This window comes from Arvicola amphibius, chromosome 5 (assembly GCF_903992535.2).
Source record: "Arvicola amphibius chromosome 5, mArvAmp1.2, whole genome shotgun sequence".
In the NCBI taxonomy this organism is placed as follows: Eukaryota; Metazoa; Chordata; class Mammalia; order Rodentia; family Cricetidae; genus Arvicola; species Arvicola amphibius.
In genome coordinates, this window is record NC_052051.1 from 113635676 (window position 1) to 113898769 (window position 263094).

The 263094-nt window shown below is 42.3% G+C and overlaps 11 protein-coding genes, 2 long non-coding RNA genes and 1 other non-coding gene across 25 annotated transcripts; 8 read left to right on the forward strand and 6 right to left on the reverse strand.

Moving 5' to 3' along the window:
- Positions 1 to 8256: 8256 nt before the first annotated feature.
- Slc4a9 (solute carrier family 4 member 9) lies at positions 8257 to 21508 on the forward strand. Its single transcript, XM_042055161.1, is given in 39 exon segments — positions 8257 to 8332; positions 8335 to 8384; positions 8386 to 8474; positions 8723 to 8837; positions 8839 to 8890; positions 9278 to 9391; positions 9735 to 9784; positions 9917 to 10074; positions 10295 to 10382; positions 10969 to 11070; positions 11073 to 11129; positions 11372 to 11564; positions 11661 to 11800; positions 11802 to 11837; positions 11988 to 12092; positions 12094 to 12122; positions 12247 to 12262; positions 12264 to 12365; positions 12368 to 12439; positions 12441 to 12512; positions 13488 to 13508; positions 13510 to 13545; positions 13736 to 13835; positions 13838 to 13902; positions 13904 to 13924; positions 14049 to 14084; positions 14086 to 14149; positions 14152 to 14162; positions 15474 to 15617; positions 15619 to 15636; positions 15732 to 15836; positions 15838 to 15870; positions 15872 to 15912; positions 17057 to 17122; positions 18380 to 18386; positions 19571 to 19639; positions 19862 to 20035; positions 20939 to 21094; positions 21455 to 21508. Coding segments are annotated over 39 exon segments (2937 nt in total).
- A 2569-nt stretch (positions 21509 to 24077) lies between these two features.
- On the reverse strand, positions 24078 to 42128 carry LOC121677181. The gene is made up of 2 exons (XR_006020825.1): positions 40759 to 42128; positions 24078 to 24336 (listed from the first exon to the last, which is right to left on the reverse strand). It is a non-coding gene; the product is annotated as an uncharacterized LOC121677181 (long non-coding RNA).
- Positions 36990 to 37156, forward strand: LOC119815984. Its single transcript, XR_005285653.1, has one exon. It is a non-coding gene; the product is annotated as a U1 spliceosomal RNA (small nuclear RNA).
- LOC119814125 (ankyrin repeat and KH domain-containing protein 1) lies at positions 41500 to 162358 on the forward strand. Of its 10 annotated transcripts, none has more exons than XM_038329486.1 (36): positions 41508 to 41927; positions 60699 to 60849; positions 64489 to 64645; positions 69068 to 69215; positions 71218 to 71365; positions 78709 to 78942; positions 81255 to 81349; positions 85497 to 85734; positions 85982 to 86173; positions 90934 to 91043; positions 101945 to 102032; positions 102512 to 102639; positions 104027 to 104170; positions 104880 to 104982; positions 114864 to 115622; positions 122422 to 122567; positions 122700 to 122811; positions 123298 to 123443; positions 124854 to 124996; positions 125272 to 125485; positions 128735 to 128910; positions 129080 to 129242; positions 133132 to 133227; positions 134435 to 134551; positions 138694 to 138865; positions 139916 to 140369; positions 140677 to 140817; positions 142465 to 142614; positions 142910 to 144516; positions 150195 to 150368; positions 151723 to 151926; positions 153059 to 153207; positions 154197 to 154361; positions 157445 to 157554; positions 161736 to 161906; positions 162041 to 162358. In XM_038329486.1, exons 1-36 carry the CDS (start codon positions 41634 to 41636, stop codon positions 162042 to 162044), a joined length of 7803 nt encoding a protein of 2600 aa, XP_038185414.1. In that variant the 5' UTR covers positions 41508 to 41633; the 3' UTR covers positions 162045 to 162358. The 10 variants fall into 10 exon arrangements, 9 of the variants coding, with proteins under 9 accessions (XP_038185418.1, XP_038185414.1, XP_038185415.1 ...); XM_038329483.1 differs by having other exon boundaries at positions 41509 to 41927; positions 151672 to 151926; XM_038329484.1 differs by having other exon boundaries at positions 41509 to 41927; positions 104928 to 104982; positions 151672 to 151926.
- A 1372-nt stretch (positions 162359 to 163730) lies between these two features.
- Sra1 (steroid receptor RNA activator 1) lies at positions 163731 to 167902 on the reverse strand. Of its 2 annotated transcripts, none has more exons than XM_038329496.2 (5): positions 167183 to 167902; positions 166939 to 167064; positions 165015 to 165217; positions 164279 to 164387; positions 163731 to 164135 (listed from the first exon to the last, which is right to left on the reverse strand). In XM_038329496.2, exons 1-5 carry the CDS (start codon positions 167247 to 167249, stop codon positions 163930 to 163932), a joined length of 711 nt encoding a protein of 236 aa, XP_038185424.1. In that variant the 5' UTR covers positions 167250 to 167902; the 3' UTR covers positions 163731 to 163929. The 2 variants fall into 2 exon arrangements, with proteins under 2 accessions (XP_038185424.1, XP_038185425.1); XM_038329497.1 differs by having other exon boundaries at positions 163929 to 164135; positions 164382 to 164387.
- Positions 167903 to 168038: 136 nt separating this feature from the next.
- Positions 168039 to 174984, reverse strand: Apbb3 (amyloid beta precursor protein binding family B member 3). The gene is made up of 13 exons (XM_038329493.1): positions 174563 to 174984; positions 174118 to 174281; positions 173947 to 174023; positions 173194 to 173254; positions 172857 to 173003; positions 172612 to 172739; positions 172361 to 172366; positions 172106 to 172220; positions 171909 to 171993; positions 171431 to 171514; positions 171051 to 171166; positions 170722 to 170913; positions 168039 to 168565 (listed from the first exon to the last, which is right to left on the reverse strand). Exons 1-13 carry the CDS (start codon positions 174609 to 174611, stop codon positions 168329 to 168331), a joined length of 1461 nt encoding a protein of 486 aa, XP_038185421.1. The 5' UTR covers positions 174612 to 174984; the 3' UTR covers positions 168039 to 168328.
- On the forward strand, positions 174774 to 178134 carry LOC119814129 (SLC35A4 upstream open reading frame protein). The gene is made up of 5 exons (XM_042055056.1): positions 174774 to 175150; positions 176048 to 176146; positions 176784 to 177004; positions 177695 to 177865; positions 177993 to 178134. Exons 1-3 carry the CDS (start codon positions 175052 to 175054, stop codon positions 176979 to 176981), a joined length of 396 nt encoding a protein of 131 aa, XP_041910990.1. The 5' UTR covers positions 174774 to 175051; the 3' UTR covers positions 176982 to 177004; positions 177695 to 177865; positions 177993 to 178134.
- Positions 177360 to 178921, forward strand: LOC119814127 (probable UDP-sugar transporter protein SLC35A4). The gene has a single exon (XM_038329495.2). It carries the CDS (start codon positions 177374 to 177376, stop codon positions 178346 to 178348), a length of 975 nt encoding a protein of 324 aa, XP_038185423.1. The 5' UTR covers positions 177360 to 177373; the 3' UTR covers positions 178349 to 178921.
- Positions 178922 to 182508: 3587 nt separating this feature from the next.
- Positions 182509 to 193740, reverse strand: LOC119815322. The gene is made up of 13 exons (XM_038331454.2): positions 193657 to 193740; positions 192845 to 192922; positions 191957 to 192039; positions 190933 to 191019; positions 189829 to 189959; positions 187031 to 187239; positions 186884 to 186961; positions 186333 to 186390; positions 185779 to 185845; positions 185227 to 185389; positions 183439 to 183597; positions 183103 to 183360; positions 182509 to 182610 (listed from the first exon to the last, which is right to left on the reverse strand). The coding sequence occupies exons 1-13, from the start codon at positions 193738 to 193740 to the stop codon at positions 182509 to 182511; spliced, it is 1557 nt and encodes a 518-aa protein (XP_038187382.2).
- A 15953-nt stretch (positions 193741 to 209693) lies between these two features.
- Positions 209694 to 220155, forward strand: LOC119815676. Its single transcript, XR_005285554.1, has 3 exons — positions 209694 to 209786; positions 209885 to 210020; positions 219236 to 220155. It is a non-coding gene; the product is annotated as an uncharacterized LOC119815676 (long non-coding RNA).
- A 2182-nt stretch (positions 220156 to 222337) lies between these two features.
- Positions 222338 to 224130, reverse strand: Cd14 (CD14 molecule). Its single transcript, XM_038330910.1, has 2 exons — positions 223898 to 224130; positions 222338 to 223817 (listed from the first exon to the last, which is right to left on the reverse strand). Exons 1-2 carry the CDS (start codon positions 223898 to 223900, stop codon positions 222705 to 222707), a joined length of 1116 nt encoding a protein of 371 aa, XP_038186838.1. The 5' UTR covers positions 223901 to 224130; the 3' UTR covers positions 222338 to 222704.
- Positions 224131 to 240152: 16022 nt separating this feature from the next.
- Positions 240153 to 247507, forward strand: Tmco6 (transmembrane and coiled-coil domains 6). Of its 2 annotated transcripts, XM_038330021.1 has the most exons (12): positions 240153 to 240312; positions 240439 to 240551; positions 243071 to 243186; positions 243282 to 243465; positions 243686 to 243790; positions 243949 to 244034; positions 244246 to 244362; positions 244570 to 244681; positions 244776 to 244959; positions 246204 to 246298; positions 246835 to 247002; positions 247163 to 247507. In XM_038330021.1, the coding sequence occupies exons 1-12, from the start codon at positions 240186 to 240188 to the stop codon at positions 247274 to 247276; spliced, it is 1521 nt and encodes a 506-aa protein (XP_038185949.1). In that variant the 5' UTR covers positions 240153 to 240185; the 3' UTR covers positions 247277 to 247507. The 2 variants fall into 2 exon arrangements, with proteins under 2 accessions (XP_038185949.1, XP_041911005.1); XM_042055071.1 differs by lacking the exons at positions 240153 to 240312; positions 240439 to 240551; positions 243282 to 243465.
- Positions 247508 to 247572: 65 nt separating this feature from the next.
- On the reverse strand, positions 247573 to 249780 carry Ndufa2 (NADH:ubiquinone oxidoreductase subunit A2). The gene is made up of 3 exons (XM_038330022.2): positions 249621 to 249780; positions 249401 to 249507; positions 247573 to 247771 (listed from the first exon to the last, which is right to left on the reverse strand). Exons 1-3 carry the CDS (start codon positions 249719 to 249721, stop codon positions 247683 to 247685), a joined length of 297 nt encoding a protein of 98 aa, XP_038185950.1. The 5' UTR covers positions 249722 to 249780; the 3' UTR covers positions 247573 to 247682.
- Positions 249781 to 249872: 92 nt separating this feature from the next.
- Ik (IK cytokine) lies at positions 249873 to 261473 on the forward strand. The gene is made up of 20 exons (XM_038330020.1): positions 249873 to 250028; positions 250848 to 250914; positions 252487 to 252579; positions 253194 to 253253; positions 253563 to 253730; positions 253870 to 253984; positions 254243 to 254313; positions 254412 to 254458; positions 255613 to 255776; positions 256686 to 256794; positions 257597 to 257636; positions 257763 to 257988; positions 258233 to 258251; positions 259018 to 259096; positions 259454 to 259534; positions 259722 to 259779; positions 260588 to 260676; positions 260842 to 260950; positions 261120 to 261154; positions 261242 to 261473. Exons 1-20 carry the CDS (start codon positions 250013 to 250015, stop codon positions 261267 to 261269), a joined length of 1674 nt encoding a protein of 557 aa, XP_038185948.1. The 5' UTR covers positions 249873 to 250012; the 3' UTR covers positions 261270 to 261473.
- Positions 261474 to 263094: the final 1621 nt, after the last annotated feature.

The window sequence follows — 263094 nt, forward strand, 5'->3', positions numbered from 1 at the left end:
TCACTCCCCCTTTCTCTCTCCTTTTTTTCTTCCCAAGTGGAGATTTGATACATATCCATGCATGCGGACACTTCCTGTGCCTTGCTTCAAGACTTAGATTCCTCACTGAAAAAATGAGGGTGTTGTTGGGCTATGGTGGTGCTCGCCTTTAATCCCAGCACTTGGGAGGCAGAGGAAGGCGGATCTCTGAGTTACAGAGTGAGTTCCAAGACAAACAGGATGGTTACACAGAGAAACCTTGCCCCAAAAATACAAAAAGAAGAAAAAGAAAGAAAGAAGAAAAGAAAGGAAACAATGAGGGTTTAAGCAATTGTGCTATGTCTAGGGCCAGGGAAATCCATCATACTTTTGTATTTTTATATTTTTTCTTGTCATGCTGCTATCAAAAGGCTTGCTGAGACAGTTCTCTGACAATCTAGAGTAGCTAATCTAAAACACTGCTTTACCCTGGACCAGCCTTCCTTGGAGATGATGTGCTAGAGATGGCCATGTGTAGCAATGAGGTCGAAAATTACAAATTTGGAAGCCCCATCCCAAGAAGAGTAGTTCTGACTCGGAGTTCACACAGAAGCTTGTAGGCAGAGGATTTAATTGTGTCCTAAGCAACCCTGGAGCTCTTTTGGGTTGGGGAGAGAGATTAAAGAGCCCTTCTTCTAGGGATGCTTTAGCAACAGGTAGCCATGAGGCTGGAGTCACCCAAACTCAGATGGCCAGGATGAACGATCACTCTTCCCTGTCTCTGCCTGGTTTCTCTTAGCCTACCTGAGTCAGCTCATCATGCAATTTTAGAATGTTGAATTCTGACCTTTCTTTGGGGTCCCCTGCATCCTTTTATGCTGGCCTGAGGCGTCTGGCAGTGAATACTCCATCCTGGGGATGGCCATGCTCTGATTCCTGAGTGGGGTCAGGATTTGAATAATATAAAGAATAGGGATGGAGTGGTAGGATGAAGCTTTGGTAGAAACATCTAGAAACCCACAACACTCAGCCAGGAAAGGACATTTATAATATTCCCTATTCTCTCCCATTCATTTCTATTTCCAACTGCATTTCTGTGACTTTATCCTTCAGCCATTCCGTAACATAGATGACTTTATGCTGGCAGGAAGGGAGCAAAGGATTTCTCCTTCCCAAACAGTCCATCTCCTTCGCCAAGCCTTAGATTCCTCAGATTAAAAAAAAAAAAAAAAGAGGGGTTCAAGCAATCGTGCCGTGTGCAGACATTGGCCATGGAGATCCATCTTGCGTTATTTTGTCACGGTGCTTTCAAAGGCTTGCCGGGACAATCTCCAGATTAAGTAGTGACTGATCTACAGGCATTATAGCTTTCATCTGTGACTAATCTCTTTGCTGGTATGTTAAGGCCAGGCAGTGGTGCTGCATGCCTTTAATCAGGAGGCAGAGGCAGCGGATCTCTGTGTTTGAGGCCAATGTGGTCTACAGAGTGAGTTCCAGGACAGGCAGGAGCTACACAGAGAAATCCTGTCTCAAAAACCAAAAATCAAGAACAAACCAATAGACAAAAGCATCCACTTATGGTGCTCTTGAGAGAACTGCTAGTCTCGGGAGTGCTGGGGAAATGCGCAGCTCCGTGTGAATAAGTTAAGCACTGTTGTTAATTTTTCCAGTGCTTAACCTTGGAATGCAGTCACACCATACTCTGTACCGGAAACATGCATGTTCAGTTCCTCATTGGTATGCAGTTACAGGGCAGCAATTTAACAGTTTAGCAGCCATCTACAGCAGACAATGGTTTAGGAAGGGAAAGATACTGCCCCCTAGAGGACACTCTGGGAATTTGTGGAGAGTTTTTTTTGTTATCGGGTAATTTTTAAGACATCTGAGCAAAAAAAGGGGTCAGAGATACATAGCTAAGGACTGTGCCCAGCCAGGTGGTGCTACGCATCTGTCCTATAATTCCAGCACATGGAAGGTGAAGACAGACAGATCTTTGTTGAGTTCAAAGCCAGCCTGGTCTACACAGTGAATTCCAGGCCACGCAAGAGTACATAGTGAACCCTAACTAAACAAACAAAGAAAAAACAAACAAACAAACAAACAAAAAAAAAAAACGAGAGGCCTCGGCCCTAAATGGGATGTCTAGAGCATATTCCTCCCTCAAGGCTCAGGGACCTGTGCAGTAAAAGGGGCAGAAATATCTGTAAGAGCCAGAGCTGGTAAATGGCTTCAAGGCAGCTGTGTTTTCCAGACACAATAGGGCAGATACATATATGAACTTAGTGATTGTGACAGAACACATAAAACCGTATAATTTCAAGCCAGAGAAAAAGTCCCAGCATGGAGGAGAGAAGGTGGACGCCAATCTTACCCCTAGCTTATGAGTCGTTGGTGATTGGTTTTGAGGAAGGGGAAGTCAGTTTTCTTTAATGGTGTGACACCTGGCGTATCAGGACAGACCCCGTGCCCAGAGGAGTCGGTCAACACATATGGACTTGATGGGTTCAAAGACAGAGAAACAGAACAAGAAGCTGGGTGGTAGGGAGGAGTTGGGGGGTGGGAGAGGAGAGTCGATGTAATCAAAACATGCTGCATGAAATTTTCAAAGAATTAATTTTAAAAATTACCAAAACCCATAAAAACAAACAGACAAATAAAACAAAACACCAAAAAGAAGGGGCTGGAGAGATGGCTGCTCTTCCAGAGGACCTGGGTTCAATTCCCAGATCTCACGTAGCTGCCCCAACTGTATAATTCCAGTACCAGGGGATCTAACGCCATCTTCTGGCTTTCAAGGGCGCTGCATGCACGTAGCAGACTATGTATATTAACATACAAGTGGGGGACATCATATATAAATAAATCTTTTTTTTTTGATTTTTCGAGACAGGGTTTTCTCTGTGGTTTTGGAAGCCTGTCCTGGAACTTGCTCATGTAGACAAGGCTGGCCTCAAACTCACAGAGATCCACCTGCTCTGCCTCCCGAGTGCTGGGATTAAAGGCATGCACCACCACCGCCGGCTCCTTAAAATAAATCTTAAAATACATAAAATGGAAGACAAATCACTGTACATTTCATGCTTCTTTTGAGCTGCCTTGTTTGGGTTCCTCCTGGCTGAAAACCTGACTACTTGAGATTAAACCCATTTCAAATTTATATAAAATACAGAGGTTTTCCTCAAGCTTTTCCAAGAAGGAAATTAGAATGGAATGCTTGTTTTGGTGATACCTTCATCGGTCGGTATTTGTAACTGTCATATTCCTGGTGAGCCTGTATAGATGTTGCAATGTCATTTCTAGAATAGTCTTTTTTTTTTTTTTTTTTTTTTTTTTTTTTTTTTTTTTTTTTTTTGGTTTTTCGAGACAGGGTTTCTCTGCAGCTTTTTTGGAGCCTGTCCTGGAACTAGCTCTTGTAGACCAAGGCTGGCCTCGAACTCACAGAGATCCGCCTGCCTCTGCCTCCCGAGTGCTGGGATTAAAGGCGTGCGCCACCACCGCCCGGCTTCTAGAATAGTCTTGATTGAGGATTTATATATTGAATGATTTTGTTTTGAGATGGGGGTGTATCCTGCTATGATGTCCAGGCTGACCTTGAACGTCTGGGCTCAAGCACTCCTTCTGCCTCTACTTCTGAGTATCTGGAACTTAAGTTGTTCCATTGTGCCTGCCTCCTGGGATTGATTTCATTTGAAGAGTAAGTGTGCACGTAGGGTATTGCCTTTGAACATCATTTCAGGATAGTAATAGAGTTATGTGAACAGCAGATGTTATAAAAATGAAGGATAAAAAAGTAACTTTCTTTTTTTCTTTTTCTTTTTCTTTTCTTTTTCTTTTCCTTCCTTTCTTTCTTTCTTTCTTTTTTTTTTTGAGACAGGGTCACATGTTTCATAAGCTGGCCTCCAAGAACAATTCTGAACTAATTCCTGCTTCCCTCGCCCAAGAGCTGGGATCACAGGCATGCACCACCACATCCTGTTTATTCAATGGTAAGAACTGAACCCCAGGCTTCACACATGCTAGGAAAATATTCTACAAACTAATCTACATCCCACTCCATATTTTGAAGGAGTTAAAAACTACTGACATGGGGGCTGGAGAGGTGGCTCAGTGGTTAAGAGCATTGCCTGCTCTTCCAAAGGTCCCGAGTTCAACTCCCAGAAACCACATGGTGGCTCACAACCATCTGTAATGAGGTCTGGTGCCCTCTTCTGGCCTTCAGGTATACACAGAGACAGAATATTGCATACATAATAATTAAGTATTAAAAAACTACTGACATAAAAGACATGCATGAGGGTCAGCGAGATGGCTTGGTGGGTAAGGATGCTTGCCACTCAGCCTGAGGAGCTGAGTCTAGTCCCTGAGATGCACAGGTAGGAGAGATGAGAAGTCTGATAGTTGTTCTCCATCTACACACACATTCTCTCTCTCTCTCTCTCTCTCTCTCTCTCTCCACACACACCAAAAGAGTTCTCTCATATCCTTTGTTAAAGTGTTGTTTTAAGTATAATTATTGATGAGATCTTTTGTACAGATTCTTGCACAGTGGGTTTTAGCTGTCACGAACTACTGGTATAGACAATTCCTGTTTTTGTCTGTGTGTTGTTTGTTGTTATTTGGTTTTGCTGTTTGTTTAGTTGTTTCTCTGCTTGTTTCAAGAAATCTTTGTGTAGCCCTGGCTGTCCTGGAGTTCACTCTGTAGACCATCTGGCCTCAAACTCAGAGATCTGCTTGCCTCTGCCTTATGAGTGCTGGAATTAAAGGTGTGCACCACCACTGACCAGCTATTTGGTTGTATATATATATATATGGTCTCACTGTGTAGCCCTGGCTGTACTGGAACTCTCTGTGTAGACCAGGTTGGTCTCAAACTCACAGAGCTCCACCTGCCTCTGCCTCCAGAGAGCTGGGATTAACATGTGTGCCACCACATCAGACTCTATTTTGTTCAGCAAGGATCTCTTTACCACTTACTAGAATGTCACCTTCATCTGGGGAAGGGGCGGGCACACTCATCCCTGTGACAGTTTCCCATATGTTACTGCAGGAAGATTTGAATCGTGGGAATCATCTACCCAACCAACCATCTTTGTGTCTATGAAATAAAGCTGAGACTCATAGACAAGGCCCTTCATCAAGGTCCCCAGAAGTCTGTGATGTCATCGGGATCATATGAGGTCATTGAACTCCGGGCTGCACATTCAGGGCTGTTCCTCACACAGCATTCCTTCCCCTGGCCCTGTCTAGGAGATTAGAGGCTGACCTGGGTTCCTATGCGCCTCTTTCACCAGTCTGCCCAGCTCTGAGCACCCAGGTTCAGAGGTTGAAATGAAGTCTGGAGAGGAGGTTTGGTGGTCCCAGCGTTTATAAGGAACTCCTGGTGTTAGGCCATAGAGATAGGCAAGGACAGACTTTCCTGAACTTTGGCAGAATTTACGGTGGCGAGTGTTTATGTGGGTTTGGGGTTATTCATGCCAAACCCATGATTCTATCCCCTTAAGCTTTCTTGAGTCACTTGCCCCCTAAGGTTTGGACACATTCTTGAAGGAATGGTCACAGGGGTTCCCCTGCCCTTTCAGCCCCTAGGCCAGTTTCGGCTCCTCTGGGGACTGAAACCACCTCAGTGATTTAGTGACTCCTTCCTCTGCCTTGGACCAACCTCCTGAAGCATTGGGGAGGTTGGAGGATGAAGACTGAATCCCATTTCCCGTGAGGGCTTTGATTCGCAGTCAAATGAACCTGATTGTCCTTCCCCTCCACATCCTGAGAGGCACCTCCACCCTCTGCATGCCATCCCTCGGGGCCAGTCTGCGTTGGGCCAGGACTAGGCAGAGATTCATATATTTCTCCCTGCTATCTTGCCATTTCCAAGCCTTGGCAGAAAAACAAAAACATAACCGCTTGGCCTTAGGGAGCGGCTCCTGCGATTCAGGCCATGGGGAGCAGCGCCCTCGTGTGGCTCCCAGAAGAAGCGCGATTCTTGACCTTTCCTTTCCTTTCTATGCGGTCATTGAACAACTATTTATTGAGAGACACTATGTGCCAGGCTGCCCAAGGCTCAGGGCCAAGTCAAGTAAGATACCGCTTCATGGGCTGTACAGCTGTATGCGTGTGTGTGGAGAGGCAGGCAATAAATCACAAACAATAAACAAGGTTACTAGTAGTGATAACTGCTAAGTAAGAAAAACAAAACAGAAATACCATGGAATGACTCCAGAGGGAAGGTTCTTTGAATAAGTCACATTTGAGATGAGACCTACGTGCAAGGATCCAGGCATGTGAAGACCCAGGGAGAAAACATTCCTTGCAAAGAACAGCAAAGTCTCTTGGGCAGGACCAGACTTTTCATTAACCAGAAAGGGGCTGGAGGCTGGAGGGTAGGAGGTGAGAAAGAAGGCGGCAAAAGAAGGATGGAGATGTGTTCAGGAGGGTGGGTTGGTGCTGTCATCAGCAGCAGCAAGAGATGCCTAGACAGCCTGAAGCGTTCCCCTCAGGAACTTGGGACTTCAGGGAGAGTGTGTGCTGATCTCTTCCTTTTTCTTATTCACAGAACTTCATCTTGGAGGAGAGACCTTTTCAAAGATACCATTATGTTAGCCAGCAGTGGTGGCACACTAGCCTTTAATTCCAGCACTCGGGAGGCAGAGGCAGGCAGATTTTCTGTGAGTTTGAGGCCAGCCTGGTCTAACAGAGAGAGTTCCAGAACAAGGAGGGTTAAACAGAGAAAGAAACTTGCATCAAATAAACCAAAACCAAAATTTAAAAAAAAGGGTACATTATGTTATGGACTTGCAGCTTGGAATAAAGGAGTGCCCTTACTTATATATAAATCAGAAGGGGGTTGAACTTGAGGCACAGCTCATTAATGTGTGTGTGTGTGTGTGTGTGTGTGTGTGTGTGTGTGTGTGTGTTTCTCCTTGTGTAATGCTCCAGCTTCCCAAGCAACTGGGATTATAGGCCTGTGCCACTAGGTCCAGGTTAGAAAGACTGGAGGGGCAGTGGGGGGGGGGTCTTGGGTTTAGGGGTATTTTGCTGCATATATTTCTGTTCATCATCTGTGTGCTTTTTACCTGAGAAGACCAGAAGAGAGTGTGTCATATTCCATGGAACTGGTGTTACTGACTGTTGTAAGCTGTCATGTGGGTGTTGGGAATCAAACCCGGGTCCTCTGGAAGAGCAGCAAATGTTCTTAACCACTGAGTCACCTTCTAGCCCTAAAAATATTTTAAAAGAATCCTTAAGCTTGGGGTAGTGGCACATGCCTTTAAGCCCAGCAGTTAGGGGGCAGAGGTAGAGAGATCTCTGAGAGTCCAAGAAGACCAACTCAGTCTCTGTAACAAATTCAATCTCTGTAACAAATTCCAGGCCAACCAGGGACAAACAGTGAGACCCTATCTCAAACAAAGAACAAAATCCTTACGTCTGCTGTGCGGAAGACAGACCTTGGGAAGTGAGAAAGAGCCAAAGCCAAAGAGATTTTTGCAAAAGGCTAGTGGGCTACTGAAATAATTCAGGTGCAAGATGATAGTGTCTTGGATCATAGCAGCAGTGCTGGAGCTGGAAAATGTGGTTGGACTCTGGGTACATTTGGAAGGTAGAATCAATAGAATTTGATTAAGGACCACATTGTTTTTTTTTTTGAACTTTGGTTCCAGGAACTCATACACACCTACACACCCCTCCACCTCCTTCAGCGAGGGTCTGAGTTAAAGGGGCACATATCTAAATTGGGTTTCCAGATATTGGATAAAAGATTTTAAGATACAGGCATTGTGTTCTCTGTGACCTGTCTCCACTTTCCAGTCAGCCCACTTAAGAGCCCTCTCTCTTCTGTCTGACTTGCCCTGTCTAGATTCCACAAACCTAGTTATTTATTAGCTCCTTCTTTGGCCAAATGTGTGTCTGTGGCCCCTGCGCTATATTGTTGACACCTAAACAGTCCTGGATTTGTAGTGTCAATATTTGATACAGAATGGCCAGGGGCAACAGAATCTGGGCTGGGTATCAGTTACTCCTATTTATCTATACAAAATACAGTGAGGTCAGACCTGATGCATGGTACACAGGTTGGGCGTTCCGAAAGGTCTGGGAATGGGCTAGGTCAGTCTTACAAACACTTAGGCTAGCAGGGGTCAGAAACAAGCAGAGGAGAGATGACTGGTATTTTCTGGAGCCAACAGGCTTTGCTTTGCTTGTGTTGTGCTGTGTAAGGAGTGCAGTATAAATGTGGCCAGCCAGAGGGCCCCAGCACAGCACAGCATAGCACAGCGCCAAGGTTTTTGTGCAAGCCTCCTCAAGATGAAGCTGCCCAGGGCAGAGGAGTTTGAACATGCCAGTGCTCATGAAAATGTTCTTGCTGAGGAACTGGACAGTGGCTTGGCCCTGGTCCCTGCCTTGGTGGTCCCTTAGACACAGACAATGGGGAATCGGGGGGTATCCAAGGATCCTCTGCTCTTCATTCAACTAAACGAACTGTTGGGTTGGCCCCAGGCGCTGGAGTGGAGGGAGACAGGCAGGTGAGTGGAACCTGGCTAGTTCTACAGCATCCTTCCCACCACAAAGTAGGATGTTCTCCTCATATTCTTTTCCACGAGATTCCTCTACAATATGGTTCTGAGCTCTCTGAGACCCAGTGAAGGGTGACTGACTGCTCAGGGAGAGAGACACTCTGCACAACTGGGTCAAAGGCAGCCACACTGTCCCACCTATGTCCTAGACATGGGAGGGGTTCTACTGAGAAACACTGGCTATCCCTTTATCACAGGTGATGCTGTTTTGAAGAAAAGCTAGAAGTAGATGCGGGCCGGTGGAGTGCCCCCCCATGTGCTACCTGGCATTACCCCAGCCTCCAGAACCTTCGAAGCCTCTTGGCTGAGGGTATTGGTACTGCTGGACTGGAGGTGCCAAGCTCAGAGCCTCCTGTAGCTTGTGGGTAGGCTTGGGAGACATTCCCATTCCCTGGGATTTCCCCCCAAATCTAGAATCTTCCAAGAGCCTATCCCAACCCCATCCTACCCTAGGGACTGCTGTTTCTATCACAGAGATGGTGATGGAAAAAGCAGCGAGGGCGGTTGACACGTGCTACAGATTCTCGGCACTTGGCAGGCAGAAGACAGTGAGACCACTGAAGATTGGGCAGCCCGATTTATGTAGTGAGACTTTGTCTCAAAACAATGTGGGAGGGGGGCGGTTCAGCAGCCCTTGCATTTCCTGAGACTCTAGAAGGAAAGACTCAGAATGAGAAGCAGGAAGGGGGCCAGGGTGGTAGGATAGAGAGCCTCTCCAGTGCGGGGTTTGAACTTCACTCCTGTTTCTGCAGAGCAGGTGATCAGTGGGGAGTCACTGAGCCCGGAACTGAGAGGACAGCTCCAAGCCTTGCTGCTGCAGAGACCCCAGCACCACATCCAGACCGCAGGCATCAGGCTCTGCAGAGGTGAGAGATGCCTCTTTGGGCCTAGGATCAAGACTCTGGGATAGGAGCAGCCTAGGTATTGTCTGTTTCTTGAGCTAGGAGTGGCCTCGGCGTGGCTCATTCCTCAGGCCAAGATTCACGGGCAAAGGGAAACCAGGTAATGGTGGAGACGGATGAGTAGGAGTACCAGGGCCATAACAGTCAGGGCTCTCCAAAGGGGTCTCCGTGGCAGCTACTGTGCCAGGAGCTTTGAATGCACTATCTTCTGATGACAGTTACCAGGGAGGCTTGTATTACAGGTATCTCCGAGTAGGCCTGCCCCTAAGGCTTGTGCTCCTAACCACCATATATTCTTGCTTTGCAGGGCCCAATGCTTTCAGAAATGCTACTTTTGATGAGGACACCCCCCTGAAGGTTTGTGGCCCTTCCTTGGGCAAGGCTGGGAGGGAGATCAGGAATTAAGAGATCCACCCTCCACCGGTCTCCTTAGTTGAGTTTCTGCCAGCATCTCCCTCCCTAAATAATCTCTCATACTCTGCCATCCAGCACCAGAACCCCTTGAAACAGAAGCTGCCTCCAGGAGCTGAGGCAGCAGCAGTGCTGGCAGGAGAGCTGGGCTTCCTGTCTCAGCCACTAGGGGCCTTCGTAAGACTGCGGGATCCAGTGGTGCTGGAACCTCTTACAGAGGTGATCCTGCCTAGCAGGTGAGGTGATTGAGAGTCAGGGCTCTTGGGCACAGAAGGAGGGTGGGGTCTTTGGATCCAGCTCCCCAAGAGTGTCTAGGAAATGCTACCCAGGGGTCATTCTGCAGAGCTGGTGTGCACTTGAGCAGGTAGGGAAGTCAGAGCTAAGTGTCAGAGGCTGTTCTTAGCAGACAGTGCTGCCCCATGAGAAAGCAGCTTGGAGGCCCCTTTCCTTCTTCAGGTTTTTCTGCCTCCTTTTGGGTCCTCCTACCCTGGGAAGGAGCTACCATGAGATGGGTCGGGCAGCAGCTGTCCTCCTCAGTGACCCGGTGAGTGAGCAGGTGTTCCTCTGTGTGCATATCTGCGTGTGTGGGAGCAATATGTATAGACTCTGATCAGAAATTACAGTGAGACCCGGGCGGGTAGTAGAATCCCAGCACTCGGGAGGCAGAGGCAGGCAGATCTCTGTGAGTTTGAGGCCAACCTGGTCTACAGAGTTAGTGCCAGGACAGGCTCCAAAGCCTGTCTCCAAAATACAAAACAAAACAAAAAACAAAGAAAGAAAGAAAGGAAGGAAGGAAGAAAGAAAGAAAGAAAGAAAGAAAGAGGGAGGGAGGGAGGGAGGGAGGGAGGGAGGGAGGGAGGGAGGGAGGGAGGAAGGAAGGAAGGAAGAGAAAATAACAGTGTGGCAGAGTTTGGCTTTGTGTTTTGTAACATAGGGGCTGACCTTTCCACAGCTACCAATGTAGCCACATTACAACAGGCACAGAATGAATGAATGTATGCACTTGTGGGTGAATTATGAATTTCTCTGCTTGTAGTTTGTGTGAGTGTGGTTTTGAGAAAATACAAGTGCAAACACATGTAAGAGTCCAAATAATGCATTTACTGTCCACCCTGTGACCTTAAATGCAGCAATTCCAGTGGTCAGTTCGTCGGGCAAACAATCTTCATGACCTTCTGGCAGCCCTGGATGCCTTTCTACAGGAGCTGGTGACAACTCTTACCCCAGGTCGATGTGGACCGGACAGCCCGGATTCCCCCGCCCCAAATGCCTACCCTCTCAGCAGAAAAAGGTACCTGGGGTCCTAATTCCACACAGATATTTCCCTTGGTTATGTGTCTACCGCGTCCCAAGCTACGTTTGGATTTCAGACCGTGAGCCTGTGACCTGGATCTAAACTTCTGCCTGACAATCTGAGGGCGCCCATTAGTCGCCACCGCAGTAGCCTCCAGGGGGCGGGACGTCACGTACTCTGAAGTCAAATCTCAGGTTGGAGGGAGATGTCAGGGCATCTGGGGTTCTCTTTCTGCCCAGGACTCTCCGCTCAGAACTGCAGAAAGTCACCGGCTTTCCCGTGGGAGTGCGGCCCAGGCAGGGGACAGGCACCACCCATGGCCAGCATTGCACCCAGCCCGGAGTTACAAAGGAAAGGGGCAGGTGAGGGGAGCTGTATGGGAACAAGGGTTGGGATCCTATGGAAGAGAAACAGGGGCATCAAAATGTGCAGGCAATGTGAGAGGGGCGCTCCTGGATACAGAGAAAAGCAGGATGCAGGTGCGGGTGTGTGGCAATCTTGATCGCTGACCGGACCCACGGGTGGGAGGCTGTTTTGGGGGTCTTATCCAGGACGTGCGCCGGAAGGCATGCTGGTACCCCAGCGATTTCGTGGACGCCCTACACCCCCAGTGTTCTCAGCTGTGCTCTTACATTTACCTGGCCACAGTAACGAACGCCATCACTTTTGGGGGGTCTGCTGGGAGATGCCACTGAAGGTGCCCAGGTGCGTGGGTTTACATGTTGGGTTGGCATATATACTCCGGTGTCCCCCCTGCCTGACCTCTTGGGACTGAGTGGGGCAGGGACTTCCATAGGACCTTGGGCTCCTGTGTTGGGATGCCAGAGTCCTATGTAGAGCTATGTCCACTTCCAGGGAGTGCTGGAGAGTTTCCTGGGCACAGCGGTGGCTGGAGCTGCCTTCTGCCTGATGGCAGGCCAGCCCCTCACCATCCTTAGCAGCACCGGGCCAGTGCTGGTTGTTTGAGCGCCTGCTCTTTTCTTTTAGCAGGTAGGAGACCTCTCTCACCCTTTCTAGCCCGTTGGTGGGTGAGGGGAAGAGAGGGTGAGGGCTTTCTTCTGCCCCTGGGTTAAGTGAGCAAACAGTCAGCCCCTGACTGTCCTCACTCCCACAGAGATCACAGCCTGGAACTACCTGCCCTTCCGCCTATGGGTGGGCATCTGGGTGGCCACGCTTTGCCTGGTGCTGGTGGCTACAGAGGCCAGCTTGCTTGTGCGCTACTTTCACCCGATTCCACAGAGGAAGGATTCTGTGCTCTCATCAGCCTCATCTTCATTTATGATGCCATGGGGAAAATGCTGAACTTGGATCCATGCCTATCCAATCCAAAGGCCAGGATCTCCTGCCCAGGGTTGCTTCTGTCAATTCCCAGGCCAGGAGGTGAGGAAATTGGTACCTGGCCAGGTGTTGAGAAAGAGGTGGGAAATGGACTAAGTTCCGGAAATGCTGAGTACTTATCGAAAAAGCCAGAGTTTCCTTTCTGGTTCAGGATCAGTTAGAAATAAATCTACAGAAATCCCAGGACTGTCTTTATTTCTGAGAGCCCTGACAGAAGAGTATGGGCTTCTAGACATGGGCTATTGGGCTTCCTAAGAGGGGGAGTCCACAATTAGACGTACCCATCCAAGAATGGCAGCACTGGATGGGGACTGGTTACACCGGAGGAGCAGAGCTAAATACACTAACTAGGTGGCTTCCTCTTGAGAGGAGAGAGGAAAGGCCAGGACCAGGCATGCCTGTCTCACTTCCTACAGTCACTAATCAAATAAACCACATTCTGAGTGAAAGCGGATAACTAGGTGGAGGGTTTGGGGTGTCACCCTTGCATAAATCCCTCCAAATGGAAGGTAGCATCAGGAATGGGGGAAGATCTCCAGGGTGAGACAAGGTCTCCTGTAGCCCAGTATAGTCTCCAACTGACTATGTAACCAATGATGACCTTAAACCCCGATCCTCCTGCCTCCTTCTTCAACTGCTGAGAGTATAAGCGTGAGCCATGAACTATCTAGCTAAAAATGTGTCTTTTCTAATCTGTATCTGATTCTACTAGTCCTGAAAGAGACCATCTCTTGCTCCAGTACACACAGATTTGGGAACTCATGCATTTGATCAATGTTTGATGTGCAAGTGTTGTGGCTCAGTTTTTTGCTCAGCACCAGAGGCACAGATGGTAGGGAACCCGAAGGTGTGAGTGTACGGAGTAGCAGCTTGAGAACACTCTTAAGTGCAACAGAATCAGCAGAATGCTCAGAATCAAGAACTTTCTAGTTTCAGGTGGAAAGAACAAATTGGAATCCTGTGGAGAACAGCTTCTCGAGGAAGAAGAGGCTTATACTACAATTCTCCGCTCCCCAGGGAAATGCATCGGATGTGGACAAGCACAAAGCACGAAGACACAGATGTCTTAAGTGTGGTGAGTGCCTGCACCTCGAAAGGTCTGAGAAAGAAAGAGTTAGAGCTCTTCAGCTCCTCCCACCCACAGAGGAAAGAAAGCTTCATTGGTTACTTGAATTTTGCCTATGCCAATCCTGGGTTCCTGATGTTTCTGTGGGTTCCCCTTCCTCTGATGCCCACTGCCAATACCTCCCCACTCCTCTCTGCAGCACCTAGGCCTGGTCAATGCATCCTTGCTGTCTCCGCCTGAGTGCATCCAGCAAGGAGGCTCCCCTCGTGGTCCCAGCTGTCACACGGTGCCAGACATTGCCTCTTCTCCCTTCTCCTCTTCTTTACGTCCTTCCTTTGTGCCATGGCCCTCAAGCATGTAAGGAATAGGCCGCCTCTTCCCCTCTGTGGTGAGTGCCATTTTCCCTTTCTGTGTGAAAGGTCTGGTTTGGCCCTGGATCCTATCTGCAAATGGGAAAGGTTAAAAAAGAATGGGATGGTAGGCCCAGAGTAAACGGTCCCACTATATGGCAGGTGCGCAAGGTGTTCAGCGATTTTTCCTCAGTCCTGGGCCATCCTGCTAGGCTGCGGCCTTGATGCTTTTCTGGGCCTAGCCACACCGAAGCTCTTGGTGCCCACGAATTCAAGGTGAGAGCTGGACAGAAGGAGGAGGGAGGAGGGGGATGGATGGGGCCAGCACTTTGGAGTAATAAGATGCATAAATTCCATACTTCTCTTTCTCTGAGCCCTTTCCTTCACTCATGATAGAGACAGTAAAAATAATGGTGTCACAGAGTCGTTGAGTGATAAAATGAGGTATTTCAACAGACACATAAGGAATGAAGAATGCTGTATACAGTTGTTATTATTATAGTGTAGGTGTTGGAGGATGGGATCTGGGCAGCCGGCTTGAGTTTGAATTCCATTTCTGCCTCTTCCTAGCTGGCTCTAGGCATCTTTGTTTGTTTGGAGACAGAGTCCCTGTAGTTCAGCTTGACCTCAAATTCCTTACACAGCTGAGGCTGGCCTTGAACTCTTGATCCTCCTTTTTAAACCCTCTGTATGCTGTGATTTCAGGCATGCATCACCATACCTCCCCTGAGATTTTAGTCTATAAAAATGGGATAATTGAGTAGCTGTTCTCCCATAGGCTGTTTTTGGATTACATATCATAGTGGTAAATAGTTACTATAGTGCTTGGCACAGATCACATACTCAGTAAATGCTGCTACGGCTTCTCCTGCCATGGACACGGCCCTGCCCACTTCCACACACCCCTACTCTTCTTTACCCCTCACTGCCAACTCTGATTCCGTAAAGCCGAGCTCCTTCTGTAGGGCAGGATAGGGTACAGTACCAGACTTTGCCTCGACAACAGGAAACCTTTCCCCCTAGATCCCGCCAGGGCAGGACAGCAAGGGAGTTCTAATGGGGGTGGGTTTTAGGGTTCAGAACCCCAACGCAATCATCTGGGCCCCCTCCCCACCACAGACGCTTATAATCAGAGCAGACGCAGACACACCTAACCCTGCCCCACCTCTGCCCCAGACCAAGGCAGGTCTGAACCTGAGCTGCCCCATTCTGGATGGGGGGTGGGGTGGGGTGTGAACCTAAGGAGGAAGGCTGTGAATAAGAACAAAGCAGTGTGTGCAGGTTATATTCACCAACTCTTCTTCCAGAGAGAACCAAAAGTCCAGAGCCCTTGGCTCCATTCAGATTAGTCCCTTCTTTCGTTCTCCTTTTAAGGCACCGGGATACACAGAAGGAGGTGTATGTGTGTGTGTGTGTGTGTGAGAGAGAGAGAGAGAGAGAGAGAGAGAGAGAGAGAGAAGAGAGCTCCCACCTAGAATTTAAGGTCTCGGAGGCAGGAGGAGGTAGAGTGCCAAGGTGGGAGTAGGGGTATGCAGGTGAGGTGTTCTCGGAGACATTTTCCAACCTGTCCATGGAATGTCCCCTCAGCCTACATTCCCTGGGCGTGGTTGGCTGGTGTCTCCTTTTGGAGCTAATCCCTGGTGGCTGAGTGTGGCAGCTGCCTTGCCCGCTCTGCTACTGTCTATCCTCATCTTCATGGACCAGCAAATCACAGCCGTTATCCTCAACCGCGGCAGAATATAGACTGCAGGTAAGGCTGCCAGGTCAGGTCCTAGACAAGAGAAAGAAACTCCAGAGTCAGGTCCATACGGCACTTCTAGCTTCCAATCAACCCCTTTCCTGCAGAAGGGAGCTGGCTTCCACCTGGACCTCTTCTGTGTAGCTGTTTTGATGCTGCTCACATCAGCGCTTGGGCTTCCCTGGTACGTCTCAGCCACTGTCATCTCTCTGTGCCCATATGGATAGTCTTCGGAGAGAGAGCATGAGCCTGTTTCCCTGGTGAAGCCCCTCACTTCCTGGGCATCAGGTAAAGAATATAGTCAGTAGGCTGGAGTGAGACAGGTGTGGCACATATGGGATATGTGAGTTATTTTGGGCAGCTTGAGTTCTGAGTTTAAGCCCTGTAAGAACTGCAGCAGGGAATTGGTTGCCTCTGAGATGGTGATGGGCCTCAAGAAGAGCATTATACAGGTGGTGGTGGCACACAACTTTAATCCAAACACTGGGAGGCAGAAGCAAGCAGATCTCTGTGAGTTTGAGGCCAGCCTGGTCTATAGAGTGAGTTCCAGGACAGTCAGAGCTACACAGAGAAATCCGGTCTTGAAAAACCAAACCAAACCAAACCAACCAATCAACCAACCAACCAAACAACAAACAAATAAACAACAATCCAGCCCCCAGAAGAAGAACATTATACATGTAAGGGTGAAGGTAGTCAAGGCTAAAGTGGAGGGTGAGGTGCCAACCTAATGGTCCTCACTCAATGTAGAAGCATACCACGGGACACTGCAAAAGAATCCGTGACAAAAAACAATTGTGTAGCCCTGGAACAGAGTCTTCCTGAAATGCATGAAATTGACTAACTTTGTAAATTATGAAATGCAACTCTTTATGGCAGTGGAAACTGCTAATTTCCCACCAAAATATAAAACAAACTATGGGAACTGGGGATGGTATTCAGTGGTTTGCTCACCTAGTACATATGAGACCCTAGTTCGATTCCTAGAACCACTAAAACAAACAAACAAAAGACACAATGGGCCTGCTGAGGTGGTTCCGTGGGTAAAGGCACTTCCGGTCACACCTCATGACTTCCTGGGACCTGGGTGGTAAAAGAAAGAACTGAGTCCTTCAAGTTGTCCTCTGACCATCACATATACACCAAACCGGCACATACTTACGTAACGCATGCACATACACAGTATAAATAAGTAAAATGTAATAGAACCATTTTCAAAAAACCCACAACAAAACAGAACAATGAACCTGACAGATGAGAGGCCACAGCGCCCCATGCTGGAGTGCTTTGTCTTTCCTTTTAGTTCTGACAGCGGGCAAGGTGCCCTTTGCCAGGTGACCTACGGAGGGACTCCCTCCTCTCCTCTCTGGATGCCCGGTCCTGTACTAGGCCTGGATCCTCCAGGAGCACACTTTCTTCCTTCTCCCCACAGGGAGCAGAGGGATGACGGGCTGGTGGTGTTCATCCTACAGGCGTTCTCCATCTTCCTGGCACCTGTGCCTCAAGGGTACACGTTTGGCCAGGACAGGGCCAGTGCAGCAGACCTGACTCTGCTCGAATACTTCAGTGTTTTAGGAACTGCATTTTCTTCTCACATGGTTTCGATAGTCTTCATGCTAACTAGCCCTGAGAGACACACATACTCCTACAAATGAGAAACCTGAAGGTTTAAAGATATAAGTAACTTGTAACTGCCCACCAATTTCTCAGATTAAAAAACCCAGACTTCCAGAGCATGGTGGATTATACCTGTAATCTCAGAGCCAAGAGGCAGGAGGCTTGCTTCAACTTTGAGGCTAGTCTACATATACAATAAATTGTAGAACAGCTTGGGCAATAGTGTGAGACCCTGTCTCAAAAGAAACAAAAAAGTGGTGGTGGAGGTGGTGATGTGTGTGTGTGTCTGAGATGGCTCAATGAATAAAGGTATTAGCTTACAAGCCTGAAGGCCTGAATCTGATATTGGGCCTAGGTCTACAAGATGGAAGCAAAGAACTGATTCCAAAATGTTCTTCTCTGTTCTCCATGCTTGTACACACACACACACACACACACACACACACACACACACACACACGCAGAGAGAGAGAGAGAGAGAGAGAGAGAGAGAGAGAGAGAGAGAGAGAGAGAGAGAGAGAGAGTGTAATAACAATAACAACAAAAGAAACCAAAGTAGACCAGACACTTAGGTGGTAGAGGGTCAGGAGTTCAAGTTCAAGGCTAGTCTCACTTATATAGTAGGTTTGAGACCATCTTGGTCTACATGAGACCTTATCTAAAAAAAAATAAAGATTTAAAAAAATGTATCTAATTTCTTGGCCAGTATGGTTTCTTTTCTGTGGAGTGGGACAGGGGTATGCCATCATCCCCAGAGTTCTAGAACTGTCCTTGTTCCAGTCTCCCAACAAGCTAAGACTATGTGTGTATTCATATCCCACAGAAACTTCAAAGCAAAAAACCATTTACTCTTTCTCAAGGCTTATGAAACTTCTGCTGGGTAACCCACTGTGCTTGGTGCCTAAGAGAGGGGAGGAGAAGAACTGAAAAGGAATATGAAACCAAACTTTACCAGAAACTTTACACATACACACACACACACACACACACACACACACACTCACTCACACACACACCCTATATAACTAGCTAGCTATAGAAGAAAAGGTCAACAAACCAAGTAGCAAAGTAGTCAAGGAGGGTGTGGAAATGTCAGACAAGAGTCACTGGCAGAAAGACAGGAGCGGAGGTTAGGCAGGGCCAAGGTCATGGAGGCTGGGTAAGAGTACTGCAGTAAGTAGGAGAGCCAGACGGACTGGATTAACCACTTGCTAAGTAGGTTGACTCTCATAAATGGTATACCAGTCACTGTTCCAGGAACTGGAGGTGAGGTATACCAGGCTGATAACACATGTCTCCTTCCTCCTCGGAGTCTGGTGAAGAGGACAGAACTTTAAAAGTTAGAGCAATAGGATGACTTCGGATGATAACTTCTGTGAAAAAATGAAAGTGGTTGAGAGAGGTGATGAAGAGTGCTAGGGCAGGCCTGGCAAGATGGTTCAGTGGGCAAAAGCATCCGCCATGCAAGACTGATGACTGGCCTGAGTGCAGTCCCTAGAAACCATGGTGGAAGGAGAAACCCACCCCCACAAGTCGATCTTTGACCTCCATACGCAAGCTGCAGAACACATATAGTAATAGTAGTAACTAAATCTTTTTAAATTTTACAAACAGTTCCAGGCCTACTTCAGATTGAGTAGTCAGAGAAGACCTTTCCAGAGTGAAATGAGATGAAGCATGAATGGATGTAAAGTCCAAGAGAGGAGTATTTGATTGATTGGTTGGTTGAGATGGGGTTTCACTGCCTATCCTGGAACTTGCTACATAGACCAAGGTGGCTTTGAATTTATATACATTTTCCTGCCTCTGCCTCCCAAGTGCTGGATCACAAGTGTGTCACCATGCCCAGGCGTGAGGAACATTTTAGGAGGAAAGAATAGCAAAGGGAAAGGTCTTGAAAGGGTAAGGAGCAAACGGCAGCATATGAATGGAAAGTGGAAGGATGTGGGAGCATGGAGAGCAGGGGGCATGTGATAGTAAGACAAGAGGTGCCTGGATATGGTGGTACAGTGTGATCCCAGCATTCAGGAGGCCAGGGCAGGAGGATGTAGAGTCCTAGGGCAGCAATACTGGATGGAATAAAAAGATTTGAGAGGTAGGAGAGGAGAGGTATGGGCAAGTTACTTCGTCTCTCTAGTTCCTCATCAGTAAGTGCAGATAATAATAACAATCTACCTCAAGTGATTGGCATGAAAAGACTCAATGAATCAGGTATGCGGGATGTGAAAGAAAAAGAAAGGCCTGGCAGGCTCCAGTCTGAAGGCCTAAGGTGGGGCACCTGGGAGGCTGGAAGGTAAAAGCTCCTTTGTTATCTCTCTACTTCTACTAGTTCATCCCAATGCCTGTGCTCTACGGCATCTTCCTCTACATGGGAGTAGCAGCACTCAGCAGCATCCAGGTGAGCTCATTACAATCACCTAGCAACCTCACTCCTCCTCCCCACATTTGCCAATTTCCCTCATGTCCATTATCCCCCTTCTGGACATAGGCACTCTGCTGCCATGCTCCAGATGGAGAGGCCAAGGGAGCCTTCTTCCCTTCCCCTTACAGGGCATAGCTAACAATGGCACCCTCCGAATTAACCCCATCATCCTGCCTTCTTTTCCTCTCATGCTCCCAGTTCATGAAGAGAGTGCAGCTATTGTTGATGCCAACAAAACATCAGCCAGACATGCTGCTCTTGCGGCATGTACCTCTGAGCAGAGTCCACCTGTTCACGGCCATCCAGCTTGCCTGCCTGGGTCTGCTTTGGATTATCAAGTCTACTCCTGCAGCCATTATCTTCCCACTTATGGTAATCTGGAGTTCCGAGAGACTCTGAGCTTGGAGGGTGGCTGAAAAATGCTCTTCTTACTTTCCCTGGCTCTTTCTGGTTGGAAATCTTAAGACCAAGAAAATGTCTGGGGGATACTTATAGATGAACTAGCCCTAGGACTCTTGATTCACCAACTTTCCTAACTAATTTGGTCTTGTCCACAACCCCCCCCCCCCCGGCCCCGCAAATAACTGAGCTCCTGCAAGGGCAATGCTGACACTTTTGTTACTCAGTGAGGCACAGAAGAGGAAGTTAAGAGCAGCCACGGGCCTTGCAATAGGATCAATCTGGTTGCCATGTACCAGGTGTGTGACCTCAGGGACATCACTAATCTCTTGGGGCTTCAGTTGCCTTTTATATACTGTAGGAGTTAACTGTAAACTGGGTATAGTGGTTTTTGCTTGTAACCCGGTACTTAGGAGGCTGAGGCTGATCAAAGTGAGATCCTGTCTTAAAAAAAATCAAAACAAAACGAAAGTGGATGTGGTGGTGAACACCTGTAATTCTCAGGAGGCAGAGGCAGGGGGATCACCATAAGTTCAAGGCCAGCCTAGTCTACATAGCTAGTTCCAAGCCAGTCAGAGCTACCAGAGCTACATAGTGAGAACGTGTGTCAAAAAATAAATTTAAAAAAAAAGAAAGAAGAAGCTAAGCATGATGGTGGGTGATGCACACTCGTGATCCCAACATGAATCCTTGAGAGGTTGAGGATCAGGAGCTCAAGGCCATCCTTAGCTACATAAAACTTTATCTAAAAAACAAAGCAGTATCAAATAAAAAGGGTCTACTTCATAGAACTGTGTGAAATAATAGGAAGAGTGACTGCTAGCCCCAGAGGCTGGCTGTTGCTGAGGGCCCTAGGGCTTGTTTCTGTTTCTGCAGTTACTGGGCCTCGTGGGAGTCAGAAAAGCTCTGGAGTGGGTCTTTTCACCACTGGAACTCCTCTGGCTGGATGAGCTCACACCAGAGGAGGAGAAGAACATCCCTGAGAGTGGACTGGAGCCAGAGCACTTGTTCAGTAGAGGTGGCAATGAAGATGTAAGCTCCAGGCTGAGTCCTAAGAGAATGGGGAGGAGTCAAGAGACTGTTGTCAGAGCTGTCTCTAAAGTCTGGTATCTCATTCAACCTGAAGACCTCAACACAGTCGTTCCCTTTGTCTCTGTAATAATACAGGCAGAGTGAGGGCTTAGGGAAATCTTCCTCCACAGGCAGTTCTGGTTTATGAGCCATGGAGGTAAAGAGAGAAAGGCATATAGCTTCGTGAACTATCTTCTCAACCAACCCTGATCTTTGTTTTGTTTGAATGTGAACTCCTATCTAGTTCCTGAGCCCCTTATTTAGGCTTCTTTCTTTTTCTTTTTGTCTGTTCCCAAATTGTCTTTGAATTTTCCCCCACAGTCAGAATTGATGTATCAGCCAAAGACTCCAGAAATCAACATCTCTGTGAATTAGCTGGAGTCAGAGTGTGGAGACCCCAGGAAACGGACACAGGTGAGGGTGTGGGACAAAGTGCTCCTGGTGTTGAGGAAGGTGTGGGATCAGACCTTGGAACCTCCTGTTTGCTGGATGGATATCCTTGCTTTCTACTCATATTCTGGTCCCTTGGGAACTCTGGAATTTTGGAGGAAGTAGAAGGAACTTCCCCAGAGGAAAGAATTCCCAGGGGCAGTTCTGAATTTTTGCCAGTAGAGGGAGTTCAAGCTTATTCCAAACACATCCCAGGAGTGTGAGATGCAGAGAGGAGCAAGGATTGAGATTCCCAGGAGAGAAGACTGGGAGGGAGGAGGGAAGAATAAAGGCTATGCCTTTCTTTGCCCAGGAGCCTCCTCCCTGAGGGCTGGTAAGAACCGTGTTTTCTCCAGACAAGTGGAGGGTTCTCCTCTAGCCTTTCATTTTATTCACCCATGTAGCACTTCTGATTTATATCAATATAGAATAAACAAAACAATCCTAGCCCCTGATCTCAAGAAGCTTAAACTGGAGTGAGTGGGAGAGACAAAAACATGGACAACTTTTTTTGTTGTTGTTTTGCTTTTTTGAGACAGGGTTTCTTTGTGTAGCTTTGGAGCCTCTCCTAGAACTCACTCTGTAGACCAGGCTGATCTTGAACTCACAGAGATTCATTGCCTCTCTGCCTCCCAAGTGCTGGGACTAAAGGCATGCGCCACCACTGCCCGGCATCATGGGCAACTTTTAGCGGGAGAGGGCTGAATAAGGAAAGAAGCACAAGCCATGAGAGCAGAGAACCCTTGCACGGAGGTGGGGTACGAGGAAGAAAAGGTTTCTAGTCGAAAGTAGCCCATAATTTGGAATCTGAATAACTAGAAGTGAGCCAGGATAAGATGGAGGGAAAATATCCCACACAGAAGCCACGCCATGTGCATGAGCTGAGAAGCTGAACTTTCCTTATGGATGACAGGACACCTCTCCCTACCTCTACCTGTCCAAGAACCTCTATCACTTGAAATGGACTTTTTTCTTCTTTTTTAATTGAGAGGGTATTACTATATAACCTAGGCTGCCCTCCATTGTGATCCTTCTGCTATATCCTGAGTGTTGAGTTTACAGATGTGTGCCACCATGTCTGGTTCTGCATGTTTGGGGTGTGTGTAGGAGAGGCTAAACAGCCAAAGGACAATTCACTGGCTAAGTCAGAACAACATCTTCCAGGCTTTCCATATCCTTGTTCCTTGTCCTGCTGTGTCCCTGTGCACCTGCTTTGGGATCACTGTCTTCCCCAGTTCACAGGTGTTTATTCAGAAAGGCAGAGCACTGGTGGCCTTTGGCTTCGAGGCCAGATGTTGTTGGCTGGGGATCTGAAATAGTAACACAGGATCGAAAGGCAGCACACAAAGACTAGGTTACCTTTGGAGCTGGGGCCTGGGGTGGGAAGCAGCAGAAGCCGCTGGTTTGTTGCTGTTTAGAGAAAACAGACAAGCCAGAAGGACCAAAGCAGGCTCCAGTCACTCAGTCTTTACATAGTAAATGCACCTGAACACAAGTCCTATTTATTTGTTTATTTATTTATTTTGTTTTTGTTTTGTTTTGTTTTGTTTTGAGACAGAGTTTCTCTGTGTGGCCCTGCTAGCCTACTCTGTAGACCAGGCTGGCCAGGGTGAATTCCAGGCATCCAGAACTGGTACACAGAGAAACCTTGTCTTGAAAACACAAGCAGAAGTGAAAACAAGCCAAACAAAAAGATTTACTTTAATGACTAATATGTTAATTTTTTGTTTTGTTTTTGATTTTTCAAGACAGGGTTTCTCTGTGTAGCCTTGGTTGTCCTGGAACTCACTCTGCAGACCAGGTTGGCCTCAAACTCAGAGAACTGCCTGCCTCTGCCTCCTGAGTGCTGGGATTAAAGGCGTGTGCCAACACTGCCCAGAAGGACAATATGTTTATTAGACTGAATCATCCTACGGCATTTTACAACATACCTGTTACTTAATATCCACTGGACAGTTTCTCCATATACGTATCTACTCATTATTTTTATTATCTATTGTCTTAGCTGCTTTTCTCTTGCTGTGATAAAATACCATGACCAGAGCAACTTATGAAAGAAAAATTTAATTTGGGGCTTCCAGTTTCAGAGAGTTAGAGTTGCTCACTGTCACAGTGGGGAGCATGTCAGCAGGCAGGCATGGCACTGGAACAGTTGCTGAGAGCTCACATCTTCTTTCACAAGCACAGGGTAGAGAGAGAGATTCGGGAGAGATTCAGTGTTTTGAAACCTCAAGGGCCAACTCCAGTGACACACCAGCTCCAATAAAGCCACATCTCCTAATCCTTCCCAAACAGCTCCACCAGCTGTGGACCAAGTATTCAAATACATGAGCCCATGGGCTATTCTCATTCAAACCACCATATCTGAATATGACAAATAATTTTATAAGTTGAAAAAAAGAAGAAAGAGTATACAAAATGCTTTCTGTGAGTACAAGAATTTCTGTACTATAAATAACTAGAAGTGGAATTAAAGAATGGTTAAGAGTATGAAAACGCCATAATAAACCCATCATTTGTATATAAACTTAAGAATATTTAAACTTGAAGAGTACATATGTTTTTTAGGGACTGGAGAGATGGTTCAGCAATTAAGACTCTTGCAGTTCTTCCAGAGGACCTGAGTATGACGACCAGCTTCCACACAGCAGCTTCCACACGGCAGCTTCCACACGGCAGCTTCCACACGGCAACTATAACCATTCTAACTCCAGTTCCCGGGGATCCAGCGCCCTCTTCTAGCCTTCTTGAGCACCAGGCATGCACAAAGTGCCCTGAAATACATGCAGGCAAAACACTCATACACATAAAATAAAGTAAATCTTGAAAAATACTTTGTGGATAATTAAAAAAAAAGAATGATGAGTCAGGTGTGGTAATGTATGCCTGAAATACCAGCACTGGAGATGATGAAGAGGGAGGATTACAAGTTTGAAGTAAGCCTAGGCCATAGGGTAGGTTCATGGCTAGCCTTGGCTACATAACAAGACTGCCTCAAAATACCAAAACCAAAGAAGAGCAACTAATAGCCGGGCGGTGGTGGTGCACGCCTTTAATCCCAGCACTCGGGAGGCAGAGGCAGGCGGATCTCTGTGAGTTCGAGACCAGCCTGGTCTACAAGAGCTAGTTCCAGGACAGGCTTCAAAGCCACAGAGAAACCCTGTCTCAAAAAAAAAAAAAACCAAAAAAAAACCAAAAAAAAAAAAAAAAAAGAGCAACTAATAACAATGAAGGAGATGGGGATTAGCTCAATGGTAGAGCTCTTGCTTAGAGAAAATATGATCCCCAGACACTCCTGCCCTTCTCAAATAGAGTAGCAATGAAGAGAACACCTTTAGGTTAAAAATAAGATATTTTAAACTGGGTCATAGGTACAAATCTGTAATTCCAGAACTCAGAAGGCAGTGGCAGGAGAATTCTGAGTTCAACTACATAGTACATTTAAGGCTAGCTTGGACTGAATAAGACCCTGTTTCAAACACAGCTCTCCCCTCACAAAGGGCTGGTGCCACCAAACCTCCTCTCTAGATCTCATTTCAACCTCTGAGTCTGGGTGCTAGAGCTGGACATATTGGTGAAGGAGCTGCCTAGGAAGCCAGGTCAGCCACTACAGGGCCAGGGGAAGGCATGTTGTGTGTAGAAGCAGACCTAAATAGGCACCCCAGGAGTTCAAAGACCTGGTTCTCATCCTAATGATGTCATAGACTTCTCGGGTCCTTGATGAAGGGCTTTGCCTGAGTCTCAGCTTTCTTTCATGGAAACAAAGATGGTTGGTTGGGTAGATAATTTCCAATTAAGATATGGGAAACTGTCACAGGGATGAGTGTGGCCTCCCCCAAGGGTGCAGATGATGTTCTCCAGCAGGTGGTGAGGTTTATCTTTGCTGGTGCAGTGTTGTAAGCCTTTTATCCCAGCACTTGGAAGGCAGAGGCAGGAGGATTTCTGTGAGCCAAAGGCCAGCGTGGTTCACATAGCAAGCTCTAGGACAGCCATGACTATACAGAGAGATCCTGTCTCAAAACAAAAACAAAATAATCCCCAAATAAATAAATAAAAAAAATCAACAAATAATTACAAACATCAAACCAAACCAACCAAACAAACAAAAGACAAAGCCCTCAAAATGGCTAGCAAGATGCTTGCCATACCCAAATTTAATCCACTGAACCTACATGGTAAAATGAGAGAATCAAACCCTTTGATACCCACATTCATGTTGTGGCATACACACACACACACACACACACACACACACACACACACACACTATAAATAAATGTAACAAGATAAAAAAAAAAGGCAGCCCATTGGTTGCTCTTTCAGATCCAGGGAGTGACACTTTCTTCTGTCCTTGGAGGTTACCAGGCACAGTGCTGCATAGACATACTTGCAGGCAAAGCACCCATACACATTAAAAACCAAAACCAAATCAAACCCCTGCTGTAAGCTAAGCAGGTAATTGTGCTTGCCACTGAGCAGTTGACCCCTTATAGTGGAAAGAAAACAACAATGCCCCAAATTTGTCCTCTGACTTCCAAATACCTGTTGTGGAACACATGTACCCACCTATCACCAAATGTAAATTTAATATTTTTCCTTCATCTTTTAAAAATTTTTCTTTATGTTTGTGTGTTGATGTGGCACTTGTGTGGTGTCTGCAGAGGCCAGAAAACAGTGTTAGAATCCCTGGAGCTCAAGTTACAGGCGGTCGTGAGCCACCAACATGGGACATAGACTTAGGGTCCTCTGGAAGCTCTGAAAGCAAGTGAACGTAACTGCTGAGCCACTTCCAGCCTCCTTGCCAGCCTTTGAAAGGTGTTTGTTTGCTTCTTTGTTTTTAGTGAAAAAAAACTAAGCACTATCACAAGGATATAGGCAGATTTACAGAACTGAGACTTGAATGTTAGACAAACACTCTACCACGGAACTATAGCCTCAGACCATATACATACATACATACATTACATACATATATACAAGCTGGGTGTGGTGGCGCATGTCTTTACCCTCAGCATTGAGGAGGCAGAGGCAAGGGGATCTCTGAGTTTGAGGCCAGCTTGCCTGGTCTACAAAGCAAGTTTCAAGACAACTAGGGCTATTACACAGAGAAATCCTGCCAAGGGGGCAGGGAAAAAAAGACAAGGTCACATTGTTACAGCCTAAATTGGTCTCAAACTCTCAATTGAAGACTGGTACTAGTGTAGGTTCCATGGTGTAATGGTGAGTGCTCTGGACTCTGAAGACTGGTGCGAGTTCAAGGCCAGTGAAAAGTCTTTCTCAAAAAAAAAAAAAAAAACCACACATGCATGTACTAAGGTGTTTGTACACACATGTGTACATACATCATGTTTTTAGGGGAGATATCTGAGGTTAGTGTTGGCTTCATACTGCACAGCTCTAGGAATGAACCAGTCTGATTACGGGCAGCTAGGGAATCAAGAAAAGACAGACACAGACCCAGAACACAAGAAAAGATGGGTTTGTGTGGACTGGGCTTCCTGATGGAGAAACTGCAGCATCTCAGAAGCTCAGTGTGTTTATTATACGGAGTTGAATGTGGAGGCAGGGTTACTACATACAGATAAACAAGAAGATAAGGAGGCAAATGTTCATGGAATACAGCTGGATCAAGGAGATGGGTTTAGCTAATCTCCATAGCATCAATCTCTGTAGGGGAACAGTCTTCAAGCCATAAAATATCTGGAAAAAGCTACAGTGAACCCACTAGGAAGGCTTTGCCATTTCTCTGAGCCTCACCCCAGGATGGCAGGTAGAAGGCTTTGACATTTCCCCCTGAGTCTGAGGCTGTCTATGTCACAACACACACTCACTTAGTACTTCACACACTTAGGACTTCCTCCACTCCCCACATATTTAGCCATTCAAACCAGGCCAAATGATCTTAGACATAAGCTACCATTTTCTGTCAATAAAACAGGGCCAAGAGCATGGATTTTTAGTCCTGTGTGCTGCAAAAAATTAATTACTGCTTATAACACTGTTTGAAATCTATAGATGAAAGACCTATGCTGTATATAGAGTTATTAGGGCCTCCTAAGGTCCAGGGAAACCCTTCATATCAACCATTTAAGACCTTGTCTCCAGTCTGAACCTGTGGAAGAATCGTTCTCAAACTTTTGTGGGCATTAAAATCCAGGGTTACCATGTGAATCCCTGGCCTCTTCTGTGGTTCTTATTTCCTTAGAGGTTTTAAATACTAAGTTTTGTGTTTTTAATGTCCTTTTGTCCAGTGCCTCATACTTCTTAATACTTGAGATCTTTTTCTTTGCAAAAGGATCTGAGAGTTTAATTGTATATGCTGGTTAAGTTTTGTCAATATGATATAAACAAGACATATCTGGGAAGAGGGAATATATATATTTGAGGCAGAGTGTCTTTGTGTGGCTCTGACTGTCCTGGAAGTGACTCTATAGACCAGGCTGGCCTCGAACTCAGAGGTTCACCTGATTCTGCTTCCCAAGTGCTGGTATTAAAGATGTGCACCACTATACCACTAGGGTTAGAAGAAGGAATCTTTTTTTTTTTTGATTTATTAAAAATTTCCGCCTTCTCCCATCCCCCCATTTTCCTCCCACTCCCCCCACAAGAGGGAATCTTAATTGAGCAAATGCCTCCATAAGATTGGACTGTAGGCAAGTGTGTGAGAGTATTGTCTTGATTAATGACTGATGTCACCGTGGATGGTGCCATCCCTGGGCAGTCCCGTGATGTATGAGAAAGCAGGCTGAGTAGGCCAGGAAGAGCAAACCAGTAAGCAGCACACTCCTCTGTGATGTTTCAGGTCTTGCCTCCAGGTTCCCACTTTCAGTCACAGCACTGACTTCCCTCAGTGATAGACTAGCTATTATCTGTTTTTCTTGTTATTGCTAGTGAGCTTAAATGATATCTTATTGTGGTTTTTATTTTAATTTCCATGATACTTGATGATGAAGATCTTTTAATGCTTCTAAGCCATTTATGTATCTTCTTTGGACAAATGTTCCTCCCCCCCCCCTTTTTTTGTTTTGTTTTTCTAGATGTGGTTTCTCTGTGTAACTGTGTAACAGCTCTGGTTATCCTAGAACTCTCTTTGTAGACCAGGCTGGCCTCACAGAGATCCGCTTGCTTCTGCCTTCTGAGTGCTGGGATTAAAGGTGTGCACTACCACTCCTGGTTCCTTTGCCTTTTTTTTGACACACACACACACACACACACACACACACACACACACACAGAGAGAGAGAGAGAGAGAGAGAGAGAGAGAGAGAGAGAGAGAGAGAGAGAGAGAGAGAGAGAGAGAGAGAGAGAGAGAGAGCGCCAGACAGAGAATCCATATTCCAGAATGGACTTGAACTCTCAAGCAGAGGTCGGCCTTAACTTCTGATCCTTACCTGCATCTCCCCAGGGCTAGGACTACAGTCGTCTGCCACCACACCTACTTTTCACAGTGCCAGGGATGGAATCTAGGCTTGTGCATGTTAAGTATGTGTTATGAGCTAAATTTCTAAACTCAAGATATTCTTAGTAACATTTGTTTTTCTTTCTTAAGAGCCTAATGAGGAAGAATATAGAATACTGGTAAATTTGGTACTAATGCTTTAAATAATTGTGCTAAGGTACCAGCAGGTAAGTACCCCCCACTCCAAGACAGGATTTTGCTGTGTAGCCTTGGCTATCTTGGAACTTGCTCTGTAGACCAGGCTGGCCTTGAACTCAGAGATCTGCCTGCCTCTGCCTCCCGAGTACTGGGATTAAAGATGTGCAGTATCAATATTATTAATAATAATATTATTATTTAATAATAATATAATTTAAAAAGATTTTTATTTATGTGTGTTTGTACACCAGGTATACCGTGTACATGTGGATGCCCTTGGAGGCCAGAAGAGAGCATTGGATACCCTGGAAATGTGTTAATTGTGGTTGTGATGTGGGTGCTGGAAACCAAACTTGGGTCCTTTGAAAGAGCATGCATTGCTCTTAATCACTGAGCCACCTCTGCAGTGCCCCTGGGCTACATATTTTAGGGTGATGACATCAGTGATTTTAGAGGTTACTACAAAACTGTCACGTTTTACAAACAAATTCAACCATGCATATACAAGTAAAGAGCTGTCTTTTAAAAAACTGAAATAGGAAGTGGTAGATTAGAACTTCAAGTCTAGCCTGGGTTACATGAGACCTTTCTAGCACAATAGCATAGATTTTCTTAGTGATTTCTTTTTTTCTTTTAGGCAAGTATATATAGAATCAGGCAATATTTTAGCTCTATCACGAGTTATTTACCATTTTCTCAGTGATGAACAAATAAGGTTTTAATGAATATTCATGTACACACATACACATACACCTTGTTATTTTTTTCAACATCTCTCCCCCAGAATTAAATAGGCTTGCTAAAGAAAAGGCATATGCATAAAAAATTCTGGAGTGGGGCTGGAGAGATGACTCAGTGGTGGTGGTGGGTATAAGAGCACTGGCTGGCCAGGTGATGGAGGCACATGCCTTTAATCCCAGCAATCAGGAGGTAGAGGCAGGTACATCTCTGTGAATTCAAGCCCAGCCTGGTGTACAGAGCTAGTTCCAGGCCAGGCTCCAAAGCTACAGAGAAACCCTGTCTCGAAAAACTGAAAAAGAAAAGAAGGGAAAGAGCACTGGCTGTTCTTCCAAAGGATGTAGGTTTGCTCTCCAGCACCCACAGTGTCATCCGCATCTATAACTTTTGTTTCGAGGGATTTGATGCCCTTGTCTTGCCACTGTGGGTACTGAATTCACATGGTACATGCAGGTTAAAATATATATATATATATATATATAATAAAAATAAATATAAAAACAAACAAACAAACAAAACAAAATAAAAAAGATCACTACCATGACAAAAAAAAAAAAAAGCCCCCAAGCATGGACCAGTGAAATGGGACCACTTTGCAAGCCTAAGGTCCTGAGTTCAACCCCTGAACTTACATTAAAAAGAATAATAAAAAATAAAATAAAAAAACTGGATGCGGTAGCACATATCCATAATCCCAATGGCAGAAACAAGAGGGACCATGGATCAATACCATAGAAAAGAACTGACTTTCCATAGGCACACCTGCATACACACACACACACACACACACGGACGCACACACAATCTCTCTCTCTCTCTCTCAAATAAAGTCACCTTTACGGTGATCTTACTAAAGGCTCTATCCCTCTGCTCTAGTCTTGTGGCACATGAGAAGGCACCAGAGAACTTGAGGCCAATTATTGGACATGAGATTACGAGGCTCCAAGTAGTGGTCTAACCAGTTTTGTTTGAAATATTTCTGAAAAGAAAAGAAAAAAAAATGAAAGAAAAAGGGAAAATAAAAAAGACTCGAAAACAAAAGAAAAAAAAAAGAAAAAAAAAAAAAGAAATATTTCTGAGTTTTTTTGTCATTCTCCAGAATTCCCAACATTCACAAGAAATGCTAGGGGTATCGGGCAGTATTGCTGTTTTCTTTGGACTCTCTAGAGTGGCTCAATCGATTAAAAACTGCCGACTTATGAGCAGAAGTTTAGAGAGGTCACCGGCAAGCCTGCTCTCTTCTCAGACATGTTTTCTATAGAACTTTGTAATAGTGAAGTTATTCTCTTTAATTAGCAAACCTTTATATCTAAATCACTTATAAAGTCCAATATTGCTGTTTTCTTTCCTGGTGCCACTACTGTTGACAACACAGGGTTTAAGAAAGGCTTCTACACGAAAAGTCCCAAAGGAATCCTGACTTTTCTGGAGCTTCTACCAGACTCATGGCTCAAACTGGCTTTCTGTACACATGCTCTTGAGGCTGCAGGAGACAACGTGCCATTTCTTTAATGAAGAACACCTGGTAGGTGGCAGTGTCACTTTGCCCTGCGGGTGAACGCCTTGCTGCGTCTCCTGATTTATGGGCCTGCCTTGATGAGTGAGGGGTGTGGCAAACTGAGTTAAGTTCAAACACTGCAGAAGAGTTTCAGAGATCAGCCTGCAGAATGACTCAGGCCTCACCTGTAAGTTAAAATTGCTCTTCAAATTGGAGTCCTGGGCCTGCACCTTTCCCCACTTTGGTAAGCGCGTCTAAGTCTCACAGAAAACAATGTGACATGTAAGATCCTGTATGTTATCTTAGAGATTTTCCCAGGAGATACCGACACTAATGCCCAGTGCTCCTGCTACTGTATTAAAAAGGGAAACGTGAAAGAAGGCAAGATGGCTCAGAGTGTAAAAGTACTTACCACAAAGTGCCCTTCACACCAGACACACACACAACAATATCATAGAGGTGTGAACTGTGTGTGATTGTCAACACTGGTATTATTGGTGCACGGAGGCAGGAAGTTAATGAGTTCAAGGCCAGCCTCAGCTATATGTTGAGTCTGAGAACAATCTAGGGTATATGAGACCCTGTCTCAAAAACAAAAGCCACATAGGGTGGTCTATGCCCTTGATGCCAGTACTTGAGAAGCAGAGACAGGTAGACATCTGTGAGTTTGAGGCCAGCCTGGTCTACATAGCGAGTTCTAGATCAGTCAAGGATACATAGAGAAGCCCTGTCTCAAAAAAGAAAACAAACCCAAAACTCTTCAACTATTGAATTCAAGCAAGGCTACACCGCAAGACCCTGTCTCAAAAATAGTTTTAAAAAAGTAATAGGATTATGAATCCTATCATTCATAATTCCCAGAGGATTCCCAGGAGTCTTTCTGACTCAAAAGTGCTGACTGACTAACTGCCAGGCCACACTAACCTGTGAAATGAGTGGGTTCTTGTGTTGGGGTTGTTGTCTAACAGCTCCCTCATCAACAAAGCCTTCATACACGAGAACCCAAGCTTCCACTGACCTGGGAACTTTAAAGACTAGCAGGACATGGCACTAGCTAAAAAGAGCTTCTAAAGAAAGCTGGTGTGGCTGCCTAAACTGTAGTGTGTAGCGTGTAAGAGTACATGTGAAAGGTACAAAGTGGCTACTTGAGGCAGAATCAGAAGTCTGGACTTCCTATTGATTGTTGGCACTCAGAACGTTTTTCCCAATGAGCATGTACAAATGTAGATTGAGCTGCGTTTCGGTACAGTTGCTGATGCACAATCCTCACTTCCATGTTTGGTTTTTCCTTTACTATGTACCCATGTGGGAGAAATACCATAGAACTGCTACAGTTTTCATCTTTCATTGCAAAGATGCATCTTCCAGGGAAGGCAATACCCAAAGTATACTTTCCAAGGGCTCACAGGGGAGAAGTGCTTAATCACCATTCTGCCCTTTGGTATCTTTTTGAAACATGTTTCTAGTTACTGTAAAGGCACTGACTGTGTGTGTTTCTTTTCAGCAGTTTCTCAGGAGTTCTAGATTTGGCATGGGTTAAGTGTTCCTCTAAAGGATGAACCAGTCATCTACATCTTCACCTGAAAAATGACTGTTCCTAGCCCATGCATGGTGGTGCACACCCAAGATCTCAGCACTTGGGAGGTCAATGCAAGAGAATTCCCTTGAGTTTAAGCCTAGAGTGAAACCATATCTCAAAAAACCAAGTAAAAGAAGTACAAACAAACAAACAAGCACCCCTGCCCACTGCCAAGTATTCCATTTGACTAACTCTTCATTTTATATGTATAGTGATTTTTTTTAAGAGTCTCATGTAGCCCAGGCTGGCCTTGAACATGCTATGGAGTCAAGGATGATCTTGAACTTCTGGTTCCTGCCTTCCCTTCCAAGTAATAGGATTACAACCATTGGAACCATACCTGGTTTGATGAGATGCTGGGGTTCAAACTCAGGACCTTGTGCATGCTAGGCTGGTACTCTACCAATTGAGCTATATTCTCAGCCCTCCTATAGTGATCTTTTCCTTAATATCTTTACTGAATCTTCTGATTACCCAGAGTAATGTATTACTTACAGATAAGTTGAAAATACAACTAAATAGGGGCTGGAGAGATGGCTCAATGGTTAAGAGCACTGACTGCTCTTCCAGAGGACCCTGGTTCAGTTCCCAGCACCCACATGGCAATGCACAACTGTCTGTAACTCCACTTCCCTGGTATCTGACACCTTCACACCAATGTACATAAAGTTAAAATAGTTATTTAGAAATAGGAAATACAACTAAATAAAAGCCACTTACCATCTTGGGTCAGCAAGATGGCTCAGTGGATAAAGAGGCTTTATGATGACCTGAGTTTAACCTCTAGCTGGCGTCACATGGTGAAAGGAGAGAATCTACTCCCTCAAGCTGTTCTCTCCCTGCCACATACACCCCTGGCAATGAACATACCCATTCACTCACACATAGAAAAGGCAGAACCAAAGAGGGGCTGGCAAGATGGCTCAGTTGTTGAGAACACTTGCTGCTCTAGAAGAGACCCAAATTCAGTTCCCAGCACCCACATCAGGTGGCTCACAATCATCTGTAACTCTAGCTCCAGGGACTCTGACACATCCTTCTGGCCTCCATATGTATACATGTGCTCATACACACACATGCGCGCGCACACACACACCAGAACTTAATACTTATCATTCATAGGGTCATAATCTACCTCTATCTGGTACATGTAAACTTTATTTTGTTTTATTTTGAGATAGGGTCTTATGTAGCCTAGGCCTCCAACTCATTTTGTAGCCATGCATTAGGATAAAGGTATGTACAGCCACACCCATTTTTTTTATTTAAGGATCTCACTCGTCTGGAACTTGGTATGTCAATCAGGTTGGTTTAAACATGTGGTGCTGGGACTGGGACTATAGTGCAACATGCAGGGGCTCACCTGAGAGCCTGGAATGGTTTGGAAGTCACTCTGCAGCCCAGGCTGACCTCAAGATCCAGTGATTCTCCTGCCTGTACCACTCCAGTTTGGAGATTACAAGTGTGTTCCACCATTTGTAATGCTGCTTCATTAATTGATTAGTTTCTTCTTTGTTCTTTTCAGGCAAGATCTTTTGTAGCCTAGGTTGGCCTTGAACTTGCTTGCCAGGTTTGCCTTATCTCTTGATCCACCTCTTCTTATCTCCCCAGTGCTGAGATTATAGGTGAGCACTACCCTGCTGAGTTTCATTAACTAAAAAAAAAAAAAAATGGTGATGGGAAGCTGGAGAGATGTCTCAATGCCCATGACAGGCAACTCACAACTGTCTGTGATCCCAGCTCCAGATCTAACATCTAGTCTCTGACACACCCCTACCCCAGCACTGAGGTTACAGACACACTTTAAAAAAAAAAAGATTTTAGGGCTGGAGAGATGGCTCAGCGGTTAAGGGCATTGCCTGCTCTTCCAGAGGTCCTGAGTTCAATTCCTGGCAACCACATGGTGGCTCACAACCATCTGTAATGAGGTCTGGTGCCCTCTTCTGACCTACAGGCATACACGCAGACAGAATATTGTATACATTATATATATATAAAAGATTTTATTTTTAATTATGTGCATGTGTGTGCCTGCAGATGGGTATGTGCATCTGAATGCAGGGCATGCAGAAGTCAGAAGTGGGTATCAGAACCCTTGAAGCTTGAGTTACAGGAAGCTGTGAGGAACTCAACATGGTGCTAGGAACTGAACCCCAGTCCTCTGTAAGAAAAATACATACTCCTGACCACTGAGCCATCTCTCCATTCCCCCGTCTTAGTTAGGATTTCTATTGACACCGTGACTGTGGCAATTCTTATAATGGAAAACATTTAACTGGGCTAGCTTACAGTTCAGAGGCTTAGTCCATTATTATCATGGCAGGTGTCACGCAGGCAGACATGGTGCTCGAGAAGGAGCTGAGAGTTCTGTATCTTGATCCACAGGCAGCAGCAGAAGACTGTGTGTCACACTTGGTGTAGCTTAAATATATGATACCTCAAAGCCTGCCCCCACAGTGACACACTTCTTCCAACAAGATCACACCTACTCCAACAAGGCCACACCTCCTAATAGTGCCGCTCCCTATGGGCCAAGCATTCAAAGAAAGCCGAAGTAAACCAATAAATTTGTTTCACTTTGAGCATGTCATAAAATCTTTATAATTCTGTTCTGAAGGCAAACTAGGGAGGTAGCTCAGTGGATAAAGTACTTGCTTGTAGAAACACGAGGACCTGAGTTCACATCATAAAAAACAGGTATTGGACACATGAGTCTATGTGTACCATACCCATCCAAACCACCACACCCCTTTCTAAATTTTATTCTTACTTAGATGTATATCAGTTTGTGTGCAGGTGTCCAAGGGGGCTAGAGAGAAAGGTGTTGCATCCCTGGGAGCTGGACTTACAGACGGTAGTGAGCTGCACGATGTGAGTGCCAAGAACCAAACTCAGGTCCTCTGCAAGAGCCACAGAAGCACTGTCGTTCTCTTGTTCTCTCTATCTCTCAATATCAAGACAGGGTCTCACTATATAGCTCTTGTTTGGCCTGAAACTCACTATGCAGACCAGGCTGGCCTCAAACTCATAGAGATCCGCCTGCCTCTGCCTCCCAAGTGCTGGGATTAAAGATATGCACCACTATGCCTGACCTAAAAACCTTTGATTTATTTCCTTGCTGAGCATGAGTTCTTTGTCTGTTTGTATGTATGTACACGCACCACATGTGTGCCTGCTGCTCAAGGTCAGAAGAAGGGGTCAGATCTCCTGGAACTGGAATTATTACTTTTGGGTGGTTGTTTCTTCTTTGTTTGCTTTTTATGTTTTTGTTTTGAGACAGGATTTCTCTGTATAGTCCTGGCTATTCTGGAACTTGCTCTGCAGACCAGGCTGGCTTTGAACTCAAGAGATCTGCCTGCCTCTGCTTCCCTGGAACTAAAGGCATGTGCCACCACGCCCTGCTTATGGATGGTTGTAAACCATCATATGGGTCCCAGGTCCTCTGCAAGCGCAACAAGTTCTCTTAACTGCTGAGCCATCCCCACAGAAACAACAGAAGTTCTCAACCACTGAAGCATTTCTTCAGCCCCAATACCTGGTTTTTATGATCTGAACTCAGGTCCTCGTGTTTCTATAAGCAAGTACTTTATCCACTGAGTTGCCTCTCCAGTTCACCTTCAGAACAGAATTATAAAGATTTAATGACTTCATCAAAGTGAAACAAATTTATTGGTTTACTTCAGCCTTCTCTGTATAGAATGGAATGAACTATGATAGACTGGTATGCAGAAATTCACTGTTTTGAGAAAATTCAGGTTCCATGGGAAAGAATTACATGTATGGGCTGGAAAGATGGTTCAATGGCTAAAGCAGTTGCTGTTCTTCCAGAGGACCTGAGTTCAATTCTAAGCACTCAAATCAGGAGGCTCACAACTGCCTGTAGCTCCAGGGAGATCCGACACCTCTCTAAGGACTCCTACTTAGATGCATATAACTAAAAATAATGAAAATAAACCTTTAAAAACTACTTGTAGTCAAAGTCCCCATATTTATTATTTTTTTTTGTCAAACTCATATACATAGCTGGTGAGGGAGACACTATGATTAAGAAAATGGTTTTCCTGGGGCAAATTTTATCCATTGCTTTCTGACATGCTGAATGCTGACCTCTGCAATTTCTTCAAATGTGAGAAACTCAGAGGCACAATTTGAGTTGGGGGAGAATTTGCTCAATGTCTTGTTTTTTTCCTTAATAATAATAACAGTAATAATAAGAATAGCAACAATAACAACAACAACCCAGCAGGACTGAAGAGATGGCTTGGGGGATAAGAGCATCTACTGCTTTTGAAGAAGACCAGAGTTCAGTTTCCAGTACAAGACTGAGTGGTTTACAGGGTCTATAACTCCAGCTACAGGGGATCCAACTTCTCTGGCCTCTGGGGTCACCTGCACTGAAATGCACATACCTAAACAAGTAAACATAAACATAATTAAAAACAAAACAAATCTTAAAAACCCATCATATTATGAGGAATGAGCCTCTATTAAGTTTTAAGAATTCTTCTATTAGCCGGGCAGTGAAAGCGCATGCCTTTAATCTAAGCATTTAGGAGGCAGAGGCAGGTGGATTTCTGAGTTCGAGGTCAGCTTAGTCTACAAAGTGAGTTCTAGGACAGCCAGGGCTACACAGAGAAACCCTGTATCAAAAAATGAAAAAAAAAACAAAACTTCTATTAAATTTAAGAATTCACTTTTTTTCAGATAGTGGCATATGCCATCCCAGCACTCAGTAGGCAAAGGCCAGACCCTGTTCCACTCCCCCAGCCCCCAAAACTACAAACAAAACCTCTGAAGCTGTAGAGTTTTCCCCCTTTCTTTGTCTGTCTAAAAGAAGGTAACAAAGAAATGCACACTTGGAAACATTATTAATACACTGTATATTACTGGGGATGTAGATCAGGAGTAGACCTCACTTAGTATACATGAAGCCCTGTGTGAGCTCCTCAAAACACAACACATGAGGACAATCACAGTACAGTAAGTATGCTTGTTAGTTTTCTGTGGGGTAGTTTTTATTCCAATGCTCATTTCTTACAAATATTGCCTGACTATGACAGGGTCATGCCGTGTAGCTCATTTGGCCTTGAATTCTCAGTTCTCCTGCCTCAGTTTCCTGAATGGTGGAATTACAGGTGCGGGCCAGTATACCCAACTCAACAAACACACACGCATACACACATGTTTAATTTGGGCAACAGAATTCTAGCCAATAACAACAAATATGCCAGGTGGCACGACATTTATTCCTACTACTTTGAAGACAGAAACAGAAGGAGCTCTGTGAACTTGATGCCAGCCTGGTAAATTGAGTTTCAGGTCAGTCATAGCTACATAATAAAAACAAACCAACCAAAGTAAAATAAAAATCCAGCCAGGCACAGGACGTGAGAGAGGGAAGATGACAATTCAAGGGTAGTCTCCTCTGTGTTGAAACTTTGTAGCCAGCCTAGGCTACGCAAGACCCTACTTCATAAAATAAAAATCAGGAGCAGGGGAGATGGCTCACTGAGTAAAAATACGCACAAGTCTGGAAACCCGAGTTAGATCCCTGGCAATTCTGTAAGGGTGAAATGAGAAAACCCACTCCAGCAAGTTCTTCTTCGACCTCTACAAAATAGCACTGTGGAACATGCAAACACACACACAATATAAAAAAGATTAAAAAAAAAAAAAAGGCCTGGAGCAATAGCTTGGTGGTTAAGAGCACTGGTTGTTTTTACAGAGGAACTGGGGTCTGAGTCCTAGAACCCACATGGCAGCTCACAGCCATCTGTAATTCCAGTTCTTCTGGCCTCTGTGGGTCCCAGGCACACATGTGGTACACAGACATACATGTAGACAAACACGTATACATATAAATTTTAAAAAAAATAAATAAAAGCACAGAACTGTAGTTATATAGAATAGTCAATCATTCTGAACCACATAGCAGTCACCAAAGTCTAGGAGACTTAGAGTTCCATAGTGATAAACCACCGACTGACAGGTGTGTCAGGCAAAGGGTTAGGGGAAACAATGGTTATTGCTCTATCATATTGACCATGCTCTATGGGCTAGATGCTAGGCACTGAATCAACAAGTATGGAGTTCTCACAAGGATGGAGGAACTGAAAATACCCAGTTTTCCGTTTCCTCTCTTTAAGATTCATTAGTTTGTTTAAATACTCTAATGTATTTATTTGAGTTGCATCAGACATTATTTCTGTACCTATGGTAGCAATGAGAAATAGTTCCTTTGTAATGTTGCACCAGTCAATACCTGTTTTTGCCTAAGGACGTATCCAAACCAATTCTGGATAAGCCAGCTTTGAAGTGGGTTGGGCAGTGCTAATTTTTTTTTTTCTTTTCTGCTTAGTTGCTTAGTTTGGGCTGTGAGCTAGTCACACATGCCTTGAAAACAAGGTAAGATGCAGGCTAAGTAAAATTGTATATGTTATCTGGGCACGCCTTTAATCACAGCACTTGGGAGGTAGAGGCTAGGGGATCTCTCTGAGTTCCAGGTAAGCCTGGTCTACAAAGTGAGTTCCAGGACACCCAAGGTTACACAGAGAAACCTTGTCTTGAAAAACCAAACCAACCAAAGTTACATAAAATAAAATTTCTCCCATTTTCTACCACTCACTATCTAGAAATGTCAAAATGAGCAATTACGAAGTCTAAGAAGTTAAAAAAAATGCTTGGCAGAACCAAGTGTTGGTATTACAAGCATGCATGCTTGATGATGCCCAAAATCCCACTATATTTTTGATGTTTTGGTGAGCTTGGCTTTTAACAGCACAACCATCTCTCCAGACCATTGATATTCTTATATAGAATAATAAATAATAATGAAGGGGTGAAATACCAAATATTGCAAATCGAGATAGATACAATTCTTTATAAGAGCTTTAACGAGAAGATGACAAGTCTTCTTTTCAGCTAATGTGCACAGACATAATTGTACAATAAATAAAGGCACAGAGCTGTAGTTATATGGAACAGTCAATCATTCTATTGTACAGATACTGTATTGTGTAATTAGCAGAATAAAAGGACATTTGTCATACAAACTTCACCGAATTCCTTTGTGATTTTTAACTTAAAAAGTTTTAATTTTAATTACTGAGGAACCACAACACTTTTAACTTTTTTTTTTAATTGATAAAAGGAGGAAGGGGGTTTGAGAGGGAGGGGAAGGGAAATCATTAGAGACGGGTGACCTCCTTGGTCAGAAATTTTGTTAGAAGTGGTTTAGCTGGCAGAACCCAGAATGGGCAGCGGGCTCCTGAAGAAAGGGAGGACTAAGAAAAACAAATCTTCCTATAAGTTGGCCACTCTGCTGAGCTCAGTGCGCTTTAATTCATAACCACCCGCTGGGGAGGGTGCTCACGTTCCCATTTTACAGAGAGTAACATCAAACGCTCCGAGGACACCCAAACAAGTAAGTGGCGGCCGCGGACCAGAAATAGCCCGCGAGCACGCCCTCCTCTCCGCGTCCAGCCTTGCGGTCGGATTCCACGCACCGGTCCTCTTCCTCCGCCGGACAGTTCTCGGGACTGAGGGATGGCGCTGTCCAGCCCGCGGCCGCCATCCCGCCCGAAGGCTGTCGAGCCCGTCCACCCCCTGACGCGCGCGCGGGCGGGCGGGTCCCGAAGCCTCGGGGCGGCCATCCCGAGCGGCTCCCGGGTTGCTTAACCTCCGCGCGCTGGCTCCAGCTTGGACCGGCCCGGCCAGCGAAGAGCCGCTCCCTGTTCCCGGCTCCCTCCCCAGCAGCCGGAGGCCAAAGGGTTAAGTAGCCTCACCTGTCCCAGAGGCGGAGCCTGCCGCGGTGACTGACGTCGCGGGCCTCCAACCGGGAAATGGCAGGAAGACGGGGCTTCGCGGAGACTGACTGCTTCTTTCCGCCAATCCCCGCGCAGCCACTTCCGGCCGTAGCCGCGGCGCCCGCGGGAGAGCGACAGGTGGGAGCTACTTTGTTACCTCGACGCCTCCTGCACCGTGGACGCACAAGACTCTCCAAGCCAAGGGTTAGGTTTACTTCGTGTTTTGTTAATTCTTGCGGGGTTTCACTTCAGCCCTCCTCTTAACGAGCGGTGGAAATTCCCCAGCCCTTTCCCGTCACCTCAGATGGGGGCGGGACGAACAAGATCCCCGCAGGCCAATTGTACCACGCGACGTCCCGTGACAAAATGACCGACAGTCCCTGGCGCCAATTGAGTTCCCCATTGTTAGGGTTCCTCCTGAGTGACCGCCGGGCCAACTAATCCGCTCTAAGGTCGTGAGTCGCTAGTCACGGAGGCCGGCCAATGGGCAGAGGCGAAGACCGGAAGTCTGCGCGGGAGGCGGAGGAGGCGGGCGTTCACAACCGCCTAGGCCTGCGCGGGTCAACGCAGCTTGGCGGCCGAGAGCCAGCTAGCAGCGCGTGACGGCGAGCGTGAGCGACAGCTCGCTGTGGCCAATGGTTCGCGGGCGCCTGGGAGTCGCGACCAGTGATGAGTCGCAGGGGCGGGAGGCAGCAGGTTAGGCAGTGAGAAGTTAGTGGCGCTGCTGGGACGGGGTGGGGGGGCACGGAGACGCTTCTTCCTCCTGCTGCTCCTCACCTTCCTGGGATCCGCCGCGGCGGTGGCCGCGAGTGACTCGGCGGCGGCGGCGGCGTCCCCGGCTCCGCGTGCGAACCATGCTGACGGACAGCGGGGGTGGCGGCACCTCCTTCGAGGAGGATTTGGACTCCGTAGCTCCGCGATCCGCCCCAGCTGGGGCCTCGGAGCCTCCTCCGCCGGGAGGGGTCGGGCTGGGAATCCGCACCGTGAGGCTCTTTGGGGAGGCTGGGCCCGCGCAGGGAGTCGGTGGTGGCGGCGGCGGCGGCGCAGGCGGAGGGGACGCGGCGCTGGATTTCAAGTTGGCGGCTGCCGTGCTGAGGACGGGCGGCGGCGGCGGCGCTTCTGGGAGCGACGAGGACGAGGTGTCCGAGGTATAGCTTCAGGACCCTTGTCTCTAACATCGCGTGCGGGAACCGGGCGATTCTTTGGGCCGACAGCCGGCGGCTCCGCTCTCCCGCCCCCCCGGGTGCAGTGTTGGCTGACAGCGGTCGCCTGCACGGCGGCGGTGGCAGCGGGCGCGGGCCTAGCGAGCGCTCTTGCTTGCTCTCCGGCGCGCGTCTGGAGCGGGACGGGTTCCCGTCAGCGCCTGTCGACCCACAATAGGGGAGTTCTTGGCTCGGCGAGCTTCGCGCGGGAACCCGGACTCCGCACGCTGCCTCCCGCCCACCCCGGGTTGGAGATGGGGGAGGGCGGGGTCTTTGGAGCCCGAGTCCCTGCCCTTGGTACTGAGGGAGCCGGAGAAACTGACGGGCGGACGCGGCCAGCTCAGGGAGCCCTCCTGCTGGCCCTCTGCCTTCCCTGGTGCTTTGCCTATGCATTTAAGTAGAGCGCTTCTTCTTTTCTCTGTAGTTTGAAGCAGGTGAGTATTAAGTTCTCAGCTTTCACGCTGAAAAGGAGTCACGTGACTGGCTCTTGGACGTTTTGTGAAGTTAGGCAGGAAAAGGAAGTTTCATGACATCTGAGTTTTGGGATAGCTGGATAGTCGAACGCTGAGGTTTTCAGCCTGGGAGAAGGTGAGGTATCCTACAGACATCTTTTCTTGTGAAGAAAATAAGTTGAGCTTTCATTTCTTTTAGCACATGTGTATATTCCCGTGTGCTCATTTCAGTTGAGAGCAGCTTAGGATTGTAGATACTGTCTTTGGTCTCTTGGGGGGAAAGGTGACAGACGCATAGTTGTAGCTATTTGCACTCTTAATCGCATGCGTATACATGTGTAAGTTACTCTTTTCTTTGGCGGTGGTCAGGAGAGTGCTGTACTGTGATGTTTTAAGTGCTCAGAATTATTACTTTTTTAAAATTTTGACTATGATTTATTGGATGTTTTAATTTAGCCTGTGAGTTGGTATGTAAACTGGGTCGGCTGAACTTTATGTGATCCTTCTCCTGCCTGTGACTCCTTAGTGCTGAATTACAGGTGTGCACCACCATGCCTAGCGAAGTATTTCTTTGTTGGGCCTCTGTTATGCCTGGTTCATTCCTTGTGACTTTAACCTCTGGTCCTGGTGTTAAAGTACAGGAATTTCTGTGTACCATAATCCTGGCTTGTGCATTTGAGAGGAATAAGGAGAAATTACTGCAAAGTACAGTTAAACACTGTTATTCCTAGGTCTGAACAGGAGTTTATTTGAACTCAACATTTTACTTTGGGAAAAAAAGCTATGTATGTTATCCATCCATATTTTTGAATTTCACTGTAAGGAAATAAATTCTAAGTCAAGATGAGAGAAGAATTTTGCTTGGGTAGTCGGTCATTGGGAGAGTCTGTAGTAGCTCCCTTGATTTTGGGTTTGTGGAAGGCTTTATCCATTCAGTCAAACTTGAGCTGAACTTAGAACACATGTATGTTTAGCTAGGAAATAAAAGTGGTGAGTAACTTTAGATTCTAAAGTTTTGTTTCATTTTTCTTTGTAACTTGAAAGGGAGACTGAAAAGGTTGGTTTTGTTCTAAATGTTACAGGAGGGTAGTCTCCTTGATTTGGGGGGCCACTTTAACATAATTGGTATGAATGAGATTAGAGGTTACTGATTTGCTTTTTAATGAATAGTGTTTAAATTTCTTAACAGATAAAAGTGCTAGTGAACTTCCAAGTCAAATTCCTGTCTCTGTTTGTTTCTGTCACACACACATACAAACACACATTTCATACAATGTGTTAAAGCTATGGGTAAAATCTATACATTTTCACCACTTTTTTTTTTTGAGGTAAGGTCGGTCTCTCTCTTTGTCTCTGTTTCATATTTTTGAGGCAGGGTCTTACTGTGGAGCTCTGGCCGGCCTGGAACTGGCTTTGTAGACAGGTTGGCCTTGAATTCATAGAGGTCAGCCTGCTTCTGCCTTCCAAGTACTAGGATTGAGTGTATGTGCTGCCATGCCTAGCTTCATACTTAAAAATAAAATTTGGTCTATATGTAATAGTGTTTTGCCTATATGGTGTGAACCACATGAGTGCCTGGTGGCCAAGGAGTACAGAAGAGGGTGTCATGTCCCCTGAAACTGGAGTTACAGCTGTTGGTGAGCCACCATGTGGGTGCTGGGAATTGAACTGAGCAGTCAGTGCTCTTAACCACTGAGCCATCTTTTTCCGTCTCAGAACACCTATTTTTTGTTGGTTTTTTTTTTTTTTTTTTTTTGGTTCAAGACAGGGTTTCTCTGTAGCAGCCTGGCTGTTCTGGAACTCGCTTTGTAGACCAGACTGGACTCAAACTTGCTGAGATCCACCTGCCTCTGCTTCCCAAATGCTGGGATTAAAGGTGTGCGCCACCATGCCTGGCCAGAACACCTATTCTTATTCTCCTGTTTACTTATATATGCTGTACCCCCCCCCCCCAAATGCTTTGGATATGAGTGTATATTCAGATCTTTTTCTCTGTTTGGGCAGGGTTATACATTGTAACCCAGGCTGGACTTGTGTGTGTGCTAGGCAGTCTTCTGTCTGTTCCTCCATTATGTCTGATTGGCTGGCTGGCCTTCCTTCTTTTCTTTTTTTTCTTTTCTTTTCTTTTTTTTTTTTTAAACCAACATCAACAACAGAAAGAAAAAAAAAACTTTAGTTTTGGAATGTAATCCTCTGAGTTTACAGAGCATTTTTGGGGAGATAGGGTGGGGTTCAATGTACATATAGATTCTTAGTCTTATGAAAAGGAAAGCTATTTTTGTGGTTTTTCTTTTCTTTCAGAAAAGAAATTCCTGAAATATTTCATACCAGTAGTAAGTGTTGCAGGTTATATAGTCTGTTTTTGTGAATGAAATGAACTGTTTGCTTAAGAAAGTTATTTACCTTTTCTAAAAGTTTTCTCTTTCATGAGCTATCTTATCTTGTTACTTTGAAAAGGATAACATAATATTCTTAGAAAATTACTAACCTATGAAGTATTTGATGAATAATAATAAAATCCTAATTTTCATATTTCCTAAATTATTTTAGAGACAATGAATTAGTTGTTACATAGTTGGAAGTGGAGATTGTCTTCTTCCTAATTTGGTGCAGAACGTAAGAAATGAGAAATAAAAGACCCAGTACTGTCTTTGCTGGTTACATTGAAAGGTCCTGTAGTTTGAGGAGCGGATCTAGGACTATTACTATTAGTAAATTTTTCTTTTTTTCTCCTAATCTTATTTATTATTACTACGATTATCCTGTGTGCATACATAAATGCATGTGTGTGCAATAATATTCCTGTGGATGTTGTAGGCAATTTGTGGAAGTCAGTTCTCTCTACTGAGGTGGTTGAGCTGATGTGCTTGTTTGCAGCTGCTGAGCCATCTCACCAGCCTCCATACAATTTTTTTAAAATACAAAAATTATATTATCTTAATGAATACCATCATTCAGTTATTTATTTGTTTAGTGGCGCTGGGGATTAAACCCAGGGCCTTGCATATACTAATAGTATTCGCTAACTACACCCCTAGCATCTCTTTGTAAGATTTGAAATAGGGGCTTACTAAATTGCTCAGGCTAACTTTGAACTTGCTCTTTAGTAGGATTAAACCTTTTGTTTTGTTTTTTTGTTTTTGTTTTTTCTTCTCTCTTTTTGTTTTTTGTTTGTTTGTTTTGCTTTGTTTTTTGAGATAGTCTCACTGTGAAGCCCTGGCTGTCCTGAATGTCCTAAAACTCATGGAGATCCACCTACCTCTGCTTTCCAAGTGCTGGGATTCCCAAGTGCCTATGCCACCACAATGGACTTAAAACTTTTAATACTTCTGCTTCAGCCTCAGTATTAAAAGGTCAATGCCACCAGATCCAACTATTATGCATGGTTTTAAATATTGAGAATATCTGTTTTGTATTTCTTCAGGGTTATTGAATCTCTTTCTTCTCCACATAAATCCTTGACTAGAGGAGTCAGAACTTGCATTTGATAATAGAAATCAGGTTAAAAATTCAGTGAGTTGGGAGAATGAGTCAGAAGAATCAGGAGCTAAAGGCCAACCCCAGTTTCATAGCAGGGCTAGCCTGAGCTACAGCTACATGAGAACCTGTCTAAACAAAACCCATATAAGTCAATTTAAATTATCTTTTAAAGATTTACTTTTATTTATATGTACATGTGTGTCTGTATGCTAAATTTGTGGTTCTTTTAGAATCCCTAGAACTGGAAGGCAGTTGTAAGCAGTTCAGTGTGGATTCTAGGATCTGAATTCAAGTCCTCTCTAAAAGTAGTCCATGCTCTTAACCACTAATTAAGCCATCTCTTCTTACAAACCAGTTTATTTTTTTAACATTATTTTATGTTCATGAGTGTTTTGTTTGTATGTATCTGTGTGGAATGTCCAACAGAAGCCAGATGAGGACATTGGAACTCGTTGGGAGTTACTACAGACAGCTTTGAGCCACCATATAGATTCTGGGAATTCAACCTAGATCCTCTGGAAGAGCAGCCATTCTTAACCACTGAACCATTTTTCCAGCTCACAAGCCATTTTTTGTTTGTTTGGTTTTTTTTGAGACAGGTCTCACTATGTAGCTTTGACTATTCTGGTACTCACTTTGTGAACTGGCCTCAGACTCACAGAGACCCGTCTGCCTCTGCCTCCTACTGCTGGGATCAAAGGCGTGCATCATCATGCCCAATTACAAACCAGTCTTTGAATGTAATTTTAGAGTGATACCTCTCCCCTTTTAACGGGTTCGAAGAAAAAATTCCTAAGCAAAGGACTTTTTAGATTGATGATTTTTAAGTTATCTCTCATAAGAGTATGCATATATTATATTTGAATAATTTGTGGCAGCTTTTAAAATTATAAAAATGGTGTACATACACATAACCTTTAATACCAGGCAGACATTTCTGAGTTCAAAGTCAGCCTGGTCTATATACTATATATTGAGTTTCTGACCAACCAGGGCTACACAGTGAAAGAAAAAAGAAACTATGGGGGGATTATTATGGGGCTTAAGGTGTAGCTCAGTGGTAGAGTAGAACTCTTGACTAATACACATCTATCTCTGGGTTCAAACTCCATTAAAGGGAAAAAAGGTTAAAATTATAAACTAAACAGTTTCATGAAGAGCAGTTTAGCAGTCTAGATAGAAAAGATAATATAGAAAGTAAAAGTTTCCCACCTCAACTAGCCCTTCAACTCACATTCTTTAAGGTAGCTAATAATAGTCTTTTTCTTAATAACTGTATATCATATTGACAGTTTTTAAAGCATGTGCTATATTTACAATTTTGTAAAAGCACAAAGATACTGAATATGGATCTGAAAGTTATAGCAGAAGCTTTGTAGGGATTTTTTTCTCTTTCTGAAAATTACTTTTAGATTCAAAGGCACAGGCTAGATAGTTAGGTCAGTAGTTAAGTCAAAACCACAGATCATAGGGAGGTTTTTTTTCCTCTCCACTGGCAAAAGAGCTAGTTAATTTCCTTCATAGTTATTTAGCTATTTATTACATAATACAGAGCAGAATTTTTCAGTAGCATACTGACATTTTCGGCCAGATTAATTCTTTGTTGTGAGGTCTCTCCTATGCATTAGCAACATCTGTATCTATCCACTAGATGCCAGTAGAAACCACATAATTGAGATAGACCCAAATTCTTCAGACATTCATATGATGCCTTCTGGAACAAAATCACTCTTGCTTGAGAACCACTGGTATAGACGTCACTCTTGTCAGGGATGGCAATTTTGTCATGAATACTCTGTATTCAAACTTTAGGTAAACAAGGTGACTCACTGCTTTTAATAGCATCTCAAGGCTTACACACAACCTGAACAAGAGAAAAATAGAAGGTACTGAAAAGTTCAATATAAAACTAAGTCAGATTGTTTTAAATTTTCTAAAGTAAGTTTATTGGTTAAAATAACTTTTACTTTAAATATTTTCAAAAAGTTTACCTCGTTTTCATGAAAGTAAACATACAAAAATTGTTATGAGGACTTTTAGTGTGTTCAAGACAGAAAGGGTTATATTATATAAATACCAGTGATAAAATAGGAAATATAACTTCGTGTTCTAGTGTGTAAATTTTGGAGACATTGGAAATATTAAATGAAGAGGCTATGTGCTATTACTGTAACTGTTATATACTTCAAGAGTATCAATCTTGGACAATACTGTTCTGTAAAGCAGTAAGACAGCATATAAATTAATGCATTGGATGTAATTATATGAGCTATGAATTTAGAGCAATGTAGAACTGGTTAATGTGAGTGGAAGAAGACCTTGTGAAACGAAGTATGAGAGTTGTTTTTGTTGATTTTTTTAAAAAAGCATATTTAAACATATAACATGTAGTTCATAAATATAATAAAGGACAAGTAACGAATTCCTGTTTTCATTTTTTTAATGTTCTTTTAGAAAATTGTGTGTGTGAGAAATCGAAGGGAAGAAGAAAGGAGAGAAAAGATGAGGAAGGAAATCCATGACCCATTCCTGGATGTGAAGGTCAGAGGACAACTTTTGGAAGTTGGTTCTCTCCTTCCACTTGGAGATCTGAATCCACTGCAGGTGTTAGGTTTGTGTGGCAGTGTTTTTATCTGCATAGCCATCTTTGTTGTCCCTGTCTCCCTTTTTGAGACAGTGTCACATATACAGTCTAGGTTGGCCTAGAACTCTGGATTGTTGTGCCTTTAATCCTTAAATGCTGGGATTACAGGTGTCTATTCCGTTTCTCTTTTTCCCTCAGTTCCTGTCTTCCTTTGTAGTTTAGGATGACTTTGAACCTGTGCTCTCCCTTCTGGAGCTACAGGTGTGAACAGTCACCCAGCTCTCTGGTCTTGGAGGAAGCACAGGGTCTTGCTTTGTAGCCACTGCTGGTTTTGAACTCTTTAAATAAAAAAAAAAAAAACAAAACAAAACAAAAAAAAAAAAAAACCCCAGAATCTTTCTCTAGTCCTAACTGTCCTGAAACTCCATATGTAAACCAGGCCAGCCTCAAATTCAGAGGTCCTCCTGCCTCCTTAGTGTTGGGATTAAAGTCACCATGCCCAGCCTGGCTTCGAACTCCTTCAGCCTTGGGAATGGAATTACAGGGCCGTGCTATCATGCCCAGCCTTAGATGGTTGTGAATAATGCTGCTGTGAACATAGGTGAACAAATATCTCGTTTAGATACTGTCTTCCATTTTTTGGATATATGACCAGAAGTGAAATTCTTTTTTTAAGTGTGTGTGGGTTTTTTTTTTTTTTTTTTTTTTTTGGAGACAGGGTTTCTCTGTAGCTTTGGAGCCTGTCCTGGAACTAGCTAGCTCTTGTAGACCAGGCTGGCCTCAAACTCACAAAGATCCGCCTTCCTTTGCCTCCCGAGTGCTGGGATTAAGAAATTCTTTTTTAAAGATTTATTTATGTATGTATTTTCTGTATGAGTGCTCTAGCTGCATGTACATCTTCGTGCCGGAAGATACTTTATAGATGTATAATGTAACTGTGTGGCTTGGAACTCAGCTACTGATCTTTTGGCATTGTTTGCTCATTCATTCTTTGGCTTTTTTCAAGATTTATTTTTAATCTTAAATATGTATTTGTGTGGAACTGTGTGTGGATTCTGATTGTGTTTGTATCAGTGGAGGCCAGAGACATCAAATTTCTCTTGAGCTGGAGTTAGAGGTGTTTCTGAGGTGGGTGCTAGGAATAGAACTCTGATCTTCTGCAAGAGTGGTATGTGCTCTTAACCACTAAGTCATCTCTCTAGTCCTACTGTTTTAAAGATTTTTTATTTATTATGTATACAACATTCTGCCTCGATGTATGCCCGCACGCCAGAGGAGGGCGCCAGGTCTCAGTACAGATGGTTGTGAGCCACCATGTGGTTGCTGGGAATTGAACTCAGGACCTCAGGAAGAGCAGCCAGTGCTCTTAACCTCTGAGCCATCTCTCAAGCCCCCTGTTTATTCATTTTTTATAGAAGAAACTGTTTAGTGGGTGGGCCTTCTTCATGAACTCCTCTTTCATAAGAAAATTCCATAGTTCTAGGCTGGGAATGTATCTCACTTGGTAGAGTGCTTGACTAGTAAAATAGGAAAATCTGGGTTTATCCCAGCACAGCATTAAACCAAGCTTGGTGGTGCAAGGTTATAATTTCAGTACTTGGGAGGTAGAGGCAGGAGGATCAGAAGCTGAAGGTTGTCCTCAGTGCATACTGAGTTAAGAGTTAGAAGACAGTAGGGGCTACAATGGACCCTATCTCAAAAGAAAGGAAAATAAAAATGAAAGAATTCTAAAGGTCCCTAGCTAAGGCAAGAAGATCACAGAATGCCCAGGCCAGCCTGACCTATACATTAAGGAATTGAAAGATAAGGGTGGATGAGGAGATAGCTTTAAAGTGCTTGCCAAGCAAGCATGGTGTTCTGAGTTAGATCCCCAATATCCACGTAAAAAGCAAAAAGACAGAAGTGGCAGTGTGTGTTTATAATTTCTACCCTGGGGATGCCAAGACAGGTAAATCCCGTGGAGCTTGCTGGCTGCTAGTTAGCCAGCCTAGCCTAGTCTAACTTAATTGGCTGTTATTCCCAGGCCGCAGTGAGGCTCTTTTGTCAAAACAAACAAACAAACAAACCAAAAACCAAAAAAACCAACCCCCCCAATAAAAAACAAGGTGTATGATGCCTGAGCAGGAAGGGCATCTAAGATTGTTCTCTGACCTCTACCTCTTACCTTCCCTTCCTAAGCAGCTGCAGCTATAGCTCTTTGGGTAGAGTACTAACCTAGTGTGCACGGATCCCTGGGTTTAATCTCCATATAAACTAGACTTGGTGATTTACACCTATACTCTCAGCACTTGGGGGTAGAGGCAGGAGAATCTGAAATTCAAGGTTGTTCTTAGCTACATAGTGAGTTACACAAGACCCTGCCTTAAGCTAAAACAAAACAAGACTTAGTGATCATATCTTATTGGTCTAGTACTCTCATATCCTATGCAAGACCAAAGATCTGTCGTCTTTGCAAAAAGAAAACAGAAAAAGTCTTTCAAGAGGTTAAATCCTTGATAACTTATTTAAGATTTCTGGTAAAATGCTTGCTGTCAAACCTGATGTCCTGATTTCAATTCCTAGAACCTGTGTGTGGAAGGAGAGAACTGATTTGCACAGTTGTCTTTTGACTTGCAATGTATACTATGGGACACAGAATACACACACATACAGAGCAAAAAAAAATTTTAGTTAAAATGAATTTTGCTTGGTTAAATATCCATCCATCTGTTCAGGGAACTGAAACCTAGGGTCTTGGACATCTCAGGAGAGTGCTCAGTGAATGAGCTATATCCCTAATTATTTTTTTTAAGGTATCATTTCATATTGTAGTATTATCCAGGCTGTCCTGGAATTTACAGCAATCCTATTTCAGCTTCCCAAGTGTTGGGATTATAGGCATAGCAACGATGCCTGACTCCCAGCTTTTTATCTTTTTCTTTGTGGTACTAAGGATTCCAGCTCTCAGCTCAGGCTGTCTTTGAACTCAGTTCTAGCGAACTTTGAATTTCCTGCCTCAACTTCCTAGGTATCTGAGATTACAGGATTATACTACCAGGCCTTGCCTGATGGTATTTTTGAGTAGATTTATTTATTTAAGATCATCTCATTTGTTAAGCTTTATGCTAGGATTTAGACGAAAAAAATATTTTCTGCTCTTATGGAAATCAGTCTTTTTCAGTAATAGGAATATTTCAAGGAATGAGAAAACTTTACTTTTACATCTCTGTTTAAACTCATTTCAATATTAATAAGTTATATTGTGTGTTCCAGGAATGTTACAATTTAATTACCTCGTCATATTTAATTTTGTTATGGTTCTGTGACAATCCAAGATATCAAATTCAATGTATAATTATAATTCTTGCTGTGCATTAATTGGATGATCCCCCTAAAGGTAGGGTTTGAGTCTTTACTTGAGGCCATGGATGGGCATTAAGAGGTGGACCTACCTATGGGCTAGAGAGATGGCTTGGTAGTTAAGAGCATGGATTGCGCTGGGCTGTGGTGGCGCACGCCTTTAATCCCAGCACTCGTGAGGCAGAGGCAGGCGGATCTCTGTGAGTTTGAGGCCAGCCTGGTCTACAAGAGCTAGTTCCAGGACAGGCTCCAAAGCTACAGAGAAACCTTGTCTCAATTTTTTCCCCCCACAACACGCTACAGGACTCTGTTTTTAAGTAATGTCCAGAATAGGCAGATCCACAGGGACCGGGCAGGGGTCACAGCTTCAAGGGGCTCAGAGAGGGGAATGGCCATGGGTTTTCTCTGGGGACAGTTTCCTTCTGGGATGAGAGGGCGGCTCTGTGCAGTGGTGATGGTCACACAATAGTTTGAATGTGTAAATACTAGGAACTACTAGTTCCTCTGCCTTGAGATGGTTAATTTTATGTTATGTGGATTTCACCACATAGCATGCAGAGTGAGAAGGGATGCTTTTCCTTTTGTTATTTTATTCTAATTTAGGCTGGCCCATGTATGCACCCCATGCTTGATTTACAAGGTACCAGGGATAGGACTGGCGTTCTTATGTGTACTAGGCAAGCCCTTAACCAACTGAATTACACCTCCAGCTCTTTTATTTATTCTTGTTCACCCGAGACAGGGTTTTGCTATGTAGTCCTGGATAGTCTGGAACTCGCTTTGTATTTGCTGCAAGCCTTGGGTTTGCAGCAAACCTTCAGCCTCTGTCTTCTCAGTGCAATCCAACAACAGACTAGGCTGATATCTTCAGGAAAACAAAAGTCAAAGAAACAAACGTCCCCAGGGCAAGATGTTGGTAGGAGCAGCACCTGCCTGGCCAAGGATGCCAGGGAGGAAATGATCTCACGGAGGGGAGGCAAGAGGCAGGCACCACACAGCCCTTCAAGGGTCTTTATAGCTAGCCTTGCCCTCAGCTGACAGATTCTCTCTCTCTCTCTCTCTCTCTCTCTCTCTCTCTCTCTCTCTCTCTCTCTCTCTCTCTCTCTCTCTCTCTCTCTCTGTTTTTCAAGACAGGGTTTTTCTTCATTGCTCTGGCTGCCCTGGAACTTGCTTTGTAAACCAGGCTGGCCTCAAACTCAGAGCTCCACCTGCCTCTGCATCTCCAAGTGCTGGAATTAAAGGTGTGCACCACCACTCCCAGGCCTACTGGCCTGTCTCTTATGGGTCTCTAGTGTCACTGCTGCTGAAGCTGCTTCTTTTTTTTCCATATTTATTGAGCTCTACATTTTTCTCTGCACCCCTCCCTGCCTCTCCCCCTCTCCCTTCAATCCTCCCCCTAGGTCCCCATACTCCCAATTTACTCAGGAGATCTTGTCTTTTTATATTTTCTACTTCCCATGTAGATTATATCTATGTAAGTCTTTCTTAGTGTCCATATTGTTGTCTAAGTTCTCTGGGATTGTGGTTTGTAGGCTGGCTTTCTTTGCTTTATGTTTAAAAATCACCTATGAGTGAGTACATGTGATAATTGTCTTTCTGTGTCTGGGTTACCTCACTCAAAATAATGTTTTCTAATTCCATCCATTTTCCTGAAAAATTCAAGCTGTCATTTTTTTCTGCTGTGTAGTACTCCATTGTGTAAATGTACCACATTTTTTTATTCATTCTTCGATCGAGGGGCATTTAGGTTGTTTCTAGGTTCTGGCTATGACAAAGCTGCTGTGAACATAGTTGAGCACATGTCCTTGTGGCACAATTGAGCGAGCATACTTTGGATATATACCCAAAAGTGGTATTACTGGATCTTGAGGAAGGTTGTTTCCTAATTTTCTGAGAAATCACCACACTGACATCCAAAGGGGTTGAACCAGTTTGCATTCCCACCAGCAATGCAGAAGTGTTCCATTTTTCCCACAACCTCTCCAGCATAAGTTGTCATCAGTGTTTTTGATCTTGGCCATTCTTACAGGTGTAAGATGGAATCTCAGAGTTGTTTTAATTTGCATTTCTCTGATGACTAAGGATGTTGAGCATTTCCTTAAGTGTCTTTCAGCCATTTTAGATTAGGTCTGTACTCCAATTTTTTTATTGGATTATGTGGTCTTTTGGTGTCCAATTTCTTGAGTTCTTTGTATATTTTTGAGATCAGATCTCTGTCTGATGTGGGGTTAGTGAAAATCTTTTCCCATCGAAAACATTTTTTTAAAAGAAAGAAGAGCATGGACTGCTCTTCCAGAGCCCTGAACTTCATTCCCAGCAACCACATAGTAGCTCACAGCCATCTATAGTGGGATCTGATGCCCTGCCCTCTTCTGGTGTGCAGACATACACACAAGTAGAACACTCATACATAAAATAAATAAGCCTTAAAAAAAGAGGTGAACTTACAAGGATAATAATTTAAAATAAAAGCATTCCTACTCAGTTATCATGGATTGTTGTCTTGTGTCTTGTACTCATATTTTAACAAAAATCCAACTACTTATAACTCTTACTCTGTGGTGGGGGCAGGAGCATGCCATGACATGCTGTGGAGGTCAGAGGAAAACTTCAGAGTGAGCACTCACTTTGTACCCTGTCATGGCAGGGTCTCTTGTTTGTGCTGCTACACTGTGTCCTGCAGGCTAGTTGTCCCATGAGCTTCTGTGTAATTCTTCTGTCTCTGCCTCATGTCTGGCTTTTCACTTGGGTTGAGACAAATGCAGTTTGTACTTTTGTCTGCCAAGTCACTCCCTTAATGTCCTATACACTGTACCAGCATATTATAACTTTGCCATTTTCAGGCCCCTCTAATAAGAACATTTTCCTTAAGATATCCACGTAGCTTCCCTTTTTTCTTTATCGTAAGTAATTTTTATCTGGGGGGTGATACTGCTTAATATCTTTGGCCTGTTGTTTAGTGTGTTTGTTGTAGCATTGACTTGATTACTTTTTAACACTGAGCTATAAACATCAGCAGCCTGATACCCCCACTTATTTAAGTTATTTAAATTTTTTCTGTGTAGCCCTTGGCTGGCCTTGTGCTTCCTTTGTATCCCAGGCTAGTCTCACACTCTCATTCCTTAACCTTCCCTGTGCTGGGATTACAGCCGTGTGCTACCATTCCCAGATTCCTTTAAGAGACCATCCAACTATCTGTTGCTTGTTTTTTGTAAATATCTCAGGCTTTCCAGTTCTAAAATTGAAACAGTCATTTCCTTCTTCCATCTATTCCGTCCCTCCTTCCTCCTTTTATGTGTGTGTGTGTGCGTTTGATACTGGACATTAAATCCATGGCTTTGGGCATCGTCCTAAGCAAGTGCTTTAGCAATGAGCTACATACTCAGCCTCATCATCTTTGTAAGTAGCATTGCCCTAAAACTAGTAATGTAGAAGAGAGGATTGCTTGTTGGTTCCTGGCCGCCCAGCTAGCTTAGACCTGAAATAATCACACAGAAACTATTAATTAAATCACTGCTTGACCCATTAACTCTAGCTTCTTACTGGCTAACTCTTACATATTAATTTAACACATTTTTATTAATCTATATATCACCGCAAGGTCGTGGCCTGCCAGCAAAGTTTCAGCACATCTATCTCTGGCGGCTCCGTGTCCTCTCTCTGACTCCGCCCTTCTTTCTCCCAGCATTCAGCTTAGTTTTCTCCTAAGTTCTGCCCTATCAAAAGGCTAAGCCAGTTTTCCTCATTCATTAATGGTAATCACAGCATACAGAGGGAAATCCCACATCATAGTAAGTCATTGCCATAACCCAAGTCATAGCTCACACTGCTGCTACTTCTCACTGTAGACATCTCATTCCTTTTCCTGTAATCTCATTTCTGCTGTAAATGAAACTATCTTTCACCTATACTATAATTGTCTGTCTACCTTTAATCTTGTGTTTCTAGATCTTTACCCTGATATCAGAGTAAATTCTTTTTTACTAAAATATTATTCATTTTAACCTGTGGTCCAGGAGCTGTGGAGACTGAGGTAATGGGGATTGCTGCTAGCATAGGCTGTTGAATAGTCCCCTCAAAAAGAAAAATATTTTTCATAGCATACACAATTATTTTGGATTTCGCTTTTGTTATCTTTTTAAAAAATACTTATTTATTTATTATGTATACAATATTCTGTCTGTGTATATGCCTGCAGGCCAGAAGAGGGCACCAGATCTCATTACAGATGGTTGTGAGCCACCATGTGGTTGCTGGGAATTGAACTCAGGACCTATAGAAGAGCAGTCAGTACTCTTAACCACTGAGCCATCTCTCCAGCCCTTGTTTTTGTTATCTTTACAGACTAATCCTCACTGATCTCCATTTGCTTTTTATATTTGAGCCATACCAAATTGCTATAGTTCTGAACACCAAGATTTTGTATGTCCTAGAATATTTACTTTCACTGCTTTGACTTTCAGAATCATAGTAATAACTGATATGTTGAGGGCTCATTTCCACTGTACTAAAATGCTTCCTTATATATTCTAAAAACCAATCTTGTAGGTACCATGTAAGGAAAATTATGGTTCTTAATTTTCATATGAGGAAACAAATACAATATATAACATACACAGACTTACATAGTTAGTGTTAGTGCTAGGTTTTTTTCTTTCTTTTTCTTTTTTGAAGATGTATTTATTATGTATGCAGTGTTCATGCATGCATTTCTGCCAGAAGAGGGCACCAGATCTCATTTCAGATGGATGTGACCCATCGTGTAGTTACTGAGAATTGAACTCAGGACATCCGAAAGTGAAGGGGAAGCCCAGCCAATCACCTTGTTTGTAAGGCGTGTCCCCCTTAGGCTAATATTTACTTATAAAATCTTGCGGGTGTGCAGCCCGCCTTCTCTTTGTTTTCCTGCGCTCCTTGGCAATTGTCTAACTTCCCTTCTTCCCAGCCTTCTGTTCTGTCTACTCCACCCACCTAAGGGCTGGTCTATCAAATGGGCCAAGGCAGTTTCTTTATTAACCAATGAAATCAAATCAAACAGAAGACCCTCCCACATCACGGAAGAATATTCAGTGCTCTTAACCTCTGAGCCTTCTCTCTAGTCCCTTGAGGCAGGATTTCTATAACACAGCCCAGGCTAGCCTTGAACTTGACCTGTTTGTTCTTCCTTAGCTTCTGACTAGGATATAGATGTGCACTCCTACATCCAGCAAGAGTCAGTATTTGACCTGATTCAGACCTTTGGTTTTAAATTTTGTTTATATACTTTTCTTTTGCCGAAGGGGTTCAGTTGAGACAGCCTCTCCACATAACCCCATTTGTCCTAAAACTCATTATGTAAACCAGGCTGGCCTTGAACTCAAGAGATGTGCCTGCCTCTGTCTCTAGAATGCTGGAATTAAAGACATGTGTCACCATGCCCAGTATGTACTTGATTTTAGCCAGTAGGCTGAGGAGTGATAACGCTTATTTTTATATAGCTACTGTTTTCTTCCCCTCTTTCTTTCTCTCTTTCTTTCTTTCTTTCTTTCTTTCTTCCTTCCTTCCTTCCTTCCTTCCTTCCTTCCTTTCTTCCTCCCTCCCTCCCTCCCTCCCTCCCTCCCTCCCTCCCTCCCTCCCTCCCTCTCTTTCTTTCTTTTCTTTCTGAGATGGGTTCTTGCTATGTTGCCCAGGCTACTCTTTATCTCATTGATCATTTATTCTACATCAGCATCCCAAGTAGCTGAAACTACAGGTATGCACCATGCTGTAACCAGTTTTTTTGAGACTAGGTTTTGTTATATAGCTGACTAACTTCAACCTTCATAATCTTCCTACCTCAATCTCTTAAGTGATGAATTTTTTTTTTTGTTTATACGGTATGTGTGTGTCAGATGACAAAGTGTGGGAGTTGGTTTTTTATCCTGCTACATGAATTTTAGGGTCTGAACTTGGGTTGCCAAGTTTGTATGTTTGTCATCTTGATCTCCCCAGTCCTTTTTTTCTTTTCTTTTTCTTCTTTTTTAGACAAGGTAACATCAGGTTTGGTCTCAAACTTAGTGTAGCCAAGGCTATTCTCAGACTCCTGCTTTTACCTTCTAGGTGCTGAGATAACAGGTGTGCCACCACACTTGCCTTTTAAAGGCTTTTTGTAAAGACTACCAAAGATAAAATTTGTGTTGGCTTTGTAAAGATTACCAAAAATGAAATTTGTGGTTGCTAGTATTCAACTGTCTACTCAATACAATTTTTTTTTTTTTTTGGTTTTTTTTCGAGACAGGGTTTCTCTGCAGCTTTTTTAGAGCCTGTCCTGGAACTAGCTCTTGTAGACCAGGCTGGCCTCGAACTCACAGAGATCTGCCTGCCTCTGCCTCCCGAGTGCTAGGATTAAAGGCGTGCGCCACCACCGCCCGGCCTCAATACAATTTTTTTTTAAGATTTATTTATTTATTATGTATACAACATTTTGCCTCCATATATGCCCACATGCCAGAGGAGGGCGCCAGATCTCAGTACAGATGGTTGTGAGCCACCATGTGGTTGCTGGGAATTGAACTCAGGACCTCCGGAAGAACAGCCAGTGCTCTTAACCTCTGAGCCATCTCTCTAGCCCCTCAATACAATTTTTTTTATTTATTTTTATTTTTTAATTATGTATAGTGTTCTGCCTGCATGTATGCCTGACGGCCAGAAGAGGGCGCCAGATCTCATTACAGATGGCTGTGAGCCACCATGTGGTTGCTGGGAACTGAACTCAGGACCCCTGGAAGATCAGCCAGTGCTCTTAGCCACCGAGCCATCTCTCCAGCCCTCAATACAATTTTTTTTACTTGAATTTGAGAGCTTAGGGGATGTTCCTTGTCTTTGCATGGTGTGACTACATTAGTATAGTATGTATATAATCAAAATAATGCATATGTTTTATGTTAGAAGTCTTTTTTTTTCCCGTTTAGCAGTCCTGGGGTTTGAACCTAGGGCTAGGGCCTTCAGCATGCTAAGTGTTCTTCCATTGAGCTAAACCTCCATCCTAAAATGTCTTTTTTGTGGGGTGGGGCATGGGTTTCAAGACACAGTTTCTCTGTGTAACAACTCTGGCTGTTCTGGAACTCAGCTGTAGACCAGACTGACCTTGAAGTCACAGAGATGCAACTGCCTCTGCTTTCCCAGTGCTGGGATTATTTCCCAGTGCTGGGATTAGAGGCATGTGTCACCACCACCTAGGGGAAATTTTTTTTTTTTTTTTTTTAGAAATACAGGTTAAGAGTAAGATAAAAACTAGATACTTATTGTTGAAAGATTTTTAGCATTATTAGTTTTAAACCATATTAGTATAATAAAAGTTTCAATTTTTTCAACCTTTATGAGATGGGAAACAGGACAGTAGATAGGAAAAATAAAATAGACTTAAATATTAATATTAATTGTGGGTTCATAAGATGTCTCATTGCCTAGGGCTGTTGTTACACTGCTCTTGCAGAGGACCTAAGCTAGATGCCCAGCCATCCATGTCAGGCAGCTCAAGACCACCTATGATTCTAGTTCTAATGATCTGATGATTTCTTTGTCTTTGTTTTCTGAGGGCACCTCTGTTCATGTTAACATATACTCCTACAGGCACATACATATACAAATAATTAAAAATAAATCTTAATAGATTTCAAGAAAGCTGTGCCCCTAATTTTTAAAAATTCAATTAGAAATAACTTGATTTAAAATTGAAGGGTTCCATGTATATTTTTAAATTGATTTTTGTTCATACTATTATTAATTTCAGCAAAATATAAATCAGATGCCTGCTAGGTATGGTGTATTCTTAGGCATGCACCACCACATCCAGCAGTAGGTTAAATCTAACTCATTTTTTTAAAGTCAAAATAAATTATTTAGAAAAGAGGACAGTTATCTTATAATGGCCTAGCAATGCTATTATCTATTTTCAGTATTGGAGATTGAGCCTAGAGTTTTGCATGTTAGGCAAGTTTTCTAATATAAGATAATACCCAGTTCCCACTTACATTTATTTGTTTATCTGTGTTTGTATATGTATGTCTACATATGGGTGTCAGTGTAGAGGTCTGAGGACAGCTTGCAAAATATAGTTCTTTCCTACACTGTGGGTTCCCATGGTCAAACTCGGATCATCAAGCTTGGCGGCAGGTACTTTTACTTTCAGCCGTCCACTGCCTCTCACCCACCCCCCCCTGCAGCCCTTTTTCTGTTTACTTAGGACAAGGGTCTTAGTTGTCTAGGTAAGTCTTTTACTTTGATCTTCTTGCCTCAGCTTTTAAAATATACATTTGTTTGTTTGTTTATTTATTTATTATGTATACAATATTCCGTCTCTGTATATGCCTGAAGGCCAGAAGAGGGCACCAGATCTCATTAAAGATGGTTGTGAGCCACCATGTGGTTCCTGGGAATTGAACTCAGGACCTTTGGAAGAGCAGGCAATGCTCTTAACTGCTGAGCCATCTCTCCAGCCCTAGTCTCACCTTCTTGAGCAGCTAGGAGTGCAGGTCTGCAATAGGAGGCCTAGCTGTATATTTGTATGTGATTGTTATTTTGCTACCTAGTTCTGTGTACAGTTTCCTAAGAGGTTATGCACATATACTTCATAAAAGACACGTGTGTATATAGAGTTTTATGCTCTGTGCTAGGAACATAAAGATACAGTGCTCTTCAAGAAACTTATTAGTATGTCTGAGTTATACCTGTCATCATACTTGGAGATTAGCAAAAAATGCTCCCTCAGTTCTGTCCTTATAGATTGTGTTTATATAATTATCTGATTATATTTAAATTTCAAATAATACTGACTTAGATTATAGTTATTATAGTCATATTGGCATCAGCTTCATCATTATTCGATCTTTAATTCATAAACAGGTTGAATCATTTATTTTGGACCAAGAAGATTTGGATAACCCAGTCCTTAAAACGTCAGAGATATTCTTATCAAGTACAGCAGAAGGAGCAGATTTACGCACAGTGGATCCAGAGACCCAGGCGAGACTGGAAGCATTGCTAGAAGCAGCGGGTACTCTACTGATTTTCTCTTTAAAAGTAGATTTTACCAGGAATGGCGGCCCATGCCTTTAGTCCTAGCACTTGGGAAGCAGAGGCAGGAGGATCTCTGTAGGACCATGGTCTACATGGAGAGACCCTGTCTCAACAATGACAATAAAAAGTGTAGATCTCTCTAACATTTCATACAAGATTATCTTAGGAATATTTGACATACCAAATTTACTATCTCTAATGCTTATCTTATTGCCTAAAAAATTTCTCATTCTGTATTTTAAAAATACTTGGTTGAATACAATGAATAATTTTTTTGACATTTTTAAGTTAATAAAGATATTTAGTTATCCAGGAAAACAGGTGCATAAAAAATAGGAGTTAAGTGTAGTTTAATAAAATTTTTATTGTATTTCAACTTATTCAGGAAATTCTAATATTGTTTATTCATTTTAATTACTGATTACCTAAATTTCTATAATTTAGCTATTTTTATTTTTTTATACTTTTTAAAAAAAATATTTATTATGTATACAGTGTTTTGCTTTCACGTGTGCCTGCAAGCCAGAAGAGGGCACTAGATCTCATTGTAGATGGTTGTGAGCCACCGTGTCGTTGTTGGGAATTGAATTCAGGGCCTCTGGAAGTACAGCAAGTACTTTAACCTCTGAGCCATCTCTCCAGCCACCGCTGTTTTTATTTTTAAATGAGCACAAACTTAGACTAAAATATGCCAGGCTATGCCAAACTTCTAGTTTTGAAGTACCAGCAAAGAAAATGTGTGATAAGTGTATTGTGGTAGCTTATACCTTTAATACTAGCCCTCTATAGGGCTATTATTTTGCTGGATAGCCTGGGCTACATAGTGATTTCCAAGCCAGCTGGAGCTGCAGTATGAAATTTTGTCTCGAAAATTGATTCAGGGGCTGGAGAGGTGTCTCAGCAGTTAAGAGCACTGGCTGTTCTTCCAGAGGACCTGAGTTCAATTCCCAGCACCCACATGGGTCTCTCAGTATACATAAAAAACTAAAATATCTATGCACGGAAATAATATATGATAAACATGCTTTCTCACTGGGTGTTGTACATATGTGTAAGGGAAGCTGAGACACATGGATCATAGTTATAAGTTATAGACTTAAAAAAGAAACAAAGCACACACATATTTTCTCAAAATAATATATACTTATTTTTTAATTTATTGTTATTTAAATTTTATAATCATTGGTGGTTTTTTGCCTGCATGTATTTTTGTGTGAGGGTGTCAGAAGCCCTGGAATAGAATCATAGACAGATGTAATCTGCCATGTGGGTGCTGAAAATTGAACCCAGATCTTCTGGAAGAGCAGCCACTGAGTTTAACCGCTGAGCCCCTACTTATTATTTTATAATGTACAGTCTGCTCATTATTTATTATACAGAGTTTCCATTGCCCTGCAATTAAAGTCTTATCGTCTCTGAAATACAGAAATCTAGAACAGGGTGTGGTATGGTAGCACAAGTCTATAATCTTGTCACCTGGGACACCAAAGCTAAAGAAGGGCCTCAAATTCAAGAATAGTTTAGCCTCCATAGTGAGACCATTTTTCACAAAACAAAACAAAACAAAAGAAGGAAGTCTAGCCAACTTTTTGGAGTGCATGCTTACAATTCTGTCACTTGGGAGGCTGAAGTAGAAATACTAGTACAAATCTGTGACCACCCTGGCCTATAAAGTGAAATTCTTTTTTTTTTTCTTGACTGTATGTATAGGTAGGTATGGTGGCTCATACCTGTGCTTCTAATACCTGGGATGCTAAGGTAAAAGAATTAGCTATTGAAGACCAGCCTTGGCTGCATAGGCCCTATCTCAAAAACAAATTTTTTAGAGAAATTAATAGGTTAATACATTTATTATTTATTTAAAATTATTTATTTAATTTTTATTATCTTTATTTTTCTTTTTTATTTGTGCATATGTATGTATATGGGTATTTGTGCTACATCATGAGTTTGGAGGTCAAAGGATAACTTTCAGGAGTTAATTTTCTCCTATTGTGGGTCACTGAGGTTAAACTCGGGTCATCATGCTTGGCAGCAGGTGCTTTTACTAGATGAACCATCTCATTTCCTCATATATTCTATTTTTAAAATAGTACCTAAGCCGGGCATTGGTGGTACATGCCTTTAATCCCAGCACTCAAGAGGCAGTGTCTGGTGGATCTCTTGAGTTTGAGACCAGGGTACCTGGTCTACATATTGAGTTCCAGAGCAGCCAGGACCACATAGAAAGACCCTGTTCCCCCAAGAAGGCCCAAATAAAGAAATAACTAGGACTACAAAGAGAGACCTTGTCTCAAATAAATAAATAAAATAATAATAAATGATAGCTATACATTTAGTGCCATATTTTTACTTTATATTAGCTGTTAGCTGGCATTGTGTTACATACCTATAATCCTAGCAGTTGTGGGTTGGAGGCAGATGGATCAGGAGTTCAGAGCCAGCTTCGTCTATGCATTACATTTGAGACCAGCCTAGACAATATAAAAGCCAGGGGAATAAAGACTATTAAAATACTGAAAATTCAAAATAAAAAGTTTTAAAGTTCATAAGTTAGCTTCCTTGTACTACTAACCAAGTATGCGGTAAGCACAGATGATCTCAGTACTCAGGAAACTCAAGGCAAGAGGATCAGAAGTTCAAGACCAGTCTAGGTCATACAGCAAGTCCATACCAAAAAATAATTAATTAAGTGTGTGTGTGTGTGTGTGTGTGTGTGTGTGGTGTTGAATAGATGTCTCCATGGATAAGAGTGCTTGCTGTGTAGTATGGATCCCATACTACATAAAAAGTCAGGTGTGGCAGGCTTGTAACTCCAGTGCTATGGAGGAAGCAGACAGGAGATTGATTCCCTGGGGCTTGCTGGCTGTCAGCCTAGCTACTAGTTCACTGAGAGACTGAATTTAGAAGGACAAAGGTGGAGAGTACTAAAGCAAGACATGTGATATCCTCCTCTGGCCTACACAAAAGCATGTGCACCTACACACATGTGCATACACTATGTATACATGCAGCATACTCTCCTATACATACATGCTCATCCAAACAAAATAATAGCAATAATGAAAACCAAAATCTCAATATACTGTTAGAGGTTCAGAAAGATTGTTAACAGCTTTTTAACATTTCATATCAAAGGATATAAAAGAAATTTTGGAACCTATTTATAAATTAAATTTATTGGGTGTTGCATATTTTGGTTTTTCATTTATGGTATCTGTCAGACTCAATTTAAAACATTACTCTGGAAGATGTTAAGTAGACATTTGACCAAAATGGGGGGAAAATGTTGGATTGTTTATTATGATAAATTACATTGCTACTGAAAATAGAATGGGCAAGTGTCGTGTGCTAGAGATTTTATTGACAGTTCTTCAAGTGAATTACTCATTTGGTACAATAAGGATCATATTAAGTCAAATTCAGAATTAGGTGTAGGAAAAGTTAATATGTATGGCTTGACGTTAGTGGTAGAACTGAAATCATCAACCTTATTTTTTTACTGTCAGGTTCATATATGGGGTCTTTATCATTTCTTTGACATGTGTAATGGTGCTTAAAATATAATTTCAACAATTTTTGCTTTTTCTTTCCCTGCATTGCCTCATTGACTAAGGAATTGGCAAATTGTCAACTGCTGATGGTAAAGCTTTTGCAGATCCTGAAGTACTCCGGAGACTGACATCTTCAGTTAGTTGTGCACTGGATGAAGCTGCTGCTGCACTGACCCGCATGAGAGTAGAGAACACACACAGTACAGGACAAGTGGACACGTATGTATTCAATACTTTGCTAGTTAGTATTAAATGTTTTCTTGGAAAAATATGAGCCAAGTGGGTATTTGAGGATATGTTACATTTTAGGTTGATACATGAATATGTGCATACTATATGAATATTAAAATGATAACTTTATTCAACTTTTTTGAATAAAGTCCTGGCTGTCCTGGAACTCACTGAAGATCAGGCTAGCCTCGAACTCAGAGATCTGTCTGCCTCTTTTAAGTGCTAGAGTAAGTGCTTTTTTATTCTTATGTGTATGACTATTTACATGTATGTATGGTCACTACACATGTACCCCCTCTCCCCTCAAAAACACTGCATGGACTAGAAAATGTTCATTTTGTTTTTTGAAACAAAGTTTCACTAAGTAGCCCTGGCTAGTCTGGAATGCTTTATATATCCTGGAATATGCTAAGTAGATCAGGCTAGACCCAGCTCACAGAGATTTACCTTTCTCTGCCTCCTAAGTGAGTTTAAAGATGCCTCACCTTGCTGTGTAACTGGAGGTTTCTTTTACACCCGCCAGTTCCCAAATATTCACTCTGAGGCTTAATATTAATTACAAACTGTTTGGCCTATTAGTTCAGGCTTAGTTAACTCTTATAACTTAAATTAACCCAATTCTATTATTCTATATTTTACCATGAGGCTCGTGGCTTGTTACCTCACATCTTGCTTCCCCAGTGACTGTTGGCATCTTCCCAACTCTGTCTTCTTTCTCTGTTTCTCTGCTTGGATTTTCCGCTTAATTATATTCTGCCCTGCCACAGGCCAAAGCAGCTTCTTTATTATCCAATTGTTATAAAATATATTCACAGCATACAGAAGGGCATCCCACATCACTGCTGGGTACTGGTTTTATTTTTGAGACAAGATCTCACTCTGTAGCCCAGGCAGCAGTCCCGCCTCAGCTTCCTTGAATGCTGGTGTTAAAAGTGTGAGCCATTGAACTTAGATTTGCATTCACTATTAAACATTTTTGTGGGTATTCAGTATTTTAGTATATGAGAAATCTAAACTGAATAAGACCTAGTTTCTACTTCAAAGTAAGTGACACATTCTAAAGGTTACAGTAATTCTAACCTGACTACTTGATTAGTTATAAATTAAATGGATTACTTAACAGTCTAGTTGCTGGTTGTTTAAATATGGTCTGTGGAGAATGAGTATATATCAGAGCTTGTTTGAAGTGTACAGTCTTAGGCTATGTGTGGTGGCATATGTTTATAATACTTAGCACTCTGTAGGTAGAGGCAAGAGCATTGGCAGTTCAAGGCCAGCCGTGGCTATATAATGAAGTTAAACTCGGCCTGAGCTGTATGAGAAAGCCTGGGACTGTAACCCTGATGTCCTGGATCAAAACCTGCGTTTTAATAGGCAATATAGGTAGTTTCCTGGATTTAAGTTATGCGTGTTGGCATACCTGTAATCTCAGCACTTGTGAGACTGAAAATGAGATGACTGGTGTGAATTCAAGGCCAGCCAGGGTTACATAGTGAGTGAGTTTGAGGACTGCCGAGACTACAGCATGAGAGTCTGTCTTAATGAAAGGAAAAGGAGCTGGGTGGTGGTGGTGCATGTCTTTAATCCTAGCACTTGCGGGGAGGGGGTGGTGGTGGAGGGAGAGACAGATCTCTGAGTTCAAGGCCAGCCTGGTCTATAAGAGCTATTTCCAGGATAGGCCCTAAAGCTACAGAGAAACAGGGGTCTCAAAAAACCAAAAAAGAAAAAAAAGAAAAGAAAGGAAAAAGTAAATTCATGAATTCGGTTTTATTTATTGGTTTGTTTGTTTTTTGAGATAGGGTTTTACTGTGTAGTCCTGGCCATCCTGGAACTTACTCGGTAGACTGGTTGACTTCGAACTTACAGAGCTCCCCTGCCTCTGCCTCTGCCTCTGCCTCCTGAGTGCTAGGATTAAAGATGTGCCCCACCACTGCCAGGATCAGTAACTTATTTTACAGCAACTGTTTTTACCACAGTAAGACTTTAAGCCATAGGTTCATGTACACAAATATCTTTGTGGATCAGTATGGTAGTAGCCTTTAAAAAGCTTGTCCGCCTAATGCCTCAAAAGATGTCTTTTTTACAAAGGGAAAAAATAGTATCTTTGCAAAAAATCATTTAATCTGATTCATTAAGGAAACAGAGGCAAGCAGATCTATGAGTTCAAGGACAGCCTGATTTACATAGTGAGTTCTAAGACAGCCAGAGACAAATATTGAGACCCTGTCTCAAAGAACAACAGACCAGTTAATTGGACTCATCATGAGTGACTTTTATGCAGTCTGTTACAATGGTGTTTGTTAACACAAGTAGCAGAAGCCGATTGGTGGTAGCCCACACCTTCAGTCCCAGCTCTTGGGGGGGGAAGAGGCAGGTGGATCTCTGTTTTAAGGCTAGCCTGGTCTATAGAGCGAGTTCCAGGACAGGCTCCAAAGCTACACAGAGAAACCCTGTCTTGGATAAAGAAAAACAAACAAACAAACAAAAAAGCAAACACAAGTAGTAGGGCCAAAACTGTGGTGTTAATTTTAATTACAAGAACTCAGGATTCATTCGTAGATTATGATTACTATAAATTAATGCTTTGAGAAAATCTAAACTTCAACCCATACCAAAAACCAGCAACAGTAAAAAGGTAGTCCTTTTGTACTATATCAGTTACATTTTTAATTATTTTTAACACTTAAAGCTGAAAAACAACTTTAAACAAACTGGCTAACACTCTAATTTTATATTTAATGACAGTATTACTTTTAAAAATACTTGATGTGAGAATACATGCTGCATGTGTATATTTGCATCACATGTGTGCCTGATGCTTGTGAAGAAGAGTGTCAGATTGACAGAGCCTTTGTAATTGAAGTTACAGATGCTTGTGAACCTCTGGTCCTCTGCAGGAGGAGCAAGTTCTCTTAACTACTGAGTCATCTCTTGAGCCCCACAATAATTATTTTATACTTACATTTGTATAAGAATAGTTCTACTATGAGACTTATACCAGAAGAATTATTTTCTTGCTGATGTTTTGGGATTTGAAATTAATATCTCTGGCCCAGAAAGATGGCTCAAGTGGTAAAAGGTCTTACTGCCAAGCCTAATCATATGGGTTTGATTCTTGGAACACGCATGTTAGAGGGAGAAAATAAACTCCATATACTTGTTCTGTGACAAAGGTAAACGTATACATGTATACACATATACACACAATTAAATAAATTTTTTTTAAAAAAAACTAATAATTCACCCTGAGATCCTGCTGAGGAATCCACTGCAGAGCTAGTGCTGATGCTTTCACTGCTGCTATTATATGATCCGTTGTCTAAATGTGATTTTGGATAAATTAAGCTTATATATAACTTTCAAAATCTTAAATTGCTAAAATGGCACCAGTAGCCCATGCCTTTAATCCCAGCACTTGGGAAGCTGAAGCAGGTGGATCTCTGAGTTCTAGGCCAGTCTGGTCCACTTAGTGAGTTCAAGGACAGCCAGGGCTATGTAGAAAGACCTGTCTTTTTAAAAAAATATTGCTCAGATACTCTTCTAGGACCTCCAGTATTGTTGCATTTTAAAAACCAGCATTCATGTCTTAGTAAACTTGAGGTTACAGAGCCTGAGGACCAGTAAGGTTTGAAACTCAGATTATCAGGCTTGGCAGCACTTGCTTTTCTCCACTCAACCATCTTACTGGCCTTCAATCCCTCTGTGCCTGTCAGAATTTGTACCAGAGCCAGGTTTGGTCGAATGTGAGTGTAATCCTAGCATTACATAATAGAGTTTGGGGACCTTCTGAATTACATTAGGCCCATATCAATAAGCAAACACAAGTTACTTCTAGATTCTAAAACCAACAGTGATTCTATTAGTTGGTTTTGAGCTTTGAGGATTGCTATTTTGTAAAGTCAACTTCAGATATAGAAATTTTACCAGAAAGATTTTGAAAACTAAAAACAGCTGTTATTGGGGGAAGATTGTTGGGAAAGCAGTATAGGAAGAGAATAACAAATAAATATATGTATGAAAATCTGGTAATGAAACCCATACTGTATATACTGCTTAAAAAAATAATAATTAAAAATAGAGCAGAAGAGATGGCTCAGCAGTTAGGAGCACTTGCTGCTCTTAAAGAGGACCCGGGTTTGGATCCTAGAACACACATGGTGGCTAACAATTGTCTATAACTCAAAAATATATCTATAATAATAATAAAAATGACAGTTACTTTTAAATTCTTATTTTTACCTAGTTAAAGCATGTATATAATTACCGTTAGGGATAGGATGCTTGGCACATAAAATACTTATGCTAGTTTATCTTAGTACACTTTTTATATGTGTCTGTTCGATTTAATTTTGTATCATAGGATCATGAGTCTTTTTCCATCAGTTAATTTCATGTGATGTTTGATTGTAGTCGCAGTCTGGCAGAAGCTTGTTCAGATGGAGATGTAAATGCCGTTCGCAAATTGCTAGATGAAGGCAGAAGTGTAAATGAACATACAGAAGAAGGAGAAAGCCTGCTGTGTTTGGCTTGTTCAGCAGGATATTATGAACTGGCACAAGTAAGCAGAAATAATCTTTATTCATTTTAGTAGTGCTGGGGATCATCAAATCCAGGGTTTTGTGAATGTGAGGTAAGTGCTTTATCCCTAAGCTACATCCTCAGCCCTGAAATATTATTATTAGTGTTTAAAATTATAGAGAGGCTTGGGTATTTTAGTTATTTTTATTACTTATAAAAGAAAATGTGATTAGAGGCCAGATTCTCCCTTCCCTTTCTCTTTTAGAAATATACACAATTCATTTTGTGTGTGTGTCTGTGTGTGTGTAGCTAGGCATAGTTTATTTTTATATCATGTATTCAAAGCTTATCCTATTGAGTAAGAATCACTGAATAATCATATTTTAAGCTCTTCTGTTTTTGGAATTTTTGTGTACATATGTTGTGTGTGTATGTTTGAATGTGTGTGGGGCTATGTAGGGCAGAAGATGATACTAGGTGTGTCTTCCTTGACCATTCTCCACTTTGTTCACTGAGATAGGATCTTTTACTCTGGTGAACCTGGAGTTACCAATTTGCTTCTCTAGCTAGCCTGCTTGCCCTGGAGATCTCCTGTTTCTGCCTCTCAAGTTCTTGGAACTCTGACTCTCAGGTCTTCATGGTGAACACTATCTACTGCACCGTATCCTCAGTTCTAAACTTTTAAAAATAGTAGACAAGCCAGGCAGTAGTGGCACACACTTTTAATCCCAGGATTTAGGCAGTAAAGGCAGGTGGATCTCTGAGTTCAAGCCTAGCCTGGTCTACAGAGTGAGTTCTAGGACAGCCAAGGCTACACAAAGAAACCCTTTCTTGGAAAAGTAATAGTATGTAACTGGGGTCTGAGAGGTGGCTTAGTGGTTAAGAGCACTGGTTCTTCAAGAGGACCCAGCACCCACATGGCAGCTCACAATCATCTGTAACTCCAGTTCCAGAGCCTTATGTGCTCTACAGGCACTGTGCAAGGATGTGGTGCACAGACATACAGGCAGGCAAAACACCCATACACCCAAAATAATCTTAAAAAGAAAATAAAATAGATAATTGGTCAGGTGGGATGGGGGCCTAACTTTGTGTTTGATTACTGGGGCCCACCTAGTGAAGAGAGAGAGATTCAATTCCTGCAAGTTGTCCTCTGACTTCCACCTGTGTGCTGTGATCCTTTTGTGCCTGTTCACACAAAGAGAATTAATGTGATGGTGGTGCTCACCTGCATTGGTGCAAGCAAATAAGTTCAAGACCAGGCTGAGCTAGGTAGTAAGTCCCTGTCTCAAAAAAACAATAAAAAACAAATAAAAATATAACTATAAAGGAAAGTAGAAGTTTATTTCTACTCCATTCAGAAGAATATCCTGTTCTAATTTTTTTCTTCTATATGGAGCGATATTGGAAAATAAACTATTTTTATTGTTCTTTCTATACAATCTCAAGCATAGCACAATTTCTTTTACAAGAGCAGACATATATAATAGGATGGCTAATGAGATCTTTATTTAAAGATTAGCATGGGGGACTGGAGAGATGGCTCAGAGGTTAAGAGCACTGGCTGTTCTTCCAGACGTCCTGAGTTCAATTTCTAGCAACCACATGGTGTCTTACAACCATCTGTAATGAGATCTGGTGCCCTCTCCTGGTGTGCAGGCAGAACACTGTATGTATAGTAAATAAGTAATTCTTTAAAAAAAAAAAATTGACATGTAATAGCTAGAAGTGGTGGTATGTGCCTATAACCCTAGCATTTGGGTTGTGGAGACAGGAGGACTTGGGATTCAAGGTTGTACTTGGCTGCCTACTTAGTTTAAGACCAGCTTCAGATGCATGAGATCTTGTCTCTCAAATAGTATTGGAAAAATATATGATCTGACCTGTCATCTTGACCAGTAAAAATTGGATTTTCCTAATAGGTGATTACTTTTACATATCTTTTTATCCCTATCTCAAAAGGTTATCGTCTCAAACTGAATATTTTGTCTGTAAGTACTATTAATAGTAAGCAATAACAACTTCTTTGTGTGTTTTTAAAGGTACTACTAGCTATGCATGCTAATGTTGAAGATAGAGGGAATAAAGGAGATATAACTCCTCTGATGGCAGCTTCCAGTGGAGGTTATTTAGATATTGTGAAATTATTACTTCTTCATGATGCAGATGTCAACTCCCAGTCAGCAACGGGTATGTAGAAATTGATGTAAAGGAAAACTGACATATTTTTTTAACATTATAAACTGACTGCCAGGCAGTGGTGATGCACACCTTTAATCCCAGCACTCCGGAGGCAGAGGCAGGTAGATCTCTGTTGTGAGTTTAAGGCCAGCCTAGTCTACAGAGTGAGTTCCAGGACAGCCAAGGGTACATAGAAAAACCCTGTCACAAAAATAAAAAAAATGTAATTTAACATGATTAATAAATATTTGATTACTGCAGTGGCTGGTGAGATGGCTCAGCAGTTAAGAGGACCAGCTGTTCTTCCAGAGGACCTGGGTTCAATCCCCAGCACCCACATGTCAGCTCACAACTGTCTGTAATTCTTTCCCAGGGGATCTGGCATTCTCACAGATACATACAGACAAAAACCCAATACAGCACATAAAGTGAAAAAAAAAAGTAAATTTGATTACTGGAGCATTGGTGAGGTGAGATAGCACAGTGGGTAAGGCACTTGCCCAGGCTTAATAACCTGAGTTCAATTTCCAGGATGCAGATGGAAGAAGGAGAGAACTAACTCTTGAAAATTAACCTCTTATTTCACATTTGAGTCATGGCATATACATATCCCACCTCATACAAACAGAAAATAAACAAATGTAATTTTTAAAAATTAGATTATTGGGAAAAATGAATGGAAACCTTCTGAAAATAATGTTGACTTTGATATCATTAATAATCTTTGTTGTAATTGTTTAGTTATGGTTTCAATGTGTAGACCAGAATGGCCTTTGCACTCAAAAATCCTCTATTCAGCCTCTAGAGTATAGGGATTATAGCACGTACCATCACTCCTGGCTGAAAAGTCTTTAAGTCAGTGTGCAGCCTTACTGAAATTCTATCTAGCACTCAGGAGGCTGAAGTGGGGGCTTCTTGAATTTAGGGATAGTCTGGGGTTGATAGCAAGGTCCTATTTCCAACAACAGCAAATCTAACATAAACTTAAACCATAAAGAGGCACTTGTGTATAATCTTAGCACTTAGAAACCTGAGGCAGAAGGATTGCTGTGTGTTTGAAACACATGTTGGATATATAGGGTCTTCCAGGACAGTTCTAGTCTGCATAATAAAACTATTTCAAAAACAAACTATGTAGGTTCTGTTTGGTCAAGATGAACAGTTTTTCTGCTACAGATTATTTCTTTTGTCCCAGTGATATGTAATGTATAAGAAAAAGTTATGTGCTATATCTCCTGTAGTTCTTCATATAGCTTCTTTGACTTTGTGTTTATGGTATCAGATTTTTATTTATGGTATGCTAAATACATTTATTAATAAGAAAATGCTTCCCATCCCCAACTTCTCCCTCTTTTAAAATGCCAAAAAGAAAGTTTTAATAGGCTATCTACTGATATATATTAAAAGTATGATTTAAATTTAGATCTGGAGCTGGGAATGTAAATAAATTGGTATAGTACTTACCAAGCATGCGTGAAACCCTCAGTTCGATTCCTAGCATCACATAAACCAGATACTAGTTACCATAAATTAGTTACTTTCCTGTTGCTGTGACAAAACACCATGATCAAAACAACTTCTAAAAGAAAGCATTTAACTGGGTTTATAGTTTGAAAGCATTAGTCTGTGATAGTGAAGCAAAGACATGGCATAAGAATAGATAAGAGAACTTTTGTTTTCAGTTTCTCGAGACAAGGCTTCTCTGTAACAGTCCTGGCTGTCCTGAAACTTACTGTGTAGACCAGGCTGGCCTTGAACCCAGAGATTCACCTGCCTCGGTCTCCCTAGTGCTAGGGAGGCATGTGCCACTACTGTCCGGCAGGGAACACTCACATCTTGATCTTTATGTAGAAAGCAGAGAGAGAGAAAGAGAGAGAGAGAGAGAGAGAGAGAGAGAGAGAGAGAGAGAGAGAGAGAGAGAGAGAGAGAGAGAGACAGAGACAGACTTGGAATGGCAGAAATCTTTTGAAACCATAAAGCTAGTCCCTAGTGACATGCTTCTTCCAAGACTACACCTGCTGATCCTTCCCAAACAGTTCCACAAACTGAGGGCTACTTATCTAGTCATATGAACCTAAGGAAACCATTCTCATTCAAACCACTGTATTTCACTCCATGACTCCCAATAGGCTTGTGGCCATATCATAATGCAAAATACATTTAGTCCACCTTTAAAAGTCCTTATAGTCTTTCACAGTTTCAATATGTTTTAAAGTTTAAGTCTTTTCTGAGATTTAAGGCTGTTTCTCAACCAGTGGGTCACGGCATGTGTGTGGGGGGTCAGATCACCTTTCACAGGGATGACCAAAGACCATTGGAAAACACAGATACTTAAATACATTATGATTCATAACAGTAACAAAATTAGATTTATGAATTAGCAATGAAAATTATTTTATGGTTGTGGGGTCATCAAAACACAAATAACTGTGTTAAAAGGTTACAACATTAGGAAGGTTGTAAACCACTGCTCAAGGCAATCTCTTAATTGTAACCCCCCCTTAAAATCAGAAAAAAATGACATACTTTCAGTATACAATGGCACAGAATATACATTACCATTATAAAAGGGAGGCATGGGGCACAGTGAAGAAATACTAGACCAAGATGGAAAACCAGCAGAGCAAATTCCAAATCCTGTAGCTCCAAGTGTGAGATCAAAGGACTTAGATGGTTCTTTCCTTCCTACTTTGCAGCCTGCAACACACCATACCCTGTATGCAGCTTTCCCTGGCAGACATCCCATAGTTCCAGTACCTGTAATATCTTGGGTTCTCTAATGCAGTCTAGCTCTATGAAATGGCCTCACAGGCCCACCACATGGACAACACTGCTAAGTTTAGCTGCCTGCTTGGACCGTAGCTTGGTCCCCTTAAATCATATTTACAGTAGCTTTTGTTTGTTGTTGCTTTCTAGGAACAGAAAATTTCTTAAGCCTTTTTATAAGTTGTGAGCTTAGTTGGGAGGTGGTCTTCCCTTTATTTCTATAGGGATCAGGCCTCACCTTGATCTCCTTACCTATTTCAGCATAAACCTTAACTCTGACATTAAATTTCTTTGTGCTCTTTTTCTCTTCAAACTGTATAACTTTTATTTACTTTCGTCCCATTTGCTCATTTTCATTGTAGCCCTACATAAGAGTGATTACTAATAACCTTGCACAGAGTCAATATTAGGCTGTCTTCAAAATCTGCAACAAAGAATTTTTTGTTATTTGTCATTTTAGCCTCAGGCAGATTCTCAGGATAAGAGCAGAATGCTGTCTCATTTTTTTTGCCAAAATAACACACGAATGGTCTCTAGCCCAGTTGGTAATATTGTTTCTCTCTGAAACCTCTTGAGTTAGGCCTCCATAGTATTATCTTCCGAGGTCCTGCTAGAATGGTCTGTTAAGTTCTGCTTACAGCATTCAACTGCTTTTCTATTCCAAAGTCCCAAACTCTTTTACTTTCCTCCCCAAAACCACATGGTCATGTCTGTCACATCAGTAGCCCACTCTCTGGTACCAACTTCTGTATTAGTTAGGGTTTCTATTGCTGTGATAAAGCACTATGATCAAGGCAACTTATAAAAGCAATCATTTAATTGAATTTGCAGCTTCAGAGGGTTAGAGTCCATGATGGCAGTGCAAAGGCATGCTGACAGAAATAGCTGACAGGTCACATCTTGATCCCTAAGAAGGAGGCAGAAAGAAGACTGGAAATGGCACAAGACTTCAAAGACCATCTCAGTGACAGATGTCCTCCCACAAGGCCACTTTCCAAACCATTCCACCAACTGGGGACCATGTATTTAAACAATGAGCATATGGGGGCTTCCTTCAAACCAGGTTTAGTGACACATCTATAATCCCAGAACTTCTGAGCCTGAAGCCAGAGAAGGATTACTATGAGTTCTAGGCCAGCATGGACTACAGAATGGCAAACTGTATCATTAAATTTAAAAAAAAAAAAAAAGTATTTTTTCTTGAAGGTGTTAAGATGAGAGGAATGTATACCTATCTTGTGGTTATGTTGTGAATATAAGTATAAGGTATTTTTCTCAGATATGGAGAGATGGTATGCCATTTAAGATCAAATACTGCTTATTCCCCAAGATTATTTCCCAGCCTCATGTCAGGTGGCTCTCAACCATCTGTAATTCTAGCTCCAGGAGGATCTAACACCTCTGCTTCTGCCAGCACCTGCATACATGTGTACATATCCACATTGATATATGTATAATAAAAAATTAATCTTTTAAGAGAAGATATATATATCTGGAGGAAGTGTATCCAATACAGTGAATTATCTTTTGATTGGATCTGTTAAAAACAGTTTTTAAAAAAAATCAGTGGATAGAAGTAAAATGTTAAATGTTCTAAGCTATATAGTATTCAAAGGAAAGTAATTTTGAATAGTATTTTAGAATTTTATTTTTATTTTGTTTATTTGAGGTTAGGGGCTTTGAGACAGGGCCTTACTATATTGCCTTGGCTGTCCTGGAACTCAAAATTTAGACTACACTGTTTTTGAACTCAGATCTACCTGTCTCTGCCTCCTGAGTGCTGGGATTCAGAAAGAAGCCTGGCTATCAGCAATGTGTAGTGATGAGCTGCGGGCAGGCCTGCTTTTCATCCTGCCTGGCTCCTGCACAGCTAGCTTAAAACCCGAAATAATTACACGGAAACTGTATTCTTTTAAACAGTGCCTGGCCTATTAGTTTTAGCCTCTTATTGACTAATTCTCACATCTTGCTTAACCCATTTCTAATAATCTGTGTAGTACCACAAGGTGGTGGCTTACCAGGAAAGATTCAGCATGTCTGACCTGGTGGCTGGCTCCATGGTGACTGACACAGAGAGGAGAGGCATGGCGATTGCCTAACTTCCCTTCTTTCCAGCATTCTGTTCTGTCTACTCCACCTATCTAAATCCTGCCCTATCAAAAAGCCAAGACAGTTTCTTTATTAACCAATGAGAGTCCTCCATCAGCAATGGACTCTTAGTATGCTCTATAAATGATTAATGAAAATACTTCACCCCTGCCCTCCCATTTCCACTCACGATTTTAACTCCTATTTAATTGGAAAAATAGAAAATTTCAAAAAGAAGTTGATTCATCTTCCTATAAGTAAATTCCTAATCAAGCTACTTTCAAATTAATTGATTGATGTACTTATTTTGCATGCTCTTGTATGCACACATGGAGGCCAGAAGAGGCCATCAGGTATCCATCTCTGTCACTGCTTACTTTTCTAGGACTCTTGTTTTCTTGACTAAGCCAACAACCAGCAGCCTGTCTCCACCTCTCTCAGAGCTGGTATCCAATGCATGTGCAGGATGTCTGGCTTATGTGGGTATGGTGATTTAAACTCCAATTTCATGTTTGGTTTTGTTTTGAGACAGGATTTCTCTGTATAGTTCTGAAACTCACTCTTGTAGACCAGACTGGACTCCAGTTTAAGAGATCCACCTGCCTCTGCCTCCTGAGTGCTGGGATTAAAGGCATGCCCTCCCACCACCCAGACAATCTCATGATTTTAACCAGTGAGCCATCTCTTCAGCCCCCAAATTTATTCATTTTGTTTAATAGACTGTACCAGAATTATTTAGTGATTATTAAAAATATAGTTCCCAGGCTGATGCAATTGACTCAACTGGTAAAAAACATTTGCTGGTCAAGCCTGATGACCCAGGTTGATCCTTGAAACCCACATAAGGATGAAAGGAGAAGACCACTTTCTGAAATTTGACTTCTTAACTTCTACATGCATGCATACCAATAGACATATATGCCCACACACTCTCACACATAACACTCATAACTAAAGATAAATTTTCCTTTTTAATTTTCTTTTATGGCATTGGTATTTTGCCTGCATGTATGTCTGTGTGAGGGTTTCAGGTCCCCTGAAACTGGAGTTACAGACAGTTGTGAGTTGCCATTTGGGTGCTGGGAATTGAATCCAGGTCCTCTGGAAGAACAGTCAGTGCTCTTAACCACTGAGCCATCTCTTCAGCCCCCACCCCCAGTAAATATAATTTTTAAAAAGGTTCCCAGAAGTTTCCTTCTTTACTCCAAAGCAGTTCAATCTTGGGGTGACAGAGATGAAAACCATAGCACTGTACTTTGACTTCATCTGGGGAGGTGCTCAGCATTTTTGTCACCTGTTTTTAGGTGCTTTTTGCTTGGTACTAGATATCCTTACTTTTACAGGTACCTGCTCACTATTTGAGGCTCAGCACAAATAGAGCTATTCCCTTTTGGGGGGGGGGGGGGGGGCGTCGGGGAACCCAAACTAGATAGTTCAAACCTGTTCTGACTTAGACAAAGGGGTGGGGAATTTAAGGCAAGCCTAGGTTCCAAAGCTGGGCCGTCTCAAAAATAAAACAGACAGCCAGGTGGTGATGGTGCATGCCTTTAATCGCAGCACTTGGAAGGCAGAGGCAGGCAGATCTCTGCAAGTTTGAGGCCAGCCAGGTCTACAAGAACTAGTTCCAGGATAGGCTCCAAAGCTAAAGAGAAACCCTATCTTAAGGCGTGGAGAAGATAAAATAAAATACCAGGTTTATTGAGATGACTCATCCCCTGGAATTCATGTTTAAATGTGCAGTTCTAGAGGTTATGCAGTCTAATTTTAGATTATTTCTGTCACTGTTGAAATATCTCTACAGAGAACCAGGGTTCCAGTCTCAGCGCCCACATTTAGGCTCAAAATTATCCATAATTCCAGTGCCAGAGAATCTGATGCCCTCTTCTTACCTCCTCAAGCACCAGGCATACATGTGATGCACATACATGTACATACCTGTGGGCAAAACACTCATAAATAAATAAATCTAAAAAGATAATAAGTAAAGGATCTCTACCCATTTGTGTTCTGCTCTTTAAGCAACCACTATTCTGTTTTTGACATTTAGATTTGCCTTTTCTATGCTTTTTATATTGTCTAGACAATTAAAATATGTAGCATTTTGTATTATGCTTTGAAGAAATTCTGTCAGAAAATAAAGATATGCTTTAAATTGATGATAGTAAAAGAAAAATGATCTGGGGATGATTTTTTTACACTTGTAGTTCCAGCTGCTCCTGAAGTTGAGGCAAGAGAATTGTGAGTTCCTGACTAGTGTGGGTAACAGCTGGAAAGACTACAGGATGGGGGTGAAAGGAGAACATGTTTGTTTAGCATGTATGAGACCATGGGTTGAATCTGTTGCACTTAAAAAAAAACAACAAACAAAGCATAAAACTTGCAATGGTATTTGTGGTTTATGTCAAGGAATTGGAGAGAGATAACTAGAACAATAGTGTGACATCTATGGTTAATTTTGTTTTTTTTTTTTTGTTGTTGTTGTTGTTGTTCTTTGTTAGGGAATACTGCACTAACTTATGCCTGTGCTGGAGGGTTTATTGACATTGTAAAAGTGCTACTTAATGAAGGTGCAAATATAGAAGACCATAATGAAAATGGACACACACCCCTAATGGAAGCAGCCAGTGCAGGTCACGTGGAAGTTGCCAGAGTTCTTCTAGATCACGGTGCAGGCATCAACACTCATTCTAATGAGTTCAAAGAAAGTGCTCTGACACTTGCCTGCTACAAAGGTACCTTTTATGTCAGAATATTTATAATTGCTTTTATAACAACTTCAAATATTCGAGTATTGAGTATTTGGGTTAACTTGTATATTCCTTCTTTAGCTGAGTATTTGAATTTATATTGTTTTTTTTCTTATGGTGTAAACTTATGTTATAAAACATATTAGAAAGCCTATTATTAACTGTGCTTTCTGTACTATCCCAATATATATTATTATTTTAATTCATTTAACTATCATGTCAACTTATAGATTTTAGGATTTCCATTATTTAATACCCTTTGTTCTATGTGATTTTTACATTGAAGAATTATACATAGATCTACTGATACACAGTTGGTGTAGAGAACCTGAAAAATATGGTTGTAGCACAAAGAGAAATTTAAATGGCCTGTAATATTACCATCTAAAGGGGAAAATGCATGTAAACAGTATTTTAGTATTTGTCCAGCATATTTTTTAAATAAGTTTTTAAAAGCATACATATTTGTGAAATAAAATAATTTATCGGTTTTATAATCTATTTTATTTAGTAGTATATCATAAATATGTACTCATCTCAGTAAATGTTCTTGTAACATATTTTTTGATGATCATATACTATTTCAGTTAGATTTTCTAGATTGGTTTGCCTGCAAATACCACAAAACACTGTGATTTGTAAAGAAGAGAAACCTAAGCATAAACTGTTTGTGTTAGTATTGCAATTCATTTTTGTCACCAAGATCCAAGAGTGTTATTCTTCTGCTGTAGTGTATGTTTTCTGTCCTTAATGTTAATCTATAGTCCAAGAGGCAGCTAGAGCCCAGCAGTACATCTTTAGGATAAAGAGGGTAAGAACAAAGTAGCAACTACCTTCCAATTTACTAGGTTCCTTTTAACAAGACTTTCTAGAAGCTTCACTTCGTAACTCTCACTGAGTTTCAAAGGCTCCCCTCTGCTTCCTTGTAAGGAAAGCTGGAAAATAATCTTAAAAGTTAGGCATGTTGCTCCCTAGGTAAAATCTAAGTCCTGTTTCTCAAGAATAATAGGAATGGATTTTGAGTAGGGAACTCACAATCTCTGCCAAATAAATGAAATGTATACACCATAATTTGAATGGATACAGCCCAATTTCCTACTGTTGGACACTAATTGTTCCCAGTTTTTTACTGTTATTTTAAAACACTGTGATAACATCCTTGTGCAGAAATTTTTGCTTAGTCTCTGGTTATTTCCTTAGAATAAATTCTGGAAGTGGAATTGTTGGGTCAAAGAGTATGGACGCTTTTTAAGGCCTTTGATAACATGCTTCCAAATTGCCTTCTAGAAAGGTTGGACTAGTTTAATAGGTGTCTCAGACCCCTCTAGGTTGCCCGAGAACCCCTTTACCCACCTTTCAGCCTCTCCAGTACCAGGCATTATCATTCTCTTTACTCTTTCCCATTTTGGTAGCCAAAATAATAGTGTCTCATTTAATCTGTCTATCAGGTTACTATCCATTTATGTATCTTTTGAATTACCATTTTATATTCTCTACCTATCTTAACACTGAAATATTGATGTTTTTCTCATTAACTATTAAGGTTTTTTAATTCAGAATTATTTTTTTTAATTTTTTAAATATTTTTGGTTTTCAAGACAGGGCTTCTCTGTAGCTTTGGAGCCTGTCCCAGACAGAACTAGCTCTTGTAGACCAGGCTGACCTCGAACTCACAGAGATCCGCCTGCCTCTGCCTCCCGAGTGCCGGGATTAAAGGCGTGCGCCACCACCTGTCTTCAATTATTGTTAAATGGAGTTGGTTTTGTGTGTCTGCTCATCGGCACAGTGTGGGTATGGTGATTTTAAAGCTGCTTTTCTAGATAATATGTTCTAATAAACTTTACCTGACTTTCTGTTTGATTCCAGTGTTTTGGTAGTTTATGTAAATTAAATCAAAGAACAAGTAAGATTAACTAGAAATAAGTAGCCAAGCAATGATGGTGTATGCCTTTAATCCCAGCACTTGGGAGGCAGAGGCAGGTGGATCTGTGTGATTTTGAGGCCAGCCTGGTCTACAAAGTAAGTTCCAGGACAGCCAAGACTGTTACACAGAGACACCCTATCTTGAAAAGCAAACAAAAAAAAAGTTAAAAAAGTTAGTCTTTAAAACTAAGATAGTATGATTTATTGAGAGTCTGCCTACTTAATTGTTTTCAGTTGGCTTTGTAAAACTGTCATTGATTTATTAAATTCAAATGAAAGCTTCATAGATCATATATAGACATGTGAAAATAAAACTCTTCAATTTAATACTTATGCATTCAATTGATAGTCAATTCTTTAACCTTATTTTAAAGGCCATTTGGATATGGTTCGATTTCTGCTTGAAGCTGGTGCAGATCAAGAGCATAAAACTGATGAGATGCATACTGCCTTAATGGAGGCTTGCATGGTAATTTAATTGTGATCACTTGAAATTTTGTGGGAAAAATCCATATATTTGTATGAGAATTATTATTGTTACTGTTGTTTCTGGTGTGTGTGTGTGTGCGTATGTGCGTGTGCATGCATGCACGCAGGTACATAAGCCTTTAGAAACCCACAGGACACACAAGCATCAGTCTTAATATTAGAGGCAGGGTCTCTCTTACTGACCTGGAACCTCCTAAGTAGAATAGGCAGATTTGCTTTGAGCTTCTGTGATATGAATATCTCTACCTCACTATTGTGTACCAACACACCTAGTTTTATTTGTGTTTTTGTTTTTTGTTTGTTGTTGTTTTACTATGGGTTCTGGTGACCAAATTTACGTTCTTATTTTTACATGGCGACTACTTCATGTGAGTCCAGTCTCACTAAAAATTGTTAAACACTGGCTTGTATTTTTACTGAATTTTAAGTAAAAAAAAAAAAAAACTAGTAATGCTTTAATGTATGGACTTTTAAAGGGTGATAGCAACGAGTAATCTTTGTTTCCCGCTTGGTTTTTTTTTTCTTTTTTTTTTCTTTTGTTTTGTTTTTGTTTTTGAGACAGGGTTTCTCTATAGCTTTGGTACCTGTCCTGATCTCTATGTAGACCAGGCAGGCCTCAAATTTAGAGATCTGCCTGTCTCTGCCTCCCGAATGCTGGGATTAAAGGCATGCGCCTAGCATAACTAGTAATCTTAATGTAATGTTTTTAGGGTTTTGTTTTGTTTTTCTCAAGACAGGGTTTCTCTGTGTAGCCCTTGCTGTCCTGGAGCTCATTTTGTAGACCAGGTTGGCCTTGAACTCATAGAGGTGTGCCTACCTCTCCCTCTCAAGTACTGGGTTAAAGGCACCAGATGGCTCTTTTTTTTTTTAAATAGTACGTACAGGTGTATTTCCTGCATGTATGTCTGTACACCATGTGTGTATAGTGCCCGTGGAGTTCAGAAAAAGTTGTCAGATCCTCTGGAACTAGAGTATGAGTCTTGAGAATTAAATGTGGGTCCTTTGGAAGAGCAGCCAGTGCTCTTAACTGCTGAGCTGCAGCCCAGATATATTAATAAAACTCTTAATTTTTGAGATGTTAGGTATTGAGATTTCCGATATGCTTATCTGTTGTTTTTTTGTTTTGTTTTGTTTTGTTTTCTTATTGGTTTCACATTAGCCCACATTGGTCTGAAGCAGAAGCTAGTTACTTGCACCTTACTATGATCCTTCCTGTCTCCGTTTCATGAATGCTGGGATTACAGGTTGTAAGATATCATGCCCCACTCTCTACATTTTTATTCATATTAAAATCCTATAAAGAGGGCCAGTGAGTTGGTTCAACAGGAAAAACTTGATATACAAGCTGAATGACCTAAATTGCGTCCCCAAAGCACAATGGAAGGTTCTATTGAGAACCAGATACTCAGTTCATTGGCCTATTTGTTTATTGAATGGATAATTTGTGAGGTGTTTCTTTTCCTCCAGATATATTTATTTTACATGTATTAATGTTTTTTGGATATGTATCTCTGTGTAATATATGTATGCCCAGTGCCAACAAAGATCAGAAGATTGCATCAGATCTCTGGAACTGCAGTTGTGTGTGATTGTGAGCCACCATGTGGATGCTGGGATTTGAACCTCTGTAGAGTAGCAAATTCTCTAAACCTCTGAGCCATTATTTATCTATCTCTCCAGCTCTGATTTGTGAGATTTTGATGCTTTAATATTTTTGGGTTTTTTGTTTATTTTCTTGTTTGGTTTTCTTTTGTGTTTTGTTTTTGTCATTGGTTTTGGTAGTTTTTTGTTTGACTTTTTTGTTGTTGTTTTTTTGTTTTTGAGACAGGGTTTCACTGTGTTCCCTGGCTGGCCTAGATCTTGATATGTAAACCAGGCTGGCCTCAAACTCACTTTCCTCTGTCTCCTGAATGCTAGGATTAATTTTTTTCAGTTCTTAAAATTGAAATTTTAATATAAAGTCCCCTAGTTTGGGCATTTGTGTCAAAAGTAATTAAAATTTGGCTAAGGGTCCATGAGATAGCTCAGCAGATAATGGTACTTGCCACATGAATTTGACCCACATGATGAAAACAGAGAAGCAAGCCCCTACAAGTTGTGCTCTGTCCTCTGACCTGCACACACGTTCTTGTTCTTTCTTTCCCAACAACCCCTTCTCCCTCTCTTCCCCCAGTATAAAATAAAATATAATAAAAAAATAAACTAAGGAAATTCCATATACTCTAAAAATAATTAAATTTGAAATGTTGAATTTCAGTATTCATCCCTTCTATTATGTCGATCTATGGTTTTGAATTCAAGGTTTTGGTACCGTGGTGTGTGCGTGTGTGTTTGTGTGTGTGTGTGAGACTTGCCATAGGAAGCCAGAAGAGGGTGTTGGAACTGGATGTATAGCCAGCCAGTTGTCAGCTGCCATGTGGATGCTGAAAATTGGACCACTGGACCCAGGTCCACTGGAAAGAGCATCCAGTGTTCTTAGTACGGGAACAATCTCTCCAGTCACCCAAATTTAATTCTTATTAGTGATACTGTGATCATTTTTGAAATGTAGAATGACATAACATTTGACTTAATATGCTTGTAACAAGTATTAAAGCCAATATAATGTTTGAAGTCAAGAATTTAAAACTGAGGACTGAGAATCTGGAGAGATGACTCAGAGGTTAAGTGTCAAAGTTTCTGTTCTATTACTGTAAAGAGACACCATGGCCAAGGTAACTTTTAGGAAAGAAAGCATTTAATTGGGGGCTCGCTTATAGTTTCAGAAAGTTGTCTGTTATCATCATGGCAGGAATATACTAGCATGTATGGTACTAGTGCAGTGACTAAGAGCTACATCCTGATCCATAGGCAGCAGGCAGAGAGAGAGACAGCAAACACTCTTGGTCTGGTGTGGGCTTTTGAAATCTCAGGGCCCACCCCCAGTGACACACCTCCTCCAACAAGGCCACACCTCCTAATCCTATGCAAAACATTCCACCCACTAAGGACTAGACATTCAAACATAGGAATCTGTGGGGGCTGGTCTCATCTAAACAACCACAGAGTGCTTAGTGCTCATGCAGAGGACCTAAGCTCAGATCCCAGCACTCATGTGGTGACTCATAACTTGCTGTATTTCTAACTTTAGAGGATTCAGTGCCCTCTGGCCTCCTGTCACATGGTGCCCATAAACTCACTGGCATACAAATGCACACATAAATAAAAATAAATCTTTAAAACAAAACAAAAAAAATGAGGTCTAGAGAGGAGCTCAGTGGTTAAAATATGGGCTTAGCATATGTAAGACCCTGATAATTTACATGCGAATAAAAACTTTGTTTTTAAAATATTTTTTGCCTTGATATAACAGGTTGCTGTGAGGCAAAGATAGAGCAATACTAATCCATAGGGATTTAGCTAAGTGACAAAATCCCAGCTGGTAATGATTTCACAGTTCATTATGTTGGGTTTTTTTGGGAGGGTGGAGTTGTTTGTTATATTGATCAAGCTTTCTAAGGAAGATCTAATACAGTTTCTACATTTGAAAATAGAAACCCTCTATATTTGAGAATATGGTTATATTTGAGCCAATAGTTTTATGAATAGTAATTTTTTTTTGAGGTACTATTCACTAAATTCAGTAGTTCTTCCGAACTTCAAAATCTATAAAAATTCAGAGTTACTTCTAAGTGACTATTTGTTATCTGGTTGGAGTTGTTCTAGAAAATTTTGCTCTTTATGAAAATAAAGGTAAACATTTAATTTAATTATTTATTTATTAAATTATTTTAAGATTTTATTTTATGTTAATTGGTGTTTTGCCTGCATGTATGTCTGTGTGAGTATATTAGATCCTGGAATTACAGACATTTTTGAGCTGCCATGTGGTTATTAGGAATTGAACCCAGGTCCTCTGAAAGAACAGTCAGTGCTTTTAACCACTGAGTCATCTCTCCAACCCCTTAAACATTTAAAAAAATAGTATTTATTAATGGATGTTAGATGAGGTTCAGGTGGCATGATAATAATGTGTGTAATCTAGCCTATATCAGCTAATCTTTCTTTAGACCCTTATTTGCCTTCCACTTTAAAAAAGCAAAAAATAAAAATACAAAGTTCTTTGTTTTATCTCTGAACATCTTCAGGATGGACATGTAGAAGTGGCACGTTTGCTTTTGGACAGTGGCGCTCAAGTGAATATGCCTGCGGATTCCTTTGAGTCTCCGTTGACTCTAGCTGCTTGTGGTGGACATGTTGAATTGGCAGCACTGCTTATTGAAAGAGGAGCAAATCTTGAAGAAGTTAATGATGAAGGATATACGCCCTTGATGGAAGCTGCTCGTGAAGGGCATGAAGAGATGGTGGCACTACTGTTAGCACAAGGTAAAGCCATTGTACATTTTAAAAATTAATATCCTTGTGTGTTTTGTGTATCAGTTGAAATTGATACCGTTTTGCACTGATGAGAAAATAAATTTTCTGTAGCCTATGTAGGTCTTGAACTTTGAATCTTATAAAATTCTCAGTACTCTAGAGGGAACATCCTAAGCAGAGGTGGTAGGTGATTATCATCTTATTTGAACACTGTATTATAATTCTCTTTTAGCTAGTTCTTTTGTTGTGCTTTCAGGTGCAAATATAAATGCCCAGACAGAAGAAACCCAAGAAACTGCTCTTACCTTGGCTTGCTGTGGAGGCTTTTCTGAAGTTGCAGATTTTCTGATTAAGGCAGGAGCTGACATAGAACTTGGCTGCTCCACACCTCTCATGGAGGCTTCTCAAGAGGGACACCTGGAGTTGGTTAAATATTTGCTGGCTGCTGGTATGTGGCTTTAAAAATGCCTTTGTCATAGAAAGAAAAATACAAACAATAATCTATTTATATGTGTCAAATCTAAAAACAGTTGAACTAAGAAATACAGAGTGCAGAGGTGACTACCAGAGTCTATGGATAATGTAAGAGGATTAAGAACCTACAGCAAAAAAGGGAATGTTTTCAAAGAGTGCTAAGGCTCCGTGACTTACCTCCTTCACAGAATGTAATGGTATTTAAGAGTAATGGAGTGTCTTATTTTTTAAAAATTTTTATATATAGAGAGAGAATATGAGAATGTAAATGCAGTCATGCGTGTGCCACAGGACACATGTGGAAGTGAGAGGACAGCCTTGATTGTGTTTTTCCAGTGAGGATTTTAGTAATTGAACTCAGGTTGTTAGGCTGTGCCTATGTGCTTCACTTGCTAAGCCATCTCTTCATCTCCTAATTCAAAACTTCTAAGCCGGGCGGTGGTGGCGCACGCCTTTAATCCCAGCACTCGGGAGGCAGAGGCAGGCGGATCTCTGTGAGTTCGAGGCCAGCCTGGTCTACAAGAGCTAGTTCCAGGACAGGCTCTAAAAAAAGCTGCAGAGAAACCCTGTCTCGAAAAACCAAAAAAAAAAAAAAAAAAAAAAAAAACTTCTAATACAAACAGACTGGGTGTTTTTATCACCAAGAAATAATGTATGTCAGGTGATAGATAATAATTAACATGATTTGATTATTTTAGTCTGTTCTTAACATTGTTCCCCATAAATGTATACAAATATTGACTGTCTATTAGCAATAAAATTAAGTTAAGGATGTAGATCATTGTTAGAGGGCTGCTTAGTATGCATTAAGCTCCGGGTTTGTTAGTTTATTGTGCATCTATAGTCTCAGATACTAGGGAGGCTAAAGATAGAGTATCACCTGAGCCCAGCAGTGTGAGGCGAGCCAGAGCAATAATATTCTAAGACCTTGTCTTTAATAAACTTCTTACTGTTGCTAGTATTTCCTTAGTAATTGAAGGGATCTTATAAACTCTCGATTCTTTTCTTTTGGAAGAAAAGTTAATTCTTGCTGCTTAGTTGTGTTGGCATAGTCATGGCTATGGCATGATATTTTAAACCTGTTCATTTTTTTTGACATTTCTGAGTTGCCTTAAAAAGAAAATTAAAGGATTGGTGTGGTGACGGCTCTGCTAATAAAGCACTTGCCATGTAAGCATGAGGGTAACACCCATACCACCTATGTAAAAGCTGGGTGGGCCCAAGGCCACCATGTAACCTCAAGGAATGGGGAAGTGGAGACAGGGAATCTGCAGAGCAAGGTGGACTATGCCAAGCTTCGGATTCAGTGAAAGACTCTGCCTCAATAAATAGACAGAATAATCAAAGAATACATCCAGTACCATCGTTTAGCCTTTACAAACATTCGCAGATATGTTCTACATATATGTGTACATACACATGTGCGCTATTGCACACCATAGTCACATACATAGACCCAGAAAAGTGGGAAATAATTTTGTTGGCAAAGTACTTGTTTCAAATATTTGCACTTCATTCTTTGTTAAGTAATATAAAATAATTTAAGTATTACTTGATAATATATGTTGTCTGTAGGATATGCCAGAAAAAAAATTGATCCAAATAGAGATAAATTTTTGTCTTTTAGAAGTATTATTGACTTTCTCATTTTATCCAGGTATGATTCATTGTTTTAAAGCTGAAGGCTGATATGGCGGCACATGCCTGTAATCTCCACATTGGAGAGGTAGAAGCAGAAGGATCCAGCCTGGTTTATAGATTAAATTCGAGGCCAACCAGAGCTACATAGTGAGACCTTGTCTCAAACAACACAGAGAATTTTATATAGGTGGAATCAGGAGTTCAGTACTATCCTTGGCCACATAAGAGCATAGTTGAGATTCATGAGATCATGTAACCACAAACCCAAAACAAAACCAAAGAACTTACTGAATATTAGATATTTTACTCAGCTTTTGTATTGTCTCTATTAATTGCCTCTAGTCATTGTGTTATAAAAAATATTAGAAAAAAAAAAGAAAAAAAAAAGAAAAACCAAAAAAAAAAAATATTAGTTGGATATGGTGGTGCATGCCTTTAATCTGAGCACTCAGGAGGCTGAGGTGTAGGTAGATCTCTGATTTCAAAGCCAACCTGGTCTACACAGCAAGTTGCAGACTGTGTAAAGTGAGATCCTGTGTGAAAAGAAAGAAACATTATTAAACATTATTGTTTGGTTTATTTATTTGAGTTTGGATCTCAGTATATATCTCTGTTGGCTCTTAGATCAGCCTTCTGGGAAGCATACTTGGCTTAAACACATTTTTTTTTTTTTTATTTTGAAACTAACTGATGCACAGTTCCCACATAATCTTACCAAGCTAAACCTAGCTAGCATTCAATAATTAAGCCTGGAGCCCCTGGCATTACTTTTTGTGTCTCAGTTGACTGAGACATTTGTCTCATACTTGGCACCTGTTGCTACTTGAAGGATATTAGTTCCCAGAGCTCTCCAATTAGAATGATGATTCCAACATCAACCAATTTTTTCTTTTTTTTTTTTTTTTTTTTTTTTTTTTTTTTTTTTTGACTTTGGTTTGAGTGAGTTTTGTTTTCTATGACAGACTCTTGTAAAGGACAGGCTGGTCTTGACCTTGCTGTTGCTCTTCATCTTTCTGCTTTCACTTCCCAAGTTGGGGTCCCAGGTGTGCCCCGCCTTGTTCAGCTTGTTACCCATCCAATTTTAATTCATGGCCAGTTTTTTTTTAATACTTACCACTTTCCCCATTTAATTTTTTTCGATTTTAATATGTATACAATATTCTGCCTACATGTATGCTTGCACACCAGAATAGTGCGCCAGATTTTATTACAGGTGGTTGTGAGCCACCATGTGGTTTCTGGGATTTGAACTCAGGACCTCTGGAAGAGCATCCAGTGCTCTTAACCTCCTAGATCCCTACAGTTCCCAGTTTTCATTATTTTTGAACATTGTTTTAGTTTAAAATAATTTTACCTGGTTTATCATTGTTGTTGGTTTTTCGAGACAGGGTTTCTCTGGGTAACAGCCCTGGCTGCCCTTGAACTCACTTTAGACTAGGCTGGCCTCGAACTCACAGAGATCCGCCTGCTTCTGCAGAGTGCTGGAATTAAAGGCATACACCACCACTACCCAGCTCCTTTTTCTTATATTTTCATGAATTAGTGGTTAGCTCTAGAGGGAAACTCAGTTGTATTCAAGTAGAATTTTTTAAAACTGGAAAGACCTTTTTGGTGATATTTTTATAATTTCTTTCATGAATATCTAGTTTTTTAGTGTCTGGTTTTTCCTCTATTTTAGGTCCCTTGGATCATGAGAGGTTGCAAAGTAGAGATATGCTACAATTATATTATTTCATTCTTGCTTATTAGTTGGGATTTCCTGTTAAAAGAATTCTACCCTTAATCAGAATTTGGTAGGAATTCATGTAGCAATGATTGGATAAAGTTTGGCTTGGTTTTTCTCCCTTTTTATTTATCCATTTCCAGAAATAATGAGATGAAACCCTAGTATCTTTCAGAAGTAGCCAGTGTAGTCATGGGAAAGGAGTGTTCTATTCTTTGGTTTATTTATTTATTTATTTTAATTTCATTTTTTTAAGACAGGGTTTCTCTGTGTAGCTCTGGCTGTCCTGGAACTTTTTTTTTTTTTTTTTTTTTTTTTTTTTTTTTTTTTGTTTTTTTTTTTTTTTTTTTTTTTTTTTTTTTCTTCTTCGAGACAGGGTTTCTCTGCAGCTTTAGAGCCTGTCCTGGAGCTAGCTCTTGTAGACCAGGCTGGTCTCGAACTCACAGAGATCCGCCTGCCTCTGCCTCCCGAGTGCTGGGATTAAAGGCGTGCACCACCACTGCCCGGCCTGTCCTGGAACTTGATCTGTACACCAGGCTGGCTGTGAACTCACAGAGGCCTGCCTCTGCCTCCCAAGTGCTAAGATTAAAGGTGTGCGCTATCACTGCTCGGCCTCTTCAATGTTTCTTAAAATTACTATTTGTGTGCGTATGCATGCATGTGTCTGTGTGTGTGTGCATGAATGCATGGCCACAAATATACCACAATGTGCATTTGAAGATCAGAGGACAGCTTTGTTGATGTCAGTTTTCTTCTTCTACCACCTGTAGGTTCCACTGATCAAACACATGTCAGACTTGCGTGGCACTGTTAGCCTGCAGAGCTATCTTACCAGCCTTGACTTTGAGGGTCCTTTGGGCTCCAGCACTTTTTAGTTGGTAGGGTTAGGAAATACATATTTTCTTAAACTTTTAAAAACTATGTTTGTGCTTCTAATTTAGAACCACAAGGTTTTTATTTCACTTAAATAATTAATATGTTTTCTCTTAGCAACACGAAAAATTTCCATTCTTAACCAAATAATTATTCACTTGATTTGTACCATAATATTCATAGAACTGTTTCAGAAAATAAACCAATATCGATAGCAATATGAATATTTACTGTTTAAATTTTTTGTTTTTGTATCTAGTACTTAAGGTATCTTTTGTCAGATATACAGCAAATTTTTCTGCTATAAAATAATTTGCTTTATTGTAAGGCAAAACACATTTTTGTGAAGTTTATTTAAAGGAAATAAGAGACCAAAAGGGAATATTTTTGTGGTGTTTTCACATTTTGACTTCTTTAGTTTCACCATATTATAAAGTTGGGCTGTATATAATTCCACAACTCCAGGGTAAATGTGTGATTTTATTTTATTTTTCTAGGTGCTAATGTGCATGCTACCACAGCAACAGGAGACACAGCTCTAACCTATGCTTGTGAAAATGGACATACAGATGTTGCAGATGTTTTACTTCAAGCAGGGGCCCATTTAGTAAGCTATTTTAAATTTCAAATATTTGTACATAAATGCTAATATTTTCTCATAGCTAACATTTAGAAAAACATTGGTAATCATCAATAGTTTGTACATTTTGAATAAAATAAGAATTGGTAGTATGGCCAGAACCCCACATGGTAGGAAAAAAAAAAAGAGATAACCAACCTCAAAAGTTGTCCTCAAACATCATGTGTGCATGTGTGTGAGCATGTGCACGCACACACACCTACATACATACACACACAGACACAGAGATTCATTTGGTCACCTGTAAGTTATTGGATATAGTAAATCCATTTGAAAATGTTTAATAGAAAATACTGTTTCTTTTCCTAGATATTAGTTTCTCATCCTACCCTCATTTAACCTATACTTTTAAAGCTGCTATTTATTACATTTATCATAAAATTCAGTGATGTATTCACAGAATAAAGAAACTTGTCAATTCACTTTGGGTGATTCACTTTCTCTGAGATAATAGTTGAGTGACAGAGTGCCTGCCTGACATGTGTAAGGCCCCAGATCCAGCTCGCAGTATGACAGAAGCTGATACTGTTCATCATTCTAACAACAGTACTATGTTCTGTTTTTCCTGTCCTTTTGTATTTGGCTTTTTATAATATCAAATTAAGTGGCAAGTTCATATGTATTATAATGCTTAGAGCTATGGAAAATTATAAACCAGGCAGTAGCAGTGCATACCTTTAATCCTAGCACTTGAGAGGCAGAGGCAAACAGATCTCTATGAGTTTGAGGCCAACATAGTCTACATAATGAGTTCCAGGACAGCCAGGGCCACACAGAAACCCTGTCAGTAGGGGAGGGGACTATGGAAAATTATAAATAATACAATGACTAGTTGTAATACTTGGCATGTCCGAGAGACATACATAGCTAGAAATGTAGAGAATTTTAGTAGTTTCACTTATTTTGATAAACCAATACAGTTACCTTTTAATTATTTCCATAACATTGTTGGAAGATAATTTAATAAGGTAGGTGTATAATATGGTTATACTATTATACTACTATTATATTATACTACTATACTATAATAATAATATATAGCATATATTATATTATACTTTTATACGTTTCTACTAATTCTAAAAGATTTTTTATTATGTATGCAGTGTTTTGTATGCATATATGCCTACGCACCAGAAGAGGGCACCAGATCTTCCTATAGATGGTTACAAACCAACATGTGGTTGCTGGGAATTGAACTCAGGACCTCTGGAAGAGCAGCCAGTGTTCTTAACCTCTGAGCCATCTCTCCAGGCCCCATTTCTACTAATTCTAAATACTGTAATGATAATCATTATTATTTTGGTTTGTTGAGATGGTTTTGCTGTGTTTTCCTGGTTGGTGTGATGCTATATAGACCCAGACTCTTTCTTAGTTGCCCACAAGTTGGCATTATAGACTGGTATCACCACATCTCAAGCATTCATTCTTTTTTTAAAAATAAATATGTTTTTAAAATTTAATTATTATTGCATATGTAAATGTGTAAGTGCCACAGCAGACACGAGTTCAGAAGACACCTTTTGGGAGTTAGTTTTCTCTGTCATGGGATCTGGAGATTGAGCTAGAATATCAGGTTTGTGTGACAAGCACTTACCTGTTAAGCCATCTTGTCAACCTACGTGTGTGTGTGTGTGTGTGTGTGTGTGTAGTGTGTGTGTGTGTGTGTGTGTGTGTGTGTGTGTGTGTGTGTGTGTGTAGTGTGGCCAGGCAGGAAGTATAGGTGGGGCAACCAGACTAGGAGAAATCTGCGAACAGAAAAGGCAGACAGATGCAGTCACCAGCCAGACGCAGAGGAAGCAAGATGAGAATGCCTCACTGATAATATGGGTTAATTTAAGTTGTAAAAGCTAGTTAATAATAACCCTGCACTAATTGGTCAAACATTTTATAATTAATATAAGCCTCTGTGTTATTCTTTGGAACTGAACGGCTGCAGGATTGGGTGGAACAGAAATACCCGTCTACAAAGGCTGCGATTTCTGTCCTCAGAAACTTCCGTCTGTACTCCTGCCTTGACTCTGTATGTGTGTTATCTAGTCCAGTTTGTAGAATGACTGCCTAGTATACCTAAGGCTTCAAGTTTGATCCCCAGCACAGCATAAACCAGGTGTCAGTGCACACACCTCAAAGCAGGAACTTAAGGCAGGAGCATCAGAGCTTCAAGGACATGGCAAGTTCAGGGAAAGCCTTGGTAACATGATACCATATTACAAAACAAGACACACAACTTGGGTTCTTTTTTTTTTTCCTTAAAGATGTATTTTTATTATTTTAAATTGTGTATGTGTGTGTTTTAAAGGTGGGTTATGCACACAGTGTCCATGGAGGCCAGAGATAATCAGATTATTTTGGAGCTGAAGTTAGAGGCAATTGTGAACTCTAAGTGTGGGTGCTGAAACTGAACTTCTGTCCTCTGCAAGAATAGTATGTGCTCAGACAGGCGGTGGTGGTGCACACCTTTAATCCCAGCACTTGGGAGGTAGAGGCAAGTGGTTCTCTATGAGTTTAAGGCCAGTCTGGTCTACAAGAGCTAGTTCCAGGACAGGCTCCAAAGCTACAAAAACCCCCTGTCTTGAACCATCCCCCCCCCAAAGAAAAGAAGAAAAGAAAAGAAAAAAAGAATAGTATGTGCTCTTAATCACCAAGCCATCACCTCCAGCCCAAAACTTAGTTTTTTTTTATTTGAACAAATCACTTAAAGACTCTAAATTTCGCTGAGTCTACTGCCTTCATATCTCTCTTGTCCTCCTCCCACCCCACCTTTTTGGTTTTATTTTTCCTATGGTGTCTCAATATGTAGCCCAGGATGGCATCAAATACCTGATCTTCCTGCCTCTTTTTTCTAAGTATTGAGATTTTAGGCATGTGACACTATACCTGAATTCCCTTTCCTTTTTTTTTTCTCTTTTTCCTCACAGAGATCTGTCTGCCTCTGCCTTCTGAGTGTGCTAGGATTAAAGGCTTACACTACTACTCTCCAGATAAGATCTTTTTTATGTGTATGGCTGTTTTGCCTTTATGTATGTATGTATGTATGTATGTATGTATGTATGTATGTATAGCACATGCATATAGTTCACAGAGGCTAGAAGAGGGTGTTGGTTCCTCTAAAACTTGAGTATCGTACAGTTGTGAGCTACCACGTGGGTACTAGGAACTGAGCCCTATTCTGTGCAAGAGCAGCAGCAAGTGCTTTTAACTACTGAGCCATCTTGCTAGCCATTACAACTTTTCTTTTCTAATGAGGTGTTTAGAGCAAATGAATTTTAGCTAAGTGGCTGAAGGAATCTGTTTCTATGATTTGTAAAGATCATGCTAATTCAGTTACCTATCTGCTGGCATGGATGGGTTATGTGGTCCTAAGATGAAATACTTGAAAAAAAATATACACCATATACATAATTAAAAATTATAATCCTCATATATATTAGATGCATCATAAGGCACATTATTTTTTAATTTGCTTATGACTGTTTATCAACATGTTTTACAGAATTTATCTGTTTTAATAGATAAGAATTGTTAATCCCCAAAATCCATAATTAACACTTTGTCTATTTCAATAAAAAATAATCTAGTGTTATAATTTCAATTCATGGGCTGAGGGACTAGCTCAATTGTAGAGCACTTGTCTTGTTTATGGATTCTTTCCTAGCAACACAAAGTGAAAAAAGGTAAATCATCCATCCCAAGTTTTTTTTCTCTTACAGTTTCATACTACTTAAATAAGTCAAAGAAGTAGGAAAGAAATATTTTTTGATGTCAGTATTCGATTTGGAATATAATTCCTTAGGTTACCTATTGTTATTTACAAATAATTAATTTGACTCACAGTTTCAGAGTGTTCAATTCTTAATTGCTTGGTCTTGCTTGCTTGAGCAGAGCATCATAGCAGAAATGGAGGCTGCTCTTCACTTCTTGTCAGATATTAAATGAATAGAACTTTATTTTCTTATCCATATTATTGTATATTATATAACCTAATATACTTTGGTTATTTGCATTTATACTGAACACAGAAAATAAGCTCAGGTCAATGTTGAGTATGTGGCTTTTTGAAACTTATCTGATATTTTTATTAGCATACATTGTACATAATGATGAGTTTAATATGACACTTTCACACATATATAATCTGATCTGATCATGTTTACCCCTCCTTTCATTACCCTCTTTTATCTCCCTCCCACTTTTTACTAATTTTCTTTATCTTACTAGGTAGCCCCTCTTCAGTTTCTATGAATTTTGTTGTTTTTTTCTGTGACCCAGTGAGTTTAGTTAGGATTATTACAGGAGCTTAGGCGAGGTTATTTATGGGAGTATGGGTGACTTACCAGTAATTACACCAGAAGAAAATGTCTCTCCCTCCCCCAGCAACCATTAACTGCCTCTAGATCCTCCAAAGTGGATGGGGCCTTGTGAGGCCCTACCCCCAAGCAACTGTTAACCGCCCCTCCCCCTTCCGTGAGGGAATGTTGACAACTCAATCATGTGTAGGTCTTATGCAGGTAAGCACAGCTGCTCTAAGTTCATGAGTGTGATGGTCTTGTCATGCCCCGGAAGACAGCATTCCATAAGACTCTGCCCCTTCCTCCAACTCTTACATTCTTTTTACCCCTTCTTCTGTGATATTCCCTGGGCCTTGGGCTTGGGTGAAAGGTGGTACTGATGTCAACGGTCACTTATTCTCAGCGCTTTGACGTACCACCAACCATAGCAAAATGAAGCTTCTCTGACAAGAGCTGGCAGAACAATACTAATCTGTCGACAGAAATACAGTTTTTTGGTTTTTTTTTTTTTTTAATGTGCATACTGTATGTGTAGGTGCCCCTGGAAGCCAGATGAGGCTGTCACCTCCTGGAACTGGAGTGTTAGGAAGAGAACTCTGGTCCTTTGAAAGAGCGGGTACCCCATTTAACCACTGAGCTATCTCTCCAGTCTCTCAGCATAAATATTTAGAGGGCAATTTGACCATCCTCAACATGTCCAGTTAGTAAAATAGCAGTATTTGCTCTCTCTTTAGAGCTTGTGACCAGCATGGAGTTTTGAGTATTTTTTTGTTGTTGTTGTTTTTAAAGACAATCCTCCTGCCTTCTAGAGTGCTGAGATGATAGGCATGTACAAACCATACCCAAACATTTATGTAAATGTTCTTTTTAAATTACTTGAAGAACTGGAATAGTAGATAAAATTTTTATGCCATTTCTGTTTTTGTAGTACATCATAATAGGTTCTGTGTTTGACACTGTACTTATTGTTTGAACTGGATTTGCTATTAGTGGAGGTTAATATCCACTAATATTAGAAGAGGGAACATGACTGAGCCCCACATTGGAGCACTGGACTGAGCTCCCAAGGTCCCGATGAGGAGCAGAAGGAGCGAGAACATGAGGGAGAAAGTCAGGAACGAGAGGGGTGCGTTCACTCATGGAGACGGTGGGACAGAACTAATGGGAGATCACCAACTCCAGTTGGAATGGGACTGATGGATCATGCGACCAAACCCGTCTCTCTGAGTGTGGCCAACAGCGGGGGCTGACTGAGAAGCAAAGGACAATGGCTCTGGGCTCTGATTCTTCTTCATGGACGGGCTCTGTGGGAGCCTTCTCAGCTTGGTCGATCACCTTCCTGGACCTGGGGGGAGTTGGGAGGACCTTGGTCTTAGCATAGAGTGGGGAACCCTGATGGCTCCTTGGCCTTGAGAGGGAGGGAGGGGAGGTATGGGTGGAGGGGAGGGGAGGGAAGGGGGAGAAGGAGGGGAGAGAAAGGGGAGAAGGAGGGGAGGGAGGGGGGAGGAGGAGGGAAGGAGATGGAAATTTTTAAATATAAAAAAAAAATAAACCATGAGAAAAAAAAAAAAAAAAAGAAGAAAAAAAAAAAAGAAAAAAAAAAGAAAAAAAAAAAAAAAGAAGAGGGAACAACGAGACAAACTGAGTATTGGTACTTGATAGTCAGCTTTAAATCATATAATTATCTCAGTACTTCCTTATTAAATCTGTATTGTAGAAACATGTATCCCCTTACACATCACTAAGGAGGTTGGAGTTACTCCCTTTTCAAGACACATTTCTTATGTTTGGTGGAGACTCCATTCACTCTAGTCAGTGACTGACTGAAAAGCACTAACACATAAGGGCAGGGAAAGCTACATAACTAATTATCTTAAAATATCATTTGACTTTTCCTGTGTTTCTTCACATCTTTATAATTCTTGGTTAGATATTTTTAAATGTTACTCCTTGTAACTTTAGTTTTTTTTAAAGACCAAGGAATGAATGTCTATAATTTAACATAATTACTTCCTCATAAGATTTATATTAACATTTTATTGGAAGACCATTGTCATGTCCTTTAAAAAAAGTACTATACTCAAGCCTGGTATGGCAGATAAATCAGTTCTACATATTGAGTTCCAGGCCAACCAAGGCTAGTTAGTGATAATCTTGTCTCAAGAAAAGAAAACCACTCATCATCAGGGTATGGTGTCACTCACCTTTAATCCTGGTTCTCTGGAGGCAGAGGCAGGTAGATCCCTGTGTTTTCAAGGGCAGCCTTGTCTACATTACGAGTTTCAGGACAGCTGGGACTCTATTGAGAGACCTTGTCTCAAACAAAAAAAAAGTGCTCATAAGATTATAGTCTTTATTAATTAGAATTGTTTTACTTGAAAATTCTTTTTTTAAAAATATTTATTTATTTATTATGTATACAATATTCTTTCTGCGTGTATACTTGAAGGCTAGAGAAGGGCACCAGACCTCATTACCGATGGTTGTGAGCCACCATGTGGTTGCTGGGAATTGAACTCAAGACCTTTGGAAGAGCAGGCAATGCTCTTAACCATCTCTCCAGCCCTTACTTGAAAATTCTTAGCTAACAAATAATAAAGCCCAGCGCCTAAAGTAGCAGTGGCAAGGTCTTTACAAGGTCTTCATGGTCAAATGTGATTTTAATTTTTAAAATAGGATCCATAAGTCCTCTTTTCTTCTGGACAACAAGCAGGAAGACGTGAAGACTTTTGAAGGACACAGTTCCAAGCAAAGGATTAGATTATAGTGGCCTTTTATGATTATAATCTGCTACCACATAGAATAGATATTATAGGTAATTAAAACTTGGAATATTTGAATTCCAGCTAAGAAATTAAAGGACTTTGCTGACTGACAAAGAAAATATTCTCTTCAATTTAAAAATAGTATGATGTCTCATTCAGAGATTTCATTGCTAGTAGTTTATTTCCTTTGTATTATTTGTATTTGTTATTTAAAGAAATCTCGCAGAATAACAAATGAAATTAATTTTTGTGAATCTCAAACTTAAGTGAACAATCTTCTACTGATATTAATGTCTTGATTAAATATCACAAGCAGATACACATGAAGTGGAAGAAATCTAGCTGGTAAATGACTCAACTCAAAAGAACATTTTCCTAGGCAGGCATTGTGGAAGTCCTAGCACTGGAGAGGCAGAGGCAGGTGGATCTCTGTGAGTTTGAGACTAGCCTGATCTACATAGTGAGTTCTAGAACAGCCAAGGCTTAGTGGTACCCTGTCTCAAAAAAAAATGTGTGTGTGCGTGTAGAGAGAGAGAGAGATACAGATACATTCATACATACATAAACACATTGTGTACATATATGCATATAGAAGTAATGGGGAAATGTAACACAATTTTTCTCTTGTTAGGGTATTGCCATTTAAAAATTAACCTGTAATATTGAAAATAAAGCTCAGTTTTAATTAAAAGCATGGCAAGATATGTCAGGTGGCAGTGGAAATGTGTGTTTCTGACAATAAAAAGGAAAAATAGCAGTGATATGCTTTGTTCATTTTCCTTAATGAAAGAGCTATAGTTTAAATTGTTTAAAGTTGTAGGCTCAATGAATGCTACAAATTGTGTTAATTTTTTTAAGAGATGTAGGTGCTGACTACTAATGGTATCAAAAGTATATTCAAACAAGGTATGGGAGCTTATGCTTGTAATCCCAGTATTTTAGGGGACTGAAGCAGGAGACTGCTATGAATTCAAGGCTAGTTTGTGCTCTGCAGAATGAATTCAAGGCCAGTTTAAGACTACTATCTCAAAACAAAGCCAAACAATAATATGCTCAAGATTGTAAGATTGCTTAGAGTTTTTTGGTTTGGTTCTTTGGGTTTTTGTTTTGTTTTGTTTTTTTGTTTTTCAAGATAGGGTTTTTTGGTGTACCTTTGGAGCCTGTCCTGAAACTAGCTCTTATAGACCAGGCTTGCCTCAAACTCATTGAGATCTGCCTGCCTCTGTCTCCTGAGTGCTGGAATTGAAGACATGTGCCACCACCACCTGGTGTGTGTGTGTGTGTGTGTGTGTGTGTGTGTGTGTGTGTGTGTGTACTAATACAAGTTGCCAAAAATGTTAGTTGTCTGCATGTAAATTCAAAATCCATTCTAAAACAGGGTTATTTTAGCATTATCTATAGTTATTCTCTCATAACTTAGAGTTAGTAAAAATTACCTAATCAATGTGTAACAATTAAAAAGTCAAAGTAAACTTAATTTTTATCAGTAGTTGAGGAACAATACATAAAATATGGACTTCATGGCCACTTCTTTATCAGATATAGTAGGGTTTACTTGTAGAAGGGCTGAGACAGAACAATTTTAATTTTGAGTCCTGTAGACCATCTCTCAAAGTTTAAAAGAAAAAAAGTCCTTTTGGATTGAAATTCTTTTTGCTGTAATCTAGTTTAAATTTTCCAATAAAATGATAATCCACACTTTTTTTTTTTTTAGTTTTTTTTTTCTTTTAGTTTTTCTGTACTTTATATGTACTCAGGATGTCTGTGTACCACTTTTGTACTGGGAGCCCATGGAGGCCAGTAGAGGGCATCAGATCTCCTGAACTGGAATTAAAGAAGCTTGTGAGCCCACTCCCCACATGGGTCCTGGGAATCGAACTTGGGTCCTCTGGAAGAGCATGAAGTTCTCTTAACTGCTGAGACATTGCTCTGGTTCCCACATTTAATTCATAATGTAGATTAAAGTTTTCTATTGTGTTGACAAAGCACCTATTTTTAAATTGATTATATGGCAACTATGTGACTTTCTGAGTTAATCTAAAAGAATGGTGAAATAAAACCTGTCATCTTTACTTTTTCAACCTTTTCTTAGTAATAAGTCAGCTGAACTAGCAGAATTCACATTTACGTACAGGGTATAATTTAAACATGAACATGGAGAATAGGTCAGAAAACTCTCCATTGGAACAAAGTTATCACCAACTATTTCAGTAATTAAGTGAATGTAATAGGAGTTTGCACATTAACCATACTAAGACTACTAACCATATAAGTGAGTTCCTTTCAGTGCCATTTGATATAAGGCCTGTGTAGTGTGGAGGTGCGGGCTGTGTTCCTGCCGCCCAGCTCCCTACCGCCTGGCTAGCTTATGCCCTGGAATAACAACACACAAACTGTATTCATTTAAATACTGCCTGGCCCATTAGTTTCAGCCTCTTATTAGTTAATTCTCACATCTTGCTTTAACCCATATTTAGTAATGTGTGTAGCACCACAAGGTGGTGGCTTACCCGGAAATATTCAGCATGTATAACCTGGCGGCTGGCTTCATGGCGTTTGTCCCAGAGAGGAGAGGCATGGCGATTGCCTGAAGCGTCTGCCTAACTTCCCTTCTTCCCAGCATTCTGTTCTGTCTACTCCACCCACCTAAGGGCTGGCCTATCAAATGGGCCAGGCAGTTTCTTTATTAACCAATGAAATCAACACAAACAGAAGACCCTCCCACATCAGGCCTGGTTAGCGGCTGTTTTATCATTCATTCTTGTAGCTACTAAACTTTCTAGAGAAGAATGATGATCTTACTGCTAAAATTTTCTTTTGCCTTTGAATATTCAAGTGTTTAGTTTCTATTCTAAAACATTCTGTCTGTTGGTTTATTTTTGTTCCCTTTTAAATACTATAATGATTTTTTTCTTTTTCTTTCTTCTTTTTTTTGTTTTGTTGCTGTTCTTGTTTTTTGTTTTTTAAGACAGGGTTTCTTTTTGTAGCCTGGCCGTCCTAGGATTCACTCTACAGACTAGGCTGGACTCAAACTCACAGAAATCCAATTGCCTCTTCCTATCTTTTAGTGGAATCCTTTAAATTTTGTGTGTGTGTGTGTGTGTGTGTGTGTGTGTTTGTGTGTGTATTCATGTGCTCATGCTTGTATGCATATATACCACAGCACTTGTGGAGGTCAGAGGATAACTGTTGGAGTCTGTTTTCTCCTTCCATCCTTTAATAGGTTTCTTAATGGTTCTCAATAGAAGGTCAGGATCCTTTTCATCACTTTATGGGACTTGTTTCTTTCTTCCACAGTTCACATGAATGGTTAAGAAAAATACCTTTTTTTAAAAAAAAAAAAGATTTATTTACTTTATTATGTGTAGTGTTCTGCCTGCATATATCCCTGTGGGCCAGAAGAGGGCACCAGAGCTCATTACAGATGGTTATGTGTCACCATGTGGGCACCGGGAGTTGAACTCAGGATCTCTGAAAGAACAATCAGTGCTCTTAACCTTTGAGCCATCTCTCCAGCCCCCCAAAAATGCTTTTTTAATCTCATTGTAATTAGAAAAATAAAGTTATTGGGAACCAAAATTCATTAGTTTTATTATTTTTAATGAATATTGTTAGGTATGCAAGGTTGAACTTGTCCATGATAGGTTGTGCTATCTTGTGTAACTAAACAAACCTGTACATTAGAAGAATTGAAGTAGTGTAAGTGTTCACAATTATTAAATCCTCATTGTTTATCATTTTATTAGTACTGAATCTTTAAAATAAATATTTAACTAGTTAATGCTTATTCATTTTTCTGTTTCTTTAATAGGAACATGAATCTGAAGGTGGAAGAACACCTTTGATGAAGGCTGCAAGAGCTGGTCATTTATGCACTGTTCAGTTTCTTATTAGCAAAGGTAAAGCAAGTTTAAATGGTTATGACTGTGAAGCAGGTGGATAACTTTGGGAATTCTTTTATGCTTCTGTAGCTAAACAGAACACCTAGTCATACCCAACAACAACCCTCCTCATATAATCAGAATTGCCAAGAATAGGAACACACTGAATACTGCCTTTCTAGCTTGTAGGAGTTGCTAAGTAATGCCATTATCTGAACTTATTGTTAAACAATTTTAAAAAATCATCTCATGTTGCAAGAACATTCAGCCAGGCATGCAGGTTTTAATCCCAGCACTCAGGAGGGATAGTGGTTAGTGTCCCATTTCTTGTTCTAGGTTCTAGTTACACAGGTGTGTTTACTTTGTGAAAATTTTCAAGCTATACACCTATGATTTCTACATTGTTTTGTATCTGTATCATAATTGAGAATCATCTTTAAATGATATTGCAGACTAGTTTGCTTTTCACCTTTGTTAAATTACTGTTTTTCTTAAAGGTGCCAATGTGAATAGGGCTACAGCCAATAATGATCACACAGTGGTATCACTGGCATGTGCAGGAGGCCACTTGGCCGTGGTTGAACTACTATTGGCTCATGGAGCTGACCCTACTCATCGACTCAAGGTATTCTACATTTTTTGTTTTTAGTTTTAGTTTGTTTTTGTTTTTGTTTGTAGTCAAAGGCTGCTCGTTTGTTTCCCATCCGCCCAGATCCAAAATAACCACACTGAAATTATATTAATTGCAACAGTGCTTGGCCAATGACTCTAACGTATTCCTAGCTGGCTCTTATATCTTAAACCATTTCTATTAATCTGTGTATCGCCAGGTGGTTGTGGCCTACAGGTAAGGTTTTGTTCAGTGTAAGGTTCCATCCGACCTGTCTCCTGAGGTGGCTACATGGCTTCTACTGGACTCTGCCTACTCTCTCTATACATCTTTTCCAGCCTGGCTATATTCTGTTAAGCCACTGGCCAAAAGCAGCTTCTTTATTATTACGAATGATAGTCACAGCATTTGTTTGTTGTTGGGTGAGTTTTTTGGTTTTTGTTTTGTTTTGTTTTGTTTGTTTGAAGCCTGGGGTGGGGGGAGTGTTTCTCTGTGTATCTTTGGCTGTCCTGGAACTCACTCTGTAGATCAGGCTAGCCTCCGACTCACAGAGATCTGCCTGCCTCTGCCTCCTGGAGTGCTGGAATTAAAGGTGTGTGCACCACCGCTGGGCTTGTTTTTGTCTTTTGTTGTTTTGAAACAGGGTTTCTGAATATAATTCTGGTGATCTCTGGAGCTCATTTTGTAGACAGTAGTGTATACTGGTCTCAAACTCACAGAGATCCCCCTGCCTCTGCCTCACAAGTTCTGGAATTAAGGGCATGCAACACCACACCCAGCTCAAGGTATTTACTTAACTCTATACTAGCTGAGTACGGTAATATATGGTAACAGGATTGTCAGGTATGCTGAAGCAGTACTATTACTGTCAGTTCAAAACCTGCATGGGGCTGGGCAGCAGCGGTGGTGCAAGCCTTTAATCCCAGCACTTGGAAGGCAGAGGCAGGCGGATCTCTGTGAGTTCGAGGCCAGCCTGGTCCACAAGAACTAGTTCTAGTTCCAGGACAGGCACCAAAGCCACAGAGAAACCTTGTCTTGAAAAAACAAAACAAAAAAACCTGCATGGGGTAAATATTGAGACCATGTTTCAGGAACAAAAAAGAAAAGCAAACAAACACAGACCACCAAATAATAAGATATATTATTATTAAAGGTATGCTTGATTTTTTTAGTGCTTAATATTTATTACTCTTAAAATTTGAACTGCCTGTGGTAACAGCATTTGAGAAGCCAGAGCCATCAGGATTGCCTTGAGTCTAAAGTAATTTTGGGGCTAGATAGCAAGCAGGTCTCAAAACCTGATAATAAAATAGTTACATTTATTTATTTGTCTTACTAGATAATTTTATCAGATTATAAGAATAAATTTATAAAGAATTAACTATGATCAATTATTTCTTAGGATGGATCAACAATGCTTATTGAAGCTGCAAAAGGTGGCCATACCAATGTTGTTTCTTATCTGTTGGATTATCCAAATAATGTTCTGTTGGTTCCCACCACAGATGTGTCTCAGCTTACCTCTCCTTCACAAGATGAATCTCAGGTAGAGTAAAATAGATTATTTCTTGATATAGGTATTCTTTGAAAGTTTTTGTTTAATGAAGGCAAAAGTCTTAATTATTAAGTTATCTTGGAAGTTCATAGTATACTCCAATTCAGTAAATATGTTGGAATTTTATTTTCTCTTTTACTTGTTTAGAATTTGAACAAGAGTAAATTGACCAGTATATAGTGAGTTTGTGGTTTGTACTCTTAACTATAATTGATTCTGTAAGGCTTTCATTTCAGCAAGAGATAATAACATTAATATTAATTAACCTAAATCATTGAAACTTATATTGTCTTGAGTCTTCAAATTCAGTATTCTCAGAAATTATTCCTTGGTGAAGGCTTAAGAAGAAAATTTTAAGTTTCAGTGAATAAAGTTAGGGGATGGGAGATATGGTTTAGCAGTCAGATGCACTTGTTACTCTTGCAGAAGACCAGGCCTTGGTTCCCAGCACCCACATGGGGTCACAACCATCTGTAATCCCAATTCCAAGGGACCTCATGCCTCCTTCTGACTTCCAAGAGCACATGTGGTACACATACATACACTCAGGCAAAATACTCATACATAAAATAAATCTAAAATAGAAAAGAATGAACTTGTTGGTATATGAAGAAGACATAAAGCAATATTTGTTTTTTATTTATGAACCTTTGTTTTCCTCTATGATCTGAGATGACTTTTTTGTGAGTTGATGTTTTAGGTTCCACGTGTACCCATACACACACTTGCCATGGTTGTGCCTCCCCAGGAACCCGACAGAACTTCCCAGGAGACGTCTCCTGCCCTCTTAGGAGTACAGAAAGGTTAGTTGTTGAATTATTTTCCTTAAAATAGATACTTTTCAACTAAATAAATTATACTTTAATGGTTTAGAGATATAATGTACCTGTGAGCTGATTGAGAAATATAACTTCAACAAATGTCAGTACTGTTAGTGGATGCTTAGGAAAGTCCTAAATACTAGAAAAATGACTTACTGTTTTTCTGTTAACATGCTGCTTGATGTAGTTTTCCATTGATAAAATTACTTAAATAATTTAAGCTTTATATTATATTAAAGCAGAAAAATTTGTGAAACCATTTTTTTTGGCTACCTGACAGTTCTTATTTTGGTTTTCAAGACAGGCTCTTGCTACCTAGCTGTGGCTGGTCTAGAACTCAGTACTTGGACTAGGCTGGCTTAATCTTGTGGCAGTCATTCGGCCTCTGCCCCAGTGCCAGAAATAGGAGCATGTGCTACAACACCTAGCTTGTATTTGACAATATTTTAGCCAAACTGTAGTGTAATAATATGTGCTGGCTACCTTGATAAATATTTACAGCATCAATTTAATCAATGAGAAAGTGGTTGAAGAATTGCAGTTTTGCTTTTATAATGCAGGAATACAGTGGGTGAACCTGATCAAATGATTATCAGTCTGTGAATTTGGATAATTATCAAAATGTATATGAATAAAATCTAGATGACTTTATTAGTGAAATAATTTTTTGACATTTAAGACAGGACTTTACGTTGTAACCCAGGCTGGCCTGGAATCCTCTTTGTAGCCCAGGCTACCCTCGTCCTTATGGCAATCCTCTTGCCTCAGTGTTTTGAGTGCTGGGATGGCAGGCCTGAGACCCAAATGATTATTATAGGCGTGCACTCTGTTTGAAGGACTCAGGCTGCTAAGGTTTTGTTCTCCTGTCTTTTTATTTCTAGATATAAAGTATCTTCTCTTGATAATTATATGTTGTAATCTGAGTTTGCTGAAGTAATTTCTAGGATTTTAAAAACCACATAAGAGTTGGAACTGTTGCATTGTTATGAAACACTTATGTAGCATACATGAGGCCCTGGATTTTATCATCAATACCTGCTGCTCAAAAAACTTAATGTAAAAATTTTTATGAATTTATTTTATTTAGTGTATAATAAATAAAAGATGATTGAAGTCACAGTTAGATATATGTTTATATGTTAATGTAGCCACCACATCTGTCTTCCTGCTATTTTTAATTTTAGCAAATAAAACATACATTTTTAAAGGAATCTAACCATAATAACCTGCTAACACCCATTTCTAAAATACTTTAAAGTACCTCTGGTTTTATTTTTCCAGTTTAAAAAAATTATTGTGTTCATATTTTCACATGATGTGTGTGGGAATACATGTGTGGAAGTCAGAGGACAACTTTGTGGAATGGGTTCTCCTTCCAGCTTTACTTGGGTTCTAGAGATCACTCAGGTCACCAGGCTTGCAGCAACCACCTTTACCTTTGGGGCTACTTTACTGGTTCTGTTTTTCGGGTTTTTATGAGAGAGGGTCTCGTTGTGTGGTACAGGATAATTCCACCATCCTTATGTCTCTCTGCCTCCTGGGTACTGGGATTACAGGTTCATACCCCTGTACCTGGTTTGTTTTTGCGTTTGAATGACTAAACCCTGTAAAGGACTGTAAGAATTTGGGCTTCAGAAATTCAATTTTTTTGTTTGTATTTCGAAACAGGGTTTCTCTGTTTAGCAGCTCTAGCTGTCCTGGAACTAGCTCTGTAGACCAGGCTGACCTCAAACTCATAAAGATCCACCTGCCTATGCCTCCCAAGTGCTGGGATTAACGGCATGCCACTGCCTGGCTCAGAAATTCAATATTTAACAGTAAATAATTCAATATTTAAACAGTAAATAATTTTTCAACGTTCACACAAAACCACAAAATAACCAAAAAATAATCTAGACAAATTGTTCAGAGAGCAAGTATAGCATTTTAAATCTAGAGCTAATGTGTAAGCAACAGAAAACCTTGGGTGGTGACCTTTATGTTGATATTCATAACAGTTTTGCTTAGAAATTATCACATACTAGGGATCCACTTCTTTCTTCAATTCTGTTTTATTGTTTTTACTGAATGGTACAAAAATTAACTAACCTAAACACATTTTATTAAATTAATTTTTTAGTATTTTATTTTATTCATTTTATGTACCAACCACAGTTCCCCCTCCTTCCTTCCCCCTCCCTCCTCTGTTTTATTAAATTATTAAGGAAGGACAATAGTTAATATTTGTATCTAAACACTTGGGCACTTTCTCTTAACTACTTAACAATTATGAAGGAACATATTGTTATAATATATTGAGTTACATTGTCATTTAGTTAAAAAAAAAATCAGACTCATTGTAGAATCTTTGTCCCTGCAAATTCTGTTGTTGTTTTCTTAAGTCACTTGAAGGCTGGAAAGTGGCTTAGCAGTTAAGATTTCTACTCTTCCAGAGAATCTGAATTTGATTCCAAGACCTCTGTTGGGCAATTCACAACTACTTATAACTACAATTCCAGAAGATCCAATGCCCTCTCTGTCAATGGGCACACATACACATAAATTAAAATAAAATCTTTCAGAATGAATAAGTCTTTTGAGTTGGATGTGGTGACGCAAGACTTTATTCCATCCCTTGGGAGGCAGGTAGATCTCTGTGTGCTTAAGGCTAACCTAGTCAACATAGCAAGTTCCAGCCCTGCATAACTATAGTCTGCCTCAAAATAGATAGATAGATAGATAGATAGATAGATAGATAGATAGATAGATAGATAGATAGATAGATAGGAGCTATTTGACTATTTAAAAGTACACAATGAACATGGATAGGTTAGATATAAAAATCCACCTTTTTTTTAAAAGATATTTCTTATGGTTTATTTAACATTACTTTATGTGCATTGGTTTGAAGGTGTCAGATCCCCTGGAATTGGTTTTTTTTTGTTGTTGTTGTTGTTGTTTTTTGATTTTTTGTTTTGTTTTGTTTTGTTTTGTTTCTCATTTTTTATATTAAAAATTTCCATCTCCTCCCCTCCTCCTCCCCTTTCCCTCCCCTCCCTTCCACCCATACCCCCACTCTGCCCCTCTCCAAGACAAAGAGCCATCAGGGTTCCCTTCACTATGTTAAGTCCAAGGTCCAAAAATCCATCTTAAAACATAGATGTATTAAGTTTTTTAAATTAAATTAAATGTGGTGATCGTACACATGGGAAGGTCGGAGGACACTTTGCTGGGTTGCTTAGTATGTAGAAAGCCCTGGGTTCAATTTCTAATACTGCAAGTTTAGATTTTGTTAGCTTCTTTTTCTTTATGGTACTTAGTACTGAACCCAGGATCTCACACACAGTGCTCACTCTACTACTGAAATATATACCCCTGGTAGTCCAACATATCTTTGTATACCTCAAACCTTGGGAAGTAATTCCTTTTCTGTGAACTTTAGTTACAGAAAAGTGCTATAGTACTTACAGTACTTGATTCTCACTTTCTTCTGACTTGTCACTTCTCTTTCAATACTCAAGTGTAGTGTTGAATTAATCACACATTATAACTCTACTGTTTTATTTTCTTGTATTATTTTCCCTTCCATTATTTACCTAGTGTCTAAAGTCCATAGTAAAATGCTTACTAGTTTTCTCTGTGATTTCCTCCTGTATCATTCCCCAACTCATTTTTTTTTTTTGAGATAAGATCAAACACTAAACCTGGAACTCACCTATTTGACTAGGCTTGCTGGCCAGCAGCCCCAGTGATCCTCCTGTCTCTCCCTTCCCATTGGTGAGATTACTGGCGTGGGCTGCTATACCTGACTTTTTATGTGGGTGTTAGGGATCCAGATTAAAGTCTCCATGCTTGCATAGCAAGTACTTTACTAACTGAATCATCTCCCCGGTGATACCATGTTTGTGTGGGGGAAACGACACACATGGACATACACAGACATGTGCACACATCCCTGAGTGCAAGCATGAAGATGAAGAAGGAGTTCAGAGCCAGGTTTGGCTCATGGGATTGTCTCAAAAATGAAACTGCTATATTAATTAAAGAAAATAATATAGAATATATACTCAAAAAAATCAAGACATAGTAATGAACTTGGCATGGTAGCACATTCTTTAATCCTAGCACAGGAGAAGTTGAAGCAGGAGGATCACTGTCAGTTCAAGACTAACCTAGACCAAAAGCAAGATCTTTTCAAAATATAAAAAAAAGGACTGGGTTGGTGGTACACGCTTTTAATCCAGCACTTAGAAGGCAGAGATAGGGGTCTCTGAATTAGTGGCCAACCTGTTCCACATAGAGAATTACAGGCCAGGCAGGGCTGCCCAGTGAGACTCTGTCTTTAAAAGAGCAATGTTAAAAGTTGTACTTTTAAAACTTTGACGATGTTTAGAGAGATCCAAAAACAGAAGTGTAAGGGAAAATGAGTGCTGCTTCCCTCCCAGAGTTGTTTATTGGAGTCAGAGTCATGAACTCTCATGCTTTTATGAGAAATTATTAAACTATATAGAAAAATTTGCATATGTTATAATTCAAATTGAATTTTCTTCTGTAAACTTTACTAATATCTCTACTAATTTTTAATTATGTTTATGTAAGTTTATGCATTCCCAAACTTACCTATGTGCTTTGCATATAACTACTCTTATTGAAAAGAGATAAGTTGGGTGAATCTGTTATCATGTAACATAGATGGTCTATCTTTGGACATCTTGGTTAAGAGATTTCTATGTTAAAACTGTAGATAACAAATGTTTTCTTTTGATCATTTTTTAAATTACACAATGTGCTAATTCACTGGGGCAGATTTGAAAATAATAAGGTTAAGCTCATTTCAGTAGAGGACTAAATGTTTCACAAGTGCATACCTCACTCACCTATTGCCCATAGAAATAAACAAGTTAATGAATGTAGTACATCAGTGGTAGGGTGGGCGTGGCTCAGTGGTAAAGCATCTACCAGGCACAAGACTCTGGATTCCCTTCCCAATACTGCAACAGGAGAAAAGGTCTGGGAATGTAACTCAGTGATAGAATGCTTGCCTATCATGCACAAAACCCTCAGTCCAATCCCCAGCAACAGAAAATCCCAAAATACAGCAATAAAGCTGATTTTAAACTGCTATAGATAACAGTTTCTAGTGCATACCTTTCCTAGGTTTGTTACTAGGGGGAAAAAAAGCTTAAAGGAAACAAAAAGTGTAGGATAAAAGCCAAACCAAAAGAAATGGTGTCTATTTCTATTTCTAAATTGTACTTGGTATGTCAACTCCATGATATGCATGTACGCATTCCTGTATGTATGTGTGTGTGCATGTATATATATCTGACAGTGGTTAATGTTTGAAGGGATTGGAAATTTTATTTTCTGGTGTCTTTTAATACTTATTTCATATTAAATTTTTCTCATCAAATGAAGCCCTTTTCAAATACTAACTTTTCTACAGTTTCAGGTGACATTTTGTTTTTACCGCTCTTGGTTTATAGTTGTGTTTGTGCTTTGATGTGTTCCTGTCTAGACAGTTTTAACTCCCTAGTTTTGGATATTTCAGCTATTAACTATATGAAAGAAAACTGCTTTTTATGCATTTTATTTTAATTTTATGTTTTCATTTTTTTATGTATGTGCACATGCACACATGTCATGGTGTGTGGAAATCAAAGGACAACTTGAGGGAGTTGGTTCTCTATTTCCACCAAATAGGCCCTAGGGATCAAACTGTTATTAGGCTTGCAACTCTGTCATCTTGCTGGCCCATCGTTGTACATCTAATTTTTTAAAATTTAATGTGTATATGTGTGATTGAGTGTATTTATGTGTACCATGTATATGCAATGCCCATGAGTACCAGAAGAAATGTTGGATGCCAGGAACCGGGGTTACAGGCAGTTGTGAGTTGCTCAACGTGGGTGATGGGAACTCAGCCCAGGTTCTCTGGAAGAGCAGGTACCTCTTCAGCCCCCACATAATGCTACATATATTCTAAATATTTCTCTGTTCTATGAAATGTCTCTTTTAGTTCCATGCAGTATTTCTGATACAGTTGAGCATATCATTAGTATATCTTCCTGTGCTTAACTTTCTTCTCTTGTTTTGGATCATCTTACCTGTGAATGTTTAATGTGGGCAGCCTTAATCCTGATGCACTTGCAACTATATTAGGAAAGTTTGAAGGAATATCCTATCTTGCTGAGCCTTTACATTTACTCTGCTTATGTCATTACATTTCTTTATGAAAATGAAATTTTTATTTGCTGTGCTAGTGGATTTATACCTTGTTATTTGTTGTAGTTTTGCCTCCTTTTTCTTTCCTGTAAAAACATTTGGCTCCTATAAAGTCTTATGAAACTAATAATCAAATTATCTCTCAAATCTAATAATCTTTACTCTGAAAGAACAGTCTTTTCCTACCACTTTGCTTAAGTAGAAACATGAAATTAAATATGACATGCATTGCTGAATTTGCATTAGGAATAAGTAAGCCTCTGAAAGTGATTGCAGTACGGTACTGAAACTGGTCTTCTGACCAAGGGGAAACCTTGGATCCTACTAGTAAATTAAAACATAATGCAAGCCGGGCGGTGGTGGCGCATGCCTTTAATCCCACTTGGGAGGCAGAGGCAGGTGGATCTCTGTGAGTTTGAGACCAGCCTGGTCTACAAGAGCTAGCTCCAGGACAGGCTCTAAAGCTGCAGAGAAACCCTGTTTCAAAAAACAAAAACAAAAAAAAAATGGAAAAAAAAACATAATGCATATGTTTGAACTACTTAAAGTTTTTTAATTATTTTTTTGGAGATGTGGTCTCAATTGTGTTGACCTTGAATTCCATGTCCTCTTCCTTCAGTTTGGCAAGGAACTGGTACTATAGGTGTATGCCATCAGGCCTGGCATGTAGCTCTAAGAGCTCTTATTTTCTTTTATTTTGTAAGTCTTTTAAACTTGGGAATGAATTTTGGTAAAGATTTTTTTCTTTTAAAATTTCTTATGTATGGGCTGGCAAAATGGCTCACAGGAAAGAGGCATTTGTCTCCTGGCCTGATGGCCTAAATTTGATCCCTGGCTCCTGCATGGTAGAAGAAAGAAAACTGATGTCTGCAAGTTGTCCTCTGACCCCACAATATGCTGTGACATGAACACACGCACACACACATTCTCCTTCTCTTCATCTCCCTCTCCCTAAACAAACAAACAAATAAGATGTTAGAAAAAAATCCTTGAATGTGATAGTGCATGCTTGACTTGACCTTCAGCACTCAAGATACTCAAACCCTGGGGTGTGAATTTGAGGGCAGCCAACTAAGACTCAATCTTACGCAAAAAGAACAAAACAGATCTTAAATGACCTATGATTTTTAATATTAACTACAATTCAGAAGAAGAATCAGCTATTTTACCCAGGTTGTTGTTTGTTTGTTTGTTTGTTTGTTTGTTTTTAAGAAAATGCCTTTACTGGGGAGATGGCTCTGTGGTATAAAGCAATGTTGCTTTTGCAGAGGACTGAGTTTGATATCCAGTACCCACCCATATAGCTACTTACAAGCTCTGATAACTGCAGTCCTGATGGGTCTGACCCTCCTCTTTTGGCCTTTGTGGGTTCTAGGCATACACAGACATACTTGCAGGCAAAGCATCCATACACATAAATTAAGTAAATAATTTTTTTTAAAAAAATTAAAAATTGCGGCCGGGCGGTGGCGCACGCCTTTAATCCCAGCACTCGGGAGGCAGAGGCAGGCGGATCTCTGAGTTCGAGGCCAGCCTGGTCTACAAGAGCTAGCTCCAGGACAGGCTCTAGAAACTACAGGGAAACCCTGTCTCGAAAAAAAAAACCAAAAAAAAAATTGCTTTATTGTTAATATTTGACTATCAAGTTCACTCATTAAAATATGCAATGCAGTATGTTTTGGTAAATTAGCCAAGTTCTGTGACAATTATCACCATCAAGTTTTGAGGGGTCCTCATTATTGTTACTCTTGACATTGAGACAGTCAGCCTTTTGGTGGGGGGCAGGGTTTCTTTGTAGCTTTGAAGCCTGTCCTGGAACTAGCTCTTATAGATTAGGCTGTCCTCGAATTCACAGACATCCACCTGCCTCTACTTCCCGAGTACTAGGATTAAAGGTGTGCACCACCACCGTCTGGCTAAATAGTCAGTCTTACTGTGTAGCACATGCTGGTCTCAAAGTCCGGATCTCTTGCCTCAGTCTCCCATTTTTGGGAGATTCAGGTATTCACTACTCCACACAGTTCCCACTTAGCTTTAACTGCCCCCGAAAGATCCGTTACCTGTTTGCATTTGAACTTTATTCTCATTGTCATACCCCAGGGCCACTACTTTCTTTTCTGTCTTATATTTGCCTTTTCTCTATAAATTTTATGTTAAGTGAAATTTTACAATATGTAATTTTGTGTCTGGAATCTTTTATTTAACTCAATGTTTTTGAAGTTCATCTATGTTGGTAGATCTATCAGTTATTTGTCCCCTCACCCCAAGTAGTCCTAGTTCTTCCTGAATAAAATTCATCCCTGAATTTTCTCAAACAAATCAAGGAATACCTCAAAATTTTTATTTATCCCCTTTAAGGCTATTAATAATTACTTTTCAGCAGACTTGTTATAAAGGAGGAACAAATATATTTAATAACCTTAAATAATGTTTTCTTTTTAAAAAATATGTTATCAGTATGAGTATTCCTATATGGAATATCTGATTTTTCTCCCTATTAGTAACATTAATTGTTTGTCTCTTAGATGGATATTATTTAAATGGTTTATTTAAAATTAGATCCTTTGTGCTATAAGTTTAACACAGTGTTTAGGTAAAGCAATGTTAGACTTTATTTTGGAGATTTTTATAATGACTCATATTTGGTTTATTGAGAACAAGGTTCTAGGTAGCTCAAGCTAGCCTCAAATTCAGCTATGAATTGAGTATAACCCTTAATACTTGATTCTTCTACCCTGTCCTCTGAGTGCTGACTTTATTGGCATATGGGTTACCATGCCTGTCTAAAGAGATAATGTCTTAAGAAACTGATTTCACATTGTATTTTAATGTAGGATAGAACTATTTTGCCAACTTAAAAAATATTTGCCCTATTTTGTTCTCTTGGAATAAACTTTACTTGTATAATTATTCCTAGAATAATTGTTCTGAAAGAGCAATTAAACTAGCATTAATATTATTCTGAATGCCATTTTGATTCTGGTTTATATTTGATATTTTTTCTTTTTTGGGTTTTTGTTTGTTTGTTTTTGTTCTTGTTTACTTTAAGCTAAGATACTCACTGTGTAGCCTTGGATGACCTAGAATTTATGTAGACCAGGTTGCCCTGGAACTCATGAGAATCCCTCTGCCTGCCTCTGCCTCTGAGTTCTGGGATTAAAAGTGTGTGCTTAACATTCTCAGCTAGATTTAAAAAGTCCAACCTGATCAGCAAAATTCTGAGGTTTTTTCCCCCCCTCCTTTTTTCTTTGTCCCATCATAATTTCTAAAATCATCCTACATTTAAAAGTATATTTTTTAAAATTCAATTTTGAGTTGATAACATCCCAGTTTATGCTGAGCGAAAACAGATGAGATAGTTGAGGTTTATTCTGCCTCACTAGTGTGACTTTTGAATCATTCTATAGCATTAGTTATAATGGTTTGGGGAAGGAAGTCTGGGAGAGGGGAGGAATGTTTTTTGTGTGTGTTTTTATTTTTGGGACTCTTTTCGGTTGTTTTTTGTTTTGTTTTCTCTTTTCTTTCTCTTTTTTCTCCTCTCTCTCTCTCTCTCTCTCTCTCTCTCTCTCTCTCTCTCTCTCTCTCTCTCTCTCTCTCTCTCTCTCTCTCTCTCTCTCTTTTTAGCATGGCACTTTTTCAAACATTTTTCGTGTGCTTAGGTGCATCCAAGCAGAAGTCCAGTTCCCTGCAGGTAGCAGATCAGGACCTACTGCCACCCTTTCACCCATACCAGCCTTTGGAGTGCATAGTAGAGGAGACTGAAGGCAAGCTGAATGAGCTGGGACAGAGAATTAGTGCTATCGAGAAAGCACAGCTTAAGTCATTGGAGTTAATTCAAGGTGAGCCTCTCAACAAGGATAAGATAGAAGAACTTAAAAAGAACAGAGAAGAACAAGTCCAGAAGAAGAAGAAAATACTGAAAGAACTGCAAAAAGTGGAAAGGCAGTTGCAGATGAAAACACAGCAGCAGTTTACCAAAGAATACTTGGAAACCAAAGGTCAAAGAGACACAGGGTCTCCACACCAGCAGTGCTCTCATAGAGGAGTCTCATTGGCAGGGGATGAAGATGGCAGTCTCCCAGAGGATCACGCTTCAGAATCACCCCAGGTTGATACAATCTTATTTAAAGATCATGGTATTGGTGATGAGCAACAATCTCCACCATCAGCAGAACAAATTGATTTTGTCCCAGTCCAGCCTCTATCATCTCCACAATGTAACTTTTCCAGTGACTTGGGTTCTAATGGGACAAATTCTCTTGTGCTCCAGAAAGTATCAGGTAACCAGCAGATCATAGGACAGCCTCAGATTGCTGTTGCTGGACATGAGCAGGGGCTGTTAGTACAAGAGCCAGATGGACTCATGGTTGCAACTCCAGCCCAGACGCTTACCGACACTCTTGATGACCTGATAGCAGGTGGGTTAAGAAATTATATCTAAAATACTTTTCTCTTTTATCTGTGTGCTCAACTTCTTTAAATGCCCCTTCAAAAACACAAACTTTGTATTTCTCTATTTTAAAACTGTCTTTGTAAAATTACTGGATTCCTTAGGAATTATGAAAGTGAATTTAATTAAGCCCAGTAGCACTAACACATTAAGGGAGTTTTTCCCCTTTTCTGTTTAAAACAAACACACTTCAAAGATAAATAAGGTTCACATAATCGTTTAGAAATTTGCTATCAAATACAGTTTGTTAATTTCCTACATAGGAGCACTCAATAGACTCTTTTGTACAATTTAGAAGCACGCAGGTAAGGCTACCTATTCAATTTTCTTGCCTGTGAATTTCATAGTTGGACATCAGAATTTTAGATGACACTGCTTTTTGTTATTGGACCAATTTAATTATCTCTAATTAAATGGGAACAGCTGTACAGTCCATGGTATAGAGTTTGTGTTCAGAAGATTAAAGTACATTTAAACTGTTGTACTTGTTTTTGAGATTGGAATTTTTGTGTAAACTCTTGATGAACAAGCATACAGAATGCTTAATAGTGTGCTTGCATACATGCACATTCATGCACATACACACAGAAAGAAAAGGACTAATAATCTTAAAGTGTGTGTTTCTGTTTATTGTTGTGTGGAAAATTACAACTAGATATGAAATGAGGTGCACAAGTTTACTTTCCCTTTCATTGTCCTTGCAGCAGTGGGAAAACAGTGCAATTAATCATTTACCTTCCTAAAGATGGCTGGTGAGTGTATCACCTCCATGAGAGCCCAGTTCAGAATTGCAGCCAGAATGGCTGTTGACAGTGGATGAAGACCAAGAACTAAGATGTAGCTGGAGTGATATTCAAAGGCAGGCCAGTCCTCTGTCTCTTGATTGCAACATTTTTTTCCTTATTGTTGTCTGTTTCCTCTTGTCATATTCTCCTCCCCTTCCTACCCCAATTATACTATCCCAGTTTCCTTTCTTCTTTTGTGAGCCTTTAGTCTTCCTAATCTTTACTGAATCTTTAAAAATGTGGAATAAGAGTAAATCAGGAATTTTTATTGGGTATATGTGTTACTTCAGTTGGTTATAGACATCATTTTGCCTTTGAAGCTCCTCTGCCATGTAAAAGATAGTATTGTGCAGAGGAGAAAAGTCTAGTTTTCTTAAAATTCAAATACTAGTAAATATTTTAAGGAGTTAGGATCTTTATTCTTTAATTTAAATTTTTATATTTTTGGCTTGTAGAGCTTCTTATGTTAAATATACTTTAGCCAAAACTGCTCTAAAGGAAACTTGTAGTTAAATTTATGCTAATTATTACAGATGTTTCTTAAAAGTTTTTATTTCACTAAAGTGTTTTTAAATAGAATTGACCTTTTATAGAGTTCACATGAGACTTTAAAAAATTGCCTCAGAAAACATCTTTTAGTGTTATATGTTGACATAATAAAACTTAATATGTATTAGACATTAACTACATATCAGATTGTAAATAAGTTTTAAATTAATAAATAAAAAGTTCCATTTATGAAGTTTATATGTTTTGAAATGCATGGCGATAATTGTATTCTCTGTTCAAGATGATGATGTCTCACTTAAAACTATTTTTCCCAAGTCTAATTTTCTTAATTAATAGTAAAAAAATTAGACAAACTTAATAGCTAACTCTATAGGTGTAAAACATTTGAGCATATCAGTAGGATTATGGAGCAAGCCATAGACAGAATTAATTCTATTTAAATTTATTTTCATTAGTGAAAGAGAGACTGATATATATCTTTAAAGTTTCACTTTGAAAAATATATATCTATCCCTCTAAAGGAAATATTAATTTTCTTCTTTAAGAATGTTTTCTCATTATTGCTGTTCTACCTAAATATTTTCATGAAAATTAATAAATTGTTTATATACATAACTAATGTTATAACTTATTCACTTACTCAGCCTGTAACTGATATCTTATACTCTCTACAATCCTAAACAGAATATCTAATTTTGATTAGGAACATGGTACCTCATATCTTCTTCTGAAAGCCTTAGGTTTTTAGCAGTTACCATAATAGCAAATGATCTCAAAAGTTAAAATGTATATCAAATTAATAATGAAATTGTACATGATATGTTCATGGAAGCAGTTATTAGATCTGTTATTTCTAATTTTATGTTTGTATTTTGTCAGTTTTCATTAGCTTTAATAGCCATTTTTCTATTTTCTTGATTTTTTTAAAATCCCTTCTTGGGCAGGGTTTGTTGACATCTGTAATCCTAGCACCTGAGAAGCAGGAACAGAAGGATCAGGAGTTCAGAGCCATCCTCACTACATGTCAAGTTCAAGGCCAGTCCAGGCTGTTCAAGTCCTGTCTCAGATAAACAAAAAGGAAAGGAAGGAAAATATGCTTTAGATTAAAACCAAACCAAACCAAACCAAAACAAAACAAAAAGTTAAGTCTAGAAATTTAGAGCAATTTAAAGAAATTCAAAATAGTTTTGATTGTTGAGCGATTCTAAAGCATTTAATAAAAATTCCATTAATATATAAAGAGGATTGGTTAAAAAATATCAATTTATTTACATCTGTGGAGCATTTACCATGTGCCAAGCTTTGTGGTAGTTACTTCATTTGCACCTTCACAAACTGTTTTAAATTCTCCCGTAAAATAGATTCTCCTACCTCAGTTTAGGAAACTGAAGCTTAGAGAAGGGAAGTACAGAGTCTCCCCCTTGTACATTTCCCAGACTCAGGAGTTCTTTCTTGCCTTTCTTTAATAAATCTACATCCATCTGCTCTGCATTAGGAGTAATATGGGGAGCTGCTAAGTAAGTGCGTAGTGCTGAAATCTACTCAGTTCAGCCGTATTTAAGAACACTAGTTGAAACTGGGCATGGTGTTACAGGCCTTGAATTTGGAGACTCATAAGGCAGAAGCATGCAGATCCCTGAGTTCCAGGCAACCTAGAGCTACATAATGAGACCCTGTCTTTTATTTAAAAACAAAAACAAAACAAAGAGCCTTAGTGTTAGTGTCATGTGATTTGAATAAAATTTTTGCATTTATCAGGTAAAAATTTTATTATTTCTTATATTTCTAAATCCTATTGAATAACAGTTGCTCTTCTATATTAAGATTTGATATGTATGTGAGTTTTAATATAGCTTTGTGTCTAATACAGTATTGCTGTTGGTACTTGGATACATTTGTTTAAATAACAATTCTAGTGTAATTTGCTCTAAGTGGCCTTGCAGTGATCATTTTTAAGTTTAAAAACAAAACTTTAGGCCTGAAGAATTGGCTCAGAGATTAAGAGCATGTACTTCCAGAGGACCCAACTTCTGTTCCCAGTGCCCATGTCAGGTGGCTCACAATCACCAGTAGAGTTAGGTATGGTGGCACATGTCTTTAATCCCAGCATTCAGGAGGTAGAGGCAGAGAGGCAGATGATTCTGTACGTTTAAGGCCACCCTTGTCTACATAAAGAGTTCCAGGCCAGCCAGGGCTTCATAGTGTAATCCTTTCTTTTACATGCACATACATGCACATGCACACACACACAAAGATCAACCTCTTCTGTTCCAGGGGATCAAAATTCTAGCTGTGAGTATCCGAACATACATGTGACAACACATACATAACATATATACAATACAATAATTAGAAATATCTTTTTATAAAAGAATTCAGAAATCCTCTTATTTTGAGGTGATTTATAAGATATTACCTCTAATGATAATTTAATGTTAATATTTTATTTTTAACCTTTAGTTTTGCTTTGTTTTTCAAGACAGAGTTTCCTGGCTGTCCTGGAACTAGCTCTATAGACTAGGCTAGCCTCGTCCTCAAAAGCTGAGGCAGGTGTATCTCTGAGTTCCACCTGTTTGAGTGCTGGGAGTAAAGGTGTGTGCCACCACCACCCTGCTTAGGTCTTAAATGAAACTATTTCATCATTACTATGATATATACCAAATGATAACAATAAAAAGTTCTGCTATTTTATTTTTTGAAGTATTGGGCATCAGGACATCACCAATGTAAGGGAAGTTGTCTATGTCCTCAGCCCAGGTTGTTTTTTGATTTTAAAATAGAATCTCACTCAGTGTCCTTAAATTCACCCTATAGCCAGGCTTGACCCTTGGACCAGCTGGGTTAAACTTATACTACCAGGCCTGGGACTTCTATTTGTTTTTGAGACAGGGTCTCATGTAGTCCAGGCTAGCCTTAACCACCTAATACTTAAACTCCAGCCTCTGTCTCGCAAGTGCTAGGATTTACAAGTGGGTAGCACCATGTCCATTTGAGATACAATTTTACAACATATTTTGTCTACCAGTAACCATAAAATTTTTATGTTAAGATTTATTATTATTCCATACCATATGCAAAATTTTGTTTGCTTTCATAAAAAGTCAGGTTAAAATATTTTACTTGGTTCTTCTAGTGCCCTACTTTTGAACAGTGTAAAATTTTAATTTGAATTGTATATTGATTTTTTTGTTGTAGTTGTCTGATTTTGTCATTTTAAGAGACATTTTGTTCAGAGATAGGAAATGTTTTAAAACTTATGAAAATGTCATGGTTCTAAAGTATAATGTTCTTATAATACAACCTTTATAACTTTCATTTGTAATTAATCCTATTAAAGACACTTTCCATGGAATGGTTCTGATTGTCATTATTACAGAGAAAATATCATAGGATAATGCAGTATAAAAATGTATAAAACATAATCCATGTTTTGGGTAATAGAACTGTTAAATACACAGGAAGTGGTCTTTTTTCTTTGTTTTTAAAGTAAGTTCTGTAAAGGAGCCTTTCATAACATCACATTCTAGCTTTCCACGCTAGTCAAATACTTTTTTAAAAAAATTAAAATACCTTGCTTTCCAAAAACTACTAAAAAAAAGATGACATGAATAAATGAATAGAAATACAATTCTTTCAGGGTATATGTTAATAATTATAAGACCCACCACTGTAAATCTGTCAGTAAGGTGTTACATATCAATCTGTATGCTGGGGGGGATTGTTTCTACATATCAGGTATTTTGAGATATAAATAACATTATCCGCTTCTTTCATTGAATGACAAAAAGTTTTAAAGCTTTGTGTCCATTGTGCATATTCTTTAGGTGAAACAAAAGTTTATGATATTACAATCATTCCTATTTATAACCAAATATTTAAAAGTTACTTTTGCGGTGAATAAAGTTGTTGAGATTTATATTGCCAAGATTGTTTTATATATCAATGGGAAGCAAAGGGTTGGTTCACATAGAAGCAAATCTAGGCATCTTAAATTTTGCTAAATCTAATAAATTAAAGTAGGATTGGCACATGCCGGTAATCCCAGCACTTGGAAGGTGGAGCAGGAGGATCTAGTTCAGGGCCAACCTGGAGTACATGAGACTCTCTTTGAAAATTAAAAGATCTAGTCAGTTACTAAGTTATAAGTGTATTGCCATATTGAAAGCTTCATTTTTTTTTTCTATACTATTGGTTATGTGGGGTTTTTTTTAGTTTTTTCTTTCTTAAACAGTGATATTTATGTTTTCTAATACAGTGAATAATAGTACTGAAAGTATTGTAAAATGCCTTGTTTTACATTTATTGAGCACTTTCCTTGTGCCAGGCACTAGTAAGTGCTTTAAATACATGATCTCAGAAACTACTAGTATCTTTTTAAGATGTCCACTTAACCCTTTATGAGTCAGAATTCCATCCTCCATGAAACAAAAGATATAAGAGACATAAGATATAATTTTCAACTTTCTGTTTTCAAACACCACATTCTTGGATTGTTTTTGTTTTTCTGAGACAAGATCTCATGAAATCCAGGCTGGCCTCGGATTTGCTGTGGAGCTGGGGATGACTTTGAACTCCTGGCCTTCTTGCCTCTACCTCCAAGTACTAGAATTACTGGAGTGTATCACCATTCAAAACTTCAAACTCCAAATTTTGTGATCTCAAATATAAATTTCTAGTATTCATTTTAAAAATAACTTGACTTTTAGAAGTTGTTTTTAACTAACTGGTGCACACCTGCTTCCAACCCCCCAGACAATGTTTCTCTGTGTAGTCTGCGTTTAATTCCAGCAGGCATTTTTGAGCTTAAAGCCAACTTGGTCTACATAGAGAATTCCAGGAAAGCAAGGGCTACATAGTGAGACCTTGACTCAAAAAAAAAAAAAAAGTAAATGTTGAATTTTTAAAAACACATCCCCTGCTGTGTATGTGAAAAATGATCTAACTTGTTGCCCTGCCCTGTTCCTTTTCATTATTTACAGAATATTTTTGTCAAACTTTTACAAGCTAAGATAAGCATTCTTTTTTGTTTTTTTTTTTTTTGAGGGGTATCCCATTCTGGCCTTGAACTTGTGATCCTCTTACCTCAGACATCTGAGTCCTAAGATTACTAGTAAGGATCACCATACCTGGCTACAAACGCTTAAATTAAAAAATGATAGACTCCCTATTGGCAGTGTAAAATGCCATCATTTATTATATATCCACCAACAATTGGCCCTGTGTTTAGTTACACTTTTGAAACTTTCAAGGCAAGCACTACTCTTATCCTCATTGAACATATAAGTTGAGGCTCAGATAAGTTAAATAAATTGCATGAATTCAGAAAGTCATTCAGTATACGTTCTTTTTACTCCAAAGCTTGTGATTTCACTGTAGTATGTTACTCACATGAACATTTCTGTTTTACATGTTTTTCTATGTACAAACAGTATTATTTAAGTGAAATTTAGCAATGTAAACATTTTTTTTCAGCTGTGAGTACCAGAGTGCCTGCTGGTTCAAACAATCCCTCTCAGACCACAGACTGTCCTACACCCGAATCCTGTTCTCAGACTCCAAGCAATATGGTTTCCCCACCCATGCCCCCTGTGTATCCTTCAGTCGACATTGATGCGCATGTGAGTAGATTCTCTATAAATTTATTTCACATGTTCTAATTTATTTTGAAAGAAAAATTGTACATTAATGAGGAAAAGATAATTTTATTGAGAACTCTAAAATATATGAATAAATATTTTTTCCCTTTTTAGACTGAAAGCAATCATGACACCGCTTTAACACTGGCCTGTGCAGGTGGTCATGAAGAACTTGTATCTGTTCTCATTGCACGAGATGCTAAAATTGAACACAGAGACAAAAAAGGTAGGAAATATCACTCACAAATAAATTCTAAGTATTCACACATGCACACGAAATTGTAGAATTTTCGCTATGAATAAGTAGTTCTTATATTTTTAGTAATAAGATAAATAGGCAGTGTTCAAGCTTATTCATCTATAGAACCAAATAATTCTCTAATAATTAAAAACCAAAATATAAATTACTAGTGAAGGTGATGGAGTAGGACGACTGAGTTCTTGCCTTGTGTGCCACAAATAGTGGATGCCTTTGTCTTTAATCCTGAGATGGTTTGTGAGTATAGATTTTAATAGGTTTTATTGATTTAGCATTTCCTTTTGCCAAGTGTTTTTATCATTAAAAATTAGAGTTTAGAGCAGTTCAATGCTAAATTGTTCATCAGTATCTAACCTGAAGTCTTTTGAGTTAAAATAAAAGGAAATTGAAAACAGTGGCATTAAAGTAAATAAAAACCACAGATTTGTGAGAAGTTTTTATTTTCTAATTTAGGTTTTACCCCACTGATCCTGGCGGCAACAGCGGGGCATGTTGGAGTTGTTGAAATCCTTTTGGATAAAGGTGGCGATATAGAGGCACAAGCTGAACGAACTAAGGATACTCCGCTTTCTTTGGCATGTTCTGGTGGTCGTCAGGAGGTATGTTAGCATTGGTTTTCTTTTGTAAATATTTTGCTTATAGTTTTTAATGTATATATGCTTATTACTTTTTCAAGATTTTTTTTTTAAACGTGTGTGTTTGTGCCCATGTGCACACCTATGAAGCCCAAAGATTTAAGATTCAAAAACTGAAGTTACAGATGGTTATGAGCTACCTTATTTCGGTGCTGGGAACTTGGGTCCTCTGCAAGTGAAGTAAGTTTTCGTAACTGCTGAGCTGTTGCTCCAGCCCCATGATTAATATTTTAACTACATGTGAAACACATATGATGTGTAAAACACATGTGTTTTACAAGTTCAGTAGACCAGTGGTTCCCAACCTTCCTAATGCTGAGACCATTTAATACAGTTTCTTATGTTGTGGTGACTCCCAACCATAAAATAATTTTCGTTGCTACTTCATCACTAATTTTGCTACTGTTAAGAATTGTAATGTAAGTATCTGATACGATATGCAGAATATTTGTTATGTGGCCCCTGTGTAAGGGTTGCTAAATCTCTGAAAAGGGTCACTACCCATAGGTTAAGAACCTTTGCCTTAGATTTTCTGAGGACTGAAATACATTTATTTAAGTATAATGGAAATTGCACATATATTTTTAAAGGAATAAGTTTTTACTCATAAAGACAGATATGAGTTGTCTTTATTTCTACATTTATTGGCATTCAGTCAAGTACAATTCTAACACGTATAAAATGCAAATCCATTGTTCATTAATTGACAAGTGGAAAAGGTCTTGTTTCATTATAACTGGGATTTTGAAACTCTGAATTTCTTTTCCCTGCCTGGCCATGGGTTTTTAGGACAGGGTCTCATGTAGTCCAGGTTGGCATTCAACTCATTATAGTTAAGACCAGCTTTTCTTCATTTTCTGCTTTCACCCTACAAGCATGGGATTTACAGGTATATGCAACTGCACAGAGCACAACACTCTGAATTTGTTTGTGTCTCAGTCTCTTATGTAGCTGAAGGTAACCTTGAAATTGAGGCAATCCTTCTGAGTCACCCTCCAGAGCTGGGATTATAAGCATGAGCTACCACACAGGCTCACGGTTTTTTAACTTCTTGATAAGAAATTCAGCTGGCCATGGTAGTGCATATTTATAATCCTACCACTTCAGAGGTCGAGGCAGGAGAATTGCTGCAAGTTTCAGGTCAACCTTGGCTGCGTAAGCAAGACCCTGTCTCAAAAACAAATATGACCACCCCAAAAAAGGTATTGAATCCATTTAACTAGTGCTGATATTTTAATACTTAAGACCTAATAAAATATATTTAAAGTGTCAAATATTTAGACAAGAAAATTGCAGGTCCTATTTGTATTTCCTTTATTTTAAGTTGAGTACTAGGTATAAACTTGTTTTATCTGTCCGTATTTTACTTTGTAGGTAGTAGATTTGCTGCTGGCCCGAGGAGCCAATAAAGAACATAGGAATGTGTCTGATTATACACCACTGAGTCTGGCTGCATCTGGAGGATATGTGAATATTATTAAGATTTTGCTTAATGCTGGGGCAGAAATTAATTCAAGGTATCACTTGTTCATTCATCTTATCATTCACGATTGCTGAGTTTTTAACCTTAGACTTAAGCATCTTAAGTAGGAATTGTGTTTTTTTTATTCTTCTCTCATAAATTACATCCCATTCGCTGTTTCCCTTAAGAGTTATGTTTTAAATTATGAGATTTTGCCATTCTTGATTTAGACAGATCTGTACTTCTATGTTAAAAATCTTTCTTTACTGACATTTTCATCTGTTGTGCTTTTTTAAAAACACAAGGTATCATACTAATTTACTTCCTTAGGACTGGGAGTAAACTCGGTATTTCTCCTCTGATGTTGGCTGCAATGAATGGACATGTTCCTGCAGTGAAACTGCTGCTTGATATGGGTTCAGATATTAATGCACAAATAGAGACCAACCGGAACACAGCTCTCACACTGGCCTGTTTCCAGGGCCGAGCAGAAGTAGTGAGTTTGCTTTTGGACCGCAAAGCCAATGTTGAGCATAGGGCAAAGGTAAGAAATTTTATAATTTGCCAAGTTTTTCAGTTTCAGTTTTATGGAAACACATATGGCATTTCAGCTCATCTCCAGTGCAGATTTAGGGAATTAAACAGTGCTGATAATACATATTATTAACATTTTAAAAAATCACTTTAATGAGACATATACTTACTACTGGTAAAAACTCTAAACAAACAAACAAAAAACCCTAAAATCTGTTTTAATATGATAAATTCTGAGAGATTCATGACTGTTTGGAATTTAAAAATAGCAATACTTGGGCTTTTTTTTTTTACCTTGAAATATTAGGTACTTAAATAGCTAGGTAGAAGGTTTTAAATGAGATGACAACTGAAACCTTATGTCATTTAAGATTGGAAAAATCTAGAAATTTCATCTGTCTCATTTCTAACAGTTAATATTTTTTGGTTTTTTTTTTTTTTTTTTTTTTGAGATAGAGTATCTTTATATAACTGTCCTACTTGATCTCTTTCTACAAAGAAAGCTGGCTTCCTGCATCTGCTCCTGAATGCTAGTATTAAGGCATGCACTACCACTCCCAGCCTTTTTATTTTTTAAAAAATTTGTGTGTATGAATGCTTGTCAGTATGTGTGTGTGTCTATTGTGTACATGCCTAGTGATTGGCAGAGGCGAGAAGAGCTTGTCAGATTTTCTGGAACTATTGTTACAAGTGGTTGTGAGTCATGTATGGATTCTGGGAACTGAATTCAGATCATTTGCAAGAGAGCCAGTGCCCCTAACTTCTGAGCCATTTTTTCAGTCCCTCAGTTAATTCTCAAAATATATTGCAATACCATGAAACCCTGTCTCAAACAAAAAGTTTCAGGGCTAGAGAGATGGCTTCATGAGTAGGGATATTTACCTATTAGCCTAATGAGCTGTGATACCTACAGCTCACATAGGTGGAAGGAAATGATTCACTCTCTGACTTCTACATGTATGCCATGGCACGAGCATCCCTCCAACACATGCACAGAGTAATTTAATTAAATAAAAATGTTTTTTTAAAAGAAAGTACAAGCAGAGGAGGAGATTTTTTTTTAATTTATAGGAGATTACATCAGCAGTCAAACATTCCCCCCCCCAGAATAAAAGCCCAGTGTTGATTGTTACACTGATGGTCTCGACAAAGAAATAGAGGGATAATTCTTTCAATCTTTTATGTAATATAGCATTTGCCTTGATCATGTTCCCTCTCCTAATACCCTTTTCTCCCTCCTACTGGACTCCTTCTTCCCAACAAGTCCTTCTCCTGTTTCTTTCTTTCTTTCTTTCTTTCTTTCTTTCTTTCTTTCTTTCTTTCTTTCTTTCTTTCTCTCTCTCTCTCTCTCTCTCTCTCTCTCTCTCTCTCTCTCTCTCTCTCTTTCTTTCTTTCTTTCTCTTTCTTTGTTTTTGTTTCGTTTTGTTTTGTTTTTGGTTTGATTTTCAAGTGTTTCTCTGTGTGTCCCTGTCCTGGAACTTGCTCTAAAGACCAAGATGACCTCACAGAGATTCACCAGCATTTGCTTCCCATATACTGGGATTAAAGTGTTACACCACACCGCCTGATTCCTGTTTTTCTTTATTACTTTTTTGTTGTTGTTGTTGTGTTGTTTTCGAAACAGGGTTTCTCTGCAGCTTTTTTTAGAGCCTGCCCTGGAACTAGCTCTTGTAGACCAGGCTGGCCTCGAACTCACAGAGATCTGCCTGCCTCTGCCTCCCGAGTGCTGGGATTAAAGCTTTATTACTTTTTTTTCTTTCTTTTTTTTGAAATTTTTTTGTTTTTTTTTTAAGACTTATTATGTATACAGGGTTCTTCCTGCATATATGTCTGCAGGCCAGAAGAAGGCACCAGATCGCATTGCTGATGGTTGTGAGCCACCATGTGGCTGCTGGGAATTGAATTCAGGACCTATAGAAGAGCAATCAATGCTCTTAACCTCTGAGCCATCTCTTCAGCCCGCCTTTTTCTTTTTAAACATTTTGGATTACATTTGTTGTTTATGTCTTTGTGTGTATGTTCCTGTGTACACAAGTGCTTGCCAGGTCAATATGTAGAAGTCAGGATAACCTGGTGTAGTTGGCTTTCTCCTTCCACCATGTGGATCTTGGGATGAAACTAAGGTGGCCAGGCTTGAAATTCCATACCTTTACATACTGAGCCATCTCACCACACACATTACACGTGTGTGTGTGTGTGTGTGTGTGTGTGTGTGTATTTTCATGAACGTGGGTGGTATTTACTTGAGCAAGGACTCATTACCTGCCAGTGGTTGTTTCACTGAGAAGTAGGAGTCCTACTCTTTCAGAAACCATAAACTCTGAGGGATGGAGCCTTATGAGCCCCTCTGCCATCCATGATGGAATGTTGATGGTTCAGTCTTATGTAGGTAGCCACTGTTGCTGTTGATTTTATGGGTTGTGGTCATGTGACATCTAAAAGCTGGACTTTTTCTTTTCAATTTCAAGTATTAACTGTGGTCTTGTCACCTATTAAAAGCCCTAGAATGGTGCATACTGTTTGGAGATTATTATTTTTTTCTTCCATTTTGATTTGAGTTTTTGTTTTGTTGTGTTGTGTTTTGTTTTTGAGACAGTAACCCAGGCTAGACTTGAACTCAACCGCCTGACTTTACCTTCTGAGTGCATGGAGTTACAGGCATTATGCCAGGCTTAAGAAAAGTGTCTGATAAAAACTCAGGACAGGCATGGTGGCATAGTCTTCAGATTACAACATTATAGAAGCTGGGGCAGGAAGACTTGATGTTTGAGCGCTGGTCTATATAAGTAAGACTCTTTCAAAGGGATGGGGTGAGAGAATGAGCAAACCAACTCTGTAATTCTAGCACCCTCAAACTCAATCTTCCTGCCTCAGCACCCTAAGAGCTGAGTTCAGACATCTCTGTGCCTGGCTTTGCTTTCCTTCTTGCATAAGATTATAAGTGAGTATACTCCGGCATGCCTCATTAATTCTAACAATTCTCATTTGCTATTTAGTATTTATTTATTTTGGTTGAGACAGGATTTCATGTGGTCAACAATAGGAATTACCTTGAACTCCTGATCCTGATCCTTCTGATTCTGTCTCCCAAGAGCTGTGATTACATGAGCTATCAGAAAGCTAATTTAATACAATTAGAAACAGAATGTTATTTAGTTGTTTTTTTGTGAGAGAAAATCAGAAATAGAATGTACTTAAATATGAATTAGTCGTTTAAAGAAGTTACTTAATTCCATTGCATTCTTTACTGTTGAAACAGACTGGTCTTACTCCCTTGATGGAAGCAGCTTCTGGAGGATATGCAGAGGTTGGAAGAGTTCTCCTTGATAAAGGAGCAGATGTCAATGCCCCTCCTGTGCCTTCCTCAAGAGACACTGCTTTGACAATAGCAGCTGACAAAGGCCACTACAAGTTTTGTGAGCTCCTGATTAATAGGTGGGTAAATTTCTATTGATATATGTAGAACTCCAGTGATTCCTTTCACTCTCTGTGGACTTTTAAAAGTAACCTTAACAACATTTTAAAAACATTGTTATATGGTAAAGAAAACCATAAAATATCAACCTCTTATAGTAAACAGACTGTGGATATTTTTTGTTTATAGGGGAGCCCATATTGATGTTCGTAACAAGAAGGGAAATACACCACTTTGGCTGGCATCCAATGGTGGTCATTTTGATGTAGTACAATTGCTAGTGCAAGCAGGTGCTGATGTGGATGCAGCGGACAACCGAAAAATCACACCTCTTATGTCAGCATTTCGCAAGGTAATATGACATATACAGAAATGACAAAATTTAATAATTTTAAAACAATTATAAGTTGAAACCTTGTGCAAAATATAAACTGATTCTGGGGAATTAAGTATATGTACACGTAAAAGTCACTGCTGCCAGGCAGTGGTGATGCATGCCTTTAAACCCAGCACTAAAGAGATAGAGGCAGGTGGATCTCTATGAGTTCGAGACAGCTTGGTCTACAGAATGAGTCCAGGACAGTCAGGGCTACACAATCAAATCCTGTTTTGAAAATCCAAACAAACAAAGTCACTAATTATTGCTAGACATGGTGTTTCCTGCCTTAATCCCACCACTCAGGAAACCAAAGACAGGAGGATCTCTGAATGCAAGGCCAACCAGTTCTACATGAGATCCAGGCCAGCCAGGGCTATAGCGTGAGATCCTATCTTTAAAAACAAAATAAAAACAAACAAATACTACTAGTGCCAGGTGTGGTGGCTCACCCTATAATCCCAGCATTTAGGAGATGAACTCTGGGTCTTCAGAGTTCCAGTCCAGCCTTGGCTATAAAAGTAAGTTAAAGGCCAGCATGGGTTACATTAGTTCTTATCTCAAGCAAACAAAATGTTGCTGTCTTTTCATTATTTGTGGCTAAACATAAGAATTATTTGCTATTTCACTATAATCAGCTTTGTTGTTGATTCATTTAGTGTCTTGACTTACTTTTATTATGTCATACTACTGAAGCATGAAATTTGGGGCTGGGGAGATGGCTCAGTGACTAAGAATTCTTGTTCTGCATGCAAGAGGACCTCAGTTGGAATGCCTAACACCCAAATTAAAAGTCAGGCATGGCTACACCTTCCTGGAACTCCATTGTTTGGATCAGGAACAACCTAGCCAGAATGGCAAGCTTCTGGTTCAGTGAAAAACCCTTTCTCAAGGCAATAAGGCAAAAATTAATCCTGCACTGGCCTCTACATGCACACGCTTACACACACACCATGAAATTTAAGAAAACCAATAGATATATACAGATAGTTGTTTCTGAATGAAATGGAATAAACTTTTATGGAAAATGTATAATTCATATCATATGTGGGTATATATGCATGTTCATTTCCTGCTTTTTTTAAGTGCCTACATCTTAAAATTGATGACAAATAATAAAGTACTGCATGTGGCCTATGAAGCCCAGCTCTGCATAATTTTGTTCTTATTAACTTCCATGTCCTAATCATTTATGTTGCTCTTCTCTTTTTAATGTACTGTATTGTTTTTATCAGTGACCTAGAATGCACTAGGCTTTTGCTTATTTATTTCCCTTTTTTGAAAATTTACTTCCTTTCTCTCAACCTGGACCACCATTCTACTCCTCCTTTATTTCTCATTTTAAATAACTTTTCAGAGTTTTTCTCTAATACCTAATTAAATTGTAATTGAAATTTTATTTTCCTTTTAATTGGTAATTGCATCTTCAAACATGCCCATGAGGGCTAAGAAACATTACTATCATTTTGCTACTGTTTACTCCCAGTTTTAAGGTTTCATTTTGTTTATTTATTTATTTTAGTTTTATGTTTTCTTGAAGACAAGTCTTACTATATAACCCTGACTAGCCCAGAACTCAAAATGTAGACCATTGAACTGACAGAGCCTCTGCCTCATAAGGTCTGAACTTAGAGGCATGTGCCACCATACCCAGTTTTAAGATTTTTTAAAACAAAAAAAATTATATTATGTGTAGAATGTTTGCCTGTATGCATATGTGTGCATCATATGCATGTTTGGCATGCATGAAGGATAGAAGAGAACATTGTATCCAATAAAACTAAAATAACAGATGCTTGTAAACCATCATGTGTATGCAGAAAAACAAACCCCATCTTCTGCCAAAGTAGCAAGTACTCTTTTCCACCGAGCCATTTCTCCAGCCCCCCAATTTATTTAAAATTGTGTGTATGTGTTGTGCATACCTGTGGGTGGGTATGTGCATGGTCATGCAAGTGGAGGCCAGAGACTTTAAATCCTAGATACTGGGAACCACACTTGGATCCTCTGAAGAACAGTATACACTCTTAAACACTAAGCCATCTCTCCACCTCTAATATTTTTAAACTTAACAGTCTTTTGCTTAGTGGTGGCCCATGCATTTAATCCTAGCACTAAGGAGGCACAGACAGGCAGACCTCTAAGAGTTGGAGGCCAACTTGGTCTACAAAGCGAGTTCCAGGACAGCCAAGACTTACACAGACAAACCCTGTCTTGAAAAACAAAAACAAAACAAAACAAACTTTTTAAATTAAAACCTAGTTTAGAGCAAAGAACATAAACCTTGTACAGCTTAATGACTTTGTATCTATTCATATACTATGTGCTTCATACCCTATAAAGGTGAAAGGTAGTTTTCCTAACCCTAGAAGATCATCTAGTATCTGTTTGCATTTAATTTCCCTTTTTTTTTTTTTTTTTTTTTTTTTTTTTTGAGACAAGGTTTCTCTGTAGCTTTGGTGCCTGTCCTGGAACTAGCTCTTGCAGACCAGGTTGGCCTCGAACTCACAGAGATCCGCTGCCTCTGCCTCCCAAGTGCTAGGATTAAAGGTGTGCACCACCACCACCCAGTTCAATTAACTTCTTATTCCAGGTACAACTACTTTCTGTTTTCTTGTCTAGAAACAGACTAATGTCTTTGTTGTTGTTATAGTTAAGAAGCCTGTTTGTATGGGTTGTGTGTGTCTGTTTGATCATGTAGGAATGGAAGTCAGAAAACAACCTACAGGATTCAGTTTTCTCCTACAATGTGTATCCTGGGGAATCACATTCAGGTTGTCAGCCTCTGCGGCAAGTGCTTTCACATTCTTGAGGATCTTTTTGGACCCTAATAGGAAGGGAAACTTAGCAAGCTTTGTTCTATTAAGTAGATGTACTTAAACTTTATTACCTATTCAAGCTTTAATAAGGGCATTTGGAAAGTGTTTTATCAGCCAAGCAGCTCACACCTTTAATCCAAACACTCAGGAAACAGAGGCAAGTGGATCTCTGAGTTGAGGCTACCAGCCTGGTCTACAGAGCGAGTTCCATGATAACCAGGGCTACACAGAGAAACCCTGTCTTGGGGAAAAAGAATTTTATCTATGTGCAAGTTATAAAACTCAGAAAAATTTCATAGACCATCATGTTTATTATAAGATAAAACCCAGGGGCTCGAGAGATGGCATTGCCTGCTCTTCCAAAGGTCCTGAGTTCAATTCCCAGCAACCACAAGGTGGCTCACAACCATCTGTAATGGCGTCTGGTGCCCTCTTCTGGCGTGCAAGCACACACACAGACAGGATATTGTATACATAATAAATAAATAAATAAATAAATAAATAAATAAATAAATAAATAAATAAATATTTAAAAAAAATAAGGTAAAACCCAAATAATACTTTGAAACCTGGAAAATTGGTGTTTAAAGACTTAGTGCCCATTATATAATATCATTTCACACTGCCCATTTTTACCTTATTAGTAGGTCTATTATATAAAATAACATTTTCAATAATACTTTCCTGCTTTCTGTGGGAAATGGAATAATTAATGTCTTATTTGCTTGCTTGCTTTTTTTTTTTTTTTGGAGATAAGTTATCGTTATGTAACCATGACTCTCCTGAAATTTATTATGTAAACCAGACTGGCTTTTAAGTCACATAAATCCATCTTGAGTGCTGGAATTAAAGGCATATAACACCATATATTCTTGAGAATATTATACTTACCTTTTCTTGTTTATGAACTAAACAATATTCATGTTTTCAGAATTTTAATTATAAATTTTATACACTATTTTGAAGTGTTAATTTTTCACATTAAGTTAAAAGTGGATAAAATTTCAAAGGATCATTTTGTGGTTTTTTTGTTATGTTTTTTATAGGGTCATGTAAAAGTTGTTCAGTATTTGGTGAAGGAAGTCAATCAATTTCCATCTGATATAGAATGCATGAGATACATAGCAACAATTACAGATAAGGTAAGTTTACTGTGTTGTTGAAACACATTTTCATTCTTTGGCCTTATATGCCAAGTAGTATAATTAAGAACTTGTTTCCACTGGGCATGTACTCAGTGATAAGAGTATATGCTTAGCTGGTAGAAAGCCATGAGTTCAGTCCCCATCACCAAACAAAACAAACAGTCTTTTTGTCATCTAAAGTTTAAAACATGGGTCTTACTGGGTGTTGGTGGCGCATGCCTTTAATCCCATCACTGAGGAGGCAGAAACACAAGGATCTCTGGGAGATTAAGGACATCCTGGTCTACAGAGTGAGTTCCAAGACAGCCAGGGCTGTTACACAGAGTACCCCTGTCTCAAAAAGTCCCCACTCCACGTCCCCCCCCCCCCCCAAAAAAAAGGAAAGGAAAAAAAAGATGCCTTTTTTGTGAACGGACTTTTCCTTTCCTGACTGCCCAGTCCCAAATAACTGACTCAGAGGCCGAATATAAATTATAAATGCTCAGCTGATAGCTCAGGCTTATTACTAGCTAACCCTTACACTTAAATTTCTATTAATCTATGTATTGCCACATAGCTTGTGGTTTTACCTGTCCTCCAGCATGTTTTATCTCCTGGGCAGGTTGCTGGCTGGCGTCTCCCCTGACTCTATCCTCCTTCCCATCATTCTCCACCTTCCTGCCTAACTTCCTGCCCAGCTACAGGCCTGTCAGCTTTTTATTAACCATTGAGAGTAATACATATTCATAGTGTGGAAAATGATTGTTTTACATGGTAATGCACACTTATAATCCCAGTACTTGAGAGGAAGAAGCAGGGGGATTGCTAGAAGTTTGAGGGCAGCCAGAACTGCATAAGGAGTGATATCTCTTTAAATTAAAAAAAAGAAAAAGACCTTATTTTTGCCACATGTAGTAGTTGCTTACCATTATTTCCAACACTTGGTTTGGAGGAAGGAGGTTCAACAACTTAAATTCAAGGATAGCCTTAACAGTTTAATGGGTTGGAAGCTAGTTTGGACTGAGATGCTGTCTCAAAAAGAAAAAAAAAAATATTTAAAGGTGTTTCATTCTTATGAAAGATTGATGTAGAACTGAATTCAAAGTTTAATTTAATTGGATTTAGCCAATTTTTAGTTGTTTAAGGTTTAACTTGTGGACCTTTCTAGTCAACTCTACTTATTTTAAGTATTTTGACACTTATATAATTGTATTTTGGCCTGCAGGAACTGCTGAAAAAGTGTCACCAATGTGTTGAGACGATTGTGAAGGCCAAAGACCAGCAGGCTGCAGAAGCAAATAAAAATGCAAGCATTCTCCTAAAAGAACTCGATCTGGAAAAGGTGAGTAGAATTAGCACCCTGTTAGAAATCAAATTTATTATTTGATTTATTAATTTATTGACTGTGTGAATAGTAGTCTTTAACATAATATGATTAAAAGGTAATTATTAGTAGATTTTCTTTGTAAAGTTTTTATATTCTGAACTATCAAAATAAATATCGGGACCATATAATTGAGGGACTAGATTTTTAGTCAAGTCTGTTTGTCACATGATAGATATCACTATCTAAGTTAAGTGGTTTTTTTTTTTTTTTTTTTTTTTTTTTTTTTTTTTTTTTTTTTTTTTTTTTTGGTTTTTTCGAGACAGGGTTTCTCTGCAGCTTTAGAGCCTGTCCTGGAACTAGCTCTTGTAGACCAGGCTGGTCTCGAACTCACAGAGATCCGCGTGCCTCTGCCTCCCAAGTGCAAGTTAAGTGGTTTTAACATTACTCTGAGAAGTATACTAAAGCACTAAAATCCACCCTTTATTTATTATAAGATTTGGATTAAAGTAGCTTATTATATTTCCTACTAGAGTATTTAAGGGTTAGAGGTGACTGGTCTAGGTGATAAGGGAAATCCTAGGTTTGTTCCCCAGCACTGTCAGGATGTATGAGACAATGGAAAAGATTTTAAGAATTAAAAGCCCAGTTTGCATTTCTGACACTATTACTCAAAAAGAAATAGGAATGTCCAATAAATAGGTGAAAAACAGTCAAAGCTGGGTATGGTAGTACATATCTATAATTCCAGCACTCAGGGGATTAAGTAAGATGATTTGTTTAAGGCCAGCCTGGGTACTGTAAGACACCCTGTGTAAAAATATCAGTTCAGTCAAGGCCAGGCATGCTGTTACACAGCTTTAATCACAGTACTAGGGAGACAGAGGCAGACAGACCTCTGAGAGTTTTAGACCAGACAGAGCAACATAGTTAGAATATTTCTCAAAAGGGAAGGAAAGAAGGAAGGAAGGAAGGAAGGAAGGAAGGAAGGAAGGAAGGAAGGAAGGAAGGAAGGAAGGGAGAAACTAGAAAGAGAAGGGAGACTAAAAGTATTTGAACAGATTCACAAAGAGAAATTACCATGTAGTATGATTTCTACAAATGAACAAAAAGGATATGTATTCTCAATTATCCATTTTGAGAAATCCAACAAGAGACACATAATCAAGGTGTGAGTATGGATGGCCACAAAGATGGCTCAATAAGTAAAAGCACTTGCTGCAAAACTAACAACCAGGGTTCTATCCCCGGCACCCAAAAAAAGGTGGAAGGACAACTCCACGATGTTGTCCCCTGTGATACACTGTGTATACACATACACACTTATGATATACTTGTAGTACTAATAATAAATTTAAGATAAAAAGATATGTGTGCAAGGTCATTCATTGTTGTAGTATAATGAGCAAAAGCAAAAAAAATCTTGTCATTAGGAAATTAATTTTAATTTTTCATGTACTTGATTACAGAAGCCAGACTGGGAAAGAATCATATGCATTTTTTTTTTATTTTGATTTTGATTCATGTTCTGAGACAGGAACATACTCTTAGCCAAGGCTGGACCAGAACTCACTATGCCTCGGATAGAAATGAATTCATAGCAATATGTTTACCTTGGCCTCTCAATTGCTGGTATTGCAAGAATGTACCTATGTAGCTCATTTTGTTTTGTTGCTCTTTGTTTTTGTTGTTTCCATTTTAATTTAATTGTATGTGTATGGTGCTAGGGATTAAACCTGGATCCTTGCATGTGCCAGGAGTATTCTACCCTCGGGCATGGTAGGCAAGCACTCTACCCCTAAGCTATATCACCAACATTTTTGCTTTTATTTCAGTACAGGATCAGGCCAGGAGGTGGTGGCGCACACCTTAATTCCAACATTATTCCAAAGCCAGAGGCAAGAGGATCTCTGTGAGTTCAAGACCAGTCTGGTCTACACAGAAAGTTCTAGGACAGCCAGAATGGTTACATAAAGAAACACTATCTCTGAGGGGGAAAAAAATCAAGACAGCATCTTGCCAAGTTTGGTGGAGTAGTCACATACTTACTTTGTGCTTAAAAAGGCCTTGAACTTGAAACCCTACTGACTCATCCAGTCAAACAGCTGGAATTATAAGCCTATATCACCAGGCCCAGCCCAGCTGAAAAATGATTTTTCTTCTGATGAGCCTTTTTTGCATAATTTTTTTAGAAATATAAGTAACATGTTTTCTCTTATTCCAGACTTATTACAATGCTAAGCATCTGTTACTGTTAACTGTTTTGTGAAAGTAAAAGCTTATTTTTTCTTGTTAACCACAGATGTTAGCAAAACCCAAAGGCAATGAAGAGTTCTAAATGGGGCTTTAAATTTTTCATAAAGCAGGGAAAATTTAGGTTAGAAAGATGGCTCAGTCGTTAAAAGCTAGATTCACAATCTCCACCACCTCTGGGGGGGAGGGGGAAAGGAAAACGATTTCTAATTTTATGTTAGTCTGTTCTCAACTTTTTTTTTCTTTTGGTTTTTTAAGAAAGGGTTTTTCTGTGTAGCCTTGGCTGTCCTAGAACTCACAGAGATCTACCTGCCTCTGCCTCCCAAGTGCTGGGATAAAAGGCATGTGCCCTGCTTAATCTCAGCATTTTTTTCAGTGAAATTTGTCAGTCCTTTATAAAGATTATGATAGTTGTGTTTTAGGCAAATATGTGCCATAAAATTGTGTTTTTCTATATTTTTAATGAGATTAAATTCTTTTGGTGGGATTTGGTTTTTCGAGACAGGGTTTCTCAGTAGCTATGGAGCCAGTTCTGGAACTAGCTCTTGTAGACCAGGCTTGCCTCAAACTCAGAAGAGATCTGCCTGCCTCTGCCTCCTAAGTGCTGGGACTAAAGGCATGCACCACCACCTGGCAAGATTAAATTCTTATATCAGAATTTACCCATTTAAACTTATACAAATCAGTGTAATATATTCATTGACTTGTGCATTCATAAGTCACCACAATCTATTTTAGATCATCCTCCCCCGACCCTGTTTATTTAAGACAGGCCCTTTTTTGTGTCGCACTGGCTGACTTGAAACCCACAGATAAACCTGCCTCTGCCTCCCAAGTATATGCACCACCATACCTAGCCTGTTTTGTTGTTGTTGTTGTTGTTGTTGTTTTATCTTGTTTCCTTTTTAATTATATGTGTGCAGTGCCAAAGTCAACAGATCTCCCTAAAATTAGAGTTACAGACACCTGTAAGCTGTCCTACTGTGGGTGCTGGAAACCAAACCTTGTGTCCTCTGTAGAGCAGTATATACTCAGGCACTAAGGCATCTCTTCAGCCCTTCCTATTTATTTTCAACAGCCCTATTAAGAAATAACTGACGGAATTTTTACATGTTAATATATGGCTTTATTTATTTCAAAATTCAGTTTAAAAAGCAATTTATTTTTCACTTAATAGTTTAGTTCAGAGGCATGAACTCACTGTGTTATCCAGGCTGTCCCTGAACTCTTCAGCTGTTTTTCTTCAGCCTCCTGAGCTCTGGGATTATGGTGTATACCAGCATATCCAGTCTGACTTGATGTCTTGTCTACCACTACCACATGTTCAGCAAGTACTATACCACTGAGCTGTAACCCCTGCTCGTTAGTTCACTTTTCAATTAGGTTATTTGATTATTATTGAATAATAAGAGATGTCTGTATATTTTAGGTATACATGTTCCTTATCAGATAAATTATATGTATTTTTTGGTATCCTATATGTTGTTCTTTCACATTGTTGATCATTTGAATCATAAAAATTACTTAATTTTGATGGCACCCAATTTGTTTTTTATTTTTTTGCTTTTATAAATGTCTTTAAGACTGGCATCCATGGAAAATAAAGAACAAAAATGTCATTTTATTTAGTATTTTAAATTACTACATTATTGCAGATGGAGAGATGACTCTACTGTTACGAGCACTTGTGTTGTTACACTTGCAGAAAACCCAGGTTCAGTCACCAGCACCCACATTGGTGGCTTTATCCATCCATAATTCCAGTTCTAGAGGATCCCATGCCTGCTTTTGATCTCCTCAGGCACCAGGTCTGCCAAGTGGTGGAAAGAAACCTATACACAAAATAAATCTTAAAAAATAATAAATGTTTTTACATTATTAAATTAAATGATACACTTTATTCACAGTCAAGAGAAGAGAGCAGAAAGCAAGCTCTTGCTGCTAAAAGAGAGAAAAGAAAAGAAAAGAGAAAAAAGAAAAAAGAGGAGCAGAAAAGGAAACAAGAAGATGAGGAGAACAAACCTAAAGAGAATTCAGAACAACCAGAGGGTGAAGATGAAGAGGACAATGATGACGATGGTAAAAAAAATGACTCATCTGAATTACATATAAAATTATCCTGTTAGCATTGTAGATGAAACCTGTAATCTTGTCACATAGGATGCTGAGACAGGAGAATTGCCATGAATTCAAGGTCAGGCGAGGCACATAAAAAGACCCTGTTTCTAAATAAACAAAAATAATAAGTAAAATTTAAATTAACCTTTTGGGGGGCACTCTTAAGGGTTTCATTACTTAATCTGAAATTAATAGTTGGCTTTTATAGCAAATTATACTAAATGCTTTACAGTACAAACTAATAGAGAAAACAAGGTGAAAGCAAACATGACTTAAAGAGGTGGTGTGTAAGTTATGTCAACCTTGTATATATTTAAGGGTACAGTAAAAGATTTGTCAGTTTTCCTTCAGGTTCTTTTCTACCTGTAACTTCCTTGATTAGAATAATTCCTTAGTAAATTCTTAGCTAAAGTTAAGGCTTAAAACCATGGAGGATAGACTTGTCAGTTGAGATGTTTATGGTGCAACCTGGTAATTCTTGGAGCAGGCAATTAATTGTGTTCTATTTGAATTCTAATTCCTCAATACTATTCAAGATTTTTCCTAAATTCAAACTATATTGTGGGTTTTTTAATAGTTTGTAAAACTTGTATTATCAGTTGTAAGAATACTAATAGTAGAGCTGGAGAGATGGCTCGGTGGTTAAGAGCACTCACTGGCTATTCTTCCAGAGGACCCAAGTTCAATTCCCAGCACCCACATGTCAATTCACAACTGTCTGTAACTCCAGTTCTCGGGAATCGAACACCCTCACACAGACATACATGCAGACAAAAAAAAAAAAAAACAATGCACATAAAATAAAACATTTTAAAATATAGAATACTACTGGTATATATATTTTACACCAACTTATACATCAGAATATTCTAACAACAGTAAGGATTTCTTAGTGAAAAGGAAAATATAACCTAACCGATTGGTTTATTATGAATTATTGCATTATTCTGTCACAGTTTGTTTTGGGATCTTTGACTCTTATTGTGTTTTTTTTTTTTTTTTTTAATTCAGTGGAGCAAGAAATTCCCATAGAGCCTCCGAGTGCAACCACGACCACTACAATTGGAATCTCTGCTACGTCTGCCACGTTCACAAATGTATTTGGGAAAAAAAGAGCCAATGTAGTGACAACCCCCAGCACCAATCGGAAAAACAAGAAAAATAAGACAAAAGAGTCCCCTCCCACAGCACATTTAATTTTACCTGAACCCCATATATCTTTAGCGCAACAAAAAGCAGATAAAAATAAAATAAATGGAGAATCTAGAGGTGGTGGTACAGGCGGGAATAGTGATTCAGATAACTTAGACAGCACAGACTGCAACAGTGAGAGCAGTAGTGGTGGTAAAAGCCAAGAGTTAAATTTCACTGTGGATGTGAATTCCACCAGTGACAGAAGGGGCCCCACAGTTCTCAGTTCTCAAGAAGAAAAGACAATTACTGCCACTTCCAAGACTCAGACATGGTAAATTTTTCTATTTTGTTAACTCAATATTCACTGCTTTTATTTCATGCCTGGCATAAAATTTCACAGTATGTCATCTATGTACAAGTTGTATTAAAGTATCTACAATATTATCTTGTCTGTAGTCTTCAAAACTAAAATCATCTCTGTCCTCTTAATCATGTGTTCATTGTAAAGATTAGTAGATATTTTATAAGATTCTTAGTCTGAAGTTTAAAAAATTATTTCAATACAATTTTGTCTATGTAGTCTCTTGAATGTCTATCCTAAATATATTTTGTTGAATTCCATAATTCCCTTTTCTCAGCCTTGAAGGTGAAGTGAATTCTAATTCCTTGTCAGCAAGCTACAAGTCATTGCCATTAAGCTCTCCAACCATGAAACTGAATCTCACTAGTCCTAAAAGGGGTCAGAAAAGAGAAGAAGGGTGGAAAGAAGTTGTTAGAAGGTAAGTAGAATTAATCTCATTGGTTTATTTACTTTCTTGTTTGCCCCAGCCCCTCCCCACCCCTTACTCACCCCACCTTCGTTTCCCAAGTAAGCCACCATAGTAGCTTTTTATTTAACTTTGTTTTGTTTTTTGCATGAATCTGATGCAACCCATACTGACCTTAAATTTGATATACAGCCAGGGCTAACCTTAAATTCCTAACCCACCTGCCTCTGCTGCCCAAGTGATAGGATTACAAATGTATACCAACACACCTGGCTTAAAATTCCTCATCTTTTATAACATGGTTACTTATTTTATAATTTGAATGTAACCATCATTGCAAACTCTAACACCATACTAAACTCAGAATATACCAAAACAAAATTAGAAACAATATATAAAATTTACATGCATATTTCAGACCTTTTAAAATTGCTAAATATGAACTATTTATTTTTTAAAATTACAAACTAGCATATATTGCTCAGTGTATATTTTTGTTTTGTTTTTGAAACAGAGTTTTACTATATAGCCCTGGCTGGTCTGGAACTAGCTTTGTAAACCAGACTGGGCTTGCATTCAGAGAGATTCACCTGCCTCTGCCTCCCAAGTGCTGGGATTACAGATGTGGGCCACCACTATAACTCCTGGCCCAATATGGTATGCTTTTTGTTTTTACTTTAGAAAGAGAAAGCATGTTAATTGCAGATTAGTTGACTTGTGTTATTTTGAGCAGATTTGAATGCTTACATTATGAGTGAACTAAATAGGATTTTTGGTCTCTCTGTCTTCCTCTTTCTTTTTCTCCCCTCCCTTCCTTCCTTCCTTCCTTCCTTCCTTCCTTCCTTCCTTCCTTCCTTCCTTCCTTCCTTCCTTCCTTCCCATGCCAATCCCAATTCCTCCTCCCTCCTCTCCTCCCGCTCCCCCAGCCTTCTTCCCCACCCCATCCTCAGAGGGTAAGGCCTCCCCTGGGAAGTCAGCTGAGTCTGTCCCATCACCTCGCTGAGGCAAGACCAAGCCCCCTCTCCCCCGTGCCTAGGCTGAGCAAGATATCTCTCCATAGAGAATGGGCTCCACAAAGTCAGTTCATGCATTAGAATTAGATCTTGGTCCTGCTGCCAGTGGCCCCATATACTGCCCAAGCCACACCATTATTGCCTGTATTCAGGGGGCCTAATTCTATGCAGGTTCCCCAGTTGTCAATCTCCCACTAGCTCAGGTCAGTTGATTCTGTGGGTTTCTTCATCACGGTCTTGACCCCTTTGTTCATTGTCTTTTGGTTTTTTTGTTTTGTTTTGTTTTTGTTTTTTTGAGACAGAATCTCAATAAGTATCTCTGGCTATCCTGGAACTCACAATGTAGACCAGACTGGGCTCATATTCAGAGATCTCCCTACTTCTGTCCCCCAAGTACTGGGGCTAAAGCGTGCACCACCATGTCCCACTTAGAATTTTTGTTTTAAATGGCAATCTAGTTTTTAATCTAATTTTCCTCAACTAAATTCAATATAATAATAGTTTCTAAAATAAGAATTTAATTAAGGATCAAGAATATTCTAAAAAAATTCCATCAATATACTTAGACATCTTAACTTTTTATTCCAATATTTATTATTTAAAGATGTTAGATTTCATAAGCTCATGGGCAGCCTTCATTTTATAGGTCAAAGAAATTATCTGTTCCAGCCTCAGTGGTGTCCAGAATAATGGGAAGAGGAGGATGTAACATTACAGCAATACAAGATGTTACTGGTGCCCATATTGATGTGGATAAACAAAAAGATAAGAATGGAGAGAGAATGATTACAATAAGGTAACTGTTAAAAATGACAGATATATTACTAGTTCTGAATCAAAATTTTATAAGAAGCATACTTTTAGTAGATAGGAATTTTATTTGAGAGTTGGGATATAGCTCAATGGTAAATTTCTTGCTTAACATATATTAAGCCCTGGGGTCAACCCCATGTGGAAAAATTGATTCGTAAGATTATCTAGGGAAAAAACAAAATCAAAATGTATTGTAAAAAACAAATTTCTATTATAAAAAAGATTACCTAAGGTGTGTTGTTTTTCATATTGTTGGCCTTATTTCATTTGTTCTCCAGGGGTGGTACAGAATCAACCAGATACGCAGTTCAACTTATCAATGCACTTATTCAAGATCCTGCAAAGGAACTAGAAGACTTGATTCCTAAAAACCATATCAGGACACCTGCCAGCACCAAGTCCATTCATACAAACTTCTCACCTGGAGTAGGCACCGCAGCAACTTCCAGCAAGAATGCATTTCCCTTGGGTGCTCCAGCTCTTGTAACATCACAGGCAGCAACATTATCTACCTTCCAGCCCACTAATAAACTTAGCAAGAATGTGCCAACAAATGTGCGCTCTCCTTTCCCAGTCTCTCTTCCTTTAGCTTACCCTCATCCTCATTTTGCTCTGCTGGCTGCTCAGACTATGCAACAGATTCGGCATCCTCGCTTACCCATGGCACAGTTTGGAGGAACCTTCTCACCCTCACCTAACACTTGGGGACCATTCCCAGTGAGACCTGTGAATCCTGGCAATACAAATAGTTCTCCAAAGCATAATAATACAGCCCGTCTACCTAACCAGAATGGACCTGTTTTACCATCAGAATCTCCTGGACTAGCTACTGCCAATTGTCCTATCACTGTCTCTTCTGTGGTTGCTGCCAGTCAGCAGCTATGCATGACTAATACTCGAACTCCTTCATCAGTCAGAAAGCAGTTGTTTGCTTGTGTGCCTAAGACCAGTCCTCCAGCAACAGTGATTTCCTCTGTGACAAGCACTAGTAGTTCCTTGCCTTCTGTCTCCTCCACATCTACCACTAGTGGACAAGTTACCACCACATTTATACCTGCAACTACTCCTCAGGTACAACTTTCTTCACAAAAGATAGAGTCTTTCTCTGCCATACCACCTCCCAAAGAGAAAGTGTCTACACAGGACCAGCCTTTGACAAACCTATGTACACCAACTGCAAACAGTTGTAATAGCTCTGCCAGCAACACCTCAGGAGCTCCAGAAACTCACCCATCCAGTAGTCCTTCTCCTCCCTCCAATAATACACAAGAGGAAGGACAGCCACCCAATGTGTCTGATTTAAATCCTATGTCAATGCCTTTTGCCTCTAACTCGGAACCAGCTCCATTGACTTTGGCATCACCTAGATTGACCACTGCTGATAATCAGGACACTGGTAATTTACCTCAGTTAGCTGTACCAACACCTCGAGTTTCTCATCGAATGCAACCCAGAGGTTCTTTTTACTCAGTGCTACCAAATGCAACTATACACCAAGATCCCCAGTCAATTTTTGTTACCAATCCTGTTCCTTTAACACCACCTCAAGGCCCACCAGCTGCAGTGCAGCTTTCATCAGCTGTGAACATTATGAATGGTTCTCAGATGCACATAAACCCAGCAAATAAGTCTTTGCAACCTCCATTTGGCCCAGCCACACTCTTTAATCACTTCAGTAGTCTTTTTGATAGCAGTCAGGTGTCAGCTAACCAAGGGTGGGGAGATGGCCCACTGCCCTCAAGAGTTGCTGCAGATGCCTCTTTCACTGTTCAGTCAGCTTTCCTGAGTAACTCTGTACTTGGACACTTGGAAAATGTACACCCTGACAACTCTAAGGCACCTGGCTTCAGACCACCTTCCCAGAGAGTTTCTACCAGTCCAGTTGGTAAGTCATTAAGTACTGTAGTTAAATATGGGGCTGTTATAACTCACCTTCTAAGCTAATAAGCACTTATTTTGTACCTAATATTGCATAACCTTAAAGAAATGCTTTTTAATGCTGCTTTAAATGGGCCATTTATTGCTATATGTAAATCACATAAAATAAGCTATTTCATTCTTTTGTATTTCTGTACCTAATAGTAAGGAGATTATACCTTGTATTGGTTCAGTCTTTTGGAAGTTGATGTCCATTATATAAATAGAAAGGATCCATAGCATACTTCAAGGATTCCAAATTTATAGATTTTTTTAAATCATAATGATTATTTGTTTTTCTGAAAACATTAGAACTGCACACTGCTCCATCATTCATATTACTTTATATTACATTAATGTGCTCAGTATCTTTTACATCATTAGGTGCAGCTATGGAAGAGATTTCGGTCATGTTCTAGAGTGCTGGGATCATAGGCATGCACCACTGTCTGGCTTTGACTTCTTGACTTAGAAATTAGATGCTGCTGTGGTGGTGAAGGGGCTCTCAGAGCTCCTACTGCTCTCTATTGGCAACCAACAGATTCTAAGAGAGGGGTAGGCATAGCATCCAGTTGTATGTCCACTGGTGAACCCACCAGGCTCAGATAGTTCCAAACTCAGGGTCACGCAAATGGCCGTAGTAAAATTTTGTAGGACATTAAATAAAACCCAATGAATATGGAAAAGAGATTTGTATAGAAGAAGTGGGGTTGCTTGGGTTAGGAGTGAAATAAGTGATTGTCAAAGGGAGAGTAATAATGCATTTGATACATGTATGAAATTGTCAAAGGAAAAAATAACTATTAGCTACTGATACATTATAAAAAAAGATGTAGATGGATTGGCAGCCAGTTTTGACTTGGAGATATTTGAAAGAGGAAATCTATTTCGCAGAGAATAAGAACAAAATTTCAGTCCAGTCTGTACTATACTGAAAAATGAGAAATTCTTAATGTCTGAAATTATTTCAAAACTTAAGGTAAAAAAAAATAACATCGTTTGAGAATTAGGTTTAGTAGCATACACCTGTAATTGCAAAACTTAGGAGACTGAGATAGTTGAATCACAAGTTCTAGGCAAACCTGAACTACATATCAAGATCCTGTCTCAAATGAAAATGTGGATACTATAGAGAGAGCAGTTAAGAGCACTAGCTGCTCTTACAGAGAACCCAGGGTTCAGTTCCTACCACCCACAGCAGCTCACAACTATCTAACTCCAGTCCCAAAGGATCTGGCACCCCTTTCTGGCCTCCATAGGTACTAGGCATGTATATGGTGCACAGACATACATGCAGACAGAACACCCATACACATAAATAAATAAAATTAATTTTAAAAAATGAAATAAAAGTCTGGTGACCCACAGTAATGATAAGGAACATGCAAGCAAGGCAAAACATCCAGACACATCAAAATAAGGCTGGAGGAATGACTCAGTGGTTAAGAGTACTGACTGCTCTTCCAGAGGACCCAGATTCAATTCCCAGTACTCACATGGCAGCTTACAACTGTCTGTCATTCCAGGATCTGACACCCTCACACAGCCATACATGGCAGGCAAAAAAATATGCACATAAAATAAAAATGAATAAATTATTTTTAAAAAGTAAAGCCAGGCAGTGGCGCACGCCTTTAATTCCAGCACTTTGGAGGCAGAGGCAGGCGGATCACTGTGAGTTCAAGGCCAACCTGGTCTACAAGAGCTAGTTCCAGGACAGGCTTCAAAGCTACAGAGAAACCCTGTCTCGAAAAACCAGTAATAATAATAATAATAATAATATATATATGTGTGTGTGTGTGTGTGTGTGTGTGTGTAAATTTTTTAAAAAGAAATACTCTTAGGAGTTGGAGAGATGAGTCAGCTGTTAAGAGCAATATTTCTTCAGGAGATCTGAATTCAGGTTCCAGCACCCACATCATGTTCCTCACAACTGCCTGTAGCTCGAGCTCCATGAGATCTGAAGCCCTCTTCTGGATTCGTGTGCACATACACAAATAAACACAAACACATAATGAAAAAAGTATTGGAAGGAAACACTACTGCCACTTAACATTCTGTTCTAATTGGAAAACTGCTCTTTAGTCCATGGTGCCCTTTTGATAGCTGTACACTACTAGTTTATGTTGTTCTGGATGTGTTGTAGCCTTAACTTTTATTTCAGATATGTTTAGGTTTACTTGTCTTTTCAGAGAAACATTGCTGTTATTTTTCAAATATATCTATAACCTTGTAAAAAAAAAAAAAAAACTATTATCCAAACTGTCATGTACACATTTCTTTCTTCCTTTCTTTTCTTCGTTCCTTCTTTCCTTTCTTTCTTTTTAAAGTTTTCCAAAACAAAGTTTCACTGTGTAGCCCTTGCAGTCCTGTAACTCACTCTGTAGAGCAGGCTGGCCTCAAACTCACCTGCCTCTGCCTCCCAAGTGCTGAGAAAAAAGAAGGCATATGCCACTACTGCTTTTTTCTTTTTTGTAAATAAGCATCTATTGTGACTATTCACTTTGGGAAACTAGTAGAAATTTTCAGAAACCTCAGTGTGAAAGAACTCACTGTTAGTATGCTCAGGGCTTAATAGAGAATATTTTTCTTTGATTGTCCTTACGGGGAGAAAATGAAGGACGGGAATATATAGTCATGCACCTGGAGACTAAAGGATACATGTCAGATGTCCTCCTCAGTAGTTCTCCAGCAATTATTTCTTTTATTTTTATTTATATTTATATTTATTATGTATGCATGCATATATGTGTACCTTATGCAAGTACTCTCAGGTAAGAAAAGAATGTCAGATTCCCTGGTACTGGTGTTACAGGCAGTGTGAGTCTCCAGCTATAGTACTGAGGACTTCTAATCGATCTCTTCAGTTCAGTCCCTCTCCATTTTATACATACATACATACATACATACATACATACATACATACATACATACTACATTTAGTCTTTGTGTCTGTGTCTATGTGTCTGCCTCAGCACACATGTAGAGGTTAGACGACAACTTACAGGAGTTAGTTCTCTTTCCCCAACATGGGTTCCTGAGATGAAAACGCAGATCATTAGGTGTGATGGCAAGAGCTCTTGACTGCTTAACCAATCACCAGTCCCTCTCCCCCTTATTATTTGAGACAGGATCTCTCACTGAACCTTGAGATTAGTAACTTGGCTAGTCTGGTTGGCCAGCAACCCCTTGGTATCCTCTTCAGTGCTGGGGTTACCTATTCATTCTACTGAGCCTGAGTACATGGAATCAAATTCAGGTCCTTTTATTTATACAGCATGTGCTTTACCAACTGAGCTATTTCTCTATCACTATTTTTATGCTTTTTAAATGGATTTATGTATAATATAACAAAGCCATTTTCCTTAATGGGGAAATCAATTGCTTAAAAATATCTTCTTAAGATAATTTTTGATAACTTTTTATGTTGATAATTGTTGTCAGGGTTTCTATCCTGCCTGCTTCCCGCAATCATTAAGTCCCAAAGAAATCACACAGAGGTCTACATTAATCATAAACTGATTGGCCCATTAGCTCAGGCTTCTTATTAACTCTTATAACTTATATTAGCCCATTATTCTTGTCTATGCTAGCCACATGGCTTGGTACCTTTTTCAGTGAGGCAGTCACATCTTGCTTCTTCTGTGGCAGGCTCACAACTGCAGAGAGAATGGGCTTTCCTCTTCCCAGATTTCTCCTGTTCTCACTGACCTGCCTCTAGTTCCTGTCTGGTTGTCCCACCTATACTTCCTGCCTACCTATTGACCAGTGTTTATTTACAATATAATTGACAGAATGTAGACCATGGTCCCACAGATAATAACTACTTTTTTATGGCTGGACATCGTGGTTTATGTCTATAAGTGTAAAACCTGGGAGTCAGAGACAGGCCAAGTTCAAGGCCTCCCTGGTCTACATAATGAGGTCCTGCCCAGTCAGGGAAAAATAATAATAATTTTTAAAAAAGAAAAAGAAAAAAGTCTGGAAAGGTGGTTTAGTAGGCAGTTTAGAGTAATTTTTGCTCTTACAAAGGTTCTAGGTCTGATTCCATAGCAGCTCATAACCTTCTATAACTCCAGTTTCAAAGGATTCAACATTTCCTCCTCTTTTTTTTCAGATGACAGAGCCTTTACACCTATAACTCTGACTGGTCTGGAACTCAAAGAGAGCCACCTGTCTCAGCTTTTCTAGTGTGCTACCACACCCAACCACCCTCTTCTGACCTTTGAGGGCACCAGGAGTGCATGTGGTATACATACATGCAGGCAAAACATTCATACACGAAATAAACTTAAAGTAAAATAGCCAGGCAGTGATGACGCACACCTTTAATCCCAGCACTCGGGAGGCAGAGGCATGTGGATCTCTGTGAGCTCGAGGACAGTCTGGTCTGCAAAGTGAATTTCCAGGACAGCCAGAGCTACACAGAAAACCTGTCTCAACCCGCCCCCCCCCCCCCACACACACGGATTGACAGACAGATAGATATAAAGCTGGACATGGGTTTAACTATTTGTGGGCTGCCAAATGCCTATCAGCATTCCTACTATCTGAGTTCAATCGCTAGAAACCACATGGTAGACCCAGAGAACCAACTCTCGCCGGGCGATGGTGGCGCACGCCTTTAATCCCAGCACTCGGGAGGCAGAGGCAGGCGGATTTCTGTGAGTTCGAGACCAGCCTGGTCTACAAGAGCTAGTTCCAGGACAGGCTCCAAAGCCACAGAGAAACCCTGTCTCGAAAAACCAAAAAAAAAAAAAAAGAGAGAACCAACTCTCAAATGCATGTTCTCCACACATTTGTATTTTATGCATATAAAAATAAATAATTTAGCTAGGCAGAGGTGGTGCACACCTTTAATCCCAGCAGTCTGGAGGCAGAGGCAGGTAGATCTCTGTGAGTTCGAGGCCAGCCTGGTCTACAGAGCAAGTTCCAGGATAGCCAGGGCTAAACATAAAAGCTCTGTCCTGGAATATATAAGTCAATAAATAACGACAAAAATTCCTTGTTCTGAACTGGAAATTAGTACCTACCTATAATTTTTTTCTAGAAGTTTGTCTCATTTCCCTAATACACTCACTAGAGAAACCAGTGAAATTTAAAGGAAGTATTAAATTTATACAAACTAATAGAAGCTATTATATAATTTGAGTTTTTGTTTATGAGAATACTAAAATTATTTTGTTGGTTTTTTTCTTTGTGAATAAAGAAACATTAGTAAATTTTGTTGTTCATCTTCATTGGAAATTACTATAGCTTTATAAGTAACTAGCTTTACTTAAAGAGTTTCCTCAAAGGAGAATGCATATGTTATTGGGCAAGTACCACTTAGATATACACAAAAATGATCTTATTTCATGTCCCATTCAGTAACAAAAGCTTGAAGATATATTTAGAACATAACTTCAGATGAACTTCCACTTTGAAACACTGAGTTCACTTTCCTTTAGTTAGAGGTACTGGGTGATATTCTTCTGATTATAAAAGATTGGGTTTGGCAATATAGTATCATATATATGAGTTCATTTTTTTGATTTATGAAAAATATGCCATATGCTTCTTTATCTTAAAAAGAATTAAGTAAACCTTCAGCTTTCCATTTTAAAGTCTCAGCTAATTGGATATCTTGAACCTGTTTTATTTCAGGGTTGCCATCCATTGACCCATCAGGCAGCTCCCCATCTGCTGCTGCTCCTCTGACAAGTTTTTCTGGCATACCAGGGACAAGGGTTTTCCTGCAAGGGCCAGCACCTGTCGGGACTCCTAGTTTCAACAGACAACACTTTTCTCCCCATCCTTGGACAAGCGCCTCAAACACATGTAGGAATCCTAGAGAAACTCTTCGCAAAAAATCTTGAATAAGCTATTAAGCCATTTGATTATGGGTACATTATGTAGTGGTTTTAGTAAAATAAGAAATATGCAGATACCTGAGGTTTGTATGTGATCAAACTAAAAATGTTTCCACTGGTTCTTTGGATCAAGAATCCGTGATACACATAGTAGTTTACAAAAGGCCCCTGTGAAGGACAGCAGGGTTGTGAAATTACTCTGAAAAGAAACTAATTGTAGGTGATCCTTCTGACATAGTTTCACACTTACTTTTGCATTTTGGGGATGTATTTATTACCTTCTATAGATGTACCTTTATTTTTACTTATTTCGATATTTAGAGCATGTGAATTACTTGGTCTCACATAATATATGATATTCTCCCCCACTGCCTTGTTCTGGAAATTGAGCTCTGGGCCTTGCACATAACTAGGCAAGTTATTTACCACTAAGCTACAGCTACAGCTCTTTTTTTTTTTTTTTTTAACATAGTCCATATTAGCTTTTTATTTTCTTTATTTTTTTGAGACAAGATTTCTCTATGTAACCCTGGCTGTCCTTGAATTTAGTATTTAGACTAAACTCACCTCAAACTCACAAAGATCTGCCTGCCTCTGTCTCCCGAGTGTTGGAATTTAAGGTGTACACCACAACACCTGATCTGCATTAGTGTTTGTGACAAAAAAAACTACACATATTACAAGTTCACTGAAGAATTAAAGTTATCACTTAAATTCTAGAATGATTTTAACATTTAACTTCTCTTATAGAAAAAGAAGGCTATAGAAATGGGAGAAAATTAGCTGGGCAGTGGTGGTGCACGCCTTTAATCCCAGCACTCGGGAGGCAGAGGTAGGCAGATCTCTGTGAAGCCAGCCTAGTCTACAAGAGCTAGTTCCAGGACAGGCTCCAAAGCTACGAGAAACCCTGTCTCAGAAAACCAAAAGAAAGAAAGAAATGGGAGAGAATTAACAAATACATAAAATACAGTCTTTAAACATTGTCATAGTAAATGTAAGATATAATTATGTTTTCAGAGGATTATTTAGTATAATGATAAATTCTTTTCTAGCTTTGTCCAGTTCAATTGGAAAAAGCCTTACAAGCTCTTTATACTTAGCTTCAGGCAGAAGTATTCTAAACAGTGGTTATAAAAATATTTTCATTTGAATTATCGTTTTAAATGAACTTTTCTTTACAGAACCTATGTTGGAATATATCTTTACAAGGTTTCTCATATTCCTTTAGTTTTTATATGTAATAAAACAATAGAGAAATATTTTGCCACCAGGTGACTCTCCTATTCCATCTGTTTCTTCGGGATCATCTTCACCTCTTTCAGCCACTTCTGCACCACCAACTCTGGGCCAACAATCCAAAGGAAATAGTGCCAGTCAGGATCGAAAGATACCTCCTCCTATTGGAACAGAGAGGCTGGCCAGGATTCGGCAAGGAGGATCTGTTGCACAAGCTCCCGTAGGGACCAGTTTTGTTGCTCCTGTTGGACACAGTGGGATCTGGTCATTTGGTGTCAATGCTGTGTCAGGTACCTTACCCTCTCTCTGCTAAGACATCCTGAATATTATAAGAGTTTGTCATTAAAACTTAATTCCTAGAGGTAGGGGAAGAGGGGCTAGAGAGAGGACTCTGATGAAGAGCACTCAAATGGCAGCTCGCAGCTGCCTGTAACATAATTCCAAGGCATCTGATACCTCTTCAGACCTTTGTGGGCTCCTCCATGTAGGTAGTACACACACATATATGCATGCACATAGACACATAAAATTAAATAATTTTCCCCCAAAATTGAATTCCTTAAACGTGTCTATATTTGTACAAACCTACTAACACTTCAGAGCCTTAGGTGGATTACCAATCCCAGATCACCATGAGTTACACAGGGAGTTAGGGTCCAGTCTGAGCTGTTGCACGGTGAGGCCTTCTCTCACAGACCAGTGAGTGTTGATAAAGCCCTAAAGTAGAGCACTCACCTTGCACACAAAGCCGTGGGTTGGCTCTCTGATAATGCACAGAGGCAAAAAGTTTTTAACAAACACAGCATACCAAAGTGTAAAAGAAGAAAAATCCTTAGTTTCTATACTTAACATTCAGTGAAAGAAAGGGATTTATAGCTATGAGGGATTCATTTCTATCCTAATCTAGAATGTTATTTGAGATGATACATAGAATTGATCAGAAGTAAAAGTTTCAGCTGGACCTGGTAATTCAGGAGGCTGAGGCAAGAATCTTGATTTGAGTTCCAGCCTAGCCTAAACTACTAGACTAGGTTCCTTTCTCAAAAGAAATAGGATCCAAAGCATAATTGCTTTCTGTCTTAAGGTTTCTAGTGCAGAATAGTTTGAGTTCTTTAACATCAGGAGTTGGAAGTATGCAGAGGCATTTACCTGGTTTTCTAGGAAGTTGATTTTTATTTGATTGATTAGTTATGGCTTGCCAGGGTATGGTAAATGTTGTAAGAACTCTTGAGAAGAATTATTTTGATATACAGGTGGATCTCTCTGAGTATAGTCTACAGAGTCTACAAAGTGAGTTCCAGGACAGCCAGGACTGTTACTCAGATAAACTCTATCTCACAAAATAAGAAATAACAAAAGTGCTAATATTTTATTGTTTTACCTAAGCCAATACTAAACACTATTTTTAATTCTTTTTTCCAGAAGGCTTATCAGGTTGGTCACAGTCTATGATAGGGAACCATCCAATGCATCAACAATTATCAGACCCAAGCACATTCTCCCAGCATCAGCCAATGGAGAGAGATGATTCTGGAATGGTAGCTCCCTCTAACATTTTTCACCAGCCTATGGTAAGTAGCTTTGTGGGCTTTTCTACAGTGAATTACCATGCATCATTGTAATTTTGATATGTTGCCAGCCAGTATAGTCACTGATTAAGGAATAGTTTATGAGGAAATTACCCTTTTGCTTCTGTGACTGTCAGATATATTGTTCAGTTTTAAGAGTGGGTACTGTTGTCTTAACAGTCCTTCTAAAACACCTGAGAGATATGAGTTCTGCTTTGTTTTCTGGGCCACACATTTGAGAGAGGTCTCTACCCCCTAAAGAACTGGCTGTTGGAGCTGGAGATGGCTCAAAGGATAAGAACATTGACTACTCTTCCAGAGGTCCTGAGTTCAATTCCCAGCAAACACATGGTGGCTCACAATCATCTATAATGAGATCTGATGCCCTCTTTTGGTGTGCAGGCAGCAAACATGCAGACAAAACACTGTATATACATAATAAATTTAAAAAAAGAACTGGCTATTGGATTCATTGTTCTTTTGTGCGCTTCCATATAGCCAGATTATAGCTGTAAACGCTCATATAGAATTACACCTTTTTTTTTTTTTTTGGAGATGGGGTCACACCATGTGATCCTGACTGGCCTGGAACTCACTTTGTAGACCAGGCTCTCCTCAACGCACAGAGATCCACCTGTCTTTGCATAGGATTAATTTAAAGGCATGCACCTCCATACCCAACTACTCTTTTCTTATAAGTAAAACTGCACTAAGAAAATTGAATATATTATATTTTCATCCAGTATGGGGAAGTTCATAATAATTTCAAATTGGATTAGTTTTGATTTTGTTTTGTTTTATTTTTTTCCTCTCTTACTGAAAAATATTGCAAATGCAGATGAAACACTTGATTTCTCAATACTGTGCCATGATATTACTAATAGAATCCTCTGAAGTTATTTGAATAAAGAATTATAAAGAGGTCTCAGCTGGTATTAATGGAATCATCATCTGTCATTTCATAATTAAGACTTCTTTTTCTGCTGTTTTAGGGTCTGCCGATTTCCATGTATGGAGGCACCATTATACCCTCTCATCCTCAGCTTGCTGATGTTCCAGGGGGCCCACTGTTCAATGGACTTCACAACTCAGATCATGCTTGGAACCCTATGATAAAAGTTATCCAGAATTCAACTGAATGCACTGATGCTCAGCAGGTAAAACATGCTTAAATCTCTTCTACTTTTCATATTTGTCATGTGAGTCTGATGGGAAATGTAAGGTCTGAGTAATGACTATTAATCTGAATTAAGTTTTTCATTATCAAAATGATTCTAAACATTCTATTTCTTATATGTGTGTTCTTCCTAGGCAGAAACAGTGCATTGCCATTGAATTTATATATTCATTTCACAAATATGTAAAGATTCCTAATTGGAAATTCCAATTTTTCCTCCCCCTTTTCAGATTTGGCCTGGCACGTGGGCACCTCATATTGGAAACATGCATCTCAAATATGTCAACTAAGTTAGAAGGTCTTTACTCTTTAGCCTTGTTTGGGAAACCTATGACTTTGGAAGGACTCTGGGGTTTTTTTTATTTTGTTTTTTTGTTTTTTGTTTTTTTGTCTTGGTTTCTTTTTTTTTTCTTTTTCCTTTTCTTTTTTTTAATGTGCCTAACTAAAATATTCTCTGAGGCTTTAGCAATGGAAATTTGATTGCCCATTGTGTAAGAACAAATTAATTTCCTATCCCCACCTGAGTATGTTCTCTGGTTAGTTTAGCCATTTTTGACTTGAGATAAGATGAACCTAGTGCTTTTGGCTAAACATACTGAATGCTACTTGTATGCAGAAGAGAATTAGATGATTACATGTTTCAACTTTTTAGGGTGGTAAATACATGTATAATTGTTTACATACTTAAAAAATGAGTAAATTTCCTGTCATATAGTGGCTCTACTTAATGTAGCCTGTATTAATGTGAAATATTTACCAGAATATTCAATAAAAAAAATGAACAGTGTTTAGAAGTGGGGTGTGATCCTTTCAGTGGTCATGAAGATTCCAGCCAATCCACAGTCATACTAAATTAGATTGCTAATGCTGTATTTATTTGTATCATGCTTTTCACATTTAACACTGTAGAGTCTATTCTTAGACAGCCATAAAAAGCACTGTTGAAACTTATTAGCTACTTCTTATTCTCCTGTCTCCCACCTCATTAAATATGAGGGTTTTTAAGCCTTTACAGTTTGTGTTAGCTGACATTAGCAAATAGGCCACTTGGTAAGTTTTGCTCTTTATGGATCATGACTACTAAGGCTTTCCATTGATTTAGGGATACCCAAATCAATCATCCACTTTGGGTTCCTTTGTGCTTAGTGATTTTTGAATTGGGACATAAGAAGTGGAGGAGTTAATCAGTTATACTGATGAATAACTGAGTACTATTTATAAATCAGTGACTAATGCTATGTTTAGTCCCATGAACTCAAAAATGAAAAGCCAATATGCTAAACAAATCAATCACAAAAACACTAAACTAAGTTGGCTAAACCATACACTGTGTACAATGGAGAAGGAAATTCTACTGAAACGTATCATCAGTTGTGGGTTTTTTGTTTGCTTGTTCAGTTGGTTTTGGTTTTTTGAGACTGGGTTTTTCTGTAGCTTTGGAGGCTGTCCTGGAACTAGCTCTGTAGACTATGCTGGCCTCGAACTCACAGAGATCCGCTTGCCTCTGCCTCCCAAGTGCTGGGATTAAAGGTGTGCACTGCCACCACCTGGCTCAGTTGTGTTTTAATGTAGTTCAATGTCCCAGCATTATAAACAGTATTTAAAAGAAAACATTTTGGGGACTGAGAGAAAACAAAAAGAGAATGCACACGCAAACACACACAAGCAACAACCAAAAGCAGCATGCAAGCATGATTCCTACTCTAAAAGCAATTAAGAATTCTTAGTAATCTTGCCTGGGTTCTGAACCATCACCCGGTCAGAAATATGCTATTAGTTCTATGTAAGATGTAACTTGGTTCTTTGGTCTTCCACATCATTTTACGTGTGAGAAAGCTTCTTTAAGTGCATTTCTTATTTTCTATTTTTGATGAATTTGGAAAGTATCACTGGTGGGAAGTTTACTGACTTTATAGTGGTCATATAAAATCTTCTCGAGGCCATCTCACTCTCGGGCAGAACAGTCCTTTAGATTGCCTACATATCTTGTTCTTTACTCTTATGGATAACAGAAACAGTCACTTAAAATTAGTGAAATGAATGAAGCTGCTCTTGATGAAATAGAGAGAGGTAATCTTAAGTAAATTATTCAGAACAAAAAAGTGAGTTTTATTCTACATTAATTTTTTGTAAAGTATTTGAATGATCTCGGAATCCTTAAATCTATTTCTAAACCTTGAATACAACAGAAGAAATTCTGTCTCGGGTCAGAAACTAGAATCCATAAAGAGAAAGGAAGGAGAAAATCCCCTAGAGAATTAGGAAGAAAGGAGTTGTGCAGTGGGAGCCCTGGGAGACGCTCCTCCTTCCCTTTCGTCAACATCACCTCCTTTTCTATTTGGATCTTGGTAACCTAATCCCAGCCCTATTTTACTTGCTATAATCTCTTCTTCCTCTTCCTGCCTCTTCCTGACATTACTTTACTGCTATTTTACCAACTTGAACATTGGATAAAACCTAGCTCAGGTAAGAACTTGATTATTTTCAAAACATACAAGGGATGGAGGGAGGCAGTATGGGTACAGTGGAGTACGAGTCAAAAGTCTAAGTCCTATTTTTCATTTCTGTCATTTACAACTCTGTGACTTTAGGCAAGTCCTCTCATTTTTCTGGGCCTCACAATCCCCATCTGAATATGAAATCAATCTTAAATTAACCCAGAGGAGTCTTGTGGTTATAACACAGATTTTCTTCTTTTTCTTGTCAATGAAAATGTATGGTATTGGGAATACTGGAAAAAATGTTTACAGTTCTGAGGTTTGATTCTGATCACTGGAATCAAAGGCCTTCTATTCTGGAGACCGGTATTGATTTGAAAATTAGTGGAAACAGAAGAAAATGTTACACATTCATAATGAGCCCTTAAGTTTTAAAGAAACATCCTGTGAAGTAAGGCACATGTCAAATCCCATGAGAATAAAAGCTCTTCCAAAGAATAAAACTGTATCTTCAAGGTTTCTGGATTCACTTCTTTCAAGTAGTGTTCAGTGTAATAAAATTATTGATGTTTTAGAATCCTTTAAAACTGTTGTGGCTACAGTGTGCTGAATTGCCCTTTTATAGGCCAGTGTGCTTTCTTCAGTCCCTGCTCTCAAAGGGGAAATTCCATCACCTCAGCTAACCAGACCAAAGAAGAGAGTTGGACAGCCAATGGTGGCCTCTTCTAACCAGAGGTAAGAAATCTCAAGCCTTATGGTTTCTGTTCCTCTTCCCAACTGGAACACTACTACACAAGAGGTCTGTCCTTGGTTTGAGTTGGCTTGTAGAAGCAGGAGAACAAGCATGCGTTCAAGCCAATCAGAGTCCAGCATGGTTGTGCACCCCTGTATACCCAGCACTTACAAAGTAGAGGTAGGGGGATCAGGATTTTAATGCAAGCCTCAGCTCCATGACACGCTTATCTCAACACCACTTATACATCCCCAACAAAAGGCCTAAACGTTGGACTTCATACCTGATTCTTTCCTAGTGTTGAAGACCTTTGGACCACATTGTAAACTGAGAAGAGACAAACAAACCTGTAGAAAAACAGCTTCAGAACATCTTGTTCTGTGACTAGCAAGAAGTACTTCTACCAAACAATACAGCTGGTCATATCTTCCTAGAGGACCCTGTCCTGGGGTGAGGACTGTGATGATGTTGCATTTTCCATTTACCCACAGTGATTTGGCAACTGACCACAGGCTAGATCTTTCACGTTCACTCTCTACTTTAGGAAATGAATATGGAAAGGTAGTTCTGAGTGTCGAATTTTCAAGTGTGTTAATACCACATCCAATAAAGGTCATAAAGCCCAGCATAGTGGCCTGTGCCTGAAAGTTTTTCCTAAGATAGAAGGATCACTTGAGCCCAGGAGCTCAATACCAATCTGAACAAAATAAGAAATCCTCCATATCAAAATAATAATAGCAGACATGAGCCTGGGCTTCAAGACATAAGAGGACAAGATCATGAACATGTTAGCTGATTTCAAACCTGTCTGTGAAAACTTTTCACTTACATACGTGATCCACCTGCCTCTGCCTCCCCAGTCCTGGGAGTAATGGTGTGTGCCACCAAATCCAACTTGTTTCACTTTATTTTGGTGGTACTGCTGGGAATTCAAAGCTGTTTACTTAAGTGGCAGAGACCTGGCATTTGCCTTATAGGTTTAATTGTATCTCTGGTAGTTAATCCTAGGCATAGTTTTTGTTTTGATACTTTGATTGGTTTTTGTTTCTGAATCAAACAGTAATTAATGTTAAACCTGTGACTTAAACTTCTGATGCTTTATCCAAGTTATGCAGTTGTATGGGTGTGGAGTCTGGCTTTTTTTATAGTTTTCTAGCCCTGCCAGCCCATTGTATGTTATAGGAATAACACTGGCTGCTGTTTTATAGTAGAGATTCAAAGAAGGAAGACATCACTCCTCATGCACCTTTCTCGAAAACCTCTAGAATTTGTTTGGGTTTCATTTTCATTTTGATGATGCTCGGGACCAAACCCAGGACCTCAGGCATGCTACACAAGCACTCTATATATCTTCAGCCTCTATAATTTTTGTGTTGCCTCACTATATAGACCAGGGTGGCCTCAAACTTGAAGATCTGCCTACTTCTGCCTTCCCAGTGCTGGGACTAAAGAATGTGCTACCACATATAGCCTGCCCCTTTAGTTCTACTTCTGTTTTTTCTCAGTTTGTTTTGGTGACTCACTTTCTTAATTAAATATTAGTATGTAGACCTCTTCTTGCACTACACCTTCTCAGATTATAGCACCCCATACTCTTGTATTTCCCTTCTGAATAAGTAGGCAGTCCCCCTGAGCCAGTTGTTACAGCTCCTTGTAGTGCTCTGTCTTGTTATTCTGCACACAGTATTCATTACTTAATATAAGTTATGCCCCTGTTTGTTTTCCCTTTTGTAGCTCCAGCTACCCAAGATTCTCAGAGCAGGAGATTGGCAGTTTACCATCGCTTACCTCCATTTTCCTCAGCCTGTCCTTGATCAGATCACTTTACTTTCCACCTTTAAATTTTTATTACAATTATTGGGGAGAGGGGCATACACTGTCAGTGTGCCTATGAAGAGGTTAGAGGACTGCTTGCAGGAATTGGTTCTTTTCTTCCACTTTGTGAGGTTGGAGCTTAGATCATCAGGCTGGGCAGTTAGTGCCTTAATCTGATGAGCCATTTCACTGGCCCCTACTTTGTTGTTCTGTGTATCTGAATTTCCTCCATTTTTCTGTCTCCATTGCCACTGCCCAATGGACTCATTTTCAGAATCACCATCCTCTATACTCCATGCCCCCACTCTGAACCATTAGGCTATTTTCTCACTTTGTTTAAAAGTTGAAATTGTCAAGAGAGTTATCCAGTCTGCATAGACATGCACCACTTTGTAAGAGACTTTAATACCTTTTGGGGAATAATAAAATATATGTACACCTGCTACCTGGAATGTGATTCTGAAAACCTGCAGCTTCTGCATTAACAGGAATTGTCCGTCATATCAAGCTCAGCCAGGCTTGGTGGTGCATGCCTTTAAGCAACAGTCAGGGGTAAAGGCAGGTAGATCTTTAAATCAAAAGCCAGCCTGATCTATGTACCAACTGCAGGCCAGCTAGATCCTGTCAGGCCAGTGAGATCCTGTCAATAGTAATAATAATAATAATAATAATAATAATAATAATAATAAATAAATAAAACAATACTGTCCACTCTGTAAGGCAAACCTATCTTTGTTCCTTTCCAGAGAGCTAACAGACTAAGCCTTCCTCACCAAGTCCATAGTTAGCTATGTCCATCGAAGGGCTGACCTCTGCACTCTTGATACCTTGGCTACAGCTTTCCCTGTTCCCATCTCCTAGTTTGCTGAACTTTGAGTAGACCTGGTGTCACATTCAAAAAGCCTATGATTTCCTGTTACGCCACAAGGGCAGGCCATCAAGGCACTTTGACCAAGTACAGCAGTTTGTTACCAGAGGCACTACAAAGCTGGGCTGAAGGACCCAAACTCTAGTCACTCCAGATCTGTGGGCGTGTTTCCATCATAAAGCTTGGTTAATAAGTACATTGCTGTCTGAAACTGTTGGAAGAAATGGGTACAACCGTACCTCCCGACATCCAGGAATAACTAGCAAATAAACTCTCAAGTCAGAGCAGATCCTGAGAGCTCCTGGGCAAGTGGGCGGAACCCTCAGGTTAAGTGACTGGCCAATGGCCCATCCCAGGTGTGACGTAGCCTAGTGGTGTTGCCTGCTGCCACACGTGGTCAGCTGAGACTGCCTACTCTTTAGACCTGTTTTCCCGTGCTTTCAAGGCACCTGCTGTTGCCTTCCTGCTGCTCGCTATGTTTGCCTCTAGAAGTTGCCCTATTCCAGGGTGTCGAGACCGGCTCTCAGATAGCTACAGCACCACGCCGGGGGGCACACTTTGTGCCACCACCCCGGGAGGTCAGTGGGCAGGGCAGGGGTTTGTGCTCTGTGGGGCACTGTGGGGGGTGGAGTGGGGTGGACCGAGGTGGACCTTGGAATTGCTTCTGCAGGGTTCTCCAAGGTATAGCATAGAAGGAGACTATTTGAAAATAGTTTACAAAAAAAAAAAAAAAAAGGCAGTGAACACTGCTTATAAACAGTTCATGTTATGTTTTGGTGATTCCCCAGCCATAAAATTGTTATTGCTACTTCATAACTGTAATTTTGCTATGGTTATGAATCATAATGTAAACATCTGCAGTTTCTGGTGGTCTTAGGCAATCCCTGTTGAGGGGGTCGTGACCAATAATAGGTTGAGAACCACTGCAATAGAAGGTGGCCACAACAGAAAGCAAGTATTATATAGTGATTGCAGCCCTGGGTCATGAGCTGCTGCACTGGCAAACGGGTTTCTGCCATGTGGAAACAGAAGGGAGCAGCAAGAATAGGGCAGGGCTCTTCGAGGACACTGTTAGCCATTTTCTCATGGATGAGGCTAGCCCTAAGGGATTTAGGGGGCAAGGGGACATGTTTTCCAAGTAATGCAACTCTCCCTTGCAAGAGGTGAGAACCCAGGATGAAATTCTTAATGTTTCAGACATTTTTGGTGAAAGGTTGGGCAGTTTGGCCCCACTATATATACCAAAACAAGAACTATGAACTGTAGACTATCAGCCTAAAGTACCTGAGTTTTCAAGTGTGGTGTTCCCTCTCAAGACTACCACTACTGTTGTAGCCCAGAGTACCTACAGACTAGCTAGATGTCCAAACTTGCCTTGATGTTGCTTAGACTGAACTTGGTTGGGCATGTCTTTTGTGGTGTGACCTGCCAGCTGAATCCTAGTTGGGCAGTAACGTGTTCAAGTGCCTGGTTCTTAACTTCAGCTCTATTCCTTCACAGGCACCAGGATCATCTACGACCGAAAGTTCCTGCTGGGGTGCAGGAATTCTCCCATTGCCCGGACACCTCCCTACTGCCTCCCTCAGATTCCCGGGGTCACAATTCCCCCAGTCCCACCCACCAGGCTGGAGCTGCTGAAGGAACAGAAGCAGACAGAGGAAGAGACAACCGGTAAGAAAGTAGGACTAGCAATTAAATGCCTTTGTAGAGTAGAGTTTTGGGCCTCAATTCCAAGAGGGGTTCCTGTCCTAACTGGGCTTACAAACGCTTAAGTGAGTAACTGTTCTCTTGACTTCTCTCCCTAGATGACGAACAGTTTGAAATGGACATGTAATCCAATGAAAGATGACCTGTGTGGAGTCACGGATCTCTTATTGCCACTGTTGCCACCACCTCTTCTAGGGTATTCAAGGGCAGCTGGCCTCATCTAATCTGAAGAGTGACTTGTTGGTTCTGGGCTTCCTTTAGTTCTGAGGCAGCTGGACCAGGGATAGCAGTGGACACTTGCCAAGCCCTTAACTTTCTCTGGTATATACATATTCCTCCCAAACCCTGGCCCTCAGAGCTGGCACTGGGGAACAGAATATGTCACCTTTTGGCTGCTTAGTAAACATTCAACGAAATGCCATGGCTCCAGTGTTCTCCTCAGTGCTGAACTCTCAGCTATACAGCTGAGAGACCCAGCAGGCCCAAGTCTGTTCCCAGCTCCCAATGGCCCCCTTCCTGCAGCAATTAGGGCTTGAGGCAGGCAGTGAGAGAATACTGCTAGAGTTACTAGGTCATAAAGCACAACAGCTGAGCCTTGCCCAGGGCTGACTGTTCCTGTCTTTCCAGGAAGTGAGGGCCCCCACCCCCATCCATTTGTAATGTGCACTCCTAGAAGAGATGCTGTTTCAGCTAACACCCCCCTCAGTTTCTCCCCTGCCTTTCCTTCTGCTTCCTATCTCTTAAGTACCAATCACCAGTTCAATTCTGGAAACCTTGCATCTCTCTTCTCACCATAACCACCAGTACATTTCTGGTCCCAGCTATTTCTTTTTAAAAAAAAAAAAAAAAAAGTGTTAGGAAAGATTGGGAGAAGGGTGCTGGAGAAATGGCTCAGAAGTTAAGAGCACTGGTTGCTCTTGAGTTCAAGTCCCAACAACCAAAAGTATCTCATAACCTTCTATAATGGGATTTGATGCCCTCTTCTGTGTGTGAAGGCATATATGTGGACAGAGCACTCATATACATAAATAAATCTAAAAGACTAGCCTGGTGATGGTGGCACACGCCTTTAATCCCAGCATTTTAGAGGCAAAGGCAGAGAGAACTCTGAGTTCAAGGCCAGCCTGGTTTACAGAACAAGTTCCAGGTTATTCAGAGCTACACAGAGAAACCCTGTCTCAACAAAAACAAAAAGGACTAGGGCTTACACTGAAACCAAAATGAGGCATCACCTTGTTTGCTAAATCAGATAATCTTGATCTCAAATATCAGTAATCTAATCTTTGTTGTTGAAACAGAATCTCAACATAGCTTAAAGTGGCCTCAAACTCAATATATAGTGCAGGGTAACCTTGAACTCCTCTTCCTGCCTCTAGTCTCAAATGTTAGGACCATAAGTGTGTGCTACTACACCCAACAGAAATGCAGGCATCTGGTCTTTTTCTCCTTCAGTTTAAACAGCAGAAACAACCCCAATCACTTATTGTAAAAAACAAAACCAAGAATACAGCAAAGAGCATGGTCTCTTCTGACCAGAAAGTTTCTAGCTATTTGAGTCTATTCTTAGGCTGAAATGAAACTAGCCAACAACACCGTACTATGTTACCAAAAAAAAAAAAAAAAAAAAAAAAAAAAATGTGCTAATGTGCTTTTCAGTTTAGTTTTGAGAAAAGCAGGTAGCAATATGGCTATACCCATCAAGGCCCTTCTTGATGAATGGAACAAAGAATGGTATTCATGGAGCAGGGAAAGTGACACCAGAAAGAACCAGTCTGGCATCAGAATGGCTCACCTTTCCTACCCACTTCCCACCATTGAGATTTTTATTGAAATATTATGAGTAACAAGTTATCTTGCAAGTGGCCCAAGTAGGATCTTTGGTCAGGCCCAACACGATTGTCTCCCTGGTGGTAATGGGAGCCAAGTGAGAAGAGGCCTTCCACACCGAGGCATAGATCATTTGAGTGAGTCTGGGGAGCCCCCAGGATTATGAAGACTGTTGGAAGCCTGGTATTGTCTGGTTCTCAGGTGCCATTGTAGATGTCTCTTCTTTGGCCTCCTCTGAAGACAGACTCCTCTTTTCTGCAATTAACCTTTTAACTCCCACCATCCACTGACTGACCTCAGTCACATGGTCAACCATGAGTGAGCGGTGAATGTCATCTGCTGCATCCCACTGGTGGTGTAAAAGTTCTGAGGAGAGACAGGGCTTGAGCAAGTAATATTGGCACTTGGAAGTAATATTCATGTCTTCCATTCCTCCCCTCCCAATAAGTAAAAATCTCTTCACCTGTCAATTCAGCCATCAATGGCAGGATAAAGGACCCCACCCATACCTTGCACTAGTAGTGCCATCCTCTTCTTTACAGGTATTGACAACTTCCCTCCAGCCCACTGTTCTTGAAGCAGTGCCAAGCGTCGGCTGATATCATCATGCACCTGTTTCTGAGACAGAAACCGATCCAACTCAGTGCTGCCATCATGTGCATTCTCTGGCTCAGGAGTTTGACTCTTGGTCATTTTAGAGTTCATATTCCTTTACCCAAAGGACTGAAGTCCCCCACTAAAAATAAAATGAAACCTATGGATCTCCTCCAAAGACAAGACAGACATGACAAGAATTTTAACTTTTCAGTGCCTCCTCAGTACCTTAGAGACTCATCTTAATGCTGCTGTTCAAATAAGGAAAACATGGCCAAAGGTAGTACTACCATGCTGCATCCCCTTTCTTCAATCCTTTATCTCTAGAGGGCTGAAGAAACCTTCATACAAAGCTTCTCTTTCTCTCCCAGAGAGCAGAAAAACAACCGAGTACATTCTGAATGGCCTCAAGTCAAAAAAATAAATAGGCTTTTAGTTCACTAATAGGAGTTAAATTAAATACAACTCATTCCCATAAAGCCTGTATTGCTAGATGGTCCTTCAAAAGTCCTGAGAATCCCTCTGACATTGGTGTCCATTTCCCTGGAAAATTTTGAGAGATTTCTTAAGGTCCCATCAGAAGTGCTGTTTTTAAGAACCATACTTCATTGGATAGAAGTCCTTTTCACTCCTTGAAGCACCAGGGCCTACCTTTGTGTGGCCACGGCAGTCCTCCAACGCCTGTTCCAGAGGTCTCAGTACATCTTCCATCAGAGCCTCAGACTCAGTGACTGGGGAAGTTGGGGGCTCCACACCAGTAGCAGGACAAGTCCCCATAGGTGGAGGCCTGGAAGCCTTACTTGAAGGAGGTGGATGACCCACTGGAGGTGGTCCGGAAGTTTCTGAAGTTGGGGCTGAAATGTTCAAACTGGATCAAGCAACAAGGCTTAGTACCCTCCAATGAATATTTTATTCCCATCTTCCCATTACTCTTTGTTTACAATGTTTAATCAACTGAAATCTGAACACAGTTCTTCATCTCTTACCTCCTACTGCCCAATTTTATTAATTAAACCAAAGCATGTTGGGAACCAAACTCAAATCCTCTAGAAGAACAGCAAGTACTCTTAATCACTGAGACATTTCTCCAGTCCCCCAGTATAATCTAACATTTTTCACTGACAGATTTTTAAAGGGTAAAGAAAACTGCATTTCTCCACTCTTCAAAAGTAAACATTTTTAAAGGGGAAAGGGAAGGAAGGGAGGGGAGTGGAGAAAAATGTATAGCTCAATTTAAAAAAAAAAAAGTAAAACATTTTCGCTGGGTAGTGGTGGCACAAACTTTTAATACCAGCATTCAGAATGCAGAGGAAGGCAGATTTCTGAGTTCAAGGCTAGTTTGGTTTACAGAGCAAGTTCCAGGACTGGCTCCATAGCTACTGGGAAACCCTGTCTCAAGAAACCAAAAAATAAACATTTTCATATCTCTAAACTTCACTTTCTGTAAACACTTCCTTTTCCTATTTCTAGCCATGCCTCTTATTTCACTGATGCTGTTTGAGACAGGGTTACACTCTAGCACAGGCGGGCCTCAAACTTGTGGCACTCCTCTTGCCTCGGCTTTCTGAATACTGAGACCATTGGCATACAGCACCATGCCCAGCTCAGGAACTCTCCACTGGTCCTTTTAATCCATCCGTTGGGGCCACCTTCCTTCCTCAGAAAGTGCTTGCTCCTGTTGGAGTAAATGGAGGGCATCTCTCCACTCATACTTTGCAGTCCAGCCCTTCTTTAGGCTCCTCGCCTATGATTATTTCTTTTCTCCATTATGATCACTTCTTGGCCTTTGCTCTGTCATCCCATGAATGTACAGATGGGCTTTACTGTTTGCTCTCAACCCCTTAAATTTCTATTTTATCTGACTTTGTTTTTTGGACAAGGTCTGAAAATCCACACCCTGTTCTTTGGGGATGATGTTCAAGCCCATTACATCAAATATAGCATCCCACCACCTGCAAACCTATCTTGCAACACTCCGTTAAAAAAAAAAAAAATCTTTTTTGAAGCAGTCTACTTCAGTTTCTGAACCAGGCAAAGTTGTTCTCCTCCTCTCAGAGAGTTTGCACTTACCTGTTTATTGTGCTTGAAATACTTTTGCACCTTTTAGTGCCTTTTAGTCAATTTCTGTGTTTACTTAAATAGCCCCCAGGACACCTTAGTTACCTAGAAACATGCTTCTCTGCAGAGTCCCTACCAAGACCTTTTAGCTTGTTCACTACGTTTTAGTTTGCACTCAAACTGTTCCTGGCTCTAGCTTGACAAGTGCTCAGTAAATACTAATTAAACAAATGAGTAAGTAACACAAAGTCTGAGATGCTTATAACACAAAGATCATAGTAGGATCGTGGTAAGAGATCTAGGCAAGGAATATCTGAAAACAGTCTGAGTGAGTGTAGTCCTTTTGTCCAACATACCATTTACTGACCAGGGCAGCAGAAAGAACAGGCTCGAAAAGCGCCTGCGCTGAGCCTCTTACTGGCTCCCAACCCCACTCTAATCGAGTCCTTGGGAGAGGAAAACAGGCCGATGGGACACCATCTTTCCGTACGGGATTCCGCCCATGGCCCTTACACACCTCTAGGGGATCCATCCTGCGGGGCCGCGACCCTCTTAGTAAGGGGCGTGCGTTTGGGTCCACCAGTCTGAGTCTGTAGCCCATAAGAGAACTGCGGAGGGTCGTTCCAGCCGCGTTCCTTGTTGCCTGCGAAGGCAAGGAAGTGTGTGAAAGGTGACCGGGTACCCAACGGAGGTTACTCTGGGGTCAGGGGGAGTCAGAGTTTGCGTCGAGTACCCACAGCCAGCCCACCCGCCTCGCTCACCCGGCTTCACGTAAAGCTCCGCCATCTCTACTTCCGCGCCGCCTATGCCAGCGGGGCAGCACGTCATTTCCGGGGCGGTAGCTTACTCTGTCCAGCTAGTTGCCTGATGGTATGTGAGGGGCTGCCTAGAGAGCGGGCACCAATTCCTTAAAAGACAACTGGCTGACCCAGGCGGTGGTGGCGCACGCCTTTAATTCCAGCACTCAGGAGGCAGAGGTAGGCGGATCTCTGTGAGTTCAAGGCTAGCCTGGTCTACAAGAGCTAGTTCCCTACAAGAGCTAGTTCCAGGACAGGCTCCAAAGCTATAGAGAAACGCTGTCTCGAAAAACAAACAAAAAAAGATGATCTGGATGGAGGCCTTGTCAAGAGGCACCAAACAGGTAGGTTCTTCTAATGTCTCCTAGTTTGCTCTCAGGAAGTACCTGCTGGACCTAATCACATCAACCTCTGGAAGCTCACTTATCAGGAGACTGCCTGCACAATTTTTACATTTTCTCTAGGCTCACTAACAAGAGCTTCTTCAGTACACAAATATGTCGACTCTTCAGAAGTCTTCTGAAATGCCTTGGACAAGTCTCAGCTGAGCTCCCACAACCCTCTGGTAGTTCCTGGTATCTTCTGCTTACCTATTTGGTTGTTTCACCTCAGAAAGTCTCAGAAGGAATCCTAATAGGCCTACTTTAATATCTGACACAGAAAATCTCGTAAATTGTTTGCTGAATGAATGCAGTCAGATTTCCACTATGCACCATGCCCCGTGTGACTAAAGGCAGTCAACAACACCAAGCATACATACCCACCTCACACAAGCTGATGGTCCCCAACCTTATCCCATATCTAATATACTCACAACTAGTGAGGTCACTGAGGGATTTTTATTTGCACTGATTCTGCTATAAAGTTGCTGAGGTAGAGCCAATTGTCCAGGGTTGGACAGGGGCAAGGAACAAAAGGACCCAAGGAAAAGGGTGCCAGGGGCCTAAGTTATAGTGCAGGGCCTCTCAGTCATCCATATAAACAAGGAACTTGGTAATAAATAAAATAGAGGGTAGGCAAGGATCAGGGATAGGCAGGAAGGTGAGAGGCTACAGAACCCTGGGAACTGGAGGAGTGTAAAGTCTCCTTCCCCAACCCTCTAAGATCAGTTTAGGACATATGGAGAAGAGAAGGTTTTAGCCTGAAGGCATCAAGAAATGAGAAGACACCCCTCTTTCGAGGAGCTGCCCCAGCACCACCAACCCCTCCTTTGAGCAGTGGGGGAGGCAGGGGGCCACCAGGGGAGTCCATGGAGCTGGTCCGCTTGAGCCGAAGGCGGGCACGGGCCTGGGCACTCCAGGCCTTACCTCGAGCTGCTGAGGCCACCAGACACTTCTGGTACTGAACCTAGGAAGAAGGGGAGTGTGAACATCCAGTTTTCTGCCCCTGGACACCTGGAAACTTCTGTAAGGCAGGTAACTGGCCAAGAACTCTGTCTAGCATTCCCATGTAGCTCAGAAACAAAAACATAAAGCTCGACATTTACTGAGTACGTAAGGAAAGCTAGACACTATGTTAAGTGCTTTGAGTGATAATTTAACCTAAGTTATTCATGAGGTGTTGCTTTACTCATCTTGCAAATGAAGATACCAAGGTTCAGAGATAAATGACTTGTCTAAGGCAGTGATTCTCAACCTGTGTGGTCACATACCAGATATCCTGCATAACAGATTCTATTTATTTACATTTAAAATAATATTTACATAACAATTCATAGCAGTAGCAAAAAAAGTTATGAAGTAGCAACAAAATCACTTTATGGGTGGGGGTCACCACAACATGAGGAACTATATTAAAAAACTGTTACATTAGGAAGATTGAGAACCACTGGTCTAGGGTCGCACAAACAGAAAATGTTATATCTGGCGTTCAAATGTAAGTCTGTCCAGCTGCAAAGCTTGCATTTTTGTGGTTTTTTGGTTGGTTGGTCTTGGTTTTTATGAAACATGGTTTCTCTGCAGCCCTGGCCATCCTGGAGCTCACTCTGTAGACCAGGCTGGCCTGGAGCTCACTCTGTAGACCAGGCTGTCCTGGAGCTCACTCTGTAGACCAGGCTGGCCTCAAAACTCAGAGATTCTCCTGCCTCTGCCATTTGAGTGCTGGGATTAAAAAGGCATGCAATACCAACTATCTGGCCAAAGTTTACACTCCTTTTTTTTGTTTTTTTGTTATCTTTTTTGTTGTTGTTGTTTTTCCAAGATAAGGTTTCTCTGTGTAGCTTTGGTTCACGTCCTAGAACTAGCTCTTGTAGACCAAGCTGGCCTCGAACTCACAGACATCCTCCTGTCTCTGCCTCCCAAGTGCTGGAATTAAAGGCATGTGCCACCACCACCCGGTCAAAGCTTGCACTCTCCAATTACACCTATCACAAGAGACTATCCTCCATCTCTCAGTGTTCTGTAATAGTATCTGGCAAAACAGAATCTCTAATGAAGAAAAAGTCTACAAACCCAACCCATTCCCAAAATAACTGTCCCAATCAAACTCTTATTTATTTAAATTACTCAGAGCAGATACTAATTACTTAGCCTTCCGACCTCCTCTTGTGTACCTGCACTGCAACGTAAGTAGGTAAAATCTGCAGATCTCACTTTACTGTCTTCAGTGGCCCAGGCTAATCTAAGGTTCTCACGACCTGCTTCTGTCATTCTGTCACTGCATCCTCTTGCAGGCCACGCACACCACATTTCTCAGGGAGTCTAACCCACTAAACACCTCTCTCATGTCCATTCCTGAGGTTCTCTGGTATACCTGCCCTGTCTCTTCACCTGGCACACTTCTTTGGGTGTCTTTTCCCCCTACAGGTAAGGAAGCATCTCCATCATGTGGTAATGTAACTTGCTTCTGATGTGTTTCTGCTTCATTCTGTGATGGCAAAGGCTATATATGCCTTCTATAGCAATGACTTTTTAGGATTAATTACAGTAGTTGGACCCTATAGATACTCATTTGTTGAATGAACAAGTGAAGTGAATTAATGTAGTTTAAACATCCTTCATTCAAACGCCACATATACCAAGAAGTATGTTAAATCAGCCCAATGGTGCCCACTCTGTATAGCACACCTTCACTTGCATGCTGAAACGTGTTACGAAAGTGTGTCCATGAATGTGTGTGTGTGTACCTCGTATTAGTATTCTTCATACTTTAAGAAATCCCGAAATAAGCCGGATGGTGGTAGCGCACGCCTTTAATCCCAGAACTCGGGAGGAAGAGGCAGGAGGATCTCTGTGAGTTCAAGGCCAGGAACTAGTTCAAGAGCTAGTTCCAGGGCAAGCAACAAAGCGACACACAGAAACCCTGTCTTGAAAAAAAAAATCAGAAATAATTCAACACAAAACTTAGCAAAAACAGCATTAAGAGCCAGATATACCTGTGAACCAAATTTGGCCCTGGGATCACTGAGTTGTGATTAAAGTGGAGCTGCCCATCTTGAACCCATTCCATAATACAGAGCGGCTACAAGGAAAACCCCTCCCATTCCCATTCCATCCCTAACTCACCATACAGGCAGCTTGCACAGCTTCAGAAAGTCCCCCAGCATGAGGCTGGCACCAGAAGGCTGCACACTGGAATCTCTGACAACCAAGGTCAGCGATGAGGCCAAAGGTATGTGGATCACGGCCAACACCAATAAAGGTCACAAGACGCACAGGGCACTGCCACAATGGTTCTTCCTCTGCACTAGCCTCTGCCTGCCCACACAAAGCCTAATCACTACATAGTTAAGCAATTTCCAGACCCAATACTTCTAGAACCAAGTAAAGACACACTCCCACCTCAACATGCCTGCTCACCCTCCAAAGCCCCGAACTTCACCCTCCCATGGTACCTGAATGGAATGTGCAGTCATCAGAGAGTCAGACACACTGAGCATAGCAGGAACCCAGGTTTTCTGGTCCCCCCGGGCAGTGAGGGTACCAATGGCCTCATTCAGCACATCCATACCTGAGGAGACATGCCTATTGTGCTGTCTGGCTTGGACAGAAAGGGTCTACAGAGAGTTTCTAGGACCCTTTCATTAACTTGGGATTCAGAAAGATGGGAAAAGAATAGTTGGGGCTGAGCTTGGAATTCTGAGTTGGAAGAATGGGTATATCCCAAACTATATAAGGTCATGCAAGAACTCTAAGACTCGATACAATGTAGCTCTCACCTCACCCATATTCTCTTTCCTAACACACCGGAGCCATCAGCCCCCTTAGTCCTTACCCATGGCTTTGTTGACTGGTAGGATCCCCATGTACAGTGCCTCATATTTCTGAGCAGCCTGGCTCACTGCGTCCAGCAACTCCACTGAAACATACATATCAAGCACCAATCTAGCATAAAAACTCAGTTGCCCCTTCCCTTACTGTGGACTACACCACTATGTATAGGTTTTACTATGTAACCAGCTCTGGCTGACCTGGAACTTGTGACAGTCTTCCTATCTCTGCCTTCCAAATGCTAGGATTATACCGTGCCTCACCATGCCTCGCTTCCGCACCCCAATGAATGTGCCAGGACTCAAGCTAGAGCTGAGGCTAGTGAAGGAGAGCCTGTAGATGCACCTTCAATTCGCTGCTTTGGATTCTTGGATCTAGACTCTCCAGGAAGAAGCTAAATCACCAGGAACCCCACCCCCATACCACCTCCATCTCTCACTAAAGCAGCCTGATGTTGCAATGCAGCAAGCCCTTCCCCATACCTTGCCTCGGGAAGTCTTCAGGGGAAATAGGATCTGGGGAAGAACAAGCAGCTTCTCCACTGACTCCTACCCTCTCCGACAAGATCTAAAATACAGCGCAGCCAGCATGAGGCACACAGAAAGAAAGGGAAGTTAGGGTCAGGGGCCAAGCCCACCCTAACCCAACTCCATATTCCCTGCCCACCACTGGCCCTCACCTGTGCACAGAGCCCCTGTAGAGCACTTGCAATGGCCTTTGCAGGCACATCACAGCGAAACACATGGCACTTGAGCATACAGCTGTCTTTGTCACCCGCAACAAAGGCAAAGTCCCTGGCAAGAGCAGGGATAAGACTATTTAGGTCAGGGGCTTCTAAGTGCCTATAAGAAACTTCTAAAGTTAAGATAAAGATATGGCACAGTTGGAATGGGGAAGCCAGGGACAGGGCTCAGAGTATCTACTTGTCACATACCTGTCACTGTTCCAGAAGCATGTGGGAGCACAGGATAAAATCAGCACAGCCTCTCAGCCTCTCCCCCATCTGTCCCTGCTGAGCTGGGCCCACGGGCCCACCCACCCCAACCAGGACTGAACCAGGCAGGGAAGGTCATGCTGGGTCCACATCAGAGATCTGTGTCCAAGAGTTCAGCATCAGTGGGGATGGCAGCCTGCAAGGGGGAAGGGTGATGCAACTCTTGCTCGGGGGAACACAGAAGTCCTCACCGGCCCTTGGCGCTGCCCACACCCCAGACACGGATGTGAACCAGAGGCTGACAATGGATCAGACTGTGGTCCAGGGGATTCACCAGGCTCATGGCATCTTTCTTCAGGATCATCAACATATTTTGGCCCTGCCAAGGATAGAGAGTTGGCAGATAAAGGTGGCTAACATGGCAAACAAGCAATTCACGGAAAACCTACCTCCGCTGAGCCATAGGGTGAACCCCTGGAGAAATCAGACAACTCACCTCACCCCAGGCACCATCATGGGGCTGGCTCCGGTTGCGAGTCTGGGCCAGCTGCTGGATACAGTTATTGACAGCAATACTGCTCTTCCCTGGTGCCAGGTCCTCCTCAGGCACCTCTACCCAGCCCAGAGAGCGGACTGCAAAGCACTGACAAGATGTGGAAAAAGAAGTGACTAGCTGCGCAGTGGCGTGACGGATGATGCAGGATCCATCCACATCAACTCCGGTAGTCCTATTCTTTACACTTAATCAACCCCACTCACTGAATAATTCCACCCCTGATCTTTCCCTTGCAATCTCCCAATGGCTTAAAATGGCCATCAGGGCCAATCACTACCTTAGCTCCTGGCTCCAGGCTCCGGACATAGGAATCGTCACCATACCATGTTAGAGAGTTACTGGAACAGATGAGAGCCAGTAAAGGGATTAGGATTCCTACATTAGGGGCAATGGTGAAAACTAGCCTACTTGATCAAGCACAGAATCTGGGACAAGGCCCAAAATATAGCACCACAAATGCAAACCCAGAAAAAGGTTAACAATGTACAGTTCAAAATTTGAAGAAATCCAGTACACGAGACACAGGCATAAACTAAAATAAATACGGATATGAATTAAAAGTGTGGACAAAAGCCTCAAACTAGAACAAGAGGCTGTAGAACACAGAATAGGAATCCTCCCACCCCACTCCACCCCCCCCAAAAAAAAAACTGAAGCGAACGGACAAAGTCTACTAGAACATGATGGGTCAGGACAGAGGACGCAGAACAGAGACCTAATGGTAAGAACTTGCAACAGACAAAAATCAAAATACACAAGTCAAGACATGGGAAAGCCAAGCACAAATAGAGCCCCAAACAAAGTCCAGAACTACAATTTAAAAGCAAATTGTGGAGACAGGCACTGTTATCTGCTGTGTGAGTTCCAGGTCAGTTATGGCTACATACACAGTGAGATCTGAGACCGTCTCAAAAAAAAAAAAAAAAAAAAAAAAAAAAAAAAAAAACACCAGAAAACTGTGGGTCCAGCTTCATTCTTTTGAGTGCCAGTCACCCCAAGGCTTTCATTTGGCCTGGGCCACCCCTGTTACCTCCGGTTCAATGAACTGTCCAGGCTGGAGAAGGATCTCCCCTTGGGGGGTCGCAGTTCCCAAATCCCCTCCGTCCTCTAAGGAGTAGAGATTAGTCAGTGTAGCAGCAGGCCTAGGTGCACACATGAGCTCAGACCCCCCCCCCCCCTCACGTTCCACCGTTCCACCTACCGTTCCTGGGTCCTCTGCACCTCCTAGTTCCCAGGTTGGGCGCTGCCACTGAGTGCTACCGCTGGGTACATGCCAATAATAAGTGCCTGCAGCATCACGGATCTTTCTCCAGCCAGGGGGTAATCCTGTCTCCCCCTCCAGATTTTGGTCCCCCCACAAGTCATCTATAGGAACAAGGGATTAAATCAAGGGGCCACATTACTCGTGAGTTCCCAACAATTCTCTCATAACCCTCGCTCCATCCCAGAGGAGACAGCTCTAAACCTAGACGTCAACTCCCCAGTCGTAAAGACAGCACATGCAAGGATCAAGGTTCCCTTATCCCCTGGTTCTCGTTCCCGAGATGCCACCCACCTCCACCCCATGTTTAAGCCTCGGGTAGCCTTCCTTCACCCCTCAGATCCCCTCAGCTTTTGGTCCTCCCAACCGGACCCTCGGTGCACACCATCGCAGTTGACCAGAATGATGGCCAGCATATAATCCTTGCCCAACATAGCCTCTGACAGCCTGCGCTCTCAGCCCACGGCGACCTCCGGAGCTGCAGGGCCCCCAGCCCAGCCTCTGCGCCGGAGACCGCCGGGCCAACTGGGCGGGATTGGGCCGGCCTTGGGGGAGGGCGGAGGCGGGCCTGAGCTGCAGGCGCCGAGGCGTCCGGGTCGCCGAGTCCCCGCGCGTCTCGCTGCGTGTGCCCTACGAAGAGCACCCGTAGGCAACTAGGAGTTCCTCGGACGGCGGAAGACCGGCGAGAACGTGCCCTGTGTGCACCAGGGCGCGGATGACATCATCGCGTGGAGCATGAGATCATCACGTCCCGACCTTTACCCGCCCGCGTTCAAGGCCCAGGACCAGACGGGATGGATCCAATGGCCGTGCCTGAGCACAGCTTAGAGTAATAAGGAAAAAACGCCCCGCCTTTGCCCGAAATGCCCCGGAAATGCCTCTACCCTCAGTAGAGTTGGAAGTAACCTTTGACATAGGGAGGCGGGGCTGCGCATGCGCAACAAGTTCGGCGGGGAAGATGGCGGATGACAAGGTGAGTTGAAATCTAGGGGTGCTTCGGTCGGCGTGGTTTTCAAATTCCTTAACCTTTTTAGATTTGAACAGAGACGACGGGGATAATTCTTGTTTCTTTTTCCTGGGTTCTTGTCAACTGCCTCAACAGTAGGGGGCTTTAGGCGAAGGGCTGCTCTTCCCGGGACTGACACGGTACCTAATTCGGAGCACACATTCAAATATATTCACTGTAGCAGTGCTCATTCGGGCCGTTTCCTCGCCTCTGAAGTCTCCCTTACAGAGACAGCATTTCCATTCCACCCTTACCACCGCCCTCACTCAAGCACTTCCTGCTTCCTACGGACATGCCACCAGACCGAGTCTTGTAGCCACCTTCTTGCTGGCACATGTTCGCCACATATTCGTGCATTCTCATTCAGTGTGGAATGACCTGAGCAGATAGCAAGCTAACCTCGAATTGTACAGGGAACTGCTTCAGCCTGTTATTCCCAGCTGGTCCAGAAGCCCAGCATCACCCACAGGTTTATTCCTAGCCTGCCAGTTTCTCTGTCAGGTACCGGGACACCGCAGTGAAAGCAGGCTAATGGCCATTTTCAGCAAGCTTGTACTTCAGCCAATAGTATCTCCTTCCTAAAGCTAAATAGAAGTGCCTCTGCTTGCCCTGAGATTCTGTGGAAGTCATTACAAGTTCCTGGTGCACGTTCCTTCTGTCACCTCCTGGCCCCCATGGGAGTGTTTGCTTTTCAGTGTCTGTCTTCCTTCATCACTGCCGTCTCAGGAAGGTGTTGTAGGAAGAGATTTATTGGTTCTTCCCATCATCCCTCCCACAGCTCACCTAGTTCCTAGCCTCTGATAAAATTGAGCAGGGCATGGGACTGGGTCAAGTCTGCTGGAGCCAGCCTCTCCCTTGTCCTAGGATTCTCTGCCGAAGCTTAAGGACCTGACATTTCTCAAAAACCAGCTGGAGCGCCTACAGCAGCGTGTGGAGGATGAAGTCAACAGTGGTGTGAGCCAGGTAAGGGCCCAGTTGCTCTTGGGAATGTTGAATAGCACGCAGAGTTTTAGTTTAGCGAATGGACATTGAGGGCTCGATGAAAGTCTCCCTGAGAAAAAAAGAACTGGAATTGCACAGTTGGTGCTTGCAAGTTCAAGGCCAACCTGGGTAACAGAGGATTGTGGGCCAGCTACACACAAGAGACCTTGTCTCAAAACCAGCAGGGGAGGAAAAATATAGCACCTAAGCTGAGATCCTAAATAGGTATTCAATAGATGAGGTCGGGGTGGGGGCGTTCCAGGTACAGCACAGACAAACCTTGGTAGTGAGCAGCATTGTGAACACGAAGCAGGAGAAGAGTAGTTTGTGGTCCTCAGCGACCATGCTGGGAAATGAAACTGGAGGAGCTGGCAGGGCTCAGGTTCCTCAGAAGCCTCTCTTGCATTCTAGGTGAATGGCATTCTGGGTAGAGCCCTCTAGGAGTCTGGTATTGTGTGCTTGGGTCTCTGACATTCTTTTTCTAGCTCCAGAATCTTGAGATAATCCTTGGAGAAAAGAGCATATCTGTCAGCAGTGAAGACAGGCAAGCGGTCGAATGCTCTAAGCTCAGCTTAGAAAGGAGAGCACACCTGATTTCCTTCTGTGTTTTTCCCTGCAGGATGGCTCGCTCTTGTCCTCCCCGTTCCTCAAGGGATTCCTGGCAGGCTATGTGGTGGCCAAACTGAGGGCATCCGCAGTATTGGGCTTCGCAGTGGGCACTTGCACTGGCATCTATGCGGCACAGTCATATGCTGTACCCAACGTGGAGAAGACCCTGAAGAACTACTTTAGGTCACTACGAAAGGGGCCCGACTAGACCCTTTGGGGAAGGCAGGATGGGTATGTTGGGCCTGCAGGTAGAGGCCTTTCTCTCACAGACGCTCTGTCTGGCTTCCCCTGCCATTATTCATTTGCTGTCTCCAGCTGACCTGTCTCTTTCATCCTTGCTTGTCGTCCTGCAGAGAGTGGACAGAGCTCGGTCAGCCTGCACCCTGCACTCCTTCCCCACCTAGTTCCAAGGGACTAACCCCAAAACTATGGGTCATGAACCCTGCCTTCAAGCCCTAACTATGGAGCGTGCACCTGACTCTGACGTTCAGTATTCTCTCTGGTGATGTGCCACCATTCTGCACTCAGTTTCCTTCAGATGCCTCCCCGTCCCTCTGTCGCTTGCTAGCTACACAGGCCACCCAGGGTCTGGTGTAGGCCATGAGTGTAGAAGATGGGGGTGTGCCAGGCCTAGCCCGTCCAAGACAGGCTCGCTGGACCCTGATGCTATTCCTGTCCACTGCCATGTACGGTGCCCATGCACCGTTCCTAGCCCTGTGCCATGTGGATGGCCGAGTGCCCTTCCGGCCCTCCTCAGCTGTGTTGCTCTCTGAGCTGACCAAACTACTGCTGTGCGCCTTCTCCCTCCTCATGGGCTGGCAGACATGGCCCCGAGGCACAGCACCCTGGCGCCAGGCTGCCCCTTTTGCCCTGTCAGCCCTGCTCTATGGCGCCAACAACAACCTGGTGATCTATCTGCAGCGTTACATGGACCCCAGCACCTACCAGGTGCTGAGCAATCTCAAGATTGGAAGCACAGCTCTGTTGTACTGCCTCTGCCTTGGGCGTCGCCTCTCTGCACGGCAGGGGTTGGCACTGCTGCTGCTGATGGCTGCAGGAGCCTGCTATGCGTCGGGTGGCTTTCAGGAACCCGTGAGTACCCTTCCTGGACCTCCGTCAGCAGCCGGATCCCGTGCCATGCCCTTGCACATCACTCCCCTGGGACTTCTGCTCCTCCTCTTATACTGCCTCATCTCCGGCTTGTCCTCCGTGTACACAGAGCTGATCATGAAGCGACAGCGGCTGCCCTTGGCTCTTCAGAACCTCTTCCTCTACACTTTCGGGGTGATCCTGAACCTTGGACTGTATGCTGGCAGCGGCCCCGGCCCAGGCTTCCTAGAGGGTTTCTCTGGATGGGCAGTGCTGGTGGTGCTGAATCAGGCGGTAAATGGACTGCTCATGTCAGCTGTCATGAAGCACGGCAGCAGCATCACGCGCCTCTTCGTCGTGTCCTGCTCCCTGGTGGTCAACGCTGTGCTCTCAGCAGTGCTGCTGCAGCTCCAGCTCACGGCCGTCTTCTTCCTGGCCACGCTGCTCATTGGCCTGGCTGTGTGCTTGTACTACGGTAGCCCCTAAGGCCTCCGCCGCCCCCACGCCCACTTGTGGCTGTGCAGATTAGATGTACCCACCAGAACCACCTCCTATCTTCCCGCCACACCCCGCCCAGCAGCCCTGTAACAAGTGCCTTGTGAGAAACACTGAGGTGGCCATGGCCTTTGGATGTTCCGGTGGGTGAGCGTTACCCCTAGGAGGTATAAAGAGTGGGCTTGGTTAAGGAAGCACCTAACCACACCCCTGTATTCCTTCATGCTAAAGAACTGGGAGCTCCAAACCCAAGCCTGGGCATCCTGTCCTTGAGGAACCCTGCCTCGTCCTGCATGCACATGGCTACTTAAGTTTGCTCTTCTTGCCTGCTGTGGTCACTCCTGAAGACCCCTGCCCTGAAGCTTGGTGCTGGCTGCTCGGGCCCAGCATGATTTCCACCTAAGGGATCTTAGTTTGCCCTCTCCTCAGTGCTGCTCCTCTTTCCCAGCCATTCTGAAAAGGTCAGAGGGGCTGGGGTTTGATTCATCTCAGGAAACATTGCCCCTGACCCCTGTGCTGACTCAAGGGCCCCGCTGAAGCCTACTTGACTTCTAAGGCACCTAGAAGTACCTAGGAGGTACTGTCTTTCCCACTTGTTCCCCTCCTAGTGGTATTCCAGCTCCCAACAGCCGCAGAAGGCTCTGCAGAGTAACCGGGGACCAGGTACTGAAAACGTTCATAGCTAATCAGTGTCTAACTACTTAAGCAATAAGGTCTTAATAAAGTGTTGAGGGCGTAGGGTGCTTCCTACAGCCTCTTACAGTTTTGCATGTTCTCTGTTTTCTGCATTTTACAGTCTGAGTTCCCTGAGTTTTTTTTTTTTTCTTTTTATTTGACGGCCTATGCCTCAGCTACCTTCTCTGTAGGGAAAAGGTCTCACTTGAAAACCTGCCGTAAATGAAATGGGTTAAAATGTGCCAACTCATAATCCAGGCAGTCCAGTGTTCCCAAGAGTTTCAAGAAACGCTAACAGGAAATTGCCTCAAGTGACGATAAGCTGTTCACCTGTGGAGGAGGGGGAGTTAATGAGGTAGTGAACACTGGGATCTTTGGCAGGAAGAAGCAAGAATTGTTGCGATTTTAGTCCAGGCTCTATCTGGGAAGAAAAATATCACTATTCATATGTGAATTCTGTCCTAGAACTAGCTCTTATAGCCTTCATATCACTGGTGACATGCCTTTCCTACCTTCTCATACACAGTAAAGACAAACAAATCTCACCTCTGCTGTATTGATTGCTTGCTGGGTTATAGGCAAGAGTATGATATTGGGGGAGAAAATCTTTCACTATTGCCCTCTTGGCCCTTCCCTCTCTCCTCTGCCCTACACACCTTCCCACTCCCTTTATGTTCTCTCTTTTATTTGTGCTTGGTCTTTTTCTTTATGATGCTAGAGATTGAAGCTGGAGCCTCAAAACACCCTAGGCAAACACTACTGCTGGTTTACACTCCCAGCCTTTGCTCTCTATTCTCAGACTTGACTCTTTCCTGTCCCAAAGCTTATCATACTGTTTATGTGGATCCCAAAGTTTTGGCCAGAAATTAGAGGTTATATCAACACATGTATGTTCTTTTAAAGTTTCTCTTCATTTTGTTGCCATCACATAGTACTTCCATCTAACTGAGGCAACTCAGTGGTAAAGTGCCTGCCTAGCCTACATGAGGGATTTTTTAAAATTTTATTAGTATTTATTGAGCTCTACATTTTTCTCTGTCCCCCTCCCTACCTCTCCCCTCCCCCCTTCAACCCTCTCCCAAGGTCCCCATGTTCCCAATTTACTCAGGAGATCTTGTCTTTTTATACTTTCTACTTCCCATGTAGATTATATCTATTTAAGTCTCTCTTAGTGTCCACATTGTTGTCTAAGTTCTCTGGGATTGTGGTTTGTAGGCTGGCTTTCTTTGCTTTATGTTTAAAAACCACCCATGAGTGAGTACATGCGATAATTGTCTTTCTGTGTCTGGGTTACCTCACTCAAAATAATGTTTTCTAGCTCCATCCATTTTCCTGTAAAATTCAAGCTGTCAGTTTTTTCTGCTGTGTAGTACTCCATTGTGTAAATGTACCACATTTTTTCTTATCCATTCTTCGATCGAAGGGCATTTAGGTTGTTTCCAGGTTCTGGCTATGACAAACAAAGCTGCTGTGAACATAGTTGAGCATGTGTCCTTGTGGCACGAGTGAGTATCCTTTGGATATATACCCAAAAGTATTACTGGGTCTTGAGGAAGGTTGTTTCCTAATTTTCTGAGAAATCGCCACACTGACATTCAAAGGGGTTGTACCAGCTTGCATTCCCACCAGCAATGCAGAAGTGTTCCCTTTTCCCCACAACCTCTCCAGTATAAGTTGTCATCAGTGTTTTTGATCTTGGCCATTCTTACAGGTGTAAGATGGAATCTCAGAGTTGTTTTGATTTGCATTTCTCTGATGACTAAGGATGTTGAGCATTTCCTTAAGTGTCTTTCAGCCATTTTAGATTCCTCTGTTGAGAGTTCTCTGTTTAGGTCTGTACTCCAATTTTTTTATTGGATTATGTGGTCTTTTGGTGTCCAATTTCTTGAGTTTTTTGTATATTTTTGAGATCAGACCTCTGTCTGATGTGGGGTCAGTGAAGATCTTTTCCCATTCTGTAGGCTGTCATTTTGTCTTGTTGACTGTGTCCTTTGCTTTACAGAAGCTTTTCAGTTTCAGGAAGTTCCATTTATTAATTGTTTCTCTCAGTGTCTGTGCTGCTGGGGTTATATTTAGGAAGTGCTCTCCTGTGCCAATGTGTTCAAGTGCGTTCACTTTCTCTTCTCTAAGGTTCGTTGTGGCTGGCTTTATGTTGAGGTCTTTGATCCATTTGGACTTGAGTTTTGTGCATGGTGATAGATAATGGATCTATTTTCATTCTTCTACATGTTGATATCCAGTTATGCCAGCACCACTTGTTAAATATGCTTTCTTTTTTCCATTTGATATTTTTTTGCTTCTTTATCAAAGATCAGGTATTCGAAGATGTATGGATTGATATCCAGGTCTTCTATTTGGTTCCATTGGTCCTCCTGTCTATTCTTCTGCCAATACCAGGCTGTTTTCAGTACTGCAGCTCTATTGTAGAGTTTGAAGTCAGGGATTGTGATGCCTCCAGAAGTTCTTTTATTGCATAGGACTGTTTTGGTTATCCTGGGTTTTTTGCTTTTCCAAATGAAGTTGATTACCATTCTTTCGAGGTCTTTGAAGAATTTTGCTAGGATTTTGATAGGCTCCCTGAGTTTCTTAACATCTAAAATAGGAGAGAAATCTGCCAGCTGTTGCCAGTGGCATTTTGTCTTGGGAGCTCTGTGGTTTTTGGACTGTCTTGACTAGTTATGGGGGGGCACACCTGGGATCCCAGCACTCCAGGAGGTGGAGCAGGGAGAGCTCGGGTTCAAGGTCAGGCTGATCCGCTTGAGGAGACCCAGTCTCAGAACAGGAAGGGTGTGCCGTTGCAAACTTGTTTCTCTCCTCACAGAGGTAGAAGAAGCAAGAGTGCAAGTGGGCCTGGCTTAGTGGTTAAGAATGCATGCTGCTCTTGTAGAGGACCCAAGTTCAATTCCCAGGCAGCCACAGCCACCCATCTGACACCTCTGGCCTCCATGGCATTCATATACCCACCCACGAGCACATAATTCAATATTTTGTTGGTTTTTTGAGACAGGGTTTCTCTGTGTAGCAGCTCTGGCTGTCCTGGAACTCACTCTGTAGACCAGGCTGGCTTCAAACTCATAGAGATCTGCCAGTCTCTACCTCCTGAGTGTTGGCATTTTTTTTAATGAAAGACCAGCCTAGGCTACAGTAGAGTTGGTCTCAAAAAGAAAACAAAGGGCTGAGATTGTAGTTCAAAAAGACAAGCACTTGCCTACATGTGTAAGCCCTGTGTTCAATCCCCAGCACTGAAAGAAAGAACAACAAAAATCACTTTTTTAAAAAATCACAAACCCTGAGGCATTTAGAGATTCTTGGGACTGTAAAATACTCTGCTCAGCAGAACAAATTAGGCTAGAAAACACTTAAGGCCACAAATGTTTCACATCATAGTCCAGACTAACCTGGGATGAATTCTATAGCCCAGGTGTCCTCAAATGGAAAGCAGTCCTACCTCAGACTCCATCATGCAGAGTTTGTGGTCACGAGACTCCATACCCAGCCACTGTTTGACTCCCACTCTCTGTCACCTGTAGCTGTCCGTCCTCTGAAGTTCTGGCCAGAGGACTGTCAGGCCCTGCTCCCTAGAACAATGGGTGAACTTTTCAAAACAAGGCTGTTTCTGTTGTCCTGGTGCCATACTGTAATCCCAGCACTCTGAAGTTGGAGGGAGAGCCTGTAATTCAGGGTCATCCTTAGTTATATAGTCAGTTCCAGGCCAGCCTGGACTGCATGAGACCCAGTCTCAAAAAAGAAAAGAAAAAGTTGCGGAGTTAAATCTGCAGTTCAGAAGTAGAGAAGATACCTGGCATGCAGAGACTCTGGGTTCCATCCCTTGCACAGGAGGAAGAGGGGGAAGAGGACTCTTCCCTTGCTACTTAGCTGACTGTCCTTGGCAGTTACTAGGACAGGTTAGCTCTGAAATGAGGGTCAAATGCTACAAAGCCAGAGGAGCCGAAAAGACAAAATGAAGGAATAGGTATTGGGTGCTTAGCAGAGATTGGTACAAGGAGACATGATTAGTGATGGTGGTGATTATCTGTACTGAGGGCCATCTCTTGACTGATATGCCCCACCTTCCTCTCCCTTCTGGGGCCCTTATGACAAAGGAAGGCAGCCCCATAGTGTTCCTGATCACGTTCCTCTCCACACAAGACTCCAGTACAACCGGCCCTGGCTGCACTCCGCTCAAGCTGCTGGTTCCTGGCCTGGAGCTCCTGGGTCCTCAAGGCCAGATCAATGTTGTCTTGGAGGACTCCAGCCAGCAGGCTGCGGTGACGGTGCTCTGTGGCCCTGGCCTTCTCCTCCCACAGCCCCTGCCAGGCTTGAAATACCTGTGTTCAGAGTCAGAGATGCCTGTTGGTCCATCAGCCTTTCCACCAACTTAAGGCCTGCACTCTGTCTCCACTGACCTGCAGCAAGTGGCACGTCCGAGCTCGGGTGGCTTGCACATACAGATCATAGAGGGCCACCAGATCCTGCTCCGCCATGTCCCGTTCTGCCTGCAGGGCTTCCACCTGAAGTTTCAGCCCTGTCTGCTCCTTCCACTGCCTCTGTCTCTCGTCACAAGCCTGCAGAGAAAGTTGTACCTTTTGGCACGTGCCACCTGTGTCAGGCTTTATGTGAAAAAGTTCAGGTACATGATCTGATTTTGTCCTGGTCAGTCTTATGAGGAAGTTCCCCTTTTATAGCTTTGCAAATAGTGTACCAGGGAAGGGGTCTGATTGGCCGAATGCCCATGGCTAATGAGGGGCAGCGCTGAAATGGCACATGCTTTCAACAGTCCCCATCCTCACCAGGTGATCCAAACCCAGAGATGGGACACGCTGTGCCTATAACCTTGCCTCTGACTACACACTTGCTAGACTCTAGCCAGACAGAACAAATCTCTGGTCCCAGAGCCAATCTTCCCTCCACTTTACTTAGACTTTTTCCTTATCTGAGAACATGTCCCCACCCACTACATACACAGTTTTTAAATTTTATTTTATTTATTTTTTTATAGGGAGAGGATGGAAATGAGGCAGGGTTTTTTTTTTTATAGTCCAGGCTGACCTTGAACTCACAATCCTCCTGCCTGTACCTGCTGAATACTGAGAGGCCTGTATCACTGTACTTGGCTACATTTTTTAAAGCAGTTTTAAAAATTTATTTATTTTACATCCCAACCACAGTTTCCCGTCCCTCCTCTCTTCTACCTCCCTCCTGTCCCTCTCCTCTCCATCCACTCCTCTGTTTCTATTCAGAAAGGAGCAGGCCTCCCATGGGTATCAACAAAACATGGCATATCCATTTGCAGTAAGACTCCCCCTGTAGTCAGGCTGGGCAAGGCAATCAGTATGAGAAATAGGTTACCAAGAGCCAGCCAAAGCATTAGGGACAGCGCCTGCTCCTATTGCTGGGAGTCTTTTTTGGTTTTTCGAGACAGGGTTTCCCTGTAGTTTCTAGAGCCTGTCCTGGAACTAGCTCTTGTACACCAGGCTGGCCTCGAACTCAGAGATCCGCCTGCCTCTGCCTCCCGAGTGCTGGGATTAAAGGTGTGCGCCACCACCGCCCAGCAGCTGGGAGTCTTTAAGTAGACCAAGCTATACAGCTGTCACATATATGTAGAGGACCTAGGTTGGTCCCATGCAGACTCCCTGGTTGTTAGTTCAGACTGTGAGTTCCTATGAGCCAAGTTAGCTGTTTCCATGGGTACATATTTTATTTCTTTTTTGTTTGTTCCTTTGTTTGTTTTTGGAGACAGTGTTTCTCTTATGCTGTCCTGGAACTCACTCTGTAGACCAGGCTGGCCTCACACTCACAGAGATCCACCTGCCTCTGTTCCCGAGTGCTAGCATTAAAGACACATCACCACTACCCGGCCATGTTTTATTTCTTAAACAGTTGCTTACTGAGCACCTTCGTGATGAGCATTAACTGTCCTCAAGGAGATGAACACAGTGAATTCCTGCACTGACTCTAGTTCTCCTGAGTTCTACTTAGGCCCAGTCTCCTCTGTTCCTCTCCTGCCTGGGTAAAGTGGACCTCATTGTGCCCACTGCCTATGGCTGCCCATCAAAGCAAACAGCTCTGAATATGGCTTCTCCTATGTCCCATAAGGCATATGGACCAGCCTGTTATGGTTGAGTCTATCCTTGCTACTGTACCTAGCCTAGGTACAAAGAGCCTCAAGCCCCATACTCCCCCTCCCTCCTCACCTCTTCTGCTACTATGCCTTTAGTCTGTTTACAGGCTACTTCCTCCTGATGTTCCAGATGTTTCAGCTCTTCCTGCATCCATATCTGGTGTTCCTCTCGAAGTCTCTGTCTCCGAGCCTGGGCCAGAAAGAACTGTAGGGGCACATCTGGGAGCTGATGGGCCCAGATGGCATCGTGTGAGGCTTAGTCAGAAGGCAAGATATGCATACATTTGGAACACAGACCCCCAACCTTTCCAATAGAACTCCATTGCCAGGGCTGACCCTAGGATCTAACTGGTCTGCGAGAGCCCACAGACCAGGCAGAGACTCAGCAGGCTGTGAGTGGAGGGAGAGATCTTCCCCTGCGGCTGGTGCTGTCCTAGTAGAAGGGTCCCAGCACTATGGTCCATCCCAGAACAGTAGCTCCTCCCATGATCCCCTCCAGAGATCCAGGAAGCCTTTAAATCCTTGTCAAGCTCTGTATTCCTTCCCAGTATCAGCTCAGGGTTCATCCTCCTATATTCCCCCAGATTCCCCATTGTTTTGGGGTACATGAAGTGCTATTATTACCTGTTCCTCAGAGTGCTTGAGAGGATGCTTTTGGTGGAGACCAGACCCTAGAAATTCTCTTCTTGCCTCTGGAGGAAAATGTCATTAGTCACATCAAATTATAGAGGGGATGAATAATATCATGTAACCAAAGCTCAGTGCAGTAACACACTTGTGGCACGGGGGGGGGGGGTGGGATGGGAGGGGAAGGAAGGAAAAAACTGGTTTCAACCATTCTACAGCAAATTCTGGAAGACAGTGCACCCTTTTGAACAAGAATGGCTTTGTCTAAAGCAGTGGTTCTCAACTTGTGGGTCTCCACCCCTTAGAGAGTCAAAGGACCCCTGTGAAAGGGGTCTAAGATCGGGAAAGACAGATATTTACATTACAATCCATAACCGTAGCAAAATTACAGTTATGAAACAGCAATGAAAATAATTTTATGGTCGGAGATATGAAGAGGTTGAGAACAGCTGGACTCCACAGGGCTCCCAGCGTCCCATCCCAGGGCCTAGAGTGAGATTTTCTGCGACACTGGGCTACTCACATTTCTTCTCTGAGCCTCGGTTTGCTCACCTGAGAAATGAACGAAATGTCTTCCCTGCTCACTGTAGCTCAGTGGCTTGCCTTTAACCTTCAAGAGACAATCCGAATGTCTCAGTAGATGTCCAAACCCTTAGCCTCTGCCTCCATCTCCAATCTATCCCCCCCGCCCCATCTCCATTCTCCAGCAAATTAAATTGCTTGCAGTTTCCCAAAGATCTGCTGGATTCTGTTTCTGCATGGTTCTCTCTGCCTGGAATGTTCTTAGCTATCATTATAAACCTTGACCGGGAATCACTTCCTATGAAATCTTGCTTTCCTCTCTTTTCAAGGCTCTATTGATGCCTCATAGAGTCAGGTGTGGCCAAGCCTTTCAGAGCATTGAGCACGGCAGTGTAATCATTTCTTCTCAGACTAAACTCTACTGGGGCAGGGAAATCCAAGGGCTAACATGGCTCTGTACCCAACATATGATGCACAGTCAATAAATATATGGGAATCAATAACTAAGTAGAATATTCTGTAAACAAAGAAGAGGGAGGCAGACATATGGAGCCCCCAAGAGATTGGATGAGAAAACATACCTGTGGATCTAGGAGCCCCACAGCCTCAGCTCCAGCCCCTTTGGGTGCATGGTTTCTTGAGTCCCAGGATTTTACCACCTAGGAGAAAAGCACTGAAGTGGGGACTGGCCACTTCTGACCCAGGTGCCCAGGTCTTATCTTGCTTACCTGTAGTTCCCAGAGTGTCCGTCCTACTTGGTTCAACCCAGCATCTGTCAAGGTGTCTCCAAGGAGCCCTAAACGCAGAGTCTTCAGGGTGGCCCTACGGGCCCTCATCTCCTCTACTGGGTTCCACAGGGTGGGTTTCACCTCTTTGGCCTGCAACCTCTTTTCTGAGGCCCCGAACAGAGCAGCCTGGAGCAAACTCAGGGAGCTATCTAGGAAGAGAAAACACAGTAAACTACTCTCTTCTGCGCCACAGAACACACGGCCTGCAATGCTCTGAATTCCTATCAGGGGCTGTTTATCAGAATGCCCAACCCTTGCCACGTCTGGTGGTGTAGCACTGTCACCTTAGCTACTACAATTGGCTGAGGCAGGAGAGCAAGTTCAAGGCTTGGTTTCACAACTTAGTGAGCCCATCTCAAAATAAAAAGTACAAGAGAGGGGCTGGCAAGATGGCTCAGCAGTTAAGAACACTGCCTGCTCTTCCAAAGGTCCTGAGTTCAATTCCCAGCAACCACATGGTGGCTCACAGCCATCTGTAATGAGGTCTGGTGCCCTCTTCTGGCCTGCAGGCATATATGCAGACAGAATATTGTATACTTAATAAATAAATATGAAAAAAAGTACAAAAGACTAGGGATGTAGCTCAATGGTAGACTTGCCTGGCATGTGTTAGGGTTCTGGGTTCAGTCTCAAGTCCAAAATCATCATTATCACCTTCACAGTCACCATCATTGCCACCAGCATCATTTTCATCTTCAGCAGTAGCAGCAGCATCACCACCACCACCATCACCATCACCACCACCATCACCATCATCACCACCACCACCATCACCATCACCACCACCATCACCATCATCACCATCACCACCATCATCACCATCATCACCATCACCACCATCATCACCATCATCACCATCATCACCATCACCACCATCACCACCATCACCACCATCACCACCACCACCACCACCACCATCACCACCAAAACTATCACCACCACCATCATCTCCACCACCGTGATCATCACCATTGCTACCACCATCATCATCTAGTAACTCCTATTTGACTTTTACTGTGCTTGACGGCCCTGTACTCAGGCTGCCCTTGGATTTATCTTTGTATCCACAACTCTAATCCATCTGCCACATAGAGCCTGCGCTGTTCACCAGAAAATAAAACCAACCTGCGGATGAACACACACCTGCCCCTCCTTGTATGTCTGCCCTCCCTGCATTCAGGTGTTTATCTACAGGTTAGTTTTATATTCTGATTGATATTTCATACATATACAGACATAGGAAATCCATCCACCTACATCCAGCTACCACTGCTGCTCTTTTACTCTTTTTTTTCTTCAGAGGCTTAAGCATGCTAGCTGAGTGCTTACCACTAGGCTGTTCTCCAACCATCCCATGGTGGTGAGGTTGTTACCCAACCTTTTGTGTGAGAACATCTGGTTGTGGAACTCCCTCTAGCCTTGAATTTGCACGCTCCGACCCCAGTCCTCTGAGTGTTAGGATCGCAGGTATCTGCCACCATACTCAGCTTCATTGCCATTGCTCTCTACTCTGTGTCCCCCACTGTAACCTCCTGCAAATCTCTAGTATTACAGCTTCAAGGGCCTCATTCTTCAACTTTCGGGTCCTTTCCTAACACAATGTACTTGGGCCAGGAGTTCAAGGCCAGCTTGGGCTACGGCGAGACCCTGTCAAGAGAAAAGGTGTTAAAATGCTTGATAAAGATCCTCAATATGGGGGTTGGAGAGATGGCTCAGAGATTGAGAGCACTGTCTGTTCTTCCAGAGGTCCTGAGTTCAATTTCCAGTAACCACATAGTGGCTCACAACCATCTGTAATGAGATCTGGTGCCCTCTACCATAGGGATATATGTAGACAGAATATTGTATATATAATAAGTAAATAAATGTTTTTTAAAAAAGATCCTCAATATGGTGTGGTGCAGGCCTTTAATCCCAGCACTGGGGAGGCAGAGACAAATGTGGATCTCTGTGAGTTCAAGACCAGTCTGGTCTACAGAGCAAGTTCCAGGACAGCCAGGGCTACACAGAGAAATCCTGTCTAGAAAAACAAAAAAGATCCTGAATGTGGTGGCAAACAGCTATAACCCTGTACTCAGGAAGGTAAGACAGAAAAATGGTGAGTTTTCGCTAGTCTGAGCTACATATGTACATCAAGAGCAGCTGGGCCTTCCTGAATGCTGGCCCACCCAGAGAATCAAGCACTCTCTCTGGGCTACAATTGTTGTTTTTAAAAAATGCTTACAAGATCCGCCACAGAGCAGGTGAGTTGCAGCAGGTCCCGAGCGGGTCCCCCAAGATTCCCCCCCAGGCGGTTCACGAGCGGTGGCTCATCCTGGGCCAGCTGGTCCCACCATGTGGTGAGAGCAGGGAGAGACAGCTCACAGCGGGTTTGGGAGAGCCACCCAAGCGGGCGGGTGTGGACATGAGGCAGGTAAAAGGCACATGGACACAGGCAGGCATAGAACTGGACATTTATTACTTAGAAGAGAGAGAGAGAGAGAGAGAGAGAGAGAGAGAGAGAGAGAGAGAGAGAGAGAGAGAGAGAGAGAGCAAGCCAAGCGCACACCAAAAGGGGACAGTAAGAGAAAGATCCAATATGGCGGCAGAGGTCAGGGGTCAACGGGAGTGGGCGTTAAAAGGCCACTTAAAGGGCCAAAAGAATAACAACAATAGGGCTGTGGCTGGTTGAGCAATAACATGAAGCAAGCCTACCAAATCCTAGGGCTTACCAAAGAACCCCACTGCACCCTCATCACCTTGCGGTTCCAGACGAAGAAGGAGGCTGCTGTAGCTGTTTCCCTCCAGGAGACAGGAGACAATCCAGGGCAGAGAGCCCTCCTCCTCCCCAGCAGCCTTACCAGCCAACACTCGCAGCAGGGGGCAGTCTCTGCCAGAGGGAGGGAAGAAAGGTGATGCCCTGTGGTGGATGAGAACCAACACTGGCCAGAATCACTTAACCAAGTCTATTCTCTCTCTTTAGTGCCATCAGACAGGGATTAAGAGGACTTGCTCTTGCAGAGGACCTGGGTTCAATCCCAGGATCCACATCAAGTGGTTCAAGCTGCCTATAACTCCAGTTCTCGGGGCTACAAAGGCACTGGACATATGCAATGCACATATAGGCAACACACACAGACACATAAATAAAAATAAATGAGTTTTTTAGAAAAAAAAATCTTACACCATACAAGAAAGAGGAAATCTTAGAATACTCTGAAATTTAGGTTATCCCCCCTTTTATTTCTAGTTTGTTTTCAGACACTTAGGAGTTTTGAAATATTCCTGTGATACTACACAGTTTGCAAATTTGCCTGAAATAATTATTTGCTGTGATAATCTGAGGTTTTCATTATTTTTATTCTATGTGTCTGCAGGCATGCCTTTATGCCAGAAGAGGGCATCAGATCCCACTGGAGATGGTTGTGAGCCACCCACCATGTGGGAGTTGAACTGAGGACCTCTGGAAGAGCAGCCAGTTCTCTTAACCACTGAGCCATCTCTCCAGCCCCCAGTTTTCATTATTTTTGAACACTAAGGGGAAGGTGTGCATGGGGCCTGACGATGGGCTGATTACTTGGGGGAATTTTCCAATCTTGGTTTTGAACATTTCGATTCACATCCCTATTTAGGCCTTCATCTCATCTCCCAATGCAGACACAAGCTCCTCAGACTTACGGGTCTCCTGGAAGCTCCATGATCCTCAAGGTACCTCGACACACTTGCTGGGTCTCAGGTCCAGGGCAGGCCATGGTAAGAGTGAGCAGAGAGCAGGCCCTGCAGAGCACATGGCCAGCTTGGGAATGACACCTAGAGCTGTACAGGGATGGGGCGTGGCGGGGTGACGGGGGTCTTGTCCTCACCTGTCTTCACTCCCAGCAGCCTTCAGGTACAGTTCAGAGGCAGCTCGGGCATCAGACACCTCCACCTCTCTGGCATCTTTCACCACCCTGAAGGAAGGGGAAATTGACCACAGCCTATTAGTTCCTATACTATGCAACAACCTCTAGCATCTCTGTGTCAAAGCCCATGACAGTGTCTAAAGCCCTCAAGAATCATCCCAGAGGCTCGAAACTCATTATACTTTCCTAAGTGCCTCTCGTCTTCCTAACCTTGGTTTTGGGGTTTTGTTTGGTTGGTTGGTTTATGTTTTGTTTTGTTTTGTTTTTCAAGACAGGGTTTCTCTGTAGCTTTGGAGCCTGTCCTGGAACTAGCTCTTGTAGACCAGGCTGGCCTCAAACTCACAAAGATCTATCTGCCTGCCTCTACCTCCCGAGTGCTGGGATTAAAGGCGTGCGCCACCACTGCTCGACCTTGGTTGGTTTTTTATTTGTTTGTTTGGTTGGTTTTTTGACACAGGGTTTCTCTGTGTAACAGTCATGGCTTTCCTGGAACTTGCTCTGTAGACCAGGCTGGTCTTGAACTCACTAAGATCCGCCTGCTACTGCTTCTCAAGTGCTGGGATTAAAGATGTGCACCACTACCGCCTGGCCCTAACCTTGTTTTTCTCTCCTGTTATCTTCTCAGGAAGGGAAACAAGTTAGTTGGGACCATTTCAAAGATGGAAAAACTGCTCTGCGAGGTGTTTGGAACCACTCGATGTGATACTGGGCTGATTCAGGCCATGGGGGTAGGCATGAGAGTTGGAAGCTGATTGATATAAAGGGAATAAAATGTTTAGATGTGAGAAAAGAAAGAGGGTGGGGAAGATCCCAAGAGTCCATCTAGGCCCAGTATGCATGACTCCAAGCTGAGGGCTTCATTCTCCTGGGATGGCAGAGTAGACACCTCCCTATCTTGAAGCTTATCTTGATCAAAAGTTTATCTGGAAGGTTTCACTGTGGCTTTAAGGCAAGCACCCCTGTCACATAGGGCCCAAACACTTACAAGCCCAGAGGAGCCACATTCAGTACTGGTAGGTCCTCCATACATGGGGAGAGCAGGTCCTGAGTCTTCCCACTGAGGCTAATCTGGGATCACACAAAGACAATTGTCACAAGCCTTTTCTCTCCTGTAGGTCCTGAGGGCTAAGTGAAGATAAAAATTAGTCAGGCAGTGGTGGTGCACACTTTAATCCCAGCACTTGGAAGGCAGATGCAGGCGGATCCTCTGTGAGTTTGAGGCCAGCCTGGTCTACAGAGTAAGTTCCAGGACAGCCAGAGCTGCTACACAGACAAACGCTGTCTTGAAAAACAAACAAAAAATTCATCCACTGACATTTGACATATAAAGGTGACCCCAGATGGGCTGGAGAGATGGCTCAGAGGTTAAGAGCACTTGCTGCTCTTACAGAGATCCTGAGTTCAATTCCTAGCAACCATCTGTAATGAGATCTGGTGCCCTCTTCTGGCCTGCAGGGATACATGCAGGGAGAACACTATACATAAGAAGGAGAGAGAGAGAGAGAGAGAGAGAGAGAGAGAGAGAGAGCCGGGCGGTGGTGGCGCACGCCTTTAATCCCAGCACTCGGGAGGCAGAGGCAGGCGGATCTCTGTGAGTTCGAGGCCAGCCTGGTCTACAAGAGCTAGTTCCAGGACAGGCTCTAAAAAAGCTGCAGAGAAACCCTGTCTCGAAAAACCAAAAAAAAAAAAAAAAAAAAAAAAAAAAAAAAAAAAAAAAAAAAAAAAAAAAAAAAGGAGAGAGAGAGAGAGAGAGAGAGATCCCAGTTAGAGCAGCAGGGTAGGGCTGAACCCGTCTCCCTCCCCGTTTCCCCATTCTCCAAGCCTCTGGGAGTTTCTGTGCTGTCACTCAGCTCCGCCCTCCCAGTGACCTCACCTGCACCAGGCTGAGAGTACAAAGCACAGGACCAGAGATGCAGAGAGGCAGAGCCTCCTCAAACAGCATCTGCAGCACCTATAGTAGAGAGAGGAGCTCAGTGGAGAACAAGTCGACATCATTAGCCGGGCAGTGGTGGCGCACGCCTTTAATCCCAGCACTCGGGAGGCAGAGGCGGCCATCTGGATCTCTGTGAGTTCAAGGCCAGCCTGGTCTACAAGAACTAGTTCCAGGAAAGGCTCCAAAGCTACAGAGAAACCCTGCCTCGAAAAACAAACAAACAACAAAAAAAAAAAACCCAAAAAACAAAAAGAGGGCATCATTCCATCCTTCAGCACTTCCAGAAACTAAAGTCTGCAACAGGCCCTGGTCCTGGATATGTGATGGGCAGAACAGAACGTTCTAGCCCCCTCCTCCCCTGAAGGCCCACAGACCAAGAAGCGGGCTTCTTCAGCAGGCCTTCCCGATGCTGGGCAGGGTTGTGAGAAGGTTCTGAGGCAGCTGTTTTGATTTGAAGGTCTTTTGATAAAACCTTCAGAGTAAAGATTTTAACATAGTATTGGCGGTATTACCAAGAAGCTGGGGATTTGATCTGTGTGTGCCACTTCTCCCCAATTCTCGCATTCATGAGCCACAGCTTTCCAGCTTTCTTGACTTCTCATTTGCATAAAGTGGCCTTGGTAAAACGTGACAGGTGCACCACAGGGTGCACGGGCGACCTGAGCTGTCCCTAGTCTGGCTGGAGTGAGCAGGCAAAGATTTCTCAAGTCATATTTGAACATCAGGATACCTATGTGCTGGTGGCTCCTCACCTGAGGCACAAACCGGGGTGCCTCTGTTTCCCGGCCCCGGAGCAGCAGGGCTGTGTTGTACCCTTGTCCCACGGAGGCCAGCATAGGCTGGATTTGTGTCAACAGCTCCAGCTCTGCTTCCTGTAGGAACACACAGGCATGCCCCTCTGTGTCAGGGGACCCAGTACAGCCTGCTCTGAGCAGAAGGGCTGGACCAGTCAGAATCCCAAGCTGCAGCGGCCTGCGAGCTTTCCTTCTCCTCCCGCCCCTTTCTCAGAACCCCATACCTGAGCAGCACCAGGACCCAGAACTCTGTCAAAGACGAAGCGGTGTTCCTATGGACACAAGCGTCAGTAGCTGGTATTTTCATCTTCCTCTGCTCCCCTCACCCCACACCGTGTACCTGAGGCTCCAGAGTGCTTGGCTGGAGAAGGCGAAGGTTCTTGGATCCCTCCAATACAAGTGTAGGGACATGGGTCTCCTTGAGGCCTGGAAGGGGTAGGCTTCATGTAGGTTTTCTTGAGAGAAGATGAGCTCTGGGGCTCCCTAGTCTTGCCCTTGCCCCCAACCTCCAGCCTGAGCCGGCTTAGCCCCGACTCTCGCCCTGCCCTCCTCAGGCCTTCTTTTTTCTTTTCAATGTAGTTTAGGGACTCAAACTTGGGAGCTCTCGTATTCTACCACTGAACTCTATTCCCTATGCTTTCTTCTTTTTTTACACGTGTTTTCCTGACGTTGTTCAGGCTGGCCTGGAACAGTTATTTAGCCAAGGATGGCCTTGAGCTTCTGATCCTCCTGCCTCATCTTCCTAGTAATGAGATTACAGGGAAGAGCCACAGCACTTGGTTTACGCTGTAAATCCAACACAGATTCACGCACGCAGGTACACTAGGCAAGCACCAACTGAGCTACACCCTCAAACCCCCAAAACTTCTCACCTGATCCTTGAACCGGCTCCACTTCTACCACCACAATCAGTGTGGTGGGGGGGATGAGAGAGACAGTGTGAGCCCCTCGAGGGCACAGAGCTGCCCCTGTGCTCACCACCTTTCCAGACTCCATGGCTATGGAGCCTCTCAAATTCCCCTTAATAATTCATGTCCTCATCTGTGTGTGGGGGGGTGTCAGTGGCTCTGGACAGGTTACCTCTCGGAGGAAGTGACACTCGCTTCTCCTCGGTGCTTATCCCTCCCCCTTTCCGGAAACGTTAGGACGTAGCATAGCGGTGGGAAAAAGAGTATAATGAACCCTCAAGCGACAGCTTCGTCACGAACCAACTTTTGGCCATTCTTATTTCTTTGGTTCCTCTCCTCACTTTTTAAAAAGGATTCGTTAATGACCTGCTTCATAACTATTTCACTATATATTTCTCATTTTTTTCTTTTTGGGGGATGGTGTTTTATGTAGCCCAGGTTGGCCTCACTATATAGCTGAGGCTGGCCCTGAACTCCTGATTGTTGTGGTGGTTGTTCAGTTTACACGGGTCCATGGAAGAAAAGGGGTTATCCTAGGATAATTTTTAAGCTTTGCAGACGCAGGGGATTGTACTGTCCGTAGTACTATGGGTACTACGGTACTACATCTGTAGTGTGGAGCCTGCACTACAAGACCATTCGCGAGCCGGGCAAGGCCTGGAGATTTAAACACACAATGACACAAAGACAGAGACATAGTTCATCCTTGAAACAAGAATGCCCCCTTTGGCCGGGCAGTGGTGGCGCACGCCTTTAATCCCAGCACTCGGGAGGCAGAGGCAGGCGGATCTCTGAGTTCGAGGCCAGCCTGGTCTACAAGAGCTAGTTCCAGGACAGGCTCTAGAAACTACAGGGAAACCCTGTCTTGAAAAACCAAAAACAAAGAAAAACAACAACAAAAAAAACAAAAAACAAAAAACAAAACAAGAATGCCCCTTTTATAGCCACACCCCAGCCAAGCCCACCAGAAACCACTCCCCTGCTATCAGGAACTCCTGAGGTTCTCATGCTCAGAGTAGCTACAACACAGGAAAGACAAGTTGTTCAGAGCAGCTGCAAGCCTAACAAACTGTTTACAGGAAATTCAGGGTCTGGGTTCACAACCCCCAACAGGGGATTCAGTAGCTTCGCAAAGGGCTTCTTTATAGTTATACAGTTTACACTTTAGCAAGTCAGTTTCTGCGTACCAAAAGCTCTTCCCGAAAGTTCCCCAAAGAGACAAATGCCTATGGGATTCCCAGTCACAGTACATCTCCGTTTTCTGAGTCCTCCCACCACCACATTTTGCACAGGCTTTGAACCTTTAGGAAACTCTCAGACAAGATCTGCATATTTGAAACCGAAGGTAGCAGTCAGGAAAGGCAGGTGCTGACACTCTGAATCAAACCAGCTGCTGAGCTCTGCAGGAACTCCTGATACACCTGATCCTACTGCTGCCACTCCCAAGCGCTCGGGTTACAGGTACGGCTACGGTGCCAGGTTACTGTGTGCATTTCTGAAAGATAGTCATTATCTATTTTAATATCAGCCTTTTGAGATGATAAAAATCCTTATGACATATAATTTATCCTCCTCTGTGTATGTGTATGGGGTGGTGTGTGGAGGCCAGAAGCTGATGGCAGGTGTCTTCCTTGATTGCTTCATCTTTTTATTTATTTATTTATTTGACAGTCAAATCTTCTTTAGTGAGGGAATGGGTCTCGGGGTGGGGGGTGGGCCTGGGGCCCTCTCTGCACAGCTTGTTCATTGGCACTGCCTCCAGAGTCCTGTGGCTTCACATCTGGACGCTCTGGAGGGCTGGAGAAGGGCTCAATGCACAGTACTTCAAAGGCATCATCCTCTCGAAAGGCCAGACCCACTGTGGCTGGGGTCTGGGGTTCTGCTGTCTGGCTAGAGAAGCCACACTCGCCCAGAGTTTTTTTCCTCCTCAAGGAGCTGGTCATCCTTGTACAGCCGCTGCTCATCCGGCGGCCGCTTGAGGATGCCCTCAACGATGCGCTTCAGCTCCAATACGGTACTCAACTCCTTGGCGTCCGTGAAGATGGTGGTCTTGTGGCTCCGGATCATGAGAAACACGTCCTAAGGATGGCAGGCCCGCATCAACGCCAGCCTGCGGCCCCCAGCCTGGCCCCGGCGCACCCCTTTTTATTTATTTTTGTATTAGTTACTATATTAGTTTTTCTCTTCTCTCTTACTGTAATGAAACACCATGACCAGAAACAATTGAAAGAAGAAATTTGGCTTATGGTTGCAGAGGGCTAGAATCCATAACGTTGGGAGCGGAGGCGGGGACGGGGGTGGGGCGGGTGAGGATGGGCGGGGACGGGGGTGGGGCGGGTGAGGATGGGATGGCTTCAAGAATGGGAAGGCCCGGCAGTGATGGCAAACACCTTTAATCCAGACAGATCTCTGCAAGTTCGAGGCCAGCCTGGTCTACAGAGTGAGCTCTAGGACAGCCAGGGCTACACAGAGAAACCCTCCCAGAAAAAAAAAATGAGCGGGACGCCAGCTGATCACATTTCTTCCGTATACAGGAAGCAAAAATAGAGAACTGGAAGTGGCACAAGGCTTTAAACCTTCAGATCTTACCCCAGCAGCATCCTTCCTCAAGCAAGGCTCTGCTTCCTAAAGGTTTCATAACCTCCCTAAACAACATCACTGATCAGGGAGCAAGTGCTTCAAATATATGAGCCTAGCCGTGTGGTGTTGGCGCACACCTTTAATCCCAGCACTCGGGAGGCGGAGGCAGGCGGATCTCTGTGAGTTCGAGGCCAGCCTGGTCTACAAGAGCTAGTTCCAGGACAGGCTCCAAAGCTACAGAGAAACCCTGCCTTAAAAAACTCACTGATCAAAAAAAAAAAGAAAAAGAAAAAAAGAAAAAAAAACCTCACTGATCAGTCTGCCTATGTCCTCTGAGTACTGAGATTAAAGGCATGTGACACCACACCTGGCTTTGTTTACTTTTGAAACGGTCTCTGAAACTAGAGCTCATGAATTTAACGAGCTCAGCAAGCCCCAGAGACTTTCGTGTCTCTGACTCCCTAGCTTTGGTTTTTAAAGTCATATGCTGTTGTGGTCAGCTTTTTATGTGGGTACGAGAGCTCCAAACTCATGCTTGCATAGCAAGTCACTGACTGAGCCATTCCTCTTCATATCCTTCGTAAATAGGGTCTCAGAATGTAGCCCAGGCTGGCCTTGAATTTGCGATATTCCACCCTAACACTGAGATTGAGTTTAAGTGTGCACTACTATGCCTAGCTTACAATTTATCATATGAAGTTTAATTCACTGGTTACTAGTATATTCTCAGATACACAGTTAACTTGAACATCTCCATCACATGAAGGAATCTACCAGCTCCCCGATCCCATTGCACCCAGCTCAACCTCAACCCTCAAACCTTAGACCCTTTATCTGCTTTTTGTTTCTATGGGTTAGATTAGACATGGTATAGACAAGATCATATACCCCATCATCTTTTGAGTCTGGTTTCTTTCAAGTACCATACCAATGTCCGTGTTTAACCATGCTGTAAGCATGGATCCATGCCTTTTTCCTTCCCACATCTGAAAATGGCCTGTGCAGGAACCTATGCCTGGAACCGAGCAGAATTTCACAGTGGGGTGCATCCTCTCCCACAAGGCTGCACTCACTCCAGACACCAGACTCAGGCACAAGGTCTCTGAGCCGCCCTTGTCCCACCTGGTTACACTTCAGTGTTTCTATGGCTCTCGCTCACAGAACTTGTAAAAGCCCTGCGCTTACTGCAGCCAACAGAAACTTTTTTTTTTTTTTTTGGTTTTTCGAGACAGGGTTTCCCTGTTGTTTCTAGAACCTGTCCTGGAACTAGCTCTTGTAGACCAGGCTGGCCTCGTACTCAGAGATCCGCCTGCCTCTGCCTCCCGAGTGCTGGGATTAAAGGCGTGCGCCACCACCGCCCGGCTCTGCAGCTTTTTTAGAGCCTGTCCTGGAACTAGCTCTTGTAGACCAGGCTGGCCTCGAACTCACAGAGATCCGCCTGCCTCTGCCTCCCGAGTGCTGGGATTAAAGGCGTGCGCCACTACTGCCCGGCCAGAAACTTTTTTTTTTTAAAAAAAGATTCGTTTATCTTTATGTACTTGAGTGTTTAGTCCTTATGTATGTATATATGTCATGTGTGTTTCTGGTGCCTTTGAGGGGCCATCGAGGGCATTTAGCTCTCCTGGGACTGGAGCAGAGCTATGGGTCACCATATGGGTGCTGGGAACAGACCCCCGATCTTCCGCAAGAGCAGCAGATGCTTTTAGCTGCCGAGCCATCTCTCCCTCCCCCAGTCACCAATTTTATGACACCAGATGAATGTTCTACAATTGAATTTTTATTTTGTTTCGGTTTGTTTTTTTTTTTGAGACATACTATTGCTTTGAAGCTTTGGTTCGCCTGGAACTCACTTCCTGACTCTGTCCTTCAAAGTTTGGGATCGCAGATGTTTGCCAGCCAGCCTGGCCATCATGTAGAGTAAAGTTGGACATTTATTAGGAGGGTTATGGAGGGGAAGGAAAAAGGGGAGAAGGGCGTGGAAGCAGAGGAGTGAGGAGAGAGGCAGAAGCTGCCTCTTCCAGGGACGGGAGAGAGAGAGAGCTGAGGTTACAAGCAGGAAGGGAGTGGGCGTGGCTTGTCTCTTAAAGAGACAGAATTACAAACATGACATGTCCCTTAGACATCAGAGTTATCTCTTTGCCCGCTATTGGATACTGTGAGCTGTAAAATTGTTTCTTGATCAAAAACAAAACAAAACAAAAAACCAGTACTGTTTGTTTCAATCATTTGCTGGTATTTTTTTTTAGGGGTTCAAACAAGTGATTTTTATTCCTCTGTTTTGAAAAACTATGTGTGGGAATTTGCTGGTATTTTGAGTAAAAGAATTAGTTTTTTTTTTCTTTTTTTGCACTGAATGTGTAAAACCCAGCTAAAATAAATGTCTATTCCTGTCAGGATGTGGCAGGGCAAGACAGTGCAGAGACTCCTCTGTCTTCCATTTTTATTGAGGTCATTTCATATTTAGCTAGAGTTTGATCTCCTTAGTAGAGAATTCTGTGGAAAATTACCCAACTCTGAGGTCAAGACAACCCAACTAACTTCTCTTAGTTTCTGTTAAACCACCTGCTTGTGCAAAAACCTTCCCTGCAGCTGCAGAACAAGATACCAGGGTATGGGTTTTGCCTTTAAAAGCTTCTTGGTCAAAATGCTCGGGTCTACTCTTTGCTCCCTGAATACCTGAGTGCAGTCCCGGCAGCTGAAATACAGACTTCCCGTTGGCTGTAAACTGTGTCTGTGTGGTCACCTCCAGTGGGCTCCCTGTCACAAGGACAATAGTTATTGATGACTTTTTATTCCGCAAAGGGTGGAAGAATGGGTGTCCATGTTGCTTCAGTGACTTGAAGGAGCTCTCAAGGTGTCCCATGATGCAATGTCCAGGGTCATTGTGTCTCCAACAACAAACTGGACAAGATACTGAGTAGTTGTGAAAGTACAGATTCACTGAAAGTGAAAGTAAAGTCCCAGGAATCACCCTGCAGGATAGGAACAGGTGCTAGCAAGGGTTCTTTCGGGGCTTCTTTTTTATTGTTGTTGTTTGTCGAGAGCCGTGTGGGTCCCAACATATAAGATTATCTTTCCCTAACTAGAACGGAGTTGCGAGGAATAATTGGACACAACTTACACAGTCATCCTTGAAGGGCCAGATCTCTCCCGTTTATTCTCCAAACAGTTTATATATCATCACATAAATTGAGCGGGGGGGGGGGGGGGGGGGCGGGGGAGGCGGGACACATTAGGTTGTTTCCTAGGTAACCAGGTGAATGGTCTTTTGTCACCTCGCATCTGCCTGTTTGCTAGTATGCTAGCTGTCACATAGGCCATGAATTAGCATCTCTATAAGACATCCTCCAAATTACAAAGGAAAGGAGCACCAAACATCCTGATCAGCTTCAGCCAACACCTCTCCTCAGGCGATCCACCTTAATAACAAAAGTGGAAGGAGCAGCACATCCCAGCTATTGTTAGGCTGAGACTGCCTACGTGACCACCTCAGACCAGGCCTATGGCTCTTGTGCCATACCGAAATATGGGTCTACAGTTGTTGTTGCTTGTTTGTTCTCTGTGTAGTAACTATTTTTTTTCTCATGGTTTTTTTTTTATATTTAAAAATTTCCATCTCCTTCCCTCCTCCTCCCCCCTCCCTCCCCTCCTTCTCCCCCTTCCCTCCCCTCCCCTCCACCCATACCTCCCCTCCCTCCCTCTCAAGGCCAAGGAGCCATCAGGGTTCCCCACTCTAGGCTAAGACCAAGGTCCTCCCAACTCCCCCCAGGTCCAGGAAGGTGATCGACCAAGCTGAGAAGGCTCCCACAGAGCCCGTCCATGCAGAAGAATCAGAGCCCAGAGCCATTGTCCTTTGCTTCTCAGTCAGCCCCCGCTGTTGGCCACATTCAGAGAGACGGGTTTGGTCGCATGATCCATCAGTCCCATTCCAACTGGAGTTGGTGATCTCCCATTAGTTCTGTCCCACCGTCTCCATGAGTGAACGCACCCCTCTCGTTCCTGACTTTCTCCCTCATGTTCTCGCTCCTTCTGCTCCTCATCGGGACCTTGGGAGCTCAGTCCAGTGCTCCAATGTGGGGCTCAGTCACCTTCCCCATCTGTCGCCAGATGGAGGTTCCCTCACGGTCCTGACTTTCTTTCTCATGTTCTCTCTCCTGCTCCTCATCAGGACCTTGGGAGCTCAGTCCGGTGCTCCAATGTGGGGCTCTGTCATTTTCTTCATCTATCGTCAGGTGGAGGTTCTATGGTGATATGCAAGAAATTCATCAGTATGGCTATAGGAACTGGCCTTTTCAGGCTCCCTCTCCTCAGCTGCCCAAGGAACTAACTGGGGGCGTCTCCCTGGAAACCTGGGAACCCCTCTAGGGTCAAGTCTCTTGACAACCCTCAGGTAGCTCCTTAAATTAAGATATATGCTTCCCTGCTCCAATATCCACCCTTCCTATATCCCAAGCACCCCATTCCTTCGAGCTCCCCCTGTTCTCCCCTTCACACTTTTCTCTCCCCATCTTCCCTTGGCCCAGTCTTGCCCAACCCTCAAGTTCCCAATTTTGCCTGGCGATCGTGTCTACTTCCAGTATCCAGGAGGATTACTATATCTTTTTTTGGGAGTTTACCTTCTTATTATCTTCTCAAGGATCCCAAATTTATAGGCTCGATGTTCTTTAATTATGGCTAGAAACCGATTATGAGTGAGTACATCCCATGTTCATCTTTTTGGGTCTGGGTTACCTCACTCAGAATAGTGTTTTCTATTTCCATCCATTTGCCTGCAAAATTCAAGATGTCATTGTTTTTTACCGCTGAGTAGTATTCTAGCATGTATATATTCCACAGTTTCTTCACCAGATCCTGGAAACAACCTAGATGCCCTTCAGTGGAAGAATGTGTAGTAACTTTTGTTCTTAAAAAATGTTAGCTGATGCAGCTGCCAGCCCAGGCTGGCTGCTGGGCTGGCGTAGCTGCGCGGAGACTCGCAGAACATGTGTGACCAAGGCGGCGGGTGAACAGGCGGTGGTGAACGGCAACAGGTTAACGGCGGCGGCGGCAGCTTAACGGCACAGACACAGAAAATAGGCATAAAGCTTTATTAAAGGAGAGAGGGAAAGAGAGAGGGGGAAGAGACAAAAGACACGTGTGCACACACAAAAGGGACAGTGAGAAGAGAGAGGGAAGAGGAAGAATTCAGGATGACTCCGAGAGACCAGAGGTCGCTGGGAGTGGGCGTGGAAAGGGGAGGGACCAAAAGAATAACAGTAACCTTGGCTCTCCTGGAACTAGCTCTGTAGAGCAGGCTGGCCTGGAACTCACAGAGATCCGTCTGCCTCTGCCTCCATATTTACATGTAATTATGCTGTATAAACTGATGATGTGACTGCTCTACAGTGTGGTTAGGGAAGGATTTTTATAGAGATGAAAGAGAAAACAGCCAGGGACATCTGGAGGAGCCCAGAGCAGAGAGAGAAGGACACACAGTGAACATGGCCAGCGCTCTCTCTATGAGAGGGGAGAAGAGCAGAGTGTAGAGAAAATAGGAATAGGGCAAACAGTGAGACTGCGGGGGACCTTGAAATGTGTAATAAGCATTCCAGAGTAGGGACTGAGGGAGCCTGGAGGCTAGCATGGACCATGATCATGCTGATTGGTGCTACAGGTTATGGTCATTGGAGAGCCGTGTGTTTCGTTCCCAGGAGGTAAGGGAAATGGCTCCTGAGGAATGCTGGCTTTTATCCACCAGAAATCCTCCTGTAACCCAGCTGGAGCTCATTTCTGGCTATTTGGACTGCCTTTTGGAGTTTGGGGAACTGGAATTTCCTTTGGACCTGACACAAACAAGAGATGACAAAAAGGGGTTTTCCCCTGACTTCGCTTTTAGAACAGATGTTTGTGCCCAGGGCTCTCTCAGCCTTGTTCATTCTCTCCAACCAGGAAGTGACTGGAACTAAATTACCCACTGGTAGGGAGGTGCTAGGTGTTGCCCAGCCTGAAGAGGTTGCTCCAGGGCATGGGGCTGTTTGTACACTTGCCAGTCTCTCTGCAGCCACTCTCTTGTCCCTAAGTTGTCACCTCAAGTGAACATGTTGGGAAGTTTACTTCCAATTTTAGAGCCTTGTCCTACTAGGGTTCTTTCTATTTCTTTTTTTTTTCTAATAATTTATTTTTATTTTATGAGCAGTGATTCGTGTCTTGCCTTCATGTATGCTTGTGTGAGGGTTTCAAACCCCTGGAACTGGAGTTGCAGAGAGTTGTGAGGCACCATGTGGGAGCTGGGAATTAAACCTGGGTCTTCTGGAAGAACAGCCAGTGCTCTTAACCGCTAAGCCCTCAATCCAGCACCTCATTCTACTGTCTACAGTCTACTTGACAGGGTTTCTCTGTGTATCTTTGTCCTGGAACTCGCTCTGTAGACCAGGCTGGCCTCGAACTCACAGAGATCTGCCTGCCTCTGCCGAGTGCTGGTATTAAAGGCGTGCGCCACACCAGCATCAGGCCCCACCAGCTCTTAATGTAAATTCCTGATGCGCACTTCACACCTGCTATTATTTGTCTTATTAATGGCACTTCTTTTCTCTACCTATCTCTCACCATCTCTCTTTTCTCCTCTCTCTCCCTCCCCCTCTTTTAAGAAAGAGTCTCTTGCAGCCTGTACTGGCCTCCAACTCCACGTAGATATGAGGTTGACCCTGAATTTCTGATCCTCCTTTCTACCTCCCAAGTGCTAGAATCACAGCTGAGGGTCACCCTGCTTGGTATATAAGGTGATGAAGATAAAAACCCAGGGCTTTGAACATGCTATGACAGCTCTCTACTAAATGAGCTGTTTCTCCAATAGTTTATACTCTTCCCCTCTCCCGCCTTCCCTCCCTCCCTCACCCTTCCCACCCTTGTAATAAATCTAGGGACCTGCTGTGTCACCTGGGTACCCTGTCCCTTAAAGAGGCAAGCCCTGCCCACTCCCAATCTCCCCTTTCCTGCCTCCACTTCATCTCTTTCAGTTTCTACTTAAAATTTTAAAACATATTTTATATGTTTGAATGTGTATTACGTGAGCGCATGTGAGTTGCAGATGGTCATGAGCCACTGTGTGAATCTAGGAACGGAACCTGAGTCCTCTGTAAAAGCAGCAAGTGTTCTTAATCACTTAACCAACTCTCCAATCCCAACTTCAGCTTCTGTTTCATTGAAACTAACAGACTGTGTAGATTTAGGCAATCTTATTGGTCCCCGTTTAGCATACCCATTTAATACGACCTGGGGGCAGGGGTTATATTCCTTCTGTTTTACAGTACCAGGGAGGGGAAGCATCTCCAGTTGGGTCTATTACTCCTCAAATGCAGTTAGCTAAGAGATGTTACTCACAGTAAAGTCTGCTCAAATGTACCTATTTCACTTATTTGTTTCTTTCACTTGAAACAGGGTCTCACCACATAGCCAGGCTGGTCTGCTCTTGAACTTGCAATTTTCCTGCCTCTGTCTCCTCAGTGCTGAGATCACAAATACAAGTTGAAACATAAATGTTGTTGGGCTTTGTTTGCTCTTAGCCAAGGTTTCACTGTGTAGACCAGACTAGCCTGCCTCTGCCTCCTGAATGTTGAAATTGAAGATGTGGGCCACGGGGATTGGAAAAATGATTCAGGGGTTAAAAGCTGTTGCTGCTCTTGCAGAGGACCCTAGTTCTGTTCCTAGCCCCCATCACAATCAACCACAACCCCAGCTTTAGGGAATCCTGCAGGGCACCAGGCATGTACATGGTGCACATACATACATGCAGGCAAACATACATACATACAAAATGAATCATTTTAAAAAAAAGAGTATATTATCACATCCAGGAAAACATAGTGGGTTTTTTGTTTGTTTGAGGTTTAGGTTTTTGGTGCTTTTTTGTTTTGTTTGTGTGGTTTTTTTGTTTTTTTTTTTTTCGAGTTTGAGACAGGGTTTCTCTGTCTCTAAGTAGCCTTAACTGTCCTGAGTCTCACAGCTGTGGAATAATCCTTTTGTACACTGTGAAGATGTTGCTGTCGTTGTTAATAAAGAATTGACTGATCAATAGCTTGGCAAGAAGAGATTAGGCGGGAGAGCCAAACTGAGCTAAGGTGGACATGAAGAAGGCTGGAGCCAGCAGCGAGATGCAGAGGAAGCAGGAGATGAACATGCCATGCTGAAAAAAAGGTGGTAGGGGGCGGATAAGAAGTGTGGGTTAATTTAAGTTATAAGAGCTAGCTAGTAACAAGCCTAAGTTATTGGTCGATCATTTATAATTAATAATAAGTCTCCGTGTGCTTATTTAGGAACTGGCTGATGGGACAGAAAAAGTCTTCCAACATCTCACAGTGTAGACCTGGTTGGCTTCAAACTCATGAAGATGTGCCTCACCTGCCTCTGCTCCCTAAGTGCTAGGATCAAAGGCGTGAGCCACCACATCAGATGATAATAACACGTTTCACTCACACCTCAGTCTTTCTTTCATCAACTCTTGCAGCTCTAACCTAAGCCTGCATGATGATGGCAACACATTTTAGTTTATACATGCAAGGCAAGGAAAGTGTTCCCATTCAAACGTAATATGTATTCCCATAAGCTACCCAGATAAAGGAGAAAACAACAGTTTCTTATACAGTCTATTAAACAGTTCACTTCCATGCTTTAACTCCACCAGCCTGCCTTTGTATATGGTCTTGATCTAATTGTGGTCTCCACCAGGACTTCACTAAGGGGATGCTATCACTAAGATGGCTCCAATATCAGAAAGTCCCCCAAATGTCTCTTTTCCACTCCCCAGCTGCCTTCCTCATCCATGGTCAGCCTCTGTGTGTGTCTCTCTGTGGGCAGAGAGAGTTGAACTGAAGGACTCTGGGGCTTTGTTTCCAGCCCAGGTGATTCAGGTCAGGCTTCTTGAATTCTTCCAAACAAAGGCGAAGAAAGCCCATTGAGAGAGCAGTACAAGCAGCTCCTGTTCCATCTGTTCTGATCTTTCTGGGGCAGGAAGGAAGACAGGGAACATTAAGGGGCTGGGTTTGGGGAAGAAAAGAAACTCCTTATCCTGGAATCTTAGCTTTTATTTTCTGCTGGCTGAGAATCAAGACAAATATTTATTATGTAACATAACTGACAAAGCTAAAGCTCCCTACCAAGATGGGGCATGTTTTCCTAAAGCCACTGTTACCAGCGTCTTTGGGGACAGAACGAGGCCTTGACAGTGCCAACAGGCTAGGCATGGCCATCCATTCCCAACAGGCCAGACAGAAGACATATAATAGTGAGAAGCGGAGGGAAGAATGTTTATTCAACGATACCACATTAGAGAGAGGAACCAATCAAAGTCCTGGTGACCACCGACCAAGTCCATCTGGACGTTGTGACCCGGGGTTTGGTTTAAACAGAAGGTAAAAGGAAAGCCTGACTAAGCTGTCGTGCCCGAGGTACAGTTGGTCCTAGCACCGATGCACCTTTGTCTGGGCTCCAGTACATCCTGAAACGGGGTCTAGCAAGCTGTCAAAGGCATGGTGGTGCACACCTTTAATCCCAGCACTTGGGAGAGGCAGGCAGATCTCTGTGAGTTTGAGGCCAGTCTGTTCTACAGAGCAAGTTCCAGGACAGCCAAAGCGACAGAGAGAAACCCTGTCCCAAAATACAAAAACAAAAAAACCCTAAAAACCCAAAACCTTTCTCCTCTGGCTGGCATCAAGCCCCAGCCTTTCTCTTTTCCCAACAGGAGATTCCTGGGCGAGGGGTGTTGGGAGGGGTGGGAATTCCAGTTTGTTCGGGCCCTGAAAAGGGAGGGGCATAAATGTCTCTTTAGAATATTTTGACTGGCAGGATGATTGTAACATCTCAAATAAGAAAGTTAAAAATAACACACTTACTTAGAGCCAGAACGTCTGTGGTTTACTTGTTATTGTTCTTCTCTCTAAGTCTCAACAATGAGTCTCATAAAACATACTACAATCTAATTTATAAAAGGAAAACCTTTGGTACGGCTCAGTGGTTCAGAGGACTTGGGGTTCAATCCCCAGCACCCACAAGGCAGCTCACAACCGTGTGTAACTCTAGTTTCCGAGAGTCCAACACCTTCTCACAGACATACATGTGGACAAAACACCAATGCTCGTAAAAAAAAAAATGAATTTTTTAAAAAAGCAAGAATCCTTCAACGTAAGACAAACAAGGGCTACTGCTATCACTTAGTCCTAGAGTGTTTTCCTAGCATGGTCAAGGTCCTGGATTTGATACCCATCAACCACAAACACTTTACGTCCCTGAATTGACTTTGCTGGGCATGGTGGTAGTTTGTGTTTGTTAAGCCAACACTTGGAAAGTGGAAGCCAGGGGATCAAAGCCAGGCTCAGGGATGCAGTGTAATTGAGGGGCCAGTACAGAAACCACAAAAATGACTATGCAACAGTTAGGGAAGGTTTTTTTCTCTTTTCTTTTTCTTTTTTATCATAGGTAAGAGAGAGAATAGCAAGGCATCTGGGGAGTCAGGGAACGGGGAGGAGCAGAGAAGAAAGGCAGAGAAAGGGATAGCCTGCTGATTGCCAGGGTTTTCTCCAGGGCATAGAGAGCAGAGCAGAAATGTCGGCAAAGTCCTGCCAGTTCTATGGGGTTCCGCTGAGATGGGAGGAGGGCAGTTTAGCTGGAACAGCCTAGGTTCTAACATGAGGCTCTGATCTATTGGAGGCTTGCGTGAGTTAATAAAGAACTAGATTTGAGTTAATAAAACAGAATTTGAGTTAATAAAAAACTAGACAATGTCTCCAGAGGTTCGGGGAAGAGGGTGGGGCCAGGTAAGACAGTAAAGCTTTTACGGGCAAACAGAAACCCACTTTACAAGGTTTCTGAAGAATGTCAAGAGTTTCTCAGAGTTCAGTCTGAGATGAACCCAAACTGTCACTTTGGTAGATTTAGATCTAACACATTTCTAGGCTATATGAGAACTGTCTCAAAAGCGAGGGAGAGAGAGAGAGAGAGAGAGAGAGAGAGAGAGAGAGAGGAGGAAGAGGAGAGAGAGAGGAGAGAGGAGAGAGAGGAGAGAGAGAGGAGAGGAGAGGGAGGAGAGAGGAGAGAGGGAGAGAGAGGAGAGAGAGAGAGGGAGGGAGAGAGGGAGAAAGAGAGAGAGGGAGGGAGGGAGGGAGAGAGAGAGAGAGAGAGGGAGAGAGAGAGAGAGAGGCAGACCACCCTGTATATTTTTCACCTTTCCACCCCAACTTTAAACTTTGCTGATTATTTAAACCTTTTTTTTTTTTTGTTTTTTTTTTTTTGTTTTTTTTTCGAGACAGGGTTTCTCTGTAGCTTTGGAGCCTGTCCTGGAACTAGCTCATCAGACTGAAGGTCACGAAGGATGCCCCCTCCTGATCTAAGGCTTTCTGGGCTTCTGATAATTCCATCTTATTTTATTCTTTTTCCTAGGTTTTTTTTTTTTTTTTTTTTTTTTTTTTTTTTTTTTTTTTTTTGAGACAGGGTTTCCCTGTGCAGCCCTGGCTGTCCTGAAACTCGCTCTGTAGACCAGGCTGGCCTTGAACTCAGAGATTCACCTGCTTCTGCCTCTGAAGCGCTGGGATTAAGGATTTAAGGAGTGTGTCACCATCAATTAGCTGACGATTTCATTTTATTAATAATGGTTTAAAGATGGTTTCTTTGGCCCTCCTTGTTTTCCATTCTTTTTTTTTTATTCTCTTCAGACTCAGGCTAATGATCTTTGCTGTTGGGTCAGCGAGCATCTAAGTAACTCACCTTCAGAAGCTTCACCAATATGTTCCTTCAGTGAAACTCTGAGATTGAAGAGCGAAGCTCAAACCACCAGATGACAGCAGGTCCCATTTCCCCCTCATTTTAGTCATTAACAGATGACAACCATGAGATTGTAGACTTAGCTTTAATTTCTCTAATTTGTTTATACTTTCACTTTTTTCTTTTCTTTTTTGCATTTGTTTGTTTGTTTGTTTTGTTGTTGCTGTTTTTTTTTTGAGGCAGGGTTTCTCTGTGTAACAGCCTTAGCTGTCCTGGAACTAGCTCTTGTAGACCAGGTTGGTCTTGAACTCACAGAGATCCACCTGTCTCTGCCTCCCAAGTGCTGGTGCTAGGATTAAAGGTGAGTGCCACCATCGCCCGGCTAATTTCACTTCTCACATTGTATGTGTATGTGTGCGCATAGGTACAGGTTGTGCCAATCAATGCCTGTGGAGGCAGAGGGTGGAAACGCTAGGTCAGGGAGCCCTAGGGATCTGCCTGTCTCTGCCCCCACAGCACTGGGGTTTTAATTGTGTGGCATCATGCCTGGCTTTTACGAGGGTGTCAGGAATCGAGTACTTAGAACCTCGTCTTGCAAGATGAGCACTCTGTCATCTGAGATCTCCTCCCACCCCAAGTTTAAATTTTCCCAACTCCTCACGAGTTGGATTGGTAATTTCTAAATCTTTCTAATAACTGATCACACAGCGATTTGCTGCTCCTCCGTGCTAGGGAAATCACAGTTCCTCATTTTCCTCCCTTTGGTCTTTCTCTTCACAGATCAGACAGAGCAGTCTCCACTCACAGCTTCAGTCACCTAAGGTCAGCTGTGGCCAGGAAACAGTAAATGGAAAATTCCAGAAATCATTCGTAAGTTTTCAATCGTGCCCCTCCCCCCACCATTGCATGATGAAACTCGGTGCTGTCCCATCCAGTCCTGACTGGATGTGACTCATTCCTTCCCTCAGGATATTGACACCACACACTGCTACTTCTTGGTCACTTATTCGTCAGAGCCAAGTGGTGAAGCACAATGATTGCGCTTGTTACAACTGTTCTAAAACACGTTACCATCGACAGTGTCTTCCTCTGCCTGATTTTAAGGTCAGACTTACTCACTTCTCATTTTATTTTATGTGTGTTTTGCCTCCATGTACATATGTGCGCGCGCACACACACACACACACACACACACACACATGTCCCAGGGTGCTTAGCGGGTGCTCACCACAGGTCAGAACAGCTCACCCAGAACTGGAGTTACAGGTGGTTGTGAACCACCATATGGGTGCTGGGAATTGAACCCAGGTCCCCTTCAAGAGCAACAAGTGCTTCAAACCACTGAGCCTTCTCTCCAGCTCCTCCTATGTCCAATTTATCCACAAAAGCCCTAACTCTCCTCTTTCTACCTCTTGAGTCCTGTGGGCTACAAGCTTGAGACACTGGGTCAGGTTTACACTGTGCTAAGAACCAATCCAGAGCTTTCTGCCTGCTAAGCAAGTTCTCGGCCCAACTGAGCCATATCCTGGCCCTGGGAGATTTTGCTGTTGTTGTGTTTTGAGACAAACTGGCCTAGAACTTGCTGTGTAGCCTTGGATGAGCTTGAACTATTTTTACCTCCCTGGATCTTCCTGTTTTCTTTCCTAAGTGAGGGGATTACAGGCACAACATAGGCCTGGCTGTACTGGAACTCACCATTTAGTCCAGGCTGGTCTCAGACTCACAGGGATCCACCTGCCTCTGCCTCTGCCTCCCACGTTCTGGGATTGAAGGCGAGCACCATTACACTACCCTCAGCTCTTTTGACTTTTTATTATGGCAAACATATGCCATGTAAAATTTGCCATTTGATCATGTTTGAATGAATCAATGCTAAATTGGTGTTTATCCTGAGGTGAAAACCCAGTACAGTGTAATGTGGTGACTTCATTTAACTTCACAATGTCATGGAGCTGTCACCATTGTTTTCTTTTTTTTTTCTTTTTTGTTTTTGGTTTTTCGAGACAGGGTTTCCCTGTAGTTTCTAGAGCCTGTCCTGGAACTAGCTCTTGTAGACCAGGCTGGCCTCAAACTCAGAGATCCGCCTGCCTCTGCCTCCCGAGTGCTGGGATTAAAGGCGTGCGCCACCACCGCCCGGCAAGATATTTACTATATTGCAATGTACATTTCTACCTCTGATATTATTTATATAATGACATTGTTTACATTTGGAGATCGTCCTCATTTATTGCACAGTTGTTTATTCTCTTAGTCTCCAAGTTAGATAGGTATTGAGAATTATATATCAATAGTCATATATGTTTGTCATATTTATATTTAGGATATTCAGTTTTTTTAGATACATAGAGATTATATTTAGTATAGATAGTATAATCTTCGACCTCTTTGAAGAGCAGTAGAAAATGGCCTTTAATCTAACCTAGAGTTTTGTACTTATGAGACACAATCACTCCTGGCAACACCACTCTACTCCCGAGAGAACATTGAGCACCAAAGGCACTCCACTGGGAGCTTGTCTTCTTCTTGGCAGAACTGGCCTTTGGGCAAAGAAAAGCCCATACCTCAACTACTGACAAAGATACAGAATATCCATAAGTGGATAAAACAGGATTGTCTTATCTTGCCAAGACAGGGTAGGATAGTTCTACAAAAAGTTGAACTTGCCTTTGAAAAATGTTATGTCAGTTGTGTTAGGCCTTAGCCAAAGTTGGTTGCCTCAACATTGCAAAACAAGACTTTGGGTGATTGCCCAGGTAGTCAGTTGTCTCTATCATTTGTTGCACATTTTGGAAGTTTCTCGTTTGTACTTCCTGGTTGCTTAAGTAATATTACTTCCCTTCTCAGATCTTTGATGGGGTTGAAGATTAGATAATTGTAGTTACCCTTTACATTATTCAGACTCCTTGAAATAGAATGTTTAGTAAAACTTTTGTTATATGTTTCTTGCTTAATATTGTTTGTTGTTTGTAATTTTATATTTAATATTTGTTCCTATTGTATATAGTTGTATTTTGGTTTGGTTCTGTCTTATTTAGAAAAAAAAAGGGGGAGATGAAGGGGAAGCCCAGCCAATCACCTTGTTTGTAAGGCGTGTCCCCCTTAGGCTAATATCTACTTATAAAATCTTGCGGGTGTGCGGCCCGCCTTCTGTTTTGTCTTCCTGTGCTCCTCGCTGGAACCTTGGCTTTTGTAAGTTCCCTTTTCTTTCCTTTATTAAAGCAGAATATCATATATTAAAGCTAGTCTGGTTAATCATAACTGCTGATCGACAATGCCCCTTCACAGATTCAATGCAATGCCCCTCAAAATCGCAGCAAAAATGTTCAAAGATCTTGAAAGAACGGTACTCAACTTCATTTGGAAAAGCAAAAAACCCAGGATAGCCAAAACAATCCTGTACAATTAAAGAACTTCTGGAGGCATCACAATCCCTGACTTCAAACTCTACTACAGAGCTACAGTACTGAAAAAAGCCTGGTATTGGCATAAAAACAGACAGGAGGACCAATGGAACTGAAGAGAAGACCCAGATATCAATCCACACATCTTTGAACACCTGATCTTTGATAAAGAAGCAAAAAAAAATATCAAATGGAAAAAAGAAAGCATATTTAACAAGTGGTGATGGCATAACTGGATATCAACATGTAGAAGAATGAAAATAGACCCATATCTATCACCATGCACAAAACTCAAGTTCAAATGGGTCAAACACCTCAACATAAAGCCAGTCATGCTGAACCTTAGAGAAGAGAAAGTGAGAAGTACACTTGAACACATTGGCACAGGAGAGCACTTCCTAAATATAATCCCAGCAGCACAGACACTGAGAGAAACAATAAATGGGACCTCCCGAAACTGAAAAGCTTCTGTAAAGCAAAGGACACAGTCAACAAGACAAAATGGCAACCTACAGAATGGGAAAAGACCTTCACTAACCCCACATCAGACAGAGGTCTGATCTCAAAAATATACAAAAAACTCAAGAAATTGGACACCAAAAGACCACATAATCCAATAAAAAAAAATGGAGTACAGACCTAAACAGAGAACTCTCAACAGAGGAATCTAAAATGGCTGAAAGACACTTAAGGAAATGCTCAACATCCTTAGTCATCAGAGAAATGCAAATCAAAACAACTCTGAGATTCCGTCTTACACCTGTAAGAATGGCCAAGATCAAAAACACTGATGACAACTTATGCTGGAGAGGTTGTGGGGAAAAGGGAACACTTCTGCATTGTTGGTGGGAATGCAAGCTGGTACAACCCCTTTAGATGTCAGTGTGGTGATTTCTCAGAAAAGTAGGAAACAACCTTCCTCTAGACCCAGTAATACAACTTTTGGGTATATATCCAAAGGATGCTCACTCGTGCTTCAAGGACACGTGCTCAACTATGTTCACAGCAGCTTTGTTTGTCATAGCCAGAACCTGGAAACAACCTAAATGCCCTTCGATCGAAGAATGGATAAGAAAAATGTGGTACATTTACACAATGGACTACTACACAGCAGAAAAAACTGACAGCTTGAATTTTACAGGAAAATGGATGGAGCTAGAAAACATTATTTTGAGTGAGGTAACCCAGACACAGAAAGACAATTATCGCATATACTCACTCATAGGTGGTTTTTAAACATAAAGCAAAGAAAGCCAGCCTACAAACCACAATCCCAGAGAACTTAGACAACAATGCGGACACTAAGAGAGACTTACATAGATTTAATCTACATGGGAAGTAGAAAGTAAAAAAAGACAAGATCTCCTGAGTAAATTGGGAGCATGGGGACCTTGGGAGAGGGTTGAAGGGGGGAGGGGAGAAACAGGGAGGGGAGAAGAGAAAAATGTAGAGCTCAATAAATATCAATAAAAAACAAGCCAGGCGATGGTGGCGCACACCTTTAATCCCAGCACTCGGGAGGCAGAGGCAGGTGGATCTCTATGAGTTAGAGGCCAGCTTGGTCTAAAAGAGCTAGTTCCAGGACAGGCTCTAAAGGTACAGAGAAACCTTCTCAAAAAACAAACAAACAAACAAACAAAAAACAAAACAAAAAACCCCCAAAATTAATTAACTCCTCCAAATCAGCTGAACACACAGCTCTCTTTTTCCCATATTCTGTGTTTTTGTGTGTGTGTGTGAAGAAACACACTCATGTCTCTGACTCAGAACAAAGTGTGTATGTGAGATGCCCTCATGACCAGGTTTGAGACTATTCTCTAGGAGCAGTCAGGCATTGAAAGGGATGTCTCTCAGCACCCCAAAATGGTGGAAGCGAGATGTGGGTATAAAGTGATAACCCGGTTCCTTCGTGTGGTGTTCTGAGTCAGGAGGTCCAGAAGAATGGCTTTCTCCCGCATGAGATGCCTGTAAAAGGTTGATTAGGACAAAAGCTCCTCATTCTCTCTCTTTACTATGCTCGCTGTGCTCCCTGTACAGAGAGGATGCCTTTGTTTAGGACTTCTTTAGATTAGACAACAATTAGATTAGACCGTTCTCTTCCGGACTACACTTCTTTTAGACTGGACTACTATTTGATGAGAAGAGGGAAGATCAAAACCTCTGAATAAATCAGGCCCCCTCTTGGGTAAGCGACCCCAGAAGTTACTTTCCTGTCTCATGCTGTGTCACCACAAATATGAACCATTTGGATGTAGATTTGGGCTCGAAACCCTTCCTCATTTTATTTATTTGTTTACTTATTTATTTTGAAATTCTCCTGCTGCCTAAAATAGCCTCAAACTCATTATACAGCTGAGGATGACCATGGATTCTAATCCTTCTTCCTCTATTCCTCCAAAACAAAGATTACAGACATGTGTATGCTCAGTTTGTATGGTGGTGGGAATCAAATCTAGGGCTTTTTGTATGTTAGACAAGGTTTCCACCAACCAGATTATATTCCTAAATTCTCTTTAGTCTTTGAGACCTAGTCTTACTATGTAGCTCAGGATAGCCTGGGACTCATGATCCATCCTTCTGCCTCGACTTTCTTTTTTTTATGCTTTATTCTGTTTTAAGACAGGTTGTCAAGTATCCTAAAGTGACCTTGAAATCACTATGACAGCTGGGGATGACACTGAACTTCTGGTTTTGTAACCTCTGCTTTCCAAATGCTGGGATTATAGACATGCGCCACGACACTCAGCTTGGCTTAACTTCTTCCAGCCGCTGTAACACCCCACATCAAAGGAAGAGACTTTTTCTATGATTATTTGAATAGATTCAAAAGAAAATTTTGACAAAATCCAACACCTTTCATCAAAAACATTCAACAACAAAAAAATCTAGAAAGTTTCCTCTCATGGTAATGAACTGTATGAAAAAATGTCAGCTGAGGCCATATTTGATGATGAAAGACTTGATGTTTTTGCCCTAAGATCATCAACAACACAAGGATGTTCTCAGAACTGCTAGTCAGCAATGTGATAGAGGTTCTGGTCATGATAATTCATCATGGAAAGCATGGCTTTGCCTCAAAAAAACAAACAAAAAAAAAAAGCAGGCTGGGAAGATGGCTTGATGAGTAAAGTGTTGGCTGAACAATCGTGAGGACCCAGATTCAGATCCCCACTACCCACGTAAAAGCTCTGCTTAGCAGCAGCTAGCTACAACCTCGGCACTGGTGGTGGGGAGCAGAGGCAGTGGGGTGAGGGCTTACTGGCCGCTCAGTCCTGCTGAAACAGTAAACTCCAGGTTCATGGAGAGAACGCGTCTCAAAAACGAATGGGAAAACTTGGAGCTTGAAAGACAGACAGTTCAGCAGTTACAAGCACTAGCACTCTTGTGGAACACCCAGGCTCACTTCCCAGCAGCACCCACGTGTCTGCTCACAACCATTTGCCCCCCCCCCCCCTTCTGCTGAGTGGACTCTATGCCAGCTGAATTGATCTTACAGTAAAGTCTGAGGTAAGGACTCAAGCTCATCCATCCACAAGGGGATAATCTAGTGTCACTGTACCATTAGTTGAGACCATAGTGGTTTCCCATTGAATTCTATCAACACCATTTTCATAATCACTGTATATAGGCACATTGACCTACCCGAGTTCTCATTTATTTTATATTTATGTCTATCACTACCTTACACAATCATCACATTGTCTTGATTACCGTTGTTTAAAGAACAGGATTTGAAACTAGGAAGTATGAGTTTCCTAACTTAGTTCTTCTTTTTCCAAATACTCATCTCCTTTCATGTTACCATCAATCTGCACCCTGTTCCAAGTTGGTTTGTGTTGCGTAAAACAATAGGTTCTTTTTTTTTTTTTTTTTTTTTTGGTCTGTACAAACATCATTTGACTCCATTTTGTGGGCACATCAGAGGCAGATGACTCTGCACCTCTTGGGCACATAAGCAACGACGTCTCATGGGACCCATGAGGCATAGAGACTGGTAAATAACTTACCCATCAAAGGGTGCCACCCTATAATGGATCAAAGTAACCTGGGCCCATGGATGTATAAAATCACAATGGAAAAACCAAAGCTGGGAATGGTAGCTCAATGGTCCCAGCAGTTGGAAAGCAGAGGCAGGTGGATCTCTGTGAGTCTGAGGCCAGCCTGGCCTACAAAACAAGTTCCAGGATAGTCAAGGCTATGCAGAAAAACCCTGTCTCAAAACCAATTTTTTGAAAACCAAGCTGAAGAACTTCTCCAACACTCTGTCCTGAAATACAAGTGTAACGGCTGGGCCAGAGAGACGACTCTTCTGCTAAGAGCACTGACCTGGTTTAGTTCCCACAACCCACAACGTGGCTCATAGCCATCTGTGGTTCCAGTTCTAGGAAATCCAATGCCCCCTTATGGCTCCAGACACACACATGGTACACAGGCAAAACACCCGCAGACTTTAAAAAACATAAAAGTGTAATACCGTTACCTGGATACATAGAAGACAGCAATCTGTCGTATGCTTCTCTGATGTGTGTGTCAAGGGACTGACAGACAACTCATATCTGTCTCAGAGTTTCTGCTTGACTAAGCACCCATTGTCGATGTGGCCTACTTAAATTTCTGTTCATTTATCTAGACCTGGGTCTGTCTATGGAAACTGTAGGAAGCTCTGAGTGAGTGAAGTCCTGACTGAATGTGCATTGTTGATGTGGGCACAGCCATAACAAAGACTTGGATCCATGGGAAAGCGGCAAAGGCATTCCTCATATTGGCAAAAGCCTTTTCTCTTAGGCTTTCTTATTGCTATGATGAAACACCATGACCAAAAGGAACTTGGGTTTATTTGGCTTGCACTTCCACATTACTGTTCATCAAGACAAGAACTCAAGTAGGGCAGGAACCTGGAGGCAGGAGCTGATACAGAGGCCATGCGGAGTGATGCTTACTGACTTGTTCCTTGTAGCTTGTTTAGCCGCTTTCTTAGAAAACCCAGGACCACCAGCCCAGGAGTGCAACCACTCACAGTAGCCTGGGCCCTTCCACATCAACCACCTATAAAGACAATTCTCTACAGGCTTGCCTGTAGCCTGCTTTTTGTTTTGTTTTGTTTTGTTTTTCAAGACAGGGTTTCTCTGTGTAGCAACTCTGCCTGTCCTGAAACCTGGAACTCACTCTGTAGACCAGGCTGGCCTCAAACTCACAGAGATCTGACTGCCTCTGCCACCCGAGTGCTGGAATTAAAGGCATGTGCCACTACCACCCAGTCTGTAGCCTGATTTTGTGGAAGCATTTTTTTCAATTGAGGTTCCTCATCTCAGTTAACTATAGTTTGTATCAAATTGATGCAAAACCAGCCAGTACCTTTAGTAAATTGTTGACTAGAGGCTTTGATAATTTATGTCTTTTTGTTGTTGATTTTAGGGCAAAAACATCTTGATTTTCATCATCAAATATGGTCTCAGCTGACATTTTTTCTGTACACTTCATTACTATGAGAGGAAACTTCTTAGATTTTTATTTTATTGAATATTTTTATGAAAGGTGTTGGATTTTGTCAAAATTTTCCTTTGAATCTATTCAAATAATCATAGGAAAAAATCTCTTTCTTTGGGCTGGAGAGATGGCTCAGTGGTTAAGAGCCTGCTCTTCCAAAGGTCCTAAGTTCAATTCCCAGCAACCACGTGGTGGCTCACGACCATCTGCAATGAAGTTTGGTGCCCTCTTCTGGCCTGTAGACATACACACAGACAGACCATTGTATACATAATAAATAAATAAATAAATAAATAAATAAATATTTAAAAAAATCTTTTCCTTTGATGTGGGGTGTTACAGCGGCTGGAAGAAGTTAAGTCAAGCTGAGTGTTGTGGTGCATGCCCATAATCTCAGCACTTGGGAAACAGAGGCAACAAGACCAGAAGTTCAGTGTCATCCCCAGCTGTCATAGTGACTTCAAGGCCACTCCAGGCCACTTGAGAGTCTGTCTCAAAAGAAAATAAACAAACCATGAAAAAAGACAGATTTAACAACTTTTTATTCCAGGGATATATCCAATCAAGATGTATAATTTTTTTCTCTTTGCTGCTTTTGGTTTTGTCAGTATTTGTCTAGGTATCCTGGGTCTATATTCATTAAAAGACTTTGCACTTCTCCCACCTTGTTTCTTTTCTTTCCTAAATTAAGCCACAATATCATGCTTACTATATACAATACCACATCTTAGAAAACTAGCAAGTAAGCAGGGCAGTGGTGGCGCAATCCTTTCACCCCATCATTCGGGAGACAGGTGGATCTCTGTGAGAGTCTGAGGCCAGCCTGGTCTACAGAGTGAGTTCCAGGACATACAGGACTACACAGAGAAACCTTGCCTTCCAAAACCAAAAGAAAGAAAGAGAAGAGGAAAAAAGAAGAGGAAAAAGAAAAAGAGAAAACTAGCAATAAGATAACATCTTGCTGGAGGTGAGGACATATACCTAGCACCCAGGATGTAGAAACAGAAGGATTTCCAGTCTGAGGGCTGTCTGACTATGTAAAAAAGCCTCAAAAAGTTTTTTTTTTAAATATTTTTTATGATCTATTTATTTTATATGCATTGGTGTGAAGGTGTCAGATCCCCTGCAACTGGATCTTCAGACAGTTTCGAACTGCCATGTGGGTGCTGGGAATTGAACCCGGGTCCTCTGAAAGAGCAGTCAGTGCTCTTAACCACTGAGCCATCTCTCCAGCTTCCCCCTCAAAAAGTTTTTGCCACAACGATTTAAATCAGCGCTCAGATGTTCTTTACAGGATATGACTTTATGTGGCTTAAGAAGATCTTTATGTGATCTGGGGAGCGAGGGATTCTGAGCATCAGGGAAAGTGGTTGGAGGGTGAAGGCTGGAAGGGATGGACTGAATAATAATAAAACATGGCTTTGTTTTCAGGGTAAAACTCTTCATCTGGGAGTCGAGAACAAGACCGAGGGTGTGTTTCACTCCAGATGCCAGACAAGGAAAAGAAGCTAGAAGAGATCATCTTTTGGCTCAGGAAAGCCCTCTGACCACATTTCACACTTCAGCAGAAAAAAAGCTACCCACATTAGATACCTGACAGCAAAGTGTGGCGTAGAGCCTCACTTCTCCAATCCTGCCCCTTCCTTTCTTCCTTTCTTCCCTTCCTTCCTTCTGTCTTGGCAAGGGTGTGTTACTCAGCCTTGCTCCATCAGTTCAAGTTTCTCAATCTTGGGTCTTCTATGGGCTGCCTTGCACCTCTTGTTGTAACTGTAAATCAAAGGTGTATGTCACTGCTACTGGCAACCTTGAATTTCTTCTCCTTTTGCCTCCACCTCTGAATGTTGAGATTCCAGGATTTGTGTGGCACTAGTTATTGAACTCGGGGCTTTGTGAGTGCTTGCCAACCACTCTGCCAACTAAACTGCCGCCCCGGCTTTGAAACATATGCATTTTGAAGGGACACAGCTATTCAGTCCACAGCACCCCCTATCCAACCAGAATCCAACTCATGAGAGAAGGAACTTCTGCTTTATTCCTGTTGAGTTCCCAGGGTTTGGTGCAGTGTGATGGAATGGGGACTTACCTGAGAAGTATTCCCAGGCTGTTACAATGATCTGTTGCTCTTTCTAACCAGAGGAAGCAGTTTTGCTCATCTACTCCTTTAGGGTCTGAGTCTGGAACATGGTGGCCATTTCTGTGTGGGATGTGCTTTCTGGAGAAGTGAGAGTTATGCTGTACGAATCAGAATCAGCCGGGCTGCAGTGGCACACGGCTTTAATCCCAGCAACTTGGGAGGCAGAGTTAGGCAGATCTCTGCGAGTTCAAGGCCAGCCTGGTCTACAAGAGCTAGTTCCAGGACGGACAGGCACCAAAGCTACAGAGAAACCTTGTCTTGAAAAAACAAAAAAGGGGGGGCTGGAGAGATGGCTCAGAGGTTAAGAGCATTGCCTGCTCTTCCAAAGGTCCTGAGTTCAATTCCCAGCCACCACATGGTGGCTCACAACCATCTGTAATGGTGTATGATGCCCTCTTCTGGCCAGCATGCATATACACAGACAGAATATTGTATACATAATAAAAATAAATATTTAAAAAAAAAGAAAAAACAAAAAAGGAAAAAAAAGAAAAATGAAAGAAAGAATCAGAGTCAATGTTTCATTTTCTGTAATTTCTTCCAAGCTAGAGTTAACTCTTCCCTCTACTGAATTACAACTATCTTTTACGTCCGCCGGTCTAACTGGATTAGGAATTATGTGAAAGTATAGTATGTTTATGTTTCATTTTCATATACTAATAGTGTTATCAAACTGTTCAAATGTAAGAAACTGTCTTAAGATGATCAATTCTCTGATGCTAAATATTCCTAAGGAATGAGGTGTCATCCTGTCTGCAAACCAACAAATCAGTTTGGAGGATTATCCTCATGTTTATAACCAGAGCAGCAGAGCACTGGCAGGGGACAGACTGCCTGATCTGCTTCCAGTGCCTAGTTCCCTACTGTTGGGTGCGGTTTGAGATGGGGAAAGTCGGAGACATTTATATGAGGGATAAGATCTCTGGAATTACAAAACCCAAGGTTAATGGAGTCCAGGAGGCATTTCTGTTCCTCCCCTCTGGGGTGTGGGAGAGAAAGGGAGAGTCCAAGAAAATGGTTGGGAGTTTTATTATTGGCTCTTGAAAGATGAGGATCAAACAACCCTTTCCCAGGAGTCACCTAAGGCCACCAGAAACACAGATATTTACAAAATGATTCATAACAGTAGCAAATTTACAGTTATAGAGTAGCAACGGAACTGTTTTTATAGTTGGGGTCATCACAGCAGGAGAAACCGTATTAAAGGGTCACAGCGTTAGGAAGATTGAGAACCACTAATTTAGAGGCTCAGTTAGAGCCCGTGACTGTCATGATAAGGAGCGTGGCATCTGCCAGGGTCCAATAGGCAGAGGCTCCTGTCTTGGTCTCTAAGCACAAGGCAGAGCACTGGGAATGGCTTAGGCTTTTGAAACCTCAAAGCCTACCCCCTCCAACAAGGCCACACCTCCAGTCCTTTGTGCAGTTTCAAGGCTGGGGATCAAGTATTCAAATTTTGACTTTTTGAGGGGCCTGCCACCCATCTCCCAAATAAATCACACACGGGGGCTCTTGGCTTGTTTCTTGCCAGCTTTATCTTAAATTATCCCCACTACCTTTTGCCTCTGGGCTTTTTCCTTTTCTTACTTCTGTATAGCTTTCTTTCACTCTCTCTCCTTAGCTGGCTGGGTGGCTGGGTGGCTGGGTGGCTGCGTGGCTGCATGGCGGGGTGGCTGGCCCTTGAAGTCCTCCTCTTCCTTATTTTCTCCTTCTATTTATACTCTCCGCCTTCCAGTCCCGCTTATCTTTGCTCCTGCTTAGCTATTGGCAGTTCAGCTCTCTATTAGGACCATCAGGTGTTTTAGATGGGAAAAAAACAAAAAAAAAAACCCCAAAACAAACAACTCCCCCACAGCTTCATAGAGTTAAACAAATGCAGCATAAACAAAAGTTACACACCTGAAAATAATATTGCCCAACAAACACTTTTCTGTTCCTTCTGACCCTGCAGTTCTTTTCTTGGGGGGAGGTAGGACTTCTAGGGAGGTGGAGAAAGTCTAAGAATGAATTTCTGCTTTTGCATTGAGCCTGATGTGTATCAGATACTCGGGAGGCAGAGGCAGGCAGAGCTCTGTGAGTTTGAGGCCAGCCTGGTCTACAGAGCGAGTTCCAGGACAGCTAGGACTGTTACACAGAGAAACCCTGGCTCGAAAAACCAAAAAAAGAAAGAAAAATAAATAAATAAAGAAAGAAAGAGAGAGAGAGAGAGAGAGAGAGAGAGAGAGAGAGAAAGAAAGAAAGAAAGAAAGAAAGAAAGAAAGAAAAGAAAAAGAGGATACTCAGTAAAGACCCGAGGAGTGAATGAGGTGGACTCATGAGGCCAGCCAGGGCTACATAGCCAGACTGTCTCAAAGACAAGCAAACAACAACAAAATTCCAACCAATCAGACAAAACCAACAGATTGTTATTTTAAAAATATTTATTTTGTGAGCAAGTTTGTATATATATATATACATACATACATATACACACATATACACATACACACGTGTGTACACACACACACAACTGTATCACAGTACATGTGTGATGGTCAGATGGACAACTTTCAGGACAGAGGTCTTTCCTTCCATGTGGATCCTGAGGATCAAAATAAGTGGCCTTTACCCATTGAGCAATCTAGACTGTCTTTCTTCCCTTACATCGTGGTTTAAAATTTTAATAACTGTAAGACAGAGGATTCGTTGGTCAAGAAGTTCTGATCAACCTGACCAGGGCCCTCAGAAGCCAGGACAATGTAAATGTTCCTTTTTTTTCTCCCTTTGGCACTAGGCAAAAAGGCCGGCTCCTTGGAGAACAGCCAACGTTGCCGACAAACCCACTGCCAGGGATGAACGCCCTGGGGCTACGACTACACCAGAGTTGTACCCCGCCGAGTGGGATTCAGAGTCTAAAAAGGGATTTCCTGTAAGTGACAGGTGAACCACCTTGGGCAGCTCATCCGGCCTAGGTTGCCTATCCAGCCTGTTGTAACTGAGATCAAGTACGCTGAGTTTGGCTGGCAGTCCCTTAGGTACCCGCTCCAGTTCGGTGTAAGACAGATTGAGCGAGTTTAGCTTGCTAGGCCAGTCACACCCGGGGGCACCTTTAGTATCCCGCAGTGAATTGTGACTAAGGTCCAGTTCTTCCAGCTGCAAACTTGCTGCGGCCAGCGCAGAGCACACGCCTCTGGGCGTCTCCATCCCTGCGTTGCGCAGCGCTAAAACTTTGAGGGCCGGGAACTTGCTCTGACACAGAGCCGAGATCAGTCCTCTCTCGCCCAATTCGGGGTTATTGGACAGGTCTAAGGTGGCAAGAACGGGGAAGACTCGGACCTGTTGGCAGGGAAAGTTGAGTGAGTGTGCTTGGGCAATATGCAATACCTTCAGTCCTGGCTTTAGCCACTGCTGCAGTTCTGCGAGCCAAGCATCCCCTGTCGCCCACGACACGTTGCTGAGGCGTAACGTGTCGAGATTCGGTCCGGAGGCTTCCAGGAGCGGCGGCAGCGCGGTGCCGGTTACCTCGAGGTTTTCAAGGGTTAATTCCTTGAGGTTGGTAAACCCGAGCAAACGCAGGACTCCGAATAGCATCGGAGCAGGAACCCGCGCGTTCCCCAGGGTAAGCCGCTGCCACGGCAGGGACTCGAGCACATCTGTGATCTCCTTCGACGGGTTTGCTTCGGTGTTCACACGCTTTAGAAAGTGCTCCAGGCTGCGGCCGCCGCCGTAGAACTCCACGTCTGTCGCTCCGGTACACAGAAAAGCGCTGGACCAGTTCGGCTGCGAATCTGTGAAGTTGCAGACGCAGCGGACATTGTCCTCATCCAGCTCGCAGGACTCTGGCTTGGCAGCGAAGGCGTGCGCCAGCGTCAGTAACAACAGAAACAAGCCAAGCTGACGCTCCTGAGGAGACAGCAGTGGTCAGGGAGACTCCTGGGGTTCCTCAGGTGGGCCCGGTTCCACCCCAAGACCGTCTGACTCACCATGGTCGGTCGATAGATTCTGGGAGTTTCGATTGCCCAGGCTGGCTCTGAAAACGGCTTCAGGCTCTTTCCTGTACAGCGGTGTTCTCTGGATTCCAAGTTTCACGCGCTTGTTTGCTCTCTTTGACAGCCCCTGTGAGTTTATGTAATCGTGGGATGTCACCCAGTCCCCTCCTCCGTGACCTCTAATCACTTCCCCACTTTTCTTCCTCCTAGCAGTCCTCCTACTCCTAGTAAATATTGCAATGAAGTATTTTACAGGGAGGAACCAAAACAGGAAGAATTCTTTGTGGCATTAGGGCACTCTGTGCCAAGAGGATGACCTAAGCGCCTCAAATAGTCTGGTACATACAGGAAAAGGATGAACCACACCAGGGCCTTAATCAGTGCTCTGCTGCCCAGTCCCAAAGATTCAGCTCCACTTCCCCCTAGTCTCAGTTTTTAACAATTTCCCACCATTCAAATCCAAGTCCTTGACTTTCTTCAAGAGTATGGCTGACAGGACATTTGTGGAAGATTGTGAATTTATCTATGGATTCCAGAGGGAGAATAAAATTCAAGGTTGAGAGTTAGCATATAGAACAACCCTCCTTTCTCTCCATCTTATTCCCTTGTTCAATAATTCATTCTCCTCCCACTCTCCCTCCCTCTCTTTCTCCCCACCTTCTCTCATTCTAGTAGCCCATTCTGGCCCAGAACTCACTGTGTATGTAGCTCAGGCTAGCCTTGAACTCATTATTTTCTTCCTGCCTCTGCTTCCCAAGTGCTAGGGTTGCAGGCGTGAGCCATGCCCAGCTTGTTTAATAATTCCCCCCCCCCCTCTCTCTCTCTCTCTCTCTCTTTCTTTTGAGACAGGGGTTCTCTGTGTAGCCTTGATTGTTCTGGAACTCACTCTGTAGACCAGGCTGTCCTTGAACTCACAGAGATCTGCCTGCCTCTGTCTCCCAATTACTGGGATTAAAGGTATGTGCCACCGTTGTTCAGGTAATAATTAAAAAAAAGAGAGAGCTAGCTAGGCTAATGGAACACACCTTTAATCCCAGCACTCAGGAGGCAAAGACAGGTAGATCTCTGTGAGTTCAAGTCCAGCGTGGTCTACAAAGAGAGTTTCAAGAAAGCTAGGACTATGTAGAGAGACCTTGGTTCAAAAACAGAACAAAGCAAAATGTAGTATTTGGTAGATACATTGGTCAAATCACATTGTCATGTACAACAGCCCCCAAATTGGGAAGCAAGGTTTATTATTACTATTTTATTACTATTACTATTTTTGAGATGGTTTCACTATACTCTGCTGATCCAGAACTCACTATGTAGACTGAGCTGGAGCTCACACAGATCCATTTGCCTCTGCCTCCTGGGATTAAAGCCATGTGTCACAGGGCTGGAGAGATGGCTCAGAGGTTAAGAGGATTGCCTGCTCTTCCAAAGGTCCTGAGCTCAATTCCCAGCAACCACATGGTGGCTCACAACCATCTGTAATGGGGTCTGGTGCCCTCTTCTGCTGTGCAGGCATACACACAGACAAAATATTGTATACATAATAAATAAACAAATAAATTTAAAAAAAGCCATGTGTCACCACAGTCAGCTGCAGCAAGGTGTTTTCTAAAGCGGTTGTCCTTGTAGGACACCTCAGCTGTCCTCACTTTTTTCTTGTCTTGACCAAGAAATTCAGAGTGCCTTGATAGTCTGTCTTTACCAGATGTCAGGTTTTTTTTTTTTTTTTTTTGGCATTAACAAAGGTATTTAGATTGTTAAAACACTGAAGGAGACTAGCCGCAGCCCTTAAGCTTCCAACTCTCCATACAAACTGTCCATTTTGAGGATGCTGCAGCCCTTATTGGTAGGTAAGTTCTTTAATAAATGATTTAGATGAAGTGTTGTAATTTAAAAAAATGACGGAACTCATGTGGTGGAGGGTGTTTGTTTGTTTGTGGTTTTTTCGAGACAGGGTTTCTCTGTAGCTTTGGAGCATATCCTGGAACTAGCTCTTGTAGACCAGGTGGGCCTCAAACTTACAGAGATCCGCCTGCCTCTGCCTCCTGAGTGCTGAGATTAAGGGCATGCGCCACCACTGCCAGGCATGTGTAGGGTTTTTTTTTAAATTGGGGGATAGGGAAAGGGAAAAGGGGGGAGGGGGGAGATTGGCTTCTGAGGACAGGAGTGGCAGAAGAGAAGAGAGAGGCACAGAGAGAGAGGAGAGAGAGAGAGAGAGAGAGAGAGAGAGAGAGAGAGAGAGAGGTGGGCAAGGCCCACCTTCTAAAAGGGAATTAGCAAATGTGCACAGGCGGTGCTCTTAGTGGCTGGAGTTGAGGATGTATCCTGTCAGGACTCTGTGAGCAGGCCAGTACAGATGCCTAAATACTAACCCTGGATCATCCTAGCATTTAGTGCTTTTTTTTCTTTGAAACTGCCATTGACACCCCCCACTGGCATAATGTATCTTTATAGAATTTATGTGTATGTCTATTCCTGGCATCTTTTGATCTTTGGTCATAAGACGTCACAGCAGCTCTGCGTGTGCTAACTTTTCCCAGAAAGGGAGAGCCTGACATCTCATTCTTTCTGCGCCTTTCTTTGCTCATCGATATAAGTCTCTGTGGAGGGCAGAGGTAACTCCAGCTAACCTGACTGTTGCTGTATACGCCATGTAACTGCCTGAGTGTATAGTAGGAAGAGGCCTTTAATCTGTTTTGTAGCTAACTCCTCTAGCCCACCAAATCCCGTTGACCTATTTAAGTTTACTTTATTTTGATTATCTTGTTCCTGAGTAAGTACAGGGACAGATGTTTCAAGAATGTCTCATAGCCTCGTAAAGAGACTTCTGTCTTCATGTGTGTCACAACCTCCAAGGCCTGAGGAAGACCTTCAAGTAAATAAGGCTATCTCCCTAAAAGCTGAAGGAGCAGTGTGCTCAGGACTTTCCTGGGGTAATTTAGAAGCAGTACTCCTGGGAGAAGTCAGAAATGATACATAAGCAAATTTTCATCAATACGATATCCCCAAATAGTACAAATATTAGAACTCTTCCAAGTATGAATCAGGCAGAGATCAAAAGTGGCACGGCGGCCGTCATGCGGCTCAGCTTTGATGGATTTTGTCAAGCGGCCGTGCTGGCTTTATGACTTTTGCCATTCCCATCAGATATGGCTGTACTAGCTCTCCCTTTCTTGTTTGTTAACTCAAGAGTGTGTAGATCTTGTGTGGCATGTAGGGCATTTTTCAGTTCTCGGAAGATGACTGGAAGGTCAAAAATCAAAATAAGCATAATTCCCAGGATTGCTCCCAAATTAACGATACAAGACCAAAAGGTCTGTCCTGAGACAAAATAAGTGAGCAATTATAAGAATCTATAGGGTGGTGGCAGCGCATGCCTTTAATCCCAGTGCTTGGGAGGCAGAGGCAGGTGGATCTCTGTGAGTTCGAGGCCAGCATAGTCTACAGAGCGAGTTCCAGGACAGGCTCCAAAGCTACACAGAGAAACTGTGTCTCGAAAAACAACAACAACAACAACAAAAAAAAAACAAAAATAAAACAACATAAAAAAATCTATTTGTAATCTTAAAAGCTGAGGTGGACTCCAATTGAGCTGAACTAATGGCTGTAATTTGTTGATGCAAAGACTGCATGTTTATAGCTAGTTCAGAATTGTTTCATGGGCCATGGAGGTGGGGCCTAATCTACGTCCCGATTACCTTAGAAGCAGTGTACAGAAGCTGAATGTCACAAATCCATTTAAATTGTGAATGACAGGAAACAATCTTCTAACTTTAATTTAATTTAATCTTTGAATTTGATTACCTTTAAATAAGACTGCTTCTTCTAAAACATTTACCCTGTCTTCTAGATTTTTATCAATTGTTTCTTTTTGTGCAAAGTGTCAGGGACACATTTTTTGAGAGTTAAACAAATGCAACATAAAAGAATGAAACATATCTTTGTATCATAAAACAAATGTTCCAGGCTAGAGAGATGGCTCAGAGGTTAAGACTACTGGCTACTCTTCCAGAGGTCCTGAGTTCATTTCCCACATGGTGACTCACAACCATCTGTAATGAGATCTGGTGCCCTCTTCTGGCCTACAGGCAGAACAATCTTTAAAAAAAATGTTTTACAGCCTTTTGTCTGGGCGGCGTCCCTGGGCTGCCAGGAATCCCTGATCTTGTGCAGTGGAGTTCCATCTGGACTGGTGAGTGAGTGCTACCCTGGGGCAATCTGCCCTGGAAGAGAGCACAGACCCCCTCCCCCAGCTCCTGCTGCAGGCTTGTCTTTGTTTCTCATGTCCCTGCCTCTCCCAAGCCTTCCCTAGTGTTTTCAGGTGTCCTGCTCCTATACTAAGGCCATCCACCCAAAGGGGTCAGACTCTGGCCTCCAGGCAGGTCTGAGGATTCCTGCAAGGGAGTGCAGGCTTCTTCAGATTGTGCCACAAGGAATAGCTCCTGCTCTGGCACTGAGGAGATCCAACCAGATTCAGTCACAGCAAAGATTGGTCTAAGACACCAAGCACCTCCCTCCCAGCTCCATTTGAAGGAAGAGATGGGCAGGCGCCAATGCAAGAACTCCTCCAACAACATGAAAGGCAACATGACATCACCAGAATCCAGACATCCCGAAACAACACGAATTGAACAGCCTACTCCAGAAGATATAGAAGAAACCGACCTTAAACAGTACTTTATGAAAATAATAGAGGACCTTAAACAGGAGGTAAAAAACTGCCATAAAGAAATGGAGATGACAAACAAAAAGGTAGACAAAATAAATAAATCTCTCAAAGATACCCAAGAAAAGCAAGAAAAACAAGAAAAAGCAATCAAGCAGGTAAGGAAAACAGTACAAGACCTGAAAAATGAAATGGAGGTAATGAAGAAAACACAATCTGAGGGAAGACTGGAAATGGAAACTCTGAGTAAACGAACAGAAACTTCAGAGACAAGTATTTCCAACCGAATACAAGAGATGGAAGAAAGAATCTCGGACTCTGAAGATACTATAGAGGAAATAAATTCACAGATTAAAGAACTAAACAAATCTAACAAATTCTTAACACAAAACATTCAGGAAATCTGGGACACCATGAAAAGACCAAACCTAAGAATAATTGGGGTAGAAGAAGGAGAAGAATTACAACTCGAAGGCCCAGAAAACATATTCAACAAAATTATAGAAGAAAACTTCCCCAACCTAAAGAAGGATGTTCCTATGAAGGTACAAGAAGCCTACAGAACACCAAATAGACTGGATCAAAAGAAAGCATCCCCACGCCATATAATAATCAAAACACAAAATATACAGAATAAAGAACAGATATTAAGAGCCGCAAAGGAAAAAGGTCAAGTAACATATAAAAGGAAACCTATCAGAATTACACCTGATTTCTCAATGGAAACCATGAAAGCCAGAAGAGCTTGGATAGATGTGCTACAGACACTGAGGGAACATGGATGCAAGCCTAGACTACTATACCCAGCAAAGCTTGCATTCACCATCGATGGAGAAAACAAGACATTCCAGGACAAAAACAGATTTAAACAATACGTGGCCACAAATCCAGCCTTGCAGAAAGTAATAGAAGGAAAATCACAAACCAAGGAGTCCAACAACGCCCACAATAACTCAGGCATCCAGCGACCCTTCACCAGCACAACTAGAAGAAGGGAAACACACAAACTCTACTACAAAAAAAAATGACTGAAGTTAACAACCACTGGTCATTAATATCACTTAATATCAATGGACTCAATTCACCTATAAAAAGGCACAGGCTAAGAGATTGGATACGAAAACAGGATCCAACATTTTGTTGTTTAGAAGAAACACACCTCAACCACAAAGACAGACACCTACTCAGAGTAAAGGGTTGGGAAAAGGTTTATCAAGCAAATGGACCTAAGAAACAAGCCAGTGTGGCCATAGTAATTTCTAACAAAGTTGACTTCAAACTAAAATCAATCAGAAGAGATGGAAAGGGACACTTTATCCTCATAACAGGAAAAATCCTTCAGAATGAAGTCTCAATCCTGAATACCTATGCCCCTAATATAAAAGCTCCCACTTATGTAAAAGAAACACTTCTAGAACTCAAGGCAGCCATCAAACCACACACACTAATATTTGGAGACTTCAACACTCCTCTCTCACCAATGGACAGGTCAATCAGACAGAAACCTAACAGAGAATTGAAAGACTTAATGGAGGTAATGAACCAAATGGACTTAACAGACATCTGTAGAACATTCCACCCAAATAGGAAAGAATATACCTTCTTCTCTGCGGCTCATGGAACCTTTTCGAAAATTGATCATATACTTGGTAACAAAGCAAAATTCCACAGTTACAAAAAAATATTAGTAACCACCTGTGTCTTATCGGATCACCATGGATTAAAATTAGAAATCAACAACAATGCTACCCCCAGAAAGCCCACAAACTCATGGAAACTGAACAGTCAACTACTGAACCACACCTGGGTCAAGGAAGAAATAAAGAAAGAAATTAAAGCCTTTCTTGAATTTAATGAAAACAAAGACACAACATACTCAAACCTATGGGACACAATGAAAGCAGTGCTAAGAGGAAAGTTCAAAGCACTAAGTGCCCACTTAAAGAAAACGGAGAAAGCACTCATTGGTGACTTAACAGCACACCTGAAAGCTCTGGAAAAAAAAGAAGCAGACTCACCTAGGAGAAGTAGAAGACTGGAAATAATCAAACTGAGGGCAGAAATCAACAAAATAGAAACACAGAAAACAATCCAAAGAACCAATGAAACAAAAAGCTGGTTCTTGGAGAAAATCAACAAGATTGACAAACCCTTAGCCAAACTAATCAAACGGCAGAGAGAGAACTGTCAATTTAATAAGATCAGAAATGAAAAGGGGGACATAACCACAGACAAAGAGGAAATTCAGAGAATCATTAGATCTTACTACAAAAGCCTGTATGCCACAAAATTGGAAAATGTAAAAGAAATGGACAGTTTTTTAGATAAATACCATATACCAAAGTTAAACCAGGACCAGGTAAATGCTCTAAATAGTCCTGTTAGTCGCGAAGAATTAGAAACTGTTATCAAAAACCTCCCTACCAAAAAGAGCCCAGGACCAGATGGTTTCAATGCAGAATTCTACCAGAACTTCCAAGAAGACCTAATACCTATACTCCTTAAGGTATTTCATAATATAGAAACACAAGAGTCACTGCCAAATTCCTTTTATGAAGCTACAGTTACCCTGATACCTAAACCACACAAAGACTCAACCAAGAAAGAGAATTACAGGCCAATCTCACTCATGAACATTGACGCAAAAATTCTCAATAAAATACTGGCAAACCGAATCCAAGAACACATTAGAAAAATTATCCACTACGATCAAGTAGGCTTCATCCCAGAGATGCAGGGCTGGTTCAACATATGAAAATCTATCAATGTAATCCATCATATAAATAAACTGAAGGAAAAAAAACCATATGGTCATCTCATTAGATGCTGAAAAAGCATTTGACAAAATTCAGCATCCCTTTATGATAAAGGTCTTGGAGAGATTAGGGATACAAGGGTCATTCCTAAATATAATAAAGGCTATTTACAGCAAGCCGACAGCTAACATCAAATTAAACAGAGAGAAACTCAAGGCCATCCCACTAAATTCAGGAACACGACAAGGCTGTCCACTCTCTCCTTATCTCTTCAATATAGTGCTTGAAGTTCTAGCAATAGCAATAAGACAACATAAGGGAATCAAGGGGATTCAATTTGGAAAGGAAGAAGTTAAACTTTCGTCATTTGCAGATGATATGATAGTGTACATAAGCGACCCCAAAAACTCCACCAAAGAACTCCTACATCTGATAAACTCCTTCAGTAACGTGGCAGGATACAAGATCAACTCCAAAAAATCAGTTGCCCTCCTATACACAAAGGATAAGGAAGCAGAGATGGAAATCAGAGAAGTATCACCTTTCACAATAGCCACAAATAGCATAAGATATCTGGGAACTCTAACCAAGGAAGTGAAGGATTTATTTGACAAGAACTTTAAGTCTTTGAAGAAAGAAATTGAAGAGGATACCAGAAAATGGAAGGATCTCCCTTGCTCATGGATTGGGAGGATCAACATAGTAAAAATGGCAATTCTACCAAAAGCAATCTATAGATTCAATGCAATCCCCATCAAGGTCCCATCAAAATTCTTCACAGATATTGAGAGGACAATAATCAACTTTATATGGAAAAACAAGAAACCCAGGATAGCCAAAACAATCTTATACAATAAAGGTACTTCTGGAGGCATTACCATCCCTGACTTCAAACTCTGTTACAGAGCTACAGTATTGAAAACAGCTTGTTATTGGCATAAAAACACAGAAGTCGACCAATGGAATCGTATAGAAGACCCAGATCTTAACCCACAAACCTATGAACACCTGATTTTTGATAAAGGAGCCAAAAGTACACAATGGAAGAAAGAGGGCATCTTCAACAAATGGTGCTGGCATAACTAGATGTCAACCTGTAGAAGAATGAAAGTAGATCCATATCTGTCACCATGCACAAAACTCAAGTCCAAATGGATTAAAGACCTCAATATTAATCTGAACACACTGAGCTTGATAGAGGAGAAAGTGGGAAATACTCTACAACAAATGGGCACAGGAGACCGTTTCCTACGTATAACCCCAGCTGCACAGACATTAAGGGCAACATTGAATAAATGGGACCTCCTGAAGCTGAGCAGCTTCTTTAAAGCAAAGGACACTGTCACTAAGACACAAAGGCAGCCTACTGACTGGGAAAAAGATCTTTACCAACCCTGCAACTGACAAAGGTCTGATCTCTAAAATATATAAGGAACTCAAGAGACTAGACTTTAAAATGCTAATTAACCCAATTAAAAAATGGGGCTCTGAACTGAACAGAGAATTCTCAACAGAAGAAGTTCAAATGGCCAAAAGACACTTAAGGTCATGCTCAACCTCCTTAGCTATCAGGGAAATGCAAATCAAAACAACTTTGAGATACCATCTTACACCTGTCAGATTGGCTAAAATCCAAAACACCAATGATAACCTTTGCTGGAGAGGTTATGGGGTAAGGGGTACACTCATCCATTGCTGGTGGGAATGCACACTTGTGCAACCACTTTGGAAAGCAGTGTGGCAGTTTCTTAGGAAATTCGGGATCAACCTACCCCAGTACCCAGCAATTCCACTCTTGGGAATTTACCCAAGAGATGCCCAATCATACTATAAAAGCATTTGCTCAACTATGTTCATAGCAGCATTATTTGTAATAGCCAGATCCTGGAAACAACCTAGATGCCCTTCAGTGGAAGAATGGATGAAGAAACTGTGGAATATATACATGCTAGAATACTACTCAGCGGTAAAAAACAATGACATCTTGAATTTTGCATGCAAATGGATGGAAATAGAAAACACTATTCTGAGTGAGGTAACCCAGACCCAAAAAGATGAACATGGGATGTACTCACTCATAATCGGTTTCTAGCCATAATTAAAGGACATCGAGCCTATAATTTGGGATCCTTGAGAAGATAATAAGAAGGTGAACCCAAAGAAAAACATATAGTTATCCTCCTGGATATTGGAAGTAGACACGATCGCCGGGCAAAAATTGGGAACTTGGGGGTGGGGTGGGATGGGGGTAAGGGGAGATGGGGAGAGAGAAGCGTGAAGGGGAGGATGGGGAGAGCTTGGGGGAATGGGATGCTTGGGATACAGGAAGGGTGGATATGGGAGCAGGGAAGCATATATCTTAATTAAGGGAGCCATCTGAGGGTTGTCAAGAGACTTGACTCTAGAGGGGTTCCTGGGTTTCCAGGGAGACGCTCCCAGCTAGTTCCTTGGGCAGCTGAGGAGAGGGAGCCTGAAAAGGCCAGTTCCTATAGCCATACTGATGAATTTCTTGCATATCACCATAGAACCTCCACCTGGCGATAGATGAAGAAAATGACTGAGCCCCACATTGGAGCACCGGACTGAGCTCCCAAGGTCCTGATGAGGAGCAGAAGGAGGGAGAACATGAGAAAGAAAGTCAGAACCGTGAGGGGTGCGTTCACCCACGGAGACGGTGGGACAGAACTAATGGGAGATCACCAACTCCAGTTGAAATGGGACTGATGGAACATGAGACCAAACCGGACTCTCTGAATGTGGCCGACAGTGGAGGCTGACTGAGAAGCCAAGGACAATGGCGCTGGGCTTTGATTCTTCTGCATGGACGGGCTCTTTGGGAGACTTCTCAGCTTGGTTGATCACCTTCCTGGACCTGGGGGGAGTTGGGAGGACCTTGGTCTTAACATAACCACGCCCCTTTAGGTGAGGGTGCTCCAAATGTCCCGAGTCCCTGCTGGCACAGGGTGTTAGGACTGTGGGCCCTCAGGTACCAGACAGTCTGTCCTCTTGAGTTGCCCCAGTGCCCACTACCACAGCATCCCAGGTAGGGAACCCTGATGGCTCCTTGGCCTGGAGAGGGAGGGGGGGTGTATGGGTGGAGGGGAGGGGAGGGAAGGGGGAGGAGGAGGGGAGGAGATGGAAATTTTTAAATATAAAAAATAAACCATATAAAAATGTTTTACAGCATAAACAAATGTAACACATCTTTAATATTTCGTGTGTGTGTGTGTGTGTGTGTGTGTGTGTGTGTAGGGGAGGTGCATGTTCTTATGGAGACTAGAGGTTGACTCTAGTGTCTTCATTTATCACTCCTTATTTTTTTATTTTTTATTTTTTGTTTTGTTTTTTTAAGACAATATTTCTATGTGTAGCTCTGGCTGTCCTCATACTCACAGAGATCTGCCTGCCTTGGCTTCCTGAGTACTGGGATTAAAGACATGTATCACGATACGTGGTGAAATATTTTATTTTCACAGAAGTGTTAATTGATGAATAGCTGTACATCTTCTCTCAATCCAAACAAGGAAGTCTCGGACCATACCGCCTATCGTGTACCCATTGAACATCCCTACATGCCATGAAGATGCCCCAAATCCAGTACAGGTCGTTCACATCCCTGATGACCTTCACTAATCATAGCTGATTATACACATAATCAAGAAAGAGGCCTGGACCCCAAATTCTGCTGCGGAGGCTTTGAGACTTGGGTAAGTTTCTCGACCTCAGATGTTTGGGGTTTCTCTGTATCTCTGTCTTTGTCTCTGTCTCTCTCTCTGTCTCTCTCTCTCTCGTGTGTGTGTGTGTGTGTGTGTGTGTGTGTATACATGTGTGTTCATGTGGAGGCCAGAGGTTTATGTCCAATTTGTCTTCTACCGCTCTCCATTTTATTTGTCTAAAACAAGGTCTCTCACTGAACAGGGAACTCACCATCTTGGCTAGCTTGGCTGGCCCTAAGACCCTTCTGCTCTGCCTCCCTTACAGGTATTCACCTTGACTGGTTAACTTCAGTGATGAGGACCCAAACTCTGCTGATAGCTAGTCTTTCTTTGGACTGCCAGCTCCAGAACAATGACATGGGGACATTTTATTAATTATGAAAACTTGGCTTTAGAGTAGGCTTGTTCCCAACTAGCTCTTTTTTTTTTTTTTTGAGACAGGGTTTCTCTGTGTAACAGCCCTAGCTGTCCTGGAACTCACTCTGTAAACCAGGCTGACATCAAACTCACATGTGCTGGGATTAAAGTCATGCCACCAGGCTCCAACTCTCTCTCTCTCTCTCTCTCTCTCGGTTTTTTGAGGCAGGGTTTCTTTGTAGCTCTGTGGAGCCTGTTCTGGAACTCACTCTGTAGACCAGGCCGGCCTCAAACTCACAGAGACCTGCCTGTCTCTGCCTCCCAAGTGCTAGGATTAAAGGCATGCGGCACTACTTAGCTCTTATAACTTAAATTTACCCATTTATATTAATTTACATTCTGCCCGTGGCTCCTTATCTCTCCTCAGTACTAGGTGTCTGACTTCCTCTGTGTCTGGCTGGCGAATCTCCCCTCTTCCAATTCTTTTTCATGGGTTCCTATCCCCCCCCTGGAAGTCCCACTTGTTCTCTTCTGCCTAGACATTGACCATTCAGCTCTTTAGTAAACCGATCAGAAGGTGCCTTAGGAGTGAGTCAGGATGGAGACACATCTTCACACAGAGTACAAAAAGATTATCTCAACACATGTCCTCTTGTTGCAAAGTAAGTACTTTACCCTTTGAGCCAGCTCCCTAGCCAGGTCCTACTTTAAAAGCCAAGGTGATGGTAGCACAGGGCCTGGGGCTGGTTCTTGCAGTTACAAGTGCTGTCACACAGATGGATGCAGAGGTAGCTGTCTGAATAGATACTTCAGGCAGGACACAGCTCTGCCAGGCACCTTCTCAACCAGGAGTTAGATGTGAATTTAAAAGGTTATCTGGTGGCGCACGCCTTTAATCCCAGCACTCGGGAGGCAGAGGCAGGCGGATCTCTGAGTTCGAGGCCAGCCTGGTCTACAAGAGCTAGTTCCAGGACAGGCTCTAGAAACTACAGGGAAACCCTGTCTCGAAAAAACCAAAAAAAAAAAAAAAAAAAAAAAAAATAAAAGGTTATCTGGGGGGGGGGGGCTGGAGAGATGGCTCAGAGGTTAAGAGCACTGGCTGCTCTTCCAGAGGTCCTGAGTTCAATTCCCAGCAACCACATGGTGGCTCACAACCATCTGTACTGAGATCTGGCGCCCTCCTCTGGTGTACGGGCATACATTGAGGCAGAATGTTGTCTACATAATAAATAAATAAATCTTAAAAAAAAAGAGGTTATCTTGGACCGGGTGGTGGTGGTGGCGCACGCCTTTAATCCCAGCACTCAGGAGGCAGAGGTAGGCGGATCTCTATGAGTTTGAGGCCAGCCTGGGCTACAACAGCTAGTTCCAGGACAAGCTCTAAAGCTACAGAGAAAGCCTGTTTCAAAAAACAAACAAAAACAAACAACAAAAAAAGAGGTTATCTTGGGGCCAACAAATGTTAATGTGCTTGTCACAAAAGCCACTACAGAAAAACATCAACTGACTTTACCATGGCTGAGTGGCAGCTGTGAAGGGGTCAGCGAAAGGAAGGACTAAAGGAAACACTTAACTTCACAACAGAACAGGTTTAATCTGAGAAAAATCTGAGGAGCAGAGGTCTCTAGATGGGAAAACCAGAGAGTTTGTTGGCCACTTATAGACTCAGGATAGTTATAGGGAGAAATTAGGAGGAAGAGTATGAATGGGAGTATCTTAGTTAGGGGTCTATTGCTGTGATAAAACACCATGACCCAAAAGCAATTTGGGGGAAAGAGATTTCATTTCATCTTATACTTCCAGGTGAGAACAGTCCATCACTAGGGAAATCAGGGCAGGAAGTCAAGGCAGGAACTAAAGTAGAGGCCATGGAGAAGTCCTGCTGACTGACTTGCTCCTCATAACTTGCTCAGCCTTCTTTCTTAAAGGAGTGTCCCCATTCCCCCATCAATCGCCAGTTAAGAAAATGCCCTACATGCCTACATGCTTGTTACAGCCCGATCGATCTTACAGAGACTTTTTTTTTTTTTTTTGGTTTTTCGAGACAGGGTTTCTCTGCAGCTTTTTCAGAGCCTCTCTTGGAACTAGCTCTTGTAGACCAGGCTGGCCTCGAACTCACAGAGATCCGCCTGCCTCTGCCTCCCGAGTGCTGGGATTAAAGGCGTGCGCCACCACTGCCCGGCTTACAGAGACTTTTTCTTGGTTGAGGTTCCTTCCTCTCAGATGACTGTATGTTGTGTCAAGGTGACATGAAACTATCCAGCATAGCAACTTCTAACAGAAGAACTAGTTTACTTGGGACTTACGGTTTCAGAGCAGTAAGAGTCCATCATCATCATGGCGGAGAAGCTTGCATGACGGAGAAGTAGGCAAGCTTGTGGCAGGGAACCCGAGAGCTGATATCTCAAGCTGCAGATACCAAGCAGAGAGAGCAAAGTAGAAATGGCGCAAAGTCTGCTTCCAGTGACATTTCTCCTCTAGCAAGGCCATGCCTCCTAACAGCACCAAATGGGGACTAAGTATTTAAAGGTACAGGACTATGGGGACATCTCTTTAAACCACCACACCATGGGTAACTGTTATGATGCTGTATGTAAGAGGGGTAATGGTCTAATGGCCTGGGATATGTGACAATGGAGCTGGAGTTGAGGGTTTATTGAGGATCTTGCTACGTAGTCCAGGCTGGCCTCAAACTTATGTCACACCTTCTTCATCGCCTCCTGAGTGTTAGAAACCACATCTGGTCTGGAGTTGGGACCTTAGGTTGATGTTTGGGAAAGTGCAGATAATGGGCGGAGTTCTAGGCAGAGGGAACAACCAGTGCCTTAGCTCAGGAAGTGGAGGAAACATCACTCATTCAAGAGACAAACTGAAGGTCTGTGGTATGGGTAAGGTGAAGTGCCCTTATGGTCCAGGCTAGAGAAGAGAATTAGAATCATAGCATACATCACCTAGTCGGTCACGATTTGAGTTTTGAGAAATTTTCACCTCACCTAGTACTTAGAGTGGTGACATTAAAAATTTGTTAAATTACTTTATCTTAAAAAAATACCTGGCCAGTGGTGGTGCAAACCTTTAATCCCAGCGCTTAGGGGGCAGAGGCAAGAAGATCTCTGTGAGTTTGAGCCAACCTCGTCTACTGAATGAGTTCCAGGACAGCTGGAGTTACACACAGAAAAACCCTGTCTCAGAAAACAAACAAAAACAAAACAAAACAAAACGGTGATGTGGGTTGTCTCTCTATATATTGTGGATATACTTTATTACCATTGGTTAATAAAGAAGCTGATTTGGCCAATAACCATGCAGAATAGAGCCTACCAGGAAATCCAAGCAAAGATAAAGGGGGAAAAAAGGCAGAGTCAAAGAGATGCCAACAGCCACTGGGGAAGCAAGATGTGAGGTAACAACTCACAAGCCTTATGGTAAAATGTAGACTAATAGAAATGGGTTAATTTAAATTGTAAGGACTAGTTAATAATAAGCCTGAGCTAAAAGGCCAAATAGTTTGTAATTAATATTAAGTCTCTAAGTGGTTTAAAAGCAGCTGCAGGACCAAGTGGGACAAGAAGCCTCCAGTTACAGAAGGGACATGAGGTGGTTATAACCTCATCCATAAAAAAGGGATAATGGTCCTTGTGGATCATGCAGTGGAGCATTGTTGTTTGGTTTTGGGGTTTCTTTGCACAGGCTGTCCAGGAGTTCACTCTGTGGTTCAGGCTGGCCTTGAACTTGAGAGCTCTGTCTGTCTCTGCCTCCCGAGTGCTGTGATTAAAGGCACGTGTCACTACTGCCTGGCCACTGGGACTTTTCTTTGGGGGACAGTTTGAAGATTTATTTATTTTTCTTGGGGATGGAGAGATGGCTTGGTAGTTGAGAGCATTGGTTGCTCTTCAGAGGACCTGGGTTCGATTCCCAGCAACCACAGGGCAGCTTGCAACTATCTTTAACTCTGGTTCTAGCTACTCTGATACAGTTTTCTGGCCTCCACAGGCACCTGGAACATTAGTAGTGCATAGAAATACATTCAGGCAAAACACTCATACACATAAAATAAATAAATACATCTTTATTAAATAGATTTATTCTTATTTCCTTTCTTTCTCCCCTCTCCCACCCCTTCTTTCTTGACAGGATCTCTCTGGCTGCCCTAGAACTTGCTGTGTGGGCCAGTATAGCCTCAACTCACAGAAAATTCCCCTGTCTCTGCTTCCTGAATGTTGGGACTAAAGGCATGCACCACCATTCCAGGAAAGATTTATTTTATGATATGTCTAGTGTGTCTGCATGAGTTTATGTGCATCATATGCATGCAGGAATTGGAGTTACAGGTAGTTGTGTTAGCTGTGAGCTGCCAGAGGCGAGTGCTGGAATTTGAACCCAGGCCCTACTGGAAGAGTAGTAAATGCTCTTAAAGCTGTCTCTCAAACCCTCAAAGGGACATTATGCTTCAAGCATTTAGGAAGTGCTCATCAGTGGAAGCCGAGTAATTAGTGAAACTGGCTGTTATACTGAGCGTGGAGGACACGAGGATAAGCTAGCTACGTTTGCTGAGCGGAGCGTGACACTGCCGGCCTATGGAGGCCAAGCTCCGCGTCTCTTTACTGAGCTTGAGTGGGGAGAGACAACACAAAGCGAGCTACAGTTATTGAATTCCAGCTTGATCCCGCCGCCCGCGTCATCGCCCCGCCCTTGCCCCGCCCTCACACACGATGTCACGCCCCTCACGTACAGCCCCGCCCCTCACCCATGCGGAGTCTGGATTCCGTTCTGTTCAGCGCCTGCGCGGTTCTATGCTTTCCCCGCCGAGCGGTCGCGTTTCCTTTCGTTGTACGATGTGGAGTCGGCGGCACTGCCGTCTCAGGACGCTGGCTTGTGGGGTGGAGGAGCAGCGATGCCGTCGGCGGGAGCGGGAGGCAGGTGCGAACGGATGAGGGAGTAGAGAGGATGCGAATGTGGCGGTTGGGAGTAGAGGAGGGAGAGCCCTGGCCCTGAGTGTCTGCTGACTGGTTTCCCTCCTTAACTGAGCCATTCATCTGCCCCCAGCCCTGCGGAAGGCGCGGAGGGAGCAGCAGTTGGTCAGCAAGAGGCTGCTAAGGGAAGATGCTCAGGAAGAAGGCGAAGGTCAGAGTGTTGCCGAGCTCCTTGGGGAGGCCGAGGTGAGAGGGCAGGGCGACCCAAACTTGAATGCCAGCTACTCCTCCCTTCCAGCCACCCGCTGGATCAAGCCGGAAACAGAATTAATTACCCTGTATAGTTAACTCATCAGTCCGTCTTCAAATCAAATCTTTGCCTTTTGTTTTCTAAACTTCTTAAAGATTTCTGGACTCTACGTGCCTCTCCATCATGGGTGTCTCAACCATCCGGATAGGACAGTATCTTTCTAAAAGGGTCTGTATCTGCTACCCTGATTCGTTGTAGAAAGACAGAACCCATAATCCTTCCAATGACCTGCTAAAGTACGCATAGTCCAATCTCTTATTGATTTAACACTTACTCAATACAACCACTGCCATTCTCAGTTCCTGGAACATATACCAGCTGTCTCAGAGGCTTTGCTCTTACTACATCTGAAGTTTGTTTTGTTTTCTTCGTGTCACAACCTGGCAGTCCTCCTGCCCTAGCTCAGGTACTAGACTTACTGGTGCACACCACCACATCCAGCTCTCCGAACTAGACCTGACTAGACCCTGTCTTGTCATACAAACTCAGGAGCAGCCTGTAGCCCCTTAGTAGAGTGCTTGCCTAGCATGTTCAGGCCCTAGATTCAGACCTCCGATGTGAAGGGATGGTGGGAACATGAGGCAGGTGTGGTATGTCTAACATGTAATCCCAACACTTAGGGGTGTTGAGGCAGAAGGATCCTGAGTTTGAGGCCAGTTTAGCTACCCTGTAAAAAAATAAAATAAAAAAATCTAGACACCTGCACAATATCTGGAATAAAGCTGTTCATTGCTATTTTGTTTTTTTGTTTTTTGTTGTTTTTTGGTTTTTTTTCGAGACAGGGTTTCCCTGTAGTTTCTAGAGCCTGTCCTTGAACTAGCTCTTGTAGACCAGGCTGGCCTCGAACTCAGAGATCCGCCTGCCTCTGCCTCCCGAGTGCTGGGATTAAAGGCGTGCGCCACCACCGCCCGGCTCATTGCTATTTTGTTGTTATTGTTTATTTTGTTTGACAGGGTTGCTTGTATCTGAGGCTATACTCAAATTCTCTAAGCTGAGGATGACCTTGAACCTTGCTTGACCCTTTGGCTTCCACATCCCAAGTGCTGGGTTTATAGTTGTTCACCACCAAACCTGGTTAACTGGGAGCTGGGAATCTAATCCAGGAATTTGAATGAGCTAAGCAAGCCTTTAGCAACTGTGCTTCATCCCCAGCACAGTTTACTGAATAAGTAAATGAAAGTGTGCATACATTCGGCAGGCATTGCTTATGTCTTGTTTCAGCAGTGCCTGTGTTTATATATTACTTCTACAGAGGCGTTGCACCTTTGATATGACACTTATTCGTTGTATGCTTCCTTTATGCCGGGACATTGAGCATTGAGGCATGCAAAGACTGACAAGGTAGAGTTCAAAGTGTTCAAAGATGGGACTGGAGAGATGTCTCAGTGGTTAAGAAAACTGGCTCCCTTGCAGAGGACCCAGGTTTGATTCCTGGTGCCAGCTGCCTCTAATTCCTGTTCCAGGAGATCTAATCCCCTCTTCTGACCTCCACAGGAACCAGGCACACATGTGATAAACAGACATACATGCAAAGCAAAACATACAATAAAAGTAAAATTAAAAGATATAACAATAATAGTAGTAGTAATAATAATAATAATAATAATAATAATAAGTGTTCAAAGACCAATGAAGGAAACATTTCCTACCATTTTTATCATGGGAGGAAATGTGAGGCATAAGAGAAACTCAAGTTTGATGGAGGGAGCCAGAAGGTACTAGCCTCCCTGCAGCCATGAAAAGCGTGAGTCTGGTGTATATCAGGCAGAGGTGATGGGTGTGCAGAAGCTTGGAAGTGTTCAACATTGTATTGTGGGGTTTGCTGGAGTGTAGTTTGCTTGGGAGGAAAGGAAGTTTTGTCAGGGAGAGGGATTTAATACTATCCTGGAAATGCCCTGTAAGAAAGCAGAGTAAGCCAGGCGGTGGTGGGGCAGGCACATCTTGAGTTTGAGGCCAGCTTGGTCTACAGATTGAGTTCTAGGACAGCCAGGGATACACAGAGAAACCCAGTCTCAAGAAACCAAACAAACAAGTAAGGCAGAGTAGATAGCATTCTAATTTTTTCAGATGAGGAAGCAGTTTCAAATTCTTTGGAAGTTAGCATCAGGGCTGGTACTAGGATCCCCTGCCTGTCTCACCTTCTGAGAAGGTGGTGCTTAGGAAACATTTTTATTTTTCATTTATTTTATTTTTGGGATAGGGTCTCTTTATAGCTCCAGCTGTTCTGGAACTCACTATGTAGATGAGGCTGGCCTCAGAGTTGACAAGATCTGCCTGCCTTAGCTGAGATGAGAGGCTTGTGCCATCACACCAGGCTGCATTGTTATCAGTAACAAGTTCTGAGTAGTGCTGTCATAGTGGTATTGAAGATGGCCGCGCACAAAGCTGGTAGACAGAGACTTAGGACTTGCTTTATGGCAGTTAAATGTCATCCTTCTCCCGTGTTGGCACTCAGCTCCAGCAGTTCCTTCGGCTAGCACAACGAGGAACAGATGAAAAGGAGAGGGAGAAGGCTCTGGTCAGCCTTCGTCGAGGCCTGCAGCACCCTGAAACACAGCAGACCTTCATCAGGTCAGTGGGGCTGGTGCGAGTGGTTGGCTGGGGTTTTCCACAGAGTGGAGGGGATAGAGCACAGGCTTAGTTGGGTTCTGGTGTCATTCATGTAGGCTGGAGGGCAGCATGCGGACCCTTGTCGGGCTCCTGACCAGCAACCGGGCCCTGTTGCAGCTTGAGGCGGCTCGGTGCCTACATGAGCTCTCTCATTCTGAGCAGTCTGCAGTGGCTGAGGCCTGCCTGCCAGCCACTTCCTACCTCCTCACCTACCTCTCTGGTCACAGCTCAGACTTCATAGTAAGGCTTGCCCCTTTTATCCTCGCTCTGGGCTTAGAGTTTATATGTATGCCTTTGGGGCCAGCTTCAGCTGGCAGGTATAGGGAAATGAAAGGCAGTGCACATACCCATCATCTCTCCTCTCTTGTGAGCTTCAAGGACAGGGACATGCTATCCCCCTCCTCCCGCCCCTGGCCTGGTGTGATGAGCCCAGCCCAGTGCTTTCATTGCCTGCTCTCAGGAGCTGTGTCTGTATACCCTGGGGAACCTGATCGTGGAGAGCGAGGCTGTGAGAAAGCGGCTCCTGCCACAGGGCATTGTTCCGGCCTTGGCTGCCTGCATCCAGGTGAGTGCTCCCTTGGTCCCTTCCCTGGCAAGCCTTCCCTAACTTCTCTCCACGTTACCCTGGTAGCTCCAACCTCTGTCCTGTGACAAGGAGGGAAAAGTCTCCCAGGTCCTTATGACCTGTTTTCCAGTCAGATTCCTTACTCTGTCTGTTTCTAGTCCCCCCATGTGGCTGTGCTGGAAGCCCTTGGATATGCCTTGTCCCAGCTTCTGCAGGCCAAGGAAGCTCCAGAGCAGATCATTCCGTGAGTAAAATGATGTCTTTAGATACCTGGCCGTGGTTGACTGTCTTGGCAGTATCACCCATGGGTGCCTGATCAGATCTGATTTCTACATTTTCAACTCTCTGTATCTAGCTAGAGAGAACTTGGAGTGTGGATACTTTCTTGCTCTAAGTGTTTGAAGGAGCCATTGGTATCGCCATGGTTCCTGCTCACAGCCTGCTTCTGCTGGCAGCTCTCTTCTGGACTCCAGTCTTCCCCAGCACATGCTGCGACTGATGCAGCCAGGCCCGAAGCTGAACCTTGGGGTTGCTGTGGAGTTTGCCTGGTGCCTCCACTACATCATTTGCAGGTAACAGGCCACCTGGGACAATGTCTTTCCTGGGGCTCCCTGCATATGGCTTAAGTCTTTGGACTGAATTCAGTTTCTAGAGTTGCTTTGGTGAGTGTTCATCCCTCTGTGGTGCTTTCTTTTGCTTAGGCAGCCACAGACCTAGGCTGTTTTGTAACTTGAGCACAGGATTGACTTGATAGTGACTGCTTGCCATCTGTTACCCAGCCAGGTCAACAATGCTATGCTTCTCACCCATGGGGCTCTGCCCACGTTGGCAATGCTACTGTTGGACTTGGCTGGGGCTGTTCAGAGAATGGATGATGTGGGACTGGAGCTAGTAAGTAAAAAGTATCTGTGAGCCTTTTTTAGATGCTGCCCTTTTGTATCTGCTGCCTCTTCCTCCTCCCACGACCCTCAACTTGTCTTTGCAGCTTGCCTGCCCTGTGCTTCGGTGCCTAAGCAACCTGTTGACAGAAGTGCCAGTGGAGGCCATGGAGCGGATGGAGCTCAGAGACGAGCGAGTCGTGGCAGCCTTATTTATTCTTCTTCAGTTCTTCCTTCGGAAACAGCCCACCTTGCTGCCTGAGGGCCTCTGGCTCCTCAACAACCTCACTGGTATGCTGTTACAGTTTGCACAGGCCTGGTCTTTTATCATCATTAAAATATTTATAAAACCAAAGGAGGGGGTAGACTTGTTAGGAAACAAAGTACAGATTGGAGGGGAAGAGAGAATAAGGGAAGCTGGGCAGGGCAGTTGAAATGCTATAGGAGGGGCCCACACTTTTTGCCTACCCTGTCAGTGACGGTCTCCCATCTCATAACCATCTTGCAGGGGTCTCTGGGTCCCTAAAAGGACCCCTTTGGAGGAAGACCATACCTCCATCTACCCTGGCTCTCCATCCTCCCAATAAATTGCCTGGGTCTTAGTTCCTTCAAGATGGGATAAAAGCAATCTCAGGGATCCCTACCTTTTCCTTAGGGTTACCTGTCCTACACCTCTTCCTCTCTTCCAACCTTAGCTTGTTCCCCAGAATTAAATAATACAGTAAATAATATGCCATTAAAGCTTTGTCAGAAAAATCTTTTAAATGAAGTGCTCTCACTTCTTGCAGACCCACCCAGCCAAGCGTCTCCTCCTCTTACCTAGTCATTCTGGAAATTCTGGGGCTGGTGGTAAGCCTAGGTTTCATGGAGGTTCCTTAACTTGGACATTGAAAATGTAGCAAGAGCTCCCCCATGTGGACACACAATTTTTTGAAAGCCTAACTGGTTCTCATCTGTAGCACACACGCAAATGCGTCCCCTTAACTTCCTAGTGTGTGTTCATACGTTGAGTACTGGGTGCCATGTATATAACACAAAACCCTTTCTTTCATGGCATGCTTAGCCTCTTGGTAGCTAGATTTCAGAGCTTAAAGCTACTGGAGACAGGAAGTAGGAATAAACTTTTCTAGCTGGGAGAACCAAGGGCAGGGGACTTCAGAGACAGGATAGGTATCTTGGGAGGAGATACTGTCCCGTCGTGTCCCCCCTACCCCGTCAAGCCCAACCAGACTTGGGAATGTTGGGTCTTCAAAGTTGTAATTAGGGTAAATTTGTAGTCAGGGGCCTTGTGGAACGGAGTGGAGACTCAAGGAAGAACCTAAAGTCCTCTTGCACATGCTCCAGGGACAAAAGCTGGACATGTCTGAGTTGACATTTGTTTCTTGCCATCATTTGGACAGTAGCAATACTTACTGCAGACTGTGCAGGCTCTGAATCTTTAGAGGATAGTTCCTCATGGCCTAGGCTGTAGTGGGTCAGATTGTGAGGGTGACAGTTCAGAACTCTGGTACATCATGTGATAATTTCCTTTCCAGCCAATAGTCCTACTGTTTGTACCTCCTTGCTGTCTCTGGATCTCATCGAGCCCCTCTTGCAGCTGCTGCCACTATCAAATGTGATAAGTGTGCTGGTATGTATTCGTATCGGAATTTGTGTCCATGAATTGCTTGTCAAAGCAAATAGGTAGGAAGAACAGACCTGGGCTTTCTTAAATTGATAGTGGTGTGGTTTAGTTTCAGAGCTAGTACAGTCTAGATTTTTTTTTAAATAATTTATTCTTTGTTTTTATGTGCATGGGTTGTTTTCCTTGCATGTATGGCTGTGTGAGGGTGTCAGATCTTGCAATTATACACGTTATCTGCCCTGTGAGTGCTGGGAACTGAATCCGTGTCCTGGAAGAACAGTCAGTACTCTTCCACTGAGTCATCTCTCTAGCCCCCTTGGGTATAAGTCTTAAAGCTTACTTGCTTATGGTCCTTGGGTAAATAAAAAAACAAGCCATTCCAATGGCTTCAACCTCTTTACTCATAAATGGGTACTATCTCAGAGGTGGTTGTGGGAATTATAAAGGAGCTTATAATAGTGCTTGGGCACACAGTCAGCCTTGCTTACATGGTCATAATTCTTGGTTTTCATCCTTTTGGGGGGGTGTCCTTATGTCTACAGGTGCTTACAGTTCTATGCAATGTTGTAGAGAAGGGTCCGGCTTACTGCCAGCGGTTGTGGCCAGGGCCCTTGCTCTCCTGCTTGCTCAACACACTGGTTCTCTCTGACACTGAAGTAGTAGGCCAAAGTTTGGAGCTGCTGCAGCTGCTATTCCTGTATCAGCCAGAGGTGGGTTTGGTTTCCCAGTCCCTTGCTCAGAAGTCACTGATCTTACCATATAGCCCTACCTGTTAGGAATGTATTGTCTTAAGTGGGCCGACCCATGGAACTAACTATAGGAATTGGAATTGGGTTTTACGACCTAATGTTGGTCCTTCTCTGTCCTCAGGCTGCCCAGGCCTTCCTGCAGCAGTCAGGGCTGCAGGCCCTAGAAAGGCATCGGGAAGAAGCCCAGCTTCAGGACAGGATACTTGCACTCCAGCAGACAGCTATTCATGGATGACTGGCTGCCTAATGTCACCCCTATCCCCCGTGGTCTGTTTGCCCCAGGGTCCCCTATTTTGATTTAGAAGCTGGTAGCTTTTTATGTCCCTGAGGGTGGTCTTGAACTTGAGATTGTCTTGTTTCACTGTCTTTGTTTCTTTTACTGTCTTAAGCAGGTTGGTTAATGACATGTGATACCACAGCTGACAGCTGGTGTTTTGATGAGGAATAAATTTTTATGTAAAACTGCTTTGCCTTGGTGTTTGCACAGGGAGAGGGAGAGGGAATAAGGATGAGAACATTCTGAAGCAACACTGTACAGCGATAAGCTTTATAAGGAACGGAAGAGCATGTTTTCCCACACTGTAATCAGTCCAGTAGAGCCCAGGTTCTGGTGCCCTTGCTCAGTCCTCAGTGGAGACACTTCAGGCTTTGCTCAGCACATTCTCCACGGCTCTAGTTACCTCATCAGCACTCAGGTTGTTCAGAGACACATTCTTCTCTTGGCCAAAAGCTGAGGAAAGGTAATTTAAATGAATATTCTGCACAATGGGCCACAGAATTAGGAAGGGTCTTTATTTCAAAGTTGTTAGACTAAGAAAGCAAAGAGATATGTATGGCTTGCTGAACATAGTAGCTCATGCCTACATAGCCAGGCTGACTGTGGCTATATAGTGCAACCCTGTTTTTTAAAGAGGTTTTGCTGTGTTTAGCATTAATCCAGTGAATCTATTTGGAATCCTAGGTCCTACTAGAATTTACGTGGGAAGAAAGGTCTGAGTGATGCTTTAGGTCCCTGTAGGCATTAACTACCGAGCAGGGGTCTATCCTTGCCTGACTGTCCATTTTTTGGCTGGTCACAGTCCACTTAGCTAGTATGGCGCTATGCACATGCAGCACCACACGCTAACGTCCCTCTTGTCTGTCCTGTGTGCTTAGGAGGAACCGTTTTATTGGTGTGTAGGAGTCTTCGGTTACAACAGATCTGTAGTACCATGTGACTCTCTCCACCCCCAGACGGTCCTTTGACTGGGTTGAAATGATAAAAATCTCACCATTTACTGTATTAGCTACCTACTATCTGGTAGTTAAGGTAACAGACTGTGATGAATTGGACTAGTGTCATGTAATAGGTAATGTTATTACCGGTCAGGGGACACCTTATTTTGGTACTGACAATCAAACCCAGGGCCTCCCACTGAAAGGCAGTCAATCACCAGCCTTCTTTGTGCCTTTACAATTCTGAGATAAGCTCTCACTAAATTTCCCAGTCAGGGCTAGAGTTTGTGATCCTCCTGCTTCTGCCTGGGAGGATCTGTAGCTTGGATTTACAGGCTGTTTCAGGAATGCCTTTTTTGAGACAGTAATATAAATGGCTAGATGCAAGTAACAACTGGGATGGGAGCCAACCGTACACTATAAGGAAGGGGCATAAAATGTAAAAATGCAACCCTGTTCTAGGCTAGCTGCATAAGAGTCTACGTTTAGGTTAAATTTTCTAATAACTATGAAAGAAAAGTACCCATTCGGAATAACTACGAAAGGAAAGCACCCATTCACAATATTAATGAAGACTTAAGGGAACAAGCAAAGTACACGGCACAAGCATTAGGCATGAAGTGCTCAAGGTTACTGAAATTCTCAGTCCCTAAATTTGCACCGACTAAGGTGTAATTCGTGGCATAATTCGGAAGGACCTACACTGTCATGGAGGAGCATTTTTTTTTTTTTAACCTTAAATCCATTGTGAATTGCAAAAACTATTGGTTCTTACCCTAGACCCAGCCAGGCTCCATATATACGTTGCCAGGAATACAGGAATAAAAAGCATCACACAGCCAGTCGGTACTGGCGCATGCCTTTAATCCCAGCACTTGGGAGGCAGAGGCAGGAGGATCTCTGTGAGCTGGAGGCCAGCCAGGTCTACAAAGCGAGTTGTAGGTCAGGCTCCAAAGCTACAGAGAAACCTTGTCTCGAAAAAACAAAATCAAAGAACCCATCACACAACTAGGTGAATTTCATCATTAGGAGAAGTTCGAGTTTTGGTCCCTCAGTCCTGTTTTCCCACAACGACTGGGAGGCCCCCTCTTGTCTAACCCATATTCTGCGACCCGGGTCCCTGCCTCCGGCGACCAGTACTCACCGTAGCGGGCCCAGAGCTTGGGTTGCACCTCCGAACATTCGCGGATTAGAATGGGCAGGCCGGGGTGCGCCTTCTTCAGCTCCACGTACCGTTGCTGGATGAAATCCCTGCAGGGCCGGAGAGACCGCCGCTAGCGCGAAGGGCACGGACCGCCCCCCCCAAGGTCAAGGTCGTAACTCCCGCTTCCGAAGCCCACTCGCCCCCTGACGCCACGCCTCACCTCACACCCTGGCTGCCCGGCGAACGCTGGCATAAGTGGATGCGAATCTCACGGAGCCCCAGCTTGCTCCCGACCACTCGGCCCGCAGCGGCGGCCGCCATCTTTGCTAGCAAAGCAGCGCCCAATCACGACTTTCCAGCCGCCTCCATCGGACCAATAGCGGGTCCTCTAGTCTCCGCCATCGATTGGATGCCGGAGGGAGGGGCGGGATAAATCTCCGCCAATGACGTGAGGCTTTTGTAGCGGCTGTGAGGCGTGACGCTGAGGAAGCCGGAAGCCGGGAACGCAGAGCGCCGTGGCGAGTGTTCGCGGGGCACTGTGGGAAGAAGCCTGTAGCTGTTGTTTTGTCGAGGAGATTTCACGACCGCCGGCTTTGAGAGACCGTGGCCAAAATGCCGGAGCGAGATAGTAAGTCAGCCGCTCTTCCGTGCCCGCCGGACTCGGGGTGTATGCCACCTGTCGTGTACGTCGGAGCCGCGCCAACCGCTGGTCTCCAGGAGAGGCCCGGCCGAGCTGCCCCCGAGGTTCGCTCCTTAGTGGAGGAGCACCGTTTTGAACCCGTGAGGCAGCCCCACCTTCCTGCTCCCGCCTTAGTCAACCGTGGCCGTGCCTCGGTTCGGGGACTTGGTTTGTTTATTTGACACGGCAGGGGAGGGGCTCGCTTCGCTGTCAGGCAAACCACAAAGTTGGGATTACCGGATGCTGGGCTCTTTCGTGTAGTAGTTTAAGAACGATCTCTTAAATAAATTTTGTTGTTGTTGTCGATTCTTCACTTCGTTTAGGAAAGCCCGTTTTATAACTTTTTCCTTTTTTCCCAAGTGAGACGGAATCTCGAACCTAGGCGGGTTTCGAACTCTTGATCCTTAGGTGTCCGCCGCTCAAGTGCTGGGGTGACGGGCGCGGGCCACCACTGACAGCCCTCTTTGAGTTAGTCTTTTTGAGTTTCTTTTGAATTAGCGAGTGTAGCCCAAACTGGCCGTGGACTATTGGCAGTCTTGCCGCCTCGAGTCTCTCTTGTGCTGGGTGTACAGGTGTCGGTCACCACCCCAGCTTCTGATGACAGAGCTTCTCCTAGTCCTCCCAGTTCCGCACTTACTGCGTAACCGCTGCTCCTCTTGTCTTCTCTTTTGTTCATTTTTATAATCGCCAGTTTTTGCACGGAAGCTCACCCATTAAACGAGTGATTAGTGTAATGTCAGTATTTCTTTCTTTTTTTTTTTTTTAAAGGTGAACCCTTCTCTAATCCATTGGCCCCAGATGGCCACGATGTGGACGATCCTCATTCCTTTCATCAGTGAGTACTTTGTCCTTGAACCAGGGACTGAGTTGAACTGCGAGCAAGAGGGATGGTAGAGATTCTTTCATAAGAATTCTGAATATTTTGTTGGCAAGAATAGTCAAAAAGTTCATAGCAGGTGAATTATTGGGAGGAAACCGATAATCTATACATCGTGCTGAAACTATTTTCTCACAGAAAGCTTTATGATAACTTCATTTACCTTACCAAGATAATGTAGTTATGCTTAATTTTGTAAGTTATACAGAATGATTGCTTTGGGTGTCTACCTTTTACTAAAGTTGTAATTATGAACCACAAAAAGACAAGTAAAAAGTGTGGGCCATTTAGCCCTTTAGCTCTGTGAGCCTTGTGAATCAGGAACATTACAGAACATTACATTAGAAGAGAATTTATGACTTGGGAGAGTCTATTTTTTTCTCCTGATAATGGTTGCACTAAGATTACAGACACCTGGATGTTTTTGTTTGGTTGGTTTTTTTGTTTTTCAAGATAGGTTTTCTCTGTAGCCTTTTGGAGCCTGTCCTAGATCTTTCTCTGTAGACCAGGCTGGCCTCGAACTCACAGAGATCTACCTGAACTCACAGAGAGCCTCCTGAGTGCTGGGATTCAAGAAGTGCACCACTAGCACCCAGTGCTTACAGCACTTGTTCTTGGGGTCTGGGAACCTGAGCTTAGGTTGTGAGACTTGCACAGCAGGCACTTCACTCCCCCAGCTCTCCCCCAGCCCTCTCTTTTTTTTTTTTTTTTTTTTTGGATATAGATTCACACTTTATCCTAGACTGCCATGGAACTCATGGCATTCCTCCTCCCTCAAGTCTCCTAAGTGTTGAGATTGTAGGCATGAACTACTGTATCTTACTTCTTTTTTAAATTTTTATTTATTTATTTGAGACAGACTTTCTCCTGTTTCATTCTCTCAAGTGCTGGGATCATAGGGCATGTTCTCCACACTGTAACACAAGTATTCCTTTTTTTTTTTTTTTTTTTTTTTTTTTGGTAATGCCAAGGATTGAATCTGGGGCCTTATACATGAGCTAGGCCCTTGCCCTTTAGGTATAGCCCAGATGTGCTTCAGATTAGCAGTCCTTTTGCTTCTTGTTTCTAGCATTCGTCAGCATATCATGCCACCCTGACCAGCACGTCCCAGTTTTGACTCGGCCTCGTCCTTTGTTGTATTAGTAAAGAATTAAGTCCCCATTCCAGCATTTCTGCAACTGTATGAGAGTATCCGTGTTCTCAAATTTCACTCACATTTGATTTGATAAAATTTCTAAGCTGGATGGTAGTGGCACACACCTTTAATCCCAGCACTAAGGAAGCAGAGGAAAGTAGATCAGAATTTGAGACCAGCCTGGTCCACAGAGGGAGTTCTAGGACAGCAAGGGCTACACAGAGAAACTTTGTCTCAAAATACAAACTACTAGTAGTTAACACTATGTGTTGAAAAGGAGTGTCTGTTTTCATTTGCATTTCTCTTGTTTTTGTAATGTTAACCGTGTATTTATAGGTCTCTTTTCTATTTCCTTTTGGGTACTAATTTTAAAAATCTTTGCAATTTCTTTAAAGATCGAAACTTACCAATGAAGACTTCAGGAAACTTCTCATGACCCCAAGGGCTGCACCTACTTCTGCACCACCTTCTAAGTCACGCCACCATGAGTAAGTCTTCCTCATTCCTGTCTGTCCTTTTCTATGGAACTACAATTTGGTAGGTTCTTGAAAGCTAATCCTCTGTTAAAGTCTCTGCTTTTGATTTTTTTTCCTCATAAAGACCAAAGTTTTAATGATGACTTGGATGCTGTGGTTCTTACAGTTCCCTCTTGAATAGTTGTCATAGAGTTACTGCTGGTACAGATGGACAGATTTCTGGGCCTGTCGATACCTTACAGACTCATGCTCTGCAACAGGTTTTTTATGTGATGTCTAATGTTAACGTCAATTTGATATTGATGATGATTTTTAAAATTTGAGAGATATAGATATTAATAATATGACTGCCTGATGAACACTGGTTTTTGTGTTGTGTTGTTTTCCTTTTTCTCTTTTACTTAAGAATGGTCTGACTCTCTCTCTCTCTCTCTCTCTCTCTCTCTTTCTCTCTCTCTCTCTCTCTGAGACATTGTCTAGACTTGACTGGAATTTACCGTGTAGTTCAGGCTGGCCTTAGAATATGAGCCTGTTATTTCAGCCTCTGATATGTCCTCCAGGCCCTGTGTGGGTTTTCAGGGCTAGGGCATTATTTTACTATGAGTGAGCTTCTTTTTGTCTTCTAGGATGCCAAGAGAGTACAATGAGGATGAAGACCCAGCTGCACGAAGGAGGAAAAAGAAAAGGTAAAAGGATGGTAGAAGAGGACTGCTTTGTAAGGTAGATGCTGTGTGGGGAAAGGAGGAGAGGAGTTGTGTAGTGACAGAGTTTCCTGGTGGGAAAGTGTAGCTCTGAAAGGGCGGGTGGTAGGAGTTACAAACCTGAGGTGGAAGAAACTGAATTTCTGATGTCCAAGAGGTGACTGGCAGTTTTAGAAAGACAAACACAGTCTTTACCATAGAGAGCTACTTGAAGTTCCAGGAAAACAGGAACAGTTGTGTTGACCTTGAGGCAGGAGCTGGTAAGCCTTACATATTCCCTTTCTCTGGTCACAGTTATTACGCCAAGCTACGCCAACAAGAAATTGAGAGAGAGAGAGAACTCGCAGAGAAATACCGGGACCGTGCCAAGGAACGAAGAGATGGCGTGAACAAAGATTATGAGGAAACTGAACTGATTAGCACCACGGCCAACTATCGGGCTGTGGGCCCCACTGCTGAGGCGTGAGTACTGTGGTGATCCTAAGGCCTGTTTTCATCCTGTCAGGGACATACTCCTCCAGAGCCTGCTCCAGACATCTCAGAAGGGATTTGTCACTCATAAAGGATTGTTTCAATAAGGTTCTTCTATTCTTGCTTCCAGGGACAAATCAGCTGCAGAAAAGAGGAGACAGTTGATTCAGGAGTCCAAATTCTTGGGTGGTGATATGGAGCATACCCATTTGGTGAAAGGCTTGGACTTTGCTTTGCTTCAGAAGGTGAGTTCAAACTGAAGAGGTGGAGAGAGCTACTAGTGTTGAATGCTCATGTTTGGACCTCTGTGAGGGGAAAGACACATGATTGTCCAGACCATCTAGTTTGGCACTAGAATTAAGGTGGCCTGTCTGTAGAACTAGTGGCTGCTCATCTTTCTGTTTGAATTTCTTGGGGACGTCTTTTTTGATGACCCTGGTGTGATTAAAGCCCAGCTCCCTCACTTCCCTCTTTGTACACTCCTATCCTCCTATCTTCATTAGGTACGCGCTGAGATTGCCAGCAAGGAGAAGGAGGAAGAGGAACTCATGGAAAAGCCCCAGAAGGAAACCAAGTGAGTCAATAGCAGTGAGGGCTTGAAAGTTTAGAGGGTGACACCCAAGGTGGAGCACCTTTTAGCATCCCCCCAACATATTTTTCTTCTGTTTTCAGGAAAGATGAGGATCCTGAAAACAAAATTGAATTTAAAACACGACTTGGTGAGTAGTTTCTGTAGTAATGTGTGCATCCAGGTAGACAAGGAATACAACATCACTAGGCTATGATTTCTTCTTTTAGCCCCTAAACCAGCTTTTTCTCTATAAATTATTCTTATAAAACTCAGACATGGATTATTTTCCATGTCATTAATGTCTCCTTAGACCAGAAACCTTTTCAGGTGTTTTTGTTTTCTGTTTTTTGTTTTATTTTTTGAGACAGGGTTTCTCAGTGTAACTTTAGAGCCTATCCTGGAACTCACTCTGCAGACCAGGCTGGTCTTGAACTTACAGAGATCTGCCTGCCTCTGCCTTCCGAGTGCTGGGGTTAAAGGCATGCACCACCATTGCCTGGCCCTTTTTAGGGGTGTGTGTGTGTGTGTGTGTGTGTGTGTGTGTGTGTGTGTGTGCGCGCATCAAAAAAGGTAGGATAGGTTGGATGTGATGCTGTAATCTTACAGTCCTAGAACTCACATGGCTGAGGCAGGAAGATAGTTAAAGGTAGTATTGGGTACATAGCAAGACCTTGCTTTAGAAAGCCCAAACTAGCTAATAGTATGGTGGTGCATACCTATAATCCCAGCGTTTGGGAAGATAATCAAGAGTTGAGTCAGCCTTGGCAGCTTGAGACTCCCATTTCAAATAAATAGTAAGTAAAAGAATAAGTAAATAAGGCAAATTAATTTTTTAAAAGCTGATCATAAAATAGTAAAAATATAAAGAATGTAGTATGGAGGACTACAGAGATAATTTAGTGGGTTTTTTTTTTTTTTTTTTGCAAGTACAGGCAGGAGGACCTGAATTGATTTTATTTTATTTATTTTATTTTTATTTTGAGGCAGGGTTTCTTTGTGTAGCCCTGGATGGCCTGGAACTAGCTGTGTAGACCAGACTGGCCTCAAACTCACAGAAATCTGCCTGCCTCTGCCTCCTGAGTGCTTAAAAGTGTGTGCCACCACTGCCTGGCAACTTTAGTATTCTTAATCAGTAAAAAGTACTGATCCCCATCTCACAGCATAGGGTTGTTTGAAGATTTAATGTAGTAGAGCACAAATAGCACTTGGCCTGGTGCCCAACACAGACAGGTAATTAATAAATGACTACTGTAACAATAGAAGTTTCTCGTTGGCTGTTTGTTAATCTTTCCTTTTGTGTAGGCCGCAATGTGTATCGCATGCTGTTCAAGAGTAAATCATATGAGCGCAATGAGCTGTTCTTACCAGGCCGTATGGCCTATGTGGTAGATCTGGATGATGAGTATGCAGACACGGATATCCCCACCACTCTTATCCGCAGCAAGGCTGATTGTCCCACCATGGAGGTGAGGAGCTAAGTTCTAAGAACCTGTAATAATCTTCTAATCTGCCTTGCCTTTGTCCTGTTCCTCACCTATGGTATCCTCATGTTCTGTTCAGTTTTTTTGTTTTTGTTTTTAAATCTCAGTTTCAGTTGAATCCATTCTTCTCCACCAGCAATATTCTAGTCTAAACCACAATTTCTTTATTTGTTTTTTTTTTTCCGTTTGTTTGTTTTTGTTTTTAGAGACAGGGTTTCTTTGTGTAGCTTCGGAACCTGTCCTGAAACTTGCTCTGTAGACCAGGCCTTGAACTCACAGAGGTCTGCCTGACTCTGTCTCCCGAGTGCTGGGATTAAAGGATTGTGCCACCACTGCCCAGCTAGTGTGTTGTTTTTATTGAGCTACAATTCGTGTGCCATATAATCTACCCTTTTAGTTTCTATTTCAAATAATTTTATCATATTCGCCAAATTGTATAGCCACTACCATAGTTTTAGAACATTCTCCCAAAGAAACCTTGTACTCTTAACACCCATTGCCTGAATCTCTCCACTCTAGCTTTCATTAATGGATTTTACACATGACTAAGATGATGTTTTATAAATGCAAATTTTTATTTCACCACTACGGAGAAGTTTTCTGTGGTTTCTTGTTCTTAGGGTTCAGTGTAGAAAGTCTGTGAGCCCCTGCAGCAGCTGGACTTTCTAGCCTTTTTCAGCATGCCTCCCTATTTGTTCTCCAGCTCTTCTGAGTTCCTTGAGTGTTTTTGTCCTACCATTTCATCTGTGTGGAGCGTCCCTTCACTACACCTTCTTACTTGTCATCTTCCTAGCTAACAACTGTGTATAACTTGTTTTTGAGTTAAGTGAATGGATAATAGCTGGTGAGATTCCTGTTAAGAGAGATATTCTTCTTCTTCTTTGGGTTTTCCAGGCCCAGACAACACTGACTACGAATGACATTGTTATCAGCAAGCTCACCCAGATTTTGTCATACCTTAGGCAGGGTACCCGAAACAAGAAGCTCAAGAAGAAAGATAAAGGTACCTCATGGGAAGGGAAGGGAACCTTACTCTTGGAGAGCATTTGATGGTGAAACCAAGGTCTCTGGAAGACCTTGTAGACATTGGATAACTTCTAGACAACAAAGGAGAATGATGAAATGGAACGCTGGGGCAAGATGAGTGTGTCCAAGTTCTGCTTGATCCCACTCAGAGCCCACTGCTTGGGTTTGAAGTGGCAAGGAGAGTGGGAATTTTTGTCCATTATAAACAGCAGATGGTTAAAAAGGCACTGAGACTGCTGGAGAGGCTCAGCAGAAAAGAGCATCCAGGCTTGATTCCCAACACTGTTAGGGTTGCTCACTACCATCTGGAACTCCAGTTCCAGGGAACCCAGCACCCTCTTCTGGCCTGAGTGCTCTCAGCATGTATGTGGTGCGCAGACATTCATATGGGCAAAACACCTATACATATAAAAATTGTTATTTATTTATTTTTTAAGTCAGGGTCTTAAAAGACAGACAGGGTCTGTCTGTGGTCCTGACTACCCTAGAACTCCATATGTAGACTAAATTGGCCTTGAACTCAGAGATTAGAATGTTTCTGCCTCCTAAATTCTGGGATTAAAGACATGTGCCACCATGCCTCACTTTATATATATATATATATACATACATACATACATACATACATACATACATATGTACATACACACATATGTATGTATATACACATATATGTGCGTATACACATATATATGTATACACACACACATATATATATAAAATTTTAAAAAATTTAAAAAATTTTAAAAAGTCACTGAGACAAGCTCTTTATATGGCAGGAAAGCTGGAAGAAAAGAAACCTCCTGAGGCAGACATGAAGTATGTATCCCAGCCCCGTGCATCTGTGAGCAAAAGATTTGTGTTTCTTGTCTTTGGCCCTTTTGGAGAAATGGCGGTATGAGTATGTACGTTTTTAGCAACTTGTGATATGTGGTTTTTTTCCAGCATTTTTGAAGACATTGGGGATTATGTTCCCTCCACAACCAAGACACCTCGGGACAAGGAGCGGGAGAGATACCGGGAACGTGAGCGTGATCGGGAACGGGACAGAGACCGCGAACGAGAGCGAGATCGGGAGCGGGAGCGAGACCGGGAACGAGATCGGGAGCGGGAGCGAGAGGAAGAAAAGAAAAGGCACAGCTACTTTGAGAAGCCAAAAGTGGATGATGAGGTGAGATGTGGGACCTTCATTCCAGACTGAAAACTGCTCCTAGAAATGCCTTTCTAGCCAGGCACAGGACCCTTTTCCTTCTCAGCCGCTGTGTGGCTTCACAGCAGTAACTGGACCCGCTGACCTAGGGTGGGACCGCCTAAGAAACGGGACAGAAGTGGGCTAGGGATCGATTGAGACTTGAGGGGAGATGAGTGGAAACTCCTCATAATGACACTCACTTGAGTTTCTGTTTTCTTTTCAGCCCATGGATGTTGACAAAGGTGGGTTGTGTCAATGGCATCTTACACTGCACTAGCAGGCCTACTCTCCTTGCAGAACCCTGCTGCTCTAAGCTGATGACGGTAGCATTTGGGAGATGACCTAGTTCTGGGCTCTCATAAGAACCATGTCTTAATTTATGGATGAGGCAGGGCACTTTGCTCTTACATATAATTCTTTCAGTTCTGAGGCTTTGAGATGAGGCTGAGGTTGAGTGTAAAGTATTCTAGAGATCCTACTGTTAACCAGAGTAGCTCATTAGTTGGAATTTGGTTAAAATTTTGATAGATAATAGGGTTCCTTTGTCTTGAAAATATGTTTTAATTTGCAAGATGTGGTTGTATTCATCTATAATCTCAGCATTCTGGAGGCTGAGATAAGATTGGGAGTTCGAGGCTAGCCTAAACTCCATAGTTCTAGGTCATCCTAGCCTACATAGTGAGACTGCCTCAAGTACAAACAAAAACTTTAAAAAATAGATCAAAAACAAACCCTCCAAAACTACCACTTCTATTTATTTGGTGCGTGCGTGCATGTGTGTGTGTATCTGGACTTGGGTGTGCCAGTCAATTTCTAGAAAGTGGTTTTCTCCTTCCACCCTTTGGGTCCTAGAATTGAACCCAGGTTGTTAGGGTTGGCAGCAAGGGTTCTTACCTGCTAGCTATCTTGTGAGCCCTGTAAGAACATTTTTACAGCTGGAATCAGGTTTGTGGGAGGAGGTTTTAAAAGCATTAGTTCAAGTCTGAGCAGAGTTGTCTTTTCTTCCAGGACCTGGATCTGCCAAAGAGTTGATCAAGTCCATCAATGAAAAATTTGCTGGGTCTGCTGGTTGGGAAGGCACTGAATCATATCCTTTATTTACATTTTTTCCTGGTTTTTAATTGTTTTTCCTTATTAATACTGAGACAGTGTCTCTGTCTTTTGAGTGCCGAGATTATAGCACGCACTCTGTGCCTGGCTGTCCTGGGTTATAGGAGCCATTTTCTTTTGATTCAACTCCAGTTGTTTCTTTGTTCCCGTTCACCTGTCTTTGCTCTCTTTCTTCATGCTGTGTGGGCTGGGATGAAATTATGCTTTGTATCAACTAGAGAACCAATTCAAGTTCACAGCTGGTTTCTGAAATGTTCATGTTGAAGCGTTTAGCCTCTTCCCTCTCAACCAAATTTTTTCTGCATTTGATGGAATTTTCTTTAACATGGCATATGTTGAAGAAGCCAGAAGACAAGAAGCAGCTGGGTGATTTCTTTGGCATGTCCAATAGTTATGCAGAATGTTATCCAGCCACGTAAGTGGGTTCTAAGTAAGGGAAGTTGGGGTGGTTATGAGATTTAAATTTGACCTGTTGGGAACTAAGGGTACTTTCTACTTGGGTGAATTCTTCTGGTTAGTTCTGAGATGTGTATCAGGTGGGTTTCTGAATGAAATATAATAATATGGATCTAAAGCATCTGTTAACTTCTGTTTCTCTTTAGGATGGATGACATGGCTGTAGATAGTGATGAAGAGGTAGATTATAGCAAAATGGACCAGGTATGAAGTTAAAAGGGTATTTAAGGTTGTTGGCAACCTTTGATCAGTAATTTTTAATTTTTGTTTTATATTTACTTAGTGTGTTCATAGCATGGGTGTGGAGGTCAGAGGACAACTTGCAGGAGTTGGTACTCTCCTGAAGTGATTAGTTAAGAACATGTTTTTGTTGTTGTTGTTTGTTTGTTTTCAGGATCTTGTAGCCCGGGCTGGATATGTAGCTGAGGATGCCTTTAAACTCCCCCTCCTGACCCCACTTTTATAGTCCTGAGATTATAAATGATGGGTGTGTACTGCCATGCCCAGATAAAGGAAATTTTTACTTATTTTTCACTGCTGGAGAACCCTTGCATGCTAGCCAAGTACTGTATCACTGAGTGCATCCAAGACTCAGAAGCTTCTTGTTTTCTGTTGTCCTAGGGACCAAACTTAGGACTTCATATATGCTGGGCAAATGCTCTACTGTTGAGCCACATACCCAAGAACATGGTTTAGTCTTGGAGCCTTGTTTAATTTTATCTTTGCCATTTGCTAGTTTTGTGACCTTGCCATGTTCTTTCCTTGTTTACAACTGTCTTTGTTTCTACATCATAAAAAGAGAAATAAAATTCTCACTTTAGAATTTTTGTAAGAATTAAGGTATATATTTAATGTTCAGAGTAATGTATATAATGTAAGTCTATAGGAATGTTATTTATTAGGGTAAGATTTATACTGGTGGATTATTATTGTGGATTGTGGGGATCTGGTTTTGTTCAGAGAAAATTCCCTTTCCGCTGATAGCTTTTCCTTCCTACCTGCTCTACCACAGGGTAACAAGAAGGGTCCCTTAGGCCGCTGGGACTTTGATACTCAGGAGGAATATAGCGAGTATATGAACAACAAGGAGGCTTTGCCCAAGTGAGTAAATATGGGCAGTAGGGTGTGGCATTTTGGTGGACTAGCCCATAATGGGTTAGAGGAAGCAGTCTAGCTGGCTGCAGTGTTTCCCGATAGGTACTTTAAGAACGTCTCCCTACTGCTGTGAGACCTCTAATGCCTTCTTCTGACAATGACCCTTTTCAGGGCTGCATTCCAGTATGGCATCAAGATGTCTGAAGGACGGAAGACGAGACGCTTCAAAGAAACCAATGATAAAGCAGAGCTTGATCGCCAATGGAAGAAAATAAGTGCGGTCAGTGGACTCTTTTGTAGATGGGAGGGTTTCAGTTGAGAAGAGACACTGACGGATCCAGGAGCAGACAGGGTGGGTTAGCCTAGAAGATGAGTGAGGTCGTCTTTGGGCTTTAGGTGGACTTAAATCATTAGAAGGATGCTTATAACCCACTACTGTTCTTGTACAGATCATTGAGAAGAGGAAGAAGATGGAGGCTGATGGGTGAGCAGCATTGCTCTTTCTCTTTGGGCCTGGTGGGAATTATTCAGTGTCTGATCCTTTACTGATCTGCTTCTTCTTTGATTTCAGGGTTGAAGTTAAAAGACCAAAGTACTAATCTCTAGGTCCAACCGTCACCACATGGCTGTGCTTTCAGCTGTTTGTTTCTACAATTCCTAGAAAGTTTGCAAACTATTTTTGTTTGTGAATGTTTATAAACGTTTATTGTATAACTTTGTTTATAGATCTGCCTCCCAAGTGCTAAGATTAATGGCATGCAGCACCATGCCCAACATGTTCAATTAAAATTAGTTAAACCCGCTGTCTTCTGTGTTGGGCATTCTTTCTGGAGGGTCCCTTGAAGAAGGTAGTTTCAGTAGTTGTGTCTATTAGCATATCAGAGCTGATACTGGTCGCCAGGTTCTCCCAACATATGTTTGCTAGGCCAGTTTCCAAGAGGGAAGGGAAGAGTCATTGATGGCAAGAGAGATGTCAAATTAAATGGCCAGACTTAATCAGTTCTATCTGGGGTCCTAGTCTGAGACTAGAGATTCTCTCGGAATTAAGATCATCCTGTTAGACTGATGTCAAGGGTGCATAGGATCGAGCTTAGTGAAGCTATATTAATAAAAATCACTTGTGGAAACAAAAGCCTTTTATGGGTTTATACCCTTTGTGGGGAGCATTATTGTTGAGTTCCATTCAAGGCCTACTTGGCTAAACGACTAACGGGGGTGGGATGGAGGATTCCTTGAGGTAAAACTGGTATATCCTGGTCCAAAAGGTTTTAGTGCCCTTCACCCTGAGAAGTTTGTCAAGGCCCGGAGTGGGCAAACTGTCTCCTTTCTGCTCTTTGCCAACACTTTGGTCTGGTGTTCATTAGGGTCTCCACTTTTTCTGGCTGGGTACTGAGTCTAGCATCTGCGGTTTCACCAATTCCTAGGGAAGCTGGATGTCACTAAGCTTAGCCATTTGACTTTGACCATTTTTATCTTGATAGGAAAGGACATCTTCGTTTTGGTGGCATTGCACATCGAACTCAGCTCTGCATACTAGACAAGCACTCTACCACTGCGTTAAACCCACAGCTGCAGAAAAGGGCTTTTTGAGGCATCCAGCTTTACAATAGTGCTTACGCAGAAAATGGACTGTCTTCAGCAGTACCTAGAATGGCTTTAGACAAATGGTGCCGTGGTCCTATGGTTGTAGGCTACAGTTCTAATTAGGAAAACAGTCACAGAGACATGATTCATATGAATACCTAGAATCAATAAGCAAGACCTGAGGGTTGACTGCCAGCTTAATACTGTTTCTACAGTGCTAAACCCTCTAATCACTCTGCAGATAGATGATTTCTCTTCTTTGAAACCCCCCTCATGCTCAGGTTTTTTTTTTTTGTTTGTTTTGTTTTTGTTTTTCAAGACAGGGTTTCTTTGTGTAGCCCTGGCTGTCTTGGAACTTGCTCTGGAGATCATGCTGACCTCCAACTCGGAGATCTACCTGTTTTCTGCCTCCCCAAGTGCTGGGACTTAAGGTGTGCACCACCACTCCCTGGCAATAATTTATTTCTGTTTTATCAACATTGATTGGTGTTTTGCTTGCATGGATGTCTGTGTGAGATTCCCCTGGAACTGGAGTTATGGACAGTTGTAGGGTGATGGGATTGAACCCAGACCCTCTGGAAGAGCAGCCAGAGTTCTTACCTGCTGAGCCGTCTTTCCAGTCTCTCATGTTCACATTATTTTCCTTTCTCAGTATACAGATCAGGCTGGCCTGATAGTCTGAAGAGATCCACCTGCCTTTGTCTCCCTGCCCCGAAGAAATGCGCTACTATCCAGTACATCCCTTAGAAGGCTTACCGCACTGCCATGTAAAGCAGCCTCATTATTGGAACCTTTGTTAACAGGGATGCCCAGAGCATCAGCTGTCAGGAGCTAAACTAT

Bases quoted from the DNA above. Each gene is read 5' to 3' on its own strand.
- LOC119814125 (XM_038329483.1), top strand. From the start codon at position 41,634: ATGCTGACGGACAGCGGGGGTGGCGGCACCTCCTTCGAGGAGGATTTG. The intron at 102,640-104,026 runs GTATTCTACATT...ATTATTTCTTAG, and splicing joins ACCCTACTCATCGACTCAAG to GATGGATCAACAATGCTTAT. The intron at 151,927-153,058 runs GTACCTTACCCT...TCTTTTTTCCAG, and splicing joins TGGTGTCAATGCTGTGTCAG to AAGGCTTATCAGGTTGGTCA.
- Sra1 (XM_038329496.2), bottom strand. From the start codon at position 167,249: ATGACGTGCTGCCCCGCTGGCATAGGCGGCGCGGAAGTAGAGATGGCG. The intron at 167,065-167,182 runs GTGAGCGAGGCG...TTGCCTTCGCAG, and splicing joins GGAGCTTTACGTGAAGCCGG to GCAACAAGGAACGCGGCTGG. The intron at 165,218-166,938 runs GTGTGTAAGGGC...TGAACATTTCAG, and splicing joins GCAGGATGGATCCCCTAGAG to CCCCAACTTCAGAAACTTCC.
- Apbb3 (XM_038329493.1), bottom strand. From the start codon at position 174,611: ATGTTGGGCAAGGATTATATGCTGGCCATCATTCTGGTCAACTGCGAT. The intron at 173,255-173,946 runs GTAACAGGGGTG...CATCTGTTCCAG, and splicing joins GACAGTTCATTGAACCGGAG to TAACTCTCTAACATGGTATG. The intron at 170,914-171,050 runs GTACCATGGGAG...TTGTGTGGGCAG, and splicing joins TGACTGCACATTCCATTCAG to GCAGAGGCTAGTGCAGAGGA.
- LOC119814129 (XM_042055056.1), top strand. From the start codon at position 175,052: ATGCCTCTACCCTCAGTAGAGTTGGAAGTAACCTTTGACATAGGGAGG. The intron at 175,151-176,047 runs GTGAGTTGAAAT...CCCTTGTCCTAG, and splicing joins GGAAGATGGCGGATGACAAG to GATTCTCTGCCGAAGCTTAA. The intron at 176,147-176,783 runs GTAAGGGCCCAG...TTTTCCCTGCAG, and splicing joins TCAACAGTGGTGTGAGCCAG to GATGGCTCGCTCTTGTCCTC.
- LOC119814127 (XM_038329495.2), top strand. From the start codon at position 177,374: ATGAGTGTAGAAGATGGGGGTGTGCCAGGCCTAGCCCGTCCAAGACAG.
- LOC119815322 (XM_038331454.2), bottom strand. From the start codon at position 193,740: ATGCTGGCCTCCGTGGGACAAGGGTACAACACAGCCCTGCTGCTCCGG. The intron at 189,960-190,932 runs GTGAGGACAAGA...TCCCTCTGGCAG, and splicing joins GCTGCTGGGAGTGAAGACAG to AGACTGCCCCCTGCTGCGAG. The intron at 185,390-185,778 runs GGTAATAATAGC...CGATGCCATCTG, and splicing joins CTCAAGCACTCTGAGGAACA to GGCCCATCAGCTCCCAGATG.
- Tmco6 (XM_038330021.1), top strand. From the start codon at position 240,186: ATGCTTTCCCCGCCGAGCGGTCGCGTTTCCTTTCGTTGTACGATGTGG. The intron at 244,363-244,569 runs GTAACAGGCCAC...TCTGTTACCCAG, and splicing joins CTCCACTACATCATTTGCAG to CCAGGTCAACAATGCTATGC. The intron at 246,299-246,834 runs GTATGTATTCGT...TTATGTCTACAG, and splicing joins CAAATGTGATAAGTGTGCTG to GTGCTTACAGTTCTATGCAA.
- Ndufa2 (XM_038330022.2), bottom strand. From the start codon at position 249,721: ATGGCGGCCGCCGCTGCGGGCCGAGTGGTCGGGAGCAAGCTGGGGCTC. The intron at 249,508-249,620 runs GTGAGGCGTGGC...CCGGCCCTGCAG, and splicing joins CCGGGCAGCCAGGGTGTGAG to GGATTTCATCCAGCAACGGT. The intron at 247,772-249,400 runs GTGAGTACTGGT...ACCTTTCCTCAG, and splicing joins CAAGCTCTGGGCCCGCTACG to CTTTTGGCCAAGAGAAGAAT.
- Ik (XM_038330020.1), top strand. The intron at 253,985-254,242 runs GTGAGTTCAAAC...TATCTTCATTAG, and splicing joins ACTTTGCTTTGCTTCAGAAG to GTACGCGCTGAGATTGCCAG. The intron at 259,780-260,587 runs GTATGAAGTTAA...GCTCTACCACAG, and splicing joins ATTATAGCAAAATGGACCAG to GGTAACAAGAAGGGTCCCTT.